The sequence below is a fragment of the Leopardus geoffroyi genome, chromosome B3 (assembly GCF_018350155.1).
Source record: "Leopardus geoffroyi isolate Oge1 chromosome B3, O.geoffroyi_Oge1_pat1.0, whole genome shotgun sequence".
Lineage (NCBI taxonomy): Eukaryota > Metazoa > Chordata > Mammalia > Carnivora > Felidae > Leopardus > Leopardus geoffroyi.
This window is the reverse complement of record NC_059337.1, coordinates 46,280,475-46,538,052: the sequence shown is the minus strand read 5'-3', so window position 1 is coordinate 46,538,052 and position 257,578 is coordinate 46,280,475. Positions and strand designations below refer to the sequence as shown.

At 44.6% G+C, this 257,578-nt stretch overlaps 1 protein-coding gene and 1 non-coding gene across 2 annotated transcripts; both read left to right on the top strand.

The window, feature by feature from the left end:
• The first annotated feature begins 70,303 nt into the window (after positions 1–70,303).
• LOC123584521 lies at positions 70,304–70,410 on the top strand. Its single transcript, XR_006705489.1, has one exon. It is a non-coding gene; the product is annotated as a U6 spliceosomal RNA (small nuclear RNA).
• Positions 70,411–72,724: 2,314 nt separating this feature from the next.
• LIPC (lipase C, hepatic type) lies at positions 72,725–233,291 on the top strand. Its single transcript, XM_045449601.1, has 10 exons — positions 72,725–72,964; positions 93,677–93,803; positions 202,666–202,853; positions 207,555–207,737; positions 208,505–208,622; positions 210,872–211,105; positions 213,925–214,170; positions 226,039–226,156; positions 227,836–228,054; positions 233,052–233,291. The coding sequence occupies exons 2-10, from the start codon at positions 93,719–93,721 to the stop codon at positions 233,161–233,163; spliced, it is 1,503 nt and encodes a 500-aa protein (XP_045305557.1). The 5' UTR covers positions 72,725–72,964; positions 93,677–93,718; the 3' UTR covers positions 233,164–233,291.
• The last annotated feature ends 24,287 nt before the right edge of the window (positions 233,292–257,578 follow it).

Below are 257,578 nucleotides of genomic sequence, written 5' to 3'. Positions count from 1 at the left end.
CAGGGGGTTGACAGAGAGCGTGGTGGCAGGAATGGAGGCCCCAGGGCCCTGGTTCTGTATCAAATAAGGTAATGTGTTTAGTGAGTTACCTGGAGTACAGGAGGGGCTCACTATACACCAACTATTATTAGAGCGCCAAGCAGGTGGCAGATCTTCCAGATACCATTTGAAGAACTCTGCGTATATTCCTTCAGGGAATAAACCCTAATAGATAACCACAAACCCTAATAAATTTCCTTCAGGGTATTACTATTTTCACGATGTTATAGCTGAAAAAACAGAAGTTCAGAGAAGTTAAGTAATTTGTCCAATGTCACACAGCTAGCAGCAGTCTGGATTCAGATGCAAAAGAGTCCAACTCCAAAATCTGGACACACTATTCTAGGCTGTCTTAACTCTCTTACAAAATGGCAAGCTTCTCAATGCATTTGTTTCTCTTTTTTTCTAAGTTTATTTATTTATTTTGAGAGAGAGAGAGTGCACACAGAAGGGGCAGAGAGAGAGGGAAAGAGAGAGAATCCCAAGCAGGCTCCGTGCTGTCAGCGCAGAACGCAACACGGGCCTCAATCCCACAAACCATGAGATCATGACCGAGCCAAGATCAAGAGTCAGACGCATAACCAGCTGAGCCACCCAGGTGCCCCTGTCCTAGGTTATTTTGATTTTAAGGAAGATAGCCAGGAGGAAAGTCTCTCTGGGATCAATGCCATGGAGGGATGAGGGAGGCAGACTCTTCGTGACGTATCCATCAGGGTTCTCCAGAGAAACAGAGCCAGTAGAGGCAGGAGTTGATGCTGCAGTCTTGAGGCAGAATTTCTTCTCCAGGAAATTTCAGCTTTTGCTTTTAAGGTCTTCAACTGATTGGATGAGGCCTACCCACGTTATTGAGAGGAATCCTCTTAACTTAAAATCAACTGATTTTAGATGTTAACACATCTACAAAATGTCTTCACGGCAAAACTTTGATTAGTATTTGATTAAATAATGGGTAGTATAGCCTCTCCAAGTTGCCATAAAACTACTCATCACACATGCATATCCAGGAACAGGAACTTCCTATCATGGCCTCATGAAGCCAGAACAAAGAACTGTTCTGGATCTACTAGTACCCAGAAATTAATGTGATTCAGCCACTTCTTCCCAATCTCTTCTACTCCCAAATGGCACATTCTTTTTGTACGTTCAGTTCAGATTTCTAAGAGAGTAAACATATTGATTCAGGACATTTTTTTCCCCAGGCCGTGTTAAGGCCAGTGTGAGGATTGGTTGTCCCGGAGTCAGGTGATCTCCCCATGGCCCAGTGACTCTTTGACCCTGTGCATATGCCAGCAAGGGGTCTGTCTCAGAGGAGGGAGGAGGGCTGTGAGCCAAGGAGCTTCAGCTCAGTGAGAATGTGGAGCACAGCAGGACCCCTGAATACACACCTACACCACGCCCTTCTACCTTCACAGCACCAACCCCTTGTATCCTAATCACACACATCCCTGCACACCACTCACCTCTCCCAGCAAGGAGACAACCAAAGGTGCTTGTCCAGGAGGCAGTGTGTGCAGTGGCCGTGTTGGGTGGGTCTCAACGTTATTTCTCAGCATCAAGTCCACAATCCCCTGATGAGACTCACTCCTTCCATGTTCCCTCTGCAACATTTTCTGGGGGTTATTCCTTACCCTCTTGCAAATGAAAGGCACGTGGTGAACGTGACCACTGCCAACATACTTAATAACTATGATGGAAGGAAAACAGAACATTCTTACGTTGCAATAACTGAAGTAATGACATCCACCTTAAAAACAAAAAAGCAGAGGGGCTCCTGGGTGGCTCAGTCAGTTGAACGTCTGACTCTTCATTTCTGCTCAGGTCATGATCTCAGATTTGTCAGACTGAGACCCATCTCGGACTCTGTGCTGACTGCACAGAGGCTGCTTAAGATTTTTTTGTCTCCCTCTCTCTCTGCCCCTCCCTGCTTTCTCTCTCTCTTTCTCTCTCTCTCTCTCTCTCTCTCTCTTTCGAAATAAATAAACCGAGGAGAATATGGTATAATTACCCAATTTTCAGATACTTTGGCAGGGAGGGGAAAATAACCCTGAAAAAATGGAAGGTACCATGCCCTTAATTCTAGACTTTGTCCCAAGGCTGTAACTAACGTTTCCTTCCTTGCTTCATCCATGTGGCTTTTGCTTTTTGTTCAATGGAGCTGTCTAACTTTTGCTATCAGAAAATATTTTGGCTGCAAATAATAGAAAATCCAACTAATAGTGGCTTAAATAAATAGGGATTTGTTTCTTTCATATAACAAGATGCAGAAAGCAACTTCTAGTGTTGGCTTAGCAATAATGTCAGGAATCTAGGGGCCACATCTCCGTTCCGCTGTCACTCTGCCTCCTGATCGCAAGATGCCACTGTGGGGTCCTGGCCACGTTCAAGGCGGGACGACTAGAAGAGGGATTGACACGGGCTACATCTTGACTTTTTGTCAGCAAAGCCAAAGCTTTTCTAGGAGCGTCCAGCAGGGCGCTCCTTCTGTCTTCTTGGCCAGAACTCCATCACAAGACCACTCAGAGCAACACTCGAGGCTGTGAAACCAAATATCTAGCAAAGATATGAGAGAAAGAAATGTCATAACAGACTTAAAGCAAATATGATTTTTTGACTGGGTCATGGCAGATTACCTTCCTCCAAACAAAATGAGCAAGAAAGAGGTAGGAAAATGGCTGTGTAGTTGGTGCATTTGCTTACACGACATAGTCACAGTGTTCTGCTACCTTTTATAGTCCCCTATACCCTATTTGACAGTGACAGCTTCCCTGGATAATCAACATCAAGCTCCTTTGCCAGTGTCCTGTAGCCCCAGCATTTATGAAACCCCCAGTGGCAGACCTAGTTCCATAGGGTTTTTATCACGATCCTCAGTGGAAGTATCTCTCCCATGGGTAGTGAAACTTCAAGACCAGTAGAGTCCAGCTGCAGTGGTAAAAATGCATCCTCAGGTTTAAGCATGAGTGGATCCCCACCTCCACCTAGAGACTCCTGGCTCTTTGTTCCTGGCTGTGGGTGGAAATGGAGCCATATGAAGGAACTTAAAATTGTTAATGAATTCAGAGTTGCTTTTTCTCATTGTATCTTTTCTCAACCGCTCATTACCAGACAAGAATGATAGGAGTGTCTGTGAAATGGTTTTGACTTTCAAAAGGGCTCCTTATGCTTGAAGGAAGACAGAGGCCCACTGGTCCAGTGGGAAGATGTCCAGGAGTTAGGAGCATTTTGTGCTAAGTCTGGGTCTGCAGCTACCTGCCCAGCTGTGCTTCCTTGGAGAGACCATCTCCCCTGCCAGGACCTCGGTGGCATGCCCTGTAAGATCAGCAGGATGGACTAGATAATGACAAAAGTCCCTTCCAGCTTGCAACAACTTCTACTAATTTATTAGGATTAGGATTAATATATTATGATTTTCAATTTATTAGGAAATTTACTAGGATTATAAATTAGGATCTATTAATATATCTTGCAATTCTAAAGTCTTATGAGCCTATTACTTCTAGGGTTGAACTTCCTTGCTGTTCTCAGTTTGCCTTCATTTCAGAAGATAGACATCTTCTCATTTCCCCTGAAGGGAATGGGCTTTCTCTCTAGATTCACCATCTAGAGTTACTGCCACAGCATGTAGGAGGACTCCCAGTGGTCATTGGCTATACTGTATTATTCACAAGTTCCATTTTCAACAATAAGAAAAAAGAAAAGAAAGAAGGAGTTCAGTTCAAAAACTCTTACATCCCCTGAAAGAAAAATAAAACAAATTGAAACTGTCTGGATATTATTGGGGCCTTTCACCTTCTAGGCTAATTGGCAATGCATCAAAAGTAACACAAGGTTCCAACAGAATTCATTAATGCCAAAGTTCATTTATTCACACTTGGTACAGAAATGACGGTGTACCAGGGTGAAATAAATCTTCATTTAAAAAATAGATGTCAAGGAAGTTTGAAGAGTTTTTGAAAATTGTTTGAGTTTTGGGGTGCCTGGGTGGCTCAGTCCAGGAAGCATCTGACTCCGTATTTTGGCTTAGGTCACGATCTCATGGTGTGTGAGTTCGAGCTCTGAATTGGGCTCTGCCCTGACAGCATGGAGCTTGCTTGGTATTCTCTCTCTCTCTCTCTCTCTCTCTCTCTCTCTCTCTCCCCCCCCCGCTCCCCTCCCCCACTCACTCACTCTCTCACTCTCAAAAAAAAAAAAAAAAATTAAAAAACACATTAAAAAGCTTAAATAAAATTAAAATTGTTTAAGTTTTTATACCTTTTTTCTTACCCATAAATAATTATGTTGTGTACTATGGGGCACACGGAGCCAGGAATCAGTTATCAAAAACCATTGGCTACAGTAACTGTGATCTTAACCAAGTCCTTTTAAATTCTTTAGCTTCAAAAGAGAAATGACAATAATTAACACTAAAGGCTTTGGTGAGCATCAAATCATACCAGAAGCAATACGGTAATATATGCCAAAGTCTTTGTAAGCTATAAAATGACATAATTAAAAATAAAGATACCTGTGAGCTAATGTGGAGATGATTTTAAAATAACGGAAAATATATAATTTGTAGGGGCGCCTGGGTGGCGCAGTCGGTTAAGCGTCCGACTTCAGCCAGGTCACGATCTCGCGGTCCGTGAGTTCGAGCCCCGCGTCAGGCTCTGGGCTGATGGCTCAGAGCCTGGAGCCTGTTTCCGATTCTGTGTCTCCCTCTCTCTCTGCCCCTCCCCCGTTCATGCTGTGTCTCTCTCTGTCCCAAAAATAAATAAAACGTTGAAGAAAAAAAAAAAATTAAAAAAATAACGGAAAATATATAATTTGTGATTAATAATTTTGTTTGATGTTCAAAAGATCTACATCTGAGATTTTTTTTAGGTATATTTTCCCAAATCCAAAGCAGCTGAACTCCTATAGATACACATACGCACATGCACACTCTCTTCTTTAGTAGGATTTTAGAAATTTGTTTTCATTTATTCAGAAAAAAAGAAAAACAAAACATTTCCAATACCCTAAATGTGGTTATTGTTTTATGGGTGTATACATGTCAAACCTTATCAAATTGCACACTTCAAATACATACAATTTATTATATATCAATTATATCTTAATAAGATATTAAGATATATTTATATTAAAATAATATTATTTTATACATAATATTTCATATTTTAATGTTTTATTTTAGGAATATATAAATATATTATAAAATAATGTTTTATGTTTTATAAATATATAAATGTATTTATACATACAAAAATATTTATATTTTATAAATAATAAAAATATTAATTCTAAAAGGTCATTTAACATGGAAGATTATATTCTGGGTGACTCACTCTTCTGGCTTCCTTGTCCTGCGTTTTCCTTCATTCCTGGAAATGTCCCGGGAGAAAATAGCACACATTCCTAGCATTAAGCTACTTCCAGTTGGAGTTAACACTTCAAGATTTCCTACCACCTCTGGCAGTCAGGAGGCAGAAATTGAAGACCAGGACTCTGGAAGAAATCTCTGTCCCTGGCAGGAGCCCAGCTTTAAGGTAGCGGGTGGGGGTAGAACCAGCCACTGCCCCTTCCTGGCATTCCACACCCAACTGCCTGGCTTATCTTTCTCTGGAATTCAGCACTGAAGGGCAAGCTCATCAGTTCATTCCCCAGGGAAATAAATGGAAGAGGAGGGAGAGAGAGACAAAGAGACAGACAGACAGAGGAAGAGGAAGAATGACCAGGCCTGAGGTTTGAGTCCAATGCAAAAGCAAGGAAAGTATGGTTGCCTTGAGACAACTAGCCCCCCAGCATCCTTCCCCTTCCCCTAATGTTTGCCTGCAGAACACATTCAGGGGAGGCCACACATGAGAACAGATTCTACTGAAGTCATTTCACCCAACACAGAGACTTCTTTTCTTTTCTCTTTTTTCTTTTCTTTTCTTTTCTTCTCTTCTCTTCTCTTCTCTTCTCTTCTCTTCTCCTTTGAGAGAGAGGGAGCAAGTGAGCGAGGGCAAGACAGAGAGGGAGAGAGAGGGAGAGAGAGAAGCTCACCCAAAGTGGGGCTCAAACTCATGAACCATGAGATCATGACCCAAGACAAAGTCAGATGCTTAACCGACTGAGCCACCCAGGTGCCCCAACCCAACACAGATTTCTAAACAGAGAGACCATTTTAGGTTTAATACAGGGACAGAAAAGAGATAGGACATTTGCAAAATGACAGAAGTTTCGACAGAGCTGCTAAAGAGAAAGCTACTCTGCCCAAATTGAGTCCTTTCCTACCAGCAGCAGTTAGTGATTTATTCCTTTGCTTTAAGGTTTTGACTTTTACACAAAGTAAATTCTCTCAGAAGTGCACTGCTCAGCTAATATTTTTATTCTCAGAGGGGTTTGATGAGGGTCAGAAAGCCCTAGCAGAGGTTCTCAGGATTGCTTGCTGGTTGAAATTACCTTATTAGGTTATTAAACTACTGATATCAATCTCTCACCTCCACAGATTCTGATTTCAGTGGCTTGGGCTTGAGTAGAGGGATTTTTTTATGTCCCCCAAATGATTTTAATGTGCAACCAAGGTTGAATACCACCTCTCTTGGGCAGTGTACCCACACACCCGGCTGATAATCAGATCCCCTAGGAGCCTGGTGAACATACAGTTGTGTGGACCCTCCGCAGAGCTTCTGCCTCGGAATCTCAGGTAGTTTACGCCACAGCCATCCACTGGTGCTGGTGCTAAGACCTCCAAGGAAGTACCCACATCCACTGCCACGCACTCTCCCTTCACCTACAGGGTAAGGCCAAAGCAGTGCTTCTCAATTGTGCATACTGAGTACCTGATGATCTTATCAAAATGCAGATTCTGGGGCACCTGGGTGGTTCAGTCGGTTAAACCTCCGACTTCGACTCAGGTCATGATATAGCTCAAGAGTTCAAGCCCTGCATCAGGCTCTGTGTTGACAGCTCAGAGCCTGGAGGCTGCTTTGGATTCTGTGTCTTCCTCTTTCTCTGCCCCTCTCCCGCTCTCTCTCTCTTTCTCTGTCCCTCAAAAATAAATAAACATCAGGGTGCCTGGGTGGCTCAGTCTGTTAAGTATCTGACTTCGCCTCAGGTCATGATCTCATCAAATAAACATTAAAAAAATTGTAATAAAAATGCAGATTCTGATTCATAAGGAAGGAGTCTGGGACTCTGCATTTCTTTTTAATTTTCTTTTAATGTTTGTTTATTTTTGAGAGAGAGACAGAGACAGAGTGTGAGCTGGAGAGGGGCAGAGAGAGAGAGACACAGAATCCAAAGCAGGCTCCAGGCTCTGAGCTGTCAGCACACAGTCCGATGCAGGGCTCGAACTCACAGACCACAAGATCATGATGTGAGCCAAAATCGGCTACTTAACTCACTAGCCATCCAGGCACCCCATGAAACTCTGCATTTCTAACTAGCTCCCCCCTGATGCCCAAGCTGCTGGTCTGCGGACCCCATTTTAAGGAGCAAGGGCCTACAGCAATGTTTTTCAACCCTGGCTACGAGCTGAAAATCCTGATGTCTGATGCAATTGGCCTGGGATTCAGCCATACTGGGATTGCTTTTAAGGTGCTCCAGGCAATTCTTACATGCAGCCAAGGTTGAGAACCACAAATAAGCAAAACCAGAAAACTATGTTAAAGGTACACCTGCTTTAGGATTTTGTGATGCTTTATTTTATGACAGGAACAAAAATGTTAAAATAATAGTATGTGTGATTTCTCTGTAGACAACGGATGTTGAGAAAGAGCCTTTTGTTTGCTGAAGAGAGGGCACAAATGCAGAAGCTGATAGTGGAAAGCGAACCCTTTCTACCTAAGAAAGCGCACAGATCTCTGAGGGAAAATGACACACTGAGAGAGATAAAAAGCAGCGGCTGGAGGATGGAACTTGGGTAAGAGGAAGAAATGTCTGTAGAGAAATTTAAGACCCTTTCACTGTGCATAGGGCCGTGTAACCTCCTCCCTCAGTGTCCAGGAACCTTCAACAAAGATCTAGTCCAAATCATACTCAGACTCCCCATCTGTGGTGGATTTTGTTTGTTTTTTTTTACCTGAGTCACTGTACCTAGCAGGGTTCTCCTAACAATCCTATTATTGCCTTTAGAGAAGGTGAACGATGTGCCCCACGTCTCGTGACAGCCAGGCAGAGCCAGAGCTAAAAAGTGTGGCAGAGGGAATCAACCAGACGGCCCAGGCTCTGACCTGCCAGGGAGAGACTGAGGCCTGGTCTTGACCTGCATGGGAAGGGACAAGGCCTCCAGGAAGAGAAAATAAGGAGCTGGATGGAGAGATGAGGTTTTGCTGAAGGCGGGAAGGCAGCCAGCTCAGCACCAACCTGCCACTCAGACCCCACTCCAGGCCTGAACCCCAGAGAAAGACAGGGGTGGGGGAGAGGACTCAGGAAGTGAGAAGCGTAAGGGCTTCTTCAGGCATCTCTCTGCAGAGCTGGGGGCCCAAGATAGCCTCAAGAACCAAATAACAGGGAAACACAGAGGTAGGCCAGGAGTTCTTCTGCTTTAGCAGGAAACATGGCTTCAGGAACTCTATGGAAGACAGCATTCAGTCAACAAAACATTTATTTGGCTCCTACTGTGTGCCCAGTGTTGAGGCTTCCATAATGAGCAATTCTAGTGCTAGAATGAAGATGCTCCTCCAAAGATGTAAAGCTCACCAGATTCTTGTGCCCAGTTCACTGAGGGCAGAGGTGCCCTTTCCGTATGTTTTTCTGCCTACCCACACATCTTGAACATTGCTCATTTCTCCAGTGAAAAATTATTTCTTTTCTGGGGGGGAGGGGCAGAGAGAGACAGAGGCAGAGACAGAGACAGAGACAGAGAGAATCTTAAGCAGGCTCTACACTCAGCACAAAGCCCAATACGGGCCTCTATCTCACGACCCTGAGATCATGACCTGAGCCGAAATCAAGAGTTGGACACTTAACCGACAGAGCCACCCAGACTCCCCTAAAGGAATAATTCTCACATTGGGGGTGGAGGGTGGAGTGTTGAGATTCCCCTCCAGAATCTGAAGAAGGCTGTGGAATGTATCCCTGGGAGAAAAGAGACGTTTTGCGCAACCACACAAAACACTGCCTAGGATTCCAGTTCCCGGCCCCCCTGAATCCCCATCACAGACCTGCTAGGATCTGTGAGACCTGAATTGAGCATGCCCAACCTGGAGGAAAGGGTGGACAGCACACTCTTCGGGGCACCCTTTGTACCCATTCTTGCGACTGGGCTCTAGAGAAAAATGAGGCAGCCATGAATTTAAGGTCATGTTTTCAACGAGAGGCTGAAGTAGCTGCCACTCCACAGTGACATCATAAACACAGGAAACTCATCATGACTTCTCTGGCCCATCTAACTCCTGCAGTTGAAACCCCCACTTCCTCAGTTTACCTCACTTCAGGTGGTTTTGAAGAGGCATCATCTTAAATAACCCACCTGAGACAGAAATGATTAATAGCCCCAAACCCATCCGGGGATATTTCCACTTCAAAAAGTGGCTGTGTTTACCCATATGGTGACATTTCAGAATAAGTGACAACGGAAAATAATTCCAGAAGGACAAAAGAAGGAAAATTAAAAAATGAGCGCCTAATACACGTCAGGCACCTCACATATTCATCTGATTTTCCCAGTGTTGTTGTCCACTCTTTGCCAAGAAGGAAGCCGATGCCCAAAAGACAAAATAACTTAATTCCATAGAGCAGGGTTCTCAACGTGTGTGCACGTTGGAATCACCTGGGGAGCTTCAAAGACACTGGGTCCCACCCCAGAGAATGTAGCCTTGGCTTTCGTATTTTTAAAAGATGCTCTGAGGATTCAACTATGCAGACAGTTTGGGAGCCACTGTCAGAGACTAGATGGTGGAGATGTTAATTGTCCCAGTTTTTTCTTACTTCAGGGCATATATTCTGCTAGATACATCCACACAGTCACCCAAGTTGTATAAATTTTGAACTAGTTTTGTATCAGTTGTTACCTAGCTGTCGACTCAAGCCCCTCTCGCCTACCATTACCCCCATCCTTGCTCTGCCTTCCTGGTACTCTCTGTGCTTGCTTGGAGTTGGAAAGCTCTGCAAGGAATGTTGTCAAATATCTTGGAGATCAACCCTGGCAGTTTCCATGCTGTATATGTGAGCAAGGTCAGAAATAAAATTTGGGGTAGTTTTCTGGGCATTAGTTGCACAAAGCTGAAAATCCTTCCCCCACCTGTTCACCATATTGACGCTAACTGGAAATACCAACAGCAAATCCGGACCTTTGCTCAGTTTTTGCAAGAAACAGCTCAGGGCTCTGAAGTCAAAACATGTTTTGTTCTCAAATGTACCAGATCCATTGTCAGGTGGTCTCCTCGAGTTGTCCAGAAAATAAGAGATACTAAGAAAGAAAAAAGGCTCAGGAAATGATCTCAGACTTCCCAGCTGACTACACTTTCCTGTAATACAAACAGCAGGCCAGGCAAATCTGAGGTTTGAGCAAGAAATTCCTGTCTTTTGGGGCAAAGAGCAGGCGAGTACAGCTTTCCATCATTAACCAGGGTAAACCACATTAAGTGGGACAGTCAGGCAGCAGGCAAAAACGAGCTGGAAGCATCTGGCCTCTATTTATCTGGTCAGAGACAGTAAATACAGAAAATGAAAACAATACATGTCACAATTAGTTCAATCCCTTTCATAATTAACTGCAGAAGAACATAAGTAGTGATAAAGATCTTTATCTTACATCTCTACGTGCACCCCCACTTTAGTGCCTGTAATAAGTGTGCCCTTCTTTTTTCATTTAACAAACATCAGTAGAGTGGCCACTATCTGCCAGGACCTCTGCTAGGAGATAGTGTGAGGTATAAGCCTGAGTAAGACATGATATTGGCTCTCAGGAACCCACAATCCAACAGAAACACACGCAAATTATTATAATGTGCTCTGAGAAGAAGTAGTAACCAATGTTCATGCAAGGTGCATGGGAGCTGAGAGCAAGGAGTAATTATTTTGGCTGCTGGGTTAGGAAAGAACTCATGGGGATGCCCTATCTGACATGATACTACAGACGGATGGGTCCAGTTGATTCCTACTGTTTATTCCAACCCTCTCTTCAGATTTTATAAAAGAAGAGAGACAGACACACTGGGAGCAGACCCGGATCAAGCATGAATAAAGCCCAGAACAAAGGTTGAAAACATCTTATGCATCGCTGAGGCCCCTAAGAGTGGCCTGTTAATATCTGCTGGATCTTGAAAAATGTCAGACTAAGGTACGACTTGGAGATTATGTCATGACATTTAATTGCCTTTAAGTAAGAAAATGACATATCCTTTCACTATGAATCATGCCTTTGCCAGAAGCCGCTGATTCCCTGAAATTTCCTTTGGGGATCCTCACATGAAGTAACGAGCACCATTTTTTATCATGTTTGTCTTGTCGTTCCAGTAAGGAAAACTGGGCTTAATCTTTCACATTGAAGATTTGGTTGGGCTTCATTTCTTCACTTCCTCGCCTGCTGCTTCTTTTTATGGGCTGGCTTGGAGTGGTGACTTAAAATAAAATTTAAGAAGAAACTCCTGAAATTCCTAAACAGAGGCTTTCGGGAAAACTCGACAGCGCCTTGGAAGTATAAATGGAGTCACTGAACGCTAAAGAAAAGCCTTCTTTCAACGCCCACTGTCTGGAAGCTGAAGGCATGTCAGGGCAGGGGAGGAGAGAAATTTATTCCAAAAGTAAATCTGAAAGCAAAAGATTTGAGCAAAATGAGCCAAAATGACCCCTCTCATTCCCATCCAACAATCACTGCAGGTAGGGGCTTTTCCCATAAACATGGTTGGTATGTTCATCATTGTATTTACTGAGCATCTATACAACTCAGGAACTGGAGGTGAGGAATTGGAATTATAGGGTGAACGACAATGCTCTCAAAGGATCATATACTTTAATTATACACACATACAGTGATTTTATTTTTTAAAAATCTTGAACAAATAGAGCATGGTGCTGAGTGTGGAAGTGGCCAGTCTCAGCCTCTAGACTAGAATCAACACTTTTTTCATTATCTTATGGCATTTTTTCTTGCAAAATATATATAGTTACAATCATTTTGAATACATAATTTGAAGGGGTTTTTAAAGTTTATTTTATTTATTTTAAAAGCAAGAGAGAGAGAGAGCAAAAGGATGTGCATGAGCAGGGGAGAGGCAGAGAGAGAATCCTAAGCAGGCTCTGCACTATAAGCATTGAGCCCAATGTGGGGCTCGATCTCATGAACCATAAGATCATGATCTGAACCAAGATCAAGAGTGGGACACTTAACCAACTGAGCCACTGAGGCATTCCTAGAGTGTTTTCTTAGGTTTATATGAAAAAAAAAAAAAAAACCATGTCCCCTATCACAAAAACATCCTAGTCAATATCATTTTTAAGTAATTTCCTGGTATTACATTGCATGGGTGTACTATAATTCATACAACTTCCACGGTTGGGCATTTAGGTTGCTTTGGCAAAAATAAATAACACAGTGATTAACATCTGTGCCCATACGTCTTTGTCTGCATTTCTGATTATTTCTCTAAAAGATTCCCAGAAAAGGAATTACTAAGTAAAGAGTATGAATATTTAAGGCTTCTTCGAGTCCGTTGCCAAATTGCTTTCCTGTACATAGGGAGCCATGCTTTTCTCCCCACACACTCACCAGCCTTGAGTTGTGCCATAGTCCTAACCTTGCGTGATGCAGCAAGGGGCAAATAGTATTTTATTGTTGTGACTTGCATTTCTGTGATTACCAGCAAAGCTGAATGTTTTCCCATATATTTGTAAGCTGCTTTTATTTCCTTATCTGTGAACTGTCTGTTCACACTATCTACCTACTTTCCTATATTAATGTTTTGGTATTTTTCTTATCAAAGTAAAAACTGTTTAAAGACTGAGGCTATTAACTCCTTTTCTACCACATTTGTAATAAATACTTATTTTTAGTTGGCTTTTAATTATTTTGTGTTTTTTTTTTAAATATGCACTTACCATATATCCTAGTCCAATTCATTTCCTTCACATTCTCATCAATTTTCCTATGCCTAGTAACTCAGGGTGGTGTATTCTAGAGAGGCCACCATGTGAGCAATAGCTTGGACTCTGGAGAAAGATGATAAGGCCAGGAAAGAGGGGCTGGAAGAACAGGGCTCTGCTGGGGAGCAGGTAGGATATACAGCTAAATGTATGAGGAGGAAATAAACAGGTAAGATGAAGCAAAGGGAAAATGAAGGTGGGAACATAAACAGAGCCAGGAATGAAGCCTATTCAGAAATGCATGCCAAGTTCCACACTCTTGTTATGGGTTGGCTCTCTCAACCTTTTAGCATCGAAGAGTGAAAAGGTGTGAAAAGGCTGTGATCAGTCAGAAAAACACCGTGGGAGAGAGTTGAGGTACGTATGGAAGGAACCAGAAAACAGAGAGGGAAAAAAGACAGAGTGCCCATGATAGATGTTTACTAAAGCTCAGTCACCTTCAGATGAGGGTGCTGTGATATTATAGACTCAGTGTGTGAAACACAACAACTTCACCATCTCTCGATGGTGACGTATTAGGTTGGCCACAGAGAAGTGCTAAGATTGATAACATCTGACATTTATACAAAGTCTGGGAGACATACTGCAGAGTGAAACATATACCTCTGCAAATGGCACTGAGCTCTCCAGAAACCAAGGTGCCAAGACTACCAGGGTGGGAAGCATGAAGATCACCACAGCCTACAAGTGTGGGCGCAACATGGACTGAGAGCTGTTGGATCAAACACAGATGGCACCGTAGCACGGAGCTTCCTCTCTACACTGGGAAAAGCATTGCTTGGATTTTTCAGGTTCAAGTAATGGCGTACTAGGTAATTTAGACCAACCTCCCATCAAAGATAATTTAATGGAGGACAGCGAAATGATCTATGTAAAAAACCCGACAGAATACAAATGGTTGTAGGACACAAATATGCAAAAGTCAATTTTGTCTCTATATACACTAGCCACAATCAGAAATTGCAATTATTAGACAAAACAGACTTGAAGTGGAAAAACTCCCACAGAAGACGAAGAAGGACATTATGTAGTGATCAAAGACTCAATCCACCAGTAAGCTATAACAACTATAAGTATATATGCACCCCAGATCAGATTATCTAAATATACAAAACAAACATTAACAGGACTGAAGGGTGAACTAGAAAACAATAACAGTAAGACTTTTCAATACTCCATTTTCAATAATGAAAAACCAACCAGACAGAGTATCAACAAAGAATGGACTTAAAGAATATCATAGGCAAAATGGACTAAACAGAAATATACAGGATGTTCAACCCATCAGTAACAGAATATATATTCTTTTCAAGCACACAAGGAATATTCTCCAAAAGAAATCACAGGTCACAAAACAAGTCTTAACAAATTAAGAAGTTGAAATCTTATAAAGTATCTCCTCTGACCACAAAAGAAATTGCAATTAAAAACCAGTACCATTTACAACAGCATCAAAAAATGAAATAGGAATAAATCTGAAAAAATGATGTGAAAGACCCAAACACTGAAAGCTATAAAATAGTACTGAAATAAATGGAAGAAGACCTAAACAAATAGAGAAAGAGATCTAGTTCATGGATTGGAAAGTTCAATATTGTTAAGAAGTCAGTTATCCTCTGGGGCGCCTGGGTGGCGCAGTCGATTAAGCGTCCGACTTCAGCCAGGTCACGATCTCGCGGTCCGTGAGTTCAAGCCTCGCGTCAGGCTCTGGGCTGATGGCTCAGAGCCTGGAGCCTGTTTCCGATTCTGTGTCTCTCTCTCTCTCTGCCCCTCCCCCATTCATGCTCTGTCTCTCTCTGTCCCAAAAATAAATAAAAACGTTGAAAAAAAAATTAAAAAAAAAAAGAAGTCAGTTTTCCTCCAACTGTTGTACAGATTCAAAACTATCCCAATAAAAATCCTAGATGACAATTTTAAAGAAATTAATAAGCTGGTTCAAAAAAACCTTGAATAACTAAAACAAATCTGAAAGAGAACGAAGTTGAATGGCTAATGCTACCTAGTTTCAAAAATTATTACAAAGCTATAGCAATCCAAACAATTTGGTATTTACATAATGACAGACAGACAGACAGATCACTGGAACAGAAGAGGATTCAGAGATAAAGCTGCATATCTGCAGACAACTAATTTTTGACAAAGTCTCAAAGGCAACATAGTCCAGAAACAATAGCTTTTTCAACAAATCACAGTGAGATACCACTTCACACCCAACAAGACGGCTTCTAACAAAAACATTTTAAAAATTAAAAAAATAATAATAATAAGCATTGGTGAGGATGTGGAGAAATTGGAACTTTGTGCACTGTTGGTGGAAATGTAAAATGGTGTCGTTGCTATGTGAAACAATATGACATTTCCTCAAAAAATGAACAATAGAACTACCATTTGATTCAGCAAGTCCGGTTATGGGTCTAGACCCAAAAGAATTGCAATCAGGATCTCAAGGAGTTATCTGTACACCCATGTTCACAGCAGCATTACTCACAATACCCAAGAGGCAGAAGTAACTCAACTGTCCATCAACAGATGAATGGATAAACAAAATGTGGCCTATACATAGAATATTATTCAGCTTTAAAAAGGAAAGAAATTTTGGGAACGCCTGGATGGTTTAGTCGGTTAACCATCTGACTCTTGATTCTAGCTCAGGTCTTGACCTCAGGGTCATGAGTTCAAGCCCTAAGTTGGCTTCCATACTGGGCGTGAAACCTACTAAAAAAAAAAAAAAGAAGGAAGGAGATTCTGACGTATGCCATCCAAGATTCACATGGGTGAATCTTGAGGACATTACAGTAAGTGAAATAAGCTAGTCACCAAGAAAAAATATTATATAGTTCCACTTATGGAGGTAACTAGAAGAGTCAATAGTGGGTTGGGGAAGAGGATGAGATTCCACTTTCGATATCTGAGTTTGAGATGCCTGCAAAGTTCAAGTGTCAAATTTGTATTGGCAGTTGAAAATATAGATCTGAAGCTAACAAGAGTCTTTCAAAGCTAGAGATACATCAAAGTATCTTTTTAAATAATAGGCGTGACTGAAAAACTGGAGTGGGTGGGGGGAGGCAATTGTTTTGAGAAAAGAAATGAGCCCTGAGGGGTTGTTGGTAAGTTGAAGTCCGGAAGAGAGAAGGTAGTACCACCCCATTTTATAAATGAGGAAGAGGAGAAGGTTCGGAGAAGAGTAGGCAGCTTGCCCCAAATCACACAAGTCAGTAAGGGGCAGGGCCTGGATTTGGACTTGTTATCCACCCTTGGCCACTATCCTCCTCCCACCATAAAACAAAACAAAACAAAACTCACCCAAGCAGGAGAGCGCACCTTGCCAACAGCTGCCTCCTGGGGTGAGGCGCCCTTGCCAGCTGAGACCTGGTGTCCTCGCCTGCAAAATGGAGAAAATGTGACCTCTCTTTCCTAGTGCACAGGGCTGTGGCAAGAGCCAGGTGAATCACAGATACAGACACTGTCAACAGTGAAATGTTCGGTGGGGCTACAGCCTCTGTGCACTGGTCTCTGAACAAGGGAAGACCCTCCTCACAGCTGTCCTGCAGTAACCTTAAAGGCAGAGGTCAGAATCTTCCCACGAATCTAGACGGATAGCCCAGTTAATGAGTCCGACCTCAGACCCACTGCCTCATGTTTACCTTTCTCTGGGAACCGTCAGACCCAGCCCAGTTCCCAGGCTCTGCCAGACCTGTTCTATGCCAAGCTGGGGCCACCCGATCCCCACCTACGGGCCCAGCCCCCTCTCTGCAGACTGGCCCTGACCAAATAAATGCCCAGTGCAGGAAATTGAACGCTTATCCTGTTCTAACACTTTGAGACTAGAAACTGCCTTGTTTTTGGCAGGGCCCCACCTCAGTGCCAGGACTGGAACCTGGGTGAAGGCAGGAGTCTGCAGGTGGATGGTGCTGTCTAGCTAGGACTCCTGAGAATCACCTGAGGCTAAGAACTGCTGGCCACTGGCCCCTGCCCACTGCCCACTTTGTGGCCTCAGGCTCATGGCCTGCTTGGACCATACCCTTGTCTTAGAGTCGCAAACATACTGGCTGCTGCTGTGTGTGTGCCGCTCACCAAGCTACCCATTCTTTCAGCAGCCTCCATGGGGCCCCCACCCTTTACCCAGCATCCCCATCCACCAGTGCCTATCCCCTTCATGGCCTCCATGGCCTTTTTTTCCTGTACCCCTCACCCCCAAATGTGCATGTTTCCCAAGATTTTATCCCGATGTAAATTTTCTTCTCTGGATTTATTGTCCTTTGACAATCTTACCTACTCCTGGGGTTTTAACTAGCACCCCCAAGTGGAAGAGGCCCAAGGATATAAAAGTCATTTTCAAATTAGAATGACCAGGGCCCAAGCCTGATTGATGGGGGAGGAAGAAAAAGGGTGAGAGTCAAGGGGGAGCCTGGGTCCCAAGAAGGATGGCGCTTCACCATAGCAGTGGAGGGAAAAAGCCAGGTCCCCGTGTTCTCTGAATCCTCCAGGCCTGGCACAGTTCCAGGCATAGATGGGTACAGAGTCTCTGCTGGATGGATGAATGAATGAATGAATGAATGAACAAGTTGGTGCTTCCCTCTCTGGGTCCTAGTGCATTTTCTAGGGCCAATCTTGCTCTGGATAGGAGGCATACACAAAGCCAGGAGAGGAAGTAAGGAGGCAGCCAAGTAGAGAGAGGAAACATTAGTCCCTATGAGATCTGCCCAGGAACAGGAGACCAAGAGAGAAACAGAATGGGCACCCAGCACCCCAGTGCCTACTGTCTCCCTACAAAACTTGAGTCCTGCAGGCTTTTGTTTTCTCTGAACCACACCATTGCTGGGGTTACTGGCAGGCCCTGTGTTGATTAAGCCCCGACTGCTTTTATCTTGTTTAATCCTCCCAAAGACCTTCTGAGGTAGGTACTATTATTTTCTCCACTTTACAGATGAGAATATAGAGGCAGGAGGTCCAGTAACCTGACTGAGATCCCACAGCTTACAAAAGTAACAGACCTGGGATTTTTTTTTTCTTTTCACTGCAATGGTGCTATTTCATCTTTAAAATACCAGCAATTTGTCCACATGCTCGGCTTTGCTAGGATGTGTTATTTTCAGACCCAGCAATGAACTACAGCATGGTAGAAGTGGAAAAGCCTTTGAGATGAATTAGTCCAGGCCAGAGCTGGGGAGAAAGGGGGAGGAGGGCTGAGCATACAGGCTGCGCATCCTCCCCTCCCTCTTCCTTCAGCTCCTAAAATAAAACAGAACAAAAGCCTGGAAAGTTACTGGATTCGAGAATTCAGCATCTCCCTCCTAACTCCCTGTGATTTTATTATTCAGGATAGCAAGCAGGACCTACTTGCCAGAGCAAGATAGAAGCTACGATGTCTCTGCTGGTGGATGTGATTTTGAAAGTGCAAAAGGGCAGGAGCGTCTGGGTCCCTGCTTCCAGGGGAGGGCCTCCTGCTAGAGCCCTCTCTGGGATGCTGGGAAGCTGCAGACAGCAAATCCAGGGCCTGAGGCCTTCCCAGGATCGGCTCCCCAGGAAGTCAGCCCTGTCCTTCCACAAGCCCTCCCCTCCCCTCTGCATCCCTAATTGGCGTCTTCTGGTGACTTCATTTTTCACTCTTGGCTAAAATGGGCCTCTGATGATTTATTCTATCCTAGGTGTTGACAAGCTCAAGAAGTTGTGCAGGGCCTGCTGCCAGGCACTGGTGGTGACAAAGCGTGACTCACCACTCCCAGGTCAGGGGGGGGGGGGGTGGGTAGGAGGTAGGAGGCAGGGGAGCCAGCTGACAGCGCTCGCTGCATCGCTGGGCCTTCTGCCCTCTTGCGAGGCAGCTCCACTCCTGGATGGGAAACAGACACCCCAGAACCCTGTGACGGAGACGGGACTGGCAGCCCACAGGTCTGTCACATCCCAAGGCTGCTTCTCTGTGTTGTTTCCCACCCCCAGTGCCAAATGCTAAACTGCCTTTCAGAGAGAGCTCTAACAGAGAAGTATCAGCCAGCCCCTTCCTTGAGTCCCCTCAATCACATGTTCACAGAACATGAGCAGTGGGGAGGGGGGAGCCAAAGACTTACAGGTCATTTAACTCAATCTTTTTATTTTGTGAGAAAGAATTTGTGGCCCAAAGGGGCACCTGGGTGGCTCAGTCTGTTAGACATCTGATTCTTGATTTCACTCAGGTCTTGATCTCAGTTTCATGAGTTCGAGCCCCACGTTGGGCTCTGGGCTGACTCTGCAGAGCCTGCTTGGGATTCTCTCTCTCTGCCCCTCCCCGGATGGCACTCTCTCTGTCTATCTCAAAATAAATAAATGAATTTTTAAAAATTATTAAAAAAAAAAAAAAGAATTTGAGGCCTTGACTTTGAGAGGTCAAGCAATTTGACCAAGGTCACAAAGTGAGTTCAAGGTGGAGCTAGGACTAGAACCCGGGTGTTTGTTCCAGCCTTGTGCTCTCTTGTCAACCAAGATGTTAGGAGAATGTCACCAGCGCTCCTTGGGGGAAAGGAGGCTGGCTCTCCTCCAGGAAAAGGGGCAAGAAGCACTTGCCCAAGGCGAGATGAGCTGGCTGGACTTCGGCTTTTCCCTTTGATCCTCTCTGATGGGTCTCTGTGCTTTCCTGGCTTATGGGGAACCCAGAGTCCTTGGTGCTCTGGGCTGAGCATCCCCTTTCCCAGGGATGACGCTTCGCTCACAGGAACGTGCCAATGGCGGGTGATCCACAGACTGTTCCTTGGCTTAGCCAAGAGCAAGTTGCCCTCATAAGACTCTGTTGCATCAGGCTGCTAAATGACCTCACTTCTCTTTTTCTGTCTACTGACCTTTTCTGGGTAAACAGTTTGTGAGTTCAGGGTAGACTTAAATTCATGGAGCCAGTAAATGAAAAGGGGCCACACAGTTCGTCTGGTCTGTACCAGCTACACTCAATCCAGGGACCGCCTCCACAACACCCCAGGCCGACACAACGCTCAGCTTGAACACTTCTCAGGACGAACCATTCTGCTGTCCTCAGTCCTGGCTCCTCTGTGGCTGGGCAAACCCAAGTAATAGAGATGACTCTCTAGTCCTGCCTGGACTCAGCCACACTGTGATGTCCCTAGGTTGATACAAACAGAGTGAGTATTTACCCTTCTTGGACTATAGCTTGTGTCTGTGCTCATGACTTATAGGGATGAGCCCAAACAGATGTAACCATTCTTGATCCTCTAAGCCTCAGTGTCTGTTTGGTGGGCTAGATAGGGTTCTCACTGCCCATCTGATCTCCAGGAATAAAAAAAAAGAAAGAAAGAAAGAAAGAAAGAAAGAGAAAAATAAAAAGAAAGCTTGCCCACCTCCCCTAGAGAAACTGAATGTAAGAAGAAAAGATAAATGCCAAACTTGTCCATTTGCGTCTTGCTAGCAATTCTGCTGGAAAGTCTGACTCAGGAGGAGGTTGGCCCCACCCAGGGTAAGATGCCAGTCATCTGTTCTCTGAAATTAACCTCCTTCTTCCTCTTTCCCTCACAGTTGAAGAAGACCATGAAAAGTATTATTATTGTTCTAACTTCCTTATTCCATTCCTTTTAGAAACCACATTCGAGTTTCATCCAGTGAAAAAACTCAATTGTTATACACCAGGCAGGATTCCAGGAGATATACCAGTGAATGAAGCAAAGTTCCTGACCCCGACAAAACTTACTCCAGCAGACAAGGCAAGATAGTGATAGTTAAACACTGTAACATTATAAACATTGTAACAGGGGTTAACATGCACTACAAAGGAAGACAAAGCAACATAAAGGCAAGAGGTGATGTTATTTTGGGTAAGAGGGTGGGGGCAGGCCTGGGAGGTGATGTTGGAGCAGAGGCTGGAGTGGAGGAAGGGATCCCTCCTTGGGAATATCTGGGGGAAGTGTTCTAAGATGAAAGAACTGTAAGAACCAAAATAAACCCCAGAACAGTGTACAACTGGGATCAACTAGAATGAGTTCCAACTAAGGTTTCATAGGTGGAAATCATTTATTTGCAAGCCACATTTTGCCAATAGCTGAAAAATGCAACATGACATGACTTGCACTTAGAAGCCTCTAGTATTCATGACCCGATTTCCAGCAGGTGGGACCGTCAGTATCTGAATGAAGTGATCAAACAGTCTTACCTCTGTGGAAAGCTCTATCACATACCATCTTTTTAAATAATCACAACAACCCCACAAAGTAGATATTATAATTGGCAACAGTGTCACAGATGGGGAAACTGAGGCTCTGCGCAGTAAAGTATCACACGCATGGCAGAACGAAGACTAACAATCTGGTGTCTTGACTCCAGTCCCGACCCAGGCCATCAGTATGTAGAAGGGCCCCATTTCTAAAGGAACCTAACCTGTTTCACTGAAACACGAAGTATGGAGAAAAGTTCAAGAACATCTGGGCTTGTAAATTTAACTTCAAATCAGCACAAGAACTGATATCAGAGATCAGTATCTCTGTGGCGGTGTGGCTGTGCACCACTACTCGGCTCTCCTTCAAGATGATCTGCCAAGGGGAGCAGAGTTCCTGATGGCCCCCGTGAATGTCCTGTGGACCTGGAAGTGTCAAGGCCACCCTTCTCCCAGCTGCTCCCAGCCAGTGGCTAAGCATGGCGTGGGATTCAGGGCAGGCCCATCCTGCTTGCCTCACGTCGCCTCCAAAGGCAGCTTTTGAGCTCTGGGACTACTGCTGGACTGCCCGAGCCCCTGTCAGAAATGGACTGCACACTGGGGGCACCCGGGCGGCTCAGTCGGTTGAGCGACAGACTTCAGCTCAGGTCATGATCTCACAGTTCGTGAGTCCGAGCCCCGCGTCTGGCTCTGTGCTGACAGCTCAGAGCCTGGGGCCTGCTTCGGATTCTGTGTATCCCTCACTCTCTGTTCCTCCCCCACTCATGTTCTCTCTCTCTCTCTCAAAATAAAAATTTAAAAAAACATTTAAAAATTAAAAAAAAAAAAAAAGATGGCAGACTAAAACTCTACCTAATTCTTCCTTCCCTCTTTCCTCTCACAGTGCCAGACCTGCATTACAGTATGAAGGCTCCCTCATCATCTCCTGAGAACACCCTCTCCTCCCTCATAGACATTTCTCCCAGTAAACCCATTGCCTGCCCAAGCTCATCACCCGGTATCTGCTACCCAGAGGATCCACACTGACATCATTTCTAATCTCAATAGTTTTATTTTACCTCTTTATAAAAGGACTGTATTATTAGTTCATTTTATCTTTGTCTTTCTGAACCTAAAAACACATAAGAGAAAAAAATATTTTGTCAACTACCAGTGTCAGACTTTTGGCCTCATTAATGGTCCATTTTCACCAAAATGTAAGGGGGAATTCTGGAATTTTACTGGTGTTAACTGAGGTGAGGTTTTGGCCTGAGTTCCACCAACAGCCTTTTACCTTAGCAGCCTCCAATTTGCTTACACAGGTCCTGCCGAAGAACATTTCACTGCTTTGTTTCCAGGCTGTGAACTCCAGCTCAGAGCTAATATGGGCTGTCAGTGCATATTCCAAAGTATCTAAGTGGTTACAGGCGGTCACAGGGGGTGCTGTAGGCAGATGCAGGGGTCTGAACCAACACTGTCCAAAGGAAATACAATGTGAGCCACATATGTAATTTCCATTTTCTAGTAGTCACATTTGAAAGGAGGAAGAAACAAGTAAAATTAATTATAATAATATGTTTTGTTTAACCCGGGTGCATCTAAATTATTACCATATCAACCTGGAATCGTACTTAAACATTATTGATGAGATAATTTATATTTTTGCCACACTAGGTCTTTAGATGATGCACATTTCAAGTGCTCAATAGACACCATATACAGCTGGTGGCTCCCATACCGAATGGTGGAGGTCTAAGAACTTTTGATTCTGAGAAAGAATATTTGAATATGGAGAAGCTGACAGCTCTTTTCTTAGTGTTCCTCTAAACCACTTATAGATCCCCAACCCACTGAGGAATTTTCAAATCATCACCCAGGGGGATTTTTATTCAGAACTTTTTTTGTTGTTGGCTAGGAAATAGAAAATATTCATTCTGATATAAAATATAAAATGAGACGGATTGAGTTCTTAGGCATATATAAGATATCAGCTCCCACAATTATTTTAAATAAATCTTTGTAGCTGGAGAATCCAGAGTGCAAACGTTAAGAAGCTATTTCCTTTTCCCAAAAGTGTCTGAGTCTAGCAGCTTTCAAAGGTCCCATTCTGTGACTGATTTCTTTGGCCTCATCCCCAAAGTAGCCACCTCTTGCCCACCCCCCACAATGTACACCCCCAGCACAGACCACCAATCATACTGTTACTATTACAAGAAAACACTGATACCTCAATTTTTTTAAGCCAGAATCATACATTTAAAAGCCACTCCAGGGGCGTCTGGGTAGCTCAGTCGGTTGAGCACTCGACTCTTGATTTCGGCTGAGGTCATGATCCCAGGGTCATTCGATCAAGCCCCACATCAGGCTCTGGGCTGAGCATAGAGCCTGCTTCCAGATTCTCTCTCTCCCTCTCTCTCTGCCCCTTCCCCACTTGCGTGTGCTCTCTCTCTCTCTCTAAAATTAAAAAAAAAAATTAAAAGCTACTTTACACGAGGCAAGTATTGGTGTCGTCATTTGCTGACTTATTTTTCAACTTTATATTTTTCTCTCCATTTTACTGTTGGAAGAAATCAAGTTTCAGAAAGTTAAGTAACTTGCCTGATGCCACATTGCTAATCATTCTACAACCCTTTAAAAGTTGGCACTGGGAGACTGACATCCTGAACCAATTTACAATGTTGACGGTGTTGTAAATTGGTTCAATCTTTTCTGAGATTAACTTGGCAATGTTTAACAAGTTGTAAAATGGTCCATGCCTTGTTATACAATGAAGTTGGAATTTACTCTAAAGTAATACATAAAATATATATGGACACCCACATCAGCTTGTGCAGAGAGATTTATGACAGAAAACCTATGTAATTAAAAAAATTTTTTAGATACCCCAATTTGATATTCATTTAGCAAACATTTCTTGTCTACCATGGGCCAAGCACATGCCAAGGATTCAGCAGTGGGGGGAAAAAAAAGGACAACCATGATCCCTGTTTTGATGGAGAAGCTTATACATAAAGATCATAGGGGTATAAAAGAATGGATAATGAGAGCCACATACATGATTTTAAGTTGTCTAGTAGCCATATTAAAAAGGTAAAAAGAAACAGGAGAAATTATTCTTAATAATATATTTTATTTACCTCAATGTATCCAAAATATTATTCCAACATGTAATCAACACAAGAAAGTAATAAGATATTTTGCATTCTTTTTTCATACTGTCTCCAAAATCCAGTGCGTATTTTTACCTCTAGCACATCTCTGAACAACAAATTTTCTTCAGAATTACTAGATTTGTATTTAGATGTCATAAAACTCACCATTAAAAAAATAGATTCACACAACCAAGGTGTTCCAAACGTACTTAAAGATTCCCAATAATTCAGTTGAATATCAAAAATAATTTTCTGTTAATATTTGTATCCATATCGACCAAGAGAGTTCAATTTTTAGAAGGAATGATTTGACTTCTGAGCAAAAGCATGACCACTTTCAAAACAATTTTTGCCCAAGTTAGGTAAATTCAGTACTTCTTGGGTTGGCTCAGTCTTATTGACACAAATTCAAAAGTATATTACGTAAACTGAAAAGCAACTCTAAATTTATCAAAAGCAACAAAGTGTTCTTCAAGTTCTTGCAATATTTTCAGCCAAACTGTATAACACTGTTGATTATGACTGAAATCTTCTGCAATTGATTCACATTAGAAAAAAAATTAATAAAATTGTTCTCATTGATTTGGATTATAAAAAGTTTCAGTTTCAATACAGGTTCTTGTGCCTATCTTGCTAGGTCATAAATAAGCTTTTTCTTTACTTGGAACTTCAAATTTACCTTGTCCTTTTGCAGTGTGATATCAGCGAGAAAACAAATCACACTGCCATTTTGTCTTTGTCTATTGACCACTTGGCAACTATTTCTTTTGTTTCAAGGGGGAAAAATGAACTTACTAGTGCAGTAAATCTTTGTGAAATTTTCCCACAATTCAAACAATCAGTAATGGCAAAGAGCATTGAATTCATTACGTCCATTGTCTTCTTTTTTTTTTTCAACAGCTCTGTAAACTGGGGGTGATTCATAGCATTTCTATGTGTATACTGAACAGTCTTAACAATTTCATCCACAACACCTTTCTTAGAGTCTCCTTCAGAAAACGGAGTTCAAATATTGCCAGAAAGTATCACATAGAGTGGGATGAAGCGATCAGAAAAAGTCTCTCATTTCAAAATTCCAATAAATCTGGATATTTAAAGCGATATACCTAGATCACAGTACATTGTGATAGAAACGAATTTCAGCAAGTTCTTAAAAGATAGAATAAAACATCCTACTATAACAACAATGTTATGTTTAACAGAATAATATTTTATACTGCTGAAACTTTTGAGTTAAATTAGATTCATTTAAATTAGATTAATAATTCCATCCCTCAGTCACTTTGTCCACATTTCAAGGGTCAGGTAGCAACAGGTGACTGGTATTGGACAGGGAAGAAGCTAGTGGAAGACAGGAAGAGACTCCAGATCACCGGACTTCTTCAGAGCTGCCTGGGGTTGCCTTGAGGTTCCATGAGTTTGGAGGAGAGAGACAAAGCCCTGGGTGGGCTCCCAGGCATTCCCTTCACTTCAACCAAGATGGCTACCCTTCCACTTGTTTTATTTACTGAATCTTCACATTAAGATTTGGTTGGGAAAAGGGTCTCAGTGTTTTTCATCAAGACTTTGGACACTTTGGTGCTCTACTTCCTTGCTTCTCAAAGTGGTGGATCTAGCGTTGGCATCCCCAGAGAGCTGGGGGAAATGCATGTTCTCAGGCCCCACTCCAGATGATACACGTGCACATTACAGTTTAAGAAACAGTGGGATACATGGTTTTTTCAGCCCCATGATCTCCTTTCCCTGTGAATCACACACACACACACACACACACACACACACACACACACACGCATGCACGCACGCGCAGTGTGTTTTAATGAGGAATTTGCCCATCATGAAACCATAGCCAAACTGTAGCATTTTAGACACAATCACAGGTCAGGGAATATAGCCCTTAGTACCTCCTTTCCCCAGCTGCGACCTGTGTGGAGCTCCTGGATTCTGAGTGACTGTCCCAGCACTTCTACCCCACCCCGGATGTTGCTGTCCCTGATGGAGCCCCCAGGAGCACGGTTACTGTAGAAGACACTTCACTGACATGGTGAAGAAGACATGCTTAGTAGTGAACGAACTCTGGAGCCAAACTGAGTGGATTTAAATCCCAAATTCTATCACTCTCTAGCTCTGCAACCTTGGGAAAGTGTCCTAGGATGATGATGATGATGTGTCAGCTTAGGTTCATCAGTTGCAACAAAAGTATCACTCTGGTGGGGGATTGTGACGGTGGGGGAGGCTATACATGTGGGGGGTGGGTGGGGAGGACATGAGAAATCTCTGTAACTTCCTCTTAATTTTACTGTGAACCTAAATTTGCTTGAAAAAAAACTTTCTTTTTCTAAAAAGCCATTCAAGTACTCATTTGGTGGTGGACACTGTGATAAGCTCCCAGATGAGAATAGAAGCTGGAATTGACATCTGCTCCCAGTTCCGTGGTTGAAGTTATAAAGATGATGGCAAGAAGGCCCTTGTGTTAGACTGTCACTATTTGGAGGATGAGGTTTGACAAGACAAAGAGAACAAGAGTGACATTTTCTCCATCGGGGAAGTGAGGTTTCAGTCCATTGGAGAATTGGAATGGAAGAACGTGTATTAAATACTCAACACAGATTCTCTGGACTGGGCCTTGTATGATCGCCTAACGGATTTCCTTGTGGACCAAGGGGTGGAGGACACTTTTTCAGATGAGCTCAGCATGGCCCTGGGTCACCAGGAGAACAAAGCTTTTCTCAGAGACCTCAAAGGTTTTGTCAAGAGCTAGTAGAACAGACAAGATGCTGACTACCTTGATTTTAAGGCATGCTTTGGCCAATGAACAAAACCTACTCTGAAGCCAGACACATGTGCTTTGAAATGGTTTTCATCCTAATATCATAGAAAATAATTCAAATTCGTTTCGGTTGCCTTCCTATTTACTATTCCTTTGTTTCTTCTCTGCAAATCCATTATTTTCAGAAATTTGTGTAACATAGTGATAGACAATAAAATTGGTTTACCCATCCCCTCCAAAAAAAGAGAAAGGAATGAAGGACTTCCCTCGGCTGTGGAGGACAACACTCCATGGTCAGCAGCTCGGGAACTGCCTCAGCTGAATGAAGAGTCACTTCCCCAAGGTCATCTGGCATTTATGATTGATACAGAGATAGAAATACCCAGCTGTCCTGTCTCAACTCAGGACTGTTCTGAAGGATCATCCATCTTTAGAACTGCCCGCAGGGCCACTGTCGCAGCTTCTCTTGAGACTCCATCACAGCCAGACTATGTACTCTGCCGAATCAACTCCCTTACCAAGGACATCCCTGGTAAACATCCCACATGCTGAGCTCTCAGAGTCTGTTTTCTGGGGAACCCAGAAATGAGCTGTCCATTTTCAAAGAAAGGAAGTCACACACACAGTATTCATTCAGAGTTTCTAACTTACAGACATGTAAGTTAACTTCATGACATAAAGTTCCTTTGATTTTGGCTAATTTCCCTATTTGATACCTCCCACAGATGAGAACCTACTCATTTATACTTCTATATTTATAGAGAGGTGTATATGTTTATTAGATGATAATTATACCTTCCCCGGGATAGTGTTGCTCATCATTACTATAAAAGAAAGTTGAAAGAAGTAGATAATTCACCAGAACTCTTTTTAGTTTTTGTCAATTATTAAGTGAAAAACTGGTGATCACCTTATTCTTTTCATTGGCATTGCCCCAACCAGTGAGGTTGAGAACATCTGCAGGTGTTTATTAGGCAGGTAAATTCCTCTCCTGTGAATTGTCTATTCATACATTTTGCCCATTTTTCTTTTTGTTTCGCTTGTGTTTTCCAAAATAATTGGTAATACATTGTTGGATATATGTTGCTTTCTTGGCTTTCTTGAATGGTGGCTTTCATCACTTATTAATGTGTTGGTTTGGGGACGGTTATTTTTGTTTTGGTTTTAAAAGCCCATATATACAGAAGTAGTATATAATAAACGAAATAACTATCTTAGTCCATTCCTGCTGCTATAACAAAAATAGCTTATAAACAACAGAAATGTATTTCTCACAGTTCTAGAGACTGAGAAGTCCAAGATCAAGGCACCCACAGACTCAGTGTCTGCTGAGGGCCTGCTTCCTGGTTCCTAGATGACTATCTTTTTGCTGTGTCCTCACATGGTCAAAGTAGCAAAGGATCTTTCTGGGGTCCCTTATATAAGGCACGAATTCCATTCATAAGAGCTTTGCCCTCATGACTTGAGTACCTCCCAAATGCCTCATATCCAAGTACCATCACACTGAGGATTAGGTTCCAATATATGAAATTGGTGGGATAGGGTGCACAAACATTCTGTCTATAGCAGCAATAATCACTTAAAATTTCTCCACTTAAAGAAATTACTTTGAAATTTTTCATTTTTTCTTGAAATTTTTCCATGCCCAGTTTTCAAAGTGAAATAATATATTAAACTTCATATGTAGTTTTGAATTTTTTTCATCTAATATAACCCAACCATTTCCCCCGGTCATTAAAGCCTTAATAAACATCATTTAAACTGCTGTCTGATAGTTTATCAAATGGATAAATCGTCATTTGGTGTAATCCCTTCAGAAATGTTAGACGTGTGGATCATTTCCAATTCCTCACTACAAATAATACTGTGATAAGCCTATGCAGAAGTATCTGTTTGTATTTCATATTACCTCTTTAAATACATTCTCTAGATTGGAAGTGAGTTAAAAATAAAAGCATGTAAGGGCTCTTGTTATATATCTCAGTTCGTTTTTGAGGAGTCATTTGCAAACCAATGTTTTACTGCAGAGAAATACTGCAATGAAAACATTACATTCAAACTTAGCCCAAGCATTGGAGGCCCCAGCCTTCAATCGCATTTGATCAAGCAAATGTATCTTACACCTTCTACGTACGAGCAACTGTTTTAGGCACTAGAGGGATGCCAATAATGTTGAGCAGGATCCTGACTGCTGTCAAAGAGCAAAGAGTCTGAGAGAAAAATGAGCAATAATTGATTAACCATAACACAAGAAAGCATGAAACAAATCTTTAACAAAATGGTAAGTCAGCGCAGGTGGGGGATGTAGTGAAACAGTGAGGCTAGGAAGATAAGTTATTATATTATGGTCTCATAAACACCCTTGAGGGCACTGGGACCTTCATAGATTCAATACTGGAAGTACATGAATGCCCAGTCTAGGATTTGGAATGTGGACTCAGGATTTTGCATAATGACATAGCTAATGATTTTTACAGCTTTGCTTTTATGATCTGCTATTGGTCAACACTATGACTTTCTTGAAACCAGGTTACTGGCATTCAGCCTCCATGTTTTTCCTAGAGAGTTACATCCTCCAGAAGCCCACTCTGGACCGTGGGCTTAAAGACTGCAGGGTGTCTTCAAAGCAAAGACCACTTGTATTCCTGGATGGTTCAGTATATGTGCTGCTCAGCCCTGGGAGGCCCCGGTAGGTGGAGATAGACCTGATGGCTCCCAACAGAGTGTGCCTTCTCTACTGCTCTGAAGCTGACAGGACCCCACACACCATATCTCAACCTGAACGACCTAAAGGCAACATGGTGGATGGCCATGGAGGTAGAGTTCTGAATTTGACCTTTGCTTTTCTCACTTAGCAACCCTCTGACCTGGGCAACCAATTTAAACCCCTCATCTTTCTTTCCTCAACCATAAAACAGAGCCAAGAGTGGTCATGAAAAGACAGAAAGATAACGGATGTGAGAGCACTTAAAAAGAGGAAACTGTCTTTGAAATATCAGCATTTATTATGTTTTGCGAAATCTAAACAAAAGATTTTCTAGTCCCTCTTCTCTGAACAAATGTTGATGTCCACGGGGATGGAGAGCCAGGAGCTGTAGTTCACTGATTTATTCTTTGTTAATTGTTAAAAGGCATGCCTTAAAGCAATGTGACAGAAGAACTCTTTTACTGGCTTTGCTATATCACTAGAGACTCAGACTTTGGCTAGCTGAGAACACATTTTTGTGTGCACGTAGGGTTTTGAAAGTTAAGAGGGGAGTCTCGTAGAGGGTTAAGCCAGAAAGTTTCTTTAGGGCCTACAGGCTGATTTCAGGCTCTACCCCATAACCATGCAGACTCTGCACCGTCGGGACTTACCTTCCACTCCATCATGTATGAAGGGGCCCCTTGGGAAGCTGATTCTAACATGATGGGGGAGATATAGCCAATCTCCTGGACAAGAGAAGCTCAAAGGATTTTCTAGCAGGGATTTTCAGAGAAGCACCTCCACTCTGTGAGCTTATGAGGAAACCTGCAGAATTGTTGTGTATCCCACTTTTGTTGGGTGGAGAAAATACACAACTTCTTTAAGAGCCTACCCACAAAGCGAAGGAAGCATTACCCTGAGTGGTGTAGTTAGACACACAGAGAGGCCAATTCAAAGGGGCTATACCTTCATTCAGAGATGCTCAGGAGAGAGACAGAAGTAACCAGACCATGCTCCCCAATATATCTACCCATCCCCTCGACAGCCAGCCATGTAACAGCCCCTGGAGAGCAGGACTAAGGCATCCCTCCGCACTCAGCCCCCAATTTCCATCTTCACTGGCACGCGGACATGGACAGAGTCCAGGCAGACAAGGAACTGGCCCTCTGCTGGCCACCCTTCTGCTTTCCCAGACTGCTTTCAAGGACCCTCTTCTGTCCCGGAAATGTCCCAAAGCGCCTCCCTCTCCAGGTGAAACCCAGGCCCTCACGACTGATGTCTCCCATGGCCTCTCCCCAGCCACTGGGCAAGGTCACCCCATTTTCCTCTGCTTCAGGCTTCCATCTCATCACTGTTCCCTAAGGATCCCCTTTCTACTCTCTGCTCTGAGATCACCATGCATGCCTGTGCTTGAAAGAGGGTCCAGAAAATCCCCAGGACACTCTAAATATAACTCAGCTCCTGTCCTATGAATTCTCAGCTCCAGGCAGAAACATGTGGAGCCTTGCCTCAGCTCCCCACCCTGGAGAAGTGGTATTTTTAGAGGCATTGCTGATGGGAGAGAGTCAGCCCAAGTGAAAGGGCAGGTCTGCTGAATAGAAACATCTCTTAGAGAATAATAATCCTAAGAGTAAGAGCTATCATCTTCTGAGACACTTTCCTGTTTACGTGTGTGCTCATAGCCACCTTCTGGACTCCTCAGCATCACTCAGTGAAGAAGACGAGCAGGTGTACTGGCTCTGATTTACAGGCGAGGAATTGTAAAGGCGAGAGCAGGTACCTTAAGTGACTACAGCAGAACCTCAGACTTGGGGGTTGTTGATATCGGAGCCCCTCCAGCTTTGGTAGTGGAGATAGAGCACAGGGGAGCAGGGAGGCCAGTGGTGTACCCCTGGTCTCTGGCAACCAACCGCCCTGCCCGGCAGCACCTACTCCCCCAGTCAGCAGCAAGGAGCCTGGGCCCAGCCAGCCAAGACCTACCAGCAGTGGATCATGCTGCCCTGGGGAGAGGGAGTTGGGCCTGGCGTCCCGACGACAGCCTCCTGTCAAAGCCTGGTTGTGACTGTCAAGCAGCAGCCACAGATGCTAAGCTGCCAGAGCTATAAACCTCCATCATCACGTGAAGCAGGAAAACCACACTCCAGACTGGGCTTAACAGTCCATGGCTGATTCTATCACAAGACAAACTGTACAGCACATCCTCCCATCGCACTCCCCACGGCTCCCCTGTGGCCCCCTCAGGGGTGGGTTTGGCTGCGTGCAGGTTGTTTTCTTCCAACAAGTGGGCAGAACCTGGTCTGGAAGGCATCTTCTGCCAAGAGCAGACACGGTTCAAGGGCCTGAGGCTGAAAGGGGTCCCGGAAGTTGTGTCCCCTACCAGGGGCAGGCTCCTGATCCCAGTGCTGGGCAGTCTTTCTCCTGAGATGGGGGACCCAGGGAGGGTCCCCCCTCCAGCTCCCCACCTCGCGCAACCCTCCACCCCCTCCAGGCAGTTGGAGGTGGCTCTGAGGCTGCCCCAGCCTGTGTGGACACGGAGGGGATTTCTTCTCCACCACACATGAGCCAGAATATGAGGATCCACTTTTCAGGGTCATGTTGCTGTTTTTTCCTGCTCTTTCCACCTCCAAAGCTCTGTTCCTTCCCTTAAGAACTCACTTCTCCTACCCGGAAGAAAAAGGTAGGTACTCATCAAAGAAGAAAAGTCCCCTGAGATGTTAAGGACACACAAATATTAGGTGCTTTTGCAAACATTGGCTCATCTAAGCATTGGAGAGCCCTGAGGAATAAATGGAAATGCTGGTGTTTGTTAGTATTGGTATTAGTAATAGTGTTAGTATCATTCTTCTTATGCCTGCTGCTATTGTCGTTCATATTGGCATTTGTATTTATATTAGAAGTTGTATTCATATTGTTATTCATATCCCTATTGGTACCCATATTGGTATAAGTATCAGTATTAGTATTTTCCAAGGAAGAATGGTGGGTGCACAAACAGCTAGAAAGCCCAGTGCTGTCACACACATCCTGCCTTCTATTCTCCATAAACACCAGAGATTGCCTTTGGCAATAATGACAGGTATAAAGGCTCTTGAGTTCTGGGACAGGAATGGGGTGGCTGTGGTCCTTCCAGGGCTCTGAGCAAAGAGAAATTACACAAGTAAGGTCTTAAGCATGCCCCCACCCCAATACTACAAATGAGGGCAGTGCTATAGCAAGGCAGTGGGAAATTATGCTGGAAACGAGGACAAGAGGGCAAATTCTGATATTACGATGACATCATAGGTAATGATAAGGGATTTGTCCTACTACAAAAATATGGCACCAGTGAGGTGCCGAAGACTCTCCTAAGTTCCAAGACCCAGAGTTAGAACTCCTTCCCCACCCAACACACCAAATACAACTCCTACACACACACACACACACACACACACACACACCCCATATCACATGCACCCCCAACATGCATACACCCCAATACTCACCCTCCAACACACCACACACATACCCCCAACACACCACACACACACACACCCCCCACACATACACACATCACATGCACCCCACATACTCACCCTCACATATACACCTCACACATACATACCACACACATCACACCCATCACACACACATATCACACATACATACTATATACACACCACACCACATACACACACACACACACACGCACACACACACACACACACATACACCATACACTCTGCACAGAGCCTCTGACTGTCCCCATGTCCATACGTGGCTCTGTTGCTTTGAAAACCCTCACAGAGCACAGTCAAGCTTGTTACCCTAGCCAGAGTAAGTTTGGGGCTTGTTCCACAGATGTCAGCCCCAGGGTGACTGGTGATAGCTGTTATTCACAGACAGTCTACACCATCTCAGCACTTCTTTGTGACAGGTAACCAAAGCACCAATAGGCCTGCTCTTTCTGGTAGCATCCAGCCTGTGGTCACACCCTGAGATACAGAGGCTTTTGTGGGGAACAGGGCTCAAGGTGCCTCAGTTACCTTCTGTCTCAAATGTCCTTCCAGAAAAGGCCAGCACCTCACATCCTATACTTCCTTCATCTCACGTCCTGCTGTGGGAGGACACAGTACGATACTGCACATCTCTGGGACTTTCCACCACAGGAAGCCAATACAAAGCCATGGGTTTCCTCTTATCATGTTATTTCATGACATAAAAGAAAGCACCCACCTGGAGAGCTAGAGTCTGAAAAATATGCACATTCCCTTACATTAGCATCCCTTTGATGTATAGGGACAGCAGAGGGAGGCACACTAAACTAGACTATAGGCACTGTATCCTTCCCTGTTCGTCTATTACCTTCCCTCCCGCTTTAGGGGCAGGGAGCCTCATATGTACCTGGAAACCAGGTAAATGTCTGGGCCAGTGAAATGCACAACTTCCTGAAGCACACTGACAGTCAAAGTCAGGCATCAGAGTTAAACCTTTAACATCCCAAATGCAAGCTTCTTATACTTTTATTTCTTGCCACTGGAAAGAATTCTAAACCATTCCAACTGAAAAATACCAGAGAGCTCATCTAACTTCATCATTCCACAGATGAGGAAATTTAGGGAGGACCCATTTCTCCAAGTGTGATCCTCTGACCAGCTGCACCAGAATCACCTGGGGGCATATCCCTTGGGTCCTTCCCCAGATTTGCTGAATTAAGATTTGCAGTAGAAAAGTCTAGGAACCTACCTTTTAAGCAGACTCTTTAGGAAATCACATACCTGAGAATGTTCTAGACGTGCAGCTGGTTGATACAGCTCAGGCCATAACAGCAACAACAATAATAGTAACTACAATATTGAGGAGTGGTAAATCAGGGGAGCCTCAGAGATTCATCTCATCCCCACTTTGGAGCTTAGCAAGAGCTGGCTCAGCAGTCTGAGCAAACCAAGAGAGAACTCTGTCCCCAGTCACAGAGCTCCCAAGGTTCCCCATTTCCAACAAGCCTATTTCCTCAACCAGGAAACCCACTGATCCATAAGTGTCCCTTACTCTTCTGTCCTGTAATGAGGCAAGGTCATCCTCCTGGAGCTCTTTCCATGGTATTAACAGTCCTGCCAGGTCCAGCCCAAATGTGCCTCTCATATTATTGATTCCACAAACATCTATTGAAGGAGCTCTGTGCCACACACATTTGCTAGGTACCAACAATATGATGACGAAAAAAAAATGAGTATGGCAACCAAACGTGGGTCTCTACAGAGAATAGGCTAAGAACTACTCCTCTATCCTTCATTTAGAGATTAGGTGGGAAAAGCTTTCAGATTTGGGTTGAGGAATTCCTTCCTTCCAGACAGAAGGGAGAAAAGAAGAGCTTCCTTCCAGGGTGGCTCTGAAGGGGACACCAAAGAACATGCCCTTAAAATGGCCCCAAAATGTACCTCTTGACCTTCTGTGCCACGTCAGCCTCACACAGGAAATTGCATAGAAAACAGCTGCCAATTTGGAAGTTCAAATGTGCCCACTTACCTGCACCTGCCAGCCACGAAGCAGCCATCTTGTGACATAATCTCTTTCCACACGTTTTCCCCAGAGTTCAGGGCAGGTCCACTGGGACTATGCACTTGCATCAAGCCATCAGCCTTAGGCAACTTCATAATAATGCGCGCGCGCGTGCACACACACACACACACACACACACACACACACACACACACACCTTGATGACCCAGAGCCCGTTGCTGCTGTGCTGACGGAGCAAGGGCTCCTGCATAGTCCTCCAGTGTTCCTTCTCCCCCGGCCCAGTTGGGTAAGTTAGGTTTCTTTCCAGAGTGACTACTCTGGGAGTGTGCCCTGATGAGTGGGCTCTGTCAACGCCCTTCTCTAGGGTCTAGATTCCTAACCCCAAGCTGCTGATTGGGGCCTGCTCCCCAGGTGACTCTGGCTCCAGCTGACTGCTCTGGCTAGTAAAATGAGATCAAGGGTTGACTCCAAAGTCAGATAGACCTGAACTACAATCCCAAATCCACCATTTCCTAGCTGTGTTACCCTTAGTATTTCTTTAATCTCCCTAAGCCTCAATTTCCACATCTGTAACAGAAAAATAAGACCTCCCTCTCATGTTGTATTGTGGGCTAGAGACGACCTTCATGAACACCCAGCACATTTCTGTAGCAGGTGCCCAGCACATGATGGCTATTGCTACCATCGTCTGTGTGCCCTTGGACAAATAACCTATGTCCCCCAAAGGACCCATTCATTCAGCCAAATACTTGTTGAGCACCTACTCTGTGCCAGACACTGGAAATACACTGTGAACAGGACAAAATCCCTGTCCTCATGGAACTTAAATTCATAATAATATAGAGGGTCTGTATTCATTTGCCAGGGCTGCTGTGACAAAGGTCCACAAACTGGACAGCTTTAAAAACAGCAATTTCTTATCTCACTTTTCTGAAGGCCAGAAGTCCAAAATCAAGTTTGTCGGCAGAATTGGCTCCTCAAGGGCTGTTCCACCCTCTCTGCCCCCTTCTGGTGGTGTTCTGGTCTGATTTCTATCTCCATCTTCACACAGTGCTTTCCGTGTGTGTGTGTGTGTGTGTGTGTGTGTGTGTGTGTGTGTGTGTTCTGTCTTCTCCAGTCATTTTGGATTAGGCCTACCCTAATGACCTCTATTTCAACTTGATTACCTCTATAAAGACTCTATTTCCAAATAAGGTCACATTCTGAGGTCCTGTGGGTGAGGACTTCAGTGTATCTTTCTGGGGGGTGGGATGCATTTCAACCCATAACAGTGCGCCTTTCTATCCACTCACTCAGCCTCATTTTATTTCTTTTTAAAAAAAATTTTTAAACACTTATTCATTTTTCAGAGACAGAGAGAGAGCATGAGCGGGTAAGGGGCAGAGAGAGGGAGACACAGAATCTGAATCAGGCTCCAGACTCTGAGCTGTCAACACAGGGACCTGACATGTGGCTCGAACACACAAACCATGAGATCATAGCCTGAGCTAAAGTTGGACCCTTAACCGACTGAGCCACCCAGGCACCCCTGATTTCTGAATTGAGATGATTCTGCACAGGCCTCCTTCCAATCCAGTTTAGTCTGGAATCAGGTGTATCCAGAATGTTCAGTGCTCTTAAAGGCTATCTCCCAGAACCATCTCTGACTCCTTTCTGCTCTCAAGGAGGTAAAAGACCTAGATATTGACCTTCCCCTGACTCGAAAGAGGGACTGCATGGTGCCCCAGCCGGAGTCCAGGTCATAGGGTAGTAACCCTGGCTCCCTCCCTCAGGCCTCTGACTCCAGCCACCTGTCCAACAAACACACATGTGATGTGAGCACCCTTGCCACAGGCCTTAGGTTTGCAGGCTGCACGTAGCACATAGAGTTCCTGCTTTGCACATAGTCATCTCATATAAATGGAGGAAGCATCTCTTTGTGAAATTGCCTATCTCCTGCAGCTTAAGCTGGAAGAATGTTTACTTATTTGGCCCCAGGGAATCATAAACATCTTGCAGCATATGTTAACAGTTACTCCATAACACCATTCATTTTTAGTATCTGAAATTACGAAGTGATTCCTCCCCCCCCCCCCAGGATTTACCTCCAGTTGTTAACAGACTGATGGGAACAGTTCTCCTTGTTCCAGACCTCAGAGGGACAATGTTATTGGTTCTGGTTTGTCCCCTTCAAAAAAACATCCTCTCTTGATGTGAAAAAACAGAGGCACCAGCCACCAGTAACAAGCCTCATCGCAAAACTTCTATAAATGCCCAGATAGAAGAACTGTCACCAATTATAAGAGATTTAGTGAAGCTATGGTTCCTGAATGCCAGTGAATGAGCCTGGGTGAACCTGAGATTTGAATATGGGACATCTGGAGCACCCCTCCACACCCCCACTGCCTACTAGAAATCAGAATTTAGTAGTAAAGGAAAGAATCTGCATTTTTAAAGAACTCAAAGGAGGTGGTAAAAAACAGCCAGGTTTGAAAAGAGCCTGTTACAGGACAAGACAACACTCCTGTACCCATGCCCCTTCCCCCACCGCTGCTCTCTGGGCCCCTTCCAAATGGTCTCTGCCCCAGCCCTCCTGGGAACCTACCCAGGGACCCTTCTACCCCAGGTCTGCCTACCCCTGGCATAACCACTGCACTGCCCCTTGATCTGCCTCCCGCTCCACCACCACCATCAGGTCAGTCCCCTCTCTCTAGGACCCCCCAGCACTCCGTGCTCCCCTCCACAGGACCACTCGCCACACTCACTTTGTTCGTCTGTCTCCCCAGCTTGGCCATGAACACAAGGAGAACATGCCTTTCTTCCTGACCCCAGCCCAGCCCCTGTCTCATCACATCCTTGCTACCTGCCTGAATGACAAACTGAACTCTCCTAGGGCCCTCTATGACCACAGCACAGTGGGCAAGCTCCCTCTGTCCTGCCCTCTCGTTCTGTGTGTCTGTCTCTGTCTTCGGTGTGTGCCGTGTCTCCCCCGGTGCACCTGAACTCTCAGCACTGGCCCAGGGCTGTCACTCACCATGCCCTCATACTGCTGTGAACTGGTCTTTTTTGCTCTATCCATCTATTTGTAGCCCCCAAGCATCTAGCACCGTGTTTGGCATCTAGCAGATCCCTGTAGCAATTTGTGGATAGTTAGCTGGTGGAGACACAGGATGGTACAGAGGAAAGAACTCAGTTATGCAGAAGACCTGGAGTCCGGTATCATCTTCACACCCGCAGAGTGAATTTGCTGCACAATTCAGAGCTCATTCATTGACACCTGTAGCTCTTGGCTTCCTTATTTGTAACCCCTCCTGTGATGAGGGTAAATTAGATGGGGTGAGGGAACAGTCTCAGAGCACTGATGAGCTACGGTTCCCTAAGTCCGTGGATGCAGATGTGTGGTGAGTTAGAATACAGCCTAGCTGCAGTGGCATGGTCCCGGGGGGACAGGGGGGAAGCACCCCCTGGCCGTGGAGAAGGAAGAGGCAGGACTCCTCACCTCAGCCAACAATCTGGCCATAGGGGCTGAAACCAAAAGCCAGTCACCCTCCGGAAGTCTCAGTCATACCAAGGAATTGCCATCATCAAATCCATGACCGTTGGCCCTTCTGTCCAGCAGCAGAATGTTGGCTGAGGCACCCAAGTCAGCCTCCAGGAGCCAGAAATGAGTCCACCACACCTCTGCCCAGGTCACTAACCTGCCAGATACGAAGTGTACAATGCAGGCCTGCCTCCAGGCCTCATGGCCCCAGGGGTGTTGAGGTCTTTCACCACAGCCTACGTGGTAGCAAGGCATCACCTGTTTCCAGGAGAAGAGGCTGCCAGCTGACAGCTCAGAGGAAACCACGGCCTGGCAGACGCTGGGGATAAATACTTTGAGATGAACCAGCCCTGCACAAACTGCACAGGGCACGGTGACACTCCTCTCCTAGGAAGCAAGGCTGTCTGAGGGAAGCTCCCCCAAGGTGCCCCTACCAGACCTAGCTGGGATCCTTGGAAGGACACCCCTGCTTTTCTGCCCTGGGATCAAGCAGGTGAGCACACTGGGGGCTTCACGAAGCATCCATATCCTACAGTCCCTCTCTGGACATGTGCAGTGTTAACTGCTGCCCCTAGTGCCGTCCCCCCCTTATTCTTTGTCTACCCTTCCTTGGGGCTGTGGGAGAAAAGCTGGCTCCAGGTTTGGCTAAGTAAGTGGCTACCTCTTTGCTGGGATTTCATTCAATTGTCCAGCATACACTGAGCATCATAGGCTGTGCCCGCCTCCATGCCTAGAGCGCCCACTGACCCCTGCCCTCACCTGAGGACTTGGGAATTTCACAGTTAGAAGAGACCCCTTGTTAGGAGGTCAATGTGATATCTCTGGGGGCACCTGGGTGGTTCAGTTGGTTAGGCATCTGACTTCAGCTCAGGTCATGATTTCACGGTTCGTGGGCTTAAGCCCCAGATGGAGCTCTGTGCTGCCAATGCAGAGCCCACTTCGGATCCTCTGTCTGCCCCCCCCCCACCCCTCCCCTCCTTGTTCTTGTTCTCTCTCTCTCTCAAAAATAAAGGAACGTTTTTAAAAAACCTTTTTTTTAAAGTAGTCATTTGTCAAAATACTTTCAAATAATTATATCTGTGGATGAGAAGGCACTGGGTGGTCTTTATTTGACACTTACACCTCACTTAAATTATCTGCACTTTTCCAGAGTCAGTTTTCATTTGCAAAAGGAAAGAAAGCAAGAAAACTCCTCTTTCCCCTTCAAGACCTGGGTCAAGTGTGTCCTCCACAGAGGTTAGTTTTCTCCCAGAAAGAAAACAGCATCTTCACTTCTCATAGCTTGTTTACATTGTGCAAGTTCTGTTTCCTGTGCTGTCTCCACAACAGTCTTGACAGTTAAGCATGGAAAGCAAGCCTCATTTCCCCCCTCAACAACTGAAAAAACAAAACAAAACAAAACAAAAAAAACCTTAAAGTGTGTATCATGTTTAAAAGAATCTGACACTTTTCATTTTTATTTTTAGCTGAAAAGTTTAAGGGAATTTTAAGTTTATAAATAGTTGTGGCATGTTTAAGAGAACTTGACTTACTATAATTATATGCTTACTGGATACAAGAGTAATTTAAAATTCTTAAGAGGGTTTTGCTAATTAATATTGTAAGTATACCCTCCCAGACATTTGAAGTGTCTGAAAAGTAAACATATTAAATCTATACATGTTGGTTGAAGATGTTTAAGGGAGTATCATTCATTAAGTTTGTAAATAGGACTAATTTTCATCTTTGCCCATGAGTTACTAGAAAATCAGTGAGTAAATGAAAGTTATTCACAATTTTTTTATAAGAATCATTAGATGTAGAAATAAAGATATTTAAGAGTTGGCTTTAAAAGCAGAAGGAAAATGAGCCTTTCACATCGGAACTTGGATGTCTAAACAGGCATTTCACACACTCCCCAAGTCTAGCTGCTTAGCTCCCCATTGTCCCCATCTCAATCAATGCCAGCTCTATTCTTCCAGTTACACTGGCCAAAAAAATCCTAAGTCTTCCTTGATTCTTCTGTTTCGCTCACACCAATCCAAGAGAAAATCCTAATGCTTTTACCTTCAAAAGGCAGATCCAACAAAGTCTTAGGGCCTCCCTGCTACATCCTGGCTCAAGTAGTTGTCTTTGCCTTCCTGGGTTACTGCAATCACCTCTCCCCCACCACCTGGTCCCCTCTAATCTATTCTCAACTAGCAGCCAGGGAGATCCTGTTAAAACAAAGTCAGGTCATGTTTCTCCTCCCCTCAAAACCTCTGAGTGAAAGCCAGAGTCTCCACCATGGTCCACCGGGCCAGTACAAATGGGCTCCCTTTCTCCCATGACCACACCTCACCATGGGTTCCTGTTGCTCATCCAACTCCACCCTCATCCACCTCTGTGCCTTGACTCTAGCTATTCTTATGCCCTGAAGACTCTTCCCTAGATGTCAACATGGCTTTCCCTGGGCTAGGCAGAATAATGGCCCCCCAAAATATCCATGTCCTAATTCTCGGAAACTATGAACATGTTGGGTACATGGCAAAGGGGAATTAAAGAAACATATGGAATTTGTGTTAGGGATTGAACTGTGTCTCCCCAAAATTCCCATATTTTAGCCCTGACCCCCAGTACCTCAGACTATGACTGTGCTTGGAGATGCTGCCTTTAAAGAAGTCATATGAGGTAATTGAAGGGTAGACTCTAACCCAATATGACAGGTATAGAGAAGACCATGTGAAGACGTAGGGAGAAGACAGTCTCAGTGATAGGTATTACTGCCCTCAAGCTGCTTAATCTAATGGAAGGGAGAGATGCCAAGACACAATGATCAAATGTGAGAAGAGGTCTCACAGAGATTCACAGGCACAGAATGGTGTGGTGATTAAGAACACGGGCTCCAGTGTGAACTACTCACGTTCAAATCCTGCTTCCACGTCTCTCTAGCCACATAACCTTGCACACATTGATGTGCCTCATTTCCTCCACTAAACTGGAGAAAAGGGAGCGCAGACTTTATAAGGCTCTTGTGAGGATAAAAATGAGACAATGCCTGAAAGGGGCTTGAATAGCACTAAGCACATGGAAAGCTCACTAGTTATTCAGTTCTTTGAGTTATTAGACAATGGAAGCACAAAGAAGGAAATGACTAAAATAGACCAACTCCACCCAAAGGGACCTGCAATGGCTTCTCAGAAGAGGAATATAAGGTGAATCCCTTTCCAGGAAAGGAAGGGGTTGGGCATTCCAAGTACAGGGAGTGAATATCCAAGTGCCCTGAGGGTGATAGGGAACCAGGGAAATTTTCTAAGCAAGAGAAGGACATACACAGATGCATGCTTCAGAAGAGAAAGGAATGGAAGGGTGAGAGTCTGAAAGTCAGGAGGAGAGTTATGATGCTATCAGTCACTCTGAGCGGAAATGAGAGGGGGCCTGGAAGAAGGCAGAAGGAAAGAGAGGAAGAAATGGTTTCAGAGGTAGAATTTCTGACATATGTGGTGAAGGGAAGGGGAGGACCAGAAAAGAAAGAACATGTTTATCTTTAGAAGCCTCAGAGCTCCTTTCAGCCCTCCTTCTCCAGGGCTAACCAGGATCTCACTGAGCAGCCTCCGGCCCTTTGGCTGGTAAAGACATAAAGTTAACTCTCCCCTAGGAGAAGGGACTTCCAGAGAGAATGAGCAGATTTGGGAGGTCTCTGGAAGTGAGTCCTGGAGCCAAGAGAGAAAACAAAATCTATCCCAAACATAGAGAGAAGGTGATAGGAAGTTCTGGAAAGCCAAGACATCACCTCAATGCCATGATGTGAGATCCAGAGTCTTTCTCTGGACACTTGCTAAGGGTTGGTTAGCACATGTCAGATATGAATGAAATTCGGTGCTGGAGCAGAGGAAGAAAATAACTATTAACTTTTTTATTTCTTTTAACATTTTTTTTAATGTTTATTTATTTTTCAGAGAGAGACAGAGCTTGAGTGGAGGAGGGGCAGAGAGAGAGGGAGACACAGAATCTGAAGCAGGCTCCAGGCTCTAAGCTGTCAGCACAGAGCCTGACGTGGGCCTCGAACTCATGAACTGTGAGATCATGACCTGAGTCGAAGTCAGATGCTCAACCTACTGAGCCACTCAGGCGCCCCAATAACTAATAACTTTTAAGAAACAAAGATGGATATCCCCCAGCCCTATCCCTTGACATTTGCTCTTAGCTCCTCAACAAACAGGACTGCAGGGCACAAATAATCAGGGTACCTGGAGTCGGGAGCTTCATTCACCCATGTTTCTTCCTAGTGGAAGTCATTCCACTGACTCTAACACTCGAAGGGAATTTTTCCGGTGGCTCCAAAGACCCATCACTCAGTCACATTATGCATGGTAGGGTGTTGTTGTTGTTTGTTTTGTAAATCTGGGCAGCAACAAAGCCCCAAATATTAAACATGAAACCTTCAGATCTATATTTCCCTGTTGTTGTCACTGCTACTGCTGTTTATCGTCACCAAATACACAAATCCCACACAACTGAACATTGTTCCTCCAAGTATAACTTCAGAATTCAAATGAGGTTTCCATCTAGAATTTTCTTTTGTTCTTGAGATGCAAGGTCTGAGTCCTGAGACCAAGAGAAAAAAAGATGTTGAGTTTTCTGCAAAGATTGTGACTGCCCAGCCACTGTAAAGAATCAGGATGTGGCTGGCAGTGGCTGCTCCCCTCTGGGTGGCAGCGGAGACAGGGGACCCTGGCCACCCCGAGGAACCAACTGTTCCTTTCCTGCTACAAATCTCAGCAACTGTTTTTTCCTCAAATTTTCCATGCTCCCTGCCTTCTGGGTCTTGTCCTTCCTGCGGATAGCTTTAAAGCAAACCAAAGCAAAACAAAACTAAAAAACAAAACGCAAAAGCACTAGAGGTTTATACAGTCCGAAGAGGGGATGGAGATCTATAATCTCCCCCAGTCCCAAGCTGAGCTCTGGTGAAAGATCAGTCCACTTCGCTGTCGTTTCTCTCTGCCATTTGGTGATGCTTTTGAACAAACATGGTCCCAGAACTTAGAGGACAAGCCTCCAGTGTCCAGAGCTGAGCTCAGCCAGGGAGGCTGTGGCTCAGGTTCCTAGGTCACACCCTGAATGCTCAGTAATTTCTGCCCTATGCACACCCATGTTCCAAGGAGCCTATTTCCCAGCCCCCTATGCCAGAGATTCTCACTACTCTTCTCACCTTCACTGTCTGCTTTCTGTGCCCAAGGAATCATACTTCTTTTCTTTCAAAGAGCTTCATCACTCTCTTTCCTCAAAGAGGTTTTCCCCAAATAGAGCCACCACACTTAATCTTAAAAATGGGTTATCATATTAGTTTCAAGGAGTTTATCTTAGTCTTCTTGGGCTGACTTAATAAAAAGCCATAGATGGGGGGGGGGAGAAGGGGCGGGCTTTAAATAATATGCTTTCATTTCTCACAGTTCTGGAGGCTGGGAAGTCCAAGATCAAGGTGTTGGCAGAGTCACTTCTTGGTGAGGACCCACTTCCTGGTTTACAGACAGCCACCTTCTTGCTGTATGTTCACACAGAGGGAGAGAGCTCTGTTCTCTCTTCCTCTTCTTGTAAAGACACTAATCCTATCATGGGGACCCCACCCCCATGGCCTCATCTAAACGTAATTCCCTCCCAAAGGCTCCTTCTCCAAATACCACCACATGTGGGGTTAGGGCTTCAACATATGAGTTTCAGTAGAGACACAAATATTCAATCCACAACAAGATCTGAAGTCCAAAAAGTCTGGTTGTCTATTTCCCCTTAGGGAGGGAGCTCCTTTAAAGCTAAAAGATTTGTTTTCCTCTAAAGCCGACATGACTGATTTGCAGAGACATCCCTCTATGGAACAAATTCATGGGAAACACACATAACACAAGTTGAATTTTCAACAGGATGAACTGCTGCACATCTTGATAAGCTATATAGTGATATGGCACATGGGCCTCACTTTTCCCATTATCTACACAGATGACTGTCTCCATTCATGGTAGAGCGTATGTAGTGGAGGATCCTGTGAAGAGGAAAATACATGTAAACTCTACTAATGTTTTCAGAGAGGTTGAATCCCAACGTTGAAAGGGATTTTGATATCACTCTATTCACCCCCCAATGAATACTTTAATTCCCTCTATGTCTCTGGCTGGTTATTCAGCTTATAATAAATACCCCCAGTGCTAGAAAACTCACTGCTTTCTAGGTACATTCTTGCTTGCTTGCTTGTTTATTTGCTTCCTTGCTTCTGAAAATACACACACATTTTTGGCAAGTTGTAAGTATAGTGCAGCAGACAAAAGCCTGGGCTTTGGTGTTAAACAGACCTAAAATTCCCAGCTCTGCTATTTCTGTCTAGTTTTAGAGAACTGTTTGAACATTTTTGAGCTTTAATGCCGTCATCTACTAAGAAGAGAAGAAATGCAATAATGCCTACTTCCTGGATTCTTCCGTGAATGTATTATACAACAAAGTGCTCAGGATAGAGTAGGTTAATTAATGTTAGTTTCTCCCTTACTTGCTAATCACCTTCCCTTTTAGCCCTCCATTTATATCCTGCAATACAGATATCTTGACTGATGGTTTAGATTATACAGAAACACTATAGCCAAAATACCATTGATAAAAGCATCACAAAAACACCATAAAGGAGTCATTATGTTGAAAAGGGGGATCCTTGCCTGGCAAGTAGACTCATAAATCCATGATGATAAGTAATGTCCTCACTTGATTATGAATTGTTCAAGGGCACGGATCTGTCTCATATGCCCTATAGAATCTACCACAGGTCCTTATGTGTGGTAGACACTCAATAAATGTTTCTAAAGTATTTTTATAAATTTTATTTCAGAGATTTGTATAGATTAATGCAAAATATAAATAATATTTGGATGTCTGTTATTTTGGGGGACATCTGTTTTTGGAAGCTATTGCATTAATAATGAGGCATTAATTATAATCAAACTTCCATAAAATTTAGCTATTTTTAGTATATACATGACTGACTTAAGTTTCTTTTTTAGGTGACTAGAACATTTGAAAAGTTTATTCCCAAATACCCCTACATTCCCAGTGTCTAGGTGCCTGACAGTATTTCATGGGTAGATAGATAGATGGATCTGTGGATTCCTGAGTTTCTACTCTATTTTGAGTATATTTGTTGAAAAACATAATAAAAGTAGAATTTAGGATTATACTTAAAAGTCTGGTATACGCATTATTTACTTAACTTTAAATATGCACGTAGTAATTTAAATTTTAATATTGTATTCTGTCTGGCTTATTGAATTATTATGTAAGGTATGGTCAGAATATAAGCTACTCCAAAATCATAGAGATAAGTCACTCTCTGTGAATGAATTTCGTATAAATCAACAAATAATGAGCTTAATCACTACAGAAATAACCCTTCCCAAAAGATAATTTGTAAATGTGCTGCCGTTACCAACTTAACAATAATCAACATACAATCAAGCTGATTAAAATGTGACTTTATAGACTTCATTAGAGAGAAAGATAATGTCAGATGAAGAGATGTGGTCAGTAATCAGTCTTCTTGAGTAGCTCTCAACACTCTGTATTTTTTTTTAAATTTTACTTTTGAGAGAGCGAGAGAGAGCGAGAGAGAGAGAGAGAGAGAGAGAGAGAGAGAGAGAGAGAGAAAGAGACAAAGCCCAAGCGGGGGTGGGGCAGAGAGAGCGGGAGATATAAGATCCGAAGCAGGCTCTAGGCTCTGAGCTGTCAGCACAGAGCTCGACATGGAGCTCAAACTCATGAACCGTGAGATCATGACCTGAGCTGAAGTTGGATGCTTAACTGAGCCACCCAGGCACCTCTCAACACTCTGTATTATATTCTTATATCTGTGCATGCACCCCATGAAACTATAAAATCCAAGAAAGCAAGTAGGCCCTTTGTTTTTCACTATAAAAACTCCCAGCTCCTACCATAGGGCCTGGCACACGGGGCACAGTGGGGTTTCTAAGAGAGCCTAGATGGTCCCCTCTTGTCTTCTCTAGACTCTAAACCACTTGGAAATATCCCACTCAGTAATCAGTACACCAGCTTTCTTAATGATAGAGCTGGAAACCCCAAACAGTTCTTACTATTTCCTCCTGCAGTGAGATCCTGGTCCCCAGACAGAGACTTTGGTCCTCAGGACAGACCCTCATTGTACAGAAGAGGCAGTGAGGCTGGGAGTGTGAAACATATCATTGTTGCCTGCAGGGAATCAAGGCCACTTACTGTCAAAATTGTGGAGGCTAATAAGCTAGCCTGTAACTGTTTCACGGATGCTGGCAAGAAGATATGAAACTCCTGGATCAGAGACAAAGAACTTTATTACAGCAAATGTAATAACCAGAGTATCAGCATGATAGTCATATCAGTCTCACATGCCCTCCTCCCAGGTCCCATGGAGACGGTGTAGGTGGCCCTAGATGGACCCTGGACATGCAGAATTGTGTTACAGGAGAGGAAGTTGCAGGTTGGGTGATCACCACTTTTATAACAAGGGAAGACAGACCTGTTCTTTGTCTTTTTTGTCCAGGGAAAGAAATTACCTCCTTTCTCAAGGTTGTTCATGGCAAAGGCAACCCTGAGCTATGGCCTGGGTGAAGAGTAGTCAGACTATTGCATTCATGGCGCACCCTGGAAGAACATGTAGAGATTGTCAGGATTCCCAGGAGATTGCCTCTCCCAGCACCAGTTAAACGAGGTCCCCATTCCCATGGAAGAAGAAGAGGGTGAGGAGAATAGACAAGTGCTATTCCAATACTTGTTTCTTCTGAGAAATAGAGATACAGCCCCCTCATGGGGCACTTCCCAGCTTTTGCTCACTTAACTCATTGGGTTTAACAAGCAGGTCAACAGGCTTGTGACTGCCCCTCTTTGGGGAGAAGAACTGTAGTTTATCAGGTAATACTGCTCCCACATTTACTAAGATATGTCCAAATCTACTATTGTTTTTTCATACTAACCTTTTGGGGCAGGTTACAGGCAGTTCAAATGTTGCCCACTATGATGGTTACTTTTATGTCAGTTGGGCTAAGCTACAGTACCCACTTATTTACTCAAACACTAATCTAGGTGTTGCTGTGAAGGTATTGACAAATGTGGCTGACACCCACTATCAGTTGAGTTTAAGCAAAAACAATTGCCCCCGATAATGTGGGTGGGCCTCATCCAATCAGTCGAAAGGTCTTAAAAATGAAACTGAAAGTTCTCTGAGGAAGAAGGAGTTTTCTTGCAAGACTGCAACATTACCTTCGCCAAGAGTTTCCAGCCTGTCAGGCTGCCCTAAAAGTTTCAGAGCTGGAGCCCCCACAGTTACGTGAGAAAATTCCTTGAAATATATCCTCCCGGTTCTTTTTCTCTGGAGAACCCTGACTGATAAACCCATATATTAGAAATATATATCAGAAAAAGATAGTAATTATGTGAACCTATAGTTCTGTTGCATCCTTGCTCACCACACAGCCTTGCCATTGCTTTCTCAGGGCCACAAGTCTCTTGATACCAGACAGGGCCTAGACCTCAATAGTCCTGCTAGTGTGACATAATAAAATAGCATCTTGGCTATACTGTCCATATTTTCTAAACCAAAATATCAGATCACATGGCCTGACAGAGATAAGTGTACTTATAGGGAAAACTGGAGAGAATATTTGAAACCGGGTCTGTTCCAAAAAATCTGGGACATACATTTGATGTATTTATATATCATACAGGTTTGCTTTACCTCCGCCAGTCCCCCTGGTCCAGATAAATGCTAAATAAACCCCACAGAGCCCAGCTTCTGGACACTGCAAGACTGAGGATCCCTAATTATTCAACAAATATCCACTGAGTACATAACAGACCAGGCACCATCTTGGCATTTCAGAAAAAAGATAGAAGTTACCTATCCTCACTAATAGCTCCCTGCTGGGACAAATGGGCAAGTGAGGAGGCTAGTACGAAACAAAAGCACTGACAAAGCCAAATCCATGGTACCCTCCTCAAGGCTGAACCACTTCACCCCAGAGGCCCCCACAAGAGGGCCCCCTTCTGTGCCATTTCATCCCTTTTTAAGTTCAACAAAGGCTGTCTGTAATGTCCAAACTAACTAAACTCATCTCTCTGTAGCCCAAGGTCATCTCAGGGGTCCATGTTTGTGACTCTCAGTCATCTGAGAAGAAATCACAAGGACAAGGCCTAGCCTGGTGATAGCCATCCACCATCAGCTTAGCCCTTTGCTCTGCTCAGGTGGCCCTCATGGTCACCTATGACTGTCCTGAGCCTCTGGGTCCAAGGCCTCTTTCTTCACATGCAGCATTTGAGAAAGACTAGATTAAGAAATGTTAATTCCTATATCCTCCCCTCCTAGACAGTCCCCACCCCGCTGGCTCATAGCTTTGGAATGTAGGAAACTGCTTTCCCAGAGCCTGGGGCCATGCCTGGTCCAGTCTCAGGGCTCAGTGCCCCATGTTGAAGGGAGGGAGGGAAGAAGGGGACAAAGGACTGAAAGAGACATTATAAATGAGAAAATCCAGTGGCAAAGTAAAAAAAGCACTAGCCTGCTGAGGGAGATTTCCACACTGCCAGCTCTTAACTTTTAGCGTGTCTTTGGGGAAATGACTAAACCTGTCTGACTCTCAGCTTCCTCATCTGTAACAGCCAGATACTAAAAGAGCCTACCTCACAGAGGTAGAGTGAGAGGTCTATAGGCCCTCAGCAGTGTCTGCCAGACAATTAACACTCTATATATGTTAATATTACTATTATAATTATTCTATCACTGCTCCTGACCTGCAATTCCTCACCTATAAAATGAAGGCTTAAACCACATGACCCCCAACTCCCTTCAAGTACAACAGTCCTGTGACTTGGTAAGGCAGAAATCAACCCTTTTAATTTTTTTAAATATTTTATTTATTTTTGAGAGAGTGCAAAGGAGGGAGGGACAAAGAGAGAGGGGGATAGAGGATCTGAAGCAGTCTCTGCGCTTACAGCAGTGAGCCCAATGTGGGGCTTAAGCTCACGAACCATGAGATCATGACCTGAGCGGAAATCGGATGCTCAACCCACTGAGCCACCCAGGTGCCCCAGAAATCAGCTCTTTTTACATAACCTCCACATATGAAAACAGATGAGGAGAGCAGAGGTGTCAGAGCCCAACTTTGAATTCTCGCCCCAAACGCGCAGGCCAGCCTCCAGCATCCACTTCAGGACCACACTATTGCCAAACCCAGCTGAGAGCTTGCCCTCCCTGGGTACCCCCTCCCCAGTTTGACTTGTGTCTTGCCTCTTGTTGCAAAGCTAAGCTAATATTAAATCTTACTGTTCAGCACACACCGCATTGCTATTGATTATCACATTGTGTCTTGCACTAGCTTTAATGCATTATATATTCAGCCATGCACAGCTTGCTAAAACCAGCAAACAGCCACATCTCAACTCCCCACAGGCCTTAGAATGTCTTTAGGACTGTAAATTTCTTAGAGAACTGAACAAAATTTTCACTGAACAACTGACAGCTTTCACTGGGCAACTGACATTGAACAACTAAGGAAAGGAACCTCAAAAGCTCTGTCTGCAAAGAATATAAATTACTAATGATCAATTTCAATGACTCCCGGTGCATGAATCATTTCAGTAATAAAACTGTTTGGGGAAAGACTGAAGGGTTGTGTCTCTTAATCTTACACTCCCAGAATTCTGTTATTAAATGTGTCCAGGGCAACAATGGGTTGTGGATTCATTTGAAGAATCACCTAATTCCTCAAAACGATCAGGACTCAAGTGGAATTTACAAGTGGACTTGGAAGAGTTGTTGCTCAGTAGAGCTAGGCAGTAGAGCAGAGACATATAGGCAATTTTTCACTCATTAAGGAATCTTCCAATATTTGAAAAGTGATAACTTCTTAAGAATTACCCTTGTCTGGGACAATCAGGGTAGAGCATTGTGCTTTTTCTTACTTCATGTTCCACATGACTTGCCTTCTCCAGTGAAAGACATCTTCCACTTTTTCTCATAAAGGTTTCTTTGATTTCTCTCTCCTCCTCCCCAAAAAGAAAATCTCAAATTTAAGTAAAAATTAAATCTCAGTGTGTTTCACAAGCTAGTAGTTAATTGTCCCCATATGGATTCCTGACTGTCGGCGCTGAGTCCTAAATAGACACTGAGGTCCTTGGCAGCAGAAACCCTGGCAGAGGCACTTCCGGAGTTCTCCCGCATTCCTAGAACAGTGACTCTCAACCAGGACAGTTTTGCCGCCCCAGAAGACATTTGGCTGTGTCTGGACACATTTTGATTGTCACAACTGGGCTGTGGTAGATGCTACTGGCATTAAGTGGGTAGAGGTCAGGACGCTGCTAAACATCCAATGCACAGGGTAGCCCCTGCAACAAAGAGTTATCCTGCCTGAATTAGTCAGTGTTCTCCAGAGAAACAGAACCAATAAATATATAACTTATACTTATTTATACTATATATAATTTATTTTTATTTATACTTTATTTTATTATCATATATTTGTAATAATATAATTATATTTATTATATATATGTATATATATGAGGAGAGACTTATTATAAAGAATTGGCTTATTATAAAAACTGGCTCATGATCTTACAGAGGATGGCAAGTCCAAAATCTGCAGAGCTCATGTGTTAGTTCAAGTCTAAAAGCCAGCAGACTGCTATACAACTTGGAAAATCTGATTGATGTTCCAGTTCTAAGACCATCATGCAAGATAATTCTCTTAGGGAAGGGTAACCCTTTTGTGCTCTTCAGTCCTTCAACTGATTGGATGAGGCCCACCCATATTAGGGAGAGCAATCTGTTTTACTCACAGTTCTCCAATTTAAATGTTAATCACATCCAGAAACACCCTCACAGAGACACCCAGAATAATGTTTGACCAAGTATCTGGGCACCCCATGGCCCAGTCAGGTTGACACATAAAAGTAACCATCACAACACCCAAGATGTCATAGTGCTATGGTTGCAAAATCCTGATCCAGAATCATTCTAGCCACATAATAAATGTTTAAAAATGTTAATTGGTGGAATACAACTGGCTTGTGTTCACTTAAGACAAAGGAGAAGTCAAAGTGGGGGGAAAGGGGTCAAAGTAGTCAGGGGAGATCATGGAGGAGATGGGCTAAGTAGAAACTCATAAGTATGAGTAGAACTTGGGTGGACAGGAAGAGAGCAGGAGACATCCCATAATGAGAGAAGTGGCATAAGTGTGGCACATACAAGGGGTCTCAGAGGAAAAGACCCCTTTGGTTAAAAACTCTAAAGGAACACTTGAGACCATGAAGATCTTAGTAGAACAGAACCCAATATCAAATTTGAATAAATGATGTGGCTTTGTTTGTAAAACAACTGAAATTATGTGTTTTGAAGAGGAGAGGAGGAAACAATTTATCTTTAGCGCTATTTATATAAATAGAACCGCTAATTTATATTAGCACATTTTATAGATGAAGGAACTGAGACACAGAGACAGTAACCTTAAAGTTTGGGAGTTTTTGCTCTTCAATACCGTAAATTTACTTCCTTGTGTCTTTTGACTTGAGTTGGTTATTATGAGACATAGTGCCATTAATGCACAGTATCAGTGGGGCTTACAGCATAGGCTCTGGAGCCAGAGCATGTAGGCTCAGACTGGCTCCACCACTTAGCTTGTGACCTTGGGCAAGGGGCCAAACTTGTGAATATTAAATTAGTTCATAAATGTAAAGCAGGCAGCACCGGGGCAAACACATACAAAATGCTCAGTCATGTTGGCTGTTTTTATTATCATCATTCTTTTTACTGATGATTCCTTAACTCCAGCCTACAAGACTCCACTGGATTCCCACACTAAGAAGCAGCATCAAATCGCCTGGTGGTGGCAAAACTGAGGGGCATGAGTAAGTCCCTTTCAGGACTTTCCCAACCTTTTCCCGCAGGATACTCTCATAAATTGCTCAAAACTAAGTGAATTCAGAGGCAGTCTTTGAGCTGAAAACATTTCTCCTGTAGCCTCCTTACTAAGCCTGCAGTTTGGACAAGCAAGCAGTAAAATGAGCATATGCAGGCCGCTGCTTTGAGTAGCCAGCTGAGGAATGATGCCCCCTGGAAGAGTGTGTGTGTGTGTGTGTGTGTGTGTGTGTGTGTGTGTGTGTGTCGTGGGGAGCGGAGAGGAGGGGAAAAGAAAGGAGATCGCATTAGGACAAGCTAGAATTTCTAAGAATACAGCATCAGGCTACAACAGACAGCCCTTACACATCCCCAGTAATCAGCCCTTTACATGCAACTTTTGTGTCAAATAAAAAAATTTTTTAAAAACTTGTGGGAGGAGGGGACATTTCCCATCGAAGTTACCATCCTAGTTAGAGAAGGACCCAGAGGAGAACCAGCAAGCTGGTGTGGGGGCTGGAGCCTGTGCCAGTGAAAAGGACTGAGCAGATTGAGCCCAGAGAGGAGACACTAATGGGGCTATGGTGGCTGTCTTCAAGTAGCTGAAGGGCCAATGGTGCAGGTGGGAATGAAATATGTGTAGGAGCCAAGGTGCAAGGGGCAGGTCTCAGTACAATATACTGAATGCCTTTCTACTCATTAGAATAGTCTAAAAATGCAACAGCAGTGAGCTCACTGTCATTGAGTTATACAAGCAGAGGTTGGATGATCATTTTGGGGGGGCAACGGTAATGATTTCATACCCTAAAGTGACTTCCAGTTATGTAGTTCTGAAATCTAAAACTTACATTGCCTATTTGGATGAGATCTAGATACTGCGTAGTTTCCTTGACTTCTTCCTTGAGCTTAACTCTTTAGTGATCAAAAATTGTCCATGCCTCCAAGGCCACCTCTTGATGGTTGTCCCTGACTACCTGCAACACTGCTAAGAAGGCTTCCAAGGCTGTGTAATGTGATAGGTAATGTCTGCTAAAGGCAAAGAAAAGGAGCAAAAAAAAAAAAAAAAAATCCCATTTTTCACTACTATTGTATATGCAGCAGCTATAATACATAATACAGAAATATTTAAAAATCTGATTTTCCTTCTCAGTAAGGAAAAGCTTTCCCTTTCCACATTTCCTTTCATCACGGTGGTTAGGATATGAAGTTTATTGCCTCAGGGAAGGAGCAGTAGCATGGATCCACCTAGAACCGAGTCCACGGGTAGGAAAGGAGATGTGACATAGAACAATTTCCAACAGACAGAATGGAAAGTAGAGCTTTACCTGGGAGGACGTAGAGAATTCTGGAAAGATGAGCCTGGGAAGAAGTAGCTACCTGAGACCCCATTCCCACCCCATCTTGGAGCCTTAGCGCATGGCAGGGGGTGGGGTAGATAAAAAGTGAAGGGAAAGAAGGAAAAGCTGAACTGAGAGCAAGATTCACTGCATTTCCATTTGGAATTCTAGCAGAGACCACCTCATGTTGCACCTGAGCCACCATAGGGTGACCATGGCTGGTCCGAATGACAACGTGGAATGTTCAAGAAGAGAGAGGACTCAGTGCCCCTGAATGTCTCCACTTCCATGTGGTGTGGAGGTGCCCAGAAGTTCTCACCTGTGCATAGTACGGGACAGAGTTGAGAGCAAGGGACCCACGTTGGGTGGCCATTGTGAGAGAGGACAAGTGACCAGATGGAGAATGTGGCTGGTGCTCAGGGCATCTCTGTAGCCAGTGAGTTCTGATGTGGGTCGAATCAATGAGAGGGGATGACCAAGCACTGAAGGTGCCAAGACAGCAAACCCCAAGTTATACCGCCATGATGTGTCAGTAGCAGATGCACAAGGACAGACACCAGGACTAGAAAGAGTCCAGGTGGAGGTCAGTGGAAGCTGACAGAGAAGCACAGAGCTCAGACCAGAAGCCTCTCTCTCTAGGATGCGACGATGGAGAAACTTCTCTTGTTCAAAGGCAGTGGGGAATGGGGAAGGAAGGGGACATCCTCTGAAAGCTGACCGTGGCCCTGAACTTCAAATTGACTAATTGCTCCAAAGGCCCTTTAAACCCAGGAAAGACTGAGTCATGGTGTAAGGCATGGCTGACAGGGAACGGCTTTTTCCAACTCTGAACGGGACCATTTCAACATTTGCATGATCTCCCTCACATGCCACACACCATGGGTGAAGGCGCAGTCAACTGCAAGAATCTGGTGTTGCAGGAGGGTGAGGGAGACACAGGTCCTTGTCTTACAGAATCAACGAATGAATCTCACGGACAGCAGAGAGCGAGCAAAGTGATAGAGTTTACTGAGGGAAAGTACAAAGCTCTCAAGAGTGAGAGGGGTCCCTACTGGGTTGCCGCTGAAGAATTTTGTCCCCGACTCTTTACTAGGACTTATCAGAAAGTCTGTGAGACTCCATGAATGGCACCTAGCCCAGGGGGGTCGGGAATACCTTCATCCTTTTTTCCCCCCAAACCCTGCCGCTTCTTCAGCCTCCCACTTGCAGCTGCAGCCTGCCTTCCCGAGGCTCTCTTGTCTCTCCCCTAATGTTAACCTTTTCCCTATTCACTGGCAGGAGCTGCTAGCGCACAAGATCTGGAACAGAAAGAAAGAAATGAAAGTATGAGGTGTGCAGAGGCCACAGTAGTGTGGCAAGGAGAAAAAGAAGGAGAAATCCATCTGAAGGATAACACTGGCAGGACTGAATGTTGCTCACCGAAGAGGCATTCTGCATCCCCCCTGCTCCAAGCATGGCCTGGAGACCACCCAGAGCTTGTCAGAAATCCAGAACAGCAGGCCACACCCTAGACCTATTACACCTATTTTTTTTCTTTTTCTTTTTCCAGCTTTATTGAGATATAATTGACATATAGTATTGTGTAAAGTTTAATGTGTACAGTGCGATGACTTAATGAATGTATATATTATTTACCATGTGTGTGTGTATATATATATATATATATGGGTGTACCACAGTAGGGTTAGTTAACATCATTCACCTCCCATAATTATCATTTCATTGTTGTTATGATGAAAACATTTAAGGTTTGTTCTCCTAGCAACTTTCAAGAAGACAATACAGTGTTGTTAACTACAGTCATCAAGTTGTACATTAGCTCCCCAAACTTATTCCTCTTATAACTGGAAGTTTTTGCCATTTGCCTAACATCTCCCCATCTTCCCCACACACCCCCCCCCCCCCATCCCCTGGCAGCCACCATCTACTCTCTGTGTCTATAAGCTCGGCTTTTTTTACATTCCTCATTTAAGTTAGAGCCTGCAATATTTGTCTTTCTCCGTTTCTACTGATCTTCACATGAACTCAGGTGACTGGTGAGCACATTCCAGTTTGAGAGGTATTGTGTTACATGATTTAACACGATCAATTCAATACAACAATTCCATGAGTTAAAGAGTATTCTCCCCATTTTGCAAATGAGCAAACTGAAACCCAGCCAAGTTCACATATCCAGTAAGTGCTAGAACCAAGATACCCACACAAGCAACCTGACTCCAGGACCCACCCTCTTCACTATTACCAAAAGCATAGGCTCATCCACCGATTGGTTCCTGGTCGAATGTGCATGTATAATGTGTTGATGCCTGCCTGGAACATTTGGAATGATCTGTGGACCTACAGCAGTGACGAGATTTCCTTGTCCAATGTGTTTTCCAAAGTAAAACACCAAATATTCATGATTCAAACCATGCCCAAGATTCTGCGTGATCAAGAGCGCCCAGTATTTTAAGCTTTAGGGCAATTCATAGCTATCATGTCTAAATTGTTCTGCTTCTTCTAAATTTGCCCTGCATGTGTACCTTTCAAGAATAGTTATTTTAGCTGATAACCCCCATTTTCAAATGCAAATGTGTTTTGAAATGTATCCGTTCAATCACTTCTCCCTCAAAATCATACTACCGCTGAATTACTCCAAAGGAATCCATAGTGAAGCATGGAACATTTTCAAGCTTAATCCTGTGGCGCTTTTCATCTAAAAAGGTGACTAACAGCTTGCATAAGCTTATAACCAGACTTAAAGCATAAAATCCCTGTGGAGTTTGCAAAGGGCATCGAGACAGCAAGCCAAACCTGGGAACCACAAAATGTCTTTGCATGCTGACTTACCTACCCGTCAGTCACGAAACTGGTCTGAATTAAAATTGCTGTTACTTATTTCAGTACCGCAACCTGTATTTTCCTGACAGTGAATTGAAAAAGGATTCCCTCCGTTAAGAAAAATAAGAAACAGCTCCTATCTAACAAATGTTAATTAGGTCATGCAATGTGGTGAAAAGCGATTTGAAGCGTGAGGAAACCCATGCACCACCACCTGACATCAAGTGGGTAATTATAAACATATGTTTGAAGAAATGAATCAAATCTAGTCTCAGGTCTGGAGCTCACCAGCTCTTTGAACTTAGGGAACTCACTCTGCTCTCCAGGTTCATTTTCCTTGGCCTCAACGATTTCCTAAGATTCCTTCTAGCTCCACAGTCTCAAATTTTAAATCAGACCTTAATTATGTGCTAAGTAAAGTATAATATATTTCATTTGAAGGATGGCATACTGACAAAGATAGTTAAGAAGATGACAAGGCAGCATGGAAAGTACTCATTACATAACATGGAATACAAAATGTTGTTTATACTTTCTAAAGCTATAAGGAAGATTCTGTGCACATTTGGACAGAAGCTGGAAGGAGAGGGAACAAAGAAAACAGAGTGAGATCATGGGTGGGTGAAGTTTCCTTGTAGTTGGATTTCCACTAATTTGCTGTTTAAAAGTCATACATTTAGGGAAGCATATCTTGATGTTCTTTGGAAGAACTGTTTGCCTGGTAGTTTGCTGTCATTTATTTTCCCAGCTTCTGAGTCGATGGTAGCCAGGCTGATCTCTCTGCTATTCATGGACTGCATCAGGGGAGCTCAATATTGTTTCCAAAGTGGTCACATGCCTGTGTCCGTAGCCAGGCCCCCATCCTCTGAGCCCAAACCAATAATCACAAACTCTGCACTTGTGTTTCCCTCCACTGCTGGCTGGGAGGCAACAGGTATGGAACATAATTGTCCAGTAGGAGAACCTCAGGTGGGAAGAGAGCTCAAGGTTTGCTCTGTCCTTCCTCTGAGGTAGCCCATTTGGAGTGTCTGCCTGATTCACAAAGAAGCCTTTCACTGCCTACCCTTGATCCACAACCAAGGGCTGCAGCAGCCATGTTGGACAATACGTCTCTGCTCCCTCCCATGGCAACATTCAATAGGTCCATCTGAGCGCCTGACCTGAGATGGCCAAGCAGACCCTCTTTGCCAGAAATCTGAAGTTGGGATGAAGAAAGGGTCAGTCTCTCAACACGGATAAATCCAAAACGTGTAAGCATGGGTGCTGTGGGATAGACATTTCTGATCACCCATGTAGACGGTAAAAGCAAAGTTCATATCAGGAGCAGGATGTCTCTGTGCTCTCTGGTCCAGCCCCGCCCCCAGGGATGCCACAGCCTGCCCCTGGGTTCTGGGAAACAGCCTAAATTCTTAAATACAGTCCCCTTTCAGGTTAGGCTAAGGCAAGTTGGTTTCTGTTACTTGCAATCTATCATGTATTAATACAGTTTATCTATGGGAACCTCCCAGGATCCCATACAAGTGCTTGTGTGACCTGATCCTGCCTGGAGCCCCACCCGGTCACCCACTGGTCTCCCAGCCAAACCGGGCCTCAGCTGGTAGCGCCACACAATGGGTCTTGCTGGGCTTTGCTGCTGCTCTGCCTGAAATGTTCACCAGCCTGCTGAGCTCTGTCCCCAGCCCGAAGGCATCAGCAGGTAAAAAAGCCTGGCTGCAGGGGTCTGCTTACCTCCTCCCTTTACTTCAGCCTTGCATATGATTAAAGCACTCAGAAAGAGTGCTGCCTGGGATGCCAGGAACTTCTCTTTCTAATCCCTGCTAGCCAGAACAGACTTTGAGTGTTCAGAGAGCAGATCCTCCCGGGGAAGCTAAGGGAGGCTCACTGCTGCAGCCCGAGACACTGCTGCTCTCATTCGGGTTTGCTGCATTCTTTATTTATAAGTATCCTGGGCATCCAGGTTAAAAGCTGGCAGTACCCAGCAACCCCACTTTTAATGAGGAATCAACAGCCTGGTGAAAAACTTGGTTTGGGGAGCTTCTCCGAACTTGCCTGAGGAGAGGGACACCTTGCCTCCCAAAAGACGTTCCAAAGAGCAGCAGATGTACACAGTTTAATCCTACCTATTTGAAAGGCACAACAATGACTTAACATTATGTAGTACATAACACAGTGCCTCACAAAAGTCGTCTAACCCAGGTGGTATTATCAGCCCTAGTTAACAGATAAGGAAACTGGTTAGGCAACTTGCTGAGGTTACACAGGGACAAAGGGGGCCCCCAGGTCCAAAGCTAGTGGCTTGGCCCCAGCCACTGTCCCCTAGCCAGGGGTTCTCAGGGCATGCTCCCTGGACCAGCAATAGCAGCATCTCTTAGGGGGGTCCTGGTTAGAAACACAAGTTCTTGGGCCCCCACCCAGACTGAATAAATCACAGACTTTGGTGTCAGGGCCTGGCTGGCAATCTGGGTGTTAACAAGCCCTCCCCAGGGGATTCTGATGCATGTGCTGGACCCTCACTGTTCAATGTGGGTCTCAGTCTAGCTGCATCAGCATCTCTGGAGAGTTAAATAGAAATGCAGACCCTCAGACCCTGCCCCAGACCCAGCGAGTCACAATCTGCATTTTTGACATTTTCCAGTGACTTGTTTACACATTAGAGTTTAAAAATTAAAAAACAATGCTAGGGGCACGTGGGTGGCTCAGTCAGTTAAGCACCCAACTCTTGATTTCGAACCAGGTCATGATCTCAACGGTTTGTGGGATCGAGCCCCAAGGTGAGCTCTGTGCTGACAGCATGGAGCCTGCTTGGGATTCTCTCCCCCTCTCTCTCTGTACCTCCCCTGTTTTGCTCATGCTTGCTCACTCTCGGTCTCTCTCTCTCTCAAAACAAATAAATAAACTTAAAATAAAATAAGCAAATAAAGAAATAGCACTGCTCTCCACTGTGAGAATCAAACATTTGACCCTTAATACAGTATCAGAGCTCTTAGTCCCAGGGCACATGCTGCTTTCTAAGTAAATGAATCATAACTCCATTTTTCTTACCAGGGATTGGTTTCAAAAGAGGCATGTGAGCATAATTCTAACCAACAAGACAGGAGAAATTAACATAAATGTTTCCTTGGTATAAAAAAAGAAATACATGAGGCCACCTCAACTCATTAGGATGGCTACTATCAACAAGAGGGGAAGGAAAGGGAAGGGAAGGGAAGGGAAGGGAAGGGAAGGGAAGGGAAGGGAAAGAAAGGGGGGGAGGGAGAGAGGGAGGGACGAAGGAAGGAAGGAAGGGAGGGAGGGAAGGAAGGAGGGAGGGAGGGAGGGTGGGAGGGAGGAAAGAAAACAAGTATTGGCAAGAATGTGGAGAAATTGGAACACATTGCACTGTTGATTGGAATGCAAAATGGCACTAGGGAGAAAAGTTTGGCAGTTCCTCAGAAAATTAAAAGTAGAGTTATCAGGTAACCCAGTAATTCCACTTGTGGATTAGAGCCAAAAGAATTGAAAGCAAGGTCTCCAAGAGAGATTTGTACACCCATGTTCATAGTAGCATTATTCACAATGGCTAAAAGGTGGAAGCAGCCCAAGTATCCAACAACAGTGAATAGATAAACGAAATGTGGTATATACGTAGAATGGAACATTATTTAGCCTTATAAAAGAAGGAGATTCTGGGGCGCCTGGGTGGCTCAGTCGGTGAAGCGGCCGACTTCAGCTCAGGTCATGATCTCACGGTTCGTGGGTTCGAGCCCCATGTCGGGCTCTGTGCTGACAGCTCAGAGCCTGGAGCCTGTTTCGGATTCTGTGTCTCCCTCTCTCTGACCCTCCCCCATTCATGCTCTGTCTCTCTCTGTCTCAAAAATAAATAAACGTTAAAAAAAATTAAAAAAAAAAAAAAAAAAAGAAGGAGATTCTACCACATGCTAAAGCATGGATAAAACTTTAGGACATTATGGTACATGAAATAAGCCAGTCTCAAAAAAACAAATAATGTATGATTTCACTTATGTGAGGTACCTACAGGAGTCCAATTCATAGAGACAGAAAGTAGAAGGGTGGATGCCAGAACCTGGGGCAAAGGGGGAGTGCGGAGTTGTTGGTTCATGGACATAGAGTTTCAGTTTTGCAACATGAAAAGAGGTCAGGAGGCCTGTTGCACAACAGTGTGCATAAACTTCACATTACCAAACTGGACACTTAAAAAAAGCTAAGATGACAAGTTTTATGAGATATATATTTTACCAAAGTTAAAAATAATTTTTGGGGGCACCTGGGTGGCTCAGTCGGTTGAGTGTCCGACTTCAGCTCAGGTCATGATCTCACAGACGGTGAGTTCGAGCCCCGCATCGGGCTGTCTGCTGTCAGTACAGAACCCGCTTCAGATCCTCTGTTCCCCTCTCCCTTTGCCCCTTCCCCTGCTCACATTCTCAAAAATCAACAAACGTAAAAAAGTGTTTTTTTAATAATAATTTTTTTTTAAAAAGAGACACAGAGAAGAGAATATCATTTTTTTTTTCTGCCTCAGGATTTTATCGTGTCCTCATATAGTAACTGGAATAGCTGCCAAAATTTGGGGACCCTCTGTGGAGAAGAAAAAAGATGAGAAAAATACAAATCTTTGTTGATGCCTTTGAGTCACTGCATTAACAAGCCCTGGATCAGCCGTATCTCCAGGATTCGTATAATGTAAAATATTTTTAATTACTTAAGCTACTTTGAGTTTTCTGTTAGTTACAGCCAAAAGCATCTTTACAGATACCAGGCTCTAAGTACCCAACAAGAGGCAAGAAGCCAGTATGGCTCACGAAGATGAAAAGGCCTGGCTTTGAAGCTTTCAATTTTGCTGCCACAGCAGTGAAATTGTCTGGCAGTGATTATATAGAGAAAGTCTCCATGTCCTACTTGCTCATAATTTTTTTTTTTTTTTTTTTAGTTCTCAGATATTGCTGTGCAATATATGCTTTTACAAGGAATCACTAAATTACGCTAACTGCTTGGATGGCTATCATTTCATGCAATACAATGCAGCCGATAAAACGATGCTGAAGGCGAATACTTATTAACATGAAAAGCACCTTATCAGTGTACTAAGTGGGGGTAAATGCAAGTCACAAAGTGGTATGATTCAGTTTCTTACGTATCAGCTCCAACTACTTATAGATAAGTAGGCAGGCAGATAGATGAATGGATATGAATACACAAATCTATGTGAAGACAGAATAAGAAAGCAAACCAGATATTTATACCGATTTTACCTTGGAGTCAAGCACTATAACTATGCTTTGTTTTATTCTTTTCCATATATATTTTTCTAAATTTTCTTCAGTAAACCTCCCTCTTTTCTGATACTGAAAACATAGGTCTTTTTAAAATCTTATGGAATAATTTGATTCACTTTGCTTCCACAGACATGATTTTTCTCAAAGACCTGAGTATTTAATTTCCTACATATCTAACTTTTTGTTTTAACCCTTTAGAGAAGACATCACCATAACGTATGACATAGATCTCTGCCCCTGAAATGGTGCCTACTGATCACAACTAATGATGCTGATGACACGGGCTTATTATATTATACCCATCATTACACAGTGGTGACCTCAGGCCATATTCAAGGGTGTGGCACACCTTGTCCCTCTCTGAACCACCCCAGTTTGTTGTGGCTTTAGTTCTTGGATCTGCTTTGAATAGTTTCAGTGTCTTCAGGCATTCCACATTATTTGTCCATGTGTCTATCTGTTTCACACCCTCTTTTCCCCGCTACTCTGCAGTCTCCCATATACCGAATCTTTGGAAATCTGATGAACTCTATGGTTATCACTGAGTGTCAAGGAGAAGTAATTATTTTCTGTGTGAAACTTCAAAAAAAAAAAAAGAAGCTTTTTTTTTTAGAAGAGAGACCCAATAACTTTGGTGTGAGGAAGGCTATGCCGTTTGGCTGCACACAGCCTTTGCTGGCTCGCCTCCTGGCTCCTGCATGATTCAAAATTGGCAAAGATGCTGGAGACCAGAGTTCTGCATAAATGAAGTGGGAGTGTTTCTGATAACTAAAAGCTACTCGATTAAGAAATAGCATGACTCTGGATCTCTGGACACGTCTCTCCTAAAGAAGGCGGCTGCAGATGGCAGGAACAGAGCCAATTGGGGTCCCTTCTACCCCCATCAAAGTGAGGTTATTTAGGTTCACCACCTGGTTATTAGATTCGCCAGATGGCAAGCCTGAGTAACTGCTCAGAAAGAGAGTAACCAGCCAATCCATTACCCGAGCACACCCGATACTGTTGATTTAACATGTGATGCACATACTAGTACATAATACGGGTAATGAGGCATCACAGAGCCATCATAGAGGCAGCCATCTGGGCTTGTGTGCGACAGCCCTGTGCACAGTGGCCATGGGAAAAACCCGACTGGGTTTGCTGAGGCAGGGAGCAGGGGGAGGTGGAGCTGGGGGAGGCAGGAAGTGGGGCGTGTGCCCACATGTCTGCTGTCCACAGTATTCGAATATTTTGCTCCCATCGCTGAGACATTGCTGATTCCTGCCCAGTTCTGAGAATTGTCTGGTTCTCAGGTTTTCCATGTTGTTACTTTCCACTGCGATGAAAAAGCATATTTACACCAATGAGGGGGAAATGGAACCGTGACTAGAGGTGGATTTGGACACTTTGACAGTCCTAGTCCAACTCTGATGGTTACTGAGAGTAGGGGTGGGGACAGTGTCTTTGGCTCTCCTCTAGAACAGGCTCGTGGAGGAAATCTTCCTCTGTCCCCCCCACAGTCCCACTGGGGCTGCCACACAGAGGGCCTAGGAACCACAGAGAAGAAGGCTCAGAAAGAAACCCAGGTGAATCGGGCCATGCCACATTGGGCCCTAGAAGCTGCGTGGAGACAGAGGGATTCCTTGTCACAGTTCCTATCCCCCCATGTCTTCCCCTCATCCCCCCACAGTGCCCGCCACGGCACCGCCCAGATCAAGCAGTCAGCTCAGTTATTTATTCAGCAAACACTAGTTGCTGGGCACTTGGAGACACCGTGTAAAGGGCTCCCAGAATCTCTGTACTGTTTCTTACCATTACATACAAATCTACAATTACCTCCAAGTAAAAAGGTGTCATTAAAAATTAAATTAGAAAAGCTTGAATATGCCTGATAGAGAGCGACCAAGCAGAAACAAGTGAAGAAGACCCAGAAATATTGTGAGAGAGAAGGAGCCAGGGTCAAGCATCTGACAGACTGCTACGTGGAAGAGGGCACAAATGTGTGCTGAGGGTCTCAGGGGGCAGTGGGACAGGGAGGGCAAGTCAAGGCGGAAGATGAGACCTCATGTTGGAGGACACCAGGACACGGGAGAAAGCAGAGGGACCCGGCAGGGGTGCGGCACCCTGAGGCAGGGATCCCCTTTCCTGGCAGGGCTCCGGCAGACCCTGGGCAGCTATTCGTTAGGCACCTTCTAGGTTTCTTCCCAGCTCTAGGAATGTATGAGATGCTGACCTATTTTCAAAACCAATTTTCCTCACTGGCTCATTTTTTGTTCCGACTGACCTGTGACTGTAAATAAGGCGGCCGGTGTCTATAATCCAGCTTTTCAGAAGCTGAGCACTTTCCACGACTGAACTTCTGAGCCATCAGGTGGGGTGGAGAATGCTCTTGTGACCCACTCTAAGGGACTGTCACCCTCCCTGCTGCCATCTAAGGAATGTCCTCCTCGAGGCCATCCCTATAGCCTCCATCATTCCCGCAGGGGAGGAGAGTGGCTGTGAGAGCCTAGAAAAGTCCTCACCCATGCTTTGTATCAAACATACAGGAATAAACCCAAATGCCAAGGGGAATTCAACATCCATCACATTTTTATCGTATTGTCTATGCTATTGTCATGCTCATTTCAGATCCTCGAAAATGCACAATAACCCCATGAGGCCACAAGCGCCGGGGTCTCACAGAAAGAGTAAAAGTAAGAGATAGAGCAGGCCTCACACCCCCAGCTTCTGACTCTGGTGTGCATGCTTTATACTCAACCCCACCGTTCCCAGCCTATGGCTTTGCCTTCTTAGTATCAAGATGTTCTTTGCCTCTTCTGATCTCGGCTTTGCTCTCTCATCATTGACCCCCATGCGCCCTCATCCTATTTCATCAGTGTTATACTGTCTATGTCTCAGCACTTCAATGTTATGTTCAGCTTCTCTGTGACTCTCCAAGTTGCCCCCACTGTAGTGTCTCCAATATCGCTAGCCTGATGCATTTTAGCCCCTGAGCACCGGATCTTCTCCTCTGTCTCACTCCAATATGGGGAGAAACCTGAAACAAATCTTTCTTAGATGCCAATCTGTTGGTTCTTGGTGGTGTTTCTGCACGTTTCACAGCCACTGTGGCAAGACCAAAACCCAGGATTGCTTAGCCTCAGAGAGTCAGCAGCAAGCAACAGTCCCAGAACTACAGCAAGGAGAGGCCAGCTGAGTGGTTGGTGAGACCCGGCAGTGAATATATGAACTAAGAACCATGGATGAGGAGTTAGGAAGGTGGACAACCTTATAGGGGGCCAACCTGAGAAAGCAAATAGTATCTCGGTTTGTCTGAAATAAGGAAGCTTTTAAAGGGCCAGGTATGGCTGTCTCTTTTTGCTCCACAATGTCTTAAAGGCACCACCTGTCACCTGCTGGCTGACTGATTCAGCAGCCTGGGAGTTCACAGGGGGCCGGCCTGCCTTGGACACAACCCTGTTGATTGGAGCCAAAGCACCTCACACAACAGTCTTAGGTCAAAGCCAACAGATATCTTCACACCCTAACTCATAGAGAAAGTCAGGATGGGAGAATAATAATTGACTGTATCCCTCACCAAAACAAATGCCTCATCATGGCATATTTAGTGTTTCCACTAATACATGGAAAACAAAAGTTGAATTCTTTCTCAGTTGCAAAGCCTAATACATCACTGCCAAGAAGGAAGCATTTAATAAAATCCTTCTTTTTTAGGTGTTCTATGGAGCCCAACCTCCAAGCTCACAGTGCAATGAGAATAACCCATGCACAGCACATCGACCCAACAAATATTTATTGAGCATACCTACTATATGCCAGGCACCAAGCTAGGCTCTGACAGTTTTTCAGAGCTGCCCTTTAATGTTCACATATACAATCAAGTCTGATCTGCATAAAACTAAGTGACATGGGTGTTATCCCCATTTAGCAGATGAATAAACTGAGGTTCACCAAGTTTAATTTTTTTTTAAGTTTATTAATTTTTGAGAGAGAGAGAGAGTGAGCAGGGGAGGCGAAGAGATAAAGAGGGAGACACAGAATACAAAGCAGGCTCCAGGATCTGAGCCGTCAGCACAGAGTCTGACAAGGGGGCGGGGGGGCTTGAGCCCACGAACAGTGAGATCATGACCCGAACAAAAGTTGGACACTTAACTGACTGAGCCACCCAGGCACCCCTGAGGCTCATCAAGTTTAGATGAATGGTCCAAGGTCATAGGACTAGTGCTTAATATATAGCATAGATACATGGCCATATAAACTTTTACGCACTGGGAAAGAATCTCAGGGAATACTCATCCTTCATGCCCCTGGATGCCTATGGACACTTTCCTACCTTTGCTTCCTTTCCACCCTACCATTTTTAGGCTTGTCACCTCGTGTCTATAAAATGGCTGCTTCAACTCTAGTTTCATGTCCTTGCAGGAGTTTATCCAAAGGAAGATCCAGGTCATATGACCACCCAGCAGCAAGGGTAGCTAGGAAGGCAAGAATCTGGTATCTATAACCTTAAGGGTGGGATGGCGGGGGGGGGGGGGGACAGGTGCACAAGGAGGAAAGTTGGATGGCTATTGGATAGCCATCTCTGCTGCAGGTAACTTTCTGATTCCTAATTAGGGCCAGCGCTGAAAACTAATTCTTCCTGAGTCGAAATATGGATTTCTTGACACTACCTATAGGTTGCTTTATTAGTTTTCTATGGCTGTGTTATAGCTTAATGCAGCTTAACTCCTGGCAGCTTAAGACAATACCCATTTATTTTCTCAGAGTTCTATAAGTCAGAAATCAGGGAAGGCTTGAGTGAGTTCTCTGCGTAGACACTTGCAAGGCTAAAATCAAGGTGTTAGCGGCCTGAGCTCTCATCTGGGACTCTGGGGAAAAATTCACTTCCAAGATCATTCAGATTTTTGGTAGATTTCAGGTTTTTGCAGCTGTAAGACTGAGGTCTCTGTGGCCTTGCTGACCGTCCACCAGGATCACTTTCAAGTCCAAAGGCCATTCTCCACCCTTGAGCGAGGCCCCCTCCATCTTCAATGCCAGCAATGGTGCACTGACTCCTTCTCATACTTCTATCTCTCTGACTTTCCCTTCTGCCACCAACTGAAGAAACCTCCCTGCTTTTAAAAGAATTAAATTAGAGGGATGCTGGGTGGATCAGTCGGTTAAGCATCCTACTCTTGGTTTCAGCCCAGGTCATGATGTCACGGTTTTGTGACTTCAAGTCCTGCATTGGGCTCTGCACTGACAGCACAGAGCCTGCTTACTTGGGATTCTCTCTCTCCTTCCCTCTCTGCCCCTCCCCTGCTAGTGCACTCTGTCTCTAATAAATAAACTTATAAATAAATAAATAAATAAATAAATAAATGACTTAAATTAGAGTATGCCCACACAGATAATCTGCATTTTGCCATAATCACAGGAATTAACACCAGAGGATGAAGATCGTGGGAGCCATCTTAAAATTCCATCTACCTCAGTTGCCATTAAAAAAAAAAAATCAGGATTTATTCTTATAGTTCAAGGTAGGGTCACCCTTCCCTGATTCACAACAAGAGAAGGAGGACTTCCAATCAAAACAGGGACTCTGCAAGCAAAAAATTAAAGGAAAGAATGGCTGTTGGGTAGACAACCAAGGGTGTCTGTGATCAACTTTTTTTCTGTGAAACTGAGATATTAACCCTAACTTAGTTACGCAGTGGAATCCCACCTAGCTGGTAGACATTTTTTTGAATGAGAACATGGTATATAAATGAGAACATGTCCACTGACCAGGACATGTATTCCTGCTTCCCTTAACTTTCCTCCCTCCCTCACTCCCCTCCTCATCCTGTACCTCGTCCTTAGCCTGAAATGTGCCCCCCACACAGACTCATGAAGAATGCTGGCCAACAGGGAATTTTAAAGGGTTTTCTTATAAAAGCATTTAATGTGGCTAGATTTCTCATGTTGATTTTTCACTGGTTTGCGTCTATCAGGAAAAAGGGAAGGAAAAGGGTTTACAGGAAGAGGAGGCCCATCTCTCAGAGCTTACACAGAGCAGGCCTAGCAGTGCCCACGGTGTTTCTAATGAGCCCTGCTGGCTTTTCCAAGTCTTTCCAAAGAGAAATCACCCACCCTCTCCTCTTCAGAGATGCCTCATTACCAGCTCTTTCAATGCATTGTTTTCTGTTTCACTGCCTTAAACTTGACTCAGACCACCCATGTTTTTTATTTCAATTAGTTTTCCCTGCTTTATGACATCTGTTTGGATTTCATCTTTTTTTTTCTTTCTCCTTCACCAAAAAGTCTAAAATCCCAAGTCAGATGTCTCCAAAGAGCTTATGCGTGTTTGCACAAAACACGTGAAGATCCTTAAGAACTACAAATTATCAACAGGAACAGCTCAATTCCTTTCAGAATTCTTTACTTTCATGGAGGCTGTGTTTACCTTTTATTTTAAGTGCTTTCAAGCCCATTCTCTTGAAGTACCTTGCCTTACCATGAGCCCCGTTTGTTTGTTCTTGTTGCCTCCTTCATTCAGGAGAACCATCAATCAGTATCTGAAACAAGGCAGCCTCTGTGCAGAATCAAAAGCCACCACATCACAGCTGATGGCAAGAGAATGCAGTGGGCATTGTTATTTGTACACAGGCCTTCATCCCTTTGAGAGTACCTCTGTTTGAAATGAATGAGGCAGACAAGAGTGCTGGCTTCAAAAGCAACTATCCTCCTCTGGGCTTTTCTTGTTGAAAGTCCTGAGCAGCACAGTTACTAGAAAGTAAAGAGAATAAAAGGCAAATCTGAGGCAGGCTACAGGTTTCCTACACAAGAGATGCACACCTGGCCTCAGCCAGGCTGTGCGGCCAGACATCTGCCTTTACTTGGTACAGTTGGGTTTGCAAGGTTAATGTCAAAGAGGCTGTTTATTTTCTCCCAGTGATTATGAATAAAAAATACATAAATTTCCTTCACCAAAAGCCTCACCCAGAAGTATGACAGGCTCCTCTCTTTCCTGGTGCCCCTTAAGGGTATCAGTACTGGTAGGAGCAGAGCTACGGGAACTACTGTTGCCCTGGTGATGACTTTGGGACCAAGGGATTGGCTGATCCTTGGCCCGGCTCTTCCACCCAGCTATCACCTCCTCTGCATCAAGAGGCCTCCTTATTCCTTGATCCATTTTTCATTTGGCTGGAATGTTGGAGAGCACAGTTTTCCAAGGCACTTCATGACCCTTCTGTAGATTCTTGATGACCCTGATGTTGATTTGGACCTAAAGTCTTGGGATAGTGGAAAAGTTAAAACAATATTCAGGGCTCATATAGATGATCATCCTAATAATCGGCTTGAGAATCATCACGGTCATCTCTCAATTGCATAGAGTTTGCAATGACTGCTTGAAAGTTCAGAGCAAATATCTGGCCCATGACCAGGACGTGAAATGAACAGCACAATGTGTATTTGACATGACACCTCATTCATGAATTCACCTTATTTTTCCCATCCTTATCTGCCATGTCTGAATTTTCTTTTTTTTTTTTTTTTTTTTTTTTCAACGTTTATTTATTTTTGGGACAGAGCGAGACAGAGCATGAACGGGGGAGGGGCAGAGAGAGAGAGAGACACAGAATCGGAAGCAGGCTCCAGGCTCTGAGCCATCAGCCCAGAGGCCGACGCGGGGCTCGAACTCACGGACCGCGAGATCGTGACCTGGCTGAAGTCGGACGCTTAACCGACTGCGCCACCCAGGCGCCCCTGAATTTTCTTTTTAAGAAGTCTTATATTGTTTGCATCCTTAAAAAGTGTCTTAAATTCATTTGAAGCAAGGCTAACTATAAAGAAAGTATAAGTATATCCCTCAGAAATCCAATGAATTCTTGCTATTAGGATGGAAGGAAAAAGTGCAAAGGCTTTTCTGGCCAGGAAGGGGACGTTGCATAGTGCAAAACATCTAGACCATATTCTGTGTAAAATCAAATGGGATCATTTAATTTTTTATTCATTTTTGAGAAACAGAGAGAGACAGAGCCCAAGTGGGGGAGGAGCAGAGAGAAAGGGAGACACAGAATCCGAAGCAGGCTCCAGGCTTTGAGGTGTCAGCACAAAGTCTGACGCACAGCTCAAACTCACAAACCAGGAGACCATGACCCGAGCCAAAGTCAGAGGCACCCAGGTGCCCCTCAAATGGGATTACTTAAATGAATATGTTCTGTTGAAGAAAAGAAAATGTACACTTGGTGTTTGCTTTGGCAGCACATATGTTAAAACTAGAACAATACAGAGAAGATCGGCATGGTCTCTGCTCAAGGATGACACACAAATTCATAAAGTATTCCGTATTTCTAGATACTGGTCAAAGGGTACAAATTCCCAGCTATAAGAGAAATGAGATCTGGGGGTCTAATGCACAGGCTGGTGACTATAATTAACAATACTCTGTTATATATTTGAAAGTTATTAGCTGAGTAGTTCTTAACACACACACACACAAATCATAGTATGCAAAGGAATGAAGATGTTAACTAACTTTATGGTGGTAATCATTTTGCAATATATACATGTATCTAATCATCACGTTGTATGCCTTAAACTTACATATGTTAGGGGCGCCTGGGTGGCGCAGTCGGTTAAGCGTCCGTCCGACTTCAGCCAGGTCACGATCTCGCGGTCCGTGAGTTCGAGCCCCGCGTCAGGCTCTGGGCTGATGGCTCAGAGCCTGGAGCCTGTTTCCGATTCTGTCTCCCTCTCTCTCTGCCCCTCCCCCGTTCATGCTCTGTCTCTCTCTGTCCCAAAAATAAATAAACGTTGAAAAAAAAATTTATAAAAAAAAAAAAAAACTTACATATGTTATATGTCACTAATATCTCAGTAAAGCTAAGGAGAAAAAATTGCCTCAATGCAGAGAAAATACACACACACACGGGTATATGGATGATTGGACTCAAGAAAACTAGAACCTCTTTTTTTTAATTTTTTTAAATATTTTATTTATTTTTGGGAGCGAGACAGAGTGTGAATGGCGGAGGAGCAGAGAGAGGGAGACACAGGATCAGAAGCAGGCTCCAGGCTCTGAGCTGTCAGCACAGAGTCCAACGCAGGGCTCGAACCCATGAACCACGAGATCATGACCCAAGCTGAAGCTGGCCGCTTAATTGACCTAATCACCCAGGCACCCCACCAGAATTTCTGGCACAAAGGAGGGATAAGGACATGACACTTCTAATCTCAGGGAGCCCCCTAAACAACTAGGGACCTGCTACATCAAGTCACTTACACAAGATTTTGGTCAGTCCCTTTAAAAGCCTGGGGTGGGCCGTGTGGACACATCACACCATCAGGGAGGTGCTTAGGGGGTTCGAGAAATCCAAGTTTTTGCACACATTAAAAGCTTTACAAATACCTGCTGAATAAATGGAAAATATAAGTAAAGCAAAACAAAACACCCACAACAGCAGAAGCAAACAAAGAATTGAAAACCATTTTGCCTACATGCTAAGTAAGTTCGCAGATAACATTCAAATGAACTCAGGTAGAAATGATTGAGCAGCACCCACAAAAGGAGGTGTGATCCACAGCTCTGGTTCTTTTAATCCTCTCAACACACTTTGAGGGAGATTTTTTTATTTCCACTCTTTTTCAGAAGAGGTTAAGTAAGGTTAACTAATTTGTGCAAGACCACATAACTAGTAGGTGAAAGAACCAGGATTTCAGCCCAGAGCTGTCTGAGTCTAAAAGCAGACTATTCCTTCAGTTCACGCCTATATTTTCTTTTCAAGCTTTTCTTGTGTCAAGAGCACAAATCTGAGGCCACATCCCAGTGGCACTGAATCAGAATCTCTGGAGGACTTGGAAACATACATTTAACAAAGAGACAAGATGATTATTATTATGGGGCACCTGGGTGGCTCAGTTGGTTAAGCGTCCAACTTCAGCTCAGGTCATGATCTCATGGTTCATGAGCTCGAGCCCCGCATCGGGCTCTGTGCTGACAGCTCAGAGCCTGGAGCCTTCTTTGGATTCTGTCTCTGTCTCTCTCTCTCTCTCTCTCTCTGCCCACCCCCCCTCATACTTTGCCTCTCTCTCTCTCTCTCTCTCTCAAAAATAAATAAAACTTTTTTTAAAAAAACCATGATTATTATTATCACAGAAGTTTAAGAAAACAGCTCTATGCATCAGGTGGGAAATGAACTCATGTCTGTTTCCCTTTTACTGATCAAACAGAAGCCATCAGAGATTTGAAGCTCATACAACAAAAATAAATCATGTCATTCTATAGCTTATCAGATTATAATATTACAGGATATTTGTTCCTCAGTTTGGTAATTATGCATTGTCTGATTGAAGGTTATCTGGGTCCCAAAACACAGAGACCATCCTCTTAAGTTAAAAATAGAGATTAGTGGAAACCTCAGACTTTTTTTTAGCTTTCCTCTTTGGTCTTTCAGAGCAGAAGAGGGAATTCGTTTTCAGTTCCTAGCAGCTTTAACCTATGCAGAGGTTCCAGCTGTACAGGAGCTGAAGGACGGCTGGAAGGAGAACCCCAGGCTGAGAGTCAGTCCTCTTGTCTGGTTGCCCACCAGATGGCTTTCATTGGATGAAAAGTTCCATGATCCAGGAAGGAGAAAAACCATCATGGCTTGGTTTGCTTTTCTTAGTTTCAGTTTTTCCATGCTTGATGAGAAGAGCAGAGGCCAACTACGTCTGCAGCTCCAATCCCTATCATGGAAGCAAACGACGTCTTTGTACAACCTAAATACTTAATGAATTAAATGGAAAGCAAGACAGTGATTCCTGACAGGGCTAAATGTAAGTCAAGCTGTGAAACTCCACAGCGCAGCCAGAAGTAGAGACGGACAAGTTGAACTGAAACCTGACCACTGCTTCTCAGCAATTTTACTGTAAGTTATTCCTGTTATCTCAGAGAGAAATTTGAGACAGAGCTAGAGAAAAGTATGAAACTGATTTCCCTCATGTTGAGCACAGATTGTTGTTTTAGAAATTTGTTTTATACACTATTGCCAAGGAACTTGCTTTGAATGAAATTTCCGGGCATGGTATCTATAATAGCAAATAACGACAGTTACATTTTACAAATACTAGTTTAATATGTTTCTATTCTGATCTCATTTAATCTTTGCAACAACTTGATAAGGTTTATACTCTTAATTAACACGATTTTACAGATAAGGAAAGAAAACTGGTAGCTTCCTCACAGAGTTTTTAAGTAACTTGCAGAAAGTCCTCAGCTTGTAACCAAGAGCCCATCTCGTATCACTATACTAACTGCATCCCCAAGGAGGCCATATACATAGGCCGTTAATGTCTCAAAAGACAAATTCCCATACTGGATGAAAATATAAGACCCAACAATATGTTTGTTGCTTAATGATAGGTTTCTGTAATGAAACAATGCAGAAAACCAAAAAATAAAAAAGTTTTATTGAGGAACCTCATGCAACAAAAGGGAAACAGCTGGTCAAGGTGGTATCATATAAAAGAGATTTTAAACCAAAAAAGGTGGAGGGAGGGTGCAAAGAGGCTCCAGATTACAAGGAAAAATATAAAAACAACAGTGAAGACATGGCTTACCAAAGTTAGAAATGCAAAAACAAATGGAATAAATCAAAAGCAAACTACTGTCATGGGAGGTATGAATTCATGATCAGGCTAAGACAAAAATTAGACAGTCTTGAAAATTAAATAGACACATTTCAATAGACAAAAATTTAGAAGTCATTGGAGCTCTGACAAAAATAGATATAAATTGAAGACTATATATAAATATACATAAATTTGAAGACTATCTGTATAAATATAGAGGCTAAGAATGCTATACACTTGGTATGTTGGAACCAATAGACATATATTGAACTTAGTAACAACATAAACTCTACATTTTTCTCAAAGTATGGGGCATTGGTATATATATGCTAACTCTTAGATAAGATCCCAAAAATGAATCCAGAGGAAAGTTACATACTTTCTCACCACAGTGCAATAAAGCTAAATGTTAATAAGTAAAAAAAAAAAAAAGAAAGGAGACTTGGACAAAATAATGATCTAACCTATAGCCTCGGAAGTAGAGCACCCAAGGGTTTAGACCTTAACTCCATACCTTACTGTTGTGTGACTTAGGCAATTTATTGAACCTCTCTGAATCTAAAAATGTGGCTCTACTTTGCAAAGATGCTGTGAATTTTATCCATAAAGTACATACAATAATATAATACTAAGGCTTAAAGGAAGGTAAAACCATATGTCATACAAGTATGATGCCATATTTTTAATGTACTCATATTTTATTTAACTAGAAAAAAAGTTCAGAATTTTTGCTCATTAAAAGCCAAAGTCTAGAAAACATACATCTAATTACCAACAGTGCTCATCTCTATGACCTGCGATTTCTGATTTTTGTTATTTTGCTTTATTTTTTATTGTAAATATATAGTTAGTGCACAATAAAAAAATAATAAATATGAAAATAAATATATACTTCTTTAAAACGTAGTATAATAAGAAAATAAATATTAATATATTGAGTGCCCTATAGGTGGGGGTTGCTGTAAACATGTGGCCATTTCAGTTGTTGTTAGTCATCATAATTACTGTAATTCTGAAATGCTCTCTTTCTGTGTAGATAGATAGATACACACACATATGTACACAGTGTATTTACAATATATAATAAAATACACACCAATTTAAATTAATTTTAAATTTAAATATAAATAATAAACTTAAATTACATAAATGTATTTATCTAAATATAAATATGTATTCTATATATATACATACTATACCATTACATATAGTACTAAAGTATATAGTATTATCTATACTAAAGTACTATGTATTATACTATAGTATATATATAGTATACACATTTATATTTAGATAAATAAATTATATATAAATATATACATATATATTTATGCATATAAATATATGCTATGTATAATACTCTATACCTCTATAGCATATAGAGTGCTATATATAGTATATAATATATAGGATTGTATATAGTATTACTTATATAGTATATATAGTATCAAATACATAAAAACAATATTGGGATAACTAATAATTTGAATATGGGCTATAGAATCAGATAACTATATTGTTATCAATATGAAACTTCACAATTTTCTTAACTGTTAAATTTCCTAATTTTTATAAGAGAAAAGGTCTGTCTTGGGAAATATATACTGAAATATTTCAGTCTGTATGTATGTACATCTTCAACTTATTCTCAAATGGTTCAGGGGGAAAATTCATATAGAGAAAGAAAATGAGTAATAAAGCAATCCGGGAAAATGTAAACAAACAAAATTAAACAAATGGTGAATCTGGGTAAAAGATGAACCGGGATTCTTCATACTAGTCTTTTAACATTTCTGTAAATTTAAAATAATATAAAAATAAAAATTTACAACAACAAAAAACAAATTAATAACAACTTCTAACAACAGCAGCAAAAATTCTCCTCAGCAACAGGGTGAAGTAGGAAATTAAGAGCATGATATTAACTTCAGGAATATTATAAAATTGAAAATACCACCTGTCAAAAGTCAGGGGAGTACAAACAATCAGGGCCCAGAGGGAAAGACAGAGATGCATTTTAGAAATATGAAATAAGTCAACAAAGCATGTGATTTCAAATCCTAGAAGAGAGTCGACATAAGGAAAAATAGGAAGAAATTAATAAAGATGTAGAACAAAAATAAATAAGCTGAAAAAAATCAGTGGAAATAACAAATAAATTTAACTGTTCACTCTCTTAAAAAGATAAGATAAATCAAAATGCTTGGAAATATAATAAATAAAAGAAAAGGTATGAATCAACAAAATTAAATACAAGCAATTGATATAAGGGATTTTAAACTATAAATGATTGCAATGCACAGTTTATGATAATTCAAAATGTGCAGCCAAATGGACAATACAAAATATAAAATCAGCAAAAGAAGATGTAGAAAACCTGAAAATAATGGTGAAGGAGGAAGAACTCAAGAAACTCATTAGAAATGTAACCTAAACAACTTCAGTGAACAGTATTTCTGTATATTCAAGAAACAGATTTTGCCACACTATGTAATAAGTTCCAAATCATGGAGAAACAAAGCCCAGTACTCAATGCATCCTAAGAGATAAGTATCATCCTCACCCACAAATCTGTGAAAAATACCACACGTGCGCACACACACACAAATGCAGTCTTAGGATGGCAAACGTACACAAGTGCCAATCCCAGTAAAACTGGTCTGAACAGATTACAACCAAGTTCAGGCATACAGTAGATTTTCCAAAAATAGTTGTTGGCTAAGTGAACAAATAAATATACAGGTATATGAATGAAGAACTTAATGCAGTCAATTAGCAAAGTCCACTGAGGCAAGAATGCCTTGTGCAAAGCATACATTTGCTAACTTATGAATCACCTCATCCACATCAGACTCAACAAGCATTGGCAGAAATGTCACTTTTCACTGAGCTTAGAGAGTGCAGGTGTGACAAGAAGAGTGTGATAATCAATAAAGGTAAATTCTAGGAATGCCAAGAGATCACAACAAATCACAGATACCTTTGGTAAAGGGATCGCTTTTTTGTTGTTGAAACTTAAAAGGAAAAAAATGAAGAAATGGAGATGCTACGGATGGGAGGGTCCTCAAATATTCCACTTTGGCATAAGGATTATTTTGAGCTAAAGACGCTCGAAAAACGGCTGATTCATAAAGGGCATTCTAATCTCCCCTTTTTCCTAAACCAGGAGATAAGGATTCCCATGTGAAAGATACCCTCCCAGTACCAGGGGGCAAGAACCGTTCTTCAGTAGAGAATAAAAGCTAAAAGAAATCTGTACCAACAAACCTTGTTAAAAGGCTTCTTATCTTCTGTTAGCTTCCCTACATAATTCAGTTACTCGTCCACATTGCCTGCCTTTGTTTAACCCCATATAAAAGCACGTGGGTTTTGCCATGTCTTTGGGTCTTCATTTCCTTTTGAGGGTTTCTGTGTCCTGTAAAATCATACAAATCTGTATACTATTCTTCTGTTAGTCTGTCTTCAGTGGGTTTAATCCTCAGGCCCAACCAAAAAACCCTCAGAGAGTAAAGATAAATTTGCCTCCTCTACAGAATATTCCTGAAGGAAAAGACTGATGGATCTGACTACATGAAAATTTAAAACTGTTCAACAAAATAACACCCCAGGCAATGTGAAAAGACATAATGCAGATTGGGAGGAGATGTTTGCAACACATATAACCACAAAGAATTAACATCAGTAAGAAAAACACTAATGAACTAATAGAAAGATGGGCAAAAGGTCTGAAAAAGCAATCTATAGCACAAGAAATCTAAAAGACAAATGATACAAGTAAAAAGATTCTCAAGATTCTCGGTAATCAGAAAGATGAAAAATGAAGGGTGTCTGGGTGGCTCTGTCAGTTAAGCGTCTGACTCTTGACTTTGGCTCAGGTCATGATCCCATGGTTTGTGGGTCTGAGACCTGCAATGGGCTCTGTGCTGACAGCTCAAGGCCTGGAGCTTGCTTGCTTCATATTCTGTGTCTCCCTCTCTCTCTGCCCTTCCCCCTCTGGTGCTCTGTCTCTCCCTCTTTCTGTCAAAAATAATCATTAAAAAAATTTTTCTTTAAAAGAAAGATGAAAAATGAGATACCATCAAATAGTCTGGCACTATCAAGTGCTGATGATGACATGGAAAAATTAGATAAACATTCACATTTTGATGATTATGTGCTTATTGGCATAACCATTTTTGGGAATAAATGGTCAACATCTAACAACACTGAAGACAGCCATATCTTACAAACCCAGAGATTTCACTTCTAGGAGTAAACTGTAGAAGCGTTGCACTTGTGGACAATGCAAGTCCATTGCAGCATTGTTCGTAACAGCAAAAAACACACAAACAAAAAGTAAACCAGACAAATATCCATCAACAGAACCAACAAATTGTGATATACAATGAGACCACTTATAGCAGTTTTATCAATGGAGGTCAATCTCAAAAATATAATGCTGGATTAAAAGCCAAGTGCAGATAAATAAGTAGAGTGTAAAAATTTGTAAACATACAAAATAATGCTATATATTTTAACAGCTACATACATATGTTGCAAACATATACATAAAGGAGAACCATCAGCACCAGACTTCAGATGTGGTTGCCTCTGAGCAGGGAAAAATGAGATTGGGTTTGGGAGGAGGTACACAGGTATTCAATCTCATAACAAAAATAAGAAGCATATATGTTTGGTTTTGATGGATCTGGGTAGCAGGGTGGAATTCACAAATATTCATTATACTGTGTTTTAAATCATTGTTAAATGAGCTGTCCAGTTTTAAAAACACATAAAAAATACAAAAGTATATAAGCTAGTATATAAAATATATAAACATCATTAATAGGTAATTCACAAAGAAAATATCCAATAAAAATGGGAGTGGTGGGAAATCCAACTTTAACTCACTAATTAAAAAAATTTAAATATACACATACCATTTTGGCTTATCAATGGAACATGAAATTGCAAAAATGTGAATAGCTAATGTTAACAAGGGGGAAAGGTGGGTAGGAGGGGAGACCACATCCATTCACTCTGCTGATGGAAACTTAAATTTGGCAATATATGTGAAAAAAGCAAAAAATTAAAAACTTAAAAATACACACACACACACACACACACACACACACACATTTATAACCTTTGCCTCAGAAATTCTACTTTAAGAAACTTAAGAGCATAGGAAGTGATCAGAAATGTGGGCCAAGATTTATGCTTAGGTATCTTTATTGCAGCACTGTTCATCATAGTGATGTCTTAAAAAAAAATAGAAAATTGAGGTCATTATGATACACATGTAACTGTTTCAAATAATATTTTATTTTATTATTTTTCAATGTTTACTTATTTATTTTGAAAGAGACTGAGATAGCACAAGCGAGGAAGGGACAGAGACAGAGGAAGAGAGAGAACTGCAAGCAGGCTCCACACTGTCAGCACAGAGCCCGATGTGGGGCTTGCCCCCATGAATCATGAAATCATGACCTGAGCCAAAACTAAGAGTTGATGCTTAACCCACTGAGCCACCCAGGCGCCTCCAAATAATATTTTAAAAGAATATCTAATGCTGCTGAAATATGTCATTAATATGTTACGACAGGTTATAAAAACATTTGTACAGTATGTTTGTTTGCAATTGTATTTTTAAAAACAGATAAATTTGGAGGTATCCAAATCACAATGTCAACAGTGGTTATCTCTGGATGGTGAAATTTCATTATGTTTTTCTTTTTGCTCTTCATTTTCTTTTCAATAACAAATATTTAATGATTTTACAATAGAAAAAGTTATTTAAAATAAAACATTCACCAAAATAAGCTTTGGTTGGCTAAAGATTCCAATATAAAATCTAACTATGGAAGAATTTGCAAAAAGTTTTGAAAAAAAAGTGTTTATCACCTCTCTGGGGGAATTTTAACTTTCTCAGCTTTGAAACAATTTTAATGATTGCACTATAAAAATTAGCATTACTAAAGATTTTTGAAGAGGGAAAATATTTCTATCAAACATTACAAAGAATTAAGATCTATCACAATTAGCTAATTCAAATTGTAAAATCAATGTCAATTTGCAAAAGACAAATAGGTAAAAGACAGGACCATTCCCATAAGGGAAATATAATTAGTAGAGAAACAGAGGGGGAAAATGTTAATTCTCTCTAGAAATCAAAGAAATGTAAATGAAAGCAGTCTAAAGATGACAGTTTACATATTCTAAAAGAACCATAAAAAAAAAAAAAGTTAAATGCTAATATCCAGTGCTGGTGAAGCTGCCCAGAAATTGACTCATAAATTCATTTACAACTATATCATTCCTACCCTTTAGGCAGAAATGTTACCACTCAGAATTTATTCTTAAGAAATACTTTGGCAAAAGCAGGAAGGTCCCTCTTCATCTACTTGACTACTAAATGTTGGAACTTCCAGGACTCAGCCCTTTGGCACCTTCTCTCTTCCATCCATGTGCATGCACAGTTTGGAGGAGCTCATCCATACATGCACCAAGACCTCTGTCTTCAAAGTTCTCCAGGGGGACAACAGACCAGTGCAGAGATTTTCCTGGGGATGGGTGAAGAGAAATGGATGGATCTTGAGGGCAGTTCAAGGACTCTGAATTCAGTCAAAGAGGCAATAAAGACAAGAGGGGCCAGCAAAGAGAGTCAGAGAGATGCCTAAAGCAATTTTCATCATAGTATTAATCACTTAGGTTAATAACCTAACATTCCAGGCTTTATCCACTAGGGAGTACCAGTGAGGTCATCAGTAATTTCCTAATTTCACTAGCCCTCAGCTCACCTGTAGGCCACAAGATCTCAGCTGCCCTTGAACACCACCTCCATAAACCCCTTGAACGCTCCCTCTAGAGCCCTACCATGCTAGCAGCCAGAATTTTCCCTCTGCTAGTGGCCCCCCAGGACTATGTGGCAACAAGGTGCATCCTACTTGGAGGTCAAGAAGCAGACCTGCTTGAACCCCACGTCTCACATCATATCTTGGTTCCACAAACATACTTATTTACTTGGTGTCCCAGTCTGGGGTCTCCACTTCACATGAGTCCTTTTACAGCTTAAGGATGTTTGGATGTTTACCATCTTTCATAATCATGACCTCATGAGGTCACCAGTTTCATTATCTCCACTGTTCAGAGGTCATGACTGACCCAAGGCAGAGCTGGGCTCAAGTCCTGATATTTTGCCATTGGTCCATGTCTCTCTCCATGGCACCAAGTTTGGCCAAGACTGGGTCCTGCTACTCAATTAACAGCCTACCATTTCCTTTTTTGTTTATACACTGTCTGTGAAAAAATGGACAAGGTGAGTTACTTTTCTATCAAGAGCTAAAACAAGCAGGTTTGCTGCAGAGATGATATGACAGCAAAAAGAAAGAGTCCCCAGAGGCAAGGAGCCTTGTGTAAATCTGACTGTGTTGTCGGCCCAGCTCCAAGATCCCAATTACACACCAGCTGACCTCTGAGATTTAATCTCCGCTGTTTCCTAAGGCATCAGGACAATTTGCTATCCCAGGAGTTCTCGGAACCATCAGATTAGGAGTAAAATTGTGGAGTAAAAAATGGCTCTCTCCAGGGTAGCACTCCAGGCCCATAAATTTAAAGGAAGCCTAGACACAGCAATATTTTCCTTCTCCTATCCCTGAACTTTGCCTAGAGGTAAAACTCCTTCCCCAACCTGGCTCACTCAGGATAAATACTTGCTCCTCTCCTGCAGAACGCAGGCTGCTAAGGGGAGGGAGGGCAGGTGTCACACCTGTGGGGTTCACCTGAATGATCTGACTGTTTCTCAAGGTATAAGAAATGGGGCTGATGGAACCCTGAGACATTCAGAAATTCCTCTTTGGAGTTGAAGAGACGCCCCCTCCGCCAGACTCAAAGGGAAAAAACAAACTTCTCAAAGGCAGATTTGCACCAACTGGCCTGGGCAGGACCATATAGACAATCTTCTCTGGTGCCCACTATGTGCTGCCCCCAGGGGTGCCTAGATTCTCCAGCCCATGGACATGTCTCCTAGGGTCTGAGGAGTCCAACCAGGGATAGATTCACCACCAAGCTCCTAGACCTGACTCAAGAAAACCACCTCTCCAGGCCGTGGGGTACTATCCCCTGTAAGGAGGGCCCTTCCCAGTCTAGAGACTGTTTTCTCTGGCCACTAACTTGAGAAAAGAAACCACGTTTTCAAATTTAAATTCGGGGTAGCTGGTTCAAGACGGGCCATGGGAATTACTCAAAAAACAACAACAAAAAAGCAAATATTGGACAGAGGAGGCTTTATTTTTTAAATAGAAGGGAATACATCACATCACAATCTACACATTTAATTTCAAAATCAAGAACAGGAAACAGATGCCATCTATACTTTTTTTCAAAAACACTATAACTAGTTCTCCTATTCTTTATTATAGATGGAGGGGGGTGGAGAGAAAGGGAAGGAACATGTAAGTGTAGGAAAAATAAAAAGCACAGTGAAAAATTGTAATCAATAAAAATAATAATAGCAGGCATGTGTTGTGCTGGGCACTGTGCTAAGCACAGTTTATGGTTCTCATTTATTCCTCCCCTAAGCCCTTGAGGTAAATAATAGTACTACCCCTGAGTTAGAGTAGGGAACTGAGATTTTAAATAATTTTCCCACTAATCGAGCCATGAAGGGAGAGGGCAGCATAGAGATCCAGCTGTCTGTTCTCACAAAGCCTCCTCTCAAGAGACAAAGATACAGAGACAGCCTTTCCTCTGGAAGGAAACTTATCCTGCTATCTTTAGAATTCTGTAGCTAAATACTTCCCTTTATCATTTCTCAACAATAGGAGTTACAGGGTAAATTTTGTGCTTCAATGGAAAACGATGCATTGTCTAACCACTGCACAGCCTTCCTGAGTTATCTGATTCGAGTCTTCATTGCCCTTGAGGCATTTTACAACGCTGTACATCACAGATAACTAATAGCAATGCAAAATGCAAATCCTGCCCTGTCCTGTGTGGATGTCCGATTGACTTTCCTCCTGCAATGGAAGAAGCTAACTGTGCCTCCATTAGCATATTTCAACATTCTTGAATCCATATATATTTGGGGGAGGGGGGATTGGCTTCTTCTTTGAACTAGTTATAGAAACACCCTTACCAGCTTCCTCATTAACAAGTTAAATAAAATATTTACCATATGTTCATTTTTAATATCTGAATGAGAGCCATGATTTTATCCTTTTTTAAAAAAAAAAATCTGTCTTAACAGAATTACCAAAGCTTGTCAAAGCATTCCATGACTTTCTGGAGGACCCTAGGCATGATCTAACCCAAATGGTTTCAAGAGCACCTGGGTAACCGGCAATGCTGTATAAATAAGGTCATTCGTAGCATAGACTTGCCCTAACAATTTCCATCAAACACTGTTCTGTCCATGGCAAAGTTTCATGGGCAAGAACGCCAGTCCCCTCGTTTTCCCTGGACTTTTTTATTTTACTGTTGATTGGGGAACATTCTTCTGTATATAAATTATATAATTTCATCACACCATCCATTGCTTTTATCCTGAGCTAGTCTCATGGGCTATTTCAGGGCTCTCTCCATGAAATAGCTGAGAAAGCGTTTGAGAACACTTGTTTTGAAAATAATAATCTAATAAACACACAATCTATGTCTTTATCGGCAGTTCAAGAGCACACAGCACAATCCCATTTTTTTTTTACCTTAGATACACTAGGATGTCACCCTTGGCAAACCTGCCTTTGGTTGGGTTTTGGAGTTAGACAACTGTAATTGAAATCCCATTCCACCACTTACTAGAATGTGGATTTGGGCAACTCAGTAACTTCCTTAACCCTCAGTTTTCTTTGCCGCACAAAGAGGAATAATCACACCTGTGTCATAGGATTATTTCTGACGTTTCAGTGAGTTACATGGCCAGCCTGGCACCTTTGGGAATTGGTCCCTGAGCTGTTAACCCCTGACTTCTAGGCCTGTCTACCAGTCAATGACTAACTGCATCATCAAGACACCATATGTGGTGGAAAAATGGTGAGTCATTGGTAGCCCTTGAAGCAGATCACTGGGAACTGCTCTTCATTTTTTGCAGCCAAAGCCTTCATTTGCTAACGAAGCTTTTGTGAGATGAGTGTGTGACACAGTATATAGACCCGCTGCTGCAGAGAGGTTGGGCATCTCAATCTGAGATACTTCAGCCCTGCCTGATGCCCAGGATGGTGTCAGTGCCACTGGGTATCCCATATTCAGAAGCACGGGGACCCAGCATGCTGACAACCCACCTTCCCAACCTGTGTCTTTGGTCTGCTTCAATCAGTTACTCAGTTTGTGACTTCGTTGGTCTCCCTGAGGAACCGAACATCATCACTCATCACCAAGCCCAACCAACAAGCCAAGCAGCTAGAGGAGGCAGGCAGAGTCTAGTCTATACCCTCCCTCTTTCCCACAGAGGAGAAAACCCTTGGCCAATTTTAAGGAGTCAGCAAAGTTCCATGCCTATCTGGTTGTTCTAAACCAACTTAAATCTTTATTTCCTTTTGCTTCCAAGCAATCAGAGAAATAAAAAGATTTTCCATTCTACTGAAACTACTAAAGTCGTAAGAGCCATTACTGATTCCAGAGTATCTGGTGACCAAAAACAAAACAAAACAAAAAGACTATTCTGGTTTTGGGGTTTTGGTTTGTTTGTTTGTTTAACTGTTCCACAAACCACAACTGTAGTTCGGACAGGGAGAGTAAATGGACCAGCACAGAGCAGGAAACAAAAATAAGTGCAGAAAGAGCTCAATTCAGGGGCGCCTGGGTGGCGCAGTCGGTTAAGCATCCGACTTCAGCCAGGTCACGATCTCGCGGTTCGTGAGTTCGAGCCCCGCGTCGGGCTCTGGGCTGATGGCTCAGAGCCTGGAGCCTGTTTCCGATTTTATGTCTCCCTCTCTCTCTGCCCCTCCCCCGTTCATGCTCTGTCTCTCTCTGTCCCAAAAATAAATAAACGTTGAAAAAAAAAATTTTTAAAAAAAAAAAAGAAAGAGCTCAATTCTTTGCTGACCAGCTACCTTGATCTTCACTTTAGACGGGAACTGAGAGAGCAATAGAGGTCACAGGGACCTAGAAGTCCTCACATCCGATGTGCATCAATTAGACACGTGACCTTGGACAAGGAATCTGAAAGCCTCTGTTTTCTCACCTGTAAAATGGGGGAAATAACTCCTACCTCATTTGTTACAAAAGTCAAATGAGCTTTGACTCTGCCAACACCTGTCAGAGGTGCCTTCCACGTGATAATGTTTGATCTCATGATTCCATTTGACAGAGGAGAAAACTGAGCCTAAGAGAAATTACATAATTTGCCCAGGGTTACAAACCTAGTCTGAGGCAGAGCCAATGCAAAGTTTATCTGCAAAATTTTATCAATAAAGGGATGATGATCTTGATGAATAAATATCTGCGTGAACTTCTTAAAACACTTCGTTCTTTTGAATAGTCTAAAAGCTTACCTGCAAACTTGTTTTCACCTTTCATTTGTCTACTGATCTTAGAAAAACTTTTAAAAAAGATATGGAAAGGTTAAACTCCAGGCCAACCCCATTCCAAAGGAGGATGTGTTCCAAGCCTTCTTGTTTTCATCATAGTCCCACATGGTACAAAAATGTCTACAGACTGATCGGTGGCCCAATAAAAACTGGGTCACTTTCCCGATGGCAGCCTGGCCCCAAGAAGAAGTGAGAGGTGTCCTTTTCCAATGACATGACCCTAAAAGTGTCATAAATTTCATCTTGGGAGCAGAGTACGGTTCAGACATAGGGAAGAAAGCCCCATGCAGTTGTGAGGAAAGCCAGACACACAGGGCTTAAGGACTAGTGGTTGTTAAGAAAACTGATCCTGGACTCAGATGGCCCTCATTTCCCCTCTCTCTGCCTTTTACTGGTAAGATATGGTTTTGTCCCAGTTCTTAATCTCTTAAATCTCAACCATAAACCAAGGGAAATAATAGTACCATTCCAAAAGTTATTGTTTCAATTACTCTTTTCTGAGAATTCCAAGCTGAGGCTGCCCTTCCTCCCTATCCCCAGTTTCTGAAGATGAAAGCAAGAAAACCTGATTCTGAATATAAAACTCTGTTTCTTTCATAAGTGAACTTCACCACAATCCCCTGGCTTCTCCCCACCAGGGACTTGCTCTCTTTATCTCTGTAAATTATTTATTTCTTTTCTTCTGATTAACTTTCTTATCACCATTACACTAAAAGAAAAGGTTACCGTCAGGTCATCAAATGCCAATCTCTTGAAATGTCTATTTCTTCAAGAAGCTTTTCAAATTAAAAGAGAGCAAGAATTGGGCAATTTTTAAGAATCTAATTATAAAGCCATTATTATTTTAGACGGAGGATTATAGACAGTGCTGATAACTCTGCTGGAGACTCCAGCCTCCATGGGATCAGGCCTACCCCCTTCTCAGTTCATGGGAAATGAAAAGTGCCCCTAAAACCACTGGACTTTCTTTTTTTTTTTTTTTTTAATTTTTTTTTTTTAACGTTTATTTATTTTTGAGACAGAGAGAGACAGAGCATGAACAGGGGAGGGGCAGAGAGAGAGGGAGACACAGAATCCGAAACAGGCTCCAGGCTCTGAGCTGTCAGCACAGAGCCCGACGCGGGGCTCGAACCCACAGACCACAAGATCATGACCTGAGCCGAAGTCGGACGCTTAACTGACCAAGCCACCCAGGCGCCCCACCACTGGACTTTCTTGAACTTGCAAATGACTAAAGACCCCACTAATGGATCTAGTGACTCTGCCACTGTATTAATGGAGTCAACCACGTTACAGTCAGGTCATTAAGGCCTAAGAGCCTGTCTATCCCTCTACCTCAGAGTCTTCACCCCTTTTCAATGGAGCACCTTTATCAGTTGTAAAAAAACCTTGAGCACTCCCCCCCTCAAAATATATGGGTATGTATATGCTTACAAATTATATAGCACCAATATATTACATAGTGCCATATACTAATTATATAGTATGAAGGTATATCAAATATTATATATAGCTCTTGGAGCCAAGATGGCGGAACAGCATGGAAGTTTTTTGTGTGTCTCCCGTCCATGAAATACAGCCGGACCAACACTAAACCATCCTGCCCACCTAGAAAACTGATCTGAGGATTAACACAACAATCCGCACAACCTGAACCACAGAATTCAGCAGGTACACGGCGTGGAGAGGTGAAGTGGGGGAGAGAGAAGCTGCAGGGGGCAGGGGAGCCACTTTTGCATGTGGAGAGAGGACGGAGACAGGGGGAGGGGGGAGAATACGGGAAAAGCACCCCCTTCCCCAAAAAGCAGCTGGAGGGAAAGTGGAGAAGTGGAAACAGCCGCAGGCACTGAACTAAAAAGGGAGAAACGAGAGGGTTTAAATTCCATTAAGACTATCAACAGGGGAAGCGCTGAGTCTGAAACCCCGCAGCTCAATACCTGGTGGTGCTCTGGTGGGAAGGGCGAATCCCCGGGAGCAGAGTGGGGTCCGGAGGTCTTCAGGCCACACGGAGAGAGGCGGTTCCCCTGCTGGGAGAACACCTGGTAGAAGCTGTGTGGGTCCCCCAAAGGCAAGGCCCCAGTGGACCTGGGAGAACAACCACATTCGCTGGTACTGGAACAAGGTCGTTAAGGGTGAAGCCTGGTGCCAGATGTGTGTTGTGATTTTCCATAGTCCCTGAGGCGCTGCTGCTACACTATCTCGCGAACTTTTTCTGGGGCGGGCTGGCACCTGGCCTCACTTTCTGGGCATCGGCAGCAGCAGGGTCCAGCAAGCGTTGCTGGCACCCCGCCATTGCTCGGCAAGACCCTCCTGCAGACGGGCAGAACAGGTCAAAGCCACAGTCCCTCACAAGCAAGGGGTCAGGAAAAACAGCCGCATCTGAGACCAAACTCAGGTGGGAGGTGCTGCCTGGGGCTTGGTCACGGACTGTGTAAAAGCGGGGAGTGGATAGAAGCCGAAGACGAAGGACGGGTGCGCGATTGCTGATCGGGGAGAACAGCTCTGACACTAAAGGTTGGGTAGTCAGGTGACGCCATTTTTGCCGCTCCCGCGCATGCGCATACGCACCTACAAGCGCCATAACAATCCATCCCAGTAAGCTAAGCAGCGCCATCTAGTGGAGAATGGAGCCATTACACTAAGCTCCGCCCAGCTGGGCCAACCTCGCTCTTCAGGAACACAAGTCTCTCCGCCTGCTTAGTTTATGGACTATAAAGCGCTTCATAATTTGACTTCTAGGGGAAAACGAAGTCATTTCACTCGTATTTCAGTCTGTTCGCTGGTCCATCTATTCAATTTTCTTTCTTTTTTTTTTTCTCTTCTTTGTTTCTTTTCTCTTTCTTGAATACAGAAAGAGAAAAAATTCATTTTTACTTTCAATTTTTATGAAAAATATTTTTCTTTAATTTTTTCTACTATATTTTCTACCTTTGTGTAAATTTTTTTCAAATTCTATTTTACTTCCATCATTTCATTTTAGTCTACTTCAGGGTATTCATTTTTTCAAATTTTCAAGTGATTTCCTTTTTTATTTCTTTCCTCTTTTTTCTCTAATCTATCAAGCTCCTTTCAACACCCAGACTAAAACACACCTAGGATCTAGCATTATTTATTCTAATTTGTGTGTGTGTGTTTGTTTTTATTTTTTTAATTTAAAATTTTTTTTAATTTTAATTTTATAACCTCATTAATTCCTCTTCTCCCTTCAAAATGACAGAACGAGGGAATTCACCCCAAAAGAAAGAGCAGAAAGAAACGACAGCCAGGGACTTAACCAACACAGATACAAGCAAGATGTCTGAACCAGAATTTAGAATCACGATAATAAGAATACTAGCTGGAGTCGAAAATAGATTAGAATCCCTTCCTCCAGAGATAAAAGAAGTAAAAGCTAGTCAGGATGAAATAAAAAATGCTATAACTGAGCTGCAATCTCGAGTGGAGGCCAGGGCGGCAAGGATGGATGAGGCAGAACAGAGAGTCAGCAATATAGAGGACAAACGTATGGAGAATAATAAAGCAGAAAAAAAGAGGGAGATTAAGGCAAAAGAGCACAATTTAATAATTAGAGAAATCAGTGACTCATTAAAAAGGAACAACATCAGAATCATAGAGGTCCCAGAAGAGGAAGAGAGAGAAATAGGGGTAGAAGGGTTATGTGAGCAAATCATAGCAGAAAAGTTTCCTAACCTGGGGAAAGACACAGACATCAAAATCCAGGAAGCATAGAGGACTCCCATTAGATTCAACCAAAACCGACCATCAACAAGGCATATCATAGTCAAATTCACAAAATACTCAGGCAAGGAGAGAATCATGAAAGCAGCAAGGGAAAAAAAATCCTTAACCTACAAGGGAAGATAGGTTTGCAGCAGACCTATCCACAGAAACTTGGCAGGCCAGAAAGGAGTGGCAGGATATATTCAATGTGCTGAATCAGAAAAATATGCAGCCAAGAATTCTTTATCCAGAAAGGCTGTCGTTCAAAATAGAAGGAGAGATAAAACGTTTCCCAGACATAAAAAAAAAATACACACACACACACACACACACACACACACACACACACACACACAATTTTCCAAGGTAATATTTTAGTCCATCCATGCTGCTGTAATAGGTTATCATAGACTGGGTGAACAACAGAAATTTATAAACAAAAGACATTTATTTCTCACTGTTCTGGAGGCTAGAAAGTCCAAGATCAAGGGACCAGCAGATGCGGGGTCTGGTGAGATCCTCACTGGTGGCCATTTTCTCACTATAACCTCACAGGAGCAAAAGAGCAAAGAATTGGGGTGCCTGGTGGCTCAGTTGGTTAAGCGTCTGACTTTGGCTCAGGTCACAATCTCATGGTTTGTGAGTCCAAGCCCCGCATCCAGCTCTGTGCTAACAGCTTGGAGCCTGGAGCCTGCTTTAGATTCTGTGTCTCCCTCTCTTTCTGCCCCTCCCTGGCTCACACTCTGTCTCTCTCTCCCCAAAATAAATAAACATTAAAAAAATTTTTTTACAGAAGAAGGAATCTGTGTGCAGTCTTTTTTACAAGGACACTCCCCCCATTCATGAGGGCTCTGCCCTCAGGACCTTATCACCTCCCAAAGACCACATCTCTAATACCATCACTTTGGGGGCTATGCTTTAACATATGAATTTTAGAGAGGCATCCAGCCTCTAGCAGAAAATATAAAAACATCTTTAGGGCCTATTCTGTTCTTCTTGTGCCCTGATAGACCTCACAGAAGCCAATTAGAGGCAATGGTTCAAACTTCGTGGAGAACTTGTTTTTCGAATGAAAGCTCTCCAGGCCTCAGTCCTAGAAGCTTTAATTGGATTGTTCTTGGGCTGTCCCCAAACCTGTCCACTCCCTGAGATCTCAGGCTGACTCTGATTCCAGTGCTCAGATTTTGAAATTACTGGCCCAGACCCTCTCTTTGGCTACCCTTTTCATTTTATCACTATGGTCCTACTGTTATCTACCTCCTGGAGACCCTCTTGTTTCCCTATGTAAATTAAAACAATCAAACAATAATAACTGCCATTTATTATTTCCTGGTTGCCAGGATTGCTTTATCTCTTTCCATTATGCCCTTTAACCTGATCAGGTAGATATCAGTAGTCCTTATACAGATGGAAGAAAAAAACTAAAGCTCAGAATACTCAGGTCTTGCCCCAGGTTACCCAGTTAGGAAGTGGTAGGCCAGGGAGTTGAACCTAGACCTGTCTGATTCCAAAGCCCGGGCTCTTGACCACTGAGTATGCTGTCTCCAGAATAAGTGACTGCATTTACTGAACTTCTACTATGAACCAGGCACTGGGCTCTGCACTTCACATGCACATCTCTAATACTCATGACGTATCTGCTTTTGTACAGAGATGATTCTCAGGCCGCAAATTCTGATGTACACGAAATGTCTTTACTTCCTGTAAGCCATCTGAATTACTGACTCCAAACTCCTGTTTTTCAAGCCCTCCCGGATTTCTTCTTTCCACCCCACCCCCACCCCCAGTGTGCCATAGTTCTGGATCAGACACAGCAACACCTAGGCCTGGGGGTGGGGGTGCCGCCTGGTTCTCTCTCACCCACCCCCCCAGGTGGCCATGGAGAGGCCTGTCCTCCCCATCTTCCATGACCTGTTAGTGCTGGAGGCTCACTGCTCTCCTACTTCCCGCCAGGCACAGGGGCATCCTTTTGCCCATCTGCCAGCACCACATAGCCATATCCCCCTTGGGTTCTTACCAACTTCCGGCAGGGTTTCTGGGAAGCCAGGGACAGTCTCCTGTGCCCTCAGACCTACAATCTTTTCATCTCCACTGACCTGCGAAGCCCAAGAGACTTTGTTTCTGATGATGGAAAGGTGGTGCTCCTGCTTCCTTTAAAATATGTTTAGCCTTGGGGTGCCTGGGTGGCTCAGTCAGTTAAGCAACCGACTCTTGATTTTGGCTCAGGTCGTGATCTCACCGTAATGAGATCGAGCCCCATGTTGGGCTCCACACTGGGCGTGGGGCCTGTTTGGGATTTTCTCTCTCTCCCTCCCTCTCTCTCTGCTCCTCCTCTGCTCATGTGCATGTTCTCTTTCTCAAAATAAATAAATAAACGTAAAAACAAAACAAAACATGTTTAGCCCTTTGCTTGTCTTTCTTGGTTACGATTCATTTGTCCTAGGTCCTAAGTTTGGGGAAGAAAGAGGATTTGTAGAATTCTCTCTGGTTTGCCCTTCTTAAGTGGAAGCGAGAACAAGGGGGAGATGTTGGGAGAAAAATCATATTAAGTTAGTATTTCAAAGTATTATCTCTGGCTCATGCTATCCCATTTTACAAGTGAGGAGATGGAACTCATTAAGGTTAAGTAACATTTTGCTCGGCTATTAGATAGTAGACCCAGCATCCTCAGGCTCTGGAAATCTGATTCTCTGTGAAGTCCTCCTCTCTTCCCTGCCAGGAGTCTCCCTGGCAAGCTTCAAGGAAACACAGCAGAGCTTGTGCATTAAAACCACCACACAAGGGTGATGGGTTTGGAAGGCAGAGCTTGGGCAGACAGGTGCTGTCTGTATAGCACCCCTGAAAGGGAACAGGCATCTTTCCTCCTATCCCACCCAAAGAGAGCCTCACAAAATGAGTTGGCATGCGATGATCGTAGGGAGATTTTGGTGAAGCAGGGACTTACAAGGGCCAGAACTTTGAAAGCCTCTTCTCATGTAGAAAGTGGTAAGAGAGTTTACTCTGCAGACATTTGGGAGGGAAGCGTCTTGGATATTCCGAAGCCACTTGGATACACTAGTATCTTGATGAGTTAATTTGCAGAGCAGATGCCCAACTTACCTAACTGCCTACTCAACATTTCCAGTTGAATGTCTGAGAGGCATCTCAGACTCCACAGGGTCAAAGCTGATTGCCTAATCTTCCCCCACCAAGCCTGTTCCACTCACAGCCTTCCCCACCTCAGCTGATATCAACCCCATTGTCCACTTGCTCAAGCCAAAGTCCTTGAAGTCATCCTCAGCACCTCTCTTTGCCTTACAGCCCACATTCCAGTAGTCAGGAAACTCTGTTGCACCTGCCTTCCAAATACACCCAACACCATCCAACCACTCCTCAATTCCGTTCTTACCATGCTGAACCAAGCCACCATCACTTCTCACTGGATCACTGCAATAGCCTCCTCACACATCTCCCCAACTTGCACCCTTGCTCATTTATAATCTGTCCCTGGCCTTGCAAACCAGAATGATCTTTTAAAGATATAATGCAAATCATGTGACTCTTCTCCTCAGGATGGTTTCCTATGTCTCAGATCATGAAAGTCAAAGTCTTTATAAGGGTATCTCCTTGATCATTGGCTTCTTTGTTGTTCCTGGAACAGACCAGGCATGCTCCTACCTCAGGGCCTTTGCATTGGGTGCTCTGGCTGTCTGAAGCTCTCTTTCCCAATATGTCCACAGAGGCAAGTCACCGAAACCCTCGTTTAAAGTTCAACTTCCCAACAAGGCTCATCCTGACCATTTAAAATCACTACCTCCCCCCACCTCCTGAATTCTGCTACACTTTCCCTTTTTCCATAGCTTATTACACTCTACAATCTACATAAATCTCTTGTTTACTATGTTTATTTTCTTTCATCTGACTCCTCCTCCCCCCAGTGGTATATAAGCTTCACAAGGCCTGGAATCTTGGTCTGTTTTGTTTACTTGTATGTCCCAAGAGCCTAAAACAGTGCCTGGAACATAGTAGGTATGCAGGGGGAGAAAAGTTGGAATAAATAAAGTTGAAATAAAACTAGAGACCCAAGGAATATCATAAGAGTCGTACACAGTAACATTTCCCCTGCCTGACTTCTCAGTCCTCTACACAAGGGAACATTAGTTAGCACAGAGGAGAGTTTTTTCTGGGGTCACCTCCCAACGGGGCCCCCCTCAAAGGCATTCAGTCCCACATCTTTGCTTCTGTGTCATCCTCTTCTTGCACTGAGGTTAGAGCTTTTCTGCCCCCTTCAGCCATAGAAACGTTTACCCCACCAACTCTTTGACTTGAGGCACCAGCCATTTTGCTAAATTCAACAGAAAATGGGCCCTCCAGCTGCTCTCCACCTGGCAGAGCCCTTCTCTTTTTCTTTGTGCTTAGTCTGCAATTTGAAATACCACTGCCATGAACCAGCATCCCCTCTATCAGAGGGAGAGCTAGGCAACCGTGTGGGAGCCACCAACCCCTGACCTTTGACAGAATTTCCAAACACAACACATTAACCTAAATTGATTAATTTGGAACTATGACCTTGGCCCAAGAAGGTAAGAATACAAGACAAGATATTTGATTCTCAAAATGTATCAGGATTTTTAAAAAGCTTTTGTAAATCAACTTTTTTTGTATTAGATATAGTTAGATCTGGGCTTGCAAGGGGGTAGCAAGTGAGGTGGACACTGGGTAACATAACATGGTTAAATGTTAATTATTAATCAGCAGGCTTCCATGACAAAGTATCAATAGGCAATCTCGTCTTTTTAACTTCAGGAATTAGCAAGAAGACCTTGGACCCCGGATGAAACAGGAGAAATGGAAAGTCCCCTGTGTGTCTCTATTTTCTTGGTTTTGTGCGTCTTTATCCAATCAAGTGCCCATGGACAAAGCCTGGGACTAGGTAAGAGCCTGCTTTTTCTGTGGAAATGGGCATGGATTTTTCTTTCTTAAATGTCTGTCACAAAGAACATTTGTGAGACAAATTCACTGAGTGTTCTTGACGGTGTGGGACAGAACTTGATTCTATTAGTGGCATCACGGGTCACAGGGACATGTTGCCATTCATGCAGGACTGAAATTTTAGGAGATCTCTCTGGGGATAGAAGTCTAAAAGCACTTGCGGCTTGCACTGAATTCTCTCCCTCATGTCTGATTCAGAACCCGTCATGCCAAGACTTGGGTCTTGGGAGAATGATCTGAAAGAGTTTGGGATCTTCCCGAGAGTTAATTTGGCATCTAATTTGTGGTTGGGGAGTGCAGCTTGCAATGAAATGCTCCGTTTTGCTGAGGTTGCCTGATTGCTGGCTGTCTGAGGAGAGAGGAATTTGTAGAGTCCTGTTTCCGGTCAGGTCTAAAGAAGAGATAGCGTTGCATATTTTTTAGACTTCATGTTTTTCTGCCACAGTTTTACTCTGAGATGGAGAAATCCAACAGCAGTCACACTTGTTTGATTTATAAATTCATAAACTTGATTGATGGTCAAAGGTAGATCCAATTGCTTGACCAGGTAGGTGGATTCCAGGTTCCTGGCTAAACAGTATATTGGATCAATAAATGATGGATATGAAGGAAAGTGAACAGTTGGGCCAAATTAGACAGGTATTTGGGATTTTTGTGTGTGTGCTGGTTACTGGTCAGGAGCTACTCACTCTGAGGAAGAGACTTAGATTTTTCTTTCCTCAAAGACTAATCTTTGGAAGGAGCTCCAAAAACCTTGAGAATCAGGAATTTAGTAACCAGGAATATACCTGAAATTTCCAGAATCTTTTGTTTCCCCTATAAGAAAAAAGGCCGTTGATTATTTTATTATTATTTTGTATCCTACATCAATACTAATTGGTAGTATTATTACCACTTCCTGAGCATTTTCTGTGCCAAGCACTATGCTGATTATTTTGTATTCATCATCTCATGTGTAAAGCCATGTCCAAACACGACAATAATGATTTAGAGCCAGCCAGGCAAAATTGTTGATGATTTTCATTCCCTGGGTTGACAGGGATTTTGCTAAAGGGCCTGTCCTGACCTTCGGCCCAGAATGTTGTTTTTGTTTGTTTATTTTCTGTAGATCTAGAAAAGTGCCTGTATCATAACTGCTCAATGAACTTTCATAGTCGGAACCTGCATCCCAGAAGCCTCCCTTGTGTACCCCTTGAGCTTTAACGTAGAGTATTTTGCCTCTGGGGAACTTTTCATTAATGGAATCATAGAGCATGTGCACTTTTGCCTCTGGCTTTTTCACTCAACATCCTGGTGAGATTCATCCGGGGCACGTGTATGTGGCGGTGACTCGTTCATTCTGGTGGCAGCAGCATTCCTTTGGGTAAACATACCTCCCTTTGATCTTCCATTACGTTGTTATTGGCCCAGACTATATTCTAGTGGAGACTTGGAGGTTGGAAGGCATAGGTGCCAAGGAGGAGGCTGAAGGGCAGGACGCCCCCCCCCCCCCCAGGCTGCTGGGCATCCAGATTCCCTTCACCAGCTCTTGCGTCGCTCAGCTGCTGCTTTCCCGGGGTCTGGTTTGTCAAAAAGCTGAGGGAAGCAGCCATGATTAGCAGGAGGGTTCTTCCGGGAAAGGGATCAGAGTCAGGAGGCCTCCTGTTCCTTTGAGAGTAGAATCTCTGGGAAGAATTCTTCCTGAAAGGAACGAGACAGACAGATCTTGTGTGGATGAGGCTGGTGGGTCATCTTCCAAGGCATTGGCTGGAAGCAAGCACCCACAGTGGAGGCCTTGTCAGACAAGTACCTAGACTGGTGGCTCTCAACCAGAGGCAAAATTATCCTCCACAATGTCCAAAGACATCTTTGGTTGTCAGAGTTGAAGAGAGAGGGCTATTGGCATGTAGTGGGCAAAGGCCAGGGATGCTGCTAAATAAACATTCTACCATGCACATGACAGCTCCCACAACAGGTTATCCAGGGCAAAGTGTCCAGAATGGTTGAGGGTTGAGAAACCCTGGTCTATACCAAGCTCCCACTGTCACTAGTCATGGGCCAGGAAGTACTCCCCCGAGGACCCTTCCTCCTTAGCCCCACCCCTCCCAGCCTGCCTCTTTTTGTTTTTATTAATGACATTACTAATGGACCCACCAAGGTACTGTGTTCCCAGTATGTGCCAGATGTTACCCCATCCTCACCATGTGGTAGAGTGAGCCAGCACATAGGCGGCTTGCAGGGGTCCCATGGCTGTTCAGAGCAGAGCAGGGAGAAGCACCTAGAGCTCAATCTGACTGAGCCTACAGGCCTTTCTTTCTGTTGTCCTCATTCTCGATGATTTGACAGCCAGAGGCCCCTCAAAACCAATACTGCCCAGTTCCCACCCAGAAAGACAGATTGGGACAGCTGTTCCAATCTGTCAGCACCAAGGGGAACCAGGTATGGGTAGCCTCCTGACGCCCCCGGGACACGGACCTACCATCACTGTCATCCCCAGTCCTCACTGCCTGACCCCCAGACCCACCACACTGATGTTGCCATGAGAGCTAATAGTGCTCTCAAACGGAGGATCCTGCCTCTAGACCCCAGCAGCCCCCACGTTCCAGGTGTCCACCACCACTGCCTCCAGGGGCCTGCTCCTCCCTCCAGTCTCAGCCGCAACTTCCAAATACCAGAAGCAGCTGAAGCCCATCCATTCAGTGGCTCGTTCGCTTAACCCTGTGGCACAAGCATCTGCCATATACAAGGCAGTGCATGAATGCCGCAGTTCTCAAACTTCCTGGTCTCAGGGCATCATGACATCCTGAAAAATGCCTTAGGGGTCCAGAGAGCTTTTTTTTTTTTTTTTTTATGGAATACAGCTATCAGTATTTGCCATATTAGAGACCAAAACAGAGACATTTTTTAAAATGTTAATGCCGTTAAAAATAACGGCGAGCCAATCCCGTATCAATACATATCATATTATGAGAAATACCTTGTAGTTTGCAAACAATGACAATAAAAAGGGAGTGACATTGATTTACAAGAAATGTTGCAAATTTCTTTAATGTCTGGCGTCAGAGGAGAGGACTGGATTCTATTACCAGTTTTTGTGTTCAGTGCATTGTGGTGTATTGTTTTGTTTGGAGTACGTGAAGACAATTAGCCTCACCTATCAGCCATCCCCCTGGCCTCAGCCCACACACAGAACCACTGCGTTCCTGACGTGGACACTGCGTCCCGCCTTGCCCCGCCGGCCACTGTCCCCAACTCCCACCTAGAGCTGTCAAATCAGGGGTAGGCTGGGGGTGGGAGGTGGGAGCCACGTGCCCTGGAAGTCCACAATCAGGAGGTCATCCTTCATAGGGACAGTCATTACAATAGCAGAACCTGCTGAAAGTTGGTCCGTCTTTCATTTTATCACAATTCTAAATAATGTCAGTGGTAAAAAATAAACCTCCTACCCCCCAAAATAGTTTTTTGGTCAAAGTTGCAAATAACTTCTATGGTTACTGTTGAGTTTTATATATATGTTACCTTCAAAGGATCACACTTTTGTATTACTTATCCTTTAGTTAATATTACCTTCTCCATCGACGTTCATTTTGAGCGCTCCCAGTTACACGGTTGGCGCCTGACCTTCACGCATTCAGTGACGCGCTCACTGCAGGAGGAAGTGTATCACGGTTTCAAATCCCCCCAACTTGCCTTGATAATCTCATGCCTCCAGCCCCTGTGGGACTTATTGCATGTTCCTACATCTACACAGCAAATTCAGAATAAAAGATGATAGAGTGATTGTAAAAGCCAAGAAACAAAACCTCAAAACTTCAATTCTGTTACCCTAGGTGACCACTTAGAGTTTCTGTGTTTACAATTTAAAACAGTAAAACAGGGGCACCCGGGTAGCTCTGGGTTAAGCATCTGACTTCAGCTCTGGTCATGATCTTGTAGCTCGTGGGTTCACGCTCAGCCTCGGACTCTACACTGACAGCACAAAGTCTGCTTCAGATTCTCCATCCCCCTCTCTCTCTGCCCCTAAGCTCCTCTACACCCCAATCTCTCTCTCTCTCAAAAAAAATAAACATTTAAAAAATCAAAATGAAACAGTAAAATACATATTACAGTGAACTGTGAGGTGTAATACAGTTGGCCCTTGAACACCATGTGAGTTAGGGGCACCGACACCCTGTGTGGTTGAAAACCCACATACAATAGGGTGCCTGGGTGGCTCAGTCAGTCAAGCATCCAACTTTGGCTCAGGTCATGATCTCTAGGTTTGTGGGCTCAAGCCCCACGTCAGGCTCTGTGCTGACAGCTCAGAGCCTGGAGCCTGCTTTGGATTCTGTGTCTCCCTCTCTCTCTGCCCCTCTCCTGCTAGAGCACTCTCTCTCTCTCTCAGAAATAAACATTTAAAAAAATTTTTTTTAAATAAAATCCACATATAATTTTTGACTCCCCTAAAACTTAACTACAGCCTACTGTTGACTGGAAGCCTTACCAATAACATAAACAGTCAATTAACACATATTTTGCATGTCATATATGTATTAGATACCGTATTCTTACAATAAAGTAAGCTAGTGAAAAGAAAAAACGTTACTAAGAAAATAAGGAAGAGAAAATGAATTACAATACTGTCCTGTATTTATGGGGGAAAAATCTATGTACATTTGCACCCACACAGTTCAAACCTCTGTTGTTCAAAAGTCAACCATATTTTGTTTGGTAAGTAAAAATTTTAGTTCTTACAGGGAATACTTTTAATGCATTTGATTATTAAAGTGGCAATATACTCTTCCTCCTAAATTGTTCATTGCTCTAAAACTAAAGAACAAATCAAGAAAATAGCAATTCCTTATTTTTGAAATATTCCTGAAAATAATTCTGTCTTACAGAGCAGAAGCATATTAAAATGATCTGTTCTGGGTATCAGATACATGAAGTACCTGAGTCTAATAAAGGAGATAAGATGTGTATATAACATTTTCTCACAAGAACATGGAATGTGCTGAGTACCAGCAGGGAGGAGTACAATAGATTGAATGCTTGTATTCCCCCCATATTTGTGTTGAAATCCTAACCCCAATGTGATGGTATTATATGTGGCCTCTGTTCGTAAGGGTGGAGGCCTCTGAATGGGATTAGCATCCTTATAAAAGGGATTCCAGACAGCTTGCTCTTTTTCCAACATATGAGGAAACGAGGAAGCAGACTCTCGCCAGAACCTGACCGTGCTGGCACCCAGATCTCATACTTGCAGCCTCCAGAACTGTGGGATACAAGTTTCTGTTGGTTACAAGCCACCCAGTCTATGGCAGTTTGTTAGAGAAGCCCAAACTGACGAAGACAAGGGGCAGGTAGAGATGCAGAAGACACACACTTCCACGTGTAGGGCAAGGGAAAGCTCTGGGGAGACCCGCAGCACTTGAGCAGGGTCTTGCAGGGGGGAATCTTAGACCAAAGAAAAGGAGGCTTTCCTTGTGCATAAGCAAAGGTACAGAGCCAATAAAGTCCATGTGTTTTTCAAGCCCAAACACCTCCCCAAAACAGGCCTTGTGGGATGAAGAAAAAAAAAAGCAAACTGTAGGTAGGAGTTGACCGCAGCATTGGGTCACAACTGCCGACAACGGGAAACAACCAGAATGCCTAACAATATACCATCCAGCTAGCACCAAATCCATCTTTAAACAAGCATTGTCTCAAATACCTACTAAAGTACTAAAAGTTCCAGGAACTTTGGGGGATCATAAAGATGGAATGCACAAATATAAGGCTTAATGCTGGCCCTTGGGTGCTCATAGTACAACATGAGGGATCTTAACCTGGCATGATGTTTCTGAGAGTCTGGAGGTCTCCTCAGATGGCACCCAAGGCCATGTCTCTGTGCCCTTTGAGTTGGGGAGAGAGGTCATAACTGACAGATTATCAAAGGGAACTGTGACCTCCAAAAAGTTAAACAACAACTGGTCTTGAGGCTTTTAAAAACAAGTACAAGGAGGGGCGCCTGGGTGGCTCAGTCTGTTAAGCATTCGATTGTTGGTTTCAGCTCGGGCCATGATCTCACAGTTTCGTGAGTTCGAGCCCCGCATTGGGCTCAGTGCTAACAGTGCAGAGTCTGCTTGGGATTCTCTCTGTCTCCCTCTCTCTGTGCCTCTCCCCAACTCATGCTCTCTCTGCCTCTCTCAAAATAAATAAACAAACTTAAAAAAGTAAAAATAAAAAAATAAGTACGAGGAAATTCTGTAGGCAATAAAGTGGAGGAAAAAACAGGATTGAATAACGTACATATTAATCACAACTGAAAAAACTACATACATGCATATTGCCAGTGATTTGAAGTATATTTAAAGATATATATATAAAGAATTTAAGGCTATTGAGTAAGTGTTTTTAAATTATTTATAAGTAAAAGAAAAAAATGTTTAAAAAATCCTGGGGGTGCTGGGTGGCTCATTCGGTTGAGCATCCAATTCTTGATTTTGGCTGAAGTCATGACCTCATGGTTTATGAAATCAAACCCTACATCGGACCCTGCGGCTGGTGGTTCAGGGCCTGCTTGGGATTCTCTCTCTCTCTGCCCTCTGCAGGCTCTCTCTCTCAGAATAAATAAATAAATAAACATTGTTTTTTAATCCTGATTACCTGCAGTTAGATTGGTCTTGGATTTGTTGTCCCAAGAGGGCCACTGGGAAAAGCCACACCTTGTATGATGCCTTCAGACCTGCCACCTCCACTATCATAGGCTCAGGCCCAGAATAATTCCCCCCCCAGTGGGATGTACAAATCCCTGACAGGCCTCAACAATTGCAGGGAAGGTCACTGTGAGTAATGTTGCAGGTGATATCCAGAGATGGAGCTCGTTCATTGGGAGTGTCCAGGGAACAGGAATCCACAGGCCAGCCACTAGCATGCTAGTGAGACTCTATCTTCTCTCTGCTAAAGGGCAGATCCTATCCACTGCCAGATGTCCTGGCCCAGCCCCTCGAGTCCTCCTGAGGGTAACACATCCAGAGAGGACAAGCCTGAGGTAAAAGGACAGCAGTCTGTCTTCCACGCTGCTTGTCTTTCACAGGGGACCCAGGACCTGAGTCCTTATTCTTTAATTCTGGGTCGGGTGAATGGTACATTTTCAAAAAGAAACTGATTATTGAAGGAAGTGGGCCTTGGAACAGACTCTAGCACTTGAATAACCAAGTGAGTAATCCAGCCAAAGCCAACTGGCCAGTACGGAGATCCCTGCGGCAACCTCCTCCCTCTTTGTTTCCCCCCACCAGCTGCCACAGTGCTGGGTCCTCACAGGCAGGTCATCAGGGAGGGGACAGGAGGGCGGGGGCTGGTCTACACACAGGACTGAGCAGTCCCGGTTACACTGCCCATGGGAACGGGGCCACGCTGACCTCAGCCTGGGGTGTCCCTCACCTCCACAGGATCCATGCTGGGCAGAGGGCACAGCCATTTGCACAGCCAGGAAGGAGGGTGGTTATGCTAGGTTTCCCAGGATGGTGTCCATTTTAGAGAGGGACCCTTTCAGCTGGGGATTGAGGTCCAGCCCCCTAGGGAAAGGGGCTGGCCAGGGCCAGGCAGGACACCTGGATCCCTGACAAGCAGGCTAGGGGTCGTGGCTGGACTTCAGCCCCAGTGTGGAAACCAGAATAATGGGAGGGAGCCCAACCAGTGCTGCAGGGAGGGGAGCTCACACTCAGGCACCAACCTAGGGCAAGGAGACAAACTCCAGTGGCTCCTCCACACTGAAAGATTGGGGGTGCTAGCCACGCTTGTCAAGAGCAGGTGCAGTTCATAGACGCAGCCACAAGGTAGCACAGTGAAGACCTAACTGTTTCAGGGTTTCAGGAGGGGATTTCAGGTTTGGGAGAATCGGAGTTTCTGGATGACTCTGGAAAACTCAGGGCTGTTGGCTAACCTCCCTTTCCTCTCTGTTTAGGACTCTATTTCCAGAAACACTGGTAGTTTTGATCTTCCCACAATGGTGCTTTAGGGGGACGGGTGGGGAGGAGTGAGGAGAAAATCAAGTGGCTCAAAGGGGAGGCCTCCTCGTCTGTCCAGAGCATTTTCACCTCCACATCCACAAGTTCACCAGGGCTCTGGTGAACTACCTGTGGCACTATTTCATGAAGAGTTGTGTGGCCATTAAGAATATTTCTGATGAGGGGTGCCTGGGTGGCTCGGTCGGTTGAGTGTCCGACCTCGGCTCAGGTCATGATCTCGCGGTCCATGAGTTCGAGCCCTGCGTCGGGCTCTGTGCTGACACCTCAGAGCCTGGAGCCTGTTTCGGATTCTGTGTCTCCCTCTTTCTCTGCCCCTCCCCTGTTCATGCTCTGTCTCTCTCTGTCTCAAAAATAAATAAAGGTTAAAAAAAAAAAAAAAAGAATATTTCTGATGAAGGGATGCCTGGGTGGCTCTGTCGGTTGAATGTCCAACACTTGATTTCAGCTCAGGTCATGATCTCAGGGTCATGAGATAGATAGAGCCCGTGTCAGGCTCCATGTTGGAGCCTGCTTGGGATTCTCTCTTTCTCTTTCTTTCTCTCCCTCTGTCTTTCTCTCTCTCCCCCTCTGCCTCTCTCCAATGTTCACACTCTCTCCTGCTCTCTAAAAAAAATAAAAATAGTTCCGATGAAGATACGGAAGTGGCAACACTGAATAGTATTTACGGTATTCATATTAAGCAGGGAAAAGTCAGTATACCTAGTTGTGTGTGTCCTGTGATTACAACACTAAAAATATGTGTATGTGAGGAAAAGAATGCTACTAGAAAATGTACAAGAATGTTTATACTTCAGTTGAATTTATACCTAAATTTTTGTTTCTTCCTAATTTTTTACAATGTTATAGTGTGTGTATATATATATATATGTAGTACATTTACTTTAATGACTGGAATCATTTTAAAAATAAATTCATAGCAAAATGATAAAATGGATTTGACCAGATTGGTTTAGTGGTTTAGAATCTTTTTAAATTTATTTATTTATTTATTTATTTATTTATTTATTTATTTAAATCTCTTTATTTAAATAAATTTAAATTTATTAAACAAGTAAATCTTATTAAAATAAGATTTCTGGACCCCCATCTGCAATTTCTAATTCAGTGGGGACTGGGGCAGACCCGAGAATTTGCATTTCTAACATGTTTCCAAGTGCTGTTGCTGGTCTGAGACAATGTCTGGGGAACCACTAGTAAAACAAAAAAAGCTAGTCAATGGCAAAACAACACTTGAACCCAAGTGTCCAGACTTTCAGACTCAGGGCTCTTCCTACAGAAATAACGCAGGCCTCTGGGGCAAACCTGGCTTCTTTTCCAAGTTTTCTGGTAGGGAAGGGGGTGGGATCAACATTGATTGATCCTGGATTTTGACCTCCCTCAGGGATAGCGATAGCCCAAATAATACAAAACCTCATGATATTCATCCAATTTATTCCTCTGAAATAAAATATGGGCATGTCAAAAAGAAAGTGATTCTTGAAGAAAAATCCCCAGCTGATACTTACTTGTAATTAGTGGGAAAATACTAGTTGCAATAGCTAATTAACCATACACAGTGAACCCCTCCTTGGCAGGCCTGAAAATAGGATCAAGAACATTCTTTTCAGATGAGCCGGGCATTTCCCAAAGCTGGGCAGAGCTGTGGATTCTCAGTTGACTAGGGCTGGCCTTTCTGATTGCGAAAAACTTTCCGGTGACAAATGTTCCAGCTTCCTTGTCCTCAGAGAATCCAAAATAGTGAAAACAACATAACTGCTTTATACTGAAACAATAACAAGATCAATAGCAGCATGTTATAACACTTATTAACCACCTACTGTGTGCCAGGCCCCACTGTCAGTACAAAACTGCATCCCTGAAGTTACAAAAATGAAAAAGCATGTTTCATTTCATCAAGGAGGTTTCCAACTGACGGGGTCTCTGGCTCCCTACGTGTGTGTGTGTGTGTGTGTGTGTGTGTAAAGATTGGGAGAAACACAATTTCAGTACAATGTGATAAGTACACAAATAACATTATGTATAAAACACCACAAGCCCATGAGGCAGGAGAGGTTGGGTGGGAAGATAGAGGAAGGGATATTTGGGTTGAGTTTTGAAGGAAAAGATGTGGAAGGATGTTGTAAGCAGAAGAAAAAGCATAAAGCAATCTTGGAGACTTGAAAAATGATAATGAAATTGGGAATCCCTGAGGTCCTTGGCTGTGGCTGGGGTAGGAAGGGGGCAGGAAGGGGGCACGTAAAAGAAATGGCCAGAGGTGAGGACATCCAAGACCATGCTAAGGAGTTTGGTCCTTACCCTGGAGCACTAGGGCCACCACTGAAGCTGGTGTTTGAAAAAAGAGAAATAAGGCTGCAGGCTGCTTTTTTTTTTTTTTTTTTTTTTGCTGAGTGGATGGTTTTATCCCTCAGCCTGAGACCGTGGCCTCTCTGTGGTGGAAGCAATGGTATCCTGAGGAAAAGACAGGAGTGGGCTCAGAAGCCACCAGCTCTGCTACATTACCTGACAGGCACCCACAAACACTCAGATCTTCCTCCCAGGCAGGCCCCAGCCTCAGGCAAGTGTCTTTGAAGTTTTTGTGTTAAGTGCCATTCCTAAGTGGGAGGAATTTACACCAATGAAATGAGACGGAACACATAATAGAACCTTGAAAAGGAATCTTCCGTGTAATAGAAGCTTGAATAGGAATCTTCCGTGTAAAAAGTACTGTATTCTAAGTCCAGAAAGAGAGTCATTCGGAAATTCCACGTTGTACTAGCTTATAGACCCAGAGCAGTTTCAACTTGAAAAACTCATTCCCCACCCACATGATACTGCTTGCTTCTTACAACATCTCTATAAAGAATGTTTCCTGGGCAGGTATCAGTATGCCCAATTTAGAGATGTAAAAGCTCACCAACCAAAGACCATCAGGAGCACACTTGAAGTCAAATGAGAGGCTTATTTACCTTACTGCAGCAAGAAAGAACACACCCAGAGAAACCCTGGGGTATCCCAATGTGAGATGTCGAGGGGAGCTTCTTAGAAGATTGGGATTTGCTGGCTGAAACCAAGAAGTGGGGGATGCAGGGGGAATTCTGGATTGAAATCTGTCAAAGGGATAGTGGGCAACTCAATGACCATGCATCTTCATAATTTGATAATCAATTAGTTATTGTTAACTCACTATTGCACAATTCAGTCAAGAATGATCTAGGCAGGAAGGTGAAGGTGGGGCTAGTGATCGAAATGCTACAAGAGCAACATTCAGTGCTGTTAGTCCAAAGAGGGGAACGTGTAGTCACGTTTTCAGTTTCAATGTGGCCTCCTCTCTGTCTTGCCACAAACACAGACATAGAAAGTCCTGGCGGCACTTTGTATCTATTCTGTGGGCCTTTGGGCGGCACTTTGTATCTATTCTATGTTCAGTTGGGAACTTCAGGATCTGGCTGCCCACAGGGCTGGCTTTTGGTGCTGTTGTGTTTTGTTCTCGTGTTCTCATGCCCCAAGAAACCAAGGAATGTTCCACTGCACCAGCTGCACAGACCCTTTGGGTGGCTGCGTCCACCATCTGTGCCTCTGACTTCCCGTGAGTGTCATGCAGGGTCCCTTCCAGCACTGACACCCTGGGTGTCACCAGGACTCATCGAGAGGTCGCTGCAGTGCCCTGAGACCTTCGATGTCTGCCTCATCTGATGTCAGCCATTTAAAGGTTAATGGGAGAGAAAACTATGAAAGCCAAGTTCTGTCCACTTTAAACATGAGACATTGCCCCCTGCCTTAACCCTAGTGTGACTCAATTGCCTGGAGCGAATCAAAGATTCCCAAACACCGGGAGGACAAAAGCACAATTCTGTAAGAACAATCCAAACAGTAAATGACCGTCAGACCATTTCTTTCCCAATGTGTTTCCTACAGGGTCAGACATGCATGTGGGCTTGCCTGAAGGGCAAGGGGCAGGAGAAGCCTCCCAAGGCCCCTGGGAGTCTCACTGATGCACATTTCTGGTGGTCCCAGCGTCCCCCACAGAGCCCAAATGGGTATCTTGGCCTTCAGAAGTACCCTACTATAGATGTGAGTGCCATGGGAGCCTGGGACGCATGCCAAGCCTCTCTGGGCCTGACCACTTCTGACCAAAAACTTACCCTCCCCACACTCACTATGAGTGAAAGCCCCCCCCTCAGAGGCCCAGGAGGAAACTGTGCCTGGACAAAGTCCTGGTCCCTCTTATCTCAGCTTCTTTCACAGCTCCTGGTTCCCCAAAGTCAAGCTCACAAACCAGGTGCAACCACAAACCCAGGCAGCCCGAAGAAAGGAGAGGCCCCACGATTCCAAGACTGAAAATTCTGGGCCAATTTAAGGTAATCGAGGGTACTTTTAAAAAGCTAACATGTTTTTATTCACCCAAGAATCCTCTATGTACAGAACTGCTTTCACAAACTGAGCTGGGCTCTTCAAGACCTCTCTGAGGCTTGGTGATACCACAAGAACATCTGAGAAATCTCCGTTCACAAGATGCTCCCTGCTTCCTACAACATGGGCCTTGCCATTATTCCACGACCAGGTCCTCTTGGCGTGTAACTGTTCATGCCCTGGCCTCCCCACTCATGCCACACAGAGAGGCTCCTGCCCCTGAGATTCACGATAAGGATGGGTGATGTTGAATAGGAAAGATCTGGAGGAAAGACTCATGAGGGAGGGTGGGGGGTCAGCCTGTCCGCTTGCCCCAGAAAATACCCCGAATGACCCATTCAAGCAGAGAAGGCCATACTCAAAGGATGATGTCTGGGGCATGGATTTATTCCCAGATTTAGCCACACACCGGCTCTGTGCCTGGCCTGTGCTAGGACTCCCACAAAGTCAACATTTGTCCAGTCCACTAGTGCTGTAGCTGCCACGACAAAGGGCTCAAACCACAGAAATTTCTTTTCTCACAGTTCTGGAGGTCAGAAGTCTGATCAAGGTGTTAGCAGAGTTGGCTCCTTCTGAGGCTTCTCTCCTTGGTTGGTATTTGCCTGTCCCTTCTTTATCTTCACGTAGTCTCCCTCTGTACATGTCTGTCCTAATCTTCTTTTTTATAAATCATGTGGAATTAAGGCCCACGCTGGTGACCTCAATGAACCTTAATTACCTCTTTAAAGACCCTGTCTCCAAAGACGGTCACATTGGGACATACGCAGAGGGTTAGAACTTTGACATATGAATTTGGGGAAGGGTGGGGGACACAACTGAGCCCAGAACATCCAGCCAGCACTTTCAAGACCCTGCTCTGACCTGGGCCCCGAGCCAGGCACTGGGGACACTGTAGACATGTCACTGTTCTATTTGAGCTTCAGCTACCCCCGGGGGCTTCAGGGTTATAAAAAGAGGTTTATAAATATACATGAGATTGAAAAGTGAGTAGTAAGTCTGCATGCTCTGAATCAGGCCCAAACAGGGGAGCCTTTGCTGTGGGGGTGCAGGAAGCCGTGGCCCAGCTGAGAGGCCCAGGAGCCAGCTGGCAGCTGGCGGGGGGAGGGGGCGCAGCCTCTTTCAACAGCATGATTAAGACTTTCTGGCAGCACGAGCAATAACTGGCAGGAAACCAAGAAGGAGCCATTTATCTGGCTCATATTGCGGGTAAGTGATAAAACTTACCCTCTGGCGTGGTGCCTGAAAGACCCATCATCTTTGCTGGAGTGTGCTCAATGTGAGCCCGTACAATGGCTCTCTCTGGCTTTGAGAGGCCGTTTTCCCACACAAGCTGTCTTCAGCCAGGCTGTTTCCTAGACTGGTCCTGGCCTCAGCCAAGGAGAAAGGACCTAAGGTCAGCTGCCATTTTGTCCTGGGTGCCTGCCTCCCTTGGTCTTCACCCCCTGCAGACCCAAAGGAAAAGTGGATGGTCGACCACCCAGGGACGAGGCAGGACTGAGAAGATAAACACTGAGCTTCGTCTTCCTATCTGGGCACTGGCTCCTGGTAGAGGCAGAAAACAAACCATCCACTCCTGAGGGAGACTCTGGGTAACAAAAGAGAACTGGATTTGGAGTCTAAGAGCCTGGGTCTCAGTCCCAACTACGTCACTTACCAGCAGGTAGCCTTGGGCAAATCACCGTGGTCTCTAGGCCTCTGCTAGTGAGCAGGGGTGATTGTTACAGACCCCATAGAGTTGTTGGGAGGATGGAATGGGGTCACATGGGGAAAGCACTTCACAACTATGTATTGTGAGCCATAAACAAATATTTGTAAGCATCTACCATTTACTAAGTCATCTGACCATTATAATACTCACCTGATTCATGCACTACCCCCAACATTTTTCCCACTTTTTAAAAAAAGTTTTTTTTAACGTTTATTTTTGAGAGACAGAGAGAGACAGAGCACGAGCAGGAGAGAGCAGAGAGAGGGGGACACAAAATCTAAAGATGGCTCCAGGCTCCAAACTATCAGCACAGAGCCCGATGTGGGGCTCAAACTTATGAACCATGCATGAGATCATGACCTGAGCCAAAGTCAGACGCTTAACCTACTGAGCTACCCAGGCGCCCCTCTCTCCCACTTTTTATTAAAAAAGCATTCAAGTACAGAAAAAGTTGAAAAGATAGTACAATGAGTTACTGTATTCCTTCTAGATAGGTTCAATAATTGTTAACATTTTAGTATATTTGCTTTATCTCTCTATATATGTATATTTATATTTGTGTATGGATTGCAGAACCATTTAATTCTCTCTCTATATATATGTGTGTGTGTGTGTATGAATATATGTATCTTATCCCTCTCTCTCTCTCTCTATATATATATATATATACACTCTCTATCTATATATATACATATATGTGCGTGTGTGTGTGAATACATGTATCTTATCCCTCTCTCTCTCATTCATATATATATATATATATATATATATATATATGTATATATATATATATATATATATATGCCAACCCTTCCATGGCACTTGGCTCACCGCTCTTTCATTATCTGCCAACATATCTCTCTTTCCACCACACTATGAGCCCCTCAAGGCAGAGTCAAGTCTTAGTCACCACTGTATCCCCAGGACCCACACAGGCTTGGCATGGAGTAGGCTCATGGCAAATGACCATTGAGTATATGCCTCCCCATCAAGGGGCTAAGTAACATACATTTAAAAAAGATTTTTTTAATGTTTATTCATCTTTGAGAGAGAGAGAGAGAGAGAGACAGAGACAGAGTGTGAGTGGGCGAGGGGCAGAGGGAGAAGGAGACATAGAATCTGAAGTAGGCTCCAGGCTCTGAACTGTCAGCGCAGAGCCCAAAGTGGGATGCGAACCCATGAACCATGAGATCATGACCTGAGCTGAAATCGGATGCTCAATCGACTGAGGCGCCCAGGCACCCCCATCTTTTTTAAATCAATGAGTTTTAAGTCATTTCATTCAGCAAGCTCCACATCCCTGCTGGAGATAATGGAAAACATCCCAGAGGTACAGGAAAACCACCTCAGATCCTGCCCTACTTCCCCAGCTAAAAATACAGGAACTCTGAAGTCATTCGGGGCTCTTGATTAGAAGCTGCAGTCAACATCTATGACAGAGCTATCGATTGGCAGGGAAGGAATGATCCCCAGACCATAGCCTACTCTGAAAAGTACACACGTAGGGACACATGGAAGCTGGCTCTGCTCCCATTATGGATCTTACAGAAGTGATTATTCTAAGTCCTTTGGGTTTCCACAGAACCAGGAAACCGCTTTCAGGCTAGTGAGAGTGGGGAGAGGGCATGCACATCACGTGTGTGTCGTCTTCTTGCCTGTAAATTTCCCACAATGTTGGCTACCTTAATGGGAGTTTAAGCTTCCCCCAACTTCAGATGTTGCTCTCTAAAGCAAAGCTTCTCAAACTTTAATGTGCATACGAATCATCTGGGGAGCTTACTAAAATGAATGTTGTGTTTCAGTACATCTGGGATAGGCTCCAAGATCTTGCATTTCTAATAAGCGTCCAGGTCATGCCAGTGCAGCTGGTCCCCAAACCACACTTTGAGAAGGAAAGTTTTAAAGAACATAAAATAGCTCCTCATTTGCTCAGTGATTTAGTATTTAGCACCTACGACTCAATATAAGGCAGCGTGCTTGCACTGGAGGCACAGGGAAATGAAAAGAAATATAAAGACAAATAAGACATAATTCTTCACCTCAGATCAGCTGGATATGCCTAATTACTGTGTCGAGCATTTTGCTTCATTTGGCTTAATTCTTACAACAATCTATAACCTATAAATTGTGTGTTGTTATTCTCCTTTCACACGTGAGGAACCCAGAGGACATACAGCCTAATTGCTTTGTCCAAACGAGGAAAAGGATACAAGGAGATTTGAACTGAGCTCTACTTGACTCCAAGGCCTGTCTCTTTCCCCCACTCAACCTTCTGACAGCTGGTCTTGAACTTCTCATCGAGTCCTCAGACTTGATGGTAGGCGGGCAGGGAGAGCCCTGCTACAGCAGACTGGCAGTAGCCCTGAGGGAGAGAAGGGGGGCAGTATGGGACAGGGGGTCCTGAATAACGACCAGCGGGGGGCAGGGATTAGAACCCGGCAGTTTGCTCTCGAGTCTTCTACCTCTTCTAGGTAATACATTGTCCTAACGTGGTGGATCGGACACCCCCACTGGCAAAACTTTAGCCATGAATTATGGCATGAGCTTTGTCACCAAATGGCTGTGTGACTTTGGATAAATCACTGCCCTCACCTGGACTCAGAGTTGGGTGCTCTGTAGGTTCTTTCCTCTCTAACAAAAGTCATCCAGCTTCCCTTTTTGCTATGTTCCCACTTGAGGTTCCCTCAGCTCCAAACTGTTAGCTCAGGACCAGCAGTTTCTGGAGCTAACCCTGCAGTCTTCTTCCTCTTCTCCTTCCTAATCTCACACATGTTACCAAGTGCATACCTTGCCCCGGACCCTGTGCCCAGGGCTGGGGAGGCAAAGGCAACAGGATACACTCCCTCTCTCAAAGAGGAGACCCAAATTAGACCTAAGATATGGAGCAGAGTGGCCTCCCTCAGGCCCCTGGCATGCAGTGCAGAGCATCTAACTCAGCAAGGGTGGGCAGCTGCCCCGAACACCAAGACTTCCCCAGGATAGTCCACTTTATCCCCCAGCAACCCCCTGAGGTGAGTGCTATTATTGTCCCCATTATAAAGATAAGAAAAAGGAGACTTACAGAAGTCACGTGACTGGCCCAGAGTCACACACTTAGTAGGGATTAAGTAAACTGATGTGCACAAAAACACTTTCCAGAGCATCCGGCAAGTAGTAAATGAAGGGGAACTAAAATGCCTCTTGTAAATGGCAGAGCAGGGAGTAGAAGCCAGTTATCCTTCTCAGACACGCCACAAATGGGCAAGTTAGAGCAACAACTTCCCTTGAGAACAAAGACCAGGCTCCTCACTGGCCACGTGTGGTGAGAAAACTGCTGGAGAGAGGCAAATGAACCCTTGAGAAAGAGCCTGAGAGGCTCCGGAGCACACGAGAGGGGGCGCTGCATGCACCATGGAGGTGGCAGCGGTCAGGCACGCTGGGGAGGCTGTGGCGGGCAGAGGCAGCCCCAGGGCCCTTTGTCCTTCCTAGATGGCTGCTCAGCCCAGCCCAGCTGCTCCACGTTTCGGCTGTCACGCTCCCCATTTGGGTAATGGAGTGTTATGAAGCATGTTGGAGGCCATCAATTTGTGCTTAACTGCGTGTTCATTGGGTTGAATTTCCAGGGATGCTCCATTCAGATCCACAGCGGAGGTAAATCTTGCTCCTTCTCATTCGACGGCATAGAATTAAGATGCCGCCCAACATCTTCTCCCAAAGAAATTGAGATTTATGGGTCACTGTCAATACCAACACATGTTGGCCATTATTTGTATGTCTCCTCGCTCCTCGGGACTGATTGCTATTTACTCTGAAAGATAAATGTGGCTTTGTAATCCATGAGGGTTGCTGGGAAGGATAGGTTTTAAAGTACATTTGTTTCTTCCCTTGGAGACTTTTTCATCCCACTTCCTTCTGTTTTGTCTGGTGGTGTAAGCCCCACCCTGCCCCCACCCCTTGGATACTCTGATGTATCTGAGGCTCCAGAACAGACACCAGAGGAGCTGGTGTTGGTGCCAGTGTGACAATACAAGACACTTAGCACCTTCATAGCAAAACGACTACTGTCTTGTGGGGTGACACCACAAATACATGATCAGGTGCCAGATACCAACGAGCCTGCTTGAGGAGCAGTAGGTAAGCCCCTCTTGAACACTTGTGGCCTTCTGTGTTGCTGGATGGGCTGTGGAAACTGAGGCAGGAACGGACTCACGAACTCACTTAAGTCATGGTTTTGACAGTAATTCTCAAACTGGAGCCTGCATCCGAGTTGCCAGGAGAGTTTGTTCAAACAGATGTCTGGGCCTCGTTCCAGACCTCCTGATTCAGTAGGCCTAGGGCAGAGCCCGGGAATTTGCATTTCTAATGAGGTCCCAGGTGATGCTAACACTGAGACTGGTCCTGGATCCCCGCTGCAGAACTGCCTTAGAACAAGAGGGAGAAGTATTTCAGGCCGTGAGTGGGAGAGAGGAGGCTGTTGGCAGTGTTTGGCACTCTGGGTAAAGAATAGCAACATCTAAAGAGGAATTTTTATCGTTTTGCTGGGCAATGTGTGATTTAAATCCTTTTCTATGAAGTCTTCAGTTAAAGGTCAATTTCCATTAATAAGCTGTCAATTTGAATCTATTCTGGAAAGGCATTGAAGTGCTAATGAGTCTGGGACCACCCAGGCTACCCATTGGTGGTGTGCTGTACCTAGATTACTAGGAAGGTCATGGTCTGCCTACTGGGAAGTTTTCATAACTTTATTGGGTGACATTTATGAGGAGATCCCTGGTGTTAATAACAGAGCCCTTGGTGCTGGATCCCACAAAATGGTCCCTAAGAGATTTTTCCTGCAATAGTCAGGATTTACAGGTGAAAGTAGACCCCAGGCAATAAAGGCACATAGTCTAAACACTCAGAGAATTCCATGTTGAATATTAGAAGGCTGTTGGAGGCAGATGATAGCCTTTTCTGTGCACCAGAGATCACACGTTGTAAGTCATAGGGCTGCAGTTGCCCCAGGAAATGTACTAGGATGAATCAATGTGCACTGAAGCTAGACAGACCCAAGCCATCCCCATCAGAGTCCAGTGGGCTGGGCGGGTCATCACTTGGGACTCATTACCTGGAGGCAGGCATTCCCAGAGCAATCAAAGGTCCTGATTCTCACAGGATTGGGAGGCTGGTAGTAAGGCAGGTGGTATGGTGGGGTGGAAGAAGATCAACCTATTTGAAGATATGAAAAAGGTAGGCAAGAATATCCCATGATTGTATTAGTTGGGACTTTGGATCACAAGGACAGAAATCTAACTCAAATTAACTTAAGGAAAAAGGAGGATTTATTTACTCACATAACAGGAATGTCCAAAATACAGGCTTCAGGTACAGCTGGATTTGTGCCTCTAATAAAGTCACCATGTCTCTCAATTCTCTCTTCCTCCTCCTCTTCTTCCCCCACTCTCTGTCTTTCTCTTTCTTCCTTTATCTCCCTCCCTCTATGTTGACACTTGGGAGTCCCACATCTCTTTGCTCCTTAGAGCTTACAATTCCAGAGAGATTATATCTTACCATAGACCTCTGGCAAACATTCCAGAAAGAACTCTGCTTGGCTGGGTGCTCACCCCTAAATACATAAATATGGCCAGAAGGATGGGATCTTCAGCTGGCCTGCTTTGGGAACCGTACATACTCCTTGGGTAGAATCAGCTCTGCCCAAATTTGACCGAGCACAATCCACAGAGAAAGGGCACTTTCTCTGAAGGGGAGACTGCAACCAGACCAGAGAGGACTGGAGGTGATGTATGAGGGTGAGGGGGGTGGGAAGAATTTCCCTGTCCCTGCTTACAAACCTTGACTATGCACATTGGGCCCCTGCTGAAAGGTTTGTCGCAGCAGCGAATTCATGGAGGCAGAGCTGGCCTCAAGAGTGTGGGAAAAATCCTGATGACCTGGCAGGCTCAGTTGGTTTGTAGGGCAATGGATTGTCAATTGGTTTTTTAACACATAGGATTGTTCCCTCCAAGGACAGTAGATGCGTAAAATACATAAAAGCAGTCAATAAATATTTTTCTCAAGTTTGAGAACCACTGCTCCATACATACATTTGATTCGATTTAAGTTCGAAGGGACCGCCTCCTATAAAAACTGAGATTTACATTACAGGTCTGAATTTCGAGGCGTATAAACATGAAATTGTTTTAAATCTCTCCTAGCCCTGACTTCAACCGTGTACTATCAAGCCAAATTTTTCCATCCCTTAATAACATCTTGGGCAGATTTAGAACTTAATAATAATGATATGAACTTAACTTTTGGTCAGTTCTAGTATGAAAATTAGCCCAATTTATTATTACTTAACTCCAAGGCCTCAGTCTCGCATCCATTTGACATTCTTCCTTTTCTCCTCATGAGCTAGATTCGGGGAGAAGGTGTGACTTGAAGTGGGGAGGAGAGGTTTCTATCCTTTGACTCCTCTTCCCACTGCATCACTGTGGGATAGGAGAGGAGAGAAGGACTGGTTCTGGAATTGCTCTCTGGGGGAGCTAGGAGCAGGGCACAGGTGGGGGACACAGATTCTGTTTGTTGGTTATCTAGTCTCACTTTGGCTTACTCTGGGCCCATCTGCTGCTGGTGGCCTTAGCTCCAGGACAGGTGCATGGCTTTCTGAGGGTCCTGTCAGTGTGAACTCAGCCCATCTGTCACAGAGAAGGACAGTTGTGGCCCCCTTTGGCTTCTCCTGTGGTCCATGCCCTCCCAATCTGTACCCCTTTACAGAGCCTCAGAAACCACTGAGGTCTTCCTCTTCCCACCCTCTGTCTTGGGGCTGAGGGAAACTGAGGTGAGGGAATCCCTTCACCCACCTTGTCTGAGCCTCCCGTCTATCAATGGCAGACAGGGGCACAGCCTCCACATTCACACAGAGCCCCACAAACTCCTATAGACACAGGTCAAACTCTCCGCCAGACTCTGTCAGCATATCCCCACCACAGATGGGGCCAAGAGTCTAAACATCTGAGCAAGCATCCAGCCTGGAGAAGTAAGATGAGTGCTGCCTCCTGCAGATAGCCTCACCCTGCAGCCTCCATAAACAATTCTGACAGATGCCCCCAACTTGACCTCAAGATGAAGAGTCGCAACGGGAGGGCACAATGGGAAGTTGTCTTCCCACTTTCTCCTACCTCCCTTCTCCCACTTATCTCCCTCCTTGTGGCCAGAGGAGGGTGGGTAACAGTAACCAGGCCTGCTTACTCAGGAATCTGGCCCCGTGTACTGACAAGTCTCTTTAAAGACTATGGGTTACTAAACACCTGGGAGGTTCTGCCGCCAGTCCTGTCCTCTGTCCTCTTACACTTGCTATTTGCAATGTCTTTTCACATACATTATCTCAGCTGGCCTCACAATAATCCTGTGAGACATTTAGCCTACAAGGAAACAGGCTCAGAGGGGTTAAGCAACAGGCCCAAGGTCACATAGCCTAAGTGGCAATGGTGGGATAGGAGCCCAGCACTGTAGCTCCTGGGCCCCTGTCCTCTCCCTGCTATTTCATGCAGGTGCCTCAGCATCACTTCCCTTCCAACTCTAGCAAACTTAAAGCAAGGAGCCTGAAAAATAGCTTGTTTCCAAGGCCACCAAGCAACTGAGAGTGGAGGGTTTTGAGGCATGGGATTTCCTTAGAGAAAACACCAAGTGGTTCAGATCATGGGTCCTGATTGTTGTTTTCCCCGACCAAAGCCACAAGACTCCAGGGAAGCTTGAGTTGGCTTCAGTCAGCCTGCTGCTTCTTCTCTCTCTTCCTGGGGTGGGGGTGGGGAGGGGGAGGCTTATAACTTGGTACTTCCAAAGGAGAAACCTGGGCATACGCTGACAGGGCTGACTGGCCAGACCCTGTGCTCTATTGCCATAGAATGCCCACCCAGGTCATGCAGGGTCATGGCACCATCTGTGCCTTCTGGATGGCCCTGTCTGGAATGACTCATTTCCACACATGGTGGCTAGAGGTTCATGGTTTATACTCCTTATAGTGGCCAGAGTACAGGGCAATTTTCTAATCAACAGATGGGGTTGGAGCCCCTCCTATACGCAAGAGGCTCCTTTCTTCAACTTTAAGACTAATGGTGAGTATGAGACTCCTGCATGCTCTTGTCCTGGGCAGAAGTTTCCCCAGGGCTATGGTGCGGTGAGGTGCCACCCAGATGGGCTGGGATCATATTACCCCCCGAAGATCAAAGCCCTCACCCTTGCCAGAGCCAGTTTTTACATTTTCAAGAATTTTGTGCGCTGACTGTTAAGCATAACCATTATTTCAAAATCAAACTATAAAAACTTACAATTAAATAAATCATGTTTAAAAACAACAGTAGTAAATACTCAAGACTCCTCTGTTCCTATTTATCTTGCTACATATTGCTATTATCTCTGTTCTTAAGGGTATTGACTTTTGTTACCATTTATGATGGAAATACTACATAATGATGTGCCGAAGCACATGCCTTTCCAACTCCCCGTTAGCAACATCACACTGGTAGTACGTATTTTTCCCTTTGTTTGTCATGCGGTCTTTGTCGAAACTACACAACTTTGTCAGTATAGCACAAAAGCAGCCACAAGCAATAGAAAGATGAATGGATATGGCCGTGTTCCAATAAAACTTTATTTACAAAAATAGGTAGTGGGCCAGATGTGGCAGGCCATCAATTGCTAGCCCCTGGTCTAGACTTAAGAAAGCCATGGAGAAAATATTAATAATGAGGATTAAACTTAAAAGTGCATTGTGTCTCTAGTTGCTCCAATTGTAAATAAGACAAAAAAGGAGGAAATATTCTTTCAGAATTCAAAAACAGTTGTCTGACACAGCACAGAAGGAGCTCATGTCACTGTTGAATGACTGAAATTCCAGTACATGTCTTTATTGTTTAATTTTTGTCTTACTCATTAATGTCAATGAAAATATCAGCCATGGGTTGGCTCATGATAAAAAGTTCAGCAAAAATCACTGAGAACATTCTGTGAAATCATTTGGCTATGCAGAGTTTGTGAGAAAGAGTATTGACTATTTTATAATTATTTGTAAAGTGTATAATACACATCCTTGATATAGATAAAATATATTTTAAAAGTATGTATGTGGGGATGCCTGGGTGGCTCAGTCGTTTAAGTGTCTGACTCTTGATTTCAGCTCAGGTCATGATCTCATGGTTTGTGGGATCAAGCCCTGCGTTGGGCTCTGAACTGACAGAGGAGAGCCTGCTTGGGATTCTCTCTCTCTCCCTCTCTCTCTCTCCCTCTCTCTCTCTGCCCCTCTCCCACTTGTGTGCATGCTCTCTCTCTCTCTCTCTCAAGATAAATAAATAAACATTAAAAGAAGGAGGAGGAGGAGGAGGGGAGGAAGAAGAAACTTGCTATGAGGCTGAGCCCAAAAAGTCCAGTTACAAAATGTGTACATTCATGTTAAGGAGAGAAAAAAAAATACATTAGAAGAAAATGTACTTAAATGCGAATAGCTCTGGGTGATAGGATTCTAACTGATTTTGTTTTTGTGCTTCTTAATACTTTCCTGTCCCTTCCTGTTATGCTGAAGTGGTGTGTATTACTTGATAATCACGAAAAAAGAAGTTTTTCCTGTATGAAGGGCAAAAAGGAGGCAGCTCTGGAGTGCCAGACCATGCCTGAAACCGTAGCCAGGGACAGGGCACATCTGGCCTGATACAGCCCAGAGGCCCCCCAAAGCAAGGTGCTGAGGAAGGAGGTAGTGGAGACTAGGGGGTGACCCCCTCTCCTGGGAGAATTGCAGAAGCATGTGAGTAATCACCATCGACACCCCATGGGCCTGAAGGAGCCCTCCCCATGCCAGGGATCTGCCCCACCCCTTAGCCTCAGGGAGGTGTCTCTGTCTCTCTTTCCTCCCCTAAGTACTAGTTTTCAAAGGTTTCCCTCTCCACAATCACAAAGGCAGAACAAATTGGGAAAAACAAGAGATTCTCTGCCTTTCCAGGGCTTTAACATTGCTGTTTTCCCAACTGAAGAAGTATGTTTTTTTAAAGTGCACCTGATTCATAGAATTAGAAAATTGGAAGGGCTCCTAGAGAAGAACATCTAGTCCAACTCATTTCTTCTGACAATAAAGAAATAGAAACTAAGAAGGTAAAGGGGCATACCCAAGGGTGCAGGGCAGGGTGGAAAGTGGTCTCTGGCAGGGATGACAGCTAGGGCCTGGCCCCTTTGTCCTCAGCATCCAGGTATTGTCACTGAGCCTTGAGGCTCACGGCCAGGTAATGTGGGCTGAGCAGCTCTGCACTTCAGAGCATGAAAGATTCTAATTCTCCCTTGAGCTTACCCATGGAAAGTACGATTACCTACATAGCACCCAGCTTTTTAGATGCCACTTGCCTCTCCAGGGCAGGGCCACAGCAGCTGTGCTTTTCTTTCCCCTTTGTAGACCACACACCCAGAATAGCTTCCTCAGTGCATCAGACTCTCTTCCTGCCCACTCATGTTGAGATGAGACCCTCAAAGCTGTCTTCTCCATAAAGTCTTTCAACGAGGAAGACCATGTTATTTTGTGATTAATCACCTTCGTGGTTAATATCTTTACTTCTCAAACCAATCGGGTAATCCCATTTGGTGAGCAAAAGGGCTAAAAACACTGGCCTGGTCATTTGCTCCATATAAATTTGACCTAAGTGGATATAAGGTAAGGATTTTCACCTTGCACCTATGTGCCCAGCAGCCTTTGCCACTTACACAGCTACTTGGCCTCTTCCTCCTAGACGAAGTCCCTGTCCTGATCCCTGCCACCGACGCTGGCTCCTTGGGTATTTTCTGTACGTCCCTCTGTGTTGTGTATGCCATGTTGTTAGTCTTAAATTATATGCTCCTGGAGTACAAGGGACATATCAGTTTATGCTTTTACTGATCAGGAGCATCTGTAGCTAGAGGATTAAGAAATACATTTTCATGAGCTGGATAATAACAAAAATTAAATGGCAAAAGTCCTTGCTGTCCCCAGTAGCTGGAGAGCTTTAAAAAAAAAAAAAAAAGTAGCTATTTTAGTTTTTTACTCCTACAGAGACAGGGAAAATTCCAGAGAAAAATTTGTGTCCATATATCTTGTGTCATGCTTCTTCAAAGAAGAATAAAATTTTAAATGGGGTCATCAGGAAAAGCTTACTAAATGTTAGGCTCACAAGCTGATTTTTGAAGCCAGAACATGGATCTCCCCAAGCAAGGTTGGCAAGAATAGCTGGTAAGAAGACTAGCTGAGTCTTCCCACCACATCCCTCTACCTCATGCAACGAAAGCATAACCCAGACCGATGAAACCAAACAACACGAACAACTGGGTTTGTTCTTTGTGTTGTTGTGCATGTTGTTGTTGCCTTTTAGAGTGGAAAGATTATCCTCATCCCTGGCTCTTTCCTCCACATCCTAGGGTAACACCTTTTGAGGAGCAGTCTCTTTTGAGGCTTTCCCATCTTCCAACCCTGTGTCTTGGATACTTTCAGCTTTTAGACCAGCTTTCCACCAGACCCAAATGATACTCTTGGTTCTTTCCCCATGAGGAAAGCTCAGAAGCCAAAGGACTCTCTGTTCCCAAGCTCTTTCCAGCAGAATCTGGGTCATCCTTATGCCCCAGGAATTAGACACCGAGTACCACCCATCTCTGTTCCACAACAGAATGGGGACATTGGGGATTACAGCACCTTCTGCAAAGGGGCCCTTGGCAACTACCTCTCTGGTCTTTAGGAGATGGTTTAATTGTGCATTAGGTCAACCCTAATAACACCACTGAGGTCCTTACATCCATGGCCTTTTTATTTTTCTAAGCAATATTTAAGAGGAAAAGTTACCAGATCGTAGAATGCTGAGAAGGCTATAAATCTCCCTTTGGCTATGGATGCAATACATTCTAGGAAGCAGAGGTAGAGGACTCACTTCATATTTTTAGGTGAGATCACATATCTTCTAGTTCTGCTGGGACAACACCAGCTTTTGGTCATTGAAAGCCTATGGCCTAGTGGACACGATGCAGGGCTGGCCTCTCTCAGCACAAGAAGACCACTTCAAACTCTAGTCAAATATCTAGTAGGCAACTTTTGACCTTTCCCAGCAAGCAGAAAGCACTCCAGAAAGCATCTTCTTAGAGCTCCTGCTTTGGATAGTGCTCACTGAGGGGCAAATAATCGCTAGTGAGGTTCTATTTTAGCCCTTTTGCTAAGCTTGAGTGGGACCATCTCTTCATAACCTTTGGGGGAACTAGCTTTATTGTTTTTTTTTTCCCTTCTGGGATCCCTTTTAGCAAGTTAACAATATATACATGCATACATCAATCAAATAAAAGCCAAAACGACATAACAAGTCCCAGGCTCGGTCCAGGCTTTCCGGAAAGCAGAAGTTTCTGAAGGAAGTTGCACCCACTCTTAAAAATGGAAAAAATAACTAAGATGAGAGTCCACCAGCAAACAGGTGTTTTCTATTTCCTCTAGTCCCATAAGTCTATTATACATTTATGGGAAAACAAATAAACATTCCCCCAAATTGGGCTTGGCCCGTGATGAGGTCAAAACCAGCCCCATGTTCTGGGTGAGTTTGCAGCTGTCACAGGAAGGAACTGGATAGCACACACCCCCTTTCCCAAGGGCTCCTGAACTAGAACAGATACTGGTTCCCTTTACTCTTCAGGGAGGGACAAAGTTATCTTACAGCCTCACGGGCCCTGTGCACGCAGCATGCCTTCCTCCTTGGCATGAATGCCCTGGGTGGCACTGGGCAAGGACCCTGGGTTCCTCAGATATCAGAGCAACAGTGACATGTGGGTACAGCTGGCTGCACTTGACAAGATCTGGCTCCTTCCACTTTCCTAAGAAGGGAGAGCCACTCTCAGGATTCATCTTAAAGGCAGGGCAGCAAAGGTCTGGGCCTCCCTGCCTCCAAGCCTGCCAGTGGATGTCTGAGTATGGCCCTGTAGGGGTCTGCTCTGGATGTCCTTTCTACTCCTCATGAGCACCGTACCAGAATACCTGAAGCCCCTCAGCTCCTAGAGCCTTGGCCTCCGACCAGTCTGGCTTCTGTCTATACGGACATTTCAAGCATAGCTTTGAAATGAGATTCAGCCCTTTTCCTGGAGTTCTAACTCTGTACGTGAAGTGGTGAGGTAGGGGCCTTGGGGATGTCAGGAGTGGAGAACAGCTTATGGGGCAGGGGCTGGTGCTGAGCTATCAGAGTGACAGGGGCATGTAAAATGGAAAGGGAAGGAAGGCCCAGATAGGGGGCAGCATGTGCTAAGAGTCATGGCAGGCACTTGGGGCCAGAGACCACTCACCCAACTGGACAAAAGGAGCTTCAACATTCCAAAGCCTCATACTGTGTGCCAGACACCCTACCAATCCTTCACTTAGGTTAGAATCCTAAATGTCACCCTGGTTCCCACCTTGTAGGGAGGTCTTCTAACATCTCTTTCAATGCCTAGGGAACATGGGCTCTGGATGGTTACCTTACTTGTTCAAGGGCACTCAACTAGTGGGGGGCTGGGTCGGCTGCACGCTCAGTGTGACTGCTGCCATGATTTGTGCAGGTCCATTTCCCATCATGCCATGGGGAGGAGGTGGAGAAGCTCTGGGACATTCCCACATCCCAGAAGGGATGTGGAGAAGCTCCAGAACTGGGAAGTCATAGGACACCAGAGTAGGGAACTGGGGACAACAAGGCAGCCTGTTAGAGGGGGAGGACTCAGAGGCAAGAATTGGAAGATCCAAGATCCTGCACCAGTCAACTTTGGAGTGTGGCCTACTCATTTAGCCTCTTTGGCCCATGGCTCTCATCTATAAGGGGACAATGGCCTCACTGGTACTTCCCCCAAACAGGGCACATCAAGGCCTTTGAGCAAAAAAGTGACTAGACCGTGACACTAAAGGGACTCAGTTTGGGGCTGACCCACAGGCTAGTTGCAGGGGCAGAAAGCAAGCCAGCAAGGCCAGCTTCATAGCTGTGCAGAAATGCAGATGTGAGGTGAGTAGGGCAATGGTCAGGTGCAGTGGTCTGAGTGGTCACTGCTGCAAGAGAGTCAAGGCAAGACGCAAGAAACACTTCAAAGGAAAGATTAAGAATATTTGGAGATGAACTGGAATAATAACAGTAATAACAAGAGCTAACATTTACTGAGGGTTATGCCTGTTGTCCCATAAACACTCAACTGTTAATCCTCATAGCAGCAGGGCTGGGATCTGGACTCAGGCAGTCTCCACGCAGAGACTGTGTCTTGCGTCCCCACGCGATACTTGCCTTCTGGCTGTATGCTGAAGGAGAGGACAACACCGTTCTGCTTGGGGCCTCTGCCTTCCGTCCACATTGACTTTCTTGGTATGCCTCCTCCCCTCCTTGGTTAAAATTCCCTTCAAATTCCAGATTTCAGCTCCTCCTTGAAATTTCCACTCATCTACACCTACCTCCCACTGTTTTTCCTGCAGCACAGGACTGCAGTGGGTTCTGCTCCCTTGTCCCCTCGCCTACCCATCCAGGGTCCACACCTCACCAGCCAAGCCGCATGTTGAGGGCATCCCTCTGTCCTCAGAGTTAAGCGTCCCCTCTCCTCTATGCTTCTATCATCTCTTCCTGCTTCTGGCGTATATCACACTGTATTCGTTCTATTTTTTTGTCTGGGCTTTAGTCCAACCTGTGCATAGTGCATGGCATATCATGGGTGCTAGATAAATGTTGATGAGTGAATTTACATGATTGATTGATTGGCTGCTTGACTGGCTTAAGTAATTAATTAGTTGACATCTGGGTCCAGGAGAGGGGTCCTTCTGGCTCTGACCCCAGCCTACCCCACTAAACAGGATCACATTTAGTATTTATCATAAAGGCTTTCTACATGCTCCTTGAAAAGTTGGTGTCAGTGGTCCCCTTTCTGCCTTGTCTGTAATCATTGGTTTAGACACACACACTCTCATACACATGAATGTGTGGGCACACGTGAACACATGCACACACACACACACACACTTCTTCCCTGAATGGACAACCCACCAAAGCCAAAGAAACAAACACCCCTTCCCTGCTCTGTTCCCATGCAGACAAATTAGTTCCAAGCACGAGAAGAGACCCTCCCTGGGCAGGGCAGGAGATGGGCTAGCTGAACTGAAGCCAGCACCTCAGAAGTAAGGCTCGGTGGGGTGGGGTAATTGCCACTTTGGTTTTCTCATCTGCTGGCAGCCCTTGGCTTCCTTCTGCGTTGTGGGAGGGACACAGCCCTGGTTCAGAGGCGACTCCAGATCATTCTCCCCTCCCAGGAAGTACTGAAGGGAATCTGTGAGCTGAACCCTGGCCTCTGCCGGCTCAGGCAGAGGAAGCAAGCCGCAGAACCCCTTCGAGGCCACCCCAGCTCTGCTCCCCTGCCGGGCTCTGCCTGCCAAGACAGGTCAGTGGAGTTATTCTTGGTCCTCATTAGCACTTGCACAACTTCTGGAATTATTCCTGTATCGCTACAGTGGTCCCCAGAACGCTGCAGACTCATCCTTGCTTTTGAAGTCATAGGACAGTCCAAGAAGTAGATCCCAATTCTCTCCACTCCCCAGCCCGGACCCACTGGAGCAGCACTGCTATAGAGAGTGGAAGCCAGGGGCCAGGCCCCCAGTGATAGATGACACACTGTGGCAGGGGCCTCCCTGCCTGACTGCCTTATTTGTGTCTTTTGTGGACCACTGGGGTGGGAAGGAAGTCATGTGTCACATGCTCCAGTGTCCTGATAACCACTCACTCAGGGCAGAGTGCTGCTGAAATCTGCATTCTGGGTTCCGATTTCAGTTTCAGTGCACTGTGTGAACTCAGGAAGGGCTCAGCGCTGTAACACTTATCTCTAGTAACTGTCCTCCCTCCTTAAAGGAGAGAACTGTGATCACATATCTGAGTGGACTCTGAAGAATAAAGAAGCATGTCAGGGGTGCCCGGGTGGCTCAGTCAGTTAAGCGTTGAACTCTTGATTTGGGCTCACGTCATGATCTCATGGTTGTGAGTTTGAGACCCCCATCAGGCTCTGCACTGACAGCGCAGAGCCTGTTTGAGATTCTCTCTCTCCTTTTCTCTCTCTCTCTCAAAATAAAAAAATAAACATTTAAAAATAAATATAAAAAAATAGTCATGTCAGTCTGACTCTGTGGGCCACAGAAAACTCTCTGCTCTCACTACACTTCAGCAGATAGCATGGTAGGAACTAGCCCAGAAACATCAGCCCCTCAGCCACACCACACCCCTGTACATCTTTGCTATTACAATCACACACACACACACACACACACACACACACACACGCACACACACACACACGCACACAGAGGCAACATCCAGGCGGCCTGACCTCTGTTCCAAAGTTCTTTACCTTTTCTCTCAGGTTGCCTAGAGGCCATTTTGCCTCAGCGACTGCAATGTCCTGTCTTGGTGTCCTTGGAGGGGAGGGACAGTAAGATTCCCCACCCCCACCCCCAGCCTCATTACACTATTTGACCTGAGGATGAGTTCAACAAACCAACCAACCGACACCAACCTTTCTCTGCCTTATTATTCATCTTTCCATCCCTCCTTCTCTTACTCCTTCACAACACTTGCTTCAAATGATGGACACCCCCTCTTCACTCCTGTGAACTTCCTTCTATCAGGCTCCATCCGTTTCCTAAGATCTGACCCAGGCCTCACCTCCCCAAGGAGGCTTCTCATCTCCCCTCTTCTCTGGATGCTGTGCTACGTGCGGCTAACCTGTAATGAGCACTTATGGTGCCGAGCTGCATGCTAACCCCATGCGGGAGCCATTGTCTTTCCTCTTCTCAATGACCCCAGCACCCTTGTTCATCAGATGAGGAAACTAAGGTTCAAAGAGTTTGCACAACCTACTCAGTGTCATACATACCCAAGGGCCTGACTCACAGCCAGAATGACGATGTGCAAAGACTGGCTTTCCATTCCACAGACGTGAGTTTGAATTGGTTCTGTGGCACTGACCACCTTGGGGAAGTCCTAGCTCTGAGCTTCTGGCTCTGTTTCTAACCCTTCGTCTGTGGAAGGGGTCAAGGAGACATCCCCGTAGAGCCCATTCCACTTTCCTGGTCGGCCCGCGGTTACTCTAATACTGGTCTAGCACCTTGTCCTGTCTTAAAGGCAGCTGTCTGTGCAAACTAGGAGATCAACACCTTTGAGGGGAGGCTGAGGTTTGTCTCCTGCCTTCCTACAACCTGGAAAGCCACTCCAGGGGAAGTGCCATAAATATTATAACCGGCTGATTGAAGTCTTCAAATGGGAGTGTCACTAAAAATGCTTTTACCACTACAGGAGTCTATGCCCCAGACCAAATCAAACTTTTGGAATACATTCTGCTCTTTCCCTCCCCCCTCTCTTGCTGCAGGGTGTCCACAAGGCAACAACCCACACAGACTCCAACTTTCTACCCACAGTTCACCTTCAAACTACAGCACCCACCACCTTAACCCCATCAGAGCCCCTGCAACCAGCCAGCTCAGCCACTCTCCTCCTCTCCCCAGGAAAGAGCCTCCTCTCCACCTTGAGATGGACTCTCATTCATCTTCTTCACCCCTGCCCTGCCCTTTCCCTCAGGGACCCAGCACTGGGTACCAACCGGCTTCTCCAGCTTGCCATCACTCCCTCAGGGACCTTCAGCTGCTCTGCTTATCTGGGAACAAACATCACATCAAGGCACTCATTATCTGTGAACATTTGATATCCCAGTATATCTTGCATGACTCTCAAATATGAGGTCAATACAAATAAAATCATTTAAATTGCCTGATATTAAACGCGTCTGACCCAAAGAGTAAAAAGCTTTTTGAGTGATCGTTCCATTGATACAAGAGTCACAATGACAGGTTTCAGAGATGAAAGTAATGGGTCAGAAAATAGAACAGTAGAGAAAGCACAGATGAAAGGCAAATAACCCCATTTGAAATCCAAAGCTTTCACTTTTGGGGGAAAAATTGCCAAAAGCACTAGTTTGCGTTAAAGAGATCATAATGCAAGAAGCACACACTCACCATCCACTTCAGTTTTCATCCCCCCCATAAACATGCCACCTTCCATCATTAAGGACCATGGCCTTTGTTGTGACTGTTTCGTAGGCTGGTGATGCCAGTAATGTCAATGTCACGGACACTGCAGGTGCGCGCTGCCGCCTCCAGGGAGACAGCGCAGCTCCCCAGCCACAGTTAGCCCAGCCAGCTACCAGCCTGTTTCCCACATAACTGGAGTTCAACAGGGATTTTCACTAAAAGAGCACACAACAACCAAGGACTAGTACATGTGCCGCTGAAGCGAGCATAACCAACAACTAGTACAAACAGTGTTTTATTTCGAGCAAGATTTAAAGACCTACAAATATTAGATCAGTCCTTCCCAGGTTTCTTGTTTTTCTAGAACTTTCTAGAACTTTTCTAGAACTTTCAGTGACTTCATCAAAACAGGTACTGTCCTTCTTCTACTTTATCTTTAAAGTCCAAAGAAAAGAATATGACTACTGGGGCACCTGGGTGGCTCAGTCGGTTAAGTGTTCAACTTCAGCTCAGGTCATAATCTCTGGGTCCATAAGTTCAAGCCCTGTGTCCGGCTCTGTGCTAACAGCCCAGAGCCTGGACCCTGCTTCAGATTCTGTGTCTCCCTCTCTCCTCTCCTGCCCTGCTCGCTCTCTCTCTCAAAAAAAAATAAACATTAAAAAAAAAAGAATATGACTACTACTGGTTTGCAGTGGCATAAAGAAAAGCCCATTATTGCAGCCCTATCACTTCTCTGGACATTTGGAGTTTCTGTATCTTACCCCTCCAGGGATCAGAGAAAGAAAAAGATTCTCTGTCAAATATGCCCTACATTTGCTGGTGTCACTCCCATCCTTCCAATCAGAAGAGGTTGTTTACTGTCTCTCTACCCTCAGCTCTTTGCCTTTTGGAGCAGGATGTGTATATTGATTGATTGATATTTACTTAAAATTGGTACTTACAAATTCCAGCAGTTTTTACACTTGGCTCTGACATAGACTGTGCCCTTACATAGTTTTAATGAAGACTTAAGACTTAAACAATCACATTTAGAGAGAATGCCATGAAACTCCATGTGAACAATGGAAATGGTTTTAAATGGGAAATTAAAGTGACCAATTAAATAAGGATTACAGAAAATGACCGACGTTGCAGGACTGGACAGAGGAGACAAAGACCAAGTGTCCAACTAGAAGCGAGGGGATATGTGACGGGGGGTGTTAAAAAATAATACAATAAGCCAGAGGGAGGGAATGAAGAACCTGGATGAGGCATTCTCACTCCTAGGAAATCAGCTGTCACAGGAAGGCTCAGACAAGTCCTGGGGGTCCAGGGACAGGGAGATTAGAGTATGAGAGTACAGTCATCACAAATAAGACAACTGAAGAGCAGTCCCTGTCCTCTGTCATCTTCTCTCCCTCTGAAATGTGTGGTCAGTCTTAGTATAGGTCCACTGAAAGTAGAGAGAGCATCATAGCCCCTGATGTCTGTCACTTCTTAATTAACATGGGGGCAGAGGAGTTACATCTTCTGGTGGATATCTAAAAATCCTCTGAAGTCCTATCGAGCCTCATCTCTGATGATTAAATGCCAGTTCTAAAATCGGAAGACTTAGTACCAAAACCAACAGATGTTTGGGCTGTCATCATTTTGCTTGTTCTAAACTCATTTGTGATTTCACTGTGAAGCTCCGTCTGTGTGATTAATAGGAATCACTTATATAAGATTATTTGGAAAGTCTTACTAGTCATGAAGGATCTATCTATCCATCTCAGTGGCTTTGTCTTTTACAGCAGTGCAGTGGGGCATTTTGAAGGAGTATTTGGTCAATCTTCCACCTCATCAATCTAAAAAGGTTTTAGAAATTCCCCATACACTTCAAGATGGCCTTATCAGATACCTTGGTTTCATGAAAGGTAGATTAATGTTTTCCATCTTGTATACAATGCATTCCCTAATCAGTTAGAGGGCCTTGGACAAGCTACTTAGCTCTATGGGCCTGTTTTCTCACCTACAAAATTAATCAACAGACTACATTATTTCCACAGCTTCTTTAAGTTCTAAGGATCTCGGGTTCTTTTAAATACTTTGTTGGTTATCTTGACCAAACTAGCATTACAGGTGAGAAACAACCTCCAAAAGTGGAAATTCTTCTTTATACCCATTAGGTCGGAGCCAACCACTTTATATGCTGTTGTGTTACTTGTAGCTGAACGTATCATGACCTTGTCCACATTGAAGATCATCTACTTTTCTGCCCATTCATGCGGCCCCCTATGTCATCATTACCATCAGCTGAGCGCTTTACCTCCTGGGATGCATCTGGATTCTTTCTTCTCATTCCATATCATATAAAACTCTTACATGTTATTGCAATTATTAAGTAACATCACTTTTCACATCTCTTCATTCAGAAAATTATCCCAATTTTTACGATGTCTTTATTCTAATGAATAACAATATCACTTTTCAAAGCACTTTTCAGACATCCACTGACTTACCTGACCCCTCACAACAATTCCATTTTTTAAAGTTTCTTTATTTATTTTTGAGAGAGAGAGAGTGCACCAGCAGGGGAGGGGCAGAGAAAGAGAGTGACAGAGGATCAGAAGCAGGCTCTGAGCTGTCAGCACCAAGTTCAATGTGGGGCTTGAACTCACAAACCCCGAGATCATGACCTGAGCTGAAGTTGGATGCTTAACCGACTGAGCCACCCAGGTGCCCCTCCCATTTTTTAAATAAGAGTTATTTGTTATACAACATCCCTACGTATGAGCAATAGTTATAACAAGTTCTTTCCCTGATAAACTTTGGCATGACATTTCATCATTTTTTTTTTCTGATTGTTAAAATGGTTTTCAATCATTGTACTATTCCCCAAAGACTTGCTTACCTAGGGAAAGAAATCTGGAAGACCGATGAAGCAGGAACCCAACTCACAGAGGATCATAGGAACTGAGAGCCGAGGTGGCTTTCAGTGACCATCTATCCCACCCACCACTGAATATGGGCTCTCGTTTCCAGTGACCGAAAGGTACTCACCTCTGGGGCTCCCTATTTTGAGGTACAGAACCTTTGATTATGGGCTCCTTATCTCTGTGAGCTCCGCTGAGTTGCTCCTGAGCTCACAATTTCTAATTTGTACCTATTGGGTCCCACTTGGTGGCTTTTCCTGGTCCCCTGTTGTGAGGATTTTTTGTTGTTGTTGCTTTTCAGAGCTGCCCTTTTCCCAAGATGGCCGCTTTGACTTAATGAATCAGCTGCAACGCTTGTGATCTGCTGCCAGGTTTTCTGGGAGGCAGCTTTCCTGGGCTTCCATCAGGCTTTTTAAAGAGCCCTCTGGTCTTCCTGCTGGCTGTTTGCTCTGCTCCTTTCTCCTCCTAATTAATGCCTTCGTCTTATCTGAGTGGCCTGTTCTCAAACATAGCAACCAAGTGATTGATGTGTTTTGTTGTGTTTTCTTTTGGAACCCTCCCTATCTGCCCAGACTTGATTTAATTGGGGTTTGCTCACTGTGATTTAGACTGATTCTCCCACTAGGTATCCCTTACATCAAATCCTGCTCCCCACTTAGAAAAACCACAGCTAAAGATTGTTTGGCAAATCTCAGTGTTCACAGGGCTTCCTACCAAGGGTCAGGGTTGACTCAGCGATCGAGAGCTTGGGCTCTGGGTCAGCTGGAATTGCTTCTGACACAGTGCCCTTGACAAGATAATGAAGCTTCCTCAACTTCAGTTTCTGAACCTATAGAATAAGAATTATAGGACCTACTTCATAGAAATGTTGAGAATAAATTAAAATAATGCATGGAGAATGATCAGTACCGGATAAGGGCTCAGTGAGAGTTATTACTGATTATCCCACTCAGCCTTTGGAAATAGGCAAAGCAGCTCATCTTACCCCCCAGGTTATGAATGAACACAGAAGGCTCATAGGCTCACCCTATGCCACACAGCAGATGCATGAGCTATGGTGTGCACTGGACCCCCAGACTCACATTCTATCCACATCCCCAGCAATGCCTCTCAAAGCCAAAACCTGCATCCTCTACAACAGTAGTTCCCAAAGTGTGGTCCCCAGACTCATAGCATCAGCATTACCTGGGAACTTATCAGACATGTCTCCTTTTGAGTCCCAGGCCTAATGAATCAGAGGCCCAAGACTGTGATGTAAGCTCAAGTTTGAGAGCTACGCCTCCAGGGAATAATAATTTATCTCTTGATCTAACACCTGAAATGGAGTGATCCCCACAAATCCTGGTGAGATCCCCAACATGAGTTAACCCTTCCAGCCCTGTGACCTTATCCTGTTTGCGAAGGATACCTAATGATACCATTTGCGGAGTGGTCCTTACCCCTGGATGCACATTAGAATCATCTAGGGAACTTTTCTTTTTTTTTTTTTTTAATTTTTTTTTAATGTTTTTATTTCTTTTTGAGACAGAGAGAGACAGATCATGAGCAGGGGAGAGGCAGAGAGAAAGGGAGACACAGAAGCAGGCTCCAGGTTCTGAGCTGTCAACACAGACCCTGACACAGGGCTCGAACTCATGGACTGTGAGATCATGACCTGAGCCAAAGTCGGACGCTTAACTGACTGAGCCACCCAGGCACCCCGGGAACTTTTCAAATATGCAAAGGCCCACCCCAGACCACTTAGCATTCAGTCATAAAGACAGCCTGGAATGAGAAGCCAGGAACTTCAAACTACCCTGTGCACACCCTTCAGAACCCTTCTAATCTGGGAATATGTTTATCTCATTAACGTTTGTGTGCTTTACAATCTACTTTCAGTGTATTGTTTCTTTCCTTCCTGTACACATTGGGTCCCCTGCCAGGTCAAGCCTTCCACCTCATGCCCACTTATTTGCACAGCTGCCAGCATTTGTACAGAGATATTTGCCTCAGCTTCACTGCCCTGTCCACACCCAGAGTTACCTGCTTGATCTAAAGGTAGTGACAGGATACAATAAGCATTCAACATTGACTTACTATAATTCTTATTTTCCTTCTAACTTAGAAGGAATAGGGACAAATAGTTTTATGAGCACATTGGAGTATTAAGGATCCTAACATCACTCCCTGGCCCTCCAGGGTCAGAATCACACACAGACTACTGAGCACCTAAGAAAGAAGACAGTGTCAGCCTTTCTCACCCTCACAAAGGACAGGAGGATCTGGCTTGGGCTCCACAGAGGTCATAGTGAGGACTTGTTCTGCAGCCCCTCTGAACTGAAGATCAGCAGCCTCTAAAAAAATCCACCTCAACTTGTCCAGTGACTCAGATAAGGAAGCTGAGAATCTTGGGGCTGCCTTACTCACCCCAGGAAGGCCTGGCCACTGTTTACAGTGTATAGCAGAGGAAGACCTTAGCTTTTGCTGGACTCCATCCATAGAGGTGACCGTGCCCTCTAGTAAAAATGTGACCTGTGGATTCCAGTTATTAACAGATAAGGCTTCTGGGGAAGAACGAAGAAAAGAATACAGATTAAGGCAGGTGCTCCCTCCCACTTGCCCAATAGAGTAGGGTTGATAGATATTGAATCATGTGCAGACCAAAAAGGACTTCCCCTGTACATGGGCATAGCCTGGTCTTATGGGGTTTAAGCCCCATATAGGTTGGAATAGGAAGGGGAGGCTCACTTTAAGAAAAAGAATACAGGGGCACCTGGGTGGCTCAGTTGGTTAAGCATTCGACTCTTGGTTGTAGCTTAGGTCCTGATCTTACAGTTCGTGAGTTCGAGCCCCACTTTGGGCTTTGCACTGACAACATGAAGTCTGCTTTGGATTCCCTGTTGCCCTCTCTCTTTGCCCCTCCCCATACCCCATTCATTCTTTTCTCTCTCTCTCTCTCTCTCAAAAATAAACATTAAAAGAAAAGAAAAGAAAAAGAATATAAAATGACAAATACCAAATTAGGCATGAAATTTCAAAAGGGGCCTTGCACACCAAGGCTTAAGTTCAAATTCCATTTGCTGCAGAGTACTTTCCCCTCTACCTAAATTCTCTTAAAAAGTGTTCTGGATTTTTTTTTTTTAAATGATCACCTCCAGGTGTGCATCCTTCACAGTGCCAGATGACTTTCCACTATGTCATTATCTTCACAAAATATATTCTTTGAATTTCAAAAGACTTCGTAAATGGGAAATTTGCTCATAAAAGAAGGTAGTCACATGTACAAAGACCACCATTTAATTTATTGACTTTATTTTTTTTACAAGGTAGCATATTCACATGGCCCATTGTTCAAAAGGTACAAAAGGATATAAAGTGGTTTAAGTTCTGAATAGGTTTTATAAACTTTTAAACTAAAATGCATTATTATAAAACTCTTTTTTTTCTATTAAGAAAGTAATATTTGCTTAACACAAAATTTTTTAAAACAAAAACACAGAAAGAATCACACTTAACCCATTATCCAAAGTCAAAACTTAGGATATTTCCAAACACCTGCCAAAAAGGAGTAGACAAAGGTGGAGACCTGTCCTTTTGTCTGTCTGCCTTGCATCCTCCTAACAACACCTAACGCTTTTCTACTCTGTCCAGTAATAAGAAATGGGCTTCCTTAAAGACAGGTGGGAAGGGGCGCCTGGGTGGCGCAGTCGGTTAAGCGTCCGACTTTAGCCAGGTCACGATCTCGCGGTCCGTGAGTTCGAGCCCCGCGTCGGGCTCTGGGCTGATGGCTCGGAGCCTGGAGCCTGTTTCCAATTCTGTGTCTCCCTCTCTCTCTGACCCTCCCCCGTTCATGCTCTGTCTCTCTCTGTCCCAAAAATAAATAAAGGTTGAAAAAAAATTTTTTTAAAAGAAAGGTGGAAAGAATTGAAGCCTAGTAGCATTTTGTGGGGAAAATTGCAAGCTTTTGAAATGTATAGAGGCATCAGGCCATACCCAGTTTAGGCCAAAGATGGTAAGTAGCTTTCAGCTCAGGGAGCAATTCCTTCCCTTCAGGGATGACTGCCATGGGGAGGACTGTGAGATGACCCCAGGCTCGGTGTGGAAAAATGCTGTGGTCCATTAGCTATCTTTGTCACAATCATAGGGAGGTGACAATCTGAGTGCCACACACATGTCACAGTGATCTAGGGGTGGGCCAAGCAGCAAGTGGAGGTTTGACTAAAAGAACCATCTAGAGTCAAGGCTCCAAAAATGAGAATCAACTGAGTAAATTAATTAAAGCAAACAGAAATGCATGACTATCAAATCCTTGTTGTGTAGAGAAGGCAGGTGCCTGAAGGTCCTCCGCCCATCTTTTCCCCTCACCCAGTGATAGCTGTCCTTGTTGGCAACACTTCCCAAACCAGGCCAGGCACATGCCCTCTCCCTCCCCTAATGCCCTTTGGGCTCCTTTCCCGGATGTTGTTTGCTTTCCCTACTGGAGTGCCTGCAGGGCAGGGGCCAGTCCCCTACTTCCTCCCATTACCAGAAGCCCCTCAGACATTTACTAGTTATTTACTCTGCCTTTTGTATTCAGAGATGAAGGAGATCTAGCTCCTTCCCTCAAGGGGCTCACAGTCTGTGAAGGGAATAAAGCACACACCTAAATCATTATATTTAAATAATATATTATAGCACCATAAATGTTATCAACTTAAAATGCACTTATAATTAAATTATAGTTATTTACATTAGAAAGAAGAGAAATTACCTGCCAGGTATGGATGCTCAGCATTTTACTTAATATACCATATTTAATATAATATTTACAATGGCCCTGTGAGGTTTACTGATATTATCCCCATTCCCAAATAAAGAAACTGAGGCTTAGAGCATGTAAATCACTCATCAAGCTACTCAGTGGAGAAGCCATAATTCAAACCCAGGTATGTCTGTCTTGTTAATAAAAGGTGAAGGGGGTCATTTCAATTTGGGTTTGACTGAGAAGGATGAGTGGGATGGGCCACTTTGAAACCACCATCATGACCCCCACGCTCCAATGTTGGCAGAGGGGAGTTGGACACCTGGGGAGGGGCCGGAGAGCCGCCAGAAGTATCCACTGCAGTCCCAACTACTGAGACCCAACTTTTCAACCAAGGCCCACCCTGGCTCTGGCCCCCAGCCCCAGCCCCTGAGCCCTGGGTAACAGCTCAGAGCCTAGAAGGCTACTGTGAGCCTGTCGTTACTGCATTTACTGCGCACATGCTGCTGGGGTGGGTTTTATGAGACCAGAGAGAGGCGGGGAAAACTGATGAGAAATCAGAGATCTGCCAGAGAGTGGGGAGATGAGCCACAGGAAATGCTTTCGTCTAAAAATATGCCATTTCTGAAAGGAAAACAGTCATTAGAGGGTGTGAGAAGCCCCCGTGGTGAGGAAAGCAAAACAGTAAGACTCACTGGGAGGCCAGTGGAACAACAGAGAAGCCCATTACCCACCCACTTCCTGTGCGATTAGCGAGACTTTAGGAGGATGAAAGCCACGCAGACAAAATGACAACCCACAGTCAGAACTCCAGGGGAAACGTCTGGGGACAGCCTCCCAAGATGCAGCCTGGAGGTAGGAGGAGAGGAAACCGCTCCAGTTAATACTGTTCTCCCATCAGTCAGATCAGCTACACATTCGGCTAAAATTGCCTGTGTCCTTACTGTATGCCAGGCACAGTGAGGGGTGCCTGCAGTCCTCGAAACCACACTAAGAAGGAGGAACACGAGACCAGGTAACTCGTCCTAGGTCATAGAGCTGGCAGGGGACAAAACAGGGCTTCCTGCCGGGGTTTCCTGACCCCAAATCTCTCACTCATTCCCAGTCTACCAAGATGCCTCTGACGAGATCAGGGTCCTGACCATCTCCAACCTACACAAGTCAGGGCCAAGTCACTCCAGTTTTCCTGGTGGACTACAGCTGTTTCACCTTCTTTATCTTGTCTTAGGTCATAGCAGATCTTATTAAAAGGAAATTCGCCATCGTTTTATTAATGACTCATTGTCAGTTAAAACACATTACAGCCACACCGGCTCCATCTACTCACCCAGGAGCAGTGTAACCTTGGGATGGGAAGGTAACACCTCAGCCACTTGATATAAGGTCCTTCTACCTCCATCGTGAAGCAACTGTCCCTCCCCTGCTGCGAGTTCCAGGGATTGGGACAGGGAAGCATGAGGACCTTTGGTGGAGGAGGAGGGGACAGTTCCTTCAGGGGCATCCTGACCTTCAGGAGAGCTCTCCTTCAGGGGAGCACAACCTCTGTTCTGGGAGCAGGGAAGTTCCACGCTGACACAGGTAATTTGTCACCATCTTGTAGACGAGGAAGCAAAGTATTCCCTCACATTGAGCCCAGATCAAGCTCCTTCTGCTTCTCACTTACGTGTCAGAATTTGGCATTCGGGAACACAAAGAGTTAGATCTCCTTCATGAACATGGGAAGGGTCACTGTGAGGGTGACAGCTTCCTCGGCCCCTTTCATTCCTGTCTACCCGGGCTAAACATCCTCAGGCCCTTCAACTACCCTCTTGGACACAAAGTCATTCCTGCCCTGGGGCAGCCAAAGCTGGCTGGTGAGTCTCCCGGCCATCCCCACAAGTGTAGGGGACAGCTTCCAGGTCCCTGATGAGTCAGACCTCAGTCCAGCAGCCAAAGCAGAAGGGCACCCACCTCTGTCTACCCAACTGGCCCTCCTCAGCCCTTCCCTGTTAGTTAGACCTTCCTGAGTCAGAGCCCTGGGAGTCACTGTGGACCTCTCGTTCTCCCTCATACCACATAGCCAGTTACTAAACCCAGTGATTCAGTGGACATGGAGGCCACTCAATGTCTCACTTCATGTCTCCCATACACCCCCTCCCCTACCCCCCTTTGCTGCCATCCTCTTCACGTCCTTACCCCCTCCTCCCTGTACTGCTGCTCTAGGCCCTTCACAGGCTGCCCCCTACCACCCTTCCCTCACCTGGAATCCTAGTGATCTTTCAAAGAGGCAGATTTAATCAAACTTTCTCCCTACCTAAAATCCTTCCAACAGCTCCTCATGGCCTCCAGAGAAACACAACTTAGCCTGGCCCCCAAGGCCTTCCATCATCTGCCCCCTACCTGTTTACTGACCATCTCAAATGACCTATGACTTCCTGCCTCTGCCCTCCTTCCCCTCCTCTGCCCACAAACTTCTGTTCTTCCTTCAAGACCCAACCCAAGTAGCTTCGGTCCCCCACACCTTTCCTGACCTTCCTGCCCTCACATCAGAGGTGATGTGCCCCTCCTGTTTTCCACGAGCACACCTCACACTCACCTTGCCGAGGCACTCCTGGACTACATTGCAACCTCTGGCTCACACGTCTGTCTCCGCCAGTAAATCACTGAACTGGGAGGAGCCGTCTTCTGGACCAGGCCTTGAGCAATGCATGGATTTACAACAAAGAGAGATGCTGAAGGACCACATGAGCTAACTCATGGCATTTGGTCCCCAGGAAAGCAGCAGCCCAGGACACGGCCCAGACCTGGACAGGTTTAACCGTGCAAGACACCATATTAACGACAGGAACCACTCTGAGCACTTTCCATGTGCCAGGAACTATGTGAAGCGTTTAGCCTACATTATGTCATTTAAAAGGACTGACTGAGTTAATTTATGTAACGTGGTCAACACAGTGCCTGACACAGGGTGAGCAGTGACAAATGTTAGCAATAAAAGTGACAGATCATTTAGGGAACACTTAAATGATCTGCCTGAGCCAAGCAGTGTGCCACACTCAGTCCATGCACTGTCTCACTTCTAACAACTCTGGGAGGACAGTAGTTCCATGTGTCCCCATTTTACAGACGAAGACACTGAGTCTAGCTGGGCTAAGGGATCAGCACAGAAGCACCCAGGTTCTCCCTGTCTCTGGTACAGCAGAGCGCGAGCAGATCCCCGGAACTCATTTGGAAGAAAGCAGGCCAGGTTCTTTCAGAGCAGAACCTAATGAAATATCCAGAAGAGACATGTGCCACTGAGAGGCTTCTTGTCAAATTCATACCATCCTCCAAGGAACCCGATTCACAGGAAGCAGTGTAGATTCGTTCCTCTTGATTACTTCTGTGTGCCAAGTAGTTGTGCCTTCCTTCTGGGCTGGCGTCATAGGGTAACCTGGAGTTAGTCCCCTCCTTCGTGCAGCTAGGGAAACTGAGGTCCAAACAGTTAGAGGGATTCACAGAGAGCTAAGACACGGGGGTCAGTCCGTCAGCCAGGCCGGGCCCCACTCTGATAGCTGTATACCAAATGACAGTGGCATGGTGCCATGGGTGGAGCACAGGGTTTAAATTTGAAGCCCCAGTTCTGCCAGGTGCTGGCAGCTCTGTGATAATTTGGTCAAGCCATTTGCCTTCGCTGAGCCTCAGTGTCCTCACATATGAAAAAAGCTGAGGCCTCCTTCCTAAAGGGCTGTGGTCACAATCAAATGGATGGTGTGTGTCCCCATGCTCAGGTGGCAGGGGATGGGAGGCTGTAAAATGCTCTACGACCTGGTAGCATTTAGCTCAGAGGAAAGTGCATTTGGCCTTGAGCTCCATGGCCTCTCTCTCCCTGTTTCTGCTGGACTGCACTGTGCCCGGGTTCTTATGCACCCCCAACAACAAATCAGTCTCGTTCTGCTCGATCTGTACCTCTAGCGGCTTGTCAGGACGGTCAGAATAGCCTGCTGGTCCTGCACCACAGCAACATCATGCTGAGCTGCCAGTCAGGCAGTGTTTGTTGAGCTCTGAGTGGGGTCTTTCCCTGCAAGCTTCTTCATGTTTCCCTTTCAAAACAATTTTCCCTTCAACTGTAGCCTGCGGGCATTGGATGATGAAGTCAGCCAGAGGTCTGTAGAGTCTCTTCCAGGGAGGAAGAGGGCTTCGCTATCTCCTGCCTTTTAAACAAAACCTGCCTTGATTTTCTCTGCCAAGATACCTCTTTGGACAGAGATAAAGTGCTTCTGAGGCTCCACAAGTTGGAAAAAAAGAAGTGATAGAAGAAAGTAGGAGTGAAGTGGCCATGTTCAGGGGCTGGGCCCCTGCTTTCCAGAGAACCTGCCTGGTAGCTCATCCACCATGGACTCGACTCCTGGGGACAGACTGGAAACAGCCCAAAATCAGGAGACATTTTAGGGGCCAAACCACCTTTGAAATTTAATAACTTGGGGGACAATATTCACCATGTGATCATAAAGGGCATGAACCCCACACAGAGGAAAATAAAAGGGTTCAAAAATTATTGACAATGCTTCTCCCTTCAAGCTTGTAAAAGACATGTCTCCATTCACCCTGACTAGCCCTACTAGAAGTGCCCAAAGTGACTTAGAGCCAGATGATGTAAAAGTTAAGAAATGCCTGTATTTTCTGCTTGCTTTAATTTGGGGAATTGCCTAACTGAGCAGTAACTGAATTTCATTTTTAGGATAAAATACTTGATCTCCAGGGGAGCCAACTGATTTTTACCAGGTCACTTCTCCTTGACATCTGAGGGTTGGCCTGATTCCTGGAGAAAAGTTTAACCACTTAACATTCTGCAGGGGTCTACAAGTCCCTCCATGGTCTGATCCATCTACCTCTCCAACTGTATCTCATCTCCCTCCGCTCCCATCAGAGGGACCTATAACCACCCACACCCACCTTCCCAGGCTCTAGCTTTCAGCTCCTGCCCACAAAAGGCCCACCTCCTCCTTGGGTTCAGCATACCCAAACTTGACCCAAACCAAAGCCACGACCACCTGTCTTGCCTCCAAGCTAGAAGAAATGATTCAACTCCAAGAATAGCAGTTGTTATTATTATTATTATTATTATTATTATTATTATTATTATTATTGCTTGCGTTTCTTGAGCTGAGTGCCAGGCATTTTATAAGCTTTCTTTCATTTACTCCTCTCAGAACCCTACCATATAGGTATTACTGTGATTTATCCCATCTCACAGATGAGACATCTAGGACTTAGGGAGGTAATGCAAATTGCCCAAGGCCATATAGTTGGTAAGTGTAGGAGCCAGTAATTGACCTCAGAGTCTGGTTCTAAGCCCATGGCACACCACCTCTCCCAGGGGCATTGTTTCATGCCACAGACCACTTCCCACCTTGCACTATTAGAAGTTCTGTGCACCTGTTTTGAAACTGTTTATAGAGTTATAGTTCAGTGGGCAAATACCACGCAGAATTCTTCATATCTCCAAGAATACTGAACTCTCAGGAATGAATGAATGAACGAATGAGAAAATGTACATCAGACTAGTGAGTTAAGCCAACTTTTATAAGCATTAAGGGGTTGTCATGTCAATAAAGATTCATTAAGTACCAGCCATGTGGCCCACATTCTGATGGACTCTGGGCCCCAGATTTGATGTCCGTCGGACTCTCAGATGTTTGGTGAACATTTTCCAACCTACAAGACCCAGTTCTCTATGGAGCCCTGATTTTAAGTCTCCTAGCAGCTTCTCTGCTCATTACTGCTTGGCAAACAAGGTGATTTATGCATGAGACACACATATTAAGATGCAATGTAGTTATTTCAACTGTCATAACCACTAAATTGAATTGAATGGCACTCCACTGACAGTTCAACCTCTACAGGTATAAAAAAAGAAAAATCAGCCTGAAAATAATCAATTCAATAGTACTTTAGAGATATTGCTGGAAAGAAGTGTATAAACAGTAGGAAAGGTGATGCCATGATTGTCATTTAGTAACACATGGAGTTTTGGTGCTCTGCACTGAGATGAAGGCCACTGAAATGTGAAGCTAATTTGTCCAACAGAATTTCTAATAAATACTTTTGATTATTCCTTTGTCTCTATCCTTTACCAAAGACAGGCAATTAGCCGCGTTTGCAATATTACAAGCAGATGAAATTGGGTCTCTTCCCAGCCCGCCTACAAAGGACTTCTATAGCAATAAAAATAATCAATTGGGTTCTTCATTTTCTGCTGGGTCCATGTGATTTCCTTAATAATGTCAATGCAGATTGCAATTTGCAGGGAAAAATAAATACCACTTGCATAAGGCATGAAATTTCAGACCACAGTAATGTCATCTTTTCTTACAGAGTGGTTTTGTTACAGGGTATGCAGCTTGGACGACTTGAATAGGCCTCAGGTCTGGTGCCCAATTTGTCTTTCATAGACTGACCTACATTTTGTCTCCCAAATGCATCTTGTGTGTTTCTCCTTCTGTACTTTTGCTCTTCAGTCGTTAGCAAGGGAAAGTACCACAGTTAGGATCAGAACCAACATCAAACCCCCAGCTTGGCCACACAGTAGTCCAATGACTTAGGGCAAGCCATTTAACACCCCCAGAGCCTCAGTTTGCTTCCCTGTAAAATGAAACATACAAATGTGGAAGTGCCAAGAATCTAAGTTCTCTAGGCTCCTGTGACATTGCATGGCCCACAATAGGCATGAGCAATATCGCTTGAGCGAATGAGTGAATGAGTGTCTTGCAGGGTATCTGGCAGGTGATCAGCATAAACTAATTATTGCTTACAAATTAAAAATTGGGGGGCACCTGGTGGCTCAGTCAGTTAAGCATCCGACTTTGACTCACATCATGATCTCAATGGTTCGCATGTTTGAGCCCTACATAGGGCTCTGTGCTGACAGCTCAGAGACTGGATCCTGCTTTGGATTCTGTGTCTTCCTCTCTTTCTGCCCCTCCCTTGCTCTCTCTCTCTCTCTCTCTTTCTCTCCCCCCCCCTCTCTCTCTCTGTCTCAAAAATAAACATTAAAAGAAATTTATAAAAAAAGAAATTAAAAATCCACCCCCACCTCTAGCACTCACCTTCTTCCTCTTAGCCCAGAAAAAGCTTACTCATTCATCAAATTCTGCTCCTTCTGAGAAGCCTTCCCAAGAGGCGACCAGCTAAAAGTGATATGACTCCCCCAAATTCTTAAGATATTTGTTGTCCATAAGCCTCACTTAGAACTTTAGCTCCTGCCTGGCCTTGTATTGTTGCTTCTCTTCTCATAAGATATTTGTTATCTGCCCAGTCAGATTACAAGCTTCTTGAGGGCAGGTGCAGAGTCTTTGATTCCTGATGATTCCTACAGCTTCTGGTAAAGTGCATGGCATGTAAGGGATGCTCCATAAATATCCATAGATTGGCTGGTTGAGAGGGGAAAGCCCAGTCCCCATGGAGAGGGGCAAACACCCATGAGTTCCTAGTTTCCTGCCCCTGCCCCGAAGAGGCCACAGCACCAATCTTTACAGCTCTCGGTCGAATGCATTGTGACTTGTCTTTCTATAGAAGAAAAGTTTGCTCCGCTTTACAAAAACGCTTCTTGCTTGTAAGGAACCGACATCCTCACGCCTTGTGTTGGAGTGGCAGTTGTGTGACCTCTTCAGAGGACAGCATGGCAGTATCTGGCAAACTTTAAATCACACCAACAATTTTTAAAAATTAAAGACATACAGATATCCTTTGAGCCAGCAATTAGATGTCTAAATGTTTATCTGACTTGCACATGTATAGAAATATATTAAGATATTCACTTTGGGTCAGCACAAGACTGGAAACAATGTAAATGTCTATTAATAGGGAACTGGATAAATAAGTCTTGGTACATGCACATAGAAAAGATGCCGCCTTTAAAAAAAAATGACATAGACCTGATGTACTGATGTTCTTCTAAGATTTAAGTGAAAAAACAAGACGCCACCCATCCTGTGTGGCCTAATCCAACTTATGTAAAAGAGGACACGTGCACATGTGTACTTGTATGAGCATCAAGTGTCTCTAAACAATAGCAATGGCTGACTGGGGGAAGCAGGTGGCAGAAGGGCCTGGGAGTCAGAAGCAGGAGGAGACTTCTCACTGGGTTCTATATTCCTATTCATGCAGACTAAATTCGTTAGCAAGTGCCTGCATTATCTTTCTCTTCTTTTCCTTTTTTAAATTTAAATGTTATGTATTTTTATAAGGTAATGCATTTGCACGTAGAAAATTATAACAGGTGCAAAACAGTGTATGGTAACAAGTCTTCCTCCTAACCTAGCCCACAGCCTCCCGGCTTCCACCCCAGAGGCCACTAGCAGAGGCTCTTTCTTCTCCCCCATTTGAAAGGTAGCCCATGCACTACAAGTACTCTCTTTAAAACTCATCTTAATAAAGTGAACTGGGGTGAAGCTTCCATCCACTTCATCTGCCCCCTCCAGCTCTCCGACCCTCCCTTCTCCACATAGTCAAGCCAACTTTTGGACAGCATTGTCTGTTGGCATGGAGTCATGAGAAGAGCTTTCCCAGGATTGGGAGTCAGGCAGACCCAAGTCTTCCCTCGGCCTCATTGCTCATCTGTAAAATGGGCGAGTAATACATACTCCTAGGTTGTAATACAACCTTTTAGGTTGTAAAGATGGAAACAGTTCATGAAAAGAAGGAGGGTCACTAAGCAGGTGTATGGAGCCGCTGTGGCTGCTGGAGCTCTGGGCACCCTCCTCACTTGCACACATCCACCCTGAGCAGTGTTCCTGGGGACAACAGGAGACCACAAGACCCCTGGAAGTGCCCTCCAACCCTCTGATAGGCACATCCCATGTCTTCAAGGCAACATTCTATGGCAAACATCTACAGTAAGCTGAAAAACTTTGTGGCGTGGTTTTAGCCAAATGATAAACACCATTCCCTCACCCTGTGTTTGGGGACTTTTGAAAGGGCTCAGGGTTAGAAAGTCAGGAAACCTATTTTTGAGACCTGACTCTACTGCTAACTGGGCAATGAACTCTACTGCTAACTTGAGCAATGAACTCTCATCCGGAGACTTGCACAGATCGGGTGGGTGATTTCTCAGACCTGGCCAGCATTATAACCTCCTGTTGGGGATGTGTTAGGGGAGCACTTTATTCAGTGAGAGGGTAGCTGGATGTGTTTCTGGGCCAGTGTGATTTCCAGCCAAAACTATGATCGGCCCCTGATGATACAGGTATAGAACAAAATGATGTGGCTATGGAACAAGTAGTTTTGAAATTCTTCAAAGCTAACCAACCACATAACTAAATTCTTCAGAAAGGGAATCAATATTTTAAAGTATCTTTAATTCATTTTTATCATTCCTGAGATGAAATGCAAATCATATGAACTATGTAGAGAATCCCTCTGTCAAATGCCAGGTTACTAAATATTAAGACATGACCATTGGTTACAAAAGTTTTGCAGACCAATAAAGTAGCCATTGGGGGGAGATTTTCTATGACTCTGTCCAACTCCAGGAGGCTCTGATCTGATGTTTGGCAAATAAGCAATTGACACCCGGCATTGTGACTTAGTCACACTTATGATCCTGAAGAGAGAAGGGGATTTTGCACCTGACAGAAGATTCCCAGGAGCACACGCACATGCACCCCCCCCCCACACACACACACCACTAGAGGCATAAGTGGGGGGATGGGAGGGCCCGATGTCAGGATAGAAGGAGGTCACCCGTGTCCCTTCACCGTGTCTCTCATTGGCACATCACCATTCAGCATACATACTCCATCCCCCCAAATAAACCACAGATATAAAGTAGAAATATGGTTCTCCATCTATTTTTTAAGTAAATTTTGGGGAGTTAAAGAGCCTGCTGCCTTCGATGATACCACACTCATTGAGTAAAAATATCTCTTAGCAAGTTGTCCTAAATCTTTTTTTTTAATGAGTACTCTTTTTTCCTACTTAGTGTTAGTAACTTAATAGCTCTGTGAAAAGTGCTATGGAAGCAAGAAAACTAAGTATTTTCTAATTTATTCTATGGGAGATTTATCTGTTAATCAAATTTCTTACTTTTGTCCATACTTAAAAAGGGCATTTTAAAGTGACTTTCCCAGACATCCCAGATCACTCCTCAAATTTTTATTGTCTGTTTTTTAAATTTATGTCCAACGTGGGTTCTCTTCTTGAGGACTGAGCTGGTTGAGAAAATTGCTATGGAAATTTTGGGTGAATCTACCAGTGGTGTTGAGTCTACCGAGAGGGTGGGCCACTAAAACCTGGCAGGATCATCCCCTCTGACCCTGTCTTTTGGCCTGTCATTCTCATGGGTCTAAGCAGAGCTAAGCATGCAGGTCTGCCTCTAGTATTCTGTTCTATCTTTGACATTTCAACCCTCTTCATCACATTATTCCCCTCCAACTCTGTTTGTCAATAATTCCCTGTGCACTGGGTGCTTTTCCAGGCACCAGCATGGAGAGAGGTGCCTAAGCCACATTCCCTGCCTTCAGAAAGACTTTAAGACTGGGCGGAAGGGGGAACGGTCACACTATGTAACTAATGTTAATATAGCACTTACTATGGGCTGGACATGGTGCTCTTCAGGGCATTACCAATATTAACTCACTTAATCCTCACAACCACTCACTAAGATGGATACTATTATTATCCCCTTGTACTGATGGGGAAACTGAGGCACGGTGTAGGTTAATAGCTTGCTGAGGTCACACAGCCAGTGTCAGCACCAAGTTCTGAGCCCAGACACCCTGGCTCCCAAGTTCATGCTTCTACCTTTGCGCGCACTGCCTCTCAAAACACCTTCTTGGGGCACCTGGAGGGCTCAGTCGGTTGAATGTTTGACTCTTGATTTCAGCTCAGGTTTATCTCCCAGTTCATAGAATCAAGCCCCATGTCAGGCTCTGCACTGGCAGAGCAGAGCCTGCTTGGGATTCTCTCTCCCTCTCTCTCTACCCCTCCCCAACTTGCTGTCTCTCAAAATAAACATTTAAAAAACTACAAAAACATCACAAACAAAGAAAGGTACTTCCTTCCCCAAATTCAAAGATGCTTGACTAAAACCAGCCGCAAATAGAACACGCTGAGAATGCTACAGAACACAGTGAGGAAGCGACCCTTACATAAAACCTAAATGATGAAATAGGAGTTAGCTAGGCTAATGGGAAGGAAGTGGGTTGCAAGTCAAGGCTGTGGGTGAAGCAAAAGTGAGATGTGTTCTAGGAACTGAGCAAAGCCACCATCGTAGGAGGGTAGAGATGAAGGAGGAACGTAGCTCAAGGGGCAGCTGAAAAGTGGGCCTGAACCATAAGACTCAGCAGCCTCCCCATAGGCCATGGGTGGTCCTGTGGCTGGGTTCCCCAAGAATAATAGGTAACTAGCAAAGGGCGTGCGTAGGGGGACGACAGCATCAGCTTTGAATTAACCAGTGATCCCTCCAGCTGCTGGTGTACAGAGGGTGCTAAAAGGGGCAAGAGAGGAAGAAGAGACCCACAAGGGGGCAGCAGCCAGGAGAGAGCTGGTGGTCCCTTGGATGGGGTGGGGACGGGTAAAAGTGGATTCAAGAGAGACTTAGGAGGTAGCATTAACAGGAAATGGCGATCGATTATGAGGGTGAGGGAGAGAGGTGTCAATGATGGCTCTAAAGATTCTGGGTATCTGTGGTGTCAGGGAGTGCTGGAGGTGGGACAGGGTTATAGCATGAGCCGCACACATCATTCACCATTCCCCTTGTTCACAGGCCCCTTTGGGGCTCCAGGCCTTCGGTCCTCTGAGAGTCCTTTCCCTCCTGCACCTCAGAGCTTGAACGTCAGTCTTCCATGCACACATTCCGTGCTGGGCACAGTATCAGGCACTTGGGCAGACATCCTCTTATTTGGGCCTCACAGCATCCCTACAAGGAAGCTATTGCCATCCCTGTTTGACAGATTACTGATAATCAGGGAAGGTCCAGAGTCAGCCAGGCATTCAGGGGGCATGTGAGAGAGCCAACAGACACCCAAGGCCACGTTCCTGGTGACACTGAGGGAAAGGTGAGCTTGGCCTGGGGCCCCTTCTCCTCAGAGGCATTGAGGTTACTCACCCAGCAGAACATAGACACAACTTAAGGAGCAATGAGAAGCTAGGACGCCTGGGTGGCTCGGTTGGTTAAGCGTGTGACTCTTGATTTCGGCTCAGGTTATGATCTCTCGGTTCCTGAGATCAAGTTCCGTGTCCGGTCGGGCTCTGTGCTGACAACTGGAGCCTATTTGGGATTGTCTCTCTCTCTCTCTCTCCCTCTCCCTCTCTCCCTACCCCTCCCCCCACTCATGCTCGCTCTCTCTCTCTCTCTCAAAATAAATAAACATTAAAAAAAATTTTTTTAGGGGCGCCTGGGTGGCGCAGTCGGTTAAGCGTCCGACTTCAGCCAGGTCACAATCTCGCGGTCCGGGAGTTCGAGCCCCGCGTCGGGCTCTGGGCTGATGGCTCAGAGCCTGGAGCCTGTTTCCAATTCTGTGTCTCCCTCTCTCTCTGCCCCTCCCCCGTTCATGCTCTGTCTCTCTCTGTCCCAAAAATAAATAAACGTTGAAAAAAAAAAATTAAAAAGAAAAAAAAATTTTTTTAAGGGAGCAGTAAGAGGCTCTGCAGCATGACTGTGGGTGTGTGAGGGCCTCCGCAAGACGTGTGGATGAGGACTGCCAGCCCCAAAGCCCATGTGCACCACACAGCACGCTTCTCTCCATGTCTCCCCCAAGTGAAGCACCCCCAAGCAGCCGGCAGCCAGGGCTTCCCTGTTCTTCCTAGCAGTAGGTTCCAGCAGACAGCCCACACCACGACTGAGCGCGGACTCTGTGCTTCCCCTCTGACCACTCTTTGATATGGACCCTGCACTCTGACCATGCCACTGCCTCGTGCCACTGTCCCTTCACCTGTGTCTGTCCCTCTGCCGTCTTCCCCGCCCCCTCTCTCTTTAATGTGCCCCGAGAGGTTGTACACTTTGGATCTGTCTCACCTGGAACATCCCTTCCACATCCCCTCAGGCTGGGTGAGGGTGACCGCTGTCCCAGTTTGCCTGGAATTTCCTGGTTTGTGGGACTTCTGGTGCTATATTGGGCAGACCCGTGTAAACCAGGACAGCTGGTTGCCCTAGTTAGATGCGTGGACTGCCTCAGCTTGCTGCAAGCCCAGCAAGTGTCCGCCTGTCTCGTCCTCGTTGGTTCTCTCCTCTGTCCCCTCCTCTAGGAGACCCCATATCCTTGCAGTCTGGGCGCCGCATGCAGTCAGTGCTCGTGGGAGGAATGTCTGATATGGCCACAGACCCAGAGCGTGCATGGTCGAGGATGACTCCTACCACCCAGCAGTCAGAGGGCGAAGCAAAGCACCAGAGGGCACCTCAATAAAGAAGGATGCGAGTAAAATTCACAGCTCAAAAAAGACTGAACACTGGCCCATGAGAGGCAAAGAACTCGTTTTGCTTTTTGTTTGTTTGTCCCATTTGCCAGCTGGGAGCTTGGGGGATAATGTAGTGGAATCCCTTCCTAGATGCATTTAACTTTAAAGAGTTCAACTACAGGTGCTTGGCCAGCAAACCACCAAACAGTGAGATAGCATGTGAGAGAAATAACGACAATAATCACAAGCACGGGGATGGTCCCTCTCACCAGGCCACTTGGTGAGCACGAACCCACAGTGGGTGTGAAGTAGGAGGTAGGGTGCCCTTTCTTCCTGCATGCCCCACGTTGCGTGAGCATCTTGCTGCCCCGAGTATGATTCTAGCATACAAAGAAAGACACTTGTTTTTCATTCAACCTGGCCTTCATCTGATGATCCACTGGAAAAAAGTACAGACATACCTTGTTCTATCATCCTTGGCCTTACTGCACTTTGCAGATACTGTGTTTTTTTTACAAACTAAAGGTTTGTGGCAACCCTGCATTGAACGAATCTATCGGTGCCTCCGACGCCGTTTTCTCACTTTGTGTCTCTGGATCACATTTTGGTAATTCTAGCAATATTTCAAATTTTTCATTATTATTATATTTGTTACAGTGATCAATGATCGGCGATTATGACCTGCTGAAGGTTTAGACGATGGTTAGCCTTTTTCAGCAATAAAGTATTTTTTAGAGAATTCCTTTTTAAGACATAATTCTATGGCACACTTAACAGACTACAATATAGTATAAACATAACTTTTCTATGCACTGAGAAACCAAAAGTTTTATTTGACCCACTTTGTTATGATATTGGCTTTACTGTGGTTGTCTGGAACCAAACCCACGATGTCTCCCGCATGAGGTATGCCTGTATTGGCTGAACTCCATATTGTATGAGTGATTACCAGATTTTCAAGGGCAGTTCTGAATACACATGCATGCTGACTTTAGAACCCTCATGAGTGAGACTCTGGCCCTTCCAGTCAAATACCCCCAGGTTTCAGTCCCAACTGGACTTCTTAGCAACTTAGATCTTAAGCAGGTCAATGATCTAACCTTGCAGAACCTCAATTTGCTCTTGTGTTAATGGGGCTGAGGGTATTACCTCTACTTCCTGGGCCTGTTGTGAGGATTAAAGACAATGCATGTGCCACATGTAACAGAGTGCCTGGGACATAACAAGCACTTGGTAAACACTAGGTGTTGTTTTCTAGCAGTGGTAACGGTATTGCTTTTATTGGGCACTTAAAACTTCTAAAAGGAGCGTGCCTACATGACTCATTCAGTTGAGTTATGGCCCAGGTCATGATCCTGGGGGTCACAGGATCAAGCCCCATGTCAGACTCCGTGCTGAGCATGGCGTCTGCTTGAGATATTCCCTTTCTCTCTCTCTCTACGTCCCTCCCCCCCTCTGCCCTTCCCCTGCTTGTGCTCCCTCCCTCTCTCTACAATTACATTAAATTAAATTACATTAAATTAAATTAATAAATTTCTAAAAATGAAAAAACTGTAGAAACAATCTGGACCTTTCCGGATAGTTCCTTAATAAATAGCTTCCAGAAGATTTGTCCCTTGAAACTGACTGCATTTCTGTTTCTGGGTTATCAGGCATGTTATTTCCTACCTGCTGGTTTTGCTCCAGAACATTGTGGTGCAAACAGGCTGACTGATCTGTATGCATTCCCAGAGCTTGTACTGTCATTCAGAAGTAGCTTTCTCAGCAATTAGTAGGTTTAACAGGCTTTTCTTTTCCCTACCCCACGTCTGGGACCTCTAACACGTTAAGTTGATCACAACAGTTATTTTAAGGAAATTTGGCTGAGGTATGCGTGGGTCTGAGGTAAGCTTGGTTCCACCATGGATGCATCATAAAATCCTGCTGTCAGGAATATTGTGAGGGTGTGGCCAGGAGGCTGGAGGTCAGGAAAGCCAGGGTCTGCCCCCCAAGCAGCTGTGTGGCCTGGGGCAGATTGCTTCAAAACTCTGGGCCTCAGTTTCGTCCTCAGTAAGGAAGTGGACTTTTTCTTTTTCTTTTTTTTTTAATTTTTTTTTTCAACCTTTTATTTATTTTTGGGACAGAGAGAGACAGAGCATGAACGGGGGAGGGGCAGAGAGAGAGAGGGAGACACAGAATCGGAAACAGGCTCCAGGCTCTGAGCCACCAGCCCAGAGCCTGACGCGGGGCTCGAACTCACGGACCGCGAGATCGTGACCTGGCTGAAGTCGGACGCTTAACCGACTGCGCCACCCAGGCGCCCCAAGAAGTGGACTTTTTCAATCCCAAAGTCCCCTTCCAACTCAGGAACTGGGTGGGTCTTGGAGACCAGTGTCCATGCTCAGGTTGGCCACTGAAGTGCCTCAGCTTCCTCATCTATGCCACGCATCCAACAGCTATTTATTAAGTCCCCATTAGGTGCCAGGCACAGTGCTGGTGTTTGGAAGAGTCACTCCGTAGCCATCCTATCTGGGCAACCTGTAGGGATGACTTTTGCTCTCAGAGTAGGCTCCTTGGAAAGGAAAAGACTCCCAAGTTCCCATTTCCTTCCTGTCCCTGCCTGAAATCTTCAGGAACTGCCTCTCTGACCTGCCTCATCCTCTGAATTACGTCAGAGGAGTAAAGCCCAGGCTTGGAGTCTTCAGTGCAAAGGGCCCAGGTCTGGGGAGAAGGAGGAGTTTCAGGACAGAAGAAATCCTGGGATTTTTTTGACCTCTCATTATCCAGTCTTAGTAAAATCATTCTACAAATGAGCAAACCTCTTTCCCCTAATACTTCCTTTTGGCAATACCTGGGACCCCGTCTATGAGGGCCATACCCCAGCATCTTCTGACAACCTAGGGATCAATTCCCTGGTACATCTTACTGGAGGGAGCAAACCCAGATTTAGGAGTCCAGACCTACAACTTGAAAAGGGGACTTAATCTTGACCTCTGGTTTTGTCATCTGCAAAATGTGGCATTCATATGGCTAACTTGATGATGCTGAGTGTGCATTTGAAAGAAGGGGACCTGGGTGGCTCAGTTGGTGAAGCGTCCAACTTGATTTCAGGTCAGGTCATGATCTCACAGTCCATGAGTTCAAACCCTGCATCGGGCTCTGCGCTGACAGCACGGAGCCTGCTTAGGATTTTCTCTCTCCTCTCTCTCTCTGCCTCTATCCAGCTTGCACTCTCTCTCTCTCAAAATAAATAAATAAACTTTAAAAAATGTTTTTTAATTAAAGAGCATTATAAACTGTAAAAACAATGCCTGTGTCCCTCTTGGCCTTTATCCACTTCATGATAATACAGGGCTGACCCTACAAAAAAGCTGAAGGGATGGGCATCTCCATAGAATTTGAATGGCAGCAGAAAGCTTTACCTGTCCAAAAAAATCTTCCCCATCACTTGAAATTTAACTATTTGTGATTCATTCAAGCACCCTTTTAAACAGCTTTGTTGCCATGCCCTACCTGCTTATATTATGAAGAACAATTACATGCATTGGGAACTTGCCATGTTCCAGGCCCTTTGTAATAGTTAAATTTTTTTTTTTACCCCAAACGAATATGCGAGACAGGGATTATTATTCAATACATTTTAAAAACTGGGAAACTGAGCCAAAGAGAGTTCAGGAAACTTGTTAAAGGCCCACATGGGTGATAGGGTCAGGACTTAAGTAGGGGTGGGTTGGGAAGGTGGTAGGCCCAGGGTGACATACAGGACCCCTGCTGAGGAGAGGGGTCTGAAGGAGATGGGCACAGGTGCTCGCTTAGGCCACTTAGGCCACTTCCTAACTTTGAGCCCAGTGTCCTCAATGCATGGGGCATCTCCACCAAGACAGCTGGACTTTCTGCCAGAAAAGAAATAGAGAATGTTGATGCTGTTCACTTTATGGAACAGCATATCTTGTCCTGCTAATCTGGAAATATTATTTACAGGGCTCTAGAATGCCCCTTTGTCGCTAAGTGGGTAGATAGGTACCGCGAATATTTGTCACTGCTGCTCCTCTGCGAACCAGCACTGCTCATTGGATAATTACCCTGTTGTCTTCTCACCTTGGAGGGGGGAAAATGCAAGACGCCCTCTTTCCAAATCTGGCCCATCGCACTAGCAACACTTGTATTTTTAGAAGCTGTTTTTCCCTGATAGTTTCACAACCTCTAATCTGCCACTCTCTGGATGCATATAAATTAAAACTCCAGAGTGAAATATGGAGGAATATTTTCTCCCATCATAATCTCTGGCTTTCTGAACCCAGGGCTGGGAGTGGGTGGAGCCCTGATTTGTCTCCAAAGCAACCAGGGAGCAAGAGACGGCGAGGAGGGGTGTTACCTGCTTGCTTCCGGCTCTGATGAATGACTGCCAACTGGGTATTAGGGAGGGGAGAAGCCCTTGCAAAACCTTCAGGTCTCAGGTCTTTTAGGTCTCTGGAAGTGTAGAGGATTATAATTACACCCAGGTGTAATTATAGCAGGTGGAAGCCTGACTGAAGCCCACCTGCTAAGGAAAAAGTGCTCCCATTAAATAGCCAGGATGGAATGGAGTTCACGGTTGGGCGCGGGGGAGGGTGGATTTTTAGACTGCAGCGTCAAAGTGATTCTCAAATTTATCCCCTAAAATCTGGAAGTAAAGAAACAAAAGCACCCTTTAAGAACAGGTAAAAAGAGCCTTGTCCGCAGGGAAGGTGACCCAGTCCTTGGCTCCTGACGGCCATTGCCTCAGGAGGACACACATCCTGTCTACACAATCCTGCCCCAATAGCCCAAGAAAGCCCCAAAGGTGGAAGCTCCGAAGCTGGCGTTTCAAGAAATGGCAATGGCCCCCACTCCGCAAACACAAGGGAGAAATCACAGTGGCTTAGTGCAGCACGGCCTTGCCACAGAGTGGTTGAGCGTGGGGTTTGAGCCGGTCACAGGTTCTAATCCTAACTCTATTTCTTACTAGCTGGGTCGTCTGCGGCCAACTACTTTACTCCTCCGTTTCCTGGCCTGTGAAGTGGGAGGAATTATGCTATTACCTCTGTTGTGAGGTTTAAGAGACAACATGAATTGAAGTGCCCAGCACACTACTTAGAACCTAAGAGGTGCCAAGGCTAGTTTCATCAGTCCCTCTCCCCACCCCCATACAGCAGAAGGCAAATTCCTGATGGATTCCTAAGCACTATCTCTGCTAAATACTCGTTAGTGTTGTAGCCGGTGGTCAGGCAGCAGAAGCTCCACAGCCCTGCCCCCTCTGACACATCGTTCAGTGAGTGTCGAAAGTTCAGGCACAATGATCAGAGATTCAGGCTTTGGTGGGCACCTGCCATTGCCTGACCACGTAGCACTGTCCCTCTCCCCCATCCTTGTACTAAGCACAGGCTGTCATCACCAGAGGGCTGAGCCACCACAGGGCTGTCCATCCCAGTGACAACTCAGTGGTGCTGAAAACGCTGCCTGGCGCATGATTCCAGGTCGACCCTTTCTGGCTGTGCCACCAGACCTGGAAACCGGACAGCCTCTCTGCCTGCACCATCACACACAACCTGGAGCGGGCGGGGGGCGGGGGAGCTTCTACTTGGCTGCATTTCTGACCAAGTTAGATACCTTGACACAGTCCCAGCAAGCAACAGAGCACCCATTGTTCAGCCTCCCCGGCCCCTGAAAGGGACCATGCCTGCCAAGTTCAGAGGTACCATCCAGATTCTGGCAGCAGAGAGAAAGCCTCCCCAGCCCTCCCACCCAGAAGCCCAACCGCTCTCACCCACATGGCCTGAGACCACTTAGCCCACAGCTCCTGCAAGAACCTCAAATCTGTCTGCTCTGCTGTTGGTGAAGGGGTGGTCAGAGAGGCCGGGCAAGCAGAAGAAATCTAAACCATGCTCTCCGCCTGTGGCCATGGAGATCTGAAAGTATATCGCTGTACTAGAGTAATAATCCTATAACTAACTAATATTATTGGAATTAATATTACTATAATATATATGTAACTATAATATAAACATATAATGCAGCTGTAATAACTAACCATTATTCTTACTATATGGCAGGTCTATGCTAAGTGTTACCTCATTCTGAACATCAAACCTTTGTGGGTGTTAGGAACCCCAATGGCTAAAGGAACTATCACTCTATCCATTTATAGATGAGGACAGTGCAGAGAGGCTAAATTACTTGCCCAAGACCAAACGTAGGAGCCTAACTTCCCACTCGGGTAGTCTGACCTAAGTCCTGTGCCATTCGGCTCTATAAATGTGAGCACCCCAGCCCTAGAGCTGGTCATGCTGGTGGCAGAGTTCTGAAGACCAGATCCAAGGGCCTAGAAAATGTACTGTGTTCAGCAAATGCCACTCCACTCCATCATCACTTGGTGCCTGAAAATTGCTTAATTTGTTTTGCTTTGTTTTCATGCTTCAACCTCTTCTTAAATGCAAATATCCCTTTCAACAGTCTCAAAATCCACAATTAGATGCCATGGTGGGACTTATTTATGAGGTCTTTCCCTCCAGACAGCTAGCTGAGAGCAGGAGGAAGGGGCCCTGAGCAAATCTTCAATATCACATCAAAGTTTCTTTTCCCCCTCGTGTGCCTCTCATTTCTCATGCTTTCTCATTCTGCCCATGATCCAGAACTTTCATGCTGTTGTAAGGAAAACTGACTTAATAAATAAACTCACACTGAGAATGTTTCCTCAGTGATGGCCCATATCCTCATCAGACCCATATATATATATATATTCATGTGATTAGGAAGCCTGTGTAAATAGCAAGTCAAGGAGGTCCTCTCTGCCAGCGACTCCGTCCCTGACACTCCACCCACCACAGCCACACAGTGGGTACTTTGTGCTCACTCAGACCAGCATCTAGTGTTGTAGGACCCAGAGTATCATTTTGAGCTGCTCGAATTTAATTCCACTAAAATTATGTCACAAAATTGGGGCATTATGCGGAACTAAGAAAAACAGAATCAATAAAGCCTCCATATATGCTTGACTGGTATTTGAGTCGTGCCCATTTTGCATACATTAGGCCCTATGGGTCTCAATTTTTTTTTTTTTAAATATAGGGCCACATGTAAATGGCTCTTATCTATAAAAATAAAAACATACGTATCTTTACAAAGGATACTCCTTAAGTAGTGACTTCATCTCCCAGGGGCATTTTCCTAGTAAGAGTCCTATGGTCATGGTTAACCCAAAGGGATGAATAAGCTGTGATAGGATATTCTTCCCTGGAATACCCAGGGCAGCAGAGGGTTTGAGAATGAGGGAAGGGGCTTAAGCAGAGGTCTTCCTACCTCCTAGTCAGAGGGTATATAGTTATCAATTGCCACATTACAAATTACCTCCAAATCTAGCAGCTTAAAACAACAGACATTAAAATGTCACAGTTACAAAGAACCAGACATCTGGGAGCAGCTCACTTGGGTGCCTCGAACTCCACGGGGTAGTCTTTTTTTTTTTTTTTAATTTTTTTTTTTTCAACGTTTATTTATTTTTGGGACAGAGAGAGACAGAGCATGAACGGGGGAGGGGCAGAGAGAGAGGGAGACACAGAATCGGAAACAGGCTCCAGGCTCTGAGCCATCAGCCCAGAGCCTGACGCGGGGCTCGAACTCACGGACCGCGAGATCGTGACCTGGCTGAAGTCGGACGCTTAACCGACTGCGCCACCCAGGCGCCCCTCGGGGTAGTCTTTTATGAGACGGCACTTGAGCTCAGGGCCTCTTACGAGGCTGCGGTCAGCAGGGGCTGCAGTCACTTCAAGACTCGACTGGGGCTCGAGAATCACTAACAAGCTCATTCAGTGGGTTATGGGCAGGACTCAATTCCTCACTGGGTGCTGGGCAGAAGTTTCAGTTCCTTGCCATGGGGGCCTCTCCATAGAGCTGCTCATGACTGGGCAGCTGGCTTCCGCCAAAATGAGACATCAGGGGGAAAGAGAGAGAGAGAGAGAGAGAGAGAGAGAATCCGACACAGAAGGTCTGGTCTTTTACGATCTAATCCCAGCAATGACATCCCTGTGCTGTATGCTATTGGTCACACAGGTGAACCCTGGTACATTGTGGGAGGCGCCCACACAAAGGGGTGAAGACCAGCAGGCAGGGGTGTTTGGGGCCTTCTAGGAGTCTGGCTACCCCAGGAGGGTAAGAGCACAGGGAGGTCCACAGTGAGAGGTATCCAGAGTGCAGCCACATGCCCTTGAGCAGGTGCGTTAACCTCACCCGGCCTCAGTTGGCACTTACATAAAATAAGGGTAGTAGAGTTGTCAGGGCTCAGTGATGTTCATGAAAGCATTGACCAGAATCCTGCAAACATAAGGCAACACTATTTTGGTTGTTCAGCAGTAGTGGTGGCACACAGTTCTGGGGACTCCTACTCGGGTCCAACCCACCTGTGTAAATCAGTGCCAGTGCGTAGCTCAGATTGCCAATACCCAACGTCAGATAACGAAGTGTTGCAAAATACAGCTTGGGTGGAACCTCTTTAACATCTGTTAGAGCTAATTTATAATTAGCCTTTCACCTGAATGCAAACAGGGAGTCTGAAGTTCTCACTAGATCTTGCTTGGAAATCATCTGTACTCTTCATTTCTATGCCCTCCCTTCATTCTATTTCCTTAGCGATCCTGGTGCTTCTACTTCACAGACAATACGATACGAAGCGTTCTGTCCAGCCCTCTCAGAGATATCACAGGTTCACAACCACTCAGCTCTAGTGTGATTGATCCCATCTGAGACCTGCCCAACCATCCGCCCCTGCCCCTGCCCCAGGGGCTTTCAAGACAGACCTGCTTTAACTCCAGTCACTTAGGACACTGAGAACTTTCTCACTAAGAAATACCTTTTTCTCTTAGAACCCCAACAGTGCTGGTCAGACAAGTGCCGGTCCAGTAAGAGCACTGGACAGGAGCCAAGAATCTAAGGCACTAATCCTGGCTCTGATCTTTGTCTTTGGTGTGGCCTTAGGCAGGTCACTTCATTGCTCTGAGCAATTTAGATCTGTATCAAAGCCTCCATGATTCTACTTGTTATTCACTGAGCCCCTCTGAGCCTTCTCCAATGCCCCCCCCCCTGCCCTACAGCACCCCACCAAAACAAAGTATATGCATCCTTCAGAGGTACTCCTTGTACTTCTGTTTCTCTCCCTGTGAGGTTTTCTTTCCTTCTGAACACTGGCAGGACTCACCTGTGTGCATCATGCACTGAGCGCAGAGCCGTATGGACTGGTGCTGATAATTCAGCCTCATCTTCACCACAATCACAGCCAACCCTTACTGAGCACCATGCACGGGGCTCTGTTCTATCTCATTAAACTAAACCTTCACAACAGTGCTGAGGTCATAACTGTCACCGTCTCCATTTTAACAGATGAGGAAACAGAGGCTCAGAGCGAAGCAACTTATTCAAAGCCATAGGGCCTGTGTGAGGCCGGGCCAGGATTCAAACAGGCAGACTGGGCCCAGAGTGGGCTCTCTTGGGACTGACGTTTTTTTCCACAAAGAATATAAATTTCTTGATCACAGGCCCTATTTCTGTTGCACATAGTTTCTGTAAGCCTTTGCTTATTAATATTTTTTTATGTTTATTTTTCTTTTAAGAAGAGAGAGAGCATGAGCTGGGGATGGGTAGAAAGACACAGAATCGGAAGCAGGCTCCAGGCTCTGGGCTGTCAGCACAGAGCCCAACGCGGGGCTCAAACCCACAAGTTGTGAGATCATGACCTGAGCCAAAGTCTGACGCTTAACTGAGCCACCCAGAAGCTCCGCTCATTAGAATTAATGGAAGTATCAGGCTTCTGTCCTAGGCACTCTAAGTATATGGTAAAGCATAAACTTCATCCCTACCTTTCCAGAGCCAGTGACATAATATGTTATAATCGATAAATCCAAACTTCCATAGACTCATAGGACTGGGAAGGAGTGTTTTCCCAACTCTCATTTTGCAAGTAAGAAAAAGGAAGCCCAAAGAGAGTAAGCGAGTGGCTTGTGATCACATAGCTCACTCCCTGCAGCGGAGCCAGGAAAGGAGCTCTGTCCTGTGGGGAATTCAGTCTCGGGCGTGGTTCTCAGTGTTGCTTAACTGGGGCAATTTTGCCCCCTTGCAACCCCCCACCCCTGACACACTTCACATTGTCTGGAAACATTTTTTTTTTTGGTCACAACCGGGGAAGAGGGTGCTATTGGCACCTGGTGAGTAGAGGCCTGAGGTGCCACTCAACATCCTACAGCGCACAACACAGCCCCCTAGCAAATAATTATGCAGCCCCCAGCGTCAGTAGTCTGGGATTGAGAAACCCATTCTATGGGGCTTGCCAATTCCCTCTGAGGCTCTTCTCTCCCATTTGTTTACATGCAGTCATCCACAGTCGACACCTTGTCATATTCATCCTCTATTCTGGTGCCCAACAAAGCACTTGGCATGGAGCAAAAACCCCATGAAAGAGAAGGAGGAAAGGACAGAGGAGGGAGAAAGGGAGAGGGGAAGAAAGGGAGAAAAGAAGGAAGAGAGAGAAAGACAGGAAAAGATAGCAGGCTTTTCATGCGGACAAAGAGAGTCAAGCCCTTTAAATCAAGACCTCAGTTCACAAAGCAGAAGACTAATGACTTCTTACATATTTTTCCAGAGAGAAGACTAACTCTGAATACCTTAATTACACCTCAGCGTAATTTAGGCCATTTCTAACAAAGTGAATTAAGGAGAGAACCAAGCCTTGCTGCAGAAATCTTCTCCCTATTAGAGTAAGTCCTGATTGATGGGTGTGATGGAGCTGGTGAGGTACAAATGCACTGCCTTTTTAAAAGTAACTGGTTCCTTAGAGGTGTCCATTGGGAAAATTGCAGTAGTTACAGCTGCCACTGAGGAAGACATAATAGACAGCTCTCATTCCCAGGCAGCCGAGCTGCGGAGGAGGGCTGGCCGGTGGGCTGTAAATCCAAATATCCAAGTATGGTTCACGCTTCTGCCCCCGACCAAATGACAAATGGCTCCCCTGCCGGAGCTGGCAGGTGATGCACCACTCCTCACACCCTGCCCACCGAGGCGGGACAATCTGTCAGCCACTAATTCTCGGGAACGGATAAGGAAGGGGAAGAAGTCAGCCTGTGGCTCTTGGGCAAGGAGATGGGGTCTCTGAGCCCAGGACCTTCTTGGGAAATGCAGCTCCTGCCCTTTGAGGCAAACAAAGCTCCACTGCCAACCAGAGGAGAACGTCATCTCTCTGTGTTTTCAACAAGGTACGGTGGCCACCTAGAAAATGCCTTGGAACCATCGGATAGAAATGTGCTTACACATATGTCCCTCCCTCCCTCCCTCCTTCCCTCCATAATTCTCTCCAGTGTCCTCATTGTAGGAGCCTTCCCCTTCTTCATAGGTGTGCCTCTTCCAGAAATCAAATAACACTTCCCAGGGGGTTTTCCCCAGACTCCACACCAAGGCGATGCTCTCCCCGCTGTATGCCCCGACTGCATATGTGCCTCCCTGGCAAGTGCTTGGCACACTCCACCCCCTGCCCACCACTGGCCGGCAGTAGACTATCCTGCCCGGCTGCCCATCTGTGTGACCTGTAGGACTGCCACCACCCACTGGATCTTCCACGGGGCTGACTTGCATGGAACCCATGGAGCTTAGGTTTCAAGACCTCCTCACCTGCACAAGCCCCTCCCTAAGCCCCCTACCCAACTGTGTATTCATGATTTCTTATTCCTTTTCCTAAATGAGATACCTAAATTGTATCTACAACTCAAGCCTCAGAGAACCTGGCTCTTTCCTGCCCACAGTGCCCTGCGTAACTTGTACAAAAAAGGTGCTTAAAAAGGACTGGAGGATTAAAAAAATGGATCCTGACTACGATGGCAATTAATTAGGAATCAGTGTTTAACAAGACAGTGAATATTTGCATTTCCCTCAGGCAGGCTCTAATAATTCTTCATCCATTGCTGAACCGAAAAAAAAAAAAAACCCAGTGGTGGTCTGTATCAGCTAGTCCAGTGGTTCTCAAACTCCAGCGTGCAACAGAACCCCCTGGAGGGCTTACTAAGGCACCTCCAGCTGGGCCCACCCCCAGAGTGTCTGGTTCAGTCAAGTTCAAGGCAGGACCAAAAATTTGCATTTCCAACAAGATCCCTGGTGCTGCTGCTGGTCAGAGGACCACACTTTGAGAACCACCGTGAGTCTATGCATTCTCAACAAGGATGATACTGCTCAACGGGGATGAAAAGTTGTTCTCAGTGGGGGGAGGACACAGGAATCTTACCTTTTTTTATTATAAAATGGATAGACAGGCAGTGCCTAAGCAGATCTGGTGGTATTAAAATTTCATGGATGGGCAATTAGGAAAAAATGTCTACAAAGACTCCTTAGGGAGTGGGGCGCCTGGATGGCTCAGTTGGTTAAGCATCCTACTTCGGCTTGTGGTTCACATGGTTCACGGCTTCACGGTTTGTGGGTTCAAGCCCTGCATGAGGCTTTCTGCTATCAGCACAGAGGCTGGAGCCGGCTTCAGGTCCTCTGTCTCCCTCTCTGTCTGCCCCCGCCCCGCTTTCTCGCATGCTCTCTCTCTCTCTCTCTCTCTCTCTCTCTCTCGCCCCCCCCCCTCAAAAATAAATAAATATTAAAAAGACTCCTTTAGGGAGTAATAATGAAAAAAAGTTAAGAACATTGATCTGGCCCAACTTTCTGCTTGGTGCTGAGTCCCCGGGAACCTGAACCGGGACCCCTCCCTCTCCACCCCATATCTGATACCGTGGAAGCAGCCCGGGACGTGGAGTCAAGAACCCAGGTTTAAATGCCAGCTCTGCCCAGCAGCTGTGAGTTCCTTCCACCCAAACCCATGTTCACTTCCGAGCCAAAATAAAGAAAGTAAGATTGACCAACTCTACCCTCAAAGGGAGGGCTATGTGTGGTTGGGAGACATACTTTAGGAGGTTGTTACAAGGATGGAGGTGAGTGAGGCCCAAAGAACATCAGGAGTAACGAGAGCAGCCCATTAAAGCACCTTCCAGCAAAGGTGGGGCTGTTGACAACTTGCTTTGCTGAGCAACAGGAGCGAGAGAATGCTCATCTCAGGGCAGAACCAGATTGCTCCTCACAAGAGAGGCACAAGAGAAGAGGTCTGGGGCAGGATGCAGCCAGATGGTGCTGGTGGCAGCCTAGAAAGGAGAAAAATGCCTAAAACACACATCCAATCCTGCTTTGGGCAGTTTTCTGATTGGCAGCCTTATAAACTCTTTCTTCATTACCCCTACGAATTCTGCACTAAGTTACTTCTCACTGAAGAATGCTAGAGGAACCAGCAGATTATCTGGGGGTACAGCCAAGATGTGTCAAGTCTACATGAATGTGTTGCTCAAAACCAGAGGCTCCCACGAGGTGATTGTCACGCCCCTGGGTTACATTCTTATCTCTGCTACTATTTGCCCAGTCTTCCAGGCCCCAAACCTGACTCCCACCCTCCTTCAGTCCTCAATTCCAGCCAGACACCAAACCTTGGGGATTAGCCAGGGCAGGCCTCTTTTTGTCTGTAGGTCTCTGATTTCCCGGGACCTGCTCCCCTGTGTCTCTTTAGGGAGCTTCTGCCTCTCATCTAGCTCTGGCTCCTGCTGACTCCACCTAAGACGCCTCCTGTAGCCCTTCTTCTCTGTATCTCCAGAGCTCCACACCTCATCAGGGCCTTTACTATCTCCCCCAGAGCACTCAGCAGCTTCCTGACTGGTCTTCTACCTTTATACCTACACTCTTTCTGGAAAAGATTCTAGGCAGCTCAGCAGGTGCATATTCAAACGCATCCACCCCATCCCACTATAACTACCTGAAGGGCACTCTTACTATTTTTTATGCTTTAACTTTTTTCTTGTTGGTTTTTTTTTTTTCCAGTTCTACACTCTAAGATTTCTTTGGTGATGACAGATCTTCCCCCAAAATGACAAAGAATTTAGAAACATTTTCAACTTATTTTTAACGTCTGCGTCAATGAACAAAGAAATCATAGCTGGTGACAGGGTGGGGAGGAAGGAGGAAGGGAACTTAATTAGCTTCAGCTTTTATAGGGCACTTTCATCAGTGCAGGTTGAGCTGGGATGTGACATCTGATGGGGTCTAATCACAAGAAGGAAAGGTACACTAGATTGCCACAAATATATTTACCAGTTTTTACAATACCATTTTTAAAACTCTCTGCAGAAGTCAATTTCCTCATGAGGAAATTTCTGTACTGAGATTTTTTTAGACTAGACAAACCTGAAATTTCTTTCTTAGCTGAAGTCAGTTCATCTGGCTCCAACACTGTGATGCTGAGAACAAACATCAGTGCAATCTTAGAGCCTCTGGCTCTCCACCCTTCAGGAATTTTCTGCAGCCTGAATTTAGGTAGGGAAACCTGAGGATGAAAAGATTAACTAGATAGCTGTTATGGATCTTGGTGTTAGAGGGTGGGAGTAAAATCCCAGCTCAGCCTCACACCTGGGTAGGCTAGAATTTAAGGAAATCCTACAGATACGTGGGCCAAGAGAGAGGCAGTAGCTGAAGGCCTGGCTGGAGAGGCTGGACCTAAGGCCTGGCTAAGTAACTAAGCAGCCTAAAGCCTGGCTGAGGCAAGTGAGTTGGAGTCTTGCACGGGCCTTGGTGACAATACAGATGGTGGACTGTGGCAAAGAAGGAGCTGACTTACCGTGACATCTTTTTTGTTCCCTTTCTCTGCTGCTTCTCTGACGTTTCACCCCCATAGGTCCCTTCCCTCCTCTGAAGCCCCACAGCCCTGTCCACCCCACTCCCACACAGGGCTGCACCTCTTTATGCATAGGACCTGCCTTCCCACCACACTGTTTGCACCTGGACTGCAGGCAGTGACTCACTCACCTATGTATCCTGAACACTACCCAGCACACAGTAGATGCCAAGTGTATATTCATTAAAAGAAAGAAGCATTTGTGGTGCATTATTTCTCAAGTCCTACATTTGGGCTTGTAAATCTTGTGCTCAACTCCATGTATATTTCTCTCTCTTTTGCAAAAACATTATCACTTAGCTTGCCATCACTCTCTTTTTTTAAGTTTTATTATTATTATTATTATTCATCTTGAGATAGAGAGAGCAGAGAAGGGCAGAGAGAGAGGGAAACAGATCCCAAGCAGGCTGTGCACTGTCAGTGCAGAGCCCAATGTGGGACTCGAACCCACGAACCGTGAGATCATGACCTGACCCAGAGTCGAATGCTTAACCGACTGAGCCCCCCAGGAGCCCCAGCTTGCCATCACTCTTTTTTTTCTTTTTAATTTTTTTTAATGTTTATTTATTTTTCGAGAGAGAGATTGACAGAGTGTGAGCAGGGGAGGGGCAGAGAGAGAGGAAGACACAGAATCCGAAGCAGGCTCCAGGCTCTGAGCTATCAGCACAGAGCCCGATGTGGGGCTTGAACCCACGAACTGTGATATCATGACCTGAGCTGAAGTCGGACGCTCAACCGACTGAGCCACCCCAGGCACCCCAGCTTGCTATCACTCTTGCTTTGAGGTCACAAACGTCAAAGTAGCCCCAAGTCACTAATGTGTAGTGGTTAGAGTATAATGTTCCAAAATTAGAAGTAAATTTTCTAAAACTAGATTTTCAATGCTGAAGAGAAGTATAAAACTAGTAGGGTATATCTATTCATCCACTTATGTATTCACTAAGCAACTTTTGGGGTATTCCCATGTGCCAGACTATGTATTGGATCTTGGGTGCATAAAGATGAATAAGATATGATTACTACCAGCCTGAGAATCTCTCAGCCTATAGACCTTTCCTTTGTCATTCAGCAAGCATTTAATGAGCCCATGAGGTAATGAAATGCTTTACTTGGCCGTTCTTTTTTTTTTTTTTTAAGAACAAACACCTCCATCATACGTGCCAGGCAGCACTAAAGATTATATATGAACAGAAATAATTTATATATTTTATGAACATCAGCTATTACCTTTATCACAACTCTATGAGGTACAATTAATTAGCTATTATTACAGACGTAAAATCTCTTTTAATCCTCACAGTTGAATGAGGATGCCAGTACCATGACAAGAATGAAGGAACTGGGGCTCAGAGAAGTCACCTAATTTGCCCGGAGTCACACAGCTGATGAAGTGGTAGAACCAGGATTTTATTTTCCTTCTGAGATAAGAGAACTCGATGTGTTCCTTAAACCCGGGTCAGAACTGGTCACCAGCTTTGCCTGCCATTGATTCAGAGGCTGGAGGAAGAGGGCAGAGGCTAAGGTCAGAGTCTAAAAGAAGGAGTCATGAGGGGTACCTGGGTGGCTCAGTCAGTTTACTGTCAGTCAGTTAGGTGACTCCTGACTTTGGTTCAGGTCATGATCCCAGGGTCGTGGGATCGAGCCTCACATCAGACCTTGGGCACTGGAGCTGTTGCTATCATTGTGAGACCCCACACGTGCTAGGTACCAAGCACAGAACAAGCATCTGAGAGCAAAGAGAGCAGTGGGAGAAACCATGGAGAGGTGGCATATCAGGGCCAGCCCGTGACCCACCAGGCACAGGGGACCCACACCACTCAGAACCCAGGGTAGACTTTACACACACACACACACACACACACACACACACACACACACTCTTTAGGTCTGTGTCCTCAGGTGGGCATTTTCAGAAGAAAACCAGAATGCCATGCTACCAAGCCCATGAGCTGTTTCAAGATCTGACAGGGCATAATTTTCTAAAAAGAAAAGATTTCTGAGAAAACCCTGTTTACTCCAGAACTCCATAGCCCAGTTTGAAATCCCAGTCTGACAGATTAGGCCAGAGTATGGCCCGCATGGCATCCTGGCTAGAGTAAATGAGCACCGTCTCAGCTTCACAGAAACCCCAGGCCCCTTGGCTTAAATGTCTCCTACATAGTGAGGTTATATTCCAGCCCCATCTAGGGCAATGACCTCTCAGGGCAGAGGAAAATAAATACGCCATTGTTGGAAACCACAGGTCTGGAGTGATGACAGCTGTCCCTTCTAAATTTTTCTTTTTTATACCTGTGAACCGCCTTGGACCTTTCAGAAAAGAGATGGTGTCAGAGTCTCAGGCAGGCGATTCTTCAAGCCAAAGCTACAAAGAAATTCCCATTATCTCCAGTTCTATCCCTGGAGGTCAACCCCCCATGCCTCCTCCCAACGTCCAAGGGGACTTTGAGGCAGTCAGGCTAGGCAGAGTGGAGCACAGTCTGGGGACTGCACTGCTACCTCCGTCAGCCTTGAGGCTGCTATCTCCTTGCCGCTCTCCCCACAACCCACTTCCTAATGTTTTGGTGGTTAAGAACAAATTTGGATATTTTTTCCCCTTTTTGTCCTTCTCCTGGCAATTTCAAATGTGTCTAAAGAAAGGAAATTTCTGCCATTGTCAGAAATGAGACCAAAATAACATGGCACCACGAAACCCCAGGCTTTTTGTCACTGGAAAGCAGCACAACTTGAGTAACAGAGCTCTGGGCACTGCCCAGTGCACGTGAATCAGTTGGCCCCGTTAGCTCAACACCAGGAGAGCCGGGCAAGCTGCACCCTGTTTTATAAGGCCCATCACGTTCTGGTGGCAAAGAAATGATGTCCTGGTTCCTTTTTTTTTTTTACATCCAAGTTAGTTAACAAATAGTGTAATAATGATCTCAGGAATAGAATCCGGTGATTCATCACTTACATATGACACCCAGAGCTCATCCCAGTCAATGCCCTTCTTAATGACCCCTTTGCCCAATTAGCCCATCCCCCACCCAAGACCTCTCCAGCAGCCTTCATTTTGTTCTGTGTATTCAAGAGCCTCTCATGGTTTGTCTCCTCCCCATTTTATCTTATTTTTGCTTCCTTTCCCTTTATGTTCATCTGTTTTCTGTGATCTCCCAGATCTTAACGTGGTACGAGGAACACCAAGCATAGTTAGAGGAAGAATAGAGCTCACGTGGTCAGATATCTTGAGTCACGTGAGGCTTCAAAACCTGAGACACACAGAAGCTGGAGGAGCCACTAAGGCAAAGAGAACGAAAATTCCTCAGACACTGGACATCAGAGGGTCCCCCAACTTCCCGCAGCACCTAAAGCCTGATGTGACAATGTTGGAAGAGATGACCAGTCCATGCACTGAAAGGGACCGATGGGCAGAGAAGCCACTAGAAAGCTCTCCGGGTGTTAGGCCAGGGTGGGGCTGGTGGGAGCAGACATAGACCTGTGTGCTGACTGGAGCCTCTGCTACAGGTGTTCCCAGCTCCATTTCTCCCTAGCCAAGTGGCCTCAGGCAGGTTGTGCAGTCCCTGAGCCTCAGAGTCTCTGTATTCAAAGGTGGAACGCTAAAAGACTGATATACCTCAGTGGTCGTGAGGATTAAATTATGTAATATACAAAAAAAAACGTTTAGAACAGGCCTCGGCACACCATAAGCGCTCAATAGTTGTTGTTGGGCAGGAGCCTGGTGGGCAGTGGTTTCTACGAGGTGGGACAGGCATGCCATGAGTATAAAGGCAGACTGTTCACTGCTGTTAGAATGCTCCTCCCTTTATTACACTAAGACTTGTTTCCTTCATACTCCACCCAGCCTCATACCAGCCTTTCCCTTCTTTGGCTAAATATCCCTCCAAAAGTTCTTCGGGTGACATGGCTGCCAGTCCCCTCACCCTTAGGTCGGTCTTCTTGGAACGAGCTCAAGTTGCTGGATGTCCAGCCTGCAAGACAGTTCCCGCCCAAACCAACAGTCCCAGGTCAAAACCACCACGTCCATTGCTGAGCATCCATTTCCATTCGTGGGACTTCAGATTGCATTCTCGGGGCTGCAGGCCACCGACCAGCTCTGGGGGATCCAGCGCCATGCAGGCCCTCAAGCCCCCGCCCCAGCTCACAGCAGACGGCTGTTGCCTCCTTGGGCCAGCCCTCCCAGGCCTCAGATAGATGAATCCAACTGCTTGGAGTCTCTTCCTTACGCAGCCAACCTGGAAGGAATGCCTTAGAGGGGGTGGCAACCACACAGCCACCATCCATCTCCCTTGACCACACCCTCCTGGAGTGCGCCCTGTCTAGGCTGCACCTGGACCCCTCAATAGCACCTGTGTGCCCTGCTCCGATCTCCCACAAACACCAGGACCTGTGCCTTACAACTGGGCTCTCCTTAGCCAAGGAACCTCCTTAGCCTGGGAAAAAGATGGCCACACTGCCCATGGCATCGTTGGGGACAAGGGTGTTGTTTTGCCACCTTCATAGATCGTTAAAACCACAGCTAAGCCAGAACCCAGAAATAGAAGCCACACCCAGCCTGCTGGGGAGTGGCACATTGGCTCAGTTCTGCCACAACTGAAAGGGCACGTTTCCACAGAAGACCCTCGACCAGCTGTTCTGGGACAGCCACTGGGGAGATGGGTCCTGAATAGGGTAGGGGCTGAGGAGAAGGCACAGCAAAGGGCACACAAGCACCTTGCTCACTCCCCCTTCATTCCCAGCCAACTGCCCACAATTCCAAATCTAGACCCCTAACTTCTATTTTTTTATTTGTATTTTTATTTTGGGGGGGGGGGGTGGGGAGAGAGAAGGAGCAGTAGGGGGAGAGAGAGAGAGAATCCTAAGAAAGCTCGAAGCCCACAAAAAGCCCGATGCAGGGCTCAAACCCATTAACCATGAGATCATGACGTGAGCCAAAATCAAGAGTCAGATACTCAACTGACTGATCCACCCAGGTGCCCCCAGACCGCTAGCTTCTGAGAAACCCATGCAGGCAGCAATGTTCTTTTTCTCCAGATGATACCAACTGCTGAGAGGCCCCTCCAAAAAAGCAGTAGTGTTCTCCCTGAAGACACAGGCTCAAACTGTGCTCTGCTCCAAGCTGGCTCTCTTTCTCAACTTCCAAGCCCTGCTGGCTTCCCCACCCCCCCCACCACCCCCCCCCCCCAACACACACACACACACCTGTCAAGGGCAGACACTCCTGAGGTGTTGGGCCAACCAGGCAAACACCATCATGTTTACCTGTACTGACGGACTCAGAAACAAAATTGGTTCTCACAATGGCTAAACTGTTTGAATTCCTTCTTGTTTTCTCTTATCTTCTCAGGTGTCTTTTCAACCAAAAGAGAAAAACATGTCTGTTTTCTTTTTGGTCTGTTAAAAAAAAAAAAAATGAAACCAATATAAGCCAGACTAACTTGACCTGACTTAGCTCACTATTAAACATACAAATGGGATCACCCCTGTTCTTGGAGTGTGATCTGTCACCTGCCATATCTGAAATCAAGAAGACTCAGACTAGAATCCTAGACAAGCCATCCACCAGCTACGGAAAGCTAGCTCTTTCTGAGTGTCAGTTTCTCTGTCTGCAAGGGACAGCAACACCGTCCAATCCAAGGGTTTGTGTGAAGATTAAATGAGCACAGGCTAGCCAAGCAGGTGTTCAGTAAATATATATATATATATATATATATATATATATATATATATATATATATTCTCCTTCAAAATGCATTTCTTGGCATCAGGGGCACTGCCCTAGTTCTTTTGTACCTTTCTTTTTAAAATTTTTTTTTCATGTTTATTTATTTTTGAGAGAAAGAGAGACAGAGTGTGAGAGGCGGAGGGGCAGAGAGAAAGGGAGACAGAATCCGAAGCAGGTTGCAGACTCTGAGCTGTCAGCACAGAGCCCCATGAGGCGTTCGAACTCACGAACTGCAAGATCATGACCTGAGCTGAAGCCGGACGCTTAACCGACTAAGCCACCCCGGTTCCCCACTTCTGTGCCTTTCTAAAGCATAACAACTATCCTACGGCTTGCCAGTTCTTCAGCAAGACAGGGACCCCTGTGGACTCGGAGCGCTTCGCCATATCATTCACAGGGATGCAGCTCTGTCTCCTATAGTCCCAACCTTACACTGCCCGGTGACCAAGAATCACTCCTGTCACTACCTGATAGCATGTCTGTGTCTAGAAACAGAAAAGTGTTACACGCAAGTAGTTCACACGATGATATTCAGAATTCTATCAATGGGAGTCAACCATTATATTTTCCAGTCAAAATTTAGTCCTTGTAATTGGTATCACCAGTTATATGAATTCAGAACAAAAGAGCTTTCAAAAACAGCAGGAGCTATTTATGTACTATTTTATTTCCATGAGACTTCAATCAATTCCACCGCTCACAAAAATGTACAAGTGCAGGATTATATTAATCCCTTCATTCATGTGACACATATTTATTGAGTACTTTCTGTATCCCAACCTTGTACTACAGTGTTGGACACACAGTGGCAGACACAGCTGACGACAACTCAGCTCCCTGGTAGAGGAAAAAGATACTTTATTTGATCAATTCTGAAGCATTTTCTTCATATGTAAAATACGTTTGAAATTGGAATATATCTTACAAATGCTGGGGTTGTGAGGTTGATCAGAAGTCCTCATGTTATCATCACTTCACTGGAGTTTTGTGCATTGTTGGTGCTACATGGGTCAAGGTTCATTGCCAGTTAGAATGTTTTTGAAAAGACGAACCTATGATTTGCATGCAAAAAGGCATGGAGACAGCGTTAAGGCATAAATTTGATACTTATTATTGGAGAAATGTCAGCTATCCCATAATTTTTTACAAAGTAACAAACAAGTGTTTTATGGGAAGATAATCACAGTGTATGAAATGGTGCTTTGCTGATGCCTGTGCAAAAGGATTGTCCGTTACACTCTAAGCAAACCAACTGGCGTAGGAGAAACTGCCAACCCCTCAAAATAGATGAAAGAAGTCTCAAAGTAATGAGAGGCTATTGTGACCAATTCATGCATGACACAGGACTATCATTAAAGCATCATGTCACAGCTTAATTTGTAGGTTTCTTTTTTTCCTTTTTAGTGGTATATAAAACAATGGTGTATCATACTTTCCATGGCATCATGTTAGATTCAGTGAAATACTGTAATAAACAAGTAAGCAAAACAAAATCATTCCAGGTCTCAAGAAATGTTATGGAACACTCAGAAAAATGCTGTGATAGGGAAAAAGAGAACAAGCTAATTTTTACAGAGGTCAAGAAGGCCTCCCTGAGAAGGTAAATTTGAGGCAAAGCCAGCCCTGCAAAAGGCCAGCAGAGCATCCCAGGCAAAGGGCACCGCTGGTGTAAAGGCCCTGAGGCGGGCAAGGGTTCCGGTGTTCCGGAAGGATTTTATCACTGGTTATGAGGTCTTGGTCTGCTTAGAAGCTCATAACAACATCATGAGGCCATAAGCCAGTCCTACACATAGCTAACTTGGTGTATAACAAACATTATAATAAAAATAATTTGGAGGTTACAGAAATATTTATTGCACTTCATCCTGATAAAGGCAATGCCATTGGCAAAGAAACTCAATAGTAAGTAATTATGGGGGGAAAGGGATTAATACCCAATTCAGATAAGGCAAATCTCACTTCTCTGCTGTCTTTAGTTTAAGTGTGTTATTCTCCGAAAGTGCTCTGTATCTATCTAATGTTAGCATTATTCACAACCATGTATTTTGCAAAAATGCCATAAATCCCTTCAAACCAATGGATAATTTGGGTCAAGAGATTTTCAGGAGTTTAGAAGCCAGTTAACCTCAAATTCATCAGCATACTGATAACTAGTTAAATTCCCAGAGCCTACATGCCTGCTATATGGATTTACTTACATTCAGACACCTAGATTGCCCCTCTAGGACTAACTTTCAACAGCTGATCCTTTTACCAGATTTGTGATGTTTATTTTTTTACAAGATCTACGATGCATGTACGAAGCTCCATTGAAAGGCAAGGAAACTGAAGCTCAGGCAGGACAAGCCACTCACTTGAGACCACACAGCTGGTCAGAGCAAAGACTGAAGCCCAACTCGAGGCTTTTTCATTTCTTTTCTTTTTTTTTAAGTTTATTTATTTTTGAGACAGCATGCATGTGTGCACGTGAGTGGGGGAAGGGCAGAGAGAGAGGGAGAAAGAGAGAATCCCAAGCAGGTTCGCCCTGTCAGTGCAGAGCCCAACATGGGGCTCTATCCCATGAACTGTGAGATCGTGACCTGAGCTGATATCAAGAGTTAGACGTTTAACTGACTGCTCCATCCAGCGCACCGAAGCTCTTTCATTTTCTTAAATAGGTCATGTGACCTCAACAGTAAAGAAGCCAGAAGAGGCATTAGATTGAGGTTGTCAGATAAAATACAACACATCCGATTAAATTTGAATTCCAGATAAATAATGAATAAATTCTGATATAAGTATGTCTCCTACTTAAAGTGTCCATTATTTATCTGACTTTCATACCTAACTGAGTGCCCTATATTTTGATTTGCTAAACCCCACCACTTAAATGGCCATGGGCTGTTCTTTCCCACCATCCTCCACCTTTGTACCTGGCTGTGTAGTCGCCATTTCTCTCTTTCTCTTCCGGTCCATCGTATCTCATCGTAAAGGATTCTGGTTACTCCACACCTCTTGTCAGTCTACACACTAGTTTTCCCTCCCAAGTGTTAGCGTAGAGTTGTCTATGTACTGTTTTTACCCACACGGGGCTTGCACTCTAAGCTGGACCGTTCACTTCACGTACTACTCTTACAAGCACGTTTTATATAAGGAGACTCAGCCTCTGGGGTTGGAAAAAAAGAAGTAGCAAAATGGTCAGAAGAGCATCAGAAGAGAAATAAGGAGCCAGGCAGCTCCTTGCTAATTCACCAATTTGGTGTTCATCCCCAGACAGATTGGCTCTGCTGTACTTCAAGGAATAGCACCTGCTCAGACCAAAGGGTACAACACCTTAAAGGCTCGCTGTTGGGATTCTACTGGAACCAGACAGGCCTGATTTCAAACCTTGTTTCCCCCACTGACTGGCTGTGGGGCACTGAGCAAGTCTCTGAGCCTCTGTTCCTCCATCTGTTAGAGTGAGGTATCAATGCCCCCCATGCAGGGCTGTTGGGGGGTTGAACGAAATTACTTTGAAAAGTGCCTGGTTCTCAGCGTTCCTCACTGAAGGGGCACTATATGATACCTCTGTCTTCCATTCTGGGTCCGCCTTGGTAAGACAGCATAGACATGTCATACGGAGGACAGGCGCATTCTCTCTGGCTCACAACATTCTGCAGCTTCCTAACCAGACACCTTGCTGGCACCTTTAATTTTCTTCCCAGCTAAATAACCAGCCAGCCGAGCAGCACAAAGATGTGCCCACAGCATGTGAGTACTGACCCAAGTTGAGAGAGACATTTCGGGCGCAGAACAGGAACCTCCCTTTGAACCACGGTTGCGCGACCTTCCCCAGCCCCCACCCCATCTCACCCCCACCTTATCTGCAGCTTGAGCAGGCTCTTCCATAGCAGAGATAACAGTTTTCATAGGAAAGACTGTCTCTTTCCCAGCATCATTCGCATAGACAAAGATGATGCCCCACATGTTTCCCTGAGTCTACTCACTGTCCCAACCACAGAAGAATTTACATTTGCCTGTTTAATCTACAGGTGTGCAAAATGATAGAAAACTGAACCCTCCGTGTGCCAGGCATTGTGCTAAAGATTTCACAAAAATTCTATTTCAAATTAAGCTTTGTTATAAGGTCGTGAGCATTAATCTTGTCTATATTAGTTCCTGTTTTATTCCTAGTATCTAGCCTAGTGCATAACCTCTTAATATATGTATATTATTTTCTTTCTACGTATAGTATATATGTGAATATATGAACGAATCAATGAGATAATATCAATAAAACACATGGTTGGCACTCAATAAATTGTAGCTTTTCCCATTGTATTTCTGTTTGCCAACTTGACCCTGCCTCAGTAGGTCATCTGGACACACCCTACAGAATGCAAGGACCTTGTTCACTCAGTTCAGAGATGAGGAAGTTGAGGCTCCGAGGAAGTTGCATGATTCGACAAAGGTCACAAAGCCACTGGGTGACCAGGTCTGGGACCATGTCTTCCAACTAGAAACCTCAAAGCCTACAGAAATGACTATACTAAGAGCATCTGTAGACAAATCAGTGTCCTGATCTATGCCATTTCGTCCAGTCTCTGATGACCTACACCAGGGAGGTCTAAACTCAGCAGCCCAAAGGTCCACAGACGGCTGTGCCGAAACTCAGTGAGAATAACACATTGCCGACAGCGTTTCATGTGGACAACAGCACCTCCCTCCAGGTATACTTCGGCATGCAGAGTGCTAACACACAAGATCTCCCTTCAGCATCCCAACAACCACACCAGGAAGGCATTATTATTATGCCTATTTTACAGAGGAGGGGGCTTGAATTGGTTAAGAGACTCCCTCACTCAGCTAATGCCTATGGAATCAAAACTAGAACCCAGGACTCCTGCCTCCCTATGCTGGGTTTTCCTTCTGTACTACATGAAATGGTGCAAAATATGAATTAAACGATCATCAGCATTCATATGTAATTCTGGCATGGTTCCAGCTGAGACTTCCCAGCTGTTGATCTACCTCCAAAGTATCCTCAGTTCTCCTGCCTAATTCCTTTGCAGTCCCTGGGGAGGGAGTGTGGTGAAAGGAAAGTAACTGAATCCTCATTAAATGCGAGGCACAGACTCAAGGAAATGTAGGCAATAACTCATCTCATTGCACCTACCCTGAGGCTCTCCAGTGATGATGGCAGATGCTTCAGGAACATGAATGATAAATACCATACCCCCAAGAGTTAGGATCTCGTGGGGAAAGTATAGGTATGGCTGACTTGGGAGAGGCAGGACCCACTACGTCCACAAGCTATGTCAGTAGTTTGCACGAGAAAGAGCAGTAAGAATAGAGTGGGGCTAACAGACAGTGACAATGTGAATTAAGAGTCTTAAAAGATCAGGTCACTTAACCTAGTGTCCACTTCCAGGAATTCATTCGAAACGGTATTCATCTGGGATGTAGAAAGAGGTCCACGAATAGAACTGCATCACGGTGTTGTTTACGTTTGAAAAAAAAAAAGTGAATGTAACTTAAATCATAACAGTAGTAGATCAAAGAATCCCGGGAGAACCACACACTGGGATTATCTGTGGCCATCAAAGCCAATTATTGACGTCGTGGGGAAATGTCCAAGACAAAATATGAAGTTATAAAATCAGGACTGTAAATAAGAAATACATACCTCTTTAGGTACACATACATATAGATGCACATGCAGACACATACCGCATTTTAAAGACTAGAAAGAAACCAAGGGTGCCAGGAGACCAGCAGATACATGTGTCCCAGGGTTAGTTACCAAACGTAGGCTGAGGGTGAGTGGCGCAGGGTACCAGACTGGGGGTGGGGGATGAAAGATGAAATCACGGCCCCTATCCTTAAAGTGCCTGCCGTCAATGTGAGGAAGTGAGACGGCCCTAAGCGAGGACCTATCACAATGAGGCTCATTCCACAAGCATCCTCCAGACCCCACTGCAAAAGTTCTGCCTTTTGACCGCCATCCAACTAAACAAAACAAAAAACACCCACAAAAACAAAAGTCAAAAAAAAAAGTACATAGAAAAGGAGACACAGAGGAACACAGAAAAGCAAAACACACACACACACACGCACGCACGCACGCACACACACACACACCCCAGAAACTCCTTCAAACTGGTGACTGTCTCATCCCAAAGGACATCCGACCTTTCTGAGGCATTGTGCCACTGAAGAAGTCAATTTTTCATGGCCCACAGCCCCCAGATTCCACCTGGCACAGTCTGGAACCAAGGAGTTCATTTAATGGAAGCTTAGCAGATTCAGATTTCTCTAAAATTCCACATCCCTTACTGCCAAGAAGCTGTTTTGAAAGCTGACACTCCCTTGGTGTGAATTTGCAGCCTGCCCCATTAACAGGGCTTCACTCAGAAAACATTTTTAGATCGACCCTGTTCCAGACACTTGCTCCCAAGGACAAACGAGGAGAAATTCTGTACCAGCTCAAACCTTTCTGAGCTCTTTGATGATCAGAAATGAGGGAAAATATTAGAATGAATGTGATTAATCCAAATATTCTCAACAACCTTCAAAGCAAACCACACAGCTCCTGCAGAGTCGGCCCCTGTGGCCCTGATTCCTATCAGCCAAGCCAACCCCTTAAAAACAGACCTCAGAACAATGGGGGGAAGCGTTAAAAATCAAAGGTGAGGAAAAGAAAAAGGAAGGGGAAGCAGGTAAATGAATAAGGGGAAAGAGGACTGAAAAACTGGCTGCGATTAGTATGGTTTATGAAAAGAAAAAGATAAGGTGCTCAAATGGCACAGCCCCCTCCGAGAAGCCCCCTTCGTTCACTCTTGTGCAGCTGAGAAGTCTGGAGAGACCCTGAGGCAGCAGGCATCTGTGCCCTGTCTCCACTCACAAATGGCTCAGCACTGTCCCCACCATATGCAGCTGCGGCTCTCTTGGGCAGGGTGGGAAGGGCGTTTCCATTTCCAAACCTCAGAGCCAATTGCTCTCAGATAAACAAACACCTCCCCAGCCTTTGCCAACCTCGCCCAGCCGGAAAGTCGTAATGCTGAATTAGTAGCATTTCAATCACTTCTGTGACAAGCCGGTGACAAGCTAGAATATGATGAGTGGAGCAATCAGATGTTGTTACAGGGAAAAGGAATGAGGAGAGAATAACAACAGAGCGGTACAGAAATAATCCCCATAATGGCCCCCATTTACGTAAAATTTATAATTGCCAGAATAGCCATAGGAATGAGAGCACATGTTTGCCGTCAGACAGACCTGAGACATAATTCCGGGTCCTCCACTTTTTAGTAGCGTGACCCTGAGCAAGTTTCTTGACCTTTCTAAGCCTCAGTTTTCCATCTACTCATGGTGAATCATGATCTCTGCTTCCTAAGATCATTTCGGAGTTTGAATGAAATAATGTTGGTAAGGCATTTGCACAACATGAGAAGTAATAGTGCCACTCGTAATGTTGATATGAGAAGTAGTATTTCTATCACCTCAACTAGGATCAGGTACTCTTTCGTTTCATGTTTGCCTCACATGGGGGCGATAGTTTTAGCCCTCCTTGGCTGAAAGCAAAACAGAGACCCAGAAAGGTTAAATGTCTTTCCAGAAAATATAAGGAGTTAATAGGGAAACAAGGACCGTGTATTACCTTCCTCATGGTACTTCTGTAACAAGTTATTACAAGTTTAGTGGCTTAAAATAATACAAGTTATTACCTTACAGTTCTAGAAGTCACAAGTCCTAAAATCAAGTTGCCAACAAGGCTGTGTTTCTCCTGGAAGCTCAGAAGACAGAATCCGTTTGTCTTCCTCAGTTTCTAGAGGCTCCCTGCATTCCTTGGTTCGTGGCCCCTTCTGACATCTTCAAAGTCTGCAGCCTCTGTCTTATAAGGACCCAAGCAACGATATTGAGCCGGTCCTGATAATCCAGGACAACTCCCCATCTCCAGATCCTTAACTTAATCACATCTGCAAAAACCTTTTGACCATAGAAGATAAAATTCGCAGGCTCTAGGTGTGGTGAGGGAGTGGACTTCTTTGGGGGAGAGTCATTATCCAGCCTACCACAAACCAACGCCTATTCTGCAGAGTGTAATTATTTGGGCTTGGTTGGGTTTTTGTTTTGTTTTTGTTTTTGTTTTGCCTTGAATTCTCATTTATTCATTCAGCAAATGCTTTGTGCAGGATGCATTTATAATTTATAATGTGCTCTTCCAGATAAAACCAAATCAGAATCAAGCTTCCTTAAGTATGAAATAAAAAGAGGTCTGTCTGTATATATACATGTCCTAAAACATCACTGAAACCCAGACTTTAATTTTTTTAACATTATCATTCATTTTTGAGAGATGGAGAGAGACAGAGCATGGGTGGGAGAGAGGCAGAGAGAGAGGGAGACACAGAATCCAAAGCAGACTCCAGTCTCTGAGCTGTCGGCACAGAGCCGAATGCGGGACTCAAACTCACTGTCTGCAAGATCATGACCTGAGCTGAAGTCGGACACTGAACCCACTGACCCACCCAAGCACCCTAGAAACCCAGACTTTAAAAATGAAAAGGACCTTGGGAGGCTCTTATCCACTCTTATTTTATAGAAGGGCATACCAGACCCAGAGGGGTAACATGACATCTCAATGTCAAATAGCAAGTTTGTGAGAGGTTTTGAGGGAGGGCCTGGATTAGAACTGGAGGAAGAGAGGGAAACTAAGAGGCGTTTGGGAGACAAAATCATTGGGGTTTAGGAATCAGCTGGATGTGGGGTTAAAGAGATGTAAGAATCAAGGGTGCCTGAAGTTCATAGCTTAGGGGTGTCATTCAGTGAGTGGGGGATATATAACAGAGGGAGCACGCTTTCTAAGGAAAATCATGTATTTAACGTGTTCTGGAACTTGGGCCTCTCTTTGCAGGACCAGGACTAGCTTAGCATTACTGTGAAACTTCTAGTGTTCTTTCTCTTCTCCATATTCTCTCGAAAGTGTGGGCACGGAGCTATAATCCTCATCTGACCATCACCTGTCAGTCCTTTTTTTTTTTTTTAATTAATAAACTTTATTTTTTAGAACACTTTTAGGTGACAGCGGAATTGAAAGGGATGAGCGTTCTCATATGCCCCCGCCCCCACATACATACCACCTCTGCGACTAGCAACATCCCCCATCAGAGCCGTTCCCATGTTACAATCGATGAACCTACGTGCCACACCACTGTCACCAAAGCCCATCATTTACAGCAGGGTTCACTCTTGGTGGTGTAGATTCTGTGGGTTCTGATAAATGTGTAATGACATGTGTCCACCATTATGGTGTCCAGCGTAGTTTCAGTCCCCTAAAAACCCTCTGTTCACCACCTATTCATCTTTCCCTCCCCCCAGCTCCCGATGCCACTGATCTTTTTACTGCCTCTACAGTTTTGCCTCAGTGCTTTTACTTTCCTACTCCTACTGGGCTGGGCCTTGAGGATGAGATTCTGTCCCAACACCTAGCAATTTACATTTGCCCCAAGGCCTTGGAGATGGCTACACACGTCTGTTTGATCTCTGAAGATGTTGTGTCACAGTCTTCTGCCTTGCTTCCGGGGAGATGTCTGTTAAATTCTTATCTGTGTTCCTTTGTATACAATGTGGCTTTTTACTCTGGCTACTTTTAAGACTTCCTCTTCACCACTGGTTTTAAGCAATTTGACAACGCCTTGGTGTTTTTTTGTTTTTGTTTTTCCTATTTCTTTTGCTTTGGGGTTCATCAAGCCTCTTGGATCTATGCATTTCCAGTTTTCCTCAAGTTTATGCATTTTTCTGCCATTATTTTTTCGACCACTTTTTTCTGCCCCCCCCTCCTCTTCCTTTGGAATCTCCAATTATGCAAATACAAAGCTGCTTAAAATTACCCCTCAGCTCCCTAATGCACTGTTCTTTTATTTTCGGTCTTTCTTCTCCCTGTGTTTCATTTTGGACAGTTTCTATGCCTTCATGGACACTGACCTTTTCTTCTGCAATGCCTGATCTGTTGTTAATCCCACCCAATGTATTGTTCGTCTCAGACATCGTTTTTTCAATCTGCAGGTTCAATTTCGATTTTTTAAAATATCTTCTGTATTTCTTCCCACCATGCTTACATTTTCTTCTACCTTCTTGAACATATGCAGTATAGTTATAACAACTGTTTTAATGTTCTCATCTACTGGTTTTCTCATCTGTAGCATATCTAGGTTGGTTTCAGTTGATTGATTTTTCTCCTCGTTATAGGTTGGTATTTTCCTGCTTCTTTGCATACCTGGTAACTTTCTATTACATGCAAGACAGCATGAATTTTACCTTGTTGATGCTGGGTATCCTTGCATTATCTTAAATATTCTATAGCTTTGTTCTGGGATGCAGTTAAATTGTTTGAGAATCGTTTGATCCCTTTGAGGCTTGCTTCAAAGCGTTTGTTAGGTGGAGCCAGAACAACCTTAAGTCTTGAGCTAATTTGCCACGCTCCTGAGGTGATAACTTTTTGAGTATTCTAGCCAATGTCCTATGTTTACAAGGGTTTTTTCCCACTCTGCTGGTGGGAACACAAACCCTTCCCAGACCCAAGAGTTCCTGGGGACTGTTCCCCTGGTCCTTTCTGGTCATTCTTTCCCCAGTTTCACGTGGATTCCTCACATGCCTGTGCCCATCTCTATCAGCTGAAAACTGCAGGGGACCCTCTACAGACCTCAGACCTCTGGGGCTTTCTCCTCTCCAGCACTCTTCTCCATAAGCCCAGCTCTGTCTCCCATTTCCCACAGGAAGGGTCCATCCCCTGGAAATGCTCCCCAGGTTGCAAACTGAGGCAATGATGGAACTCTGCTCTTCTGTTCCCCCTTTCTCAAGTCCACTGTCCTATATGCTGCTTGTTGCCAAATGTTTGAAAACTGCTGTTTCGTATATTTTGTCCAGTTGTTTAAGGTGAGAAGACAAATCTGAATAGTCTTATTCCATCTTGGCTAGAAGCCGAAAACTTTGCTAGACACTTCTGAATAGTAGAATTGGAGGCGGCTCACTTAAAAAGATTCAACCCACCACAGCCCTGTATTAAGATTCCAAACGACATTGCTTATATTGTTAATAATTATAATATGGGGTGCCTGGGTGGCTCAGTCGGTTAAGCGTCCAACTTCAGCTCAGGTCATGATCTTGTGGTCCGTGAGTTGAAGCCTCGCGTCGCGCTCTTTACTGGCAGCTCAGAGCCTGGAGCCTGCTTCAGATTCTGTGTCTCCTCTCTCTGCCCCTCCCCTGCGCGCGCGCGCTCTCTCTCTCTCTCTCTCTCTCAAAAATAAACATTTTTTAAAAAATAAATAATTGCAAAATGATGGCCAGCCGTTCTGTTCCACACTATTCCTTACCACACTAAGTCTCCCCTCAACATTGTATTTGAATAGAACCGTTCACTGCCTCACTTCGTTCTCTTATTGACTCGCAAAGCAAAATTCTCCAATGTTTTTAATAAATGCCAACCAGCTTTTTACACCAGCTTTGCACAGGACCGGACCTGTACCTCTTTCTCACAGTGTTGTACCCTGTCTACTCTACGTGGTGTGACCCTAAGCCAAACAACATGCTGTCAGACGGACGTCGTCATAACATCCCATATCCTCATCTAGGGCGGCCTATGGCACTCAGCCTCGCACACGACAAAATCAAACCCAAGATTCAGCACTAAAAAAATCTCGTTTTTCTGAAGTGAACCTCTTTGGGGGTCTCACAAGAACTCGAAAGAGAATTTCGAGACTGCAAGTTTGTGTGTTGAGAACTACAACCTCAGAGAATTGTAGAGACCTTAGAAGCCCTGCCCATGGTTCCAGGAAACACCCTTTGTAGATGAGCTCCTTCCCCACACAAATGTGAGAATGAGGCTATGGCCCTGGAAACTGAACACTGGGAAACAGAAATCCTGCTGAACATATTCCTGCACTGACATTAGACACAAAAACACCCATATAAGCATGCTTTGCTGTCACAGTCAAATAAAATAATCATATGTAAGCATTTCAAAGCAATTTCCTTGACATTCTCAATTGATCCTGACAAGTCTGGAAGTATGAAGCAGGCAGCAAGTCCCCAGCAAAAGATGAGGGGAGTGAGCCTCACAGAGGTTAAGTGATTTGAACAAAGTCAGATAGCTAGTTGGTTGGCAGAGGAGGGCCTTGAACTTCTAGGGGTCTTCTATCTCTCAGTCAAGAGCTCTTTCCATGATGCCTTGTTTCTTCTTTTCCTGAATCAGAAAAGGAAACAACTTCTAGAGTCAGTGTTGACCAAGGCTTCTTGGTCCATTTACATTTTGAGCTGGATAATTTGGGGAGTTGAGGGTGCTGTCCTGAGCATTGTGGGATATTTAGCAGTATCCCTGGCCTTCAGCTACTAGATGCCAGTAGCAACCTCTCCCCCAGTCCTGACAAGCAAAAATATCTCAAATTGGCTACCATATTGTCAAATGGCCCCAGTGGGGGAAGAGGGACAAAATGGCCCCTCAGTTGAAAACCACATCCCTAAATGCCTGAAAATTGCTGCTGGCATGTTTGATGAGGTGGCAGTGACAGATTTTGTCCTGTAAAAAGAGAAATACAAAAGCAAAAGAAAAGCTTATGTTTATGCCAGTGAGCCTAGGACCATGGAAGTCAGCAGTGAGGAACTGAATTGCACAGCCCCTGGGAGTTCATCTAAAAAATACTCTTTTTGGCACCTGGGTGGCTCAGTCAGTTGAATGTCCAACTCTTGATTTCAGCGCAGGTCATGGGTCATGGGATTGAGCCCCACATTGTGCTCCGCACTGAGCTTGGAACGTGCTCTCTCTCTATCCCTCTGTCCCTCTTCCCCTCCCGTGCTCTCTCTCTCTAAAAAAAACAAATATTAAATAAATAAATAAATAAATAAATAAATAAATAAATAAATAAATAAAATTTTTAAAAGTTCTCTTTTTGGCCCCACCCTGAACTTAACCTTTTGGGATCTCACTCCACCCCTTCAGGCTCAGCCAATTGTGCATAACCCAAACCACTTTCTGGGAGACATTTCCAGAAGGCAGCATGGCGTTAGTTAACTTGACAAAAGGCAGTATGGCACAGAAGTGAAAATACAGGCTCTGTACATGCAACAACACGAATGAACCTCCCACACTGTTGAGTGAGGGGAGCATGCACAAAAGAGCAAGTGTGGTACGAACCCACTTACCTGATGTTCAAAAATAGCCAGTACTAATATCAGGTGATGGAAGTCAGAATAACAGTTACATCTTTGGTGGTATTCCCTGGAGACAGGTTTGGGGGAACCAGCTGGGAATGGAAATGTGCTCTGAGTTGTTCTGGGTGGTGGCTACAGTGGTTATAAACATATGTAGAAATTCACAAAGCTATATACTTAGGATTCGTGCACCTTGCTGTGAATACATTACACTTCATATAAATCAAGCTCAGGGGCACCCGTGTGGCTCAGTCGGTAAGCATTCGACTTTGGCTCAGTTCATGATCTCACGGTCATGGGTTTGAGCCCCGGCTCAGAGTCTGAGTTGACAGCTCAGAGCCTGGAGCCTGCTTCGGATCCTGTCTCTCTATTTCTGTCTCTCTCTCTCTCTCCCTTTGCCCCTCCCCTGCTCATGCTCTGTCTCTCCCTGTCTCTCAACAATAAACATTTTTTAAAGTTTAAATAAATATATAAATAAGCTTCATCGCCTTAAAAATAATGTCCACTCTGGAAGCCAACCACCTGTGTTTGAGGATGAGTCTGGCTGCCTCAGAGTGTTTTTGAGAGGTTAGTGAACTGAGTGGGGCACAGTAAATACTCGGCAAGTATTAACATCACTATCATTAAAAGGACTACCATTCCAACCAGCCAGGCAAAGGGAAGGATTGAGAAACGTGCTCCTGAAGCCCTCTTTGTTCCCTTTGCCCCACCCCACCACTGCAATGAATGCAGAGTGTTGCATACAGTAGGTAGGTAGGTATACGATAACTCAATCTAGCCCCTCCTCTGTAGGCATCCCCACCCCGTGATCAAGACACGCATGTCTGCCATTATTCTCTGTCTTCTTTAGTTCCTCCCGAATTCTCTCAGGAGGCTTGCTTAGGAGCTGCCCCTATTTGCAGAGCTCTTCATCAATAGACTGAATATTTACAGAACACAGCAGTTTTGATTAAACAGTTCATTTCACTGGAGACTGGGGTATTGTACTGTGTCTGCTTATGAGTTATTCTTGGCAGAAGCTGCCGTCGCTCTGAGCATACATTTCTTTACATTTCAAGGCCCAGCCTAAGGAGGACGGCAGGGAAGCAGATGAAATGAGGAGCAGATGGCATTGCTCTGTACCTTTCGCCCAACTGTTTCTCCGTGGGGTTAGTGCAGTATCCTTGCTGCTATTTGCTCCTTGCTGCCTTTTATTCTTCTCTTTGGAAACTGAGTCAGGAGGAAACAAGCAAATGCAAGGGTGTGGAGAAAGGGCATTCAGTGGCGTATTGGGAAGCGTGAGCTCTAGATCCAGTATCCAGAGGTGTGATTGATTAATTAACATGGGGTTTAACTTTTTGGGACCACAGTTTTTGTTTCATTTTAATATGTTAAGTTGATTGGTCTAGATTTGTGGGTTTTAAATGTATGTCACCCACAGAAACCCTCCGACAAACAGAATCTCCAGCAGAAAATGTTGACTCCTGAAGGCAGCATTGTTTGGACTAAAACAGAGGTGGGCAGTCAGGAAGCTGCTCTCTCAACCTGTGCATTCCCTCCTCACCCCCCGCAACAGCCCGCTCCACAGGGCCCTCAGGCTTGGGATCCTAGGAGCACAAATCGAAAACAATTCAACTTGTCTATTTTTTTAAAAAAGATAATTTCCCAGCCAGTTAAAATACTATTTGAAAGTGGCCCCATTTCTACACATTCCACAACTTTTGATCAACAGACCTTCCGCACTTCAAGAAAACCCATAAGTGAAATCCTGCATGCCGTATATCTGCGTGGGAACAATCTGTAAGGAAATACACAAAGATTTCAAGACAGGGGTCATCTCTGGACAGCAAGAATATTACGACAATGGTTGCTGCGGGTTTCACATGGTTCTCACGTTCCTGTGTCACCACCTACAGCAAACACCTTGTATGCCTCAAAGTGCCCAGGCCTGTGTCCCACACCTAAGGTCTTGCTCTCATTAGAGAAGCTAGTGTCAGCCTTGGACACACACACACACACACACACACACACACACACGCAGAGTTGAGCGTGAGTGCAACTCTATCAGGATACAAGCATGATGGAAAACTGTCTATCCTCCAACAAGATGTACTCAAGTGTGTCCCAGAGATGAGATATCAGTCCCAGAGTTGAGGGTACGCACAAAGGCACGTGGGGGGCAGAGGCGTTCTGCTCCAAAGTAATTGTGTTTGAGAACCACTGCATAACATTTGCCCCTACTAGAGATTACATACACAGTAAGTAGTGGCTTAACATCTCTGTCTGGCCAACAGGAATGTTGATTAATGTTGCTTAATATAGTTCTCAAATTTATTTCACCACAAAATTCCTTTTCCCCATAACCCTTATTAATATCTCAACAAACAGTTTCAGATCAGAAAAGCCTTCACAAAGGCAGTTTTTAAAAACTGAACTTTAAGGCTTGAAAGAAAATGAGGAATTACAGATGAAGGGAGGTGAGGGAAGGAGGCGGGCTCAGGGTCTCTAGGACTTGGAGGTGAGGACAAAACAAAGAACCACTCATCATTTCAAAGAATGTCTGGAACTTTCTTCATATCTGTTAGTGCCTTTTTTCCAGCTCATTCCTAGAGAGTGAATAGAGGCAGGGATAACTGCATTAGTAGCTCACAGCACTGAAGGGGACTGTGGGTATTAAAAGTGACACAAGTGCGGGGCGTCTGGGAGGTTCAGTCAGTTAAGCGTCTGACCTCAGCTCAGGTCATGATCTCATTGTTGGTGAGTTCGAGCCCTGGGTGGGGCTCTGTGCTGACAGCTCAGAGCCTGGAGCCTGCCTCTGATTCTGTGTCTCCCTCTCTCTCTGCCCCTCCCCCACTCATACTCTGTCTCTCTTTCTCTCAAAAATAATTAAGCATTAAAAATAATTTTTAAAAAAGTGACACAGTGCAGGGTCCCTGCCTCTACCCTTGCCTTCCTCTCAATATTGGCTCACTGTGACAAATGTCTCCCTAGGAAGAGCAGAAAAATAAATGATCCTGCTAATTCAATCCAGGAAACCACCCATCTCTGTGCCAGACTCGTGCTAGGTGCTGGGGCCACGTGAATGCATAAGACACGCCTTAGAGCTGAGTTGTGAAGCCAGCAGAGAGACAAAGAATCCCTTCCTCAGGATCTGCATGGGAGCCTGGGGCGCACACAGAAGGGGCCCTTCACCTGACCGGTTGTCAGAAGGTTCCTGAAACATACATTCTCGTTCCTTCAAGCTGAGGGCTGAGGTGTAGGAAGGGGAGCAAGAACTCCTGGCGGAGGGAACCACAAGAGCCAAGTCGTGAAGGCAAGAGGGGACAGGCGTTGGGGGATCTCCAAGTGGCTCTGGCTGGAGCAGCATGTCAGGGTGCCCGGCAGGATGGGGAGGATGTGGACAGAGAAGGCTGGAAAGACCCGGGCAGGCCTCAACAGGTTAAGCAGGTAGAGCTGATGCCAGCTTCTCCATCCATCCCCAACACCCTGCCGCCTTTTGTCCTTCTTCGGGAGACAGGCTGGGCTGGCCCAGCCGGGTCCTGCACCACCACCGCCGCCGGAACCCCTGTGCTCACATCCAGACTCCTCACAGCTCTCCTCTTCCGTGACCAGCCTACAGCTGACCTACTCGCCCAACCTCAGCCCTTCATGGGACGATCCTATCCTCCTTCTTCTGGCCAGCCACAGGTCAGAGTGGCCACCACCTCAGCTTCCCCTGCTCCTGGCTCCTGAGTACCTGGGGGTGCACCCCCTTCCTGCAGAGGCAGAAAACAGCGACACCAGGTGCAGAATGAGGCCATACTGGAAACAGAATACTGGGGCGCCCTCCTCTTAGAACGCATGATCTTCAGGGTAGATGTTGAATTCTAGTAACACATTCCCTGGGGTGTTTTCAAATCCAGACACACTGGAGCCTTGTTCCAGCCTCTCTCTGGCCCAAGACCTGGGCTCTCATCCAGGCTCTGACTGGCTCTGGCTGTTGCCCTCCGCTCGTCCTGGCCGGCAGTGCTTACCAGGCCGGCCTTGCGGTCCCAGGGCTTCCCAAGTCCACTCCCTCCAGCCTCAGCTCCCGAGTGCCCACTCTTTGATATGCTCTTGCTCCTGAATGCCACTTCTTTCTGCCAAGACCTCAGGCTCTGCCACACCCGGCCGAGTCTCCACTGACCTCATGGCGCTCTGACCACTTGGAGAGCCCACCTCACCCGCCACCTACATCTGGGATGGTGAGCAGGAGCAGCCAAGTTTTAAAGACTTGCCAATTTCCTCTGGAGTTCAATTTCTTCCAAAGAGCCTGGCACATCTCAGCTGCCAGTATGAACTGTGAGTTCCCAGAGATGCCGATGGCACTTTCCAACATTCATCACTTTTGACACATCTAAAATATCCTCGCTCCCAGCACTCTGTGAGCACCAGCCCAGATGGACCGGCTGCCGAGGAAGTGTCAGTCTCTGAGAGGTCTCTGAGAGGCCCTGGGCAGAGGCTTCCTGACTGAGAAGCGTGTGCTCTCCACTCCCTCCCTCTGCCCCTTCTGATGCTGAGCTGGTGAGTGGGCACCACTGGGCCCCATCACAGCCCTCGCTGCCCAGCTTCCAAGCTCTAAACCAGTCTCCTTCCATAGAACCCCTCACACCTTGGCTCCCCATGGCTCCAAGCACTTTGCCATCTTCCAGGCTCAGTTCTTCCAGAAGGGAAGCTGGCTACTTGGGAATTCCCTGTGGGGTCACCTCTACTCTTTAAGGTCACGTGGAAAGAGCCTGACCTCCTGACCCATCCGACAGCTGAAGTCAAGGGCCCATGAGGCCAAGGTCAGTGAAGGCCTAGAAGCATGACAGGCAGACGCCTAGTGAGGCAGAGAGGTAGGCCTGGGAAGACAGATGGGGCTAGTGGAAACTTTGGGCCCCAGTCAGGCAGTGAAAGGTCAGCTCCCAGAGCCCTCTGGGGCCTGGGAGGGGTCCAGCAGCAGGTGCACTTTGTCTTATTTAAGATTATTTTCTGAAGAAGGAAAACACTCACACGGCTCAAACGAAAAGAATATAAAATGGATAGATTTGCAAAGTTTTGCCCATCCTCTCGTGTCCTCATCCATTTTATCCCCCTCTCTTCCACCATGGGTAATCACTTTTTTTTTTTTTTAATTTTTTTTTTTCAACCTTTATTTATTTTTGGGACAGAGAGAGACAGAGCATGAATGGGGGAGGGGCAGAGAGAGAGGGAGACACAGAATCGGAAACAGGCTCCAGGCTCTGAGCCATCAGCCCAGAGCCTGACGCGGGGCTCGAACTCACGGACCCCGAGATCGTGACCTGGCTGAAGTCGGATGCTTAACCGACTGCGCCACCCAGGCGCCCCATACCCTTTGCTAATTTTTAAAGTTGCATTTCTTTTTTTTTTTTTTTTTTTTTTAATTTTTTTTTTTCAACGTTTATTTATTTTTGGGACAGAGAGAGACAGAGCATGAACGGGGGAGGGGCAGAGAGAGAGGGAGACACAGAATCGGAAACAGGCTCCAGGCTCTGAGCCATCAGCCCAGAGCCTGACGCGGGGCTCGAACTCACGGACCGCGAGATCGTGACCTGGCTGAAGTCGGACGCTTAACCGACTGCTCCACCCAGGCGCCCCATCACTTTTTTTTTTTAATTCATGGGGAATCACTTTTTTATTGACTTCTCCTGTATCTTTCCAATGTGTCTTTATGCAGATAAAAGCAAATGTGAATTTACTTGTTTATTTCCCACTTTTCCACAGAAGATGTCACACTCTAGATACCATTCTTTACTTGACTTTTGTCACTTAGTAATACATTCTACATCTTCTCAATCAGTACAGAGTGTTTCTTCAGTACAGCCACATAGCATTCCACTGAGGGACATGTCCCCAGCTTGGTTATCTGGTCTGCAGATGGACACTTGAAATGTGTCCAGGATTTTACAATTACAGACAATACTACAATGACCTTGTATTAATTTCATCTCGTGTGCAGATACATCCACAGGGTAAATTCCCAGGAAGGGAATGCCGAGTAAAGAGCAAGTGCATTTGTAACCTTCATGGCTGTCTCCAAATCCCGCTCTATCATTACACTGTTTTGCACTCCTGCTAGCCTCACCGCTGAGGAGTGTGATCAATTCTTTAATGTTTACCAACCCAATAAGAAAGACTTGTGCGTCGGTATAATTTTAATTTATATTTTTCTTCTTCTTAGTGGGGTTGAGCATAGGTTGTATTCCTTTTTCTATGAAATGCACCTGTATGGTCTCAGCCCATTTTTCTTTGTTCTTGTTGTTGTTCTTTTCTTCTTGATTTCTAGGCACTCTTTATATATCAGGGAGAAACCCCTTTTGTATTATGAGTTGCAGTTATTCTCTTTTTGTTATTGATATTTTGACTTTGCTTATAACATTATTTTATTTTACTTTATTTTATTTACTGAGCTGGCCATGCAGAAGGTTTTTTTGTTTTGTTTTAATATCATCTAAGTTAGTAATCTTTTCCAGAGTCTGAATTTTCAGTCTCAGAGGATCCTTGCTTACAAGGTGATAAAGGACTTTGCCCAAATTTTCTCCTAGTCATTTTATGGTTTCCATTGTTTCATTCAAAACTTTGATCCATTTGGAATTTTTCTGGTATATGGTGTGAGGTGTGGTTCCAAATTTTATCTTTCTATCTTTTGCCAGGTGTCCCAAAACTAATTATTTAATTTTTTTTTTTTTTTTTAGTGTTTATTTATTTATGAAGGAGAGAGAGACTGAGCATGAGCAGGGGAGGGGCAGAGAGGGAGACACAGAATCCAAAATAGGCTCCAGGCTCTGAGCTGACAGCACAGAGTCCTACACAGGGCTACAGAGCCCTACACAAAGCCCTAACAGCACAGAGCTCTACACAGAGCCCTACCTCACAAACCACGAGATCATGACCAGAGCCAAAGTCGGACACTTAACTGACTGAGCTACCCAAGCACCTCGCAAAACTATTTATTTAGAAGTCCATCCTGGGGCACGTGGGTGGCTCAGTCAGTTAAGCGTCTGAGTCTTGATTTTGGCTCAGGTCATGATCTCATGGTCGTGGGATTGAGCCATGTATAGGGCTCTGTGCTGACACCATGGAGCCTGCTTGGGATTCTCTCTTCCTCTCTCTCTGCACCTCCCCCACTTGCTCTCTCTCTCTCTCTCTCTCTCTCTCTCCCAAAATAAATAAGCAAACATTTAAAAAACAAAAACAAAAAATAAAATAAAAATCCATCTTTACCCCACTGATTTGAGAGGCCACTGCTATCAAATCCTGAATTTCTACATGTACTTAGGTGTTCTGGATTTCTGTTCTGCTTCTTTGGTCTATCTGTCCACGCACCAGTACACACAGTTGCATTATTGAATTTTTATTGTAGGTTTTATCATCTAGTAAAGAGAGCCTTCCCTCATAGTTCTTTATTTTTTCTTTCAGAGTTTTCTTGGCCGTTACTGACAAGCTGAGCTCTGTCACTCAGGTTCTCCCCTTGCTCAGTCATATTCTCTCATACAAGAAGTCCAGCCTATACCTGCAGTCTTCCAACCAGAGAAAGAGCCAAGCACAGCTCACTCCTCAAACAAGTCAGAGATACTCTCCTCCTGGGAGAGTCTCAGTAGGGCATGTCTATGCACATATTTGAGATAACTGTGTTGGAAAAAAGCCAAGGATGAGACCTATGTCTTCCTAGGTGCTTCCTAGGGGCTTTACCCTGCAGATTCCCAACACTGATATTCTGGTCCATTCCAACTTTTGACATGAAGGTGATTCCCATATCACTTTGACATGAAAAGTTATCCTATCTGACATTCTATCTATTCATGATAAGTTACTGACAGGGCGTAGAAGGACCCTTCAAAGAGCAAGATGTTGTAATAGCAACACCAATCACTACTTCTGTTACTGCCAATAGGATGATAGCCATCTCTATTCATTGAGAACTTGCCACATTCCAGGCATGTGGGAGGCACTTTACACGTTTATCTCACTCCAAAGAGGGGCCTCCTTTTGGCACAAAGGCAGAGAGAGCATCCTTGCCAAGACATGTGATGTGCTGCCTTAAAGAGGTAAACAGAATTCACAGAAAGGTGCTAAGTAGGCTGGCAAAAATCTTTGCAAATACTTATCCAGAAGGAACTCTGCTGGGTCAAGTCATGAGACAAAAGAGATCTTAGGTAAGCTTTGAAAGGAAAGAGAAGCTGTCTATAGTAGACATTTCACCAAGTCTCAGATTCATGGTGGCAATTTAAGAGAAGGAAATGGAAGCTCCCACAGGTTAAGTGAACTTTTCAAGATCACACAACTAATAACTGATAGAGAATCAAATACAGGGCCAGCTGCCTCCAAAGCCAGCGCCCTTCCCTCTGCACCTCTCTGCCTCCACCATCGCTTCCCGTGGTGCCCCAGAAATTGTTGGAGTCCATGTCCGTGATCTGATGGGGACAAGCAGCAGTGAGCTATGCCTCCAGACACAGGCAGGGAAGGGAATACAGGGGTGTAGAAAACTATCTTAGGGAAAGTGAAACAAGGGTAAAAGCACATGGCCAAAAGGTGTTACAGTCTCAGAACTTAGACATATGGAGAGAGAGGTCGAAAAATGAGATTCTGGGCCTGGTTTGATTTTTTCAGCCAGCTGTTGGCCTTGGGCCAACCACTGAACCACTCCTTATTTCTTCATCAGGAAATGAATATGCACATGATGGGGACAGCTGTGCTGCAGACCCCACAGCCTGAGGAGCCTCAATGGAGATGAGGGCTCAGGAAAGCAGAAGGGCCCAGGGTGCATTCTACAGCCATGACCTCCAGCTCTAGAAGTAGAGAGGTGACCACACTGGCCACATGTGGGCTCATCCTCCTTCCCCATTCCATAGTCTTTCTCTCCCCCTCAGGACCAGCCCTTGATTGGAATCCCCAAGAGTGTCTGGGTAACTGGTGACACTACCTAGCAATGGGATTCCTCTGGCTGCCTTCACCCCAGGCACACTATGGCTGGGTAGGTGCCTCTCCTATTCTTCCACCATCAAAACACTTACCAAGCCGCATAACAATTGTCTACTCACTTACTTCCACCATAAGACATGAGCTTCTTGAAAGCATGGTTTGTCTTGTTCACTGTTCTATCTTCATCGTTAAGAACCAGCCCTGCCACATAGTAAGTGCTCATTAAATGTGTGGTAAAATGAACGCATGAATGCATGAATAAATGGGCCATGGTGGTTCGTCAGCCTCTAAGATCATACCCAGTGACTGGCCCTCTCAGCTCTAGGCCACAACACAGGAAAGCCCCAAGGAGGCTCAGGGACCAGGTCAAGCTCATTCCTTCATCATGTTGCCCCCAAGCCCCTGCCCTAGAGAACATAACCCATGTGCTTCAGCTCACGTTCCCCACCTACGATTTACTTTTGCCTGAAAGAATAACCTTGGGGCTGTTTGCCCAAGTTAATGCTTAGTGCTTTCCTCATGCTGCAAGTGTTTACCTTTGCAAAGCATCAGGTTCAGATTCCAGCCAGGGAGAGGGGCACATTCCTGGGGGAAACACAGCTAGGAACATGACCCAGGTCATGCTGCTTTGCTCTCACTTTTCTTCTTGCCTGGTTTCACACGTTCTTCTCTCTGGCATCTTTTACTCATTGAAACTCAGAGATGGGACAGTCTTAGGGCTTCTCCCAACCTCTCAGTGTTCCAGAGGTGGAAACTGAGGCCCAGCTGGTCTGGGAGGAAAGCCAGGTCTAGAACCCTGGCCCAGCCGACTAAAGGAGACGAGGACGTCTCACTGAACCACCATGGAGACTTTAGGGCTGGCTGCTCCAAACCCTTCATTTTCCAGATGAGGAAAATGAGGCCCAGAAAGTTAAATAACTTGCTCAAGGTCAACAAGGACAAGTTAACAGGAAACTAGGACCTCACAGAGATGTTCCAATGCACAGTTACACCAATAGCCAAATATGAGTTGAACAGTTCTGTGTCTAAAGTCATGTTACCTATAAAAGCAGATGCAGTGGACCCAAAAAAGAACGTGTTCAGTTGTTTGTCTCATGTGACATGCCCTCAATTCAGGTTCTGGGCCTTCTTCAAAGCTGCCACATAAATGCAGTTCAACACAGCCACACGCGTGACCACGGAGTGTAACTCTGAGACTGATTCCACAGCCTCATGGTCAGCATGTGTCCTGTGGGGTTCTGAAGGCCTCACTAAGGAAGTTTGTGGGTCTGAGCAGGTGGCTGACTTCCAGGACCTCAAGGGAGCCACCCTCGGCACGAGACCCAGCCCAACAACCACCTGTGTGACCTTGACCAAGACCCTTATCCTCTCTGAGACCTTGTTTCCTTTTGGAATAGCACTTACTCGTAGGGGTGTTATGAGGATTCGATAAAATAAGGTGTTCTGAGTTACTAGCAAAAAGTAAATGATAGCCACATAAACAAGCTTTTACCCTGCCTCACCAATTACACCCACTCCCCAGCCCCCCATCATCACCTTTAATGAGAACATTCAAGGTCTTATGCAGTTCTCTGGCTTGGCAATAATTATAGCTGACACCCTGTGGGGAACTTACTTGCAAAATTGCTTCAGCTCCCATGTCAGCAAAATGATCTCACTCACCATTTAACCAAGTGATCCCACGCCAGGTAGTTCCTTGTAGTAGAAATAATTCTCTGAAAGGAAAAGCTTTCTGCATCAAGTTCATTGCAACCCTGCTTATAAAGGTAAAAAATTGGAAACATACTGCTTGTCCCAGATAGGGTAATGGATACATAAATTATGAAACATCCCCTCAGTGGAATATTACTCAGCCTTTAAAAATGATGAGTATGAGCACTGTTGGAATATGGAGAGATGTTTATTATATAATGGGAAATGAAAAGAGCAAGAAGCAATTATATTTGTGCAGTTACATGAAAAATATATTTGCTTCTGGATACAGAATAGAAACACAGGAAAATAAAAAGTCAATCCATTAAGATGATAAGAATGTGAGTATATATTTTTTGAATTTTGTTTTCTGCTATTACTCTGCTTTTGTGCAACAAATATATTTTTTAAAAGAATAGGGAAGAAAACCTGATACTTGCTCCAGAAAAAAATTAGCTGAAAGCAACTTTCATTTGTGGGAAAATGCCTGGCACAGAACAGGCACTCGGGAAGTGATAGAAAGAGGAATGAATGAATGAATCAATGAATGAGTGAACCGAGTACCCCCACCTCAATATCAGCACCAAAGCTGTGCCACTAGGAAGCCAAATTAGATGAGAAGGATTTGTGTTGTCTTTTCCCATTCAAGCCACTGTCCCAAGGTCTGTTTGGAAAAGCCATCCTGGGTCTGCCCTTTCTCTGGAGCTAAGAATAAGAGAGTAGATGAGGCATTGGAGATCTCAGCAGGTATAAAGTAAAATAAAGGCTTAGCAGAGTGTCTGCCATAGAGTAAAAACAAAAGTTGACCACTTGTATGCCCATCAGTAGTGCACAGAAGCAGAACCAGACTTGAAGAGACCACCTGAGTCTCCAATGGAGATACAGGATTCCCACCCACCATTGCTCCCAGGGTGCTTATCTCAGTGAGGTAGGTGGCTCTGAGCTGGGAAAAGACTCAAGTGCTCCTAGAGCCCTTGACTGTGATACCATCTAATCATGCCCTAAACCCCATAATTAGAGTTAAGGTCATCTGCCTTGACCTGTCCTTCTGTTCCTTGTAAGCCTCCTTGGCAATTGTGTAGGTCATGTCAAGACAGACAGGGATAAGAGGACATGAAGCTCAAAGTCAAGAGTTAATCGTAATCACAGGAATCTACCCCCAAAACCAAGAGCGCACTGTATACACTGTATGTTAGCTAACTTGACAATAAATATTATATATATATATATATAAAGAGTTAGATAGTCATTATACAGCCAAATAAAATTTTGAAATAAGAACGTCATTCAGTTCATCTGTCTATTAAAACAGCACTCAGAAAACTGATTTTAAACCAAGATCCACCATTCCAAGAGCTGTTGAAGGACTTGCTCTTTGACTTGTCCAGCTCCTAGCCAGCTTACCCCAGCCAGACGCTGGTCACACACCTACATCACAGTCTCTTGGCTGTGTAAGAATTCTAGTGTTATCCACTGTGATGGGAGGAAAAGACATGGAGTCTGAGGCTGAGGCTGGCAGACAACAGTTCTGGCAGGTGTTCGAGGAGGTCGTGGGTCACCTCAATCATTTGGGGGCATTTCCCACAGGCAAGACAAGGCCCTAGCAACTCTCTTCTTAACTTAAGACACACTTTCTCGTTGACATCTAGGGGCCTCCCTTAGCAAGATGAGCTTTTGTGAGGCATGGTATGTGAGCCCTCTGAGCTTTACAGTAGTGACAGGAACAGAGTCCCAAAAGCCTGGCCAGTTTGTGGGTTGGGACTTCTCAACCCCAGCCCAGTAGAAAGTTGCTGGGAATGTTGGGAGAGCTGAGTTCTTTTGATTCTGCTGTTAACCAGATGCACAGTTTGGGGCATGTCAGTTGGCCTCTCTGGGTCCTAGTTTCAACTACAAAATTAGGAAGTTGGACTAGGTCATTCTGGTCACTGGTCCCTAGGGAGCAATGGTTGGGGATCAGCAAAGGGCATCACTGAGCTATTTCAAACAAGTTGTAAAGAGATTGTATAACACAAGTCAACTAAATGTTGAGTTTCTTTGCTTTTTGCTGGAATTCTAGCTACTGATTCTCTCTAGAGGACTAGAAGAGTAAATTGATGGTATTGTCTATACCCTTATTAAAAAGAACAGGAGGGGCACCTGGGTGGCGCAGCCGGTTAAGCGTCCGACTTCAGCCAGGTCACGATCTCGCGGTCCGTGAGTTCGAGCCCCGTGTCGGGCTCTGGGCTGATGGCTCAGAGCCTGGAGCCTGTTTCCGATTCTGTGTCTCCCTCTCTCTCTGCCCCTCCCCTGTTCATGCTCTGTCTCTCTCTGTCCCAAAAATAAATAAACGTTGAAAAAAAAAAAAACAGGAAAATGAATTACTCTTCAATAAATGTAGGCTATTTGACATGCACAGAAAGAGAATTAAAAGAGAATTAAAAGTCAGAAACCAGGCTGGGTGCCATGACACTGCATGGTCTCCAAGTCCCTTTCATCCCTAACCTTCTCTGGCCAGATGATTTGGTTTCCCAAGAATGGTCTCCCCAGGCACTCCTGGTCATCCATCCCTAGCCCAAAGGAACTTGGAAGGGCCTTCTAGATAAGCCAAATCTTCCTCAAGTCTTGGAGGGCTAGACATGCCCCAGCCTGATCCTATCATTTGGTTCAAAGTCAGGGCTGGAGCACTCTCTGCAGATTGACACCAACTCCCAGAGGACTCAGAAATATCCTGCCTTCTCAGGCCAGCCCAGTCCTGCACAAGTAACTGACACAGAAAACCTGCTGTTCAGCCTATAGTGCCCCGGCCTGAACCCTAAGTAATGTGGAGAAACCACAGTATTGCAGGCTATAGTTTATTTTTCCAACATTTTTTTTAAATGTATATTTAAGGGACCATTATCATCATAAAATACAGAACATTTCAATCCCTCCAAAAGATTCCCTTTTGCCTTTTCTGTCCCTGGCCCCTGGAAACCGCTGGTCAGCTCTCTAGGGCTAGCTTTGCCTTCTCCAGAATGTGATATAAATGGAATCACACAGTATGCAACCTTTCAAGTTCGGCCTCTTTCACTTAGTGTAATGCATTTTAGGTTCATCCATGCTATGTGCTTGCATGGATCAGAAATCTGTTCCCTTTTATTGCTGAGTGGTATTCCATTGTGGTAGATTCCTGTATATATTTACTCATTTACCAGTTGATGGGGATTTGGGTTGCTAATAGTTGGGGGCTACTGTGAATAAAGCTGCTGTAAACTCTTGCATCTTTGTGTGGACATATGTTTGAATTTCTCTTGGGTAAGCTCCGAGGTTTGGACTTGATGAGCTTATGGTACATTTACCTTTATAAGAAATTGTCAAACAATTTTCCAAAGTGGCTGCAGTGTTTTGCAATCCCACCAGCAATGCGTGAAAAATTCTAGCTGTTCCACATCCTCACCTACAATTGATGCTATCCATCTTTTTTCATCTTAGCCATCTTAGAGGAGGAGAAGTGGTATCTCGTTGAGGTTTAAATTTGCATTTCTCTCATGAATAATGATGTTGAGCATCTTTTCGTGTGCTTCTATCTTTTTATAAGATGTAGCCGCTTAAACCTCTTGCCCATTTTATAATTGGTTGTTTGTCTTTTTATGCTTGAACTGTAAGTGTTTTTTACATATTCTGGAAAAAAGTCCATTGTCAGATATATGTATCTTGCATATTTTCTCCCAGTCTGGCTTGGCTTTTCATTTGCTCAGTGGAATCTTTCTAAGATCAGATGTATTTAATTTATCATATTTTTCTTTCATGATTTGTGTTTTGGTGTCCAAAAAACAAAACAAAAAAAACTTTGCTTTCCTCAATGTCATCAAGATTTTCTCCTGTTTTCTTCTAGAATTTTTATGGGTTTTGCTTCTAAATTTGGATCGGTGATCCATTTCAAGATGATTTTCATTCCTCCAACATTTTTTATGGCAAATTCATAATAGTGAACATTTACATAGCACATGCTACATGTCTGGCACTATTACAGAATGTATTAATACTAATTCAACAAATAATTCTCTAATATAGGTACTATTATTACCTCCATCTTAAAGATGATACAATGAAAAAATTCAGGCACGGCAAGGTTAAGGAATTTACCCAAGGTCACACAAGTAGTAAATGTCAGAAGTGGACCTTGAACCCAAGCCACGTGGCTCTTAGTCTGGATGCCTGGCCACGACACTCCACAGCCCCTTGGTCTACTGGATAAAGTTTTAATGTGAGCAAAACCAGACCTAGGTTCTTCTTTCATGGAGCTTATCATCAAATATAGGAGATAGATATTTATGTAATGACTGCTCAATTAGAAAATTATAACTGTGAAATCACCTAAAAGGACAAATAATAGGAAGATGTGACCAAGTCAGGAAACTCAGAGAGATTTTCCCTGAGGAAATGAAGATTGCATTTTGACTTTGAGAAAGAATGATATTAACTAGTCAAATAGGACACAACAGCTGAGCATGTCAGGCCAGGGGACCACAGGAGGAAAGACCAGGCAGGAAGGTATGTCACACACTGGATGTTGAATTAAAAACTCAGAATAATCATCAACAAGGATGGCAATTTTTATTATCATTTCTCTTTCCACTTATTTACTCGGTTGCCCTTGAACTGGAGCGACCAACTCATCCTAGTTTGACAGGACAGGTGGTCACCCTACCTTGAACTGTTCAGGGCGGAATGTGACCATGACCTTGGAACCACTTTAAGGAATTAAGCACCATTACCTCCAGAGGATTCCAGTACAAATGGGAAACTTTTCTGAATGGCATACTCTTTCATAATCAGATTTTTTGAAAGACAAAAACTCATCCTGATTCTCGCCAGAGTTGCAGAGGAGTACAGCTTAAGAAGAAAGTCTGGAAGAAAAAAAAAATATCTCCAGCAAGAAAACTCAGCCTAGAGTTACTTTCTTCCCTGGAATCTCCAAGTAGAAATGAATTGTAGTCTCAGGCTATAGGATGGCTAGCAAAATCAGGCCAAAGTAGACAAAGAAAACAGAATAAATCAGACTTGTGAAAATAGCTTTCTTTCCATCCCTTATGTCATCATCTTATTTCACAGCAAAATGGCGACGGGAAAAATTCAAGATGGTGGGAGTCAGAGAAGCATTCCTAATCACAGCCATGGGCCCAATCTGCTTATCACCAAAGAGCAGCAACAGCTAAAAGCTGAATCTCTAAAGACCCAGCTATGACTAAATTCTCATTCAAGTTTTTCCATCCTACCATCATGCTAGAAATTCTGAAGTCAGTGTTGTGTATGTACACATCACAGGCATGACCACAGCAGTCAGGAAGAGCTATGACCACAATTTTCTCATAAGTTCCATCCATCCTGAACAGAAGACATGGTCGGACAAGTTTCCAGAGGGGTCTTCCGGAGGACCCCTCTCATTAGTCCCAGGTCTAAGAATATTTTCAGCAATGTGTAGTAACAAAGTCACAAAGTTTATTAAATGACACACACACACACAGTTTAGCAATTTAAAAAATGAACATGAAGACATTTCACAAACAACTCTGTGAAAGGCATATTAATACCTGTGGCCTCTGTATTATGCACTTGTGTCCTCAGCACTAGTCACGCGAGGTCCTCAACAAACCTGGAACTGAGCAGAAGCACCCAGCCCAGGCATCACGGGCAGAAAACAGAATGATTACTACCAAGGCCTTCTACTGCAGAATCCATGGCTCTCTCCTCTGCCAGCTCATTTGCCTGCAGTCACCACCTAATGATGTCCTTACCCAAAAGAAAATGAAATAATTTGTTCTTATATGAAACATTAGGAACCTCAAACCTGGGGACTGACTTAGGAATGGAGAAATCATTTGCTGCAAGGGATGTAATATTAGAAAATGCAATGGCCTGCATCCAGCTTCTGCTTCTGACTGATTTTGAGGAAGTTCTGCTGCCCCAGGAACTTGCTGTCATGCAGAGGGCAACCCCAAGGCTCCTTCGTCCGTCAATCCACTTTCCAGGTGACAAGGGCTGACTCCCTCAAAGGGTTCCACCGTTTACCTTTAATAGTCTCTCAAAGCCATAGCCTCATCCCCAGGTTCTTATCACTGGTGTGTCTTTATCTCTTCTAAAGACAGGAGAATATAACAATTATAGAAGATGCACCCGGGGAAGGAGATACTCCTATCAAATACAATTGGAACGTATTTCCTCACTCATAACAGAATCATGGTGTGTTCTCACAACTTGCTCACAGAGTTGCTGTGAGGTTTACATGAGTTAATGCAAAGAAGACTGTTAGAAAAGTGCCTGGCACAGAGAAAACACTCAATAAATAGTGGCTTAAAAAGTGCAGAAAGTCAGTCTGAATATATATGCATATATAAAGATATATGAACAAGATCACACCTAAGGAGCTAATGATTCTACTTTCAAAAGTCTAGACTAAGAAAATAGTCATAGATTTTCTAGACAAAGATTTATGTATAAAGATGGTCATCAGAGCATTGTTTGTAATAAAAAAAAATACCGAAACAACCTAAATGTCCAACAGTAATGGAATAAGTACACAAACTATGCCACTTTTCAAAAGCATGTTTTTTTTCTTCTTTTAATGTTTGTTTATTTTTGAGAGACAGAGCATGAGCAGGGGAGGAGCAGAGAGAGAGAGGGAGACACAGAATCCGAAGCTGGTTCTAGGCTCTGAGCTGTCAGCACAGAACCCAATGAGGAGCTTGAACTCACAAACTGTGAGATCATGACCTGAGCTGAAGTCGGATGCTTAACTGACTGAATCACCCAGGCACCCCTCAAAAGCATGTTTTTGAAGAATTTGTAATGCTATAGGAAAATTGTTAAGACAGGTGAAGAAGGATATGAAACCATTTGCGTCATATTATTTCGATTTTAGATACTCCAAATAAATATCTATGGAACGAATATCTCCACAAGATTAGAAGGAAATACTCCAAACATTACTTGTGTTTTTCTCTCAGTAGTGAGATTCTTTACTCATTTCAGCACTTTTCAAATTATTTATACATATACAATGAGTTTGTATTAATTCTACAAATAAAAGTTAAGACTCTATTACAATTTCACAATTAAAAAAAAAAATTGCATGAAGTTCTAGACTAGGCCAGTGGCAAGGGACAGAGAAGATAATCCTGAGGATGGGTCCTCAGTATTGGGTGAACCGAGAGCATTCTAGAACAGCTCTCCGTTTTCTAGCTTGAGCAATAGCATGGACAAATAATGGTGTTTTGAATCATAGTAGGAAATGTAGAGAGAAAGGAAGAAAAATGGATTGGGAGGGAAGAAAATAAATTCAGTTTGGCTACACTGGGTTCGCAGTACCGAAAGGATCTGCTGGGAGAGGTGCCCAGTCAAGAGCTGGCTACAATGCATGGCTAGAGCCTGGGAAACATTTTGGTATATATGTGGGTATGGGTGACAGCAGTGCATCCTTGACGCCATGGCTCAGCCCAGAATGCACCAGCATTCTCTGTGTTCTGTGAAGGGGACAATCAGACACTGCCCCCATGGAAACTCAGACACTCGAGCTCTGGAGCTCTACCCCTTCCTGCTACCCAAAATGTGACCTGAAGTGGCCCCTGCCTCCCTCGGTCCCAGAGATGACTGCTGCAATATAGCCAAGAGCCTCACAGAGATTCGCTGTGACTCAAATGCTGTTTGGCACTGTGACTCTCAGAGTCAACCACGTAAAACTTATTACTGCATATTTTGCAGGAATGGTGTTCAAGACAGTGGCCACTGCCTCACCCAGTGGACTCCTTTCACAATAACATAGAAGGAAACCATCTCAGGCTCAAGGACCAGAAATGTGTGAGCCACTGGACGCCATGACTCCTATAATTGCTCTTGTTTCCCTCTCCGATTTGGCCAATAAGAAGATCATAATAAAATCTGTGGCCTATCTTCAGCAACATTACATGATCACACAGTGTGCCTTTTAGAGTACTAATCTATCAGCATTTCTATCTTTGTTGTTTTACTGCCCTTATTTTCTCGTTGTCCCAATTTCTTCAACTATAAATTTTTGTAAACTACTTAAAGTCTAAAATTTTCTGCCATGTCACACCCACTCACTGATGCCATTTCTATCTCCTAGAGTTGCACAAAAGAATTCTAGGCTCTCTTCTCCATAACAGCCCTTCAACACTCATGTCCTCCACGAAATCTCTCTCTTTTTTTTTTTTTTTTTTTTTTTTAGATACCAGAGTCTCACTTTCTTTAACAGTTTGTCCTAGATGTGAGCTCCTAAAGCATCTTTCATCCTTCTAGACTCAAATGATGCCTCATCTTCTCTGGACATCTTCTCTAGCCCCTATTCAGGGCACCCCTCCCCGGTAGCACCTACAGCAACCACATGCAATGACTGGTTCTCACACTTGCCTCTCCCACCAGACTGGGCACTCCTAAAAAACAGAGGCAGTGCCCTGTGTGCCTTCAAAGAGTACCTAGCCAGGGCACAAGGCATAATATAATAAAATATGCTTAATAAGTTTTTGTTGAGGAAATAAATGATTGAATATACACATACATACAACATAACTTCCTCACTCCTATGCGTGCCAAAAGAAAGCCAAGCCAGGAAGAAAAGAGAGAAGCCAGTTCAGTTCAGTTGTTTGAGGGCTTCTCCTTCTGACAGCTGTTTCTCCATAGGACTCTCCTGAAGAGCCTTGAGGCCCGAGACACCCGGCCAAGCTTATTCTCCAGCCAAATCCAGAGTAAATGCACGTAAGACAGAATTGGTCCTGAGAGGGCAACTGGGCTAAGTTTTCACAAAAAGAAAGGATCTCACAGATCAAAAATGCAAGATGCTGGATGCTCCAGTTGGTATTTATTTTAACAACACAGCCTCACATAGGTGCTAATTATGTGCCAGGCATTGTTCTGAGCTCTTTACAAATATCTTATTTAATCTTTGTAACAACTTCATGAGATAGGTACTATTTCTATCCCCGTTTTATTTTCATTTATAGTTTTCTTAGCATTTGAGTCAGCTATCCTGAAACGAAGGAAGATATAACTATTCCATCACTAAGTACAAGAAAATTGGTTGCATTTAGTACCAGTGCATACATGGCGGACAAATCAAACCTTAGCCTTTGACCTGAGACCTGGATGCATGGAATATTGCATCATTCAGTAAGCATTTATTGAGCACCTACCAGCACTGCCCTCCGGGAGCTCACAGCCTGGTGGAGGAAACAGCACACACCTAAACAAATAAATTACCAGGTCCCATGACAAGCACATTAGAACCAAAGATGCAATACAGTGCTGGCGGCAAGAGGAAGTAATGATCTCTGACTAGATGAGAAGGCTTCCTGGAGGGTATGATGGCTGAGTTCCATTTTAATGGATGGTCTGGGGCTTACCACGGAGCAGCAGAGATGGGGGAGGGGGGGAGTTTGCGAGAGTACAGAGGTGCAGGGAACCACTGGCAGTGGGGAGCAGGAGGGGAGGAGCTGGGGAGAGAGGGATTATCAGTGGGTGGTGGCCTTGGCTACAATACTACGAAGCTCAAAGTCACTAATGGATATGATAGTCATTCCTGTTCTAGGAAGATTCTTTGAGAAGCAGTGTGAGAGAGGATGTCATGATCAAACAGAGAGAGAGAGAGAGAGAGAGAGAGAGAGGTGTTGGGAGGCTGTTGCAATCAACCAAGCAAGAAACAGTGTGCTCCTGAGCTAGAGAACTGGATTCTAGGCATATTTGGGAACCCAAAGCTTCAGATTGACTGGAAGGCTGGTATAGGGGATCAAGGTGACACTTCAGCTTCTACTTAGAAGACCGGGAGGGCGGTGCAGCCAGTGAAATGGGGAGCATGAGCTGGGAACCCCCCTGGCAAGGATGAGGACAAGTTCAAGCAGCCTCCAAGCTTGGGAAAGCCAAACGGGGTGGCAGACATTTTCTTAATTATCACCGAGCAGTACTGCAGTCTCACTCACATCTCCCTTTAATAAAATATGATGCATTTCACTCTGTCATCATAGTGAAAAATCATTGCCCTTTGCAGGAAATTAATAACCTTTCAAATTAATAACCTTTGGGTAGGAAAATTGGTTTCATTAATACCTCCCCTTGCACTTTGTTAGGTTCATCATCTCTCTATCCTGCTGTCCCCTGAAACCAAAAGCCCAAGACTTAATGTCTGAGAAGCCTGAATGACTTTATGCTCAGAATGAATGGTCGGGATCCTTAGTAATTGGACTCAATTGAATTCACTGACCAAAAATGCTGGTGTGGCCTTATGGCTGCCCCTCAGTCCTGGAGAGCCCACCCTGAGCTGGAAGGGAGGATGAGGGCAACCTTCCCCAGCTCCCAGCCTGATCCCTAATCATGGCAGAAAAGATGTCACCCATCTTGTTGTCACAACCTGAGAACCTAACACCTCCCCGGGCTTCTCCCAGCCCCTGAGCAGAGGCGCCAGTCTTTGGCCAACACCACGGCCTTGACAGCTGTTGGGCTGCCTGACAGAGTTGTGTGACTGCTCACTACCACTCCAAAATGGCTCAAGATCAAGGTCAGGCTCCCCTAAAAGAGAGACTAGAAGGCATTTTGAAAAAACAACAGAAGGTAAAATCTTGAAAACAATCTTTCACTGCCTATCTCATTCTTCCACAGTCTTTGAAAGGTTCCAAATGGATACACATTTATCCTTTTCTACTGAAAAACTCCTTAGCAGCAGCCTTATCATCTAGGGCATCAAGTCCAGACTCCCCAGCATCCCAGGGCCCAGGACACTCCAACTGCCCAGCCTTGTCTTTCTCTTCCTCATGCCCACAAGGTACCACCCTCTGAGCCCTAACTCTTCTGTTCCCCCAGCTCAGAAAGCCCTGCTTTCTCCCGCCACCAATGCACCCACCCCCCGCAAAGCCCTTGTCCATCCTTCCAGGCAGGATCAGCATCACTTTCCCTGAAAAGTCTTCTCTGAATGTTACTCCCTCCATCAAGCAGAATCAGCCAATCCTTTGAGATCCTCTCTGCCCCAACCCTACCCGGTCTGTGCAAGGCTGCATAGTATAATTTGACTACAAGTGACAACAGGCTGAGCTACATGAGCAAATGCATAGTGTCATCTAACTAAGGTGCTCTATTCATGGTTTCTGCAGCATAGGGATGTAGGCAATTGGAATCAGAGGGAGTGGGTTCAAATCCTGACTCCACCACTTACCTGCAGTGTGATTTGGGGTGAAATACTCATCTTCCACAACTGCCTCTTCCATATCCCTAGAGTCTCTGAGTTACTCCACTGTCTGACTGGCTGATCCCATAGTCCCCAGGATGGCAGGACGGAGGATCTGGTCCCTCCACCTCTGTGTTCGATTCTCCCCGGTCAGCCTTCATCATCTCCCAGGGGAGAAATGGCCATTCTGCTGGACACGCTCTTTTGGGTTCCCTGAAGCTGCAGTTCATGCCTACCTCTAGCACCTCACAGCAACCCCGCTGGCTGGTGCTTTTAGAAACTTCTGGGCTGTCCCAGAGCTGGCAGATGCAGAACAGATGCCAGGGTAAATACTGTCTCCAATCTTATATTCCAGGGCCATTTGGAAGAAGACCGAGAGCTGCTGAAACAAAGGAAGCATCGCAGGAGACAGAGATCAGATTCCTGCTTTTTCAAGAAGAAACGGATAAGGGCTGTCAGATTCGGCTCAATCACCCAGACACGTTACAGCAGTGTGGCTTCAACTCCTCTCTGCCTCTGGTGATGATAATCCACGGGTGGTCGGTAGGAAATGCTGACATGCCTTTTTTCTCTCTGCTTTTACGTTTTCTGTTTTTTTTCTCCCTCATGTGTCCAATTTTAATAAAAAGATAGGAAACCAGTGATAAAAACTTCATGCATAATATTAAAATGCAAAGCACATTCTATTTTCCAAGTGCTTCCCCACACAGCATCTCATTGATTATCTCAATGCCATGAATGAGCAGGATAGGGAAAATAGAATTATCTCCACATTTCAGATAATAAAATACGGCTCAAAGAATCACACAGCACATGAAGGCCCATAAGTGATTGCAGTCCATGCAAGTGAATCTGCATGTTTCACAAGAGGAGGTAGGAAGCCACAGAAGACATAGTCTCCCAGTGAAATGTTGCAACTGTAAGGTTTAAATACAGGTGCAAGTAACAGAAACTCAATCGGCAATAGTTCAAATAAACCAGAAGTTTGTTCCTATTTCACACAATAGTCTGGAGGTATGCAATCCAAGTCCTCAGGGACCTAGCTCATTTCCAGCTTAGTAGTCTGCCATCCTTAGACTGTAGCATTTGTCCTTATAATCCAAGATGGCAGCCAGAGCACCAGTCGTCACATCTTTATTCCAGGTAGCACAATTAGTAAAGGGTGTACACAAAGGAGTCAAGGAGTTTTTTTTAAACAGCTTTATTGAGATATAATTCACATACCATGTAACTCATCCATTTAAAGTATACAATCCAATGGCTTTTGCTATAAAAGAGTGGTACTGTTTTGGTTAGCTACCCAGAAGCATCTGTGAAATGCTTCCAGTTACAGTCATTGGCCATAGCTAAGTAGAAATGTGACTGACACATGCAGCCTCTTAAGGAAAATATAGCCCTTCTCAGATGCTGAAAATCCCGGACAAAGGGGAGAAAGAATATTGTAGGCAATGACTGAACTCAAACTAAGCAAGGACTTGTCTCCAAGACAAAATTGTACCTCTCTGGCTCCCCAACAACCCAAGATTTGAAGCTCAGTTGACAGCTTGAAACCTCCAGAGATTTGGGGGGTCTATTTCATGACTTGGAAATCTTTCCCTGACTTCTAGTTGAAAAATACTCTTGGGACTCCTGGGTGGCTCAGTCAGTTAAGTGTCTAACCCTGGCTCAGGTCATGATCTCACAGTCGTGAGCCCTGCATTGGGCTCCTCGCTCAGCATGAAATAGAAAAAAGAAAGAAGAAAGAAAGAAAGAAAGAAAGAAAGAAAGAAAGAAAGAAAGAGAAAGAGGAAGGAAGGAAGGAAGAAAGAGAAAGGAAGGAAGGAAGGAAGGAAGGAAGGAAGGAAGGAAGGAAGGAAGGAAGAGAGAGAGAGAGAGAGAAAGAAAGAAAGAAAGAAAGAAAGAGGAAGGAAGGAAGAAAGAGAGAAAGAAAGAAAGAAGAAAGAAGAAAGAAAGAGAAAGGAAGGAAGGAAGAGAGAGAGAGAGGAAGAAAGAGAGAAAGGAAGAAAGGAAGAAAGAAAGAAGGAGAGAGGAAAGAAAGAAAGAAAGAAAGAAAGAAAGAAAGAAAGAAAGAAAGAAAGAAAGAGAAAGGAAGGAAGGAAGGACGAGAGAGAGAGAGAGAGAGAGAAAGAAAGAAAGAAAGAAAGAAAGAAAGAAAGAAAGAGAAAGGAAGGAAGGAAGGACGAGAGAGAGAGAGAGAGAGAGAGAGAGAGAAAGAAAGAAAGAAAGAAAGAAAGAAAGAAAGAAAGAAAGAAAGAAAAATACTCTTGAAACCCTCATATCTCCTACCATAGAGAACAAAATGAGCCCGTCAACCCACCAGCCACTCTTTCCACATGTATTCAAGGAGAGCCTGCTATGTGCAGGCTCACAGCCCCCATGAACAAAACAGACCCTGTTCCTGGTCTCACGTGGTAGACCACGTGGTGATGCCACATGGGTATAGCCACGAGGTGGGGTGCTGCCATTGCTACAGGGGAAAGCAGTGGTGACTATAGCCTGTTAGCAGCTTCCCCATAGGATTCAAAGGGCTCCCACCCTAAGGAAGTGGAGGTTCCTAACACCCCAGGGTCCGCAGTGAGGGTGGTGATGGCTTTTCCTGCTGCTAAAGAAAAGACCTAACATAGATTGAGGCCTTACCGTAAGTTAGACCCTTTACATTATACATTAACCCATTTAATCCCCACACCTCCCTACGAGGTGGGTTAGTATCTCTCACATCAGGAAAATGCACTCAGAGAGGTCAAGCAGCTACCATAGTCACACAGCCAACAGTGGACACAAATTCACCCAGAACACTCACACTCCAAGTTCACACTCTCAAAGACTCCCAGTTCACTGGGCCTTTGTCAGAGGGGTCTGAATGGGCCCCCCAATTCTGCAGCAGGCTTCACACTGCAAACTCCTAGCTGTGGCTTTCTCCAGCTGGGGTAGGAGCTCAATCCATGCTTCTTTAAGAAAAACAGAGGGCAGAATGCTAAGATGAAACATGTTTTTAAAGGGAACCAAAGAGCAGACTCTCTCCAATGGGAACCCTGCGGGAAGATATGGATTAGAAGGAGGCAAGTCACTGTAGAGAAGAGTATCCTATTTCTTCAGCTGCTTTAGCCAAACAGACTTTCCTTACAAGAAAACAGAGAGAAAGTGGGAAGGAAGGAATGCATCCAGAGGAGAGATGTGCGAAGGGGTGGAGGAGAAGCTGGAGCAGAGAGCCACCAAGTCACAAAGGCTGCACGCAGCACAGCTGGGGCTTCTTCAGGTGCTCTCCCTCTGACCCTGCCCACTACACCCTCCCTGCCCCCCTCACCTTCCCTGCCCCCCTCACCCTCCCTGCCCCCTTCACTTTCCCTGCCCTCATCACCCTCCCTGCCCCCCTCACCTTCCCTTCCCCCCTCACTCTTCCTGCCCTCCTCACTCCTCCTGCCCCCCTCACCCTCCCTGCCCCCATCACCCTCCCTGCCCCCCTCATCTTCCCTGCCCCCCTCACCCTTTCTGCTCCCCTCACTCTTCCTGCCCTCCTCGCTCCTCCTGCCCCCATCACCCTCCCTGCCCTCCTCACCTTCCTTGCCCCCCTCACCCTCCCTGTCCTCCTCGCCTTCCCGGCCCCCCTCACCCTCTCTGCTCCCCTCACTCCTCCTGCCCCCATCACCCTCCCTGCCTCCCCTCACCTTCCCTGCGCCCCACTTAGACTCCAGCAACACTCAACTGCTTGGAGCTCCTTCCACTCTCCTGTGATTTCTCTCCTCTTGGCCTTGGCTCAGGCTGTGCTTTCTGCCTACAGTGTTCTCCCTCTTCTCTTTCGGAACAGTATCCATTATATGTAACGTGCTCCAAAAATATTTGTTAACTGAATTAATGACTAAATAAGTATCTTGTTTACAAAATGCTACATGAAGATAGCAGGGTTTTCTTACCAGGGTCTTTTACCAGAATGCACTCTTCATTCTTAAAATCTGGATGGGAATATATCTATTACTACTAGTAATAACAACAACAGCTGCATCGCTATGTAAATAACTATTAACATAACTGCATAACTAAATAACTCTGCGTAACTAACATCTCCTGAGTGCTTACTACATTCCAGGCACCGTTCCAAGTGCTTTCCATCTATTAACTGATTTCATCTTCACGACAATCCTGGAAAAAGCGCTATTATTTTCCCCATTTCCAGATGGGGAAACTGAGGCATGGAAAAGTTAACTAACTTGCCTAAGGTCACGCAGCTAGTAACTGACAGAGTCTGGATTTGAACCCAAGGTGCCCTACGCACACGAAAAGCACTGGGTGAACGTAAGTGGACGCACCTGACCTCGGAATGACCTGCCGCGTCTTCAGTATTGTTCTCCAGCCTCGCCTCCCACTGTCTAGTCTTGAGCCACACCAGACTCTTTCCCTAAACATACCGTGGGGCCCTTTCCTAACTCTGTGTGCTCTTCCTTCTGCCTGGACCACCCTAGACAGCCGTGCCCCACACTCACCAGCCCACCCTTATTCTTGTAAGTGAACTCCTATTTGTCCTTGCAGGCGCAACACAAATGTCTTTGTTCTGTGACCCTGTCAGGAGTGCCCTGCAGGCTGGTTCTCAAACAAGGCGCATACACAGAAAGTTTCTCCATAAATGGGTATTGAGCTCCTGCCATGCTCCAGCCCATGGTGCTTTATTCCCTCAAAAGCAAGCAGATGAGTGGGCCAGAGGAGAGCAAAGGAGCTGGGATTCAGAGCCGTGGCTGTGGCCATGGCCCAGCAGGCCTCCCTCCTGGAGCCGAAGGTACCAGAGCCGATGCTCAAAGGATAGGTCAGCTTTAGCTCCTGGTTACACAGACTTTTCCATGATTTTAAGGCTCAGAAAGTCTTAAAATAGGGACACATTAAGAGAACAGCTCTCAGTTGGAGGCAAGGGGTAGCCCCCAGGGGACATTTGGCAAAGCCTGGAGACATTTTTGGTTTTCACAGCTTGGCGGGAAGGGTACTGTGGGCACCTATGTGGCAGAGACCAGAGATGCTGCTAGATATCCTACAACGCACAGGACAGCCCCCACAAGAGGAAGGATCTGGCCCAAAATGTCAGTAGTGCCAAGGTCAAGAGACCCCTCCCTCCCCCCACCCCGAAGCCTTTTTTTCTGGAAAGAAGGATCCAGCATCAGTTAGCCAAGACTTGGAGAATTTAAAAAGTGAAGTGAGAGAAAGAAGAGGCCCCTCTGGCCCCTCCCGGTGACACTGACTACTCTGTGGGCCCACGTGCAGGTGGATGGCTTTCTGGAAGACTGGATCTGGCAGATGGTTGCCGCACTGAAGTCTGGGCTGGTCCAGCCAGTGAACGTGGGGCTGGCAGACTGGCTCACCCTGGCCTACCACCACTACACCATGGCTGTCCACAACACCCGACTCGTGGGCCGCGAGGTGGCCGCTCTCATCCGGTGGCTGGAGGTGAGCCCTGCCCCGGCCTCCCCTTCCCTCCCTTCCTCTCCCTTCCCGGAAGTGTCAGTGAATTAAGCTGCTCTCCAAGCAGCCCAGGCGGGAGGACCGCTCTGCTAACCCTGTAGAAATGGGAGGGCAGGGGTAAAGATGGGACATCAGGGCTCCCTCAGATGCCTTGCTTAAACCCCTATTTTGCAGAACTACCTTCCCCTCTCCCATCCACTGTTTCTTTTATGCTCACTCCCTAGGATGTGCTGAGGGATCTAAACATACCTGTAACACCATCAAACCCCACGCAAATGAACAGGATCACTGTGCAAGGCATTAAGGTGCTAATAAAGGCAGGCAGAGGGGCAGCATCACCAGGCAGGGTCCCAGGTAGCTGAGACTGAAAGGTGGGAGCCAGCAAAAGTGAGAAACCAGGGGCGCCGAGGTGGCTCAGTCGGTTAAGCATCTGATGTCAGCTCAGGTCATGATCTCACAGTTCGTGAGTTCAGGCCCCATGTGGGGCTCTGAGCTCACGGCACAGAGCTTGTTTTGGATTCTGTGTCTCCTTCTCTCTCCCCGTCACCTGCTTGTGCGCTCTCTCTCTCTCAAAATGAATAAACTTAAAAAAAAAAGGGGGGTGAGAAACCAGTTTGGGTCTGGAGGATGAATTAAGCACCTCATTTGCCACCCAGCGTAAAGAACAGGGTGGGAGCCAAGAACAAGCTGGACCCACACGAGGTTACCGTCCAGCAGCTCTCCCCTGTAACCATCTTGCCTCTGTCTTCCAGGAATCTGTTCAATTTTCTCGAAGCAATGTACACCTAATTGGGTACAGCCTGGGTGCACATGTCGCAGGATTCGCTGGCAGTTACATCGGCGGAAAGCACAAGATCGGGAGAATTACAGGTAACCGTGCCTGAAAACTAACAACCACGGGGGGGCGGGGAGGGGGGAGGGGCGGGGGTGGTCGTGTGCAGGACCCGCTTCTACAGCAGTCCCGTAATTACCAGGTGCCCAGCTTCCTTCACGCGGCGCCGGTGTTCACGGGAAGACTGGTTACAGGGCGTCAAACATGACCACTGTCACAGACTGCTGTTCCTCGAGAATTCAGAATAAATTACAGCCTCAACTTCTGGTGCCTCTCCTCCAACAGGTGCCTCTCGTAGTCATGCCAAATAGGACCTAAAAAGTAGGCTTTCTATACACTGTTCTACCAGTAAAGAGTTTTTCAACCTGTAGTTTAAAAAGCCCAATAAGAGCAAGTTAAAAAATCACAGGCTGAAATTCGCAGTAACATCGGCCACATTTGTGCCTCAGTTTCCACGTTTGTGAAACATACGGGTCTTACTCTGGGACCTATTTGGACTGAGGCAGGGAGCTCTACACTCACTTGGGAACGGCCCCAGATACCCAGGAAGAACTGGGGTTGTGTGAGAAGGTCTTTCCCCCCAGGCGTCATAGACACCAACCTCATCCCCCATGCTGCCCCACAGTTCTGTTTTTGAAGAACACGTATCACCAGATATTTCCCTACCCAAGTCCCCAAGGCCCCCAGATACCCACAGGATGAAACTCAGAAAGCCCAAACAAGGCCCCAGAGTTCTCCGACCTCCCCTCCAGCCGTTCCCTCCCTGTAGTCCCAGGTGTCCATGACACTAGGTCTTTCTCCACTTCACAAACATGCCATTGCCTCCTATGCTTCTGGGCCTTTGCATGTCCTTTTCTTTTTGCCTGGAACTTTTTACTACCACTTACCCACCCAGCCCTGGTCTAGCTACCAAACTCCTACTCATCCTTCAAGACCTAGCAGGTCAAAGCAATAATACTTCACAGGCTAAAACAATTCAAAGGAAATTTGAGATGACTAGCGTTGCTGTGGCCTTTAATTTTATCAAGTCAGAACATTTTTGGCAGCTGACATCTATGATTCCCATTACTTCACCAAAGAAGAGGTTAAAAGATAATGGCAGACATTTAAAAGAAAGAAATTTGTCATTGTGAGAACTCACTTCCTCACCCTTATTTTATTTATTTATTTTTTTATCTTGCTGGTGACTGGGGAGCCCTGCTTCACAGGCCACTGTTCATGGCCCCACCTCTGTGATTTAACCCTCCATAGGCTGGGGTGAGCAGACCTTCCACAGAAGGCCAATGAGACCCATTGCCAAGCAACCAGGCCTCGAAGGCTAAGTTAGAACCGCAGGGAGGTGACCCCAGGCCCCAGCACCCTCTCCACTCTGGCTGGCGTCATGGGCCACATCAGGCATTATTAGCCAGGCTCACTCATGTCAGAGGCTGCAGGACAGCTAATCACTGCTGTCATCTCATACTCGTACCCATGAAGAACAGAATAAAATCACACCAAGACATCTTTCATTTGTAACCATGGGTGAGAGCTGGAGACAGGCGCTCTCACCGCCCCCTATCAATTCCTTCACCCCCAACAGGGATGGAAGCTAGGGCTGATGTGGGACATCAAAGGGCCTTGCAGTGAAGGTGAAGGAAAAAAGACAGAGGAAAAACTCTGAGTGCATAAATACTCCCCAACTACAGTCAGCCAGGAGCTGCGCTCAGTCTCATGCACACACATCTGTCACTTGACCAGAGCTTTGAGCCGTCCTATTTGCTCATGACATTTTCACCAGGGAACAGTGATGTCCCAAGGCTGTTCTGGACATTCCAAGGAAATGACACTGGTGTAGGAGAAAAGCCAGCTCATTTAGGGAAATTGTTGACAACATACAGGCAAATAAACTCCTTCTTTGATGGGTAGGTTAGAACTACTTACAATAAGCACAGCGGACTTTTTTTTTGTATGCAAACAGATGCTCTTGAAAGTAGCTTGAGAGGTACTTAAATTGATTCGCTTAAATAAATCAAGCATTCCCTCATAACCTTATTTCTACCACTGGATAGTTCCAGCAGACCTCTCTCCCCATTAGATAACGCACAGCCTGTGTCTAATTTTCGGCACCATGAATTACTGTGGCTTTACTGCGAAAGGTTATAGCAAGATTTTCTGGAGAAAGCTTATCCCCTAGGATTTTCTTCTTCCTGCTAGCTCGTGAATGTATAATAACATCCAAAAACTAAAAAGGGCATTCTCCTTGTGTCCCCTTGCTTCCACCTAACCCTTACCGTTGCTTTCCTGCTAGGGCTGGATGCCGCGGGCCCTCTGTTTGAGGGATCTTCGCCCAGTGACCGTCTTTCACCAGATGATGCCAATTTTGTGGACGCCATTCACACCTTTACCCGGGAGCACATGGGCCTGAGCGTGGGCATCAAACAGCCCATAGCACACTATGACTTCTACCCCAATGGGGGCTACTTCCAACCTGGCTGCCACTTCCTACAGCTCTACAAACACATTAGCAAGCACGGCTTAAATGGTGAGAAGGAGGGCCAGGCCGAGAGCACTAGCCTGCATTGGCTTCTACCTCCCACACCTGTATGCCGCCCCAGACCCAGTGAATCTCCAGCTCTGTGGGACTCTGGGAACCGTTGAGCAAGGGTCGGCGCCCAGGGTATATGGTCACCAAACCCACTAGGAGAGAGGGCTTGTGGGAGTGGGTAAGGGCTGGTGTCCCCCCAGGAGGCCCTCCTTTTAACTGGCAGTGGTTACTGGAGGCTAAGTACCGACGGTGAGCTGGGGAGCCCCAAGAAGGAATCCCTGCCTCTTAGCCCCACCCAGTGTATGCAACAAAGTCTTTCCAGGGGTACTACCCTTTCTGAAAGTGGAGTCCTGATGCCTGTGGTTATTTCTCCTTCTCTAGAAGCTTCCTCACCCCGGGGGACTTTCTCTATCCTGGGGCACATGAGGACGCACTTAATCGAGCATAGCTTCTTGATCCTTGGTCTGACTGGAGTGGCAGTACCTCTTCTACTCTCATGAGGTTTCATCTAGCTGGTCCCATAGGACCTTACTGGGATTCTTCAGATTCAAAGTGCAGCTCTAATTTGTCACTTCCTTTACACTGGGGCAGGAACTGGATTGTGGCATGATCTGGGCTGTGATCCCACTTCTCTCTCAGATGTGAGACTGAACCAATAACATGCACATTGACAACATGCACAGGATTAACGAACAAAACTGTCAGCAAAACTCATACATTCCATAAGCATTCCAAATTTCTCATTATTATAAAATATCATCCTGATGAAAACATGCCAACTCACACTAAGCCAGCTGGAGACCTCCACCCCCGCATACCTTCTTCTCACCTCCATCATCCCAAACCAAGCTGAGAACATGCTCTCTTGTGATTATATCACCACCTTCACCTCTCCAGCATCAGAATGACCTTCACACTCAACATTATCTCATTTTGGCCGGCATCCCAGCCTTCCCCCCGCCCACGCCTTACAGAACCTTCTGGGAACTCCCCCTCACCATTCTTTACATACCCCTCCCATTAGTGTCCCTCCAGTCATTCACGGGTCCTGTTCCATCACCAGCTGACCAACCAGCCTCTTCCCAGATCTACTCCCTCCCAACGCTCAACACAGGCCTCTAGGATTAGTAACTAGTTGCCTAGTTAAGTAGTAGTTTTAAGTACCTCTCTGACCACTTAGTGCCATTTGCTCTCTTGTACTAACCTTCAAAGTGATGGAACCAAGTATGTTTATTTTGCTTGCCCAGTTTTGAGTTGGTTTTTCTCAGTTTTCTTCACCTTTAAGTTTAAAAGCGATCCCATTCTCTGGGCACCTGGGTGGCTCAGTTGGTTAAGCAACCGACTTCGGCTCGGGTCATGTTTTCGGGGTTTGTGGGTTCAAGCCCCGTGTCAGGCTCTATGCTGACAGTTCAGAGCCTGGAGCCTACTTGAGATCCTGTGTCTCCCCTTCTCTCTGCCACTCCCCTGCTCACGCTCTGTGTCTCTCAATGATAAATAAATGTTTAAAAAAATTTTTTTTAAAGCGATCCCGTTCTGGGGTGGTTCTCCCGACACACCTGAACAGAAGGTAGTTTGGTAACTGCTTTAGCACCTCAACACCTCCTGGCTAGGTGAGCTTGAATGAGTTAGTGAATGCCTTTGAAGCTCCATTTTCTCATCTATAACAGCTGCCTCAAGGAGCGGTGGGGAAGATTCAGAAAGTGGATGAGTGAAAGCCCTCAGCATGGTACCTGCCTCATAGTAGGTGCACAACAAATGCACCATTAGTCCAAGAATTAAGGTGTCCAATCTTGGCATTTAGCCTTCAATACCTTTAGGCAGAGTGACCTGTGCTGTACCTCCACATCAGGTACTTTACATACCTTATGGTGGTTCTTCAACATTCCTTAGGAATAATTTATTAAAGACTAGGTTAAGATTTGGAGAGTTAAAAACAAAAAAAGGTCAAAAATCTATGCTAGATAAACTTTGTAAACTTGCTGTTTTGGTTTAGGCCCATGCAAACCTGGTTGCTCGGATGTATCCTTCTAGAGGCCAATCCCCTTGCTGATTTTATAGGCCAGTTACCCAATGGAGACAATGGCTGCTTTAGGGCAGAGAGTAGACATTGTGGGAGAGACCTCAGTTTTCACCAGACCATTAGCTGAGCCCCCAGAGTAACTTGGCAGTCATTTTCCTAGCTTTGTTAAGAGACATTCCACACAAGCCTGTTCCAGCTAATTCAACCCAAGGCATCAGCCCGTGCACATTTTTAACCATTTAAGACATAAACATATATTTTTTAAGGTTATTTATTTTGCGAGAAAGCGAGTGTGAGCAGGGGGAGCGGGGAGCAGGCAGGCAGAGAGAGAGAGGGAGAGAGAGAATCCCAAGTAGGTTCCACACTGTTAGCAAGGAGCCTGACGCTGGGCTCAATCTCATGAACCGTGAGATCATGACCTGAGCCGAAACCAAGAGTAGAATTCTTAACCGACTGAGCCACTCAGGCGCCCCAAGACATAAATATTTTTTTAATAAATTACACTACCCTGTTTTCTTAAATAATTCAGTATTTTCTTAGTGACTTAGGCTTCCTATTCAAACACCAGGGTGCCCTCAGGAGCCCCCCACCCCTGAGGTGCCTGGGGTGACCACTCTCCACCACGTGACTGGGAGGGGTCCACTCCTGTAGTTTTCAGTCGATGAGTGGGTCAGCCTCAGCAACCGCCCCCCCTCCTTCCCAACATGCCACTGCTCTGTGCTGAAAACAATCATCCTTTGGGTTGGGGGTACTTTGGATCAAGGGGTGATGACGTCCTTCCTGCCCTGTGTTGCAGCCATCACTCAGACCATAAAATGCTCCCACGAGCGCTCAGTACACCTCTTCATCGACTCCCTGCTGCACGCCAGCATGCAGAGCACGGCATACCAGTGCAGCGACATGGGCACCTTCAGCCAGGGCCTGTGCCTGAGCTGCAAGAAGGGCCACTGCAACACACTGGGCTACCACGTCCGCCAGGAGTGGCAGGGCAAGAAGAGCAAGAAGCTCTTCCTCGCGACGCGGGCCCAGTCCCCCTTCAAAGGTGAGTGTGGGTGGCCCGTGAGGCAGCCACTCATCGGAAGGGTCAGAAGTTCCCCCAAGTCTTTTCCTGTGGCTACTTCAGGCTCTGCTCTTTCAGCGCTTCTGAAACCAAAGATTCCAGACGGTGATGTGGACACGGCCTCTCTCTTGTGTCCACCTTGCTGCCAAGTGCTAGGAGGAGAAAACTTGATACTTTCTGGAACAATCCTTGGGTCAGCCTCTCTTCATCCATCCATGTTCATGGTGCCCTAGAATGTTAGATCCGGAAGGCCCTGAGCAGTTACTCTGACCACCCAGGTCTCACTGTGCAGGGACCTGGAGGTGTCTTCAAACCCCAACTAGAACCAAGTGCTCTCAGCTCTGCTCACAGCCTCCGTGGAAAAAAAAAAAAAAAAAAGAGCAAGGTTCCAGGCTATGTTTATAGCTTCTCATTTCCTCTAGAGTTTGGATCAGCCGATCTTACAGGGCATTACTGCTCTACTGAGACCCTCCCAAGATGAAGTTTGGCTTCTTCCAACTTTCTCAATCAGATCCTTAACCTCAGGGCAGAAACCAAGCCCCGACCACTCTGGGTTGAACCAGAGGTCAGAGCCGTGGCCTCGTTTGGGGCTGGAGCCAGCAGAGAAATGCTCCAGTGAAGCCAGAGTCGTGTCCTCCATGAGTGAACAAGCTGACATCTGTTGCTATTAACATTTCTGTCTAATCCTTTAAACAGCTCGTGAGTGATTTAGCGTCTTACTGTTTCACTGCACATGCTCACCGGTGCCGGGAGGAGCTCGGCCCTGCACTGTTTGATTATTACTGTGCAGAATATTTGTAGCTGCAGAAGGTGAACATGCCATCACCACCACTTTGCATTTATGTGCACCGCGTTTTATACAAAACATCAGATGCAGCCATCAACTCTTTGTGGTCCCCACAGCAGCCAAGCAAGGTCGGCAGGGCCGGTTATGATCTCATTTTAAAGAGGAGGGAAGCACAGCTTGGGTGGAGTGACCCGCCCACGGCCATACAGCCTGGAAGGAGGCCAAGAGCCAGGTGCATCCGACCCCCAGCCTCTATTCCTTTTATTATCACACTAGCAAGTTCAAGTTCCCAGGCGATTTATTTTTTAGGCACAGGATTCCTGTTTATCTGAACTTCTGCTCTCTAGCCAGATTTCCCTTCCGTGAAGCCCAGGAATGACAGAAATCCGCTGTGGGCAGCTGATAGCTTCTGAGAGCATTATAGTGAAGGTGGACCTTTCCTGCCTGAGGGGCCAGAGGGTCCCCTCTGCTGTCTGACCCTTTGGGGGTGGAGGAGGGAAAGGTACCACCCCGGATCAGGCGAGTGAACTTGGAAGGCCTCCTGCTTAAGGGAGCTTTCCCACCGCAGGCTGCCAATTAGACACTCATTTGGGTTAACCAGCTCCTCTTTTAAATGGCAAAGCTGCCTGGAGTGATTAAGCCCCTCCGATAATCACATTTCTCTGGATCTACTTTAAATCGTGGAATGTTAGCATTTCTAGAGACTATTCTACCCTGCCATTTCATGGATGCAGACACCCAGGCCCAGATGGGGGAAATATTTGCCCAGGGACACAAAGTAAATTTCTGGTAGTCAGCATTTAGATCTGGACCTCCAAACAACTGGCTGAGTGATTTTTTACCTCAGTCATCTGCCCCTGGTCTGTTCGTGTGGGTGAAGGAGGGAGGAGAGAAGAGGGGGAAGGCCTTGTTTTCTCCTTAAGATCAGCTGAGAAGAAAGGAGGCCATTTTTCACCTTCCAGAGCTGAGGTGTGTGTCTGAAGTGAAGAGTTTGGTCCAGTCAGAGGACATCTATGGGGGGCTTAGAACTGGGGGCGCCATGGGGGGGCGGGGGCAGGCAAGCACACAGAGAAGGAAGAGGGGAAAGGAAGACCAGTAGACACAGCCAGGCTGAGTTCCTTCCTTTTACCAAGGACCCACGTGCCCGACCACCACACACCACTGGTGTGAGCTCACAGGGCTCTCTTTCCTATGAAGGAGGACCAGAGAGTTGCATTAGGGCAGCACCACCCCACCCCAGCAGCTCCCAAAAGCCAATGTGTTCATCCATTCATTCATTTTTCAAGCATAAGTTGAGCCAGAGTAGGCAGAGTTCCTACTTCACAGGGCTCAGTGGAGACCAGCCACCTCCCACATGTCGATGCTCAGCGCTATCCCAGGAAGATGGGCCATGAGTCACTTGGAGACAAAAATCAGGTGTCTTTATTGCCAACTACTGATCTTGCTCCAGACACTTCTGATGTTCACGGGACCCACGAGGCCAGTGATACGGAGGCTATGAGGCAGGACTGTCTGAAACTGGTCAGAACTCACGTTGGCCTCTAACCGAGACTCCTGTGACAAGCTGTAACCTGCACTACACCCTCCCTTCTTTGGGGCCTCCAAATCCTCCCTGGTTCTGCTTCAGTCCTTCCAGTGAGCAAAATCCTATTCTGTTCGTTGGTGGGGAGCAGCATCCCTGGAGTCACATCAAGCTGGCCTAGGTATGGCCAGAAATTATCCCCAGTTGAGACTGCCTGGTCAGGAGCAGCTGCTCATGGGACACTGCGGTCCATATAATGCTGCATCATCCAGTATGGTAGCCGCTCACCATATGTGGCGATTTAAATTACTTAGAATTAAATACGATCAAAAATTCGATTCCCCAATCACACCGCCTTCCAAGTGCTCAAGTAACTGGCCGCAAGATCAGAGACCACAAAAATGGATCACTTCCATCATCGTAGAAAGTTCTATCGATGGTACTGGCATGAGGCCTTTAATCTAGGTCCCCATAACTACACCTCTCTCCACCCATCATAGTCATGATCATCTCTGACTTGGGCCCCCCAAACCTATTTCTCTGGCATTTGATGAATACTTATAGATTCTTAAAAGAAGAGACTTGCCCAGCCCTGGTTACAGAGAACCCGTAATTCATATTTTTCAAGAACATCTAATTGTATGATATATTTTAGTGCAGGATCTGGCTGGGCAAGATAAACATCACCTCCTGATTGTAGCTTCACAAAGGGTGACTAACTTAACCCTCCCACCTCTGCCTCCCAAGATATTCAACAAAACCATCAAAGGATCTGTTTCCTACAACTGCTGGCTTGCCAGAACCCAGTGCCCACTGGGAGAACACACAGCAGCGGAAGAGAATGGGGAGAGTGACGCAAGGCAGTTTATTGTCCACTTCCATTTTCAGTCTCGCAGGAAGAACCCTGACCAGTCCGGGAGCTTGTGTTTTGCTTTGTTTGTTTGTTTGTTTGTTCGTTTTTATTTGAAAGAGAGAAAAAAAAAAAAAGCACAGGAGCACACTCCAGCAGGGGAGAGACACGGTCGGGGGGAGGTGAACAGAGAGAGAGAGAAAGAGAGAGAGAGAGAAGAGAGAATCCCAAGCACAAAGCCCAATGTGGGGCTCAATTCCACAACCCTGGGATCATGACCTGAGTCAAAATCAAGAGTCAGATGTTCAACCAACTGAGCCACCCAGAGGCCCCTAGAAGCCTGGGTTCCAAGAGAGAAGAGAGGGGAACATATCCATCCTGAGGAAGTCCTGCTTAGCAAAGGCCATATCTAATTAATCCTCCTGGGTTAGGACGAGGTCACTAGGAGGTGAGGAAGGCGGTGTTTAAGGGGGCCTATTCTGTCCAGGCTCCGTGAAGGGTATGTCGTACTCCTTTATCATTTAATCCTTGCGACAACCCAAACAGGGAGACAGGGAGACAGAGATTGAGACGGGTGGGGCTGGGAACGAATTATGGTAAATTTCCCAATAAATAAATTGAGATTCAGAGAGATTAAGGCTTCCCATAGTCACACAGTTTGTGAGTAGCAAATGCAGCATGTGACCCCAGGTCGCACTGATTCCATGGCCCTTGCTCTTCCCCTTCACATGGCCTCCTGAGCCTAGCACCAAGGCAGGTTCTTCCCCTCTCTCTCCCTCTCTCTCTCTCTCCCTCTCCCTCCCTCCCCCTCCCCCTTCTGCTCTCCCTATCCCTGTTCCTCTCCCTCTCTCCCTACACTCTGAGCCTCATCCCACCTATGCAAACTTCCTTGAGTACTCTTTCCTCCTGGCTGACCAGACAAACTCTGACTTTGGGTGGTGGGGTTGGGGGGGGGGCGGTGGTCTGTTTGTCTTTGGCTTCTCTCGATGACTTCTTTGGAAGGTTTTTGCTGATTTCCACGGAGAGGTCTAGAAAAACTCATGGGTGAGTAGACACAGCACAGGCTTGAGATTGGGAATAAGGAATGTCCAGAATTTGGCTTTGTTGCCAACCTTATATGTGACCTTGACCTAGTGACAAAACCTATGTGGGCCTGTTTCTTCAGCCACAAAGTGATCGTATGTGGCTGAGCACGGGGGTGAACCACTAAAACTGGCACCTATGGGTGCAGCTCGGAACCGTGCCTGGTAAGGTCTGTGTATAGGAAGGGAGTAGGTGTCGCTGGGTTAACACGTTCTACAAGTTGGGCGCTTTTATACCTGCCGTCTCATCACATCCTCACAACTCTGTGACAGGGCTCTACGTGCCCATTTTACACATGAGGAAACTGAGCTTCAGAGAGGGTACGAGGGCTCGTGGCCATGTGGCAGTAGGTGCGAGAGAGAGGATTCCAGCCCCTCAGTTGAGGGCTCTTATTGCCCTCTCACGTGGAGCACTTAGGGCACAAACAGCAGGAAGCAGGGTGCCACTCCTTACCACACACACACACTCCCTCATCTCCAACCCCAGCAGAAGAGGCAACTGCCCACAGAAAGGGGAAGTGTCCGGGCTCATGACAACAGGCTGTCAGGGAGGAAAATTTTTCCTTGACCCTTTTGAGGTTCATTTGAAAAAATTTTTTTAATATTTATTTATTTTTGAGAGAAAGAGCACGTGCGAAAGTGCGCTTAGGCAGGGGAGGGGTAGCGAGAGAGGGAGACAGTCTGAAGCAGGCTCCAGGCTCTGAGCTGTCGGTGCAGAGCCTTATGCATGGCTCAAACACACAAAATGTGAGATCGTGACCTGAGCCAAAGTCAGACGCTTACCGACTGAGCCACCCAGGTGCCTCAACACTTTTTAGGTTCTTTTGGTTGGTCTTTTAATTAAGTTCACATCAAACAGATTTGCAGAAGACCGTAATTGTATAGGGACTAGAACCTCACATAGACACGAGAGATTTAAAGAAGTCAAACATCTGAGGCCTCTTATAAGGAGAAGGGAGCAGGCCTGAGGGGTTTCAAAGAAAAGGAAATTAATTTACAGGAAGATGGGAAGATGTTTGGGAAACAAATGCTTGTCACACCAAGCAGAGGCAATGGGACACAGAGAGGAATCAACCAACAGGCCCGTCTGAGCTCTGGCTTACCACACCTCACCCGGACTCTGCACCTCTCTGCTGTGGGAGCTTTCTTCCTGCACCAGCTCCCCTCTCCAAATTCTTTGGGGCAAATTAGGGGGAAGCAAGAAGCCCTTCCCGAGTCTTTTGGGCCTTGATTGTCTTCGGCTCAAAATCACCCACGTGCCAAAGTAGCACATTTGGGAGAGGCTCGTTCGGGAGTGCTTCGGGGGTATCACACGTGTGGTGCGGTACTATTAAGCCCAAATGTGGGCACCAACATAAGCACATAGCTGCAAGAGACACATGGTCACAAAACCACGTGTGCCTGCCTGTCCTCCAGCCTGCTCTGAGCACGGCTGCCCCTGCCCTCACCCCTGCCCAGCACCCTCCTCGGGCCTCTCGGTCCCACCGTCTGAAGCTGCCCCTCTCGCCTCAGAGGCCGTTCGTGTCTAAGGACAAGCCCTTGGTGCTGCAAGACGACACAAGAGATCCCATCCCTCCGATCTTCATGAAAGAAAATCCATACACTGAAAGAAAAGACCTCTTTGATGTGTGCAAAGAGAGTCGTAATATGTCCCAGAGCCAATATCTAATGATCCGCAATCATTTTTTTTTTCCGTGAGACAAAAAAGAAAAAAAAGAAGAAACAAACTATTTATTCTCTTTCTGTAAATTCCACAATCCAAGGCCGACAGCAGCTGGCTTATGCAAAGAAACTTAAGTTTTTTGTTTTTTGGGGTTTTTTTTAACGTTTATTTATTTTTGAGACAGGGAGAGACAGAGCATGAACAGGGGAGGGTCAGAGAGAGAGGGAGACACAGAATCTGAAACAGGCTCCAGGCTCTGAGCAGTCCGCACAGAGCTCGACGTGGGGCTCAAACTCACGGACCGCGAGATCATGACCTGAGCCGAAGTCGGCCGCTTGACCGACTGAGCCACCCAGGCGCCCCTTAAGTTGTTTTTTAAGTGGCACCAGTGGGTCTCACGTGAGATCAGAATCCAGGGTGCTTGGGGCATTTGAATCTCAGAATGACTCTCTGTAGGCGGAGAATCTCCAGAGGCCTCACACGTCTGCTCTAGATGGCATTTGCCCGATCTCATTCAGGGTTAATGGACTGTTTCATCCTCTTTATCTTTAAGACCTAAAATAATTTCTTCTGCCTGAACTGAGGAATGCATTGGGCTGGCCCCTTTGCAGTCACAAGATCAAAAGCATTTCTCCTAAATCATTTTTTAAAATCCTTATTAAACATGTCAGAAGGGAAAGTGAGCAAAATTACTCACCCTTTTTTCCTTAATCTTTGTAACAGCATCATTGTCGCGGAGTTGCAGGGAGAGGGGATGATAGGCAAATTGTCTTTTTTTTTTTTTTCTTGTAAAGGAAAACACAAAAATCCAAAATAAGAACATCTAATTAGTTCTCAGTATGAAAGGCTCTTTCATATTTACAAAAATTATGTCATTTCAAGATTTCACCAAAAAAGTGACTTTTCTAGTGCAGGTAATTCAGGACTCTGTGCTGTCAACCTGCTGAGTTCTGCAGCTGGGCTCTTGCAGACACAAGGGTGCCCTCGTCCGCTCACCCCTGTGCCCCTCCACAGCCCATACATCTTTCAGGAGCTCTTGGGAAGCCGGTGGACTCAGGCCACTTCTGCACCTTTGGGGTTCTGACTTCCTGCACAGGCCCCACCCCAGGGAGACAATGAGGGAGGACAGGAGATTCTCATTCAAAGGATGCTAAAGGGGTCCTGGCAGGCCGACCCCTGGATTTTGCACCTTTCCCCAGAACCGTGGAACCACAGCATTTCAGATGTAGGATTCAATCTCCTCCTACTCACAGTTTAAGAACAAAGGAAGACAAAAACCTATCTCCAGTGCAGGGACATGAAACATTTATCCCCACTCAGGGGCTAGGCATTCAGGGGACAGGCAGGAGGAATCTGCAGCACTGATAGCCCAGGACGGATGTCGGTGGGTGAGGCCCAGCAGGCACTTCGTCTTGATGGCCTCATTCCAGGCAGGTTTTGACAGCAGCTTTGCTTCAGGGGCTGAGTGTTTGCCATTTGCTGTCAAAGGGCAGATGCAGCTTCCAGAACCAGAACCCCAGGAGACAGTGGGAAGGGGATTTTAGAATGAGACAGACACCTGAGTTCAAATTCTGCTCCACTTGTAACACTCTGGGTGGCCTTGGACATGTGTCCAAATCTCTGCTTCCTTGTCTGTAATCCACCAGAATAACTGACACCCTACCTCTCTAGGTTTCAGGAGAAAACAGGACTCCGCCGGCCGAGATCAGCTCCAGGGAGTGGGCAGGACTCCTTACAGAGGGCGGGTGGTATTACAGAAACCACACAGCAGCTACTTGTGGGGCACAGTTACTTCGTGGTCCGGCTCCAAAGCAGGCGGGAGCAGAGGGAAAAACACCCTGACCTTTCTCTGCTCTGCCCTCATCACCTGCTCATGCCTCCCCACCAGAAACCATCTGGCAAGGGAGCCCGGGAGATGTAGGCCATGGGGCAGGCAGAGAGTGGATGGGGATAGCAGGGGTAGGTAGAGAAGATGGAACCTGACCAGCATGTTATCCTTATTTAGTCTTGTTATGAGGACCAAAAATGATGTATGTAAATGCTTAGTATGTAGCCTGATGTATAGCAGGGTCTCAGCAAATGAACGTTATATCTCATTATGCCAATTCACAGTTAGGGTCTTTCAGGCAGCAGATGTCCTGCCTTATTTTCACACAAAGAGCCCCCCAATACCCCTTAGACACCCGGTGCATGCTGAGACTCGTGGAGATAGAAGCCTTACTATGACACCAAGCCTGCCCTCGGGAAGAGAAGACATGGACATTGACGCCCAGGAGACAGGAAAACAGGAGGTGACTAGGGTCACAAATGTGACTCGGCTTCCCAGCTGCAAGGTCCTCTAAGTCCGGGCCATGGCTTCTGGTTCTCTTGTTTCCCATTCTACTCTGTTTAAAAGCTTTTTCTTCTTCCAATAAAATTCTAATTAGAATCCCTGCATATTGTAGAAAACACAAAACTTGCAGAAAAGCGTAAAGAAGAATAAAAATTACCCCTCTTTCCTCTCCAAAGACAAGCACTGTTATATTTTTATGAATCTCCCTCCTGTGTGTTCTGTTTTATAAAGTTGGTCTCATGTTAGATATGCAGTTTTGTATCCTGGTTGTTGTTTGGAGTTGTTTTTGTTTTCGTTTTCCACTTCTTTTACAAGGATTGAAATTGCTCCAAAAATGTCTTTTAACGACTTCATAAGAGTAAATCACATGGTTGGGAACATGAACCCAGAATCAGCAGACTCACCTCTAATTGCAGCTTCACCAGCCCTTAGCTGCGTGACAATGGACAAGTTGCTTAACTTCCCCCACCGTCAGCTTCTGCGTGTGTTAACCACTGCGGAGCAAGGATAGAGTGGGCGTCTCACAAAGTCGTCGTTAATGAGAAATGAGATAATTACGTGAACCGATTAGCTCTGTGTCTGAGACATCGTAAACAGCTGAATGGTAGTTATCATAATGGTCATTATTAGTCCATAGTCTCTCCTCTGTTGGTGACTATCCAAGGTGCTTCTGATTTATTTTTAGTGAAGTAATCCTGCTATGACACTCTCGAACTGAAATCTCTTTCCATACTTCAACTTTTTCCTTAGGGTATATAAAGTTATGGTCCCAGGTACAAACACTTAAAAGTTCAAGTCCTGGAGCCGGGTGGTCAGGGCTTACATCTGGCTGTGATACTGGAAAGGTCACGTAACCTCTCTGTGCTTCAGTTGCCTCTTCTAAAAAAGGAGGTGATGATGGTGTCAGCTGTTGTGAGGGTTACATGAGATAAGAGATGCAAAGTGCCTGGCACAGGTAAACAAAATACATATTAGCCAGTGTTGTTACCGTGCATACTCCCAATTGTACTCCTTTATCCTTTATCCCCAACGGCTTTTAGCACTGGGCCGAGCACCAGTAGACTTTAATTAATACACATTAAATTGGATTAAAATTGGTTGGTAGGAGTGTTCCTTGAGTACTCTGGAAGATGCCCCGCCTCCTCATTAGGAGGTTAACCCTCAGGCCAGCCCTCCTGCCCAGTCCTGTCCTCATCCAGCCCCACCCACACCTACAGCCTGTGTCTTTGGAAGGACCTTTCCTTTTGCCTCTGTTCAACTTACAACACTGTCTGCCCATTACAGGCTTCTCTTGACAGACCCCAAATAGCATATGGCCTCAGAGGCTTCTGAGATGATAGGCCAGAGTCCCTGTCTCCATCACTGCCACCTAGGGTTGAAGAACCCTTTCTGGAACCTGGGCCCATAGCCTTTCTCCTATTTCTCACCCACAGCCTCCTAGTCCTGAGAGCATCAAACTACTTTATCCCATGCTTAAGGATCTGAGCTTAAGGACCTGAGCACCTATTATGGACGGGGCACTGTCCAAGAGGCCAGATGATGCCCAAGCTGGCTCCTACCTAAAGCAGAAAACTTCATGGCCTATAAATCAACTGTTAGTTTTTGGTTCTTGCTGGGAACATAAAAATACATGAATAAACTTTGGTGCTTCAGAGCAAACCCTAGAGATAACCCCAGGAACATAAGCTAATCCACCGCAAGACCAAATGAGAAGGTTGATTTATGTCAAAGGGGTGGGTTGGGTAAATAACCCAGAATCCCAGCAATACAGGCAAACCAGGACACCGCAGCTGGGGTGTTGGCAAACACACCATGAGCTGCCGCCAGGTTTGCACATAGCTACCAACCTCCAGTAGAAATGCATCATTTGGCAGGTAGTAGGTTGATTCACAAAGAGGGTGAATTTCCACACGCTGGATATATGGGATGGATGAACAAGTGGCTAGTGCCATGATCTATGCTTTCCGGTGGGAATTCTCCTACAACACAGCTTGAAACTCGGGTGTTGGATTCTCAGAGGTGACTTCCATCCTGCTTAATGGAAATACCCTTCTTTTTACTCCAGAGCAAACTGTCAGTGTGTTCATCCCACAAAATTTATTAGACACCTACTATGTGGAAGGCACTGTATCAGGATTACTGGATTAATTATTACCTAGAACAGGAAGGGCAAATACACAGCAAGCATGCCATAAATCCCTCTCCTTTGCCCAAGGCAGACACCAGTCTTCCCAAGAACCTGGGTGTAGCCTCAGAACCCATCTCACCACAGGGCTCTCGGCAGTCCTATCAATCAAGTGGACTTGGCATACCCTATGAAACCTGTTTGCCACGTTGGAGCTAAAACCCTACAGGTATTTAGAGAATATGTGGACAGCAAAAGAGAGAAGTCCAAGCAGCAACCAGCCATTTTGGAATGAGGTGGGGTAATTTCATAAACAGCCCAATAGACGGTTGTGACAACGCAGGGGAAGTCAAGGCCATCTTAGGAGCCTTAACAGTAGGTCCAAGCGAAGAGTCAGACTCTCCTGTGTGATCTTGAACATGTCCCTTCACCTCTTGGGCCCCAGGTTTCTTATTTATAAAAGGTGGATGATGATGGCAATACCTACTTCATAGGGTTGTTGTGACGAGTAAATGAGATGATGCCCTGTGAAGTGTTTAACAAACCTGTCTAATAGCAAGGAGTGTACTTATAGTAATTATATATAGACTGCATTTAGGTAAAGAAGAGTAAAATAAGCTCCCCTCTCTAAACAGCCCAGTAGAAGGACTTTCTGAGCATTTGACAAGATGGAAAAATTTTAGGCCCAAGTGCCAGAACTAGAGTTATCTTATTTCCATCAGAAAATGTTCTCCTTGACCCCCACAGAGCTAGTGCCCAGGAACTGTTCCAGAATATAGAGATGTGGTCATTAGGGCATATGCTTCTTAATTAGAGCTCTGTCCACCCCAAAAGTGACCCCATCAAACAGAGGCAAAGCTAAAAAATGGCAGTGTGTTCTCTCGCTTTTGTCAGATGCCTGAAAGGTGATAATATCCTTCAATTTACGAAAGGGGACTCTTAACCAATACTAACTACCAATTTATGAAAGGGGACTCTTAACCAATACTAACTACCAATTTATGAAAGGGGACTCTTAACCAATACTAACTACCAATTTATGAAAGGGGACTCTTAACCAATACTAACTACCAATTTATGAAAGGGGACTCTTAACCAATACTAACTACCAATTTATGAAAGGGGACTCTTAACCAATACTAACTACCAATTTATGAAAGGGGACTAGTCCAACAGGATTGTGTCTAGAAATGGGTGAGAATGCTGGGTATACCAGATTCCTTTTCTGCCTTCTTCTGTTGGATAGTGATTATTGTATTACAAATACACCAGACGTCCCCTGTAAACATTTAGCAAATACAGAGAAAGAAAAAGAAAAATATCTAAACCATTCATAATCCCACCACCCAGGGGGAAAAAATGTTGGTATCAACCCATCTAGACTTTACCCTCTGCATTTTTAAATTTTAAAAGTATAAGGTTTTTAATTTAAAACATCCACTTAAATTCTCTCTGCCTCTCCCTTTCCCCCTCCACCTTTTCACTTCAGTGTATCATTACCAGTTCAAGATCCAGTTCATCAACCAACTGGAGAAACCAGTAGAACCAACGTTTACCATGACACTCCTGGGAACAAAAGAGGAAAACCAGAAAATTACCATCACTCTGTGAGTACAAGGTGCAGCCCCGTCTCTGGTGACGACGTGCTGCTTTTTCTCGCAGGGTCTAGATGGGCCCTGTGCTTTTCAAGGGTCAGGCCGGACACAGCTTATTCTTCTCAGCCCATATGACTGTTCCAAACATCTTTCAAACGGGACATACCCCCGAGCACAGCCTCGCAGATTGCTTTATGATGGAACTACCCGGGTTTGCGACGGTTCATTGCCCTGTGAGCTGAGTGGAGAGGGAAGCCGGAGGTGGCAAGAGCCATCCACAGTGCAGGAAGAAGAGCCGGGCAGGGAGGAGCAGGGAGGGCTGGAGCAGGTGTCCACAGGACGGCCCGGAGTCCCTTTCCAGTGAGTTCTGAGAACCGTAACACAGAAATAAAACTAGTTTCAACTTCGCACACATTTCCCATCTCGGTCAGCCTGCACTGCCAGCCTGCCCATCTGTCCTTTGCCCTGTTACACACCTGCTCACAAGGCAAACAGTGGCCTCATGCCTCCCTCAGAGGCTCACCAGCTTCACTGGCCAGAAAAAGGCTGTTTTTTCTCAGCATCTCCACCCTCAGCATGGGGTCTTTCTGGGAAGCGACACTCCACCTGCTCCAGGGACAGTCCTCAGGTCTGGAAAATGGCCCCCAGCTTTGGATCTCTGATCATCAATCACATTGATTCCATCGTTCAGCAAGTGTTTGTGCTATGCCCCAGAGGTAGAGGACCCTAGCCCTAGTATGTTCACAGCCGAGCAGGGTAGATGGATTCCTGAACAATTCTTGACAACATTCTGCAGGAAGAGCGATGGTGAGCCGTGCAGGGGAACCCTCCGTCTACCTGTCTCGCTCTAAATCCAGGGTTACCTCTGCACTGTCCTAGATCTCTCCTGGGAAATAGCTCCATAGTGGGAAGTCACTGTGGCTTTCCATGCTGCTCAGTCAATGCTGGGACATGTTAATGTCTTGGAGATTAGTGAGTAAAGCTGCTAATGATATCTAAGGACCTGCATTTAAACCTTGCTCCAAATTGGTCCATCACCTAAACATGTGGTTTTCTGTTACTGTTATACTTTGTTGTTTCTATTTATATGGGGAGAAAAAAAAGCACTAGTGGGAAAATAAGAGTGTGGTGTGGCTTTACTTAAACCCACAGAGAGCTGAACTGCCCCGAGGTCATTGCCAAAGCCCCATTGTCTTCTCTTTCCTGATGTTAGTGTTGAAGCTAGGAAACCTGAGCTAAAGAAGGTTACCAGATTCACTATGGCAGAACTCTCAGAGCCTTTTAAATACGCTAACACAGTGGCCCCTGGGTGGCTCAGTCAGTTAAGTATCTGACTCTTGATTTGGGCTCAGGTCATGATCTCACAGTTTGTGAGTTCAAGCCCCACATAAGGTTTTTTTGCTGACAGAGTGGAGACTGCTTGGGATATTCTAAATAAATAAATAAATAAATAAATAAATAAATAAATAAATAAAAATATCCTAACATAGGATGTAGCATGGTTTTCCCAATATTAATAGTCTGGCATACCATTGCTTTTTCTAAAAATAGTCTGTCCAACACCAGTTTGGGAAAAGCAACAGAAAAGACCTCCCTAAGTCACTCAGGCAAGCCTAACATATCCTGCATGTGCCCAAACATGACTTTGCTGTTACAGATAAACTGGGTCTGATTTCCTTTGTATCTTCAAGGGATCAAGAAATTACTAGTAATAAAACCTATTCCTTCCTTATCACGTTGGATTTGGATATCGGTGAGCTGGTCATGATCAAGTTCAAGTGGGAAAATGGCGCAGTATGGACCAATGTCTGGAACACAGTCCAAACCATCATCCCATGGAGCAGAAGGCCCCTCTACTCGGGCCTTGTTGCAAAGACCATCAGAGTCAAAGCGGGAGAAACCCAGCAACGGTGAGTGCAAACACAGCCTTCCCTGACACCTGTCATGCACCTGCATGTGCCAGCACTTCCGTAATTAATACTTACATTTATAACATAAAGTGTGCATTATCATGTCCTCATGATGGCTTATAGATGCTCAGAAATGTGAAATGACCATCCTGAGTTCACACAGCCATAGGTGGAAGGACCAAGGTCTTCTGACTCCCAGTCCAGTCTCTTCCCACTGCCTGTGGTAACAGCTACCTGCCTCTGGAGTTTGAGAAACCACCTCAGTGGCGCAGTGCTTTTCAAACTTCAGCATGCAGGTGAATCACCAGCAGATGTCCAAGGACCGTACTTTGGCAAGGACCAAGTTGTGACATTTCCTTTTTATTGTTCACCCAGAGAAATGCTTGTAACAGATCACAATCTCAAAATCTTATTCTGTGATGGTGCCTTTCAAATCTTAGAGTGCCAAAGAGTCAGTGGGAAGCTTATTAAATATGCAGAATTCCTGAAGCCACCTCCAGAGCTCCTGATTTATGGTGGTTTGTGAAGGGACCCAGGACACACATTTGCTAATAAAAGCCCTAAGAAATTCTGATGTGGACCAATGGAGTAAGCCTTAAGAAATGCTACTCTGTGTGATTTAACATCTCCCTTGGCCCCAAGGTCCCCAGGGACAATAAGGGGTTGGGGACAGAGTAGGACATAAAAGAAAGAAAGGGTGGTCCAGCTGTGCCTTCAGTCCTATCAGCAGAGCAGAGGGATGCCCAACATATTTTGCCATGGCAACCATGCTTTTCTATAGTTCTGCAGTTCTCCACGAAAGGAGAATTCTGTCCTTCCCCAGACCATTCCTCCTCCTCCCCACTGTATTCAGGAAACTTGTCTCTCCTCTCCCACCTTCCTTTGTTGGAAAGCCCATTTCTCTCTTTGGCTTGTCCTCAGTAGAGATGGAAAACAGCAGGCCTCTCACCTCTGAACTACATTCCTCCCTCCCCCCACAGGCTTCATGGCCAGGAGCAGTCCCATGGCAGATTTATGCCCCGGAGTCCTTTACACAACAGCGCTCTGAGATTTTATCTCCCTGGGATACAAAATCCTGGCAATTACTAAGAGCATACTCTGCAGCCTGCCAACAGATTTCTCCACATGATCAATTTGAGAAAATTAAACTGTTTCTCTCCTCGTATACACTTAGCTATTCTTGCATGACTTTCTGGCCCTTTAGAAGAGCTCTACTTCTGAAAACCACCCTTCCCCGCATTCTCTCAGCTAGATGGTAATTCCTCAGTTCTAGTGGCTGTTCACCATGACGATTCTCTGTGACTTGACCTGAAAAGCTGTATAAAACACAACACAACCTTCTCACTGGTGCTTACCCACACGGTTCTGAAGAAGGAAAGGTCAGAGGGAAAGGAATGGCACTTACAGAGCTCCCACCGCATGGTGGGCACAGAATTAAGTCTAGAGTGTTAGTCTCATGTAACCTTCCCAATGACCCTCTGGAATGGGTAGGACTGGCTGTGCAGATTAGGAAGCTGAGGCTCATAGATAGACATTACACACCTTGGGCTGATAATTGTCTGGGCCCAGATCTGATTCAGGGTTTGTCTGATTCATTGCCTATTTACTGCCCATGCACTATTTCCAACAGTCCCTTCCTCTATTAATCTTGGCCCCATGAATTTGACTTTCCTTAGTCTAAGCCAGCAGAGTTGCAGGGCTGGACATTAATATACAGGCGTATCAAACCCTTCCTTGGAGCTGTAAGAGGTACATGCTGGACAAAGAGAAGGGGTTGTGGGACCCATTGTTTTTTAAGTTGCAAGTACTCAGTGCCTCCCTGTGTATCTTCACACTCTGAGGTGCTATTAGGGGAAAGCAAAAAAATCTGAGCTGTGACTCTGTATAAAGAAATTGCAGGGCCTAATTAGGAAAACAAGACGCATTAATTTTACTAATAACACGCTCCATCCCAGTGCTTCTCAAGCCTTAATGTGCACAGGAATCATCTGGGAATCGTGTTGAAATGCAATTAAAATGCAGGTTGGGCGGGGCCTGAAATTCTGCATCTGTAACAAGCTCCCAGGTGCTGCTGATGTTGCTGGCACATGGACCATACTTTGTGTAAGTGAAGGTCTAGTATTGCATGGTCTAGGAAGCCTAGAAGAAAGACATCGGGTCAGGGGTGCTGTGCTACAACAGGCTTTGGGGAGGCCAGGAGGCATTCCCAGAGAGACAGGCAGCGAGCAAAGCAGTAATGTAGGCAGAATCCACTGACCCACGTCTGCCAGTCCTAAGCTCAAATTCCACTTGCTGGTCGCCACCTGTGTAGCCTCAGACACCGACTGCACCGCTCTGACTCAGTTCTTCCGTGATAAATGGAATTCACAATATATGTCTCGTGGGACTAATAACAACTACCAATTTTTGAGCACCTCCACAATCCATAATCCCAGAGCCAGGGTGTAAATATTCAACCTCATAACTCTTAATCTCTCTGCTAACTACAAGGGGGAAAAAATGGTTAAGTAACTCGCTCTGTGCCTCCATGGGAGGAATTCAGTGAGAGGTGATTTTCTCTTCCAAAGACACAGAGTCAGGGATGAAAGGGCCCGTTGTGGTTGAAGAGACAGGACAGATAACATTGATTCTACAGCAGGACATAAAAAGTGATCGGCTGAACATAATGAGAAAATGTTCAATTTCCACAGTAATCATCTAAATGCAAAACAAAGATCAATGAAATTAGAACTGGTCACCCATTAGTTTGGCAGGAATTAAAAAACAGACAATATCCAGAGTTGGTAAAGGAGTGGAGAAACGGGCATTCTCATACACTATTCATGGGAATGTAAATTATGGAGCTTCTGCAGGAGTATTTCATTCAATGACTAACATTTAGTGAGCACCTACTTTATGCTAGGTATACAGCAGTGAACAGAATAGACAAAGCCTTCGGTCTCATGGAGCTTACATTATCAAAATTTTAAATACACCTAAGACCCAGAATTTTAACTCTAGGTATCTCTCCTGGATAAATACTCCAAACATCCACAAACATATATAGATACAAAAATGTCTATTGCAGTACTATCTGTAAATGGTAAACCATTGGGAAAATCTCAATGTCCATCAATAGGAAAGTGGCTATAATGTGCGGTGGTATATCCATACAATGGGATATCGTGCAGGAGGTGAAAAAGAATGAAATAGATTCATATGGATTGTTATGAACAGGTCTCCAAGTACATTACTTGATGACAATGAAAAATTTCAGAAAAATGCATACATTATACATATATTACATACAAAAATACATACATTATAATCCCACTTCTATTAAGAATTCTTCTGTTTGGGGCACCTGGGTGGCTCAGTCGGTTGAGCGTCCGACTTTGGCTCAGGTCATGATCTCACGGTCCGTGAGTTCGAGCCCCATGTCGGGCTCTGTCCTGAGAGCTCAGAGCCTGGAGCCTGCTTCAGATTCTGTGTCTCCCTCTCTCTCTGCCCCTCCCCTGCTCATGGTTGCGCGCGCGCTCACTCTCTCTCTCCGTCAAAAATAAATAAACATTAAAAAAAAAAAAGAATTATTTATGTTTGCATATGAACATTTATATACATATACATGCATAGAAACAGGTCTGGAAATACATAAGCCAAACCAGGAAAGTGGAGGAGAGTGATATTGATGAAGGGTGATGGCAAAGAGGACCTTTTAATATTTGACTTCACTTATATCTTTACCATTTGAATTTTTTAAAATTGCATTCACAAATTACTCATAATACTCTTTATTTTAGCTTTCTTGAGATATAATTGACAAAATTAAGATATTTAAAGTGTACATCAGTGTGATTTGATATATGTATACATGTGAAAGGATCCTCCCCATCCAGTTAACTAACACATTCATCACCTAACACATACATAGTACAGTGTTACCAACTATAGTCACTGTGTTTTACATTAGATCCTCAGACCTTATTCATCTTACAGCTGAAAGTTTGTACCCTTTCACCAACCTCTCCCTGTCTCCCCTCCCTCCAAGCCCTGGGAATCACTTTTCTACTGTTTCTATGACTTTTACTTTTTTTTTTTTTTTTTTTTTTTGGATTCCACATATAAGTGATACCATGCAGTATTTGTCCTTCTCTGTCTGCCTTATACACTATTTTAATTATAAAAGTCTGATTTAATGAAGACTTGACCTTAAATATAATTCAAAAAAAGAGAGGAAGGCAGGCAGGCAGGCAGGGAAAGAAAGAGAAAGGAAGGAAGGAAGGAAGGAAGGAAGGAAGGAAGGAAGGAAGGAAGGAAGGAAGAAGAAAAACCATAAACTAGAATTCTTTGTGACTATTGACACTTTCGTCCTAATGGATACAAGTTAGCAAACAGCATCTCAGGCCAAGCTAATGAACAGTCAGAGCAGTCTAACGGTTGGTCTCCAAGAGAGACCCCAAACACAGAGCGATGGCTTCTCGAGCTGGACAGTGTCTGCACCAATAAGAGGAAGGGGCTGGGCTTACAGGGCTGAGCCCGGCGGAGGCTGGTGGCAGTGGCCTCATGCCCGGGGACCTTTAAGAACAGCACTGGCAAACTGGAGCCTGCCCAAAGAAAGAAGGCTGGGGAGAGAAGCCTGCCTTGTGAGGAACAGTTGAAGGAACTGCAAATGTTTGCCCTGGAGTCAGGGCAATGCAGTGAAAGGAACAATAGTTACCCTCAAATCTTTGACTTGCTGTGGTAGGGGAGAAAAAAGAAGAGCCCGGAGGACTTTCTGTTCTCACAGAGCTGAAATCACCCCAGTGCAGAGCTCTAGGAAGCAGCCTTACACTGATTGCTTTTACAGACTTGGGTTTAGTTTTTCTCTGAAGTTATGAAAACATTTGTGAACATAAGAATCTAATTTTTTAAAAATAGCATGCATTACATAAATTGAGTATTTATTTACAAAGGATGAAACACTTCAATAAGCTCCATCTAAAAGCTGATGCTCTGTTTGCTTTATGTTTTCTGTTCAGAATGACATTTTGCTCCGAAAACACGGATGGCCTACAACTCCAACCAACCCAGGAGAAAACCTTTGTGAGATGTAACAGAAACTCTAAAAAACTGAAGGGAAACATCAGATGAGCTTTAATGAAGACCCAATGTGAAAAACAAATGATCTTATTCCTCCTCTGGAATGGTTACTTTATCTGGAAACCCAAGTTATATAAACAATGTTGCATAAAGTTGAAATAAAGTTTAGATTTAAAGGAGGTGTACAGTTTCACGATTCTAAACTGAGCTTTTAAAAACTGTATTATGGGGGAACCTGGGTGACCCAGTTGGTTAATCATCTGATTCTTTCGGTTCCGGTCATGATCTCACGGGTCGTGAGTTCAAGCCCCACATTGGGCTCTGAGCTGATGGCACAGAGCCTGCTTGAGATTTTGTCTCCCTCTCTCTCTGCCCCTCCCCCATACTCTCTCATTTTCTTTCTCTCTCTCTCTTTCTCAAAAACAAACATTTTAAAAAATTAAGATAAGTAAATGAATAAAATTATATTATGCAACTGTATTCAAATATTTGTAACTAAAAATTTCCTGATTAGATCGCTGATTAAATGGTAATATATGCAAATATAAGGACAAATAAGAGCCATTTTAGATTCTCTGTCCTAATTTACAATGTCTTTTACAGTTAAGTCAAATTTTCTATATTTCCTTCCTAGTTTATTCTGATCCGTTTTTTGAACCATGCTGGAAAGGTACTTTTTCATTACAAAACTAATGCTTCAATAAAATGAAATTCCAATTAATCGCTAGTCGTATGTCCCAAAGTACACATCCTTTAAGACAATTCAGCTCACTAAAAGAAAAATTCTAATTAAACTAATAGCTGCCATCATACAAATTATACAATTATTTCACTGACTCAAACCAGTAAAAGTAGAATTCTCCTAAAACTATAATGATAGCATGAAAGCTGGACAGTTGGTCACTCTAACAATTAAATCACTATGGCAATAAGTCCAATTTTTCTCTTTCACTAATGCTTGCAACAAAAGCTAAGGGAAAACTTACCTCAAAGAGTTAGATACCAAATTTCAAACTGTCCAGTAAATGAAAGAATGATGCTTTAACCAGCAAATTCCATCACAAAGCATGGGAAGGAAATACGAGACATGTCAGGACTTGGATATGTATGTGCTTCAAGCAACTCAGAGAACACTGTGCACACTAAACAACCTTCCCTGACATTCACACAGGCTCAGCTCTGCACAGCTCATAACTCGCCTGCTCTTCTCAGAGCAGGATACAGCAGAGCTGGTGAAACACAAATCCCTAAAAGACATCTGCCTCTGATGCAATCAATTTTAAGATTGTCTTGTATGATTCACTTTAATTTCCTTTGGAAAGACCCACAAGACTAAAGGATAGGAGTGTGGTGACAGGGAGGGGGGCGGGAAGAACAGCTTGGTCAATGCCACCTTCTGTCCTGAATGCTAATCTTGCCTGCAAAAGCACCTGACCACACTTTTCAGTAAAGTGTGCTGTGTGTGTGTCTAGAAATGATAGATAGTAAAATGAACAGTATGTCCCATCATGTCTAAAATACCAAGATTTGGGGCGCCTGGGTGGCTCAGTCAGTGAAACGTTTGACTTCAGCTCAGGTCATGATCTCATGGCTCGTGAGTTTGAGCCCCACATCAGGCTCTGTGCGGACAGCTCGGAGCCTGGAGCCTGCTTCGGGTTCGGTGTCTCCCTCTCTTTCTGCCCCTCCCCCGTTCACACTCTGTCTCTCAAAAATAAGTAAACGTTAAAAAAAATTTTTAAATACCAAGATTTACAATAAAATACCAAGATTTACATTTGCATTGAATTGGCATGTATTATCATTTTAGTGAACCAGAAGGAATTTAAAATATCACTTTTTTAAAACAACACGAAAACACTCTCGGCTATAAACCCTACCGAGCCTATGCACATGCATGCCAGGAAGCACGGAAAAGAAAACTCATATCAGCCTGAAGTCTTGATGACCAGAAGCAGCCCGAATGTCTGCCAGGGTGACACGTAAAAGAACTGTGGTATATTCTTACTAATGGAATGCTAACCGGGAGTGACAAAGATGAACCAAAGCTACATACACAACAGGAATAGGGCTGACCCTAGGGGGATGATGCTCAGTGAGGCACCCAGGGTGCAAAATTTAAGGGAGCACTCATGGGTTTGTATATTCACACAAAGGCATAAAATATATTTATATATATGCATATATACATACATATATATGTATATATATATATATATGGCATAATACAAGCAAGACTAAACTATATTGTTAGAGATGAATACATAAGTGATAAAATCCTAAGTTAAAAGCAGTAACACCACTGCCACAACACCACCACCGTGGTACCTCTAAGGAAGCAGGAAGTGACCACCAGCGTTCCAGGGGCCACCAAGACGGTACTTGTCACTCGGGTGGTAATGCCAGGTGTTCGTTTTTAAAACCATTTTTTAAACTGTACCTATGTATATTATGCACTCACTTTTAGCATGGATGTCACGTTGTGAGATAGGGGAAAAAAAACAAAAAGATAAAATGCGGACTCAAAACCAACATTTGTCTACTACAGTGATTGATGCATTTCGGTGTGAATGTCGTTTCACACAAAATACAATTAGAAATTATTTCATCTTTAGAAGGAAAACTTGAAGTGACACAGCACGTCATAACATTTGAGGCAGAGAAGTCAATAAGGAACCAGCATGACAAATGGTTAACTGGAACATTCGAAACTCCTCTTGGCACGGGTTATTTTCACTTGGGAAGATGTGTTCGTCGACATCCCATTTTCTGAAGTACGTCTTGGTAGGGAAGTCAAATAGGGAGACTGAATAATGCAGCCACATCTGTTCATCGCACATGCAAAATGCTGGCTCGTGCACTGATTATACGCACCTCTCTCCAAAGAATCTGTATTTATGAGCCCACTCAGGAAAGATAACGCTGGCATCCTGCCTTTCAGGCAAAAGCCTGTTTGTGCTTTTACTTCTAAGAGAGCACAAGGAAAGAAACGGAGGGGCGTCAATTACACTGCAGCTGGGCTCTCGGAGGTGCGTGAAGTCAGAGAGGAAGAAACAAGCGCTCCATTCAACTCGAAATGAATGCTCTCTCCTCCAGAGCAAAGCCGACCGTCCTCAGCGTTCACCTTCATAACGCTGCTGCAAATATTGTGAAAGCTTTGACTGTAGTTGCACATCCCTGGGCGGCAAAGCAAGAAGGCGAGCAGCCCCGGGCACTGCCTGCTCCCCCACAGAGCCGGATGAGAGGGGAGTCAGATGGATGGGAGACAGAGACAAGCAAGAGCAAGAAAGAAGAAGGCAATCCCAAGAGTCGCCATCTACCTGCTAACCTTACAGGATGCTACATACTTCTGGAGTCCCAGCCACCAAACACCCCATCCTTTTCCCATCTCTGTCTTTTCTTTCTTTTTTTTTTTTTTTTAATTTTTTTTTTTAACGTTTTTATTTATTTTTGAGACAGAGAGAGACAGAGCATGAACAGGGGAGGGTCAGCGAGAGGGAGACACAGAATCTGAAACAGGCTCCAGGCTCTGAGCCGTCAGCACAGAGCCCGATGTGGGGCTTGAACTCACAGACCGCGAGATCATGACCTGAGCCGAAGTCGGCCGCTTAACCGACTGAGCCACCCAGGCGCCCCTCTCTGTCTTTTCTTATACCTCCTCCCCCTCTTCTCCTCTTTCCCCAGTTCCCTCCTCCCTGCCAAAAGGCATCTTATCCAGGCCCGGTTATTCTCGCCAGTTACTTGCTAGGTCAGCCCAGCCCTCGGGGATCTTTCTTGTCTCTGAGTGCCTGCTGTGGCTCTTGGTCCTCCTCCATCATTCCATCCCATTCAGCCTCTGTGGCTCCTCCTCAGTCTCCTTGCCCTCTGCTCAACCTCTCCAGGTTGGCTCTCCCAGGGGCTGAGCGTCCTCTGCTCCCTCAGTGCTCTCTCCTTGGGCATCCCCAGCCACTCTGCTGGCTTTGTCGTTGACCATGTCGTCGGCCAACCATTCCCACCTTGCGGCTCCAGGGTGGGGCTCTCCCCTGAGATGCAGTTGCCCACATAGCAGGGTCCCACGTCTCACAAGCCCAGAATGTTCCAAACTGAACGTCTCTTCCCTCCCAAATCTGCAGGTCTCCAGGCTCCCTGCTCTGAATGTCCTCACCATGCCTCAACTGCTGATGTCCCACATGGGGGAAAGGGGGACATGTCATCTACAATGTTTCCTCTTCTCTGGGCCCCCATGCTATTGAACAGTCACCAAAGCCTTCAGCAACGTGTCCTCATCTCTGCACCATGGCTGCCATCATTCCAGCCTCCGCCTCCACTCCCCATCCTGGATGCTTTCAACAACTTCCCACCTCTTCCTGCTGCATCCACTCTTCTCTTTCAATCCATTCTCATCGCAGCAACTAGGGCGAGCCTTAAAAAAGAGGGAAAAAAAGAAGGTCAAATCCTATCGTCCTGCATAAAGCCCTTCAAAGGAAAAAGTCCCAAATCATTATCCTGAGCTCCAAGGCCTCTCGCCAAGCCCTGCTCTTCCCTCCCATCAGTCTCCTCGCCCAAGTTCACTCCATTGTCATCCACCAAGTCCCAACCCAGCCCACACATTGGAACTGCCCCAGAAGCACCCATCTATCTGCCCTCGAGATTTTCATTCACTTGGTCTGGGCAACACCCCGCATCAAGACTTAAAACCTTTCCAGGTGTTTCTAACATGCACAACGTTTGAGAACTGTCAGTCTAGACACTCGGGCCACTTTTCAGTTCCCTCAAAAATGCAAAAGCTCCCTCCTGCCTCAGGGCCTTCACTTATTCTGCTGCCCACACCCCCTCCTCTTCCAGGCTCTCACGTGCGTGCTTCCAGTGTTACTGCATCAGGGACAATTTAACAAGGATGACGCCACCCTCCACCAGCCTCTACCAGCTTACCCTGCTCTGCATACTCTTAACGTCTTTTTATTCTGGTAAATCCGTGGAGCCATGAACAAAACAAGAAATCGGTGATACTGATCCTGTCTTTATATAAAACTTTGATATTTTATTCATCATAGGTTTTTCTTTTTCCATTGATTTCGATCTTTTAAATATATTATATTAGGGGCAGCTGGGTGGCTAGGTTGGTTGAGCATCTGACTTCGGCTCAGGTCATGATCTCACGGTTTGTGAGTTCGAACCCCGCATTGGGCTCGCTGCTGTCATTGCACAGCCCACTTCAAATCCTCTCTCTCCCCCTCTCTCTGCCCCTCCCCTGCTCATTCTTGCTCTCTCTCTCTCTTAAAGATAAGCCTTTTATATATATATATATATATATATATATATATATATATTATATATATGCATTATATATATTGCATTTTATATATATTGCATTATACATATAATATATATATTGCATTAAAATATTATTTATTTTCATAACAGGTTCTGGAGCCCCTCTTAAACTGTGTACCCAGGGCCACCACCTCACCCTTGATCTGGCAATTTGTGGGACCGATTATTCAGCTTCCCCCACAGGAAGTGAAGCTCTATGAAGTCAGGGAGAGTTTCTAGCTGTCGGCTGCTTTATTTGAAGTGCCTAGCCCACTGTGGCACAGAGTTGCCATCTTGCAAATACGTGTTGAACCCACAAGTGATGGTCATCTTTTTAGAGGTAAGTCTTATCTTTCTGAGTAAACTGTAAACTCCAACTAGAGCATCCATTCACAATAGAGTTCATAGCTTCCTCGTTACAATCAAGCACACAGCCAGGTTGGTGTCGGGCTTGGCTTCCCGGCCCACCTCAAGGACACCCTCATCGCTCCCCACCTACTAGCCCCCTCTCAGCCTGGCTCAGCCTCTGCCTGTCAGTTCATTAAAAGCCCTTGTGTTCCTTGACTACATTTTTACTTTTCATCTGTGTCTGTCACAAAAAGGGTTTTCTAGAGACCGAGAACTCTCTTCATGCCAAATAAGTGAGAGTTGTGAGTGACCCTAAAGATCATCTGGAGCAGTGCTTCTCAGACCGTACTGTGCATGGGGACCTTGTGGAGTGCCATTTCTGACTCAGTAAGTCTGCCATGGAGCCCGAGATCCTGCATTTCCAGCAAGCTCCCAGGTGATGCCATTGCTGGTCTCCAGGTCCCACTGTCAGCACAAACGTAGGAACACAGACCAGCGTTCCCCACCCTTGTCTGGTGTTATGCATCACCTGGGCGCAGATGAAAACACCACTTCCCAGACCCCCTCCCGTGGAGATTCTAATTCAGCAGGGCGAGCGTAGATCCCAGAGATTTTTATTTTTACAAGTTCTCTGGGTAATTCTTCTCATCAGAACATTTGGGACAACACTGACCTCATCCAAAAGCTTCCTTTTGGGGGAACATCACATCTGTGGCTGAGCACCTGCCCTGAGCAGAGGTCCCTACCCTTGCAGAGAGGAAATCTGATTGCCCATAACTTCCTCTCCTCAGTTTCTTCCCTGGAAGCCATAGAAACAAAACTAATGCCCCAAATAGCTGATGACAGTCTGTATGAGACTGTGAACACGAAAGGGCAGAAGCTATAAGGTGTCCTTGGGTTTTGTTTATGTGGTTGTTTTAAATTTCATTTTTAAGATGTTTTACAAAAGCATGAAAGCAACAAATGAAACAATGCGGAGATGCACAGAAGAAAAACTAATCATCTCCTTGCATCCCCTTACCCCCTGGCCCCAGTGAGCTAGGAACAGCCTCTCACCTTATTCCTTTGAACATCTGCAAGCATTTATACTTGCCCAGGGTTTTGATTGTCTGTGATTTTCACCAAAAGAAAATCAGATTATAGATTACTCTGCAACTTACTTTTATTTTTTTATTTTTTAGCTAATGATATATTATTAGTATCCCTATAAGGCAGGAGATACAGATCTTTTCCTCATTACTATACAGGTAGAATTACACATGCTAGAGAAGTTACTACAGTATTTTCCTCCTCTTCTTGCTTGGGCCAGTGCCTTGTCTCCCGGTCCACATTAGTAACTAGAGGTGTCAGTGAAATTGGTCTACAGTCCTATGCCCAAACACACATCCACATTCTCATGTAGAAGGGAGATGTCACTATTCTACAAAAATGAAATATTACATAGTCTTTTCAACAAATCAATTTTCTTACTCAACAGTACCTCCTGAAATCTGTCTAGGTATTCAATGGGTACACCTTTCGTTATTTTTGATGACTGCATAATATTCCACTTTGTAGTGGCATCTTAATGTATTCGATTAGTCTTGTACCAAAGTGCCTTCACTTTGCTTCCAGTTTTTTGCCCCTCTGAAAAATGCTGTGTTTAGCATCATATCCTATACATACCTATTTAAGGGAAATATTTCTAGCAGTGGGATTGCTAATCAAACGATTTTTTTTAATTTTATAGATGTTGCCATGTTGTTTTCCCAAAACACTGCCATATTGTGCAGTTCCACCAGCAATGTACGAGCACCTGTCCTTTCCCCACCTTCTTCCAGGCAGAAATATTTATAGCTTATTTTAGTTTTTGCTTGTCTGATGAGTGTTAAGTGGTGACCTCATTGTTACGTTATTCTACATTGTCCTACCTACTACTGTGTTTGAGAATCTTCCCAGAGGCTTATTGGATTTGCTCTTCTGTGAATTAAAAGTTCAAACCTCATTTGCCATTAGAATACTTGTCTTTTTCTTTATCGGTTGGTAAAAACTATGTCTTATGAAATATGTTAACCCTTTATCTTTCAGCTTCTTTGCAAATGTTTTTTCAAAGCTGTTCCTCTATTGGTTTTAATGACAGTGTCCTTTGCCATACAGTTGTTGAAATTTTTTTTAGGTTAAAACGTCTAACATTACTTTTATAACATTGATTTCCTGGTAATTTTATCCAGTTCTCTCCAAATCTCTGTTAATGTTCTAACTGGGAGTCATATGAAATATAGAAATTAGCACGGGGAGAATTTTGTTACATGAGGCCTTCTCATTCAGGAGTGTAGTATGTTTTCCATTTGCTCAAATCTTGTTTCACATCCTTCAGTAAGGTTTTATAGTTTTTTAGTTTTCATTTATTCCTAAGTATTTTAATTTTTTATCATTATTTAGAACAGAACTGTTCATTCCCTTTCTATTTAATGGTGGTTATTAGTGTATGGAACAGCTTTGGATTTTGTTTATTTATTCCATATTTGTCTACTTTACCAAACTATCTTACTAAGTCTATTTGGTTTTTTTCTTACCCCCATCTCATAGTATACAATCACTTCATCACCAAAAAGACAATATATGTTCAATGTTTTATTTTTCTCACTTTACTGATTTTTTTCAGGACTTCCAAGACAATCCTAACTAAAAATACTAATAATGGGCACCCACTGTTTCGTTATCGATATGAACAGTTTTAATGTTTTGCCTTTATAATACATCTTTTTTTTTAAATTTCGGAAAGTAAACTTTATTGTATTTAGGTGGTTTTCTTCTATTTTTATTATAAATGGCTGTTGAAATTTAGGAAATGCCTTAGTAATATAAAGACTGTCTTCTTTAGTTTATTCAGAAAATAAATTATGCTCATAGACTTCTTGACACTGGCTCCTACTTGCGTTCTTGGATTAAACCCTCCTTGGGTACAGTGCATTTTTTCATAGCATTGCTGGGCTTGACTTGCTAAAATTTTATTTACAATTTTGCCTTTGTTTTCATAAGTGAAACTGATCTACATTTTTTTTTTTTTTGGTACTATCATTTTCATGCTGTGATACTTTACAGCTTTAATATATGGTCTTGAATAGTTTAGATAAGATTGTGATGATCTTTTTATTTTTTTAATTAGAGAAAAACTCAGCTGTGAAACCATCTGGTCCTTGTGCTTTTGCATGTAAAATTCTTAGGGTTTCAGCTTTTACTTGTTTATTGCATGTGACATTTATTAAAATTATTTTTGCAAAATACCTTCAAGCAAGAGAAGTACAAAGTTATATATGATCACAATAATGAGTAAATGAAGGCATAACACTAAAGCACAGGAAAAAATCCCAGACTAAACTCTGAAATTCAAATAATTCTGCCTGAGGTAACTGAGCAAATGCACACATTTTTCACAGAAAATAAGAGTAAGTCACAGGAATGCTATGTAGTGCTCTGTCCAGCATTAAACTTAGATATAATCCACCAAAGGAAAAAAATGGGAGGGGGGAACTAATAGACTATAAAGTGAAGTTAGTTAATTGTAAAGAGAAACTATGTTAGAGAATGATAATATTCCTCCCAAGATCTAGAGATACTCCTTACAAATATCAGTAAAACCTTGGTTTGCAAGCATAATTCATTCCAGAGACATGTTAGTAATCCAAAGCACTGGTATGCCAAAGCAAATTTCAAGAACCATTTGCTCAGATGTGATCATGTGACATTCAGCGTGGCCTACTACTCGTATGGCAAGACATCGCTCATTTATCAAGTTAAAATTCATGTTTTTTTAATGTTTATTTTTTTTTTAATTTTTTTTTCAACATTTATTTATTTTTGGGACAGAGAGAGACAGAGCATGAACGGGGGAGGGGCAGAGAGAGAGGGAGACACAGAATCGGAAACAGGCTCCAGGCTCTGAGCCGTCAGCCCAGAGCCTGACGCGGGGCTCGAACTCACGGACCGCGAGATCGTGACCTGGCTGAAGTCGGACGCTTAACCGACTGCGCCACCCAGGCGCCCCTAATGTTTATTTATTTTTGAGAAAGAGAGAGAGAGAGCGTGTGTGAGGGAGGGGCAGAGAGAGAGATGGAGACAGAAAATGAAGCAGGCTCCAGGCTCTGAGCTGTCAGCACAGAGCCCGACATGGGGCAAGAACTCATGAGCTGTGAGATCATGACCTGAGCCGAAGTTGGATTTTCAACCAGCTGAGCCACCCAGGCGCCCCTTCAAGTTAAAATTTATTAGAAATGTTACTTATCTTGTAGAACACTCACAGAACAGATTACTTGCACTGCAAGGTTTTACTGTGTTGAAATATCTGGACTATCTTTTTAGAACATACATTTGGAGTAATTCTAAGTTCTTGCAATTGCTGGGTGACTGGTGGGTTCATCCACTGCATGGCTGATGCTCTCTGAACATCACCCACCACTGGTTTGTGTCCTACCTTATATCCTGAAATCCTAATGGAATAAGAGGTACAATGAGTCTTATTATTTTTTTTTTTTTTTAACAATGACATACACTGATGTGGGTAGGCCCGTAAACTAGGCCCATCAATTTAGGAACACAAAGTAAGATAAGAGACCTAATGTACTTTAAAAAAACAAAAAATAGTTTTTAGAAAAAAAAAAAAACAAACACCTAATGGACTACATAAGATCTCTTCTGACTCTACTCTCTTCTAGGCTGGAATAAAATTAGTAAAATTAAAAGGTCACAAGAACAAGCATAAATTACATCCAAGTTATTACGAGTTTAGTTAATTTAAAAAAGAAAGGAATAGAAATACAGGCCAATGCTTTCTTTTCTCCCTAAAAAGGAAGCTGTTACTTTCACAGTCAGGGCCAGGACTAGAGCGAGGCAAGCAAGGCATCTTTGTTACAAAATCCAAAAAGGCAAGATTGTTCAGGTGCCTGCCCCCCTCACTGTGTGTGACCCTGGGAGTGAGTGCTTCCGTAACAGTGAAGTGTCTGAGGGGCGCCTGAGGGGCTCAGTTGGTGGAGCTGGAGCTTTTGACTCTTGGTTTCGGCTCAGGTCATGATCTAATGATCTCATGGTTTGTGAGAAGGGGTCCCTCCCGCGTTGGGCTCTGAACCGGCAGTGTGGAGCCTGCTTGGGATTCTCTTTGTCTCTCTCTCTCTCTCTGCCCCTCCCGCTCTCAAAATAAATAAATGAACTTAAAGAAAAAAAAAAAAAAAAAAAGAGTGAGGTGCCTCAGGTGCAGGCAGTTGCACAGCCTCGTCTTCTCGAATTTTGTGCCCTAGGCACCTCACTTACAGATCCACACTCCCAACTCTGTTTATAGTCCTTCCTTGTTCAAACTTTCTTTTGCCTAATTTTGTTCTTTCCATAGAACTTGTTGTATAGAAAAACAAGGACTTTTATTTTTAGTTACTCTTCTTTAATTATAATGGTATGTAAGTTTAATAATTTTCCTCTGAGTACAGATCTTGATACAAAGCATTCCCCTTTCCAATTGCTTTTCTAGTTTGCAGTTTTAGTTCTTTGTTCCTCTTTGCTCCAGAAGTTATCTGGAAAGTATTCCTTAATTTATAAATAGGCTATTCTGGACACTTAAATTATTTATTTCTAATTTTATTAAATGTGGCCACAAAAATCTCTCACTTCTAAATTTGGTAAGGTTTTCTTCATGATCAGGCACATAATCAAATCGATTTTTATAACGTTCTTTTGGATAGATAAAAAAAATTCTGTTTTTTTACCTAAGGGACATAACGTTATATGTTTATCTGTTAAATTGAATATGCTGATTGTATTATTTCGTTCTTCTGTATCCTTATTTTTTGTATATTCTGATTCTGAAAAAATGTTTTGAAATCTACAATATTTTTATTAAGTTGTCTTTGTATCTACATCGTCTGATACCAGACAATAGGTTTATTAATGTTAATTTTGCATATATGCTTTATATTGTTATGTAATATTCCTCTTAGAGTTCCTTTAACCTTAAATTCTTCCTTGTCTGCTATTAATTTTGCTATACCTATTTTCTTTTTCATTGTATTTGCCTGGTATCTTTGTCTATCCCTTTATTTTCAACTTTCTTTATATTTTGTTTATTTTTTTTATTTTTTTTTTTCAACGTTTATTTATTTTGGGGACAGAGAGAGACAGAGCATGAACGGGGGAGGGGCAGAGAGAGAGGGAGACACAGAATCGGAAACAGGTTCCAGGCTCTGAGCCATCAGCCCAGAGCCCGACGCGGGGCTCGAACTCACGGACCGCGAGATCGTGACCTGGCTGAAGTCGGACGCTTAACCGACTGCGCCACCCAGGCGCCCCTCTTTATATTTTGTTTCTTTAAAATTTTGTTTCAGATGTTTTTCTTCTAGATAGTGCATAGTGGGCTTATTTATATTTTTAGCTCAATCTGTCTCTCACTTTTAATGGGAAAATCCAGTCCATTCACATTTAGGGCAACGATTAGATGACTCCTACCATCTTATTAGTGACTTCTTTTACTTATTATTTCCTCCTTTTACTGTATTTATTCTTGCAGGTTGATCAAATTGATATCATTTTCCCTTTCCAGCTTGTCACTAGGACTTCTCTTGTGAATTTCCACTGTCTATTCCAGCTCCTCTCCCTTTCCCGTTGCTCATAATCAGACACATATTTCTTTACCATCATATGAAAACCAGACGTATATTTCTCCCACCAAAATACTGTACCCCCCCTCCCACTTCCACTCCAAACTTTAGAATACTTTCACTTCCTCCACCCGTTCCACAGTCACTCCCCAGATGAGACCTTTGGAACACTTCCCTCCTTTCTACCCACCCCCGATGCCCAGATTTGCTGAGATTCGCTTATTATTTTTAGTTCCAGACTGTTTTTAGAAAAGTTGTCAAGGCAGATGGTGATGTGATCAATTCGGAGAAAGAATATACTCTTACAGAGTGGAGAGCCCAGCCTCACTCAACAGCCTGAGAAACGGGCTTCTCCACTTTGAGTATCCAGGTGCTGAAGATACACTCAGAATTGGGTGATGAGCCCTTTTACCATCCTCCTAAGATTTTATATTACCCTGGCCTTTCCCCAGCCTTCTGGAAACTTTGACTCTGAATTTATTTGCTAGGTAGAAGCAAGTGGTAACCTATTTGTGGGTTAATCTGCAGGACTGAGTGAACCGAAGGTACAGGAGGTTTGCTTTGGTGAATTTCCACACCATCCTCTTCTCTGGTCAGTTTTTCACACTGTAGCTTCCAGTGTTGTGGATAAGCAGTCCAATGGTAGGATGGTCCTCTCCCCTTGAGGGGAGACTTGTTCTTCTCTGTGGAAACTTACAAGATTTCTCTTTCTTGTAGCTCAAAGATCTAACACGCTTAGGAGCCTTTTCATCATCAACCCTTCCTGGAACTTGGGGAGATGCAAGTCTGTCTTCAGCTAAGAAACTTTTCTTGTATTATCGATCACCTCTTCTATCACACCCCCACTCTCCTTTTGGATTTCTATCCATCTTTTGATTTATATCTGTGTATTTTTGCTCTGTACCTTTAGGTGTATCTTTCTCTTATCTTCCAGAACACCAATTCAGACATCCATTGTGACCTCTTTCTCCTTCAATTCGTCTCCTGAAATTTTGACATCAAAATCAGTTTTGGTCTCAGAAAAACCAGTGTGGGGGGTGTGTGTGGTAGGGGGGCACTTAAATCTCCTTAACTTCTCTTAGTCTTTTGGTTCAAGTTATCTATGCCAGCAGCTATTTCTGTCCTGAGGGTCCTCCTTATAATTCTTCTCCATTAGGCTGCTGGGCCACATTAGGAATCTTTTTCTTTATTTGCTCCCTGGGGACTCTGTCCCATGTCCTGGGATATCTTAAATGGCAGCATTCCCAAAGCAGTAGAAGGAACAGTAGTGTCGGCCTCCCCTGGCCCAAGCTTAGCAGCAGATGGGCCTCCAGTCATGTGGTGAAGGCACTAGGAGGAAGCCTTCCTCCTCTTCTCACCTCTGCAGCTCAGGGGTGGAGGCAACTCAGCCCATCTGTTCAGCTCTTCAGGAACCAGGGAGCCCAGGCACACTCACAAGGACCTTCCCCCTGCTCCCCTCCTTGTGGCCCCTGTTCGGGTCCTCTGTCAGGATTCTGCCAGAGCCTGGAGCCTCACTCACATTCCGGACCTTGTCTGCCTCCTGGAGGCCCCAGCAGCTGCTTTTCTCAGGAGAGGCAGATGGGTTAAATTGCAAGTAGGGAAGAGGCAGGATGTGTTCAAGTTGCTTTCTTTCCAGAACCCCCATTCCTAGTGCTTGAAGCTGGTTCTCTTGTTTATTTTTGCATTCCAAGGTGCCCAATAAATACGACTGCATAAATACCATCACTCCTACCTCAAATCTCCTCCGGTGCAGCTTCTACCAATTATGATGCTTTGGGAAGCTGAATGAAATAGGCTTCCATTAAAAACAAAAAAATTTTTTTTTTAGTCTTACAAAAAAGTAAGTTCTAAGGTAGGGTGGACTTCAGGGATGGTTGATTTAGCAGCTCAGTAATGTCATTAAGATGAAGGAGGGTTTTTTTTTTTTTTTTCTCTTTTCTCTTCTCTACCATCCTTAATGTTGGCTTGCTGAGAGAAAGTTGGCTACTGCGGTTCCAGGCAGCACACTTAAGACAAGACAGCATCCAGAGAAACAAAAGTAGAAATCCCCTCATCTCACGGGCCAGATTGAGTTACAAGCCCATTCCTAAACTTGGCTAGGATAATGGGATTAACCAAAGACCAATCATCCCTAACCACAAGGCTGTTTGAGGAGAAGAGACTAAAAACCAGGGAACACCTGCTTGCAAGCTAAATGTTCTCAGCTCAGTGAGCAGTTTTTCACATGGAAACAAGAATGGTTGGCATTTGAGTACTCACCATATCCAAGGTGCCTTCCAAACATCCTCACGTAATCCTCATCTCAGTACCCTGAGGTGCCTAGGGGTATGATCCTTGCTTCACAGATGAGGTACCTAGAGTTTAACTGACTTTTACAAGGTCACACAGTTAATGAGCCATCATTTCCCTCCTTCTAGATTCTATATGTCTATGAATGCAGTCTACCATGCAGTAAGCAACAGAGAACGTCCTGTACATATTAATTCCCCTGAGCCCCATGTGAGCGCTATAATTAGATACTCTACTTAAAGATACGGTCTTTCATATTCTGGAACCTGGTAACTAGCTAACAGTGCAATTCATTTATGGCAGACCGCTAGCTGTGCTCTCCCTGATGCTGCTGGAACTATGCAAGGGGCTTTGTTTATGCCTGGAGTTTCACCTTTGTTTTATTATGTAACAAGCTCAAGAATCCTTATATTATAAAGCAAGCCTCAAGATCTTAACATGGAACAGGTGAGCCCTGTACATTAAACACTCTTGGCTGGAACGTTCATTTTGTCTTTTCCCTTAGAAACTAACAAGCATTGGGGAAGTCGAGTATTTTAGACTCCTGTCTACACACAAAGCTCTTTGCACTGGGGGCTCTGCAGTGTGTGTGTGTTTCTGTTTAATTATGTGTTTTCCCACTATAAAAGCAATACATGCTCATAGAACATATCCCAGGAAATGTACCTGAAGCTCTACTCCCCAACTCTCTTTCTCCCAACAATAAGATAAACACTGTTAATGATGTGGCTTAGAGGAACCTGGGTGGCTCAGTTGGTTGGGTGTCTGATTCTTGATTTCAGCTCAGGTCATGATCCCAGGGTTGGGGGATCAAGCCCCACATTGGGCTCTTTGCTGAGCATGGAGCCTGCTTGAGATTCTCTCTCTCTCTCTCTCTCTCTCTCTTTAGCTCTCTCTCTCCCTCTCTGTCTCTTTTTCTCTCTCTCAGTTCCTGGGTGGCTCAGTCCATTAAGCATCTGACTCTTGATTTTGGCTTAGATCCTGATCTCATGGTTTGTGAGTTTGAACCCCATGTGGGGCCCTGTGCTGAAGGTGCACAGCCTGCTTGGGATTCTCTGTCTCAAAAGTAAAAAAAAAAAAAAAAAATTTCTTTCTCTCTCTCTCTCTCTCCTCTGCCCCTCTCCCCGACTCACTCTCCTCCCTAAAATAATAAAATAAAATAAAAACCTCTGTGCTTTATTTCTATAGACTTTTTTTGCAATGCATTTATTTTCATTTATGTTTAATTTTTTGCTATGGAAATATTAAACATACATAAAAGTAAAAATAGAATAATGAAGCCCAATGTTACCATCACTCAACTTCAACAGTCAACATTAACAATGTACTGGGGGCACCTGGCTGGCTCAGTCGGTAGAGCATGCAACTCTTCATCTTGGGGTCCTGAGTTTGAGCCCCATGTTGGGGGTAGAGATTACTTAAATAAAACTTAGGAAAAAAACGATGTGTTGTAACATATTTAACATCACAATGGATTTAGTGATTTTGAAAATTATTTATTATAAAAAGAATCCAAGTTCATAAAAAATGCAAACAATATGGAAAAATATAATCCTCTTCCTTTCCCAAGACCTTAATTTCAGTGCTCAGAAACAACCATTTTTAATGTATCAATCTAGACATTTTCTATATATAAATTATACATTTTTACAAACTTAAAAAATTTTGCATACAAGTGGGGCACCTGGGTGGCTCCGTCGGTTAAGCGTCCTACTTCAGCTCAGGTCATAATCTCACACTCTATGTGTTTGAGCCCCGCGTCAGGCTCCGTGCTGACAGCTCAGAGCCTGGAGCCTGCTTCGGATTCTGTGTCTCCCTCTCTCTCTGCTCCTCCCCTGCTCATGCTCTGTCTCTGTCTCAAAAATAAATAAAAACATTAAAAAAAATTTTTTTTTTAATTTTACGTACAAGAAATCAAACCATACATATTTATTAATACTTGCTTTTTCCACTTACTCTGTTTTCAACATCTTTAGATGTAAATATGTAAAGGTGGCCTGCATTCTTCAACAGCTACAATGTTCCACTGGAAAGCATACTTAACGCAGGAATTCAGGAAGGGTGACAGCTAGTGATTAGAAAGATATGTAGATTCTGTCTCTAAAGCCAGAGGTTTACAAAGTGGGATGTTTACACACCCAGGTATGTGAAAAATGACTCACTGGAATGTGGGAAGAAATAGTACAACTTCCATTGACTTTTAATTTTGTTCCTTAACAGTTTTTCATCTTTTCAAATGTACATAATAGTGCAATAACACATTTGTATAATTTATAAATATTTCCATATACTCAAAATCTTTAAGTAGGGGATACAAAGTACAAAGATGAAGACCACTGTCCGAGGCAGCTTGTTTTAATGAATACCATAGACGGCAGAGCTGCTTCTAAGAGGCCAAGGAGGGGCTAGACCACCTGTCCCCTTGAGTCTCTGCGACCAGTTGTCCCTCCACACCAAGAGATGTAGCATTCTTGAAACTCCAGCTCAGTGAGAACTCCTTAGGTAAGGAGAACCAGTCCCTGGTCAGGGACCCGACAAAGGTACCCGCCATCTAAGCAGCAGTCCCCAAAATGCTTCTGCAGAGCCCAGACTCTTTAAGGGGACAAAAAGGACAAGAGCTAATTAGAAGCACTGCAAACTCCCAAGCCCTTTTAGAGATCATAGTAGAGGCTCTAAAAGGTACTTCATTTAAATGAAATCAATAAATGAAAATAAAAATAAATAAAAACTTGTTTGATTTTAACCCAGCATTTCCGTTTGACCCTAGGATCCATACCCTCTCCCAACCTTGTTTTTGTTTTTCTTTTTTTTCTGGATATTTGTCTAAAATGCCACAGAACTAGAATTTTGTAGGAAAACTTTATAGAAAAATGTTGATCGGGGGTTTGTGGCAGGAAAATACTATCCATAAAAAGTTTCACTTCTACTTTTCATTATGAAATAGTCAAATAAAAATTGCCAAAGGTGATTTAGCTAAAGAAAACACTTGTTCACACACATGAAGTAGTTAGGGCCTCCTCATTTAATTTCTAATTCGAGCTTTCTGAATCCACTTCTCCTCCTGCCAGGAGCTACAATTTGTTGCTTCCGCAGTCCAAAGCTAAGCTGTGCCTTTCCCATTTGTGCAAACGATGGTGGGTATATTTTATTTTCTATAAACACAAGTGCTTATTAGATTTTGAAAGAAAGTTTCTCCCTTGGGGGCAAAGAGAGGAAGTCATGCAGCCAGGGGATTTAGAATCAGAGATGTTAAAAGTTATAAGTAAGGGCGTCAGTAATGTGTTATAATGGGACCAACTTTTGTGCTTATCTCGTGAAAGTAGCTTCGTTGCCTATTTACAAAGAACACACCCTTTATTAAAATACAAATATTTCTGGAACACTTATGACAGCCAAGTTCAAGGACACAGAGACTAGTAACGTGGAGAAACCAAGAGCGAAGGGGCAATCCAGGCGGAGAGAAAAACATAACCATGGGTAAGAAAGTATGACAGAGCATGGAACAGTCAAGGAACCGCCCTGCAATTACATCATGGCTCAAAGCTTGTGACAAATTTGGGTAAGTCAGAGCAAACTAGAACCCTAAAACTCAGCTCAAGTATATCTCCTTTCAGAAGTCATGTTGGCTCATACGTGCATCTCCTCTGAGTTTCTAGCCACCCTGTATCTGTTTATTTTACAGCACAAATCCCTCAGCATTATGATTGTTGGGTTCTTTTTTTCCACTAGACCATGAGCTCCCTCAAAGCATGGACTGCCGCCCCTGGGAGTTGGATAAGTGAGTGGGAATTGAGGTAGCCACTGCATATAGATGATTCCAGAGCTTGGCTTAGATGAAGCAGGGTTACCCCACGGTGTGGTATGTGCCGTGACAGAAGCATGTAAAGAATGCCAGAGAGCAGATCTGAGCGTCACCTCACGAAGCATGATACGAAGTTAGATGTCCTGATGCCGAGTTTATGGTAGTCCTGATTCAGAAGAAAAGGTCTGAAAAGCCAGGGGCCTTTCACACCCTCCATAACTGGGAGGCCAACATCCTTAAGAACCACCACCAAGTATGACACATCTGCCAAAGAAGAAGCCAGCTTTCAGTAAATGAATACAATGCTGAGCAAAAGTGAAAAATCACCTTTAAAAACTACACCAGAGAATGTGAATGGCTAGGTTTCCATATAATAAAATCAAGAGCGAAAAAACATTACCTTTCCCCAAAGAAAAATTAGCTATCAGTACCCAGTACATAACCATTCACCATTTCTTAAGAACTCTGTTTGCGCCACTGAGCCTTTCCTCAACTCAGATTTGGGCTCACGCATCACCTTCTTGGGGAAGCCTTCCCTGAACTTCCCGACTGGGTCTCACCTTCTCCCTCAGTCCCATCCCTACATGATCAGCTCTTGGATCACCAGAGGTTTTCCCTTCGTAGCACTTATCAGGGCTGGAATTGTACATGTACCCACATAATTATTTGATTAAAATTCATCTGCCTTACCTACCAGATAGTAAGCTTCACGGGGGTGGGAGAAATTGTTACGCGCACCGCTACATTCCTATTATCCAGCAGAGGTGCGGGCACAACCAATTATCTGCCCAGGGGCGCCTGGGTGGCTCAGTCAGCTGAGCATCCAACTTCAGCCCAGGTCATGATCTTGAGGTTCATGGGTTTGACCCCCATTTGGGGCTCTGTGCTGAGAGCTCAGAGTCTGGAGCCTGCTTCGGATTCTGTGTCTCCCTCTCTGTCACTCCCCCACTTGCACTCTGTCTCTCTCTCTCACTCTCAAAAATAAAAAACATTAAAAAAGGGGCGCCTGGGTGGCGCAGTCGGTTAAGCGTCCGACTTCAGCCAGGTCACGATCTCGCGGTCCGTGAGTTCGAGCCCCGCGTCGGGCTCTGGGCTGATGGCTCAGAGCCTGGAGCCTGTTTCCGATTCTGTGTCTCCCTCTCTCTCTGCCCCTCCCCCGTTCATGCTCTGTCTCTCTCTGTCCCCAAAATAAATAAACGTTGAAAAAAAAAATTAAAAAAAAAAAACATTAAAAAAACAAAAAAGAACTATCTGCCCAATGAATAACTGAGGTAACCAATGCATGCAAACCAGCATATGCACACCATAGGAGCCAAAGAATTCCAAACATCCTCTGGTAAGATTTCAAGGAAGCAGGGGGAAAAATGGCGGAAAGGTCATTTCATTACATCAGAGGTGCTACTAATAGGGACTGATGGAAAATGAAAACTAACTACAATCACAAAACTAATGAAAATTAATCACAACATATCGACACCTCAATTTATAAAAGGCAGATTTTTTTGTTTAGAAATACAAAGTAAAACTCCCATGCCCAAAGGCAGAGGGGGGATAAATAAAATATACATTTAGAATGAAGAATTGCTTAATTTGTTCAGCATTCACCTTCCCAAAATTATTTTGAAAACTCATGTAATGGGATTACTTTTTATGGAAGACAGCCTACACCATATCAAATTATTCTCATTTCTTCATACCAAGAACAAACAACTCCAGGATATTTTTAAATTAATTTTATTTTTAATTAATATTTATTTACTTTTGAGATAGAGAGAGAGAGAGACAGAGCACGAGCAGGTAAGGGACAGAGAGGGAGAACCAGAATCCGAAGCAGGATCCAAGCTCTGAGTTGTCAGCACAGAGCCTGATACGGGGCTCGAACTCCTGAACCATGAGATAGCGACCTGAGCCGAAGTCGGACACCTAACCACCTAACCGACTGATCCACCCATGTATCCCTCCAGGATATCTTCTTAAAGACACATTTCCACCTCTGGGGATCATTATCATTTCAACAAGAAAGAGTAGAACCTAGTTTACTGTACTGAGTTACTTAACATTTATTCTAATATGGGACACACAGGTTAAATGTGAAAAAACCTAATCAAAGACCCTGACATGGTTTAACAAAAACTAAATATTCCCCTTAAATAGTTAGCAAGACAAACTGGTGAGCAAGGAGGGATGTAGTGGCCTGCTTCTACGACTGCTGAAATGACTGACAGCTTCAAGCATTTACCCTAGCAGTGGAAATCAATTAATCATTCATTGTAACTGGAGCAGAATATAATTAATTACGTTAGCTTGACTGATTCAAGTTTAATTCCAGTGGAAAAAAATCATTATACAAAATCAATGTAAGTACAGGCCATTATCATGAATTATTAAAACAAAAACAATAATGAGTTTCTGTATGAATTTGATTCACATTAAAAAAAACACCTTTCATGGGAAATTTCTAAACACAGGTAGAGAAAATAGTACCTATATAATGAATTCCCAAGTATTCATCACCCAGTTTCAATAATTGTCAACTCATGGTCAATCTTGTTTCATGTATATTCCGACAACTACCCAACTCTAACTCCTCAATTATTTTTTTTAATTTTTTTTTTCAACGTTTATTTATTTTTGGGACAGAGAGAGACAGAGCATGAATGGGGGAGGGGCAGAGAGAGAGGGAGACACAGAATCGGAAACAGGCTCCAGGCTCTGAGCCATCAGCGCAGAGCCCGACGCGGGGCTCGAACTCACGGACCGCGAGATCGTGACCTGGCTGAAGTCGGACGCTTAACCGACTGCACCATCCAGGCGCCCCACTCCTCAATTATTTTTAAGCAAATCCTAAATACCCTATTATTTCATTTTTTAATGTATTTCAATTCGCATCTCTAATAGGGTTCCTTGTAAAAACGTAACCACAATGCCATTATCATACCTAAAAATAATCGTTAAAATCCTTAAAGTCATCAAATATTCAATTAGTTTTCAAACTTCCCCCATGGTCTCATTTTTTTATTAAGTTTATTCAAATCAGGATCCTAATAAGCCCATAAATTGTCTTGGTAGATATATCTCTTACGTCACTTCCAATCCATCTTTTTCTTCCCCCCCTTGCAATTCAGTTGTTAAAGAAACAGGGTTACTTGTGCTATAGTTTTTGCAGAGTCTGGATTTTGCCGATTGAATCTCTCCTGGTATCATTTAACATGCTCCTTTCTTTCCTGTATGTCTAGTAAAGAGGTGGTTGGCTACGGAGGCTCATTCAGGATCAGATTCAACTTTTGGAAGGACTGCTTCCTAACTGGTACGTGTATTTCCATTAGGAAGCACCAAATGTGTGCTCTTTGTGAAGTCACGGGTGATCACTGTCTAGACCCGTTAATCTTTGTGGGATAAAATGGTGATATCTTATCATTCCTCTTTAACTTCTTAGCTGGTAAATTTCTTTAAGACTATATTCCAGGGGCGCCTGGGTGGCTCAGTAGGTTAAGCATCTAACTCTTGGTTTCAGCTCAGGTCATGATCTCATGGTTTGTGAGACTGAGCCCTGCGTCACGTTCTGTGCTTCACAGAGCATGCTTGGGATTCTCTCTCTCTGTCCCTCCCTGGCTCGTGTATTCTCTCCCTCTTTCTCTCAAAACAAACAAACAAACAAAAGACAAAAAGAGTATGTTCCACAGGTAACTATGATTTTGTAAACTCCTAGAGTAAAACATAACATGAGCTTCAATCTCTTGCAGATACTATCTTGTTGCTAAAATTAGCTGTGGCCGGTGGGAACTTCTTCAAGGTGCCTCCTGAATCTTTTTTGACAGACCTTTAATGCCTTACTTTGCTCTCTGGTAGGATACAGTGGTTTTTAGGCTCTTCTTGTACATTTCTTCCTCTAGATCTGGAATTAGCCATTTATCAAGGATGTCCTGTTTCTTTGAAGAAAATGGCGTTTAGAGACCACAACTGGGGCACTACATTTGACTTCCATTTGAATTATGTTCAAAGCTACTGAAGTCAATTAAGAAGCAGTCTTCTACTATTTCTCACAAATTCATGTAGCTGCATACATGTGAAATTTTAAGCCTGGGGCTCTCAGATTTTAAAATAGTTACATAATACGCTAGGGCACCTGGCTGGCTGTCAGTAGAGTGTGCGACTCTTGATCTCAAGGTCATAGGTTCAAGCCTCACGTTGGGTGTGGAGATTAGTTTTAAAAAATTATATAATATGTAATATGCTAATGGTGGAACTATTCTTCTATGTTAATAGTGGGAGTATAACTTGGTACCATCTATCTGAAAGACAATATCATAATTTTTATCCATGACCTTCAAAAAACCTTTAACCCAATTAATTCCACCTTTAGGAATTTATTAAGATTCAGGATTTTCCTTGTAGGACTGTTTAAAATAATAAATAGTATAAAAATCTCTAAGTACAAACAACAGGGAATTGGTTAATTTTAAGAATGTACAGTACATCCATAGAATGAAGTCTTCACAGTCATTAAAATGATGTAGATACTGTATCAATATATTGTTAAATAAGAAAGGTGGGTACAGAAGTGTTCATATTATGCCTTTAGCCACATGCCTAGAAAGGAAGTCTTGAAGGCTATATCCCAAAATCTTACCAGGGCAAACTGGGCCATTCTCCTGCTGCCACCACTGGTTTAGGACTTGGTTTCCCTGGATCTGCCAAATCAGACACTACTCTTCCTGCTTTCCAGTTTCTAAAGTTTTGTTTTTGTTGTCTTCTCTTCAACATTCCTTGTCCTTGTTGGATTATGCCCTCTTCTTTCCCCAGTCACTATGACTTTAGTGGAGATTTTAGGAAAGAGCAGAGGCTAATAAATATTTTGTTCAACCCTCCATTTTACCTAGCATCCCATTGTTTTTTATGGGAGAGAGCACATACGCTGAAGGGCTTATCAATTATAGAATATATGAATTTCTACTGAAAATAGTGCACCCATGTATGTATCTAAGACACACAAACACAATTGTGATATAGCAGCACATAAGGGCTCACTTTGCATGCTAGTAATGTAAAGGATTGGATACAGACACAATAGTGGAAAAACCAAAGTGGTAAAAGATGGAAAAAGAGATTTAAACGAAAGTTGTTTTTAATCAAGAACTTAAAACCAGAAACGCTGAAACTGAAACTGAGTTGTGGGGCAAAGTGACCATATTTATTACTTAGAAGTCAAAAAATGTTTTCAAGGGGGCGCCTGGGTAGCTCAGTCGCTTAAGGGTCTGACTTCAGTTCAGGCCACAATCTCGAGATTCAGGAGTTCAGGCCCCACATCGGGCTCTACTGACTGCTCAGAGCCTGGAGCCTGCTTCAAATTCTGTGTCTCCCTCTCCCTCTCTCTGCCCCTCCCCTGCTTGTGCTCTGTCTTAAAAATAAATAATAAACTTTAAAAAATTTTTTAAAAAAGGTTTTCGGGAACCTTACAATTTATTGCAAATTTAGACTACTTTAAAGATAGATAAACTGTCCCTGGCAGCTGCTTTCAAGCTGTATCTAACATCTCTCCAGTTTGGGGAGACACTGACCCTTTCAATCTAGATAAGGAACATCTCCTCTCTTAACCCCAAATATGGGCTGTCCAGTTTTGCCATGTGTTTACTACACCCTCTTATACTTTTCATTAGAAACACTAACAAGAAATTAAAAGCCTCCTGAAGCACAAGCCCCCACAACTGCACAGCCAAGGACACTAATCCCATCTTTGGAGAAATAATAATTATTATTAATCTTAACACGTACCAGCCGCACGGACAGAGAAAGAACTGGAAGGGAGTTTGCTCAATTTGGAGAAATCTTCGGTTTTCACTAGCCTGTGAATATGACAAAAATGAAGTACCCAAACACAGAGGGCTGAAGACACCTCAGAAAACAAGGTTGATCAGATCAAGTTTCTTTCCCTTTAAAAAGTCCTTCCCCAAACTTAGATCTTGCCTGAAGCTATGGGGAACACTAACTTTAAAAACTGTAATCATTTACTTTATTGATTTTGCTTGTGAGTTGTTGTCTGAATTTAGAAAACTTAGGGGCAAAAACATTCTCAACAAAATTTAGGCATTCAATTCTAAGTAAAAACAACAAATTTGCA

What these genes read in the sequence shown, in the direction of transcription:
- LIPC (XM_045449601.1), top strand. Translation starts at nt 93,719, where the DNA reads ATGGAAAGTCCCCTGTGTGTCTCTATTTTCTTGGTTTTGTGCGTCTTT. An exon ending in CTCTCATCCGGTGGCTGGAG is followed by an intron (nt 207,738 to 208,504) that starts GTGAGCCCTGCC and finishes TCTGTCTTCCAG; the next exon opens with GAATCTGTTCAATTTTCTCG. An exon ending in CAGAAAATTACCATCACTCT is followed by an intron (nt 226,157 to 227,835) that starts GTGAGTACAAGG and finishes TGTATCTTCAAG; the next exon opens with GGATCAAGAAATTACTAGTA.